The sequence below is a fragment of the Anas acuta genome, chromosome 15 (genome assembly GCF_963932015.1).
Source record: "Anas acuta chromosome 15, bAnaAcu1.1, whole genome shotgun sequence".
Taxonomy (NCBI): domain Eukaryota; kingdom Metazoa; phylum Chordata; class Aves; order Anseriformes; family Anatidae; genus Anas; species Anas acuta.
Genome location: NC_088993.1, coordinates 2932828 through 3199922, shown reverse-complemented (window position 1 = coordinate 3199922; position 267095 = coordinate 2932828). Strand labels below are relative to the sequence as shown.

Below are 267095 nucleotides of genomic sequence, written 5' to 3'. Positions count from 1 at the left end.
ATCTGGTTGTACTTAGATTCCTAAGTGCCTGTCAATGCTTTCTCGCAGTTGTACTTATGGAAATAATTGCAGTAATTTTTCTCTGGCTTAAAACTTCACATAATGGAAAAAGTAAATGTTCAGAATAATTTTTAGGGGAACAGACATGCAAGGAGCAATTGGCTCATGAAAAAAAAAAGATCAGGTCTTCTGAATCCACTGGGTACTCCGTACCCCTTTAATAATCACAAGAAGGTAAAGCATATCGTGTTTGAGACCTCCAACTTCTCCTAACTGATTCATTTAATCACAGAATCACAGAATTTTCTAGGTTGGAAGAGACCTCAAGATCATCGAGTCCAACCTCTGACCTAAAACTAACAGTCCCCACTAAACCATATCCCTAAGCTCTAAAACCTATTTAAGGTTATGTGATTCTTCTAACTTCTAAAAACAAAACACCACAGAAAATGCATTGCTTTTTCCACTGTAGTTTGTAACAAGGCTATAAACTGTGTGACTGGTGAAGTAAATTGCAACAGGATGCAAGCTCCTGTCTGCTGCACACAATACAGATACAGCTGTGTTCCAGCATTACTACTGAGCTTTGCTCAACTATGCAAGTTACAGTCAGTTCAAGCATTGCTCAAAATGACCACCAAACCTTTCAGTTATTACAATGAAACAGCAAAACACAACCAAGAGCATTTTACAATGCTGTTCTTAAATGCCTCGCTCCTCGGATCTTGACAGCACTCAGGTAAGTATCAAACAAACTTTGTCGTCAAAACTCGAGCTGGCAGACACCCAGCCTTCCTGACAAGACAGCTGCTGCAGGGCCTCAAGAGGAAAAAGAGTTTATGAACTCTGGAAGAAGGGCAGGCAGCTCAGCAGGGCTATGCAGCCCTAGTCAAGCTGTGCAGGGAACAAGTTAGAAGGGCCAAAGCCCAGCTGGAACTCAATTTGGCTAGTGTAGTAAAAAGCAATAAAAAATGATTTTGGAACTACATCAACAACAAAAGGAGGATTAAGGAGAATCTCCATCCTTTCCTAGATGTGAGGGGAAATGTAGTGACAAAAGATGAGGATGAGACTGAAGTACTAAGGAACTGAGTTGGAAGATAATGATGGAGAGCAAGATGAAACCTGTATAAACCAGGGCAAAATTGTAAATGACCTCCTACATATTCTGAATGTTCATGAGCCTATGTGGCTGGATGGGATTCATCCAGAGGCGCTAGAAGAGCTGGCAGAAGTGTTCACCAAGCTGCAATAAGTTAGCAGTAGTCTTGGCTAACCAAATCCCAGCTGACTGGATGTAGTGAGTATACAAGGACAGAAAGGAGAATACAGGAAACTGACAAGAGTTCTTTACATCAGGAGTATCATGAAGGCTATTGATCTAAGTATCATTTTGATTATCAGTAAAGGCTGTAACTCTCAGCCTGCAAGAGAGTGGAGCTAGGCTATGGATTAGGGTTTTTCTTAAGCCTATTGATGTGACACACTCAAAGTTTCCGTTCTTGGTCCCAATTTGCAAATCTGTTATGGATAAGGAAATGACACATTGAGAAGTCATGACAGAAGACAACATATTGCGCTAACTCATGAGAAGAAATTAAAGTTCCTTTCTGAACTGCTCTGTAGATCTACACATGCTTTCCATGCTCAGTAAGTTTACAGTCATACTGTCCTTCCAAATCAGAAAATAAAGACCAACTCATCCCAAAGGTTTGCAAGTAAATTCATCCTGCTTTTGGCTACTCATTACAAACGATCAAACTCCCTAATTTTTACCTCATTTGTAAATTATTGTGCATCAGCAAGAAGACAAGATACCTGCCACAGAAAACAATGAGCCAGTGTTTTCTTAAAAGGTTGCTGTTCATTTTAATAAAAAACAAGAAGAAAAGGCTCACATTTCTATCTAGAAGAGACTACAGCTCAAAGGTTATTACATTTAAAATAGGATTCATACACCTAAAACACTGCAAAATCAGTACTAACTACAATTTAGATTCATATTCAGAGTCTAATTTTTTTGTTCCTTATTTTTCAGTCCTTTCACACAGACACAGCACAGAAAGATTTTGTACTCTGATGGAGAGAATGAATCAAGCCTATTAAATGAATGGAGTCCTGTCAAAGGCATTTTGTAATCAGCACTCTGCCCACTCTGATGTGGTGACTGCTGACTTGCTGACTCCTGTAGGAACTCTGCTTTAATAAAATTATGTAAGCTGAAATTCACATTAAGCATCAATATATCTTCATGGTAGGTGCACAACATTGGGGGGAGGGGGGGGGGGCAGAAAGTGACTGCATTTTCTTTGCTTAGTCTATGAAAAATGAATCCCAAAATACCTTCAAAGAACCTGTTTTTCTAAGTACTGTACAGTGTTTTGAATCTCTAGGAATTCAATTTTTGTTGCTGCACTGATTACATGTAATTGAGTCATGAAAGTGACTTGTTAAAGATTACAGAAAGAATAAATAAAATAAAAATGCAAAGCAATATTTTTAATAGGTATATATTTTTCCCTAGGTTTTCTTTGCTTTGCTGCTGATCATCACACTCTAGATATCTGAGATACTTTTCCTAAATGGCATATTTATTCTGTTTTTCTGTCATCTACCTCATCAGTTTTAGTACCTTTCTGCACTGTCTATTTTGATTTTCTGTTTTGTTGTTCTGATTCTGTTGTTTTCATTTTGTGGATGTCAAAAATTTACTAAATTAATTTCTGCCTATTCCCTTCTGACTCTGCTAGTCAGGATTTTTGAAGCAACTCATGTGGCTTTGTAGCTTCAAGTGCAATAATGCAGTTTGTATGAATTAACTTTACTACTCACTCAACTCAGAAATATAATCTTTTTACCAGGAGCAGAATAGAATCATAGAACCATTCAGGTCGGAAAAGACCTCCCAAGATCTTCTGGTCCATCACTCTACTACCAATGTCACCCACTAAACCATGTACCTAAGAACCACGTCCAACCTTTCCTTAAACACCCCCAGTGACAGTGACTCCACCACTTCCCTGGGCAACCCATTCCAATGCCTGACTACTCTCTGAGAAGAAATGTCTCCTCGTTTCCAACCTAAACCTCCCCTGGCACAACTTGAGGCCATTCCCTCTAGTCCTATCACTAGTTACCTGTGAGAAGAGGCTGACCCCCAGCTCCCCACACCTGCCTTTCAGGTAGTTGCAGAGAGCAATGAGGTCTCCCCTGAGCCTCCTCTTCTCCAGACCAAACACCCCCAGTTCCCTCAGCCGCTCGTCACAGGACTTGTGTTCCAGGCCCTTCACCAGCTTTTTAGCCCTTCTCTGGACACACTCCAGGGCCTCGATGTTCTTCTTGTAGTGAGGGGCCCAGAACTGAACACAGCACTCAAGGTGCGGCCTCACCAGAGCAGAGTACAAGGGGATGACCACCTCCCTAGTCCTCTGGCTACACTATGCCTGATACAAGCTAGTCTCCAGTCATGCTAATCTCTTGGTTACTGAGCTGACTTTCAGAAACACTCTCTCATAGGTCCATGTTTGCTACATAGTTTTAATTCTGTCATTTTGAAACAGACAGGATAAACATTACACTGTTAGAGCAGGAGATGAGAATCAATCCTTCCCTTGTGACTTCTGCAGTGTTGCAAGACCAGAGTCTCTCATCATTGATCTCACTGCAACAATAAGGAAAGAAGTATCTGCATTCTCTCTGTCTTTCTCTCTCTCTCTTTTTTTTTGGTTTGTTTGTTTTTTCTATTGGCATAAATTGAAACAAAGAGCCCAAAATGAAAAATGAAAATATGGTCAATATTGTACTAGAATCATGAGTTCCTAGTTAAGTAATCAGGGCAAGTGAAAACTCAAACTCCAGGTTCAGAAAAACAGCAAAATGGAACTTGCAATATTTTAACTCTAGACATTAGCTAATAAAATGAACAAAGAAATTATTTTAAAAGAAACAGAAAACACTTGAAAGAATATTAAGTAAACTTTTCTTAATGTTAAGAAACATTAATCTGTAGTTCAAAACCATTTTAGATATTTAATAGTCAAAGATAGATCTCTGAAAGATCACAAAAAAAAAAAAAAAAAAAAAAAAACAACTCATCCTGACTTCAAAAAAAAAAAAAAACAGAAATAGAAACATAGAAATGCAAAACAAGCAAAAAGTCATACAATACTTTACAGTCTGGAATATGAATTTTTTAATTCTCTTGTCTCTTGGAAGCTATTTGTTTCATTATTATTGATGCACTGCTTTGAGTAACAGATCAGACATATGTAAATGTCTGTATGTCAACAGAGAGAACTGCAACATTAACGTACTGCCTCATGCTCCTCAAGCTCCTCTTGAGGAGGAAGAAGAGAGAATCTGCACTTACAAATGGAAAAAACAAGTATAATTTGTTTTCAAGTCTCTGCTGAATATAATTCAGAGGGCACAGACAAGAATCCAACAAATAGCTGGACCAAATACATTTGTGAAAACACACTCAAAGGGGATGCTTCAGCTAAACTTAAACAATACTCAGTTGTTCAATGTTTACACTTTGAAGGTAATTATTTATAAACCTCTCTGCACATAGTATTTTTTTGGTTTTATTTTAAAAGCTATCCTGCCACTTCCTTTGTCTCTCCTCCAGCCACTCTTCCTGGTTTTTGTTTCAACTCGAATTTGTCCATCCAAGTACGTTTAAGGTTGGCATCATCTCTGCCAGTCTGGAGACAAGTGATTGCAGAATACTTCTACTTATTATCAGTTACTTGATTAACACATACGTGTTAATGTATAAAGTATGTATGTAAGATTTATTTACCTTTACCTTATACAGGTAATATAGGGCTCCCATAAATAATATTTCTGATGGCAATGCGGTGAGGCCCTGGCCCAGGCTGACCAGAGGAACAGTGGTTGTCCCATCCTTGGCAGTGCCCAAAGCAAGGCTGGGTGGAGGTTGGGCAGCCTGGACTGGGGGAGGTGTTGCTGCCCATGGTAGGGGTTGAAACCAGGTGGGCTTTGAGGTCCCTTCCAACCCAACCCATTCTGTGAGTCTGTGGTTCTATGGTGCAGAATTTTGTGCTGCACTGTAATTCATATGAGGGACAAGAATGAAAGATAGGAAGTATATGTGAGAAGTTTAGCATGATCAATATGAAAGTTTTCATTAGGCAAAGTACTGATACTAGAAACACTTCCTTTTGAAGTGTGGAATATATTCTTGATTTATCAGTTATACAGAACTGCACTGGGATATGTTTTCATTATTGTGAAACAATGAAAGTGAAACAAGGAAAAGCATATGTACATTAGCAGAGATAATTTTAAATAATGCTAATGGAAAACAGTCAATCTAAAATAATATTAAGAAGAAGAAAAATGAGAATGAGACTAAGACTAAGAAGAAGACCAAACTAAAAAGAAAAACCTCCCAAGATTTTCAAGTACAGTATAAATCCAACCTCCCTGCCAATCTTTCTCCATTCAGAAACAGCTCTCCTATTGATGTACAATAAGCTGTCGAAATTTGGAAAACACACTCATTACAGATTTTATATAGAGGTAAAAATGTTCTACAAAACAACTTTGATGCTTGCAGGAAATATCATCAAAAAGGTTTTTGTCTTTCCTATTGGTAATATGAAATTCTCCAGTGTCTTTCTGCTCTACTCTTGAACTGAGCATTCCTATGGACAACTGATTATAGAAAAACAACTACAAATCACATTTCCCTTGCATGAAGCTATCTAGAACACATCTGCTTTTGCTGGACAGATAAACGAGCTATCAAATCCAATGATTCTATTTTAAGGATTACAGAAGAAATGCAGCTATTTTTTGAAAGTCAAACAAAAGCCAACTTTTTAAGTTCTATTGACTTGCAGAACTCTTCAGTAAGAATCAAGTCACAATAAATGAATGTAAATATGTCATAAACATTTTCTATAGCTATAGCTGCTATCCCTTTAAGATGTTTTAGTAAAGATGGCTGCTGTTGGTCTGGTGAAAAGTTGTCTCCTAGCAGAAATATTTGCTTTTTCCAACAGAGGTCATGTTCTCAATTTTACTGTGGGTAAAGCGAAAGCCGTAAGATACACATCTTAGAACTGCAACCCTGTCTCTATATCTGTGTTCTTCTCTGCTGCCATATACCTCACTGCAACATCCGCTTTCTCCTTTGCTGCCCAAGATCATGATAACATTCCATCTCTTGCCAAAGAAGACCCAAAGCTACTGATTCGTATTTGGACACGCAGCTGTGGATGAATAAAAATAAAGAAGCAGCAAGGTCATTAATTTTAAAGTCCTGAGCTGTAAGCAGTAAGTTCTTGAGTAACAAGACAGGAGGGAAATGTAAAGAAAGAAGAAAAAAAAAGTAACCGTTTTGGAAAAAAAAAAGAAAAAAGAAAAAAAAAAAAGAGGGAGAGAGAGAAACCCCCCTGTCATTTGTGACAGCATGACAAATCCCACAGATATGTGAGGTTAGGACTTTTGAGTTGTGGACTCTGCTACCATATAACTCACATATGCCTAAGGCTACCCCACTGGAAAGGGAGAGAGAGAGAGAGAATAGTACTGCTGCAGTCTCATGATTCATTATGTCTGAATTCTGGATAGGCATCTTTTAACCTCCTCCCGGCTAACAGCTGCACCCTCTGAAACCTGTGTGGTGGCACCACAGACTCTTGGCTACTTGTGTTCCTGCCCATCTGCCTGGATGGCATGGTGCCATGCAAAGGGCTTTGACTGTAGCAATGAAGCCTTGAAACCCAACCACAAGCGGTTCAGAACAAAAGCACGGTGTACATAACACTCCTACAGCACACAAAACAACATCTCTTGGTGACAGAACAGCCAAATGCTTCTGCACTTTTAAGGATACATCTCTACTTAAAATTATCTGACAGGTAAAGAGTGCAGGAACTGCAGCAAAGAAATGCTTGTAGATGCATACCAATTTTCTCAGCAACAAGCTGAGCAACATTGACATATTTTTACACAAATACGCAGTTGCATCTGTTGCATCATTCAGAAAGGCAAAATTCATAGCATAACAAAGTCAAGCCAGATAATCACAAAAGTTGTGAGTAGGCTTACAAGTCCAAAAAAAAATCAAAGTTGTCTGGCACTTATTCATAAAGGTGCAAAACTTCAGTATTTGTGTAGAGTTGCACCCTCCAAGAATTGCAGAACTGATGACATTCTGTAATGTTAGATGCTATTGCATTTAACACTGCCACTTGACATGGCCTTTATGTCAGGCAAGTATCATTTCTTTATACTCCGTGCATATACACAAAGGCTCAGCTGATCTACCTGTGATGAAATGCACTGGCATTTCCTGTAGGTATCAGGGTGAGGTTCTAGGCAGTGAATTAGCAAGCAAGCTCTCTAGATAATTAACAGAAAAGCAGCATCTTGCAAATGTATATAATAGTATAGTATAATATATAGTATATATATATAATAGTATAATAGTATAGTATATATATAAATGTATATATATAATATTAAATATAATATATGTATGTATGTATATATTATATGTATAATATATATTATATGTAATATAATATATGATGTATAATATATATAACATCATGCATGTATATATATTAATTATATATTATATTATATATTATGTATGTATGTGTATAGTATATATATAAATGTATATAGTAACTTTCCTTATATTTCTTTTCTCGCCTTTTCTTTAATAAAGATCTCTGGTGGGCTGACTTCACCTGGATGCCAGACCCCAACCCTGCCATTCTCTCACTCCTGTTCCTCACCAGGACAGGAGAGAATAAATGATGAAGTTTGTGGGTGAAGATGAGAACAGGGAGATCACCTGCCGATTAACACCATGGGCAAAGCAGACTTGGGGAGATTTAATTTAATTTACTGCAAAATAAAATAGAATTGGATGTGAAAACAAAGACAAAATTGAGGGTTATCCTGACCCCCCCTTTTCCCAGTCTCAACTTCATTCTTTTATTGCCAGCTCCTCCAAATCCTCCAGCTCAAACAGCATAGGGGGAATGGAGAATGAGTGCTGTGGTGATTCCATAACAATTCCTCTCTGCTGCCCTTTTTTGTCACATTTTTTTCCCCTGCTCCAGCTTGGGTGCACTGAATGGGCTGCAGTCCTTCACGAAAAAAAACACCCACGTCATTGTGGGCTCCTCATCACCAGCCGCTGGGTGCTCCATTGGCAACTGTCTGTGTACCTTGCTTTCCCCAGGGGCTGCAGGGGAATCTGCTCCAGTACCTGGAGCCCCTCCTGCCCTCCTCCTGCTCCTGCCCCGGTTGCTGCAGGGCTGTTCCTCATCCTTTTCACCCCCCTGCCAGACTGGAACCTGTGACCCCACAGCACTGAAGGGCTCAGCTGTGACCTGCGGTGGGGCCTGGAGCCAGCTGGGCCCGGCTGTGTCCAGCACAGGGCAGCCCCAGCCTCTCCTCACACGGACCCCGCCGCCTCAGCAGTGCAAAACATTAGGGAAAAAGGGAAAAAACATTTTGGATATGTTTAATTTTCCTTCTCAGCCAAAGTCAAAGAATCATAGAATAGTTTGTGTTAGAAGGGACAGATGTGTTCTTTTCTATTTGCTGTTAGGTTTTCACTAATCCAGAAAAAGAGATATTTTTACCTTATTATAGTACTAAAAGTTTAAACACCTATTGCAAAAAAATTCTCATAAAGAGAGTTTCAAGTTCTTTCTACAGTCATCTCTGAAAAAATGATTTTGTGAATAATATAAGATCAAGAATGTTATTGATTTTTTTCTGTATACATAAAAATAAGGAAACAGAAAAATCAGAAGTTTCATGGACATCCTGCACAGAGATGGTATATAAAGAAGAAATACAGTGACAATTGTTCTCAGGACTGTAACTGTTTGTTATATATGGAGTGGTAATTCGTGTCAAGAAGATGGTCGATATTAATAAAGAAGGGGGAGATATGGAGGTGTGGCCATGGGGGTCAGCAAGCCCCGTGGTTGACGGTAACATCAGACTCTTAACGACGAGGCCATCAGGAATGTGAAAGAGTTTAGAGGGAACAAAGAAGGGTGATTCAGGAGATGCCATGCAGGCTCAGGGTTCCTTTTTCTCCAGCCCTGGAAGAACATGGAAGTTTCTGGGTGTTTGCTGTTGCTGTTATACGCAAAGTTGTTTTACCAATGAAAAGTTGTTTTGAAAAGGACAGTTGTGGGGAGAAGGGTATAAGAGGGGAGCCTGTCCTCAAGATTAAAAAAAAAAAAAAAGGTAACATAATATGATGAAGTTATGTCATCAATAAAGAAGAAGAAAGAAGGAATGAAAAGGAACAGGCAAGCAGAACGGAGACCAGGACGGGAACAGGCACATTGATTGCCTCATGAAGATAGGTACAGCCAAACTCAGCAAAGAGCTCAGAGAAGTTCGTACTGAAAGTCGCTGGAAATGGGTACACCGGAGCTGGGAAGAAGCTCAAGCTGAGAGAAGCGGACCCGCACATACAACTGCCCGTCGCTGGTCAGCAGCTGTGCATTATGGGGAATCATATGTCCTTGGAAACAAAGACTGTCCTGGTAACCTTACAGCTTATTCTCCCTATTAACAATCAGACAGTTTATGATCCTGAAATATGGGACCAAATTGAGGTCAAGGTGTGGGACTCTGCAACTAAAAACGACAAGGTTGCAGTGGGATTGCGAGCAATCTCTGAGGCCTTAAAGAGCCCTGTGGGACCACAGTCAGACGTGTGGTTTGCCAGACAGTGAGGGAGCTGCGGGCTCCTTTACTGATCTGACTGCTACGCCATGGGCCCCTCTGCTGCTACAGCCATGGAAGGCTTTTGCTGTTCTGCCCCCTGGTGACCTGGACGTACCTTTTGACCCAAGCCCTATTGGCTTTGAAAAGGAGATGGATATGCTTTTCTTCAATCCGGGAAGAACAGGATACATAAGGCCCAAAGGCCGAGTTGCTTGACAACTTAAAGTGAGACATATTGTTCCCACGACTAGCCCTGGAATTCTCCAGTGTTTGTAATCAATAAAAGGAATGGAAAATGGAGACTGTTAAGTCATGGAAGATATGGGAGCACTTCAACAAGGCCTACTATGCTCCCCCAGTCATGGACATTAATAGTAATATACTTAAATAATTGTTTGTTACCTTTTCTGGTAGTACATATGTATAGGTGTACCTGGGCTGTGGTATTTCATGTCTGCAGATGTGGACAGTGCTGAGTGGGGATGGAGCTCTCTTCTCCATTTCAGTAACGATGGATCACACACTTTCAGAATTTTTGTGGTGGTTTTGTTAAAATTGTCAATCAGAAAAACTTCAAGAGCTATGTGATGAAGCTTAACTGCTATAAATGAGATCAAAGTTTTCTCCGAGTAAGAAATTGATGTCAGCTAGTGATGGATCTGAACTGGCTTGTAAACTGTCTGATCCACTTAAAATCCCTCTGAGGCAGTTTCAGACAGAAAGGGGCACTATGTCACTCAGGATGATTTCAGAATCCAACAAACAATGATTTAGTAGGACAGCAGCTACTATTCTTCTGGAAAACATGTTTATGTTTTCTTAAATTAAAAGTTCTGCTACCTTAAAAAGGGGGAAAAGACCCTTCTCAATTTTTCTGAATTTCCAGAACATTTAGAATAAACAGTGTAATGAATTAATTGCTGCTGAAATGACTTCTTACTAGCTCTTGGTTTAGTATCAAACAATTTTTAAAGCATTTCCACTCCATTCAGTATAATTCACGTAACTAAGAGTGACCCTTAAATTAGAATTTGATGACTCAAAGAGATTTGGTACCACAACACTGAGCATACCACCAAGGTCAATGGTTTGACTACAACCTTTCCTAGCAGTAACTAAAAGTACTTTCCAAATGAAAGCTGGCTAGTGGAGTATAACACATTGGTGGATTACAACAACACCCTTGCAAATTCTTGCAACCTTGCGCAATTCTTGCAAAAAAATCCAAATCCATTTTCTCCAGAATCCCCCTTTTTATAGCCAATCAAATAGTCACTTACTTATTAAATAAAAGTGTTGAGGATTCTTTGATTCTCCCTGTGCTTTGAGCATTGGCATTGCTGCTCTCTGGTTGCTGCAGTGACTGTTATACCTTTGGGGATGAACAGCATGAGTCACGTGTACAAGTACAATAAACCATGACAGACTGAGTCCAGAGTTCTAAATTCATTTGTCTTGCTACTACCTGCTCCTTTTTTTCTATTACAGATTATTTACCTGTACTCTAATACATTAGAATCTTGAAAGTAAAGGGTTTTACTTAATTGTCTTAAACAACATTTCTCTAACATTTGTCCAACATTTCTCCAATGCTGAAGATAAAGAGTAAGGCTGATTTCTTGTGAGTACATAAATGAGTAGGACAAATGCGTGTTTAGACCACACCAACACTTTACAGAATATTAGAAACAGAAATGAACCAGAAAAAGATAGAACGGGAAAAAAAAAAAAGAAAAAAGAAAAAAAAAACTCTGCTTTTCCAAGTCATTACATACAAGAAATGGGATAACAATAAAAGCATATCTCATATTTTAAAGAATGCAGAATACTGTGCACAGCATGAATAAAGGTTTATGGACTGTTTCTACTGCTGACCTATGACAAGACAAATAGAAGTGGCAATCTCAATATATGAAGGCAGTTCATAATGAACAGTTAAGTATCTGGTATATTCCTGATTCATCAAGGTCTATTTTGATATTATTTAAAGGAAAAGGCTTAGTGGCTTAAGTTCCCAGAATTCTATAATTAAAAAACAAACAAACAAAAAAAATGATTTCAGCTAGTAAAAAAAAAAAATGTTTATTAAGGGATTAGGTATGTTTTAACCTGGTAAAGTGTAAAGAACTCATGTTAGGTGTTTTCTCTGACAGACACGATCCATCACATTATTTTCTTAAACAACATGAGATTTCATAATTGTTCATGAGGTTTCACATCTGAAGCCCTTGATGCCCATGAGTGCAGACTGCTTTGAGAGACAATGCAAAATATGTGCAAGACTCTAGTGTGCCAAATACACTGCACAAAACCAGAAGGGTATGTTAGGTGTGTTATTAGTTATTACCATCATGTTAATACCTTGGGAATCATATTTGGCTTTGTCACAACTAGAACTCTATATCAAAAAGAGTTTATTAAAGACAAAATAAATGCTGAACTGGACTTTCTTGTTTCTCTTAGTGTTCCTTTCGCTTAGAGTCTTTTTTCACATCCATGTCTTAATTTTTGCCCCAGTAGTGATTGCTTGTCTTCTTTGATCTTAACTAGCATGTGAGACAAATCATGCTGCTACCTTGAAATGTCTTGGCTTTAGGGAATCAATTAAAAATACCAGTTATGAATCTCTTTGAACCTTTATAGTTTTTTATTGTTAATAAGAGCTATCCATGCAGCTATTCAATATTACACACACACATAATGATGATGATAAGATCACAGGATGAGAAAGAATTTTGAGAACAACAAAGAGAATGTGAGGTTTTCAGTAACCTATATAAAACTCAAAGGTCTTCTGTACATAGGAAATTATATGGCCAGACACAGCACTCTTCAGGACAGTAGATATTTGTGTTTTCTATCTTAATTTTGTTTTAATACCTCTTTTTCTGAACTTACTGTCTTCAGAATGACTTTGGGAAAGAAGATAGCTTGAATAATGACAGCAAAAAGTATTTAAAACCCTTGTGAATTTACTCATTTCCCTTACTCTTATTCAAGCTGTAAAAAGTATAAAAGCCGTCACACAGTGCTTCTTCAGTGGTCTTCTCAGAGCAGTTTACAAATCCAAAAATGTCCCTAACAAATATGCCTAGAACATAAATTGAATCTCTAACAGGGACAACAGAGAACCTTACTCTCTTCATCCCATGAAGAGCACAACTTAGAAGACCTTTCCCCTCAGTTTTCTACAGCCATACCATTTTTTGTATTATCAGACCTTGCAAGTGAAGCAGGGCAAGACAAGGCAGTATTCATGTTAGACTTTCCCATTCTCCAGAGAATCCGTTTGCCATGGAAAAATGGTGTATATATTCAGTATTAGGATTATGGACCTCCATACCTAGCAGGCCTTTCTGGGAAATTATGTTGAACAAAAGTTCCAAACCCTGTTTGGAGTACCACACATTTTTTGGAGATTTAAACAACCTGCCAGCATTTCAGAAGAGGATCTCTCTTCTCTTCAGAGTGAGCTAAACCTTGTGCACATCTTCATTTACATTAACTTTACATTAACTTCATTAACTGTTTATAGCACTGAAAAGGATGAAAATTTTCACGTGTCAGCCAGCATGTTACCACTTCTAAGCCTTCTTCAGAGGTCTGTCTACTATTTCCCAATTCTAATTTACTTATCCTCATAAAAGATTACTCACTTCCAACTAATTCAACATCAGGTTAATGTTTGCTTACTTGAGCTTTTTCTTTTCATTTTTACTAATCACAATAATAGCAGAAACAACAGCATATGATGTCTCATGTTGGTAAGCCCCCCAAGCCAATCATTCAGCCATGAAAATAGTACTGCTATCATTTATAGTTTTACTTTATTATTGAATTTCTCCTGAAGCCTAGACTCCTTTTATAATTTTATGAAGAATTTCCAAAACTCATTTTTGTGGGTTCCTTCCAAATTTGAGCCCTAAAAGTTCAACTAGCAGAATGCAAGCTCAAAGAACACAAACCCCACTATTTTTAGTCTCCTATTTTTCATCTGTTTGCGCTATATTACAGACCTTGTGTTATCAACTTTAAATGCAGTTTCTAGCTGTGCATTTGTGCTATGTGGAAGCATTCCTGAGCCTCCCTTTGGTCCTTCTCATTGTGATTTCATTAAAAGGAGGTTTCTTCATTGACATCTACTGCCATATTGACTGGATGCTTTTTTAAGTCATATTATATTACAGAATCACAGAATCACAGAATTTCTAGGTTGGAAGAGACCTCAAGATCATCGAGTCCAACCTCTAACCTAACACTAACAGTCCCCACTAAACCATATCCCTAAGCTCTACATCTAAACGTCTTTTAAAGACTTCCAGGGATGGTGACTCCACCACTTCCCTGGGCAGCCTGTTCCAGTGTCTAACAACCCTTTCGGTAAAGAAGTTCTTCCTAACATCTAACCTAAAACTCCCCTGGTGCAACTTTAGCCCATTCCCCCTCGTCCTGTCACCAGGCACGTGGGAGAACAGGCCAACCCCCACCTCACTACAGCCTCCTTTAAGGTATCTGTAAAGAGCAATAAGGTCGCCCCTGAGTCTCCTCTTCTCCAGGCTGAACAAGCCCAGCTCCTTCAGCCGCTCCTCGTAAGACTTGTTCTCCAGGCCCCTCACCAGCTTCGTCGCCCTTCTTTGGACCCGCTCAAGCACCTCGATGTCCTTCTTGTAGCGAGGGGCCCAAAACTGAACACAGTACTCGAGGTGCGGCCTCACCAGAGCCGAGTACAGGGGGACGATCACCTCCCTAGCCCTGCTGGTCACACTGTTTCTGATACAAGCCAGGATGCCGTTGGCCTTCTTGGCCACCTGAGCACTCTGCTGGCTCATATTCAGCCGACTGTCCACCATCACTCCCAGGTCCTTCTCTGCCTGGAAGATCTCCAACCACTCATCTCCCAGCCTGTAGCTCTGCTTGGGGTTATTGCGCCCCAGGTGCAGGACCCGGCACTTGGTCTTGTTAAACTTCATGCAGTTGACCTCAGCCCATCGGTGCAGCCTATCCAGATCCTCCTGCAGAGCCTTCCTACCCTCGAGCAGATCGACACATGCACCTAACTTGGTGTCATCTGCAAACTTACTGAGGGTGCACTCAATGCCCTCGTCCAGATCATTGATGAAGATGTTAAAGAGGACCGGCCCCAGCACCGAGCCCTGGGGGACGCCACTAGTGACTGGCCTCCAACTGGACTTGACTCCATTTACCACAACTCTTTGGGCCCGGCTATCCAGCCAGTTTCTAACCCAACAAAGCGTGCGCCAGTCCAAGCCAAGAGCAGACAGTTTCTTGAGGAGAATGCTGTGGGAGACGGTGTCAAATGCCTTGCTGAAGTCAAGGTAGACCACATCCACAGCCTTTCCCTCGTCCACCCAGCGCATCACTTTGTCATAGAAGGAGATCAGGTTCGTCAAGCAGGATCTGCCTTCCATAAACCCATGCTGACTGGGCCTGATCGCCTGCTTGCCCTTCAAGTGCCGCATGATGACTCCTAAGAGGATCTGCTCCATGAGCTTCCCTGGTACTGAGGTCAAACTGACAGGCCTGTAGTTTCCCGGGTCAGCCCTCCGGCCCTTCTTGTAGATGGGCGTCACATTTGCTAGCCGCCAGTCAGCTGGGACCTCCCCCGATAGCCAGGACTGCTGATAAATGATGGATAGGGGCTTGGCCAGCTCCTCTGCCAGTTCTCTCAGTACCCTTGGGTGGATCCCATCCGGCCCCATCGACTTGTGCACATCCAAGTGCCGTAGCAGGTCACCAACCAGTTCTTCGTGGATGGTGAGGGCCACATCCTGCTCCCCATCCCCTTCCACCAGCTCAGGGTACTGGGTATCCAGAGAACAACTGGTATTGCCGCTAAAGACTGAGGCAAAGAAGGCATTGAGCACCTCCGCCTTTTCCTCATCTCTTGTAATTAAGTTTCCCCCCGCATCCAGTAAAGGATGGAGATTCTCCTTAGTCCTCCTTTTTGTGTTGATGTATTTATAAAAGTGTTTTTTGTTATCTTTAACGGCAGTAGCCAGATTGAGCTCCAGATGAGCTTTGGCCTTCTAATTTTGTCCCTGCACAGCCTCGCTACATCCTTATAGTCCTCCCTAGTGGCCTGCCCACTTTTCCAAAGATTATAAACCCTCTTTTTTCTCCTAAGCTCAAGCCACAATTCTCTGTTGAGCCAGGCTGGTCTTCTTCCCCGCTGGCTCATCTTTGGGCGCATGGGAACAGACTGCTCCTGCGCCATTAGGATTTGCCTCTTGAAGAGCGCCCAGCCTTCCTGGACCCCTCTGCCCTTCAGAACCGCCTCCCAAGGGATTCCACCAACTAGTGTCCTGAGCAGCCCAAAGTCAGCCCTCCGAAAGTCCAATACAGCGGTTTTACTGGTTCCCTTCCTGGCCTCGCCAAGAATATTGACCTCCACCATTTCGTGGTCACTCTGCCCAAGACAGCTCCCGACAATCACATCCTCCACCAGTCCTTCTCTGTTTGTGAAGAGAAGGTCTAGTGGGGCACCACCCCTGGTAGGTTCACTAACCAGCTGTGTCAGGAAGCTATCTTCCACTTTCTCCAGAAACCTCCTAGACTGCTTTCTCTGGGCTGTGTTGTGCTTCCAGGAAATGTCAGGGAAGTTGAAGTCCCCCACGAGTACAAGCGCTGAAGATTTCGCAACTTCTGTCAGCTGCCTGTAGAACTCCTCATCCGTCTCCTCATCCTGGTTCGGCGGTCTATAGCAGACCCCGACCAGGATGCTAGCCTTGTTGTCCCTGCCGATCCTAACCCAAAGGGACTCGATCTTGTCATTCCTAGCCTCGAGTTCTACAACATCGAAAGACTCTCTAATATAGAGAGCCACACCGCCACCCCTTCTGTGCTGCCTGTCCCTTCTGAAGAGCCTATAGCCAGGCATCGCAGCACTCCAGTCATGAGACTGGTCCCACCACGTTTCCGTGATGGCAACCAAGTCGTAGCCTGCCCGCTGCACGATGGCTTCCAGCTCCTCCTGTTTGTTACCCATGCTGCGTGCATTGGTGTAGATGCACTTCAGCTGGGCCTTTACCTTATCCTCCGGCCTTGCCATTGCTCCCCCTGGCACAGCCCCACCAATCCTTGCTTCAGCCCCATCCCCCTTCTTACCTAGTTTAAAGCCCTATCAATGAGCCCCGCCAGCTCCTGGCCAAGGATCCTTTTTCCCCTAAAGGATAGGGACCCGTCTGCGGCCATCAGACCAGGTGCTGAGTAAACTGCCCCATGGTCGAAAAACCCAAGATTTCTGTGTTGGCACCAGCCCCGGAGCCACGTGTTTAACAGGTGGGCTTTCCTTGTCCTCTCCGTACCCCTCCCTGTCAACGTAGGGATGGATGAAAACACTACCTGCACTCCCGCTCCGTCCACTAACCGTCCCAGCCCCCTAAAGTCTCTTTTGATTGCCTTCAGGCTTCTGTCTTCAATGTCGTCACTGCCCACCTGGACTATCAGAAGAGGATAATAATCAGAGGGGCGTACCAGGTTGGGAAGCTAATTCACATACTTTTGAGCTGAAATCTGGAACAATATAAATCAAAATAAATTTATGAGGTTAGGGAAGAAATAGTATGTTTTACACAAAAAGATCTACTTTTTGTTTTTAAGAAGTTCACAAATGCATTTTTTTCTGATTACTGTATGACTGGAGATAAATTCTCCTAAGATACTCTCCTAAGATAATTCTCTAAGTTTCTGATGTAAGCTAAAGGGACTGCATATTTAAAGTTTTCTGAAGAATTTTTAATTTCATCCATATCTCAAACCTTTTTTTTTTTTGCTACTTTGGTCCAAAACAAGAATTTGTATTTCTGGAATTTTTGTCCCTTAGTCATTACAAGAAGCCCCTCTCTCACTTACTGCTTCTTTTCACTGAGCTGCATTCTGAGTGAATATTTTATGCTTTAGTTTCTGGAACAAGCCAGTGCTCATAGTATCGAGAGAAAAAATTCACATCAGAACCAGACAGGGTTTCCACATGGAATACAATGCTTTTCATTTGCACTGGCCATCTCTGTAGACAGCACTCACTGCTTCTCATTCTTCATTATTATTATATTCATAAAAAAGTACTACGCACATGATTCCACTGAACTGCTTTTCAAAACATTATGGAAATCATTTGCAAGCTGCTTTTAAAATACCCTATATATATCATCAAAACAGGTGTCATTTTCACCTTCTTTAATCACTTACAGTTTAAATTAGATTTATGAATATTTTTGGCAGAAGAAATTCTGACCTGCAGCTAAGTAAAGATTTTGTTTTGTTTTGTTTTGTTTTGTTTTGTTTTTCTGAAACAGCTTCAAAATCAAAGACAAAACTAAATATACAACTCAAGGCAATTCACATGATCTAAAACTCTCCAGTAAGTATATTTGTAAAAGCTTCTGTAGTAACTGCAAATCTTTTTAGCTCTAGTTTTAAATAAAATGTATGTTAGATTCATATGATCTGCTAAGTGTGCTTTAAACTAAGTGGAAAACCATCCAGAGGAAATAACCAAAAACTTTTAAACAGATTCTTAATCCTTAATGTAATCTATGCCCCATAAATAAATGACATCTATCTTTCTTTTCTCAAACAACCCCCACCAGAACGTACAAAACTTTAACTTAGTTTATGTTGCTGAAGTAGTTTAAAACAGTCTCAATTATGGTAAAAGTTACTTTTGTGGCCAATCATTAATATTAACTCAGGAAGGCAGTAAGGTTCTACAGATTTAATTAGCGTAATACTAACTGAAAGCATGTCAATTAGAAAACATTACAAAATCACATTTTTTTATAGCAGGAGAAATAACTTTTTGTTCTTATACCTTATGCTATCAGCAAAAAAGACAAGAGAAAAAAAGTATAATAATTTACCACAGGCCTCTAGGAGAATCTTTATATGCATATATGTTCTTTGTGTGTTTTAATCTAGGACCCACATGTGTTAAGTTAAAAAAAGTCTCAAACTATGCAAATTAAACCACTTCCTAATTACAAATTCAATCACTTCCTAATCTATTAACTACTTTCATTTCCTGATATATTGGTTTTGGTTGCTTTTTCACTTTTAAACAGTAGAAGTATTTTATATTTCATGTCTCAAAGTATTTATTTATTTTTATTATTATTTCTGGAAGTTACAACAAACTGAAATGCAAAGAGTGAACTATTCATTGCTCTGGCCTAGCTCTTGCTTTTTGTACTTCTCTGACACAGGTAGATGAAGGATAACTTTTCCATCATGATTAAACCGACTACAACATTCACTGTTCTGCTTAATTTCATAATTCTTCTTTCCATATAATTCATCTGTCTGTGCTGCTTCCCATCAGAAATACCACAGTACTAAAAAACATAATCTTGCTGAAAAATTTTAGGTTCAACTTTCCAGTGGGTATGTTGGATACTGGATATAGCCATGTCCATGAAAGGAAACCAAAAAATTATGCTCAATAACAACTTGATTCAGAGTATTTATTTTTGAACAATAAAAGTATACGGTAGAGTAGCTAAACTAGAATACTAAAGAATAATTTAGTATTTATTTATTATATACCTTTACAGGGAAGCAGATGTATATAGTAGCTGATGCCTTATGATTCTTTTCAATAATATATATTTTTCATTTACTTGCTGTCAAACCACAGCCATAGGGTTTTGGGGGTAACTTCAGATTGTTCTATCTGCAACCTCTATTATTCCTACTAATATTACTAAACAAGATTCATAAAACTTTAATTACTTCCCTTGAAACAGAGAAGGAAACCACTGTAAAAAGTTACAACAAAAAGAATTGGCAATATATCATTTCTTCCTGATTCCAGACCTCTGCATAAATGACATTCCAGCTCCTACAATGCATTCATCCCTCAGAGGATCATTCTTGGCCTAGAAATTGTTTGACTTAAGTATTGTAGCATTACCTGGAGACTAAGTGATTTCCATAAATGGTCTGCAGTTCATTGGAAACATGATATAATTGAGCTCAGGCTTTCTAACCCACTGGAGAAAGCTCATCTCATTTCTCAGACATCTGAGAAAGAAAGGATGTGAGAATTACAGGTTGATTTTGGCAAGTTACTTCAAAGTGAGCTCCAAACACTATTGGAATGTGGATTGATTGTAATTCATTTTCTTATACAAAGAAAGAGCGATATAATTCCTAGACACATATTAGTAAGTCATTGATAATTACATACAATAAATCAGTGATGAAGCCTTGTTAATGTATTAATAGAAGGAGACACATTGAAAATATTGGGCTGATGTGCTCCTGACAGGAGATGTATTACTTCTGTGTGTAACATGTAATAACATAAGTTTAATTTTCAAAGTGACTTTTGCTTTTGGTGACAATTGACAATTATAAAGAGTGAGATTTGTTTGCAGGTAATTCAAAAACAAAAGGAAGTCAGATTATTAAACTAATAGCAGCAACTGCAAACGGTGTTTTCAAAGAAGAAACACAAATACGCACACACGGAGGCTGTATTTGTATAAATTGTCACAAAGATCATTTTCCCCTTTTAATCTCATCACAATATTAGAATACTATTACTAAAATGTGAATGAACTTTAAATCTAAGTAAATAGCTGGAAAACCTGATAAGAAATTATTCTCCATTTTGTATATCTTAGTACCTTAAACAAACCTTGAGTTGTCTGTTAGGCAATTCCATGTGGACTTTTGTCTTTTCTGTCACTGTTTTACCATTAATGTGTCTTGTTGTAAAGTACTAGAGACTTCAGAGACTTAGACCAATATAAAAATCTCTGCAGTATGAAGTAATTCTGTGTCAATACCCTGGTTATTTCAGAATTGGCTGCAAATAAGAGCCTGAGGGTGATTTAATGTGTCCTCGACCCATCACGGCCATGGTTAAACAAAATAAACACATCAGCCTTTAGCAGTTATTTATAACTGGAAGAAAAAGCAATAAACAGCCATGATAAACACAGTTCTATAAAATATTCTGAAGGGAAATAACTGAAAGTATCTGAAAACATCTTTCTTTACATGTTGCATTATTCCATTTCTCAGTAAAATAAAATCCCAATGAACATCCACAAGAAGAGTTATTAGAACTAAAATCACTTCTTCCAAATAAGGTCCCAAGATACCACTGCTGAAGTGGAAATTTCAGAATTCATATCTGATTACACACGAGCAACTGGTAGTTCTGCATTTTAAAAATAGATTAACAGGCCTTCAATGCTCACAGAAAAGCATCACTTCTTTAAGATGGAAAAATATAAACTCATCTGTGATAATTTGGCTCCTGCAGTGGTAACTGCATCAGTGACCCAATATATAGCACTGATACCATTTCATTTCAAATCCTCCCAAAGGGATGATGTTAGATATCTTGCTGACTAAACCCAACTCCTTCAGCAGACTACAGGTCTTTACCCCTGTACTGAGGACTTTCTCTACATTCAAGAACAAGGACTTGCTCTCAATGGTATGCAGATATTCAAGAAGGTTGGCTTTGTTTTTGCATCAATAAGCCATCTGTTCACAATGTGGCCAAACTTAAAACACCTGTTTACATAACTGCAAGGATAAATTAATTTGATAAACTGGATTGATACCAATGTTTTTCACATTCTTTTCATTGATCTGTCTTTGCAGTAAGAGGAAGAAAAGACTGGTATAAATGAAAATGGTGTATGTGTACCTTCAACCACCATGTTAGAAATTGTTTGAAAAGTGATGTAATCTCACAACAGGCTAGGAGATATAACTCCAGTTATGTTTTCTCTAATACAGAACTGGAAATTTTGATGTAGAAGTTTGTGATTTCCCTTCTTCTCTTGCATGTCATGCATGTCATGCAAGAGAAGTAACTTAGAGATCAGAACAACTTTATTCTTCTTCATATAGCCCTTGCATACTGTGACTAGAGTAGGGATTCTGGAAGAACTCTGCTTTGTGGAATTAATAGACAAAATTCTCTTTTGAGTGGTATTATTGCATGTTTAGAATAGCCAAGATTTACAATAAGACAGTCACAACAAGCTAAAAAATCTGATTATTCCCAGGTATGAAAAATAAGACACTGGAAACAAGTACTGCTTTTCCTGTGTTAGCTTTATGATTGCTATACTCAATATGGAAAGTCAACATGGAAGTCTTACTTTTGTTTTAATGATGCAGAGTGTAATTACTGGAAACCATACTAATGGCAACTCAACATATGTTTAAAGCTTAACTTACATCTTTTTTGCTGTCTGCATGTTGCAGACTCAAATCATAAATACATGCTTAATTTAACGAATTTATACAATAAACATATTCCTTCTGCAATAATAGCTTTGCTGTTTCCTCTCTGGTTCCCTCTCTTAACTATATAATACTTCCTGGGGCAGAAGATGCCTGTTATTTTCATCAGTGAGAGATAAGAGATGTCAGCATAGAATCGAGCTTGAGCTATTCTTAATCACAGTCCTCATATCACTTTAAAAAAGCAACTGGGGATTTCTTTCAGTAAAGCTATCGACTGGGATTGAAACAGAAATACAGTTTAGGCACATAAGCTTAACTGACTTTCAGAAAGAGATGAGCATTTAGGCTCTTCTGATAATACCACCCTTAGTAGCTCAGGTTTATGTATACATGTGTAGCTTTCTTAAGGAAAAAAATAACATAAAATTAGCAACATATAAAAATCACTATCTTATGTCTCTTATGAGACAGTTTAAAAATATGTTGATACATTATTCTTGTAAAATTATGTTAAATTAAATAATTCTCACAACCTGAATTCTATATGCTGTTATTTTTGTACCATTTCTTTTTTCTTTTTTTTTTTTTTTCACAGTATCACATTGAAATGCTGAACAAATAAAACTTCAATTACATTTCATAGGAGTTCCTAATGTGAATTATGTACTAACCTTTATAACTTTTTCTCTTTTCTTTTTCTTTTTTTTTTTGTAAGCTAATAATTTGTTTGATCTTTCTTCTCAGAGCGCCATTGTATCTGTTCTTCCTTTCTTATAATTCAAGACATACAAGGTCATAAAAATGACACCCATTTTGAATGAGACACTAAGAACAGGCAACACAGTACAATTGATCCCTGAAAAGAAGGGGGATTCCATCTAGACTAGCATAGACTGAGCTTCGTGCTTCCCATTAGGGTTACTATGGGTTGTATAGCTCAGTCCTAGTGTATCCCAACCAATGCTCGCTTCCTTAGCTAATACGCTCCCATCTTTTAGTTTTCATAGAAGAAAAATTATTTTTGGAGGAAAAAAAAAAAAAAAAAGATCACAATTTAGAAGCAAAATTCAGAGTTGGTCCATGTTTATTCAATAGCTTCAATAGTGTTAAAGCAGCACATTTCCACTTCATCTGCAAAAGTACTCAAGTTAGTCATAATTCTATGAGAGCCATTAAAAATCTGTCAGAGAAGTGCTGGTAATGGCAGAAACATTTTTCAGAAGCTGTCAATTTCCCCAAATATCCATCAGTGCTACTAGGCACAACAAGGGATTCCTCATTTAGAATGTGTCAATTCTTATTGTTAATGTCACGATGAAAACACCTGCTAAGTGTATGTTTCTGGCAAAGTGAGACTCAGTCACAGAAATGAGAGGGTGAATGCCACTCAGATTAGTGAGCAAAGAACTGAAGACATTTTTTTCCCCTTACCTAAGGACAAACACTCTATCTCAAGCAGGATCTGGTAAAGGTAAATTTAAGAAATGCACTGAGTTATAATTGATAAAAGGTAATGGGAATCTAATTTATTAGATGAAGATAATCATAGCTACTTGTAAAATTATGTGTTTGGAGAGATTAGACTCTTGGTCATTTGTTTGGTTTGCAAACTCCAGGCATAACGTGTACTGGAAGCATTATACAGTCTGTTATGCTGCGGCTGTTGGCTGTTGTCAAAAGTATGACTGCAGCTCCTAAGAACACACCAAATCTTGATTTAAGCTAGTTAGTCTGGCTACTGATACCATGAGCACCCCCATAATCATCATAGACACACACACCTTTCGAGAAAGGTCTTTCCACCTAAACTCAATCTCAGGGCATTGTGCTTGACTGCTGTTGCCAGGCTCATAGAGTTCTGCATGCTGTGCTCTGCTTTTAATAACACAAAGAGAACAAATTTATTGTATGTCTCACTGCAGTGTATCTTCTTGTATATGTACAGTTACTGACAAAATGAAGATGGTGACTGCTGTCATATATAATCACTATACCCATGGGATTATGTGAGCCTCCAAGATTATATCATTTGTAAAAGATCTTACTGGGTTTCAACGGCAAGACTAGGAAGAGAATTTCAGAGTTCTGCTTCAAATTAAGACAAACCTAATTCAGTAAGAGTAATTTCTTCATTAAAGAAAATGTTCAATGAATTCTCTCCTTATTTCTACATCCACGGCACAAGGTAAGAAATATTTTGAGACAGAGGAAACTACTGGAAACAACAGCTAATTAATCTGTCTACGTGATGGCTGACAGGAAAGTTGCTCACTGCAAATTAGCAAGTCCTTTCCAAAAAAATTGTTGTAACATCTTAGCTGGTAGCAGGCAGCACTGCATTCTGAGGCTGATACCACAGGGCACTTAAATACCAATTTAACATTAGGCTCATGGCTTTAAGTACGTGGCATTAACTTTAATGAGCACTCTTGTATATAATCACATACCTGGATTCACTGATAGAGCAGGCATGAAGAAATAATGGGCCATAGCTTCAGTTTGTGTAAATGATGTGACCTAATTGAAATGAATAGAGTTGTGCCAATTTCTACTAGCCCATAACCAGGTCCCAAGGGTTCAAAATCTAGCAAAGTGGAAGTCAACTTACAGTGCAGCTATTACTGCAGAGTTGTCTTTCTCAGACAAACTACCAAAATCCTCTCTGCCTTTCTACCAAGCAAGAGTTAATGATCTTTTGAAAAAAAATGATAAGGATAACCACAGTGCCTCAGCCAACCCTGTGTCTCTCAGTACAAGATATTATGAAGGCCATGTGTGAGTTATTACAAAGAGCACTTTGGCTGTCACATTTCTCTGCAGAGCTACTGCAGAGATTGCAAAGTACATAACTTACTGTTTTACTTGGTGCTTTATAAGCTTTTGTATATGCCACTTCAAATAGAAAACAGAAAAATCTGCTTTTAAATAGACTTAATTTAGATTATATTTAAATTTCATCTTTCTCTTCTTCTTCGCAAATACAAGAGTCTGTCCACTGGGATCAATGTAGCCTCTCCATCCTTCTTGCACTGTGGCCTATAGTTCTGGAAGAAAAGTAGGATTTTGAAGTTTTTCAGATTTAAAGTTATATGATTGCTGCTACTCAGCAATGTGGAGATACTTTATCCATAACATCAACATTGAATAAGATGTCTGAAGTCAAACAGTGCAACTATATACCATCATATGCTACTTAATTGACTTCAAAATATTTATTATATATTGAGTAAATGTTATATATGTTGTTGAGTAAATGATATATATGTTGCTACAGCAAGGGGAGAAGCTTAGAGTTTTAGTGACAGAAATTGCTCTTGGAAATCAGAATTACTCTTGGCAATCGTTCATGGTCCTCATAGAAACAGAGAAAAGTAGATCACATTCCATCAGAATGTAGGGGTTACAATAATTGATTGATCACTGTTTTATGCCTTCCTATTCCTTTTAATTCTCAGTCTCTTGTAAATCTAACAAAAATCCAAAGGTCTTCCTGTAATACCACCCTTTAGATTTTTTAAAAAATAGTCAACAATAATGAAGAGCAAAACATTTTTCTACTTCCATGTCCTGTGTATTAGAACCAAACTGAAAAAAATACAGACAAAACAAACAAAACAAAACAAAAGCAGAAAAATAGTTGAGTTCTTACTGCAGGATATGGACATGAAAGGAACACTGAATTCGTTCACTTACTCTAAGGCAGTAACCTATGCAGATTTTAGTTTTAATTCCTCTCCTCTCTACTACTTTTTTATATTACTTCTTCAGGCAAGAGATACAATAGGACAAAAAAAAGAGGCACTTTTGTTTCCTTTTTTTAGTGAAAAACGGGTGAATTTTCAGTAAAATTCACATTTACAAAAAATAACCTTTTTTTTTTTTTTTTTTTTTTACGGAAAGATTTTAGGGATAAACAACATGAACTAAAATATCTGGATAGCTCTACATATTTTCACTTTAAGGCCTTTCCGTCTCACTTTGGTATTTAGTGTTAGCCTCCATTTCTGGAATCCATCTAGCATTAGATCATTCCCCTTCAGGGTAAGGATTGTCTTTTTATGTTCTCTGCACCTTGCCTACCACCATTCAGATGCTTGACAAGCTATCAACAAGAATACTGAAATATTATTATTTCCTATTTTTCTATCTAAAAATCTTTTCATAGTATTACCAAAATAATGTAGATGTTGAACACAGCATGTTCTAATAACAACATTTTTTTGCCTGCATGATTTGCACTCTGCTTTTGCTGTTTCTTGATTGTTCATAAATCCCTGCTATTCTTGACCATCATATCAGTATTTCTTGCCTAGTTAGCCTCTGAACCCCATTCCCATAAGACAAAATTAAGAAACACACACCCTAACTAAGCACCACTGCATCCAATCCACATATGGGTTTTATTGTATGAATCACTACTCTAATGATAGTTAAGCATATTACTGCCTAGAAAATTAACTCACGCTGTGAACAAAATAAAATAAATTTGTTTTGCTACAAGGTTGTTTTCCAGCTGTTTTAATGCAGACAATCTTTTCCTGAAATGCAAATTGGAAAAGAAAGAAAGAGAGAAAGAGAGAAAGAAAGACTTTGAAAATCTGCATAATTTGAAAGTGTTTAATGTAAATTGGATAGATCAGCCTAATTTTATTTCAGTACTTTTTAATTGCATTTATAATTAATAAAATACATTAATGTGCTACAGAGAAGGTCAGGAGTTCTGGTGAAAGAATCTAATTAAAATGCTCTACTGCATTTATGTCACACATACGCTTTGTAACCTTGAGGCTTTCCTTTAGCAGCAGTTTTTTATACATCTGTTATTTATAAATTTTGTCTTCAAAACAATAGGCATGTTTGTCTGGGAGTAGCACATGTAATGTAAGTGTTCCAATATCTCACCCTACATGCTCAACATGTTGATTATGATGATCTGGTTCATTTCATAGCATACTTTTTGATGACAAACAAATAAAAATACATTAATTCTCTTTATAATGAGGACTCTTAGATGCCCATGTGCTGCCCAGTCTTTTCCTCTTAGCTGTCGTGAATCAAGCTGTGCAACATAACATTGTCAGCCAGAGAAAGAACTGAAGTTACTACCAGCCAGAAATGTGAGTAAACATGACGTCAGGTATTTATCCTACCACTGGAATCTGCTAGATATTTGTATTTAAAAAGGTAAAAATAAATTTAAAGAGAAGCATACAGCAATAATCTGCAAGCAATAATTAGTGGTGCTAATTTTTCTACTTAGAACTCATATTGTGATTTTATTACATTTAAATTACACATGCTCACATGTTCAAATGCTTTCTTTTCATCACCCTCTTAGGTGGCAAAACATCATTAACATTCTTCTGGGACTGGAATGATTGCTCAGTAGGATTAGATTGCTGCCTCACTGAGTTTTATACATACTTCTGCTATAGACCTGAGCAAAGCCTTAGGGAAAGAAGCAAACAACAACAACAACAACAAAAACACTTTATAGTGTGTCCTTCCAGCTTTTCTCTGTGTACTAGTAACATAACTTACATGTATACATTTTGGAATAATCACTGGAATTATAAATATCAGCTCTGACTGCTGCAGAAAAGATATCTCAGCCTTCAATAGGAAGGAAAAACATGAGAGAACAATCATTCATCCTCAGGATAATGCACTGAAGCTTTCAAAGATCTGTTGCTTCTTTCCAGCTGTAAAGCCTGGGCAGTGTCTGTGGTCACTGTTTACTACCCCTAACATCATAGGAAAGAAAACAAGCTCTGAGGTATATAGTATAGGTAGGCTAAAACATATGTAAAAACGAATGACATCCATTCCTTTCTTTTACAACCTCTCCCACCCATTACAAATCAGCCACCGACTCCTGTGGAAATATCCATGATATTTGGAAATAGAGCAACTCAGTTCAGTCATTCACTGTCTGCTTTTACCTACTGGGACTGAAGGGAGTGAAGGCTTTTCTGAAATGAAGGAAGTGGTTTTGAAGAATGTCAAAACCACTTGGGCTGTAGGCTCACTTAGCCTGGTAGGACTGAACTATTGAAACCTTTGCCTGCCTATGGGACAGAGTTGGCTCAGATAACCAGCTAGATGGAAACAAACTTTGAAGAACTGGCAGCCACAAATACAGAACATGAATTGGCAACAATGAATGAATGTGTGAACCGAATACAGTATTAGAGCAGTGTTTGCAGAGCAGCAAGACAGAAAAATAAGAAACTTTGGAATCTGTGGACAAGCGAGAGAAGTGACATTGACTCGCTTAAATTTTGCTTTACCACTCTAACGTAAATAAATATTGTATTAGAGATGGCAGGTAAATACTGCTGTGTTTTGAATGGCTGGCAATGCTGTCAACCGTATCACTTTTGGTGTCCAGCATCTGCCAGGGGCCCAATCTCATTTAGGTTCCACAAAGAAATGAAGGAATCTGAAAGCCAGGTGGCCCAAACTCAAAATAGTTCAGCTTCATGGCTTGCAATTGCAGAGATGTGGAGAGCTCAGAACTTGTGTGGAGAAGTGAACACTCGCAGGAGATCTTGGTAATTCCTGGGAGATTTCTGTTAGCAAAACTTGCTACCCGAAACCACGAAAAACATCCACTTCATTAACCTCACCCGAGAACCAGTCTACCTATCTTCCTTTCCCTTTAGAACCATGGCCGTAGATACAAAGAGTTGCCACGATCACTGTATGATGCATGATCCACCTTTTAAAAAAGTTCCCCTATTCCAGCTAAAACTTTAAAAATCAGAATATAAGGCAGACATTATTCTGTCATGTAGCCTTAATGGTGCTAAAATCCATTAACAACATCCTGAAATTTTGTGAGGATATATCTTCATGGGAATCTAACTCAGAAAGTCTGATATATTTAGGGAAAAATACAGTTAGCTCCTCTAATATGAGTGATTGCTTTCCAGATATGCTATATATGAGTATATAAAATTCACTCTAATAGCAAAAGTACTGACTATTGCAGAACAGAGATGGAAACAAAAATCCTGGATTAGGCAAACAAAAAACCCCATACCTTGACTTCACAGTCCATAAAATTCATAGAGAGATTAATATGAAAAATAAAATATGGCAGATAGATAATATTAGTCTTTTTTTTTTTTTTTTCCTAATGATTCAGACTTGCACTATTGTCTAAGTTTGAATCTAGGTGTCAATTTCTCATTACACATGCAGACTCTAGGTCAATGTAATGAATATCTGCTGGTAAACGCTTATTATATCTTAGCCTAATTCTAGTAAAATGTAAATGGTCTATTTTTTTAATACCTAGATACAGTTCCTGACTGCAATCTGTCTTTGATTAGCTAACAAAAGTGTATGAAAATCCTGCCAAACTGATGATTCAGATTATTTCAGGCAAATCATCATTGGCACACTAAATAATAATAATAAACAAACAAAAACTATTAACTTCTCTTTAGTACAGGCTTTAAAAATGGTGCAATCCCCATGTTTAGACTACACAGACCTTCTCAGTCCTTTTTCATCTGACACTGTTAAAACTAAATCATTTAACTATTGGTAGAAAGTCTCAAATGAGAATGTGCATTCTGGAGTAGGGCCCCAATGCCAAGTAGTTCACCTGGGCATATGGATAAGATAACTCCAGTAAGTTTTTTTTCATCTTTTGATCTCATGAGATTTAATAAGGACATTTAAAGAATAATTCTGCTGTCTCTTTTAGATGTCTATGTCAAGGATAACTACAGTCATGGAAAAGTCTTTTGTTGACTGACTATGGAAAAAGTGTAGGTAGTAAGCTCAGATGTAGACGTATGAAGGTGTAGGTATCCACTCAGATGAATCTCTGTCAACTTACATAGCATAAGGCAAAAGAGATGACTGCATCCATGCAAAGCGATGGCAAATATAGGTTATTGTATACCAAACTCCAGGGTTTTGCACTGTTTCCAAGTGGTAATACAGAAATTATCACAATAATAATAAAATGTAGAAATGAGCAATGGGGTTTATCCCATCAAAAAAATTCTCCATACATTCGTAACAAGAACAACCCAAAACTGTTAGGTAGTTAGTCCTCACCCAAAAACCTACTTTTTATAGCAAGGAAAGCCCTTGCACTAGCCAATTACACACATTCAGTGTATCTTCCTACAGGTTCAAAACCTCCAGAAACGATCTGATGACATGCTCACACGCAGCGCAGAGCATGTTTAGCACACACTGATGACACACACCCTTTCTCCCTTCCCAGTCCCATGAGCAGGTATTAAAGAATGAACTAGTGGACTTAGCGAATATTTCCACAGTAATTGTACAGTTGACCAAAAAAAGCAAGCTGTTCCCCTCCAAAGAAAAAAGTTCTTCTATGAACAACTTCAACCTCAATCTAACTGAAAACCTCAAATGCAAAATAATTATTATTCATTTCTACCTCCAACCAGAAACAAAATGAATTTCTATTTTATGCTGGGAACTAGTCTGACTATTACTGTGTTGTTATATTGCAACACTGAAAAAAATCCCATAATTACCAATACAAATTATTCAAATTTATCTGTACTATTCATTGTGAAAAAGACACAGATGATGATCTAACCACAGAACTAAACAACTCAAGGAAGTGGATATTTAAAGAGAGATAATATTCAGCTTTTCTCAGCACAGTAGTATGAAAGGTCACAGGAATATAAATGTTTCTCAGCTTTAATTATCTCTGAACTGGTTTCTTTTCTTTTTTTTTTCTTTCTTTTTTCCTTTTTCCTTTTTCCTTTTCTTACATTTTAATTACAGTTGGCAACCCTAAGTCTCCTGCTGGTAGATTTAATAAAAACTTAAAACTGGAAAATAATATATGCCACTGTATAGCATTATTGCATCCCAGTGCAAGAAACAATAAACCAGTATATTTTTTAAAAAATATACAAATGATATTGCAGCTCTCTTTACAGTAAGTAGTTCAGGACATTTGAACCAGATCTCAGTACCTTCCCAAACATTTATGAGTACACCTTCATACCACATCCGTCTTCTCTCGTTTCCATCCATTGTTCCTATTCTATGTGAATATTTCTACCCGTCAGAAGTCATGAAGACTCTCGTGTCTACTACGAGCTGCAAACAGCACTGTGAAGCATCAAGCTGCACTGGTCAGAGAAAGCCCCCGATGTAACAACATTATAGATTCCTGAGTGCCATCTACTGGAACTTTAACTGTTAACTAAACCTCACAGAAAATTGTAAGTTCCATATCAAAATTTCGTATACAGGTATATTTATTTTCATTCCACTTTGGGATGAATTTCTTCCTCGTTGATACTTACTGCATAATATTAAGTTCATGGGAATTTTAACATATACTTTTTTTTTTTCATTCTGGTGTATTCACTTGAAATGTTGTGACATTATCTGTTCAGTCATATTTTTCTATGTCAAAATGAACTGAAACATTTCACTTAGTCTTAGTTCAAGAGTGACATGTCTGGCTGAACTCGTGGTGCCTTATGGAAATGAAGCATATGCTCATTCTCTTATATAAGCAATGGTTCTTCATAGGAACCATGTACATCATGATGTGTCATTACAACATTTTCAGGACATAGTTTGATGGGGATCTTTTTGAAAAGCACAGTCCAGGAAAGGAGCCTGAAGGTTGAATGGAGGTATGAACAGTAGAAATTACAACCCAATGGATGAATATTAAGGTAAACAGCATCAGGGAATTGGTAGGGAGGATCTCAGGCATTTCTGAAGGGCAAAGGAGCTCAAAGCAACTGGCAGGTCTTTAAAGATAAAACACTGGCAGGTCCTTAAGGATAAAAAGGTACAAGAACAGTTCATTCTGGTAGTCAGGAAAAGGAAGAGATGTATCAAGACACTGACTTGGCTAAGCAGGGAAGTCATGACTGATCTCCAACAAAATAGGCTGCATATGGAGAGTAAAAAAAAGTGAGGCCAAGCTACAAGGGAAAAAGACAGAAACATTGCTTAAGTATGCAAGGAAGGTGTTAAGAAATTCAAAATGAGGACCAGTCATCACAGATTTACAATGAGAAGTCATACCTGACCATATTGACTGCCTTCTGGGCTGAGTTAACTAAGAAGTTAACTAAATTAGTTAACTGAGTTAAGTAAGAACTTGGACTAGGGGCTTCCTGAAGTCTGAGTGATTCTATGAAATGATGACTTTTAATTTTCAGAAAGGCAAAAGTTAAGCAAATAAAAAGAATAATCCCCCTAACCGTATCCAGTGGTTTTAGACATTAAAAAAAAAAAAAAAATCAAAGCCCACCAATAAATAAATAAATCCTGACTAGCTATAGCTGGGGACTGCAGTGGAGAATCTCTTGACAAGCATTTCTCAGGATTGCACCAAGCTATTCCTTTGCCCACTGCAATGTCTTATTTGGTGAAGTCTGTATTGTGTAAAGTGATCCAAGACCAGCGGTCTTTTACACAGTTTCTTAAATAAATTGGCAGATTAACAGATAGATGGGAAAAAAAATAGTAAAATCCTTCAAGAGAGAAATCACAGTTTAGTTCAAAGATATTCAGTGGTTCCTACTTCTTTCAAGCATTTCTTTTTCAAATAGAATTTAATAAATTTGATGTCTTCTTAGTCCTGAGAAACATCTAGCATCTTTCTCCTTTTCTTTTTCTTTTCCATACAGCGTACATCTAATAACTAGGCAAAAACATCTGAAACTTGAATTTCAGTAACTGTACTTTTATTCTGGCTCCCTGAACACCAACAGTAAAGAGGTGCTAGTTCATGAACAATGTCAATTAAAAATTTTGGTGAATAAATAAAACACATGGGTTTTAATTTTAATTGCACTACATCTTAATCAAGAATCAATTAAATCAATAGATTGATAAGGATAAATTGTAAAGAAAACAATTTGTGTTGCATATTGGAAATCAGAAAAAAAAAAAAAAAAAGCATGAAAGACAACCACTGAAATGCTTTTAAGATATACCATACAAGTTCATTTTTGTTCAAAATATATGTGAATAAAAATGTAATAATACTTGCTTCATTTTTTATTTTTTTAATATATTGTAATTAGAAGACTCTAAGTCAGAAAGCCTCAGAAGAAAAAACCTAAGGTACTGACAGGAAAAAATCAAAATGATAGATATGAATACCAACCACTATGGCTACTTTTAAGTTTCTCCTTAGAAATGTCTTTCTCACATCTAGATTACTGATAGAGCAACTATTTGGAACATTTAGTCTTCGGTTGTCTGTGGAATGTTTCAATTTAACAATATTCTACATTGCCTAAACATTGAAGCTTGAAAACTCCTACTTTGGTTAGGATCCTGTTCTTTGAAAATAACATCTTTTTGCTGTTCACAACATTAGATTTGCTGTTCATTGGCAAGTCTAAACAAATTTACAGCATGTGAGGATCTGCACAAACTTGTCTCTGAACTTTCATTTTTTGAAAACAAAAGGACTCCTCTGTGATTTTTGTTTATATACGTCTTCAAAAGACTGAGGTGTTTTGTTTTGTTTTTGTGCTAGCAGTTAGGAATTAATATTTAACACAGAGCTTCTATCAAAAATACTTTTCAAAACATTATTTTAAGAACAAGCAGTTTCTTTAACCTTGTCTTATAATACAAGCATTTTCTATATCAAAGCTGCTCCAGAGTGAAGTCTAGTAATCTGGAAATAATTTAGTCTTAGGTATTCATTATTAGTAGCTACCTACTTTCTCAGAGGCCTTTTAGGTTTGCTTTTGATTATTTTCCCCATTTAGTTGGGTGTCAGGTTACTTATAGGCATAATTAATTCATGCTTTGGACTCTCAGGATTATGAAGTATTTTAGGATGGCAGTGCTAAGACACAATGCTTTAATTCACCAGCTGTCATGTATTTAATTAGAGATTTTGAAGAATCTTTCCTACTTATGTGAACCTTCATACTCTGTGTTCAGGAAAAAAAAAAAAAAGAGAGAGAAAAAAAAAAAAGACTCCTTAGTAAAAAGGCTTGGACTCTGATAAACTGTTTCCTAGCATGACAGACTTTAATTAATGTTAGACCTGAAGTTGTACAACTTGTCATCTGCCAACACTGACATTTTCCGAGAAGCTGGACTGTGGGTGCAAGTGAATGAAGCTTCTGTTACGTAGAGAGACAGAAGGAGCATGGCCAGTGTTGCTTTAAAAAGCATACAAGCTTCATGAATTTCCACTCTCTTGTGAAATAAAATGCAGCAAGATGTGTTTTGTGTCATTCAGATGTTCACAAAGGTTAAACCAACAAAATTCTTCCACCCAAAAAATCTAAACCAACCTTCAAGACCTCAAGATTTATATTTTATATATTCTATATAAAGTAAGAACATTTTAAAAGTATTAAAATTGGAATATTTTCAATGGATCTAAGAGTTACATGCAACCTTTATGAGCATCATATTAGCTATTTGTACTGGGTCTGGCTGGGATGGAGTTAACTTTCTCTGCAGCAGCCCACAGAATGCAGTGCTCTGCACTTGTAGCTAGAGCAGCACTGGTATCACACCCGTGTTGTGTCTGCTGCTGAGCAGTGCTGGCACCACATCAGGACACCCTCCAAGCCCCCCAGAGACAGCAGGCTGGGGGTGGGGGCAAGAGTTGAGGAAGGAACATCACCAGGGCAGCTGACCTAAACTAACCAAAGGGATATTCCATGCAATAGGATGTCACACTCAGCAATAAGAGGTGGACAAAGGAAAAAGAAGAGAGGGATGGGCTCTAGTTGTGAAAATGTCTGTCCTCCCGAACAACGGCTACATGCGTTGAGGCGCTTCCTCGAGGACAGGTCAAGCATCACTTGTTGGTGGGAAGTAGAGAGTAATTTCTTTCCTCTGCACTTCCACATAGCCTTTTTTATTTTTATTTTTTTCTTTTCCTCTTTCCTTTTTTCCTTTAGTCAAAATATTTAATTAATAATATTTTTTCCTTTAAAATTATTTTTCCTTTAATTAAATTATCCTTATCTCAACCCATGAGTTGTTTCTTTCCTTCAATTCTTCCCCTCCTCTTCTGAGGAGGGAGAGTGAGAGCGTGGTTATGGTGGACTTCAGCTGCCTAGCAAAGTAAAACCAACATATACTGTATATAGAACAAAAAGTGTAGAAGAAGAGGTCATGAAATTGTGATTCTTACTTATGCTATCCGGACCTATGCTTTAAATTACTTTTGCATTAAAAATTCTCTTGTTATAATGGTAGTATGTAATGCATAGGCTACACTGTAATAAATGAAATACCCCTCTGACTCTGCATTGTGGTTACAGTTGTGTAAATATTTAAAATTTTAGATTTTTTTACATGGATTCATGTAGCGTCTAAAGTATATAATAAACCTTTGCAATAGGAAAACATCCTTCTATAATTTTATCTTGAATCTTATTTCTTTTTCTCAGCATGCATATTAATGAACTGATTTAAAGATGTGCCTTTCTAAAAAGCTTCCATTTTATTTAGGTTTGGTAAGCCTGACTATCCCATGAAAATATAAGCAAAGTTCTTGATAACCGTTTCAGTTAGGTGGCCTAATGACAAATCAGAAACAGCGATCGAAGGACAACCATTATAGAGTGCAGAAAGAATATAACGATAATTTTAAAGAGAAACTTAAATGTACTCATTTTATTTCTCTTTTTTTTTAAATAGCTCTATCAACATAAGGTTGTTCTTGATGGACTGTATGTATCTTATCTAAGGCTAGGAATTATGTAGTATTAATTACTAGTTAATTAGTATTATCCACATCTGTTCCCATTAAAGTCAATGTATGATTCAACATTTAAATAGAAAAAAAAAATCAAATCTGGAGTATTTCCTTCTTAAGACACTGTGAGGAAAAAGACTAACAACAAAAAGGTGTAAGAATTGTTCCTTAACGTGTCCCTCTGCAGTAAAAGTATAATGACTGTGAAGCTCCAAGTGCAAATAAGTACTATTTTTCTGGTTGCTGCCTAAAATCAGATGTCTTATGGGAGTGGGTAAAAGGAGCTAAAAGAAGATCTTAAGTTTATGATCCTTATAAAACATTCTCCCTGGAAAGATTACTCACCCAATTACCAAGTGTTTGTAAATAAGATTGGTAGCAAACTAGAGGCTGTGTAGAAATTGGAAGTTTTCATTTTGGGAATCCTGTTGCTGCAGACATTAACACGGTTCTTAGGCCCTTCTTTTTCTCATGCTCTCCCCACTCCTCAAAGGGCTCTGCACCATGGAAAAGCTGAAGAAGATGGCAGCCTGGCAGTTATCCACATGGCAGCCAAGTAGACAAACCACAGTACTTTCGGTAACTTGGTGCCCTAGGCTGCTTGATATGTAGGTATTGGGCAACTAATCAATAACACTAAATTAGTAATCCCCAGAGCCAGACAGCAGGGAATCCCACAAAGTCTAACTCTTGGAAGGTGTTGGCTTGCTAGTCTTTGCAGACACGCCAGCTAGGGAGGAGAATATATGCTTAGCTAGGGACACAAGCAGCATCGAGTCCATTGTGTGAGATGCAGGACTGAAATACCTCAAGGACCCCAAAATCTTCTTTATTTCAATTGGCTAATGCAGGAGGAGGTTGGGACTGGAGAGAGCAAGAGAAATAGTAAAGAAGCAAACTATTTCCCTGTCTGGTTTCTCTCAAAAGTTTTAGTGAAATCACCTTCTCAGCTCATGTCAGATTAATAGCACTACTAATCATCACTGAACCTCATGGCTGATGGCCTCTAAGACATAGAGCAGAACGCTTAAAGAGTGACCGTAAAAAGCAACACACTTTCCTGAAAGTCACTCAAAATAGTTTTGCCTGTACAACACAGTACATGCTATAATGTAACCTGCTGTTTACCACACAACAGAGGTGTGAAAGGGCCAGGGCACCACAACTAAAACAGCAGTGGCACAGAAAATGGCTTCCTGAAGCAGCAACCTGAGCATGGGGGTGCAGGTTGTTGGAATCCCTTTATTACACACTTGTGTGATTGTTGGAACAAGATTTTGACTGGAGCCATACCAAACTATTTTCACACACCAGGGACAGAGGCGATGGCCAAGAAGAGTCTCTGACATAAAAGGGATGTTAAGCTCTACTGAAGAAAGCATCTTACCATTGCTGTTGGCTACTGAAAGAGAAGTTTCTGTATTTGGCTGTGTTTCAGGAGAACGGTTTTATCAAGACTAGATTCTGGTTACATACACTGACTTAGAATCATTTGCCGTATTTAGGAGGATGCAGAAAGATTTTCAGAAACCTGCTTTTGTTTTACAAAAAATAAATAAATAAATAAATCTATTTGTTATGTTCTAGAATTAACAGAGAAAAACCAAAAGCTACACAAGATTATTGGCTGGCTTGGGACTTTCTGAGAGAGGTATATCCTCTTCTTCCAGAAAAACTTTTTGTGTCTTAATCTGTTCTTGGCACTGTATCTGAAAATGTTATTTCTAAAGAAAATGCAGATTTGCTCTATGTCTATTGAAGAAGCCTGGAATTTTGGATCGTGTTCAAAACAATAAAAGAGCTGGAAGCTGAAATGGTTCTTCAGCCCATGATATATACCTGTAAAGGAAATCTTACCTAATGTGTAAAACATTTTCACTTGCAATTCAAAATGTTTTCTGCTGACTGAAAATAACAAAGAACTACATACGCATATAATGGCATATCCAGATTATATTTCCGAGACACAGAAAAATGTAGTGATATCACTGAATGTCACAGATTGCTCCATCTCAAATATTAACACATGAATTAATTTGCTTTATGAAAACTTAAATTGCCCTTTTGTTCCTATGGATACAGGAGATGACTAAATCAATGGCAAAGTGTAGCCCAACTACCCCCAGGTCCTGAATTTCCAGTTTCAGTGAGAGAACCAATTGCAGGACGAGGCTTCAGAGGCAATATTACAGACAGAAAAAATGTTATTGAACAGTACTCCACAGAGTTTGCAACAGTTTTCTACCATTTAATGGAGTCTGATTATTACTGCTACAGTTTCTCTGCAGTAATGCCACATGCAATATTCTTCACATCACAATAGGATCGTATTTTGTCATATATTCAAACTGAACTACTTATTCTTGAAATATAATTTACTTCACTTTCCCTTCATCATCTGTCCTTCCTCTTGTCCATGTATGTAAACCAGCAGCAGTGGAACAAGATAGTTTATTATACTTTAAAATGAACAAATGTGTAATTTGTTTTCATGATGCACTTGGTAATTTGCATCACAAAAGTACTTGATCTCTCAAAAAATTTTCAAAAAATCTACCACTAAAAATTATCTTTGTCATTATATCTGAAGACTAATCTCACTGACAATGCCTTTGAAAGAAATTGTGGCTTGCTGTTAGTTCTCGCATAGTAGACAGTAGAAACAATGATTAAATTAAATTTTAACTACCTCTTTCCATGGGATATTTGCAATGCATGATTTTGATAGAATTATGCCTATTAAATGAAAAATAGTATAACATTTTGCAATTGTTTTATTATCTGTATGAGCTATAGGCACCTATCAAAGTAGAAAGTCCTGCAGTGGAATTTATCTCCATAGGACAAACAAAACACAGTTAAGCATTGTCTTGACTTAAGATCATGATCTTGTGAGAAGCTGAAGGACAGAACTGCTACTGAAATATTTTTCTGACAGTACTTTCCAGCAAAAAAAACACATAACAAGCCTGCAAGCATCCCCCATTTCTTTATAAGTAGATAGATATACAAGAAGACGTAAGATCAAGATGATCCCTACTAGATCTAGAATAGTCATTATATTATATATATATGTATGTTTCTTTTTTAAAGGTAGTATTTTCTACAGCATGGCTGTGCTTGAACAAGGATGCTACTGGGGAATACCATAGTTTTCTTGAAAAGCATATGCTTTGTTTTGGTGAATAAATATAGGTGAAAACTGCCTCTTTGTAACTCTTTCGCATTTTATCGAAGAATGCTTTTAATTGATTAATATTTTCCTCTGAAGTATAGTAAACAAACTCAGGTAGAGGAAACTTTTTGCTTTGCTATTCCCAAAATAATAATATTCCATAAGAATACCTGTCTGTATCTGGTGTGTTTACAGGTGACTGGATGCTCCAGAAGAAAAAGGAAAATCTTTACTCTGTGAATAATTAGTTTGTGTATAAATCATTTTCAGAAATATTTATGATGAAACTTCCATTCAAAATAAAACGGACAAATGTCTTTAACCTAATGTAATTGCACAGTAAATTATTTCCAAGAACATTCCAATGTCAAGGTAACTCTCTTAATTATCCATTATCATAGAAATGTAGACATAGTGTTAATTAAAATGAAGGGGCAAAACCATTTACATTTTTTATTAAGATCCATTGGCCTCTTGAACAGCTATTAACCTTGCTGCCAGGGTTAGGTGGAGGACAAAATTTACCCTGGTAGGTAGAGCATTGCAAGCTGATTTAAACAGCTTAGGAACTGCAATGTCATAATGAGAGGCAATTGAAAAACTATCTGCAAGCCATTTGTATTGACAGCACACGGGAAGCTTTTATACAACGACCATTATTTCTGCAGTGTACTTTGCAGCTGCAGTGCACAGCCACCTCAAACAATGAAAAGAATTATCCATGCTTGCAGTTGAGAATACAAATATACCTGTGCAGTGTTGGCAATTGTGACATTCTCCAAACAAAATCTTCCAACAATATACATATCTTAGTTAGAACTTTGTCAGATTAATTATAGTGCTTGCACACGCAGATGTTTATTTTAGGAGTGGATTATCATATGGTGTAAGAAATTTTACCTTCAGGGGTGCAGGGTGTAGATGAAGGAGAATGAAAGGTCTTTGTGTCTTAGAATGTGCCTTATATGTTCTGGTTAAAGTCATCCACTTGGAGAAAATTAGCTGTAGAAAAAAAATGGCAATTTCAGGAAACTTTTATATTCCCTTGTGTCTGTACATTTAATTACAATTCCAAAGGAGATGTTTTCTACATGTGCCTAATACTGCTATTATAAATCAGCAAGTGGTCTTTTGCAAATTAGCTGCAGATTCATAGAACATAAAATGCTGCTCTTCCCACAATAATAGCCCTACACCAACATGGCAAGCAATCACTAAAACAACAGAACAGTGCCACCACTTGGACCTTGCTGTCATTATGCTAAAGTTTATTATTTTAAAATATATTTTTATCTAAACAAGTTTCTGAAGTTAAACATTCAGGAAACGTATGTTTACGACACAGATGCCTGTACAATTCTGTTTTATAGTCCTTTCCTTTCTTTGTGCCATTCAGAGATTTGAATAAAGCTCAAAAAAAAAAAAAAAAAAAAAGGCTTCTTATGTTTTCTTTTTCTTTTTAAGTAAAACATTTACTTAAGTGTTTTGAATGATTGGAGAAATAGCATTAAGCCTCTTGCAAAACTGATCTACTGCAAAGAATGAAATGAAGTAACTTTGCTTTGTTCCACATTTAGCTCCATACCATTTTATCTTTGATTCATCCTTATTAGTCCAGAATCAAATTCAAATTGCCGTATTTATTTTTCCAATTTATATTTTTCAAGGTATATATTGTACATTGAAATAAAAGGAAACAATGGTGGTCATGTGGTTAACAGGAACCATCAGGAACCATTGTCAGTGCTCACCCGTACATACTGAGTTAGCTTATTTTAATTTAAAAGTTCAAAGCTATGTAGGTTCCATTTTGATTTTTACTGTAATACTTAATGCTTGAAATATATGGATGAATAAATGCTATAATACAATATTACATATAATGTATATAATGTATATAATATATAATTATTATACAATATTATTTTACAGTAAGTATTGTATTATATCTAAAAGTGTACAGATTTAAAATTTTATTCATAAAGTACATTTCCACTCTATCATATTTAGATAGATTAAATAAAATGCACATTACGCACATAAAATGTACATATGCATATTAATACCATTCTTAACATCACTGCAGATTTTCATGGGTACAGTGTTTCATGAAATTTAAATTATACATTACCTACTTCTATTCTTTGAACGGTAAATTATAATAGCTTTAATAATTTAGAATGACTTAACTTTGAATTTAAGGTAATAACTGGCTTGCATATTACCTAACATATAACACTTTAAAAGTAATTGGGGACATATTAATTAACCAAACCTTTTCTGACAAAAAAAAAAATATCAAAGGCACATTCACTCACTACAAAAAGTTTCATTACAGAGTGCTAATGTTTCTAAATAGTTTTTAATTTGCCATTTCTCTGCCAGTTCCCCAACAAACCAGCCACACTCCAAGAAATTCAGTGTATCATTGTTACTTTCTAAATGCCTAAACTTTTTAATATTTAAATCAGAATTGCTCCTGACTATTATCTTTAAATGTGTGTTTGTTTGTTTAAATCAATGCAACTAGCTCTCTACTTACTCCAGAGTAAGCTTATGCTTTGTTTTGTTTTCCAATTTCACAGTTAACAAATTGCTTGGATATAAATTGGAATTCTGCTATAATAGGAAAAACAAAGAAAACAACAAAAAACATTTTGTAGCACAGCACTAACTGCACTGTTAAAAAAAATGCTCATGAAATAGAGCTCTCTAAGGCTTTGGGTGCTACTATGCTGCTAAATATAATTTAAGAATAGCCAGCAATTACAGAACTATACAAGTACTAAGAATTCTCAAATTTTTAAAATGCAAGCACACACACACAGTTTTAGTGTGTGAACCACCTTAGAAAGCACAGGAAACCACATCCATGAAACTGGAAAAGGAAGTTAGAATAGCAAAAACGAATTGATGCTGTGTGGGTTCTTTTCAGATCTCCCAATCTGTTCACAACCTTCTTTAAGCTAACAGTGAGACTGGGTTTTGGAGGGAGATGTCATCTCTTCCTTCCAATAATCTGAGGTCTGAGGATGTAAAGTAACAGGTGCCTTCTGAAGTTCTGGGGTTGCTTTCCTGAGGTTGGAATGACCTCCACAGCACCTCAGGGACTTCCTCATGGCCACATCACAAGGCACCTGGGTTGTGCATCTCGGTAGCTGCAAGGCAGTCTCTCTATCTGTCCAGAAAGCTTGGGGTCTGGGGAATCATGCTGAAACACAAGTTTTCCCCTACCCTACCTGAGAGATTTGTGTGGCATTTTATCTCTAATAATCAACTTAATCACATCTGAAGAATTCTTAAAATACTCTGTGTTTAGGTCCTCATTTTGTAGAGTTCCTGTTTCTATGGTTACCCGTACAGTCCACATTTCAGAACTGCCACAGTAAGACAATAATAAAAATGAGCCAACTTAACATAATACGAGTCACTGCACATCTGACAAGTTTTCCTCCTTTGATCCCTCCCCCCTGCACTTTATAAAGCTCTCTCAGATCTCTTGCTCTACACAGCCTCTCAAGGAAGGCAAATGCCTTTTTTACTGAAAACACCCAATTATTGGACAAATTTCTTGCCTCTCCCCGAGTAACTTTATAACTCCTGTACATATCTTAACAACAAAGTGCAAAGGTTACCATAGCAACATCCCTCTAGTTATAAATAACACTATTTTGCTTCTGATTCCTTTCAACAAATAAAACAAAAAAAAATGAGCACTCTCTGGATTAATGGCATAATTTATTTAGAAGCCTTCATAGATCATTATTTATATTCAAAATCACTAGCTAGTTTTCATTCAGCATATTCTCTGAATAATCAGGACTACATCAAATAAACAAAATATTCTAGTTGCACTAGTATTGTCATCTCATTTGTCAGAAGGCAACAACTGACAGTGCTGAATTCATGCAAAATCACATTAGATGCCTCAAGGTCATCAGCAGGCTTGACTGACTCTGAGAAACCTGGCCTGGGCCTAATACTCAGATGCCCAGGAGCTACCATTAAACTCAGGCCCTTGGCCTTGCCTCTTGCCTTGCAGGTACAACCACAAGAAGTTGCAAAGTACCTTGGTATGCTTCTGGTTTCAACAAAAAAAGATCCTTAGCTAGGATTTAATTCTCTGAAGGGAAGTTCTGATTTAAACTCAACTGCATAATTTGTTTTTATTGCACAGATACAGACTGATTAAAAAATTAGTAAAAATAATAGCCAAAAACAAATGGTCATTGAGAGTTCTGTATAGGGCAGAGGTTGCACAGAGAATCAAATCTCTTCAAGAGGCTCACTGGTGTCTGGTCACATCATGAAAGGAGTCTCTGTTGTGAGCATGCTTGCAATGACATTTTAAGGTAGATCAGGCGAGAATTCTTACATGCTGCAGGGTCTGTGGCCTGATGTGACCACCCCAGCAAATGGATGATACGTTTCTGACCTTGCATTACTTACAAAACATCCAACTATCCTAACTATCCACAAAAGACTGCCCTATGTCACCACTCCTGCATCCTGCAGGGTCGATTTCTAGTGACTGCTTACAGCCTGGAGGTATGCTCAGTCACATCTGCAGCAGAACTGCCTATGAGGGCCTTCCAGGAAGAATCCCAGACTGCCAGATTTGCCACCCAGGGGACTGATCAACACACTGAAGCACGCGAATTGGTGCATGCACAGCTGGCAATGCCTATGGGAATCCGAGACTGTCCTAAAATTCCCAGCATGACAGCCGCAGCAGCAGTTAGTCATTTGCTTTACTGTGAAGGCCCCAGGCAGTTCAGTCAATCAAGACAGCACAACTTCCCAAAATGCTAGTGACCAGGTGGGGAGGTCCTGGACTACATGAAGAAGTGAGGACTTAAGCGCTCTGAGTGTGTACACAGTGACAATCCTGATACCCAGCTATTCTGTAATTGTCCCTGTGGGACCAACCTGAATTTTGACATTGCATTTCACGCAGTATAAATTGCATGCCTCTTGACACACTTCCTAATCCAGCAAAATTTAAATAGAACTGACAGAGTGGAGAAAAAACATATCATTACGGCAGTGTTTAACTGAAGTTTACTTTAGAAGAAATTTACTGAAGAAGGATCTCAAAGTAATATTAAGTGGAGATTTTATCAGAAATCAGTGAAATGCGGTAAGGAATTACCCATGGAAGAATCATCAGTTATTATGCAATCAAGATTATTCTCAATGTACTAGTGGTACAAAAGAGATGAGATGGCCACTGTTCACATTCTAGTCTTGCAGTAATTCAGATTATTATGTGGGTTTTTTTGTTTGTTTGGTTTTTTGGTTGTTTTATTTTGTTTTGTTTTTGTTTTCATTTGTCTTGTCAGGTTCAACCATTCTTAACCCTGTGACAAAAGATGAGCTTCACCCTATGGCAAACTCAAGGCTCATTGAAAAGATGTTATTCGTTTTCTCTTTTTCCACGAGAGAGTACATTAACAGACATACATCAGATTCACTGCGGTCAAACAACTACTGCACTTTCCAAATATACTTTTCCACACAAATAAGCAAAGAATAATTAGCTAATTTCATACACAACTGTTCTGAAGACCAGTTACAAAGGTCTTTTTGCATAGCTTTCTGCAATAAATCCTCTCTGTCTATATGTACAGAAATAGACTGAAAAATCACACCAGGACATTGCAGACAGCCATGTTAAAATCACTGAGGATTCAGCAATGAGTGATTAATGATCTTGTGATTAATGATCACAGACTGAATGTGATCACATAGTGAATGTAACACATTGGACTTAAATGCCCAGCACTAGATTGGAATGCGGGACTGGCAAAGGGTCACATCAAGTCTCGGCTCATAATAATGCAGAAGTTCCGGAAGGCATGCAAAACATCCTTTCCACATATTGATGCTTAACATAGGACAAAATTTCTTCCCTGAAAGCTTACAATGTCCTGAAAGTTTGCCTGTAAAATGAAAGTGACAATTGCAATATAGTGCAGGAAGAAAGCAAGTTGTAAAGTTGAATGAGAGACAGTTCAAACTGAAACTCATGGGAAAGCAGCTCACCCAGATGGGAGCAGTTACAGGGATAACCTGGCTATACTGAGAAAACACTGACATAAAATGGCTGCCAAACACTGACAGGAGAAAATGTCTGTTGGCCTGGAACTCAGCTAGCAGACATTTTCTCCTGTTGGTGTGTAGGAACTTGGCCTGAGAACTAAGGATGACCTTGGGGGGTGAGGGTGGCACCCTGAGAACTGGAGACATCCTGAAGACACCAATAAGGGCAAAACAAGAAATGAGGAACAACTTATCATCTCAGAAAGCAGGGAAGAATTTGGGAAAATAAAATTTTGATTAAGAAAATAACAGAAAATTAAAAAATCATCATCTATTGACTGTCACAGGAGAAAGACAGAAATTAACGGCATCTCTTGGTTACTTGATATGGTGGTGTCCTATGCCCTTTTATGTCTCTGTAAGATAAAATTGTTCTGATTTCTACCCTAAAATGGAGCCTTTTGTCATCCAAGAAACTTCCCACACTGCATGCACTTCTCTTTCTATCGTTCTAAACAGGTTGAGGTGCCACTGGAGCATGGGGTTTACTCCTAACTGTCGTATTGTTTCTCCAGTGCTCCCCACCCTGTGATAAAGACCAGATTCAACACGAGACTGTTACTCTGGGCCCTTTCTGGGCCCACTTCTGAGGGGTTCAGTCTCTTCTGAGATCAGTTTTCTTAATTAGAAACTTTGAGGTCAGTAGGACCTTGACACCATCCACAACTGCCCCAGCCACCTTCTGGGACTGGTTAGCTGGACAGCAGAGCTCAGGGGGTTGTGCTTAGTGGTGCAGAATCTAGTTGGAGGCCTGTAGCTAGCAGTGTCCTCCAGGGGTCAGTACTGGGTCCAGTGTTGTTCAATTTACTCATCACTAACCTGGAGGATGGAATGGAATGCACCCTCAGCAAGCTTGCTGATGCAAAGCTGGGAAGCATGGCTGATACCCCAGAGGGCTGTGCTGCCATTCAGAGGGACCTCAAGAGGCTGAAGGGTTGGGCCAAGAGGAACCTCATGAAGTTCAACAAGGGCAAGTGCAGGGTCCTGCACCTAGGGAGGAATAACCCCAAGCACCACCAATACAGGCTGGGGGCTGAGCTGCTGGAGTGCAGCTCTGCAGAGAGGGACCAGGGAGTCCTGGTGGCCAGCAGGCTGACCATGAGGCAGCAATGTGCTCTTGTGGCCACAAAGGCCAACGGGATCCTGGGGGGCATTCGGAAGAGTCAAGGTCAAGTCAATTTGGAAGAGTTCAGGAGAGGTCAAGGGAGGTGATCCTCCCCCTCTGCTCAGCCCTGGTGAGGACAGGCTGAGAGAACTGGGCCTGTTTAGCCTGGAAACAAGAAGACTGAGGGGAGACCTCATCAATGTGTATAAATATCTGAGGGAAGGGTGTCAAGAGAACAGAGACGGTCTCCTTTCAGTTGTGCCCAGTGGCAGGGCAAGAGGCAACGGGCACAAAATGAAGCACAGGAGGCTCCTGCTCAATATGAGAGGGCACTTCTTTACTGGGAGGGTGACAGCACTGGGACAGGCTGCCCAGAGAGGTTGTGCAGTCTTATTCTCTGGAGATATTCCAAACCCATGTGGATTCCATCCTGTGCAAAGTGCTCTAGGTGATGCTGTTTGGTAGGAGGATTGGACTAGATGATTTTCAGAGGTCCCTTCCAACCTTGGCCATTCTGTGATTCTGTGATTTGGTACAGGTTATTTTATGAATATATATACATATACATAATCTATCAAAGTATAGGCATGATAACTATAACCTATCATAACTATACTCACTGCTACAGTATTGATGTTTATAATCTAAAATAAGTATATTCACTGCCATAGTATAATCAGTAAGTTTGTTGAACCTATAATACCATTGTTGCTATAACACTGATTTTACTACCTCTGTTTGCTGCTACTATTAATTAGTGCTGCACTCTTAATATTGCAATAATACCTTGTTATCTGTCTATGTTGAAGACAGATATATATTCAAGAAGAAAACTCTTGAAGGGAAGTATATTGGTTTACTTGCAGTGAAAGAAAAGTCAGATCAAAATCACCACAAATAAAAATACCAATGAACAGTTCCAGTCCTTCTTGAAACGCTCCAAAGTCTGGAATTCCAAGTTGATGCTCTTTTACAGGAGACAAAAGTGCTGACTTTTGGAGTATTAAAGCAACTCTTTTTTTTGTTTGTTTGTTTTTTTTGTTTTGTTTTGTTTTTTAATTGCAAAAGCAGTAATACCAGAGACTTTTCTCATTTTTTACACTCTTAGCTGGGAGCTAGTTAAACATATGTCCTAAAGCTGAGACAAACAGAAGTAGTTCATGGAAAAAACAAGCTACAAAAAAAATAGCATTTTTGGATTATTAAAGAAATGAAATAATCACATTAGCTTTCATGTCTAATTCCAAAACTCCTCCTACTTATGCTCACGAAGATAAATAATCATATAGATGCTGGAAAAGTCTAAGATAACTTCAGTGTTACTGCAGATTAGACGCTAACACTTTGTTATATAAGGAACTTTAGATAGATTTCTAGCTAATGGCTATTTTCTACTTTGTACACAAGAACTCTGGACTTTTGACATACATGAAGCTCTTATCTTGTGCTATTATGATGGAAATACATCTAAAAATGCATTGAAAGTTTTACTGCAAAGTATGCAAGTATTGTATACTATGAACAGGGTCTGTAAAATGCATGTGGTCATTTTTCACGCAAGGCTTTCAGACAATTGTAAAATACACAGTAAAAGTCTAAAAAACCTGCTTCATTATGCCTGTTAAAATACTCTAATATATGAAATGACCTTTGTTAATTCAGTTATTACTAAAAATCAGGACTACTCAAAGAATTATTTCATGTGCATCCTCTGTAGTATGAATTTTGGTGCATCTGTACAGTTCTATTCCTGAGTATTCTAAATCATGTTTTATTATTTTCAGCATTATGTTGCTTCAGTTATAATTATGGAAACTTCCACAAAACATTGTGCCTAAATATTTTTTTGCAGTTCAGAATTTTCCACTAATTGTGTGCTAAAAGTATAGCAAAGCATAAAATGTCTGTGCTATTAAATTGAGATGTTCTTCAACAGCACATAACAGTTTTCTTTTAGACTATGAATAGTAGAAATTATCCATTTATTGGGCAAAAACATAATTCCTAGTGCAAATGCTGACAGCAAATATGTTTATGTTCATTATGTAGAACAGCTAAAAACAGTTATGATCATTTTCATATTAGCTGTGAAAATAAACAGTTTGGTATTAATGAAATGTGAAAACAGAATTGTGTAATTGCAATTAGTATGTAGAAAGCAATTTCCATTTGTTTACATAAACATGATTCCCGACCCTCTTTTTCAGCTAATTCTTAAATCCAACTTCAAATGATAAAAATAAAATTAAAAATAAAAATAAATTGCAACTCCTATGAGTGTGTGCTGTAGGAATCTGCATTTAAATTCTGTCTAAGCTCCAATAACTGGTCCCAAAGCACCACTGCATTTTCCATGAAGACCTCTTCAGTTAAAACAATTCCACTGAGACACAGCATTATGCTTCTAGAAGCATTCAGTCAGAAGAAAGAACAACAATCTACTGAAGTCTCTACCCAGCATAAAGCAACCTTGGTAAAACCTATCCCGGTCACTTCTGAGGACTATGCTTCACTGACAGCTGCAAGTTTTTTTTCCCTTTTCCTGAGCTATAACAATAGCATAAGGCCATGGAGCCATGGCAGAGTGTTGCTCCAAGGCCACAGAACTGCTTGGCGCTTAGTCATACAGAATGCCACTGCGAAGGGCAAGAACTCATCAATCCCCAACTTTGTGAGGAAAGATGAGATCACAGAAAACAGATTGAGGGAAGGAGGGAAGATAACCCACTGACAAAATGCCAGGGAGCTGATCACAAAAAAAGTCAGAGGAACAATTTGCCTATGGCGCCTCTCCTTAACAGATAATGAAGGGGAATTTTCATTTGATTAAATTTACCATGTCTGTTCCTGCCAAAGACAAAGAAAGGTTTGTTCTCAGTTTATATAGCATGTTTCTCTGAAAGACAGAGATTGGATCTGGTGAAAACTGTGAAAGTGTGAATGCTCCTTTTCTCAGTAAACAATGGAACGTGCCTGGGAGAAAGGGCTAGAAGCTGCAGAGCTTGGCAAAATAGTCATTGCAAGGGGCTGGTGGTTCGAGGAGAGAGAGACACACAACATGTTATGTGAGCAGATAATCAGGCCTCAGGATGATGTAATATAATAAAAACCAAAAAACATCACTATGAGCTAGAAGACGCTGCAGTTTGCTGATACAAAGGTCTGAGTAGAAGCAAGGACAGCATGCAGACAGGAATTGCTTATTAAGTTTCCTATCTCAGTTCTGTTTTACCTAGTCTTTTGTATTCTTTCCTGTTGAAAAGCTTGAATAATCAAGTATAACTTGGCTTTTCTGACTGTGAAAGCCATTTGCTCTTCTTTGAGTAGCTCACTGGAAGAAACAGATCTAGGTAGGTATGTTTCAGTTTTTGTTAAGTGGGGATTCCCATCACAGTCACAGACATTAAACCCCAGCTGTAGGTGTAAAGCTCAGAAGCATCAGGGATCATTACTGGCAGCGCTTATCATAAGCAGGGTTGTGGGAAAGGCAAATTAAAAGCAATCAAAGAAACACACTGCAAACAATACTTGCTTCTCTCCCTTTCATTCAAGTCAAATCTACTGTTTCTCCAACTTTAATATGTTTCTAAAGCCTTTTAGACCCAGAAGCACCAGGCTATTTTCTGCCAAATCACCCTCATTACTGCAGAAATGGTTGAAGTCTTTATGCAATAATAATCACTCAAACTTTATTGTTCAAACTTATTGTTCAAACCATTAAGAAGAGAAATAAATACACATAAAAGAGGCATGATGACCATTCACAAGACATAGATTTTTCTCTCTTGAATGAAGTGAACAGTTTATAATTCAAGCAAGGTGAAGACTAATAAATTATAAAGGCCTCTCCTCTTGAGTGCAATAAATCTTATGTATCATAAATAGCAATTAGATATTCCATATGCAATGTGGAAAAAATAATATTTTCATTCTAATATTGTGAATTATATTCAAACTTATTTAAAGTCATGTGATATAAAATACATCGAACATGATGAGAAAGAATTTCTAAACCAGATACACATGGTTACAGCAGAAAGCAACAGAGGCTGTTGACAAACCTACACCTACTTCTAATGAAGAAAGAATTGTTTCACTGCTGTACTGGTAGCCTGCTGACAGCTATGGTTAATGAGTTCCTTGATTCAAGTTTTGTCGCTTTTTACCTTCTCGTTGTCTCCCTCATCCTCCTGGCAGTGAGTGAGCAAGCTGCTGGGTGATTTTTGGGTACCTACTGGGGTTAACCCACAACAGTCCTTTTTTCATCCCCTTGTACTCTGCTCGTTAGGCCATACTTTGAGTGCTGTGTTCAGTTCTGGGCCCCTCACTACAAGAAGAACATCGAGGCCCTGGAACGTGTCCAGAGAAAGGCTACGAAGCTGGTGAAGGGCCTGGAGCACAAGTCCTGTGATGAGCGGCTGAGGGAACTGGGGGTGTTTGGTCTGGAGAAGAGGAGGCTCAGGAGAGACCTCATTGCTCTCTACAGCTACCTAAAAGGAAGGTGTGGGCAGCCGGAGGTCAGCCTCTTCTCACAAGGAACTAGTGATAGGACTAGAGGGGATAGCCTCAAGTTGTGCCAGGGGAGGTTTAGGTTGGAAATGAGGAGACATTTCTTCTCAGAAAGAGCAGGAAGGCATTGGAACGAGTTGCCTGGGGAGGTGGTGGAGTCACTGTCCCTGGGGTTGTTTTGAGGAAAGGTTGGACGTGGTTCTTAGGTACATGGTTTAGTGGGTGACGCTGGTAGTAGGGTGATGGTTGGACCAGGTGATCTTGAAGGTCTTTTCCAACCTTAACGATTCTATGGTTCTATATTTACAATCAGATAACTTACACCTTTTTTCCTAAAGTGAATCCCTGTTGTTTTGACTTCCTGTCAGCAGCATTTGTGATTTTTTTATTTTATTTTTTTTCTTTTTGACTGTAAAACTTCCATTAGCAAAGTTTTGTTCCTGATTTAGGTACTGTCAGTTTGTGATCCCATAACCTCCTCCTGGTTAACCTCATCAGATTTTGCTCCCAGAATCTCTCACTACAATTGAAACTGAAGGGTAATTTAACTTGGCTGAAAGTAATTACATGAGTTAGTCAGAACCTAGTGCTAACAAGCCACTTTGTATAGTCCTGTGACATCATTAATGACCACAGGCCCTCCAGGTATCTCAATTTTTACTTTAAAGAGAGCTTTGAGTAGGTCAGCATCTCTGTGAACTATGCTGAAAAACAGGTGATGAAAATACTCTATAATTTTGTGTTTAAAATCATCTTTCTTTGAATCCTGCTTTACTTTTAACTTTTCCAAGAGCACTTGGCTTATCTTACTTTCTCTTTAGCTTGTGAAGCTTCTAGTTGTGTAGCTGGGTGCATGTTAAAAAATACAGTTTAACTAAATGGTGACAAAAACAATACTATATTCCTAACATTGAAATTAATATGAAATTAATATTGCATTTATAGCTTTGCACTATGCTTTATCACAGCACTGCAATCAGAACAGCTCCTCGCAATAACTGAGGTATGAAATAAAGATGTTAAAATCTACTTGTGACTATATTAGTTAACATTTTACTTTGTCAATCTTTTGCTTTGTTTCAGTTTTGCAGCTCTTTCATCTTCCTCTTACTGACTATCAGATGTGTGTACAGCTATATAACCCACACTAATTACTTAGCACTACATAGGAAATCTAGTAATTCATTCAGCTTTTTTAAGGTGTTACTACTGGGGTTCTTGAAAATATGCAGATATAATCTACTGACTCTTTGACACTCCTTACGCATTCTATATTAAATAAATTGTATGTGTTGCCTTTATATATAAATGTATTTTGCATTTGGTTATGTCTGCCATTTAAGTAATAATAGACTGCAGATAAGAGTATCTCCGGAATTTCCCATCGGCTATCATAATAGTTCATGACTGCTAGCAATTCCTTGATAAATCTCTTAATCAACAGCTGTAATCCCTATGGGATTATTATTCTCCTCAACTGTGGTTATGCTTAGTCACTCCCTATTTTGACCACATTAATTCTGTGTTAATGCTGCATTCTATAGGTAGCTGTAAACATAAGCTTAGAAATCCTGGTGAATTGAAACTGCCACAAGTGTGTACCATGGAGAAAAACGAGCTGCAAATTTCTGTTATCTGTCCCTCATTCACTCCCCATCCCACCCTTCCCAATAAAAAGTTTGTTTAAAATTGCAACCTCAAATGCAGAACAGCACAGGCCAGAAGGAAACATTTCAAAGGTGGACTGAATAGCAGCCAGTAGTGGCAGATGTTTCATAAAGTTTTAGACATCTTAAACTATAGTCCTTCCATTTGCTGAAAAACCTTGAGTGATAGTTTTGATGGTATTCACACAGACCTTCTTTTGAAGGGGCTGGGATTTCCAATAAGGTACCTCATGTGTATTTTCTTTGCAATTTGTCCTACACTGCTACTCCGCTCCTCCCTTTCATGTCAAAATGAGTTACCTATGTGTGATGCACAGTAAAGGTTAATGGTAATTTTGACCGTTATCACAGATACTTTAAAAACTAAAAATGTATTTTAATTTTTGAATTTATCTAAAAAACATTAAAAAATAACTTTATTCTCAGTTGTACATTGCTTTCACCTCTATGTTGATGCCTCCTCTGCAGTCTATTTTTCCCATGAATAAAGAAACTAATATGAGACTCTTTCCTGACTGTCCTGTGTTAGAGGAGAGTAAGCACTTTTGCTTCAGTTGTGATTTTCTGTTGTTTTATTTTAGAGCTAAAATGGGCTTTAGTATCCTCAGAACTAATGGTAAAAGGTTTGGGGGAAAGTACAAAGCTGAAGTCTTTATTAAGCATTCTGCGTGAGAAACACCTTCAAGAAGATATGTAATATATGTAATGTGCTTTTTGACTTTGCAAAACATGTAATATACTACTACCCTATGGATGAGATCCTGTTCTGATTCTGGTCAGAGAGGAATGTAACTTGGCTTGTGTTCACCGCCTGTGATGAAGCAGTGCAGAAGACAGAAACATAAGGTTCCTAACTTAGAAGGGAGAGATAATCTATCACAACAAATTAGGTTGTGTGGGTGTATTCCCCATTTAGAGGGTCTGTGGGGGACTTTTCTTGAATGCCCGTTTCTGTGAAACTTGATCCAAATTAACAGAGAATCTAGACCAAATCCTTTATTTCCAAGAACTAGTTTAGGTGAGTTATAATAAATAATAGATGCACTGGCTTTAAAAAATTCTGAGCACTTATAGTAAGAGATATTTTGGCACTGTACTGTGATAGATTTTCTAAGTTAAAACTGCAGGATATGTTCCATTTTATAAACCAGTTACTTAAGACAATGTCTATTCCATAGCTGCCTTTTAAAATTAACTGGTAAAATAAAGACTAAATAATCTTTAAATAGTCTTAAACATTCAGAAGGATTCAGAATTTTCTCTTTTTTTAACTTATCTAGTTAAACCATATACTCTCATTCCACAAAATATAATATTAAGACGTTTAAAAATATAAAATAAAAGCCATCAGCTGTAACCCTTTCTCTGTAATCTGTGCTGTAAACTTCCTCCCACCACAGGCTGTTTAGAAGCCAGCATATGAATCCATAGCTCAGGATAGGCCCAATCCTGCACAGCTGCCTAACTTCTACTGAGACTGCTGAGAAAGAGCTGTGAGAAAGTCTGTAAAGAGATCAGAAAGGTAAAAATTACTGGCAAAGATGGGACTGTTGAGACAGAATCAAGGATTCAAGGGAGAAATCATCAGTATACAAAGGAAGATTTGAATGGAGTAAAAATATAAATAAATAAATAAAAGTGAAGACCAGTCAGTTGAGTTAGGATAGTTGGGAAGAGCTGACCAGATAATCAGGTTAAACCATCAGTGCCATCAGTATTAATTGACCTTGTGGGAGGCAACTTGGCCGCACTGACTGCTTGTCCCAGAGAGCTTCGGGGGGGAGGGGCAGACTTTCCTGTGCTGACTAATGGGAAAGCCTGTGGGGGCAGCAAAGACCCTTCAGGTGCCTTAGGAAGAGTTATGATGCTAATTGTTATTCTAATAGCTCATAATATATACTGTCTAGATTTTGTGTGTCAGACAGTAAATAATTGCTTTTCTATTACTATTCCATATTGTGTTTCACTTTGAGCCTGTGTGAAGCAGCCTGAACAAATGAAGCCCAAAAATTAGGTGCAACAGAATGTCTCATCCAAGTTACCTAATTTATTAAAAGCAGAGGAAAGACTTTTTTTTTCTTTGCCTACACCTTAAATTTTAAAGAAGTTTCTACTCCAAGTTTCACTTTCAGTGTAAAATACGCCCTTGTGGAAGCTGTTACAAATGTCAACACTTTAAGGAGCGTGGATTTATGGTGGCATTGAATTTTAATGGCACTATAAATGTCTATAGTAATGGTGATATATCTATAGCAATAAATTGCTAGGGAGAAATATAAAAATAAATGTAAGATAAAATATTGTGTATAAAATATGTTTTTACATACTCTTTAATGATTAAAAATCATAGAAAAGTAGAGGTTATAAATCACTGAAAATTGCTGTTATATTTTACATGCTGTTTTCCTCATATAACATACAGATATGATTCCTTGGTCAGAAATTGCATTAACTTTAATGAGGACAATACAGGTGATTTTTTTGTTGTTGTTGTTGACTTGAAAAAAACTAATTGACATTAAGGACACCACGGAAATACTGATATGAATGACCCTCATCACTGAAACCATGCCTGCTATGAAAGAAACATTTATAAATGGTTGGTAATGCTTCCTGCCCTCCTATCCCCCAGCCAGCTCCCTGTTATTCACTGTATCTCATCTCATTTTGGCTGAAAAGACATGTTCACAGGGTAAAGGTATTTTCAGAAAATGGTAAAAGGAAAACTTAAAAAACAAGGAATTCATAGAAATACAGAAGAATATACAGCATTTTCTCTGTGTACATCAAAAGTATATAAAAGTATATAATGAATGATCAGTCTACACTTCCATTAATTCATTGTCTTAAAAACCTTTATGTCCTTTGTTATAAGCTCCCTCTTAATTAATTTTCAGAGAGCATTGCATTAATAATAGAAAGGAATTTATTGAGTAAGCAACAGCAAGCAAAACAGCGCTGGGCGGCCGGGGAGTCTCGGCTCCGCCAACGGCGCGCACCTCACCCCCCCCAGGGTCCCTTTTTATATCTTGGTGATTTCAGGATTACGCAGCATGTCCGGGTATGTTCTGCGACTGCGCGCACTGTTGCTAGGGGGTCGTCTCTGTCCCTCTGGTGGTCGTGAAGATGAAGGCCGTAGTCTTCCTCGGCGTTGTGGTTCAACTTCTTTCTTTATTTGGTCATGTTGGCCCAGCGTGAGACAGGGAGGCAGGGTGTTGATACACTAGGTTAGCAACTTATCAGGAGATGGTTACATGAGCTTTGCAGCAGGGTCTTTAAACAAAAGAGGCAACTGAGATGCAGAAGGAGAGAAGAGGGGGGGTTCTCTTTTTTGTTACATTAAGCAAAAGAATTTTCGTAGTGTCTGGCCAAGCATTATACAGCTCCTTACTTCAGCAGGGAGTTTTCACAACTCCCGATCCTCAAACAGAACTCCTTGTTTTTATAATACAAAAGACAATGAACAAACATTTATTGTGTATTACAATCCCTCCTTTTTCTTTTAGTTACTCATTTTGTTCATTGAAGCTTTGCAATGCCTGGCTACTAAGAACTAATGTTTCCTCGATTCCTTCGTTTGTACTTATTGGCTTGTATCTGGCATGTATGAGCATTAAATGTGCCGCTTCGAAATGTCCCTTTACAATCACAATCAATTTATTAAAAATACATGGTTCAAAAGTTAGTGCTATTATTAAGAACAACAAAGGTCCTGTTATTGTTGATAATAAAGTAGTAAGCCAAGGTGAATAATTAAACCAAGATTCGTACCAGCTCTGTCGGGCTTCATTCTCCCGTTTCCTTTTTATTTTTTTATTTTTTTTTTTTTTTTTTCAGCCCTTCCCTGGGTCTTGCCATTGTATCTCTTACCTTTCCAGTGTGATCAGCATACACACAGCATTCCTCTTTCAGGGCTGCACACAGCCCGCCCTGTTGTAAAAAAAAATACCAAATTTAATCCCCTACGATTTTGTAACACTACCTCTGAAAGCGACCTGATAGATTTTCCAGGGCCGAGATGGATTGTTCAATTTGGGTCAGGTCCTCGTCCTCAGCAATGTGTAAGAAGCAAATTCTTGATTTTGTTTAACCAATGAGGCTACCCTGATCCCCACTCTAGCTCCTCCCAGGATTATTAGGGTGGCCAAAGTTAGAGCCGTGAATGGTTCCCGTCTTTCCAGATGATGCCTTGCCACTGTGTGCTGGGTATACATATAATCCTCAGGGTGGTATAGAATCCTTGGTATAATTATCACCTGTATACAAAAATCACAAGACGCATTAAAGAGTTTTAGTGATAGACAAGGAGTTACGCCCACTCACAAACAAACCCACCTAGCGTTGTTGGCTGGGATTAACCACTCAGCTGATAGTTTTCCATTCTCCGTGATATTGCATAGGTGACACTTCCCACTAGGAACTGTGCCCACACACCTACCACCTCCAGTGACTTCTGTTAGTGTTACCCTTATGTCTTTTCCCCAACTGCATTGTAGAGGGTTGTTCTCGTTCGTGTGGGAGGGCTCCCCAGGATTCCCGATAGCATCATAATATGAAGGCCTTATACTAAAGCATAATCAACAGTGTTTTGTTACATTTGGGTTTGTTTTGTTTAATAATTGGTAGCTGGCATTCATGACCCCCCCATATGTTATTCTCAGCTATGTTATCATTCTCGGCTTTACCTGAGCTCGTAGGGCTGCCGAGGGTTGGAAGTGCAGTATTTTCCGCAGGCTGGATTCCCTGGACATTTTCTGACAATATCTCATTTGGTCCTACTGCCTGGGGCCTATCGGCATCCTCCTTTTTATTAGTATGAGTCCTCCCCTATCTGTTCTGTGTTTGTAAAATCTGACACCTCACATTTTTCCTAGTACCCAGCTAGTATTGTCCAAGTTTGTTATATTTATATATATAGAACCTTGCAAATTTCTTTATTTACATGGAAGATTCCTGTATACCTTATACCATGCCCTTGCCACCTGTAACGGGGATCCACTTGTCGGTTACAACCTTGCAGCCCATATCCCACTTGTAAGAATTTATTCCGACCAGCCCTGAGTGTCCAGTCCATAGCAATGGTTTCACACCCCCACTATGCACAATAATACATGTTCGGGTAATTACAGTACCCCTTTCCTGTGTTAGAACTTGGGCAGAAATAAAATCCTGATCGGTTAAAGCATGGCTGCACTGACACCAGGTCACATAATGTGATGCAGAAACTGGGAGCACCCGCTGTCGTTGTTTGCTGGATGACGAATTGATCCTTCCATCTGATCAAGCTCCATTTAAAAGGCTGATGGGGATGCGCAGACCCATAGCTGACCAAAATGATGATACTGACTCCCATGTATCGTAGGAGGTGGTTGGAGCCCATCTAAATTGTCGGCCCCTCAGTCCCCCACCGTTTTCACTTCTCTGCCTCGCTTGTCAGTTCGGTTGCAGCGAACTACAAGGTATCGGTTCTTCTTGGCAGCAGCAGTGTTCTTCAGGGGAACCTACTAGGGAGCCTTTGAAACAGGGCCTCCTCCCCTTCCCACGATACACAGATAATATAAAATACTTATCGAGTCCGTCTTAGTGTCAGCTTCAAGTCGTCAGAGCCTGGAGCTGCCTCCCATTTACCTTCCCGGATTGGTCCTTTCACACGGCTGGCATGTGTCCATCCTTTCTCCGCAGTTCGAACAGCCGTTTCTGTGGTAAGCAAAACAACATAGGGGCCTTCCCCATCGTGGTGTTAAAGCAGTCTCTTTCCAAGTCTTAATTAGAATTGAGGGTGATCAAGTGGCAATTCCAAGTCATAGGGTATACCATATAGCATTTCAAAAGGAGAAATTCCTACATCAGTTCTGGGCTGTGTCCATATGTTTAACAGTGCAAGGGGTAAGCATTTTACCCAAGAAGCCTTAGTTTCCAGCACAAGTTTTGTTAGTTGTTTCTTAATTTCACCATTCATTCACTCTTCCTTTCCAGAAGAGGAGGGGTGCCAGGGGCTGTGAAAATCCCACTCAATCTCTAAGGCCTGCTTTAACCCTTGCAGTAAAGCTTTACACCCATTCAGTCACATGGTCAATTACGACAAACAAGTAACTCAGTAAAGTCTACCTGTATACTTTGGAAAGGTCAAAACCCTGGCTCCCGTCCCCCTCTAGACAGGTTACAGAAGACCTTTTTATTTACCTTTTGACATATAGTACATCCTCTGCATGTGTGCTTCTCTAAAGTATATATTCCTACATAGACATGCTTTCTTAGAACAACATCACACATTGCTTGCACCTCCCAATGACTCTTCTGATGTAAAACAGTTAATATTTGCCTCATTATCACTTTATTCAGCATTTCTCTCCCATCAGGGAGTATCGATTTTCCTTAAAATGATCCACATATTTGTAACATTAATACCTCCTTGGGAGGTTGTTATTGCTCCAAAATCTTTTTTTAGAATTTACCCAAATAGATAGGTGGCCCTGTAAACTTCTGAGGTAAAATTGTCCACCTATATTGTTGCTTCTGCCCCCATTTCAGGGTCTTTCCAGTCAGAGGTGAATATACATGTATGTTTGCTCTCAGGGCCAGAGAGCACTCCATTAATAACACTGTTATTCTAGTCTAACAATTTACTAGTTGAATGCCCAATTTAATCATCAAATCCCTTCCCAACAAGTTAGTCTCTGCCTTGGATACATACAATAATTGCCCAGTGATCATTTTATCCCCTAGTCTCAGCTTGGTATCCCCCAAAAGTGGCACTGTTATCCCAGTCCCTTCTACCCCTATCACATTTAGGGTTTCATTAGTTAATTTAATCCCTGATACTTTACAAATAACAGCAGTTGGGAGAGCGAGAAACCCCCCCGCAGACACCAAAGTCAGTGCAGAAGGAGGGGGAGGAGGCGCTCCAGGCGCTGGAGCTGAAGCCCCCCTGCGGCCGCTGGAGAGGCCCCTGGTGGAGCAGACTGTTCCCCCCTCCCCGATGCTTGGGAAACTGAACAAACACCACAGCAAATATGCAAATATACCAAAACTTCTAGACTGTTACTTAGATAATGCCTACATCACCTTTCCCTGCTCATACAACTTCGAATACCTTTAACACTTTCAACAAACCTTTTAACACTTCCTTTATCTTTCTCTAGCCTTTACTTTTCTAATGCCGACATCAAAGGCTCAGTCAGGGGCCAACTTAATTCCGTACCTTTTCCCTCCAAGATGCTGAAACAACATCAATATACAACATTTCATCCTGTTTTCCTTCTTTCCACAAAAACAACATTGACTGTAATATGGTGTTATAATTAATACTTCCATTTAGGGGCCACTCCGCTCCATCCTCTAGTTTATAAAGTGGCCACCACTGATTACAATATTTGATAAGGGTTCTTTTACTCTCTGTACCCTCTCATCCCACTATATCCCTTCAATGTGTTAGTATACATCCTAGGGGGCTTTTCCTCGGGATTTCTTTGCTTTGAACTTTTCCTATTGTAATCTGCAGTGGTTAATATTCCACCATTTTCCTAGAAGCTCTTTACTAGTCAATCCCAATCCCTCCAAGATCCACAATATATAGATACACAAGTAAAATCAGACCACTGTAAATTAACTGCCTGTAGACAATTACACTGGGAACATTTAAACCTGATGAGCCGATAATATGCCTGGGAAAATTTTGTTCCCTTAAACATACACCTCAATGGCAGTTCTTATATTTTCATATTTACATATTAACACAGGTATAAAAGAACACTTTAACAAAAATGCCTGGGCTTTTATATATACAATATACAATGTACAGTTACTATTCCAGTTACAATTATTCCTCAGCAGCTGGAAACATTATGCCAGTTGCCATTAAAGCTCGCTTACCCTCCTCCTGTCTTTCTTAAAATCTTGGACGTCCCCGGAGTTAATGTGGACGGCCACATATTCCTAGTCACTGGTCCCTGAGCGCTAGAGTCAGAGTCGCTATCAGAGTCTCCCTTGGGTTGCAGATTAGGAAGCCCGGGAGTCTGAGGGGCTGCAGGTGGTGGTGGTGAAATATAGGGAGGCAGTGGGGCTGGGGTCTCTAATTCTCGTTTTTTCTTGTGCCTCCCATCCCCTCCTTTTTCTTTTAGAGGATATAAATTGGCTCGAGTTTCCAAGCTGATCCACAAATGTGCATATTCACTTTCTTCCAAACTAAAAGGTTCCTTTGAGTTTACATAAATATTTAGGGCCTGGCAAACCCAATCTTCAAAGGACCCAAATACGGGCCAGTAAAGGTGGTCTCCTCGAATCTGTTTACCACAATAATGTATCATTTTTACTTTATTCCTTCCCCGCCTAAAAGGGGAATCCTCCCAATTTTTAATCATTAATCCCGGGGTAACCTAACATCAGACATTACCCCGCTCATGGGACCAGAAGGCTTACTCTTCTTCTGTCCCATCTTCTGGAGCGCCTTCACACACACACACACAAATCGCTTCCCCCTTTTCGTGGCCCAGTCCCTCGCGGGATGTGGGAACCGCACTACCGAGGGGTCCGCACTCGCTTCGTCCGCAATTGGACGTCTCACAACGCTACGCTCCAGGATACCCAACCCCAACCGAACGGATCACCGGCCTATACTTACTCACTCCTGAGTCTTCGTTCGGTCTTCGTGCACAAAGATTACTAGGGGTTGCCGGCTTTATTTGCTTGCTGCCGAATTTAGGGTTCGTCGGTGAAGGATTTGAATGAAAGTAGTCCTAGCGAAGGCCGCTGAAATCAGCGGGGCGCCCCCTCCGAAGGTCTTTCAATCAGATTGCCTTCATCCGAGTCACGGCACCAAATTTGTTATAAGCTCCCTCTTAATTAATTTTCAGAGAGCATTGCATTAATAATAGAAAGGAATTTATTGAGTAAGCAACAGCAAGCAAAACAGCGCTGGGCGGCCGGGGAGTCTCGGCTCCGCCAACGGCGCGCACCTCACCCCCCCCAGGGTCCCTTTTTATATCTTGGTGATTTCAGGATTACGCAGCATGTCCGGGTATGTTCTGCGACTGCGCGCACTGTTGCTAGGGGGTCGTCTCTGTCCCTCTGGTGGTCGTGAAGATGAAGGCCGTAGTCTTCCTCGGCGTTGTGGTTCAACTTCTTTCTTTATTTGGTCATGTTGGCCCAGCGTGAGACAGGGAGGCAGGGTGTTGATACACTAGGTTAGCAACTTATCAGGAGATGGTTACATGAGCTTTGCAGCAGGGTCTTTAAACAAAAGAGGCAACTGAGATGCAGAAGGAGAGAAGAGGGGGGGTTCTCTTTTTTGTTACATTAAGCAAAAGAATTTTCGTAGTGTCTGGCCAAGCATTATACAGCTCCTTACTTCAGCAGGGAGTTTTCACAACTCCCGATCCTCAAACAGAACTCCTTGTTTTTATAATACAAAAGACAATGAACAAACATTTATTGTGTATTACATCCTTCATTTATTTACTTAAAATGGAGGCAGCTGAAAATTACAAGATGGTTCCTTGTCAGGCACTGATGTTCACATCAATAAAATCTACCAGTCCAGGACTATTAATGGAAAAATAAGAAACAAATAGAACTTGTTCAGAGATGAATATTAGTTAGACAAAGCAAACAACAAGAATCCTAATAAACACGCTAGGCTGGGACAGGAGGGTAGACAGTAGAAGATTGTCCTAAGAATTCACAGAAGCCCCTGAGATACGGAAAATGACCTGGAAGATTAAACAATGATGCTGTAATTTATGTGCATGCAGAATTTTGATGACTGGATGAAACTGACTCCATGTATTAGATTAATCTCAGCAAGGGGAGATGAAATAGGAAGAAGCTACAGATATCGGGGTATCAGAATAGTTCCAACAGGGCAAACTGTAAGCCATCATATTTATACATGGTCAGTGTGTATACACAAGACAGTGGCTGATACAAGCAGCAAAGACAAAAAGATTATTCATACATCTGATGAAACAAAAGATGCTCTAAGGGACTTTCTGAAAACCTACTTGCAAGTCGTTGGTCTGATGTTGGTCTGATCCTCTGCTTCTGGGTATCCCAGCTATAGCTCCAACCATGCAGCTGTGAATGCATATCTGCATGTGGTCTGTCTGCAGGAATAAGTAAAAGTATCGTGTGAGCTGATATCTGCTATTAATAATTAGAGCTTAAAGCCATTAACAGTCTAATCAATAAAAGGTGTCTAAAAACCTCAGCTATCATTTGGGTCTCCTCCTGACTCAATCCACTGTCAGGAAAAAAGGGAGTTGCAACAACACAGCACAGCAAGATGTCTGCCTAGTCTCAGTGTGAGTGGGCACAGGGCCCTGAAAAATATTTTCAGAACTGCCAGCTCACTTTCATAGAGCAAATCATTATTCAAAAGTGTTGAGAACTGATTAAATTTCATTCTTAAAGAAATAAGGACTGCAGAATTTAAGCAATGCTGAAAGGGTGGCAACTATTTGTTTGTTCTGTTGTACTTTTTTGTTTGCTTGTATAAATCCAGCTTTCTTGTTTCTCCCTCTAATAAAAGGGCTCATTGAGACACAGACTTTCAAACAGCTTATTAGAGGGACAGCCTCACCCAGGACAGGCTGACCTAAAATGCATAAAGGTACCAATTACACATGCCTGAAGAAAATGAAAATGAGGTTCAAAGAAAAAAGTGTAAGAATGAGCAGGCTTAAGCTTTCTAACAAATCAAGCTTTTCTAACTGTCCAGTAAAATCAAGTTGGGGGCTTATTGAAAAATGTCTGCAATACTGAGTACAAATTACTGTTATTTACACTGTATATTCTTAATTCCTACACTGGCATTTGGTATCACATTCTTTCTGAAGCCTGATTACATTAGAAAACATACAGTACATGTAAAACTACATACTCATTTTCCACATCAACCATAATCCCTTTGCCCCTTGTGCCTCTTATTTCTTTTCCTTCCTCTGCTGGAAAAGGAACACAATTGTATCACTTTAAAACTCGTGCAACAAAGGCGTGTATTTGGCAGACTTCTTGCACTGTGCATTCCATTGTCTTGCACATTATCACTGATGCTCAGGCATACAATGAAGATCTACATTACACACAGTCTCTGGGGAAGAGGTGAATTGGAAAACAAGCAAGAAAGGTCACCACTTGTCTGCTTTGCTTTTTGCTACTCAGCTTTCAGCAGACTGGTGTGGCTTCCCTGCTTCCACCTTTAAACTCATCATGGGATGTATTCATTATGTAAGAATACAGCTTACAGAGTCATTTATTTACAATATGGTGCAAAATACCTCTTTTTTTTCTTACATTATTTATTTCTATCTTTGACCATTACTTAAATATCTTATTTAGTTTCCACTGCATGGGGTCTCTTGTCTTTAAAAAATGTGAACAATGAAAGACATATTTCCCTAACAGATACTGAAGTTTTAACACTTACACCCCAATAAGAAGCAACTTTAACTGTTTGCTACAATTAAATATATATATATATATTTCTGTCCATTCTGCTCTTTATTGTAATTTACTTTTACATGACAAGGATACAACTTATTAGTAACTTAGATTTCATTTTATCAGTATTAGATCAATACATATTCTTATTAAAGAGAAACAAATATCTGGGCATATAGAATATTCCATTAACACACTGCAGATAAGATATATAAATTCCATTGCTAAAATTGCATCATTTCCATGCTGAGACATGAACTTTCTAACAAAGTTATCACACAAATGTTTCAAATGTAATAGTTTCTTCTTAAAGTTGATTCTCCCTTCATACATAAGAATCCCACACCAAGACTGCAAGCACTTTCAAAAGCCTCTCTCTGTGCTTGAAGAAAGCTCATGCAAATGTAGAATAGTGTTACACTACAGTCATGCTCTTCCTGTTCTTTCCACAAGAAGCAGATGAAAGAGGGAACATGATGATAATATGGATTTTATTTTTGTTTTGTTTTGAGTTGTCTTCCTGACTGTGCTAGGTCTGGACTCTCAGAAGTTTTTAGACAACCTAATCCCTTGCATTTAGTGTCAACCACACTTCCATTGGATTTCCTTTTCTTTGACATATTGGTATTTCCAAACCTATGTACTTTACAAGAAAAAAAAAGGGGTTAGCCAAGGAAGATGAAATGATCCAAAGGAGGGAAGTAGAAATGAACTATACCAATTGAATGGACAAGGCATAAGCTGCTATAATTATATGCTCAAAACAAGTTTAGTATAACATTAAAAAAAAAAAAAAAAAAAGAAAAAAACTTTCTGCCAGATGAAGTCACTTGGGAGTGCTGAAAATCTTTCTATCCATGATAGCAAAATGAACAAACAAGAACAAACAGATAAAAAAAAATAAAAAATATAAAAAAATAAAGGAGAGAAATGGAGAGAAGTGAAAATCTATCCAAAGTACTATTCATTTTTGCCATAAATAACAACAGATGGAACCTGTGGCTTTACCCAAAATAAATGAGATCACAGGCAGAAGAATACCAACGCTATTGTCAAATGAATAAGCATGGAGCTTTCCTGAATTTCTAAGCCCTGAAATTGATGCCATCTATGCGTGTGTCACATGGAAGCATTCAGTTTAGGCATTTACAGTGATGTACATGAACCACCTGCTGTCACGAAGCACGTCGATACATCTTATCTCGATGTAAAACAATGTGCTAAAGTTTCTGACAGACTTCATAGATAAATGGGATAGTCAAATAGCGGGACATCGCCTGTATTAATTAATTAACTTTATTCTCCTTAGAAAACTACTCTCAAAAAAAGGGAAAAAGGATTTTAGACATAGTTTATGGTTAAGATCTCAGTTGCTTAGACCATCACAGAGTATTTGGAGCTACACATTCTAGACAGAGAATGTATAGGGGACATTTTTGATTTTTTGGTTTATCTGTTGCTGCATGTCATTATGATTTTTATTACTGTTGGCTGTGTTGTTATGGCTGAACACAGACTTACAGCCACGTACGGAGACTGATTGGAGAGGTATCCATAAAAAAGAGTTCACCTACAAGAATCCACAAGGTTTTCATTTTGGGAAACATTTCCAGATAAAACTTTCCCTTTCACTCTGATTAACAAAAGGAAATGTCTTTGTCATCACTTATGCTACAGACTGAAAATTGATTATCCATAAAGTGACCCATCTGATGGCAGCTATCATAATGTATCTGGTACTCACATAGCAGAAGATTTCTACAGATGCTTTCCCTAAGATCTGCATTTATAGAACACCATCTGGTGCTTCGCACAGATCAAGTTTTGCTATTACCAACATACCACAAGCCCTTGTTTCCCTAAATATAGAAATGTTAGAATTACCCACAGTTATTCATCTATTACACTGAGCGAAATAGTGCTCCCACTGATTTGTGATTTTTTGTTATTGTTTTCTTAAAATGTATTCACAGTATAAATTTCACCATTTCAAGAGACTGTTTGATGATAGCTATACATAGATTCTTTTGGACTGCTGCTTTCAGCAGACTCCGAAATAAAAATTCCTAAGAGAATCAAATTTTTGGAACAGCACATAACCAAAGCACGTGACCATAATGAATACTATTTGCAGTTTTGTCACAAACTAGAATGCCCTCTTGGTCAGAAGAAGTCACAGAGACACAAAAACATCAAACTGGAGACGATTTGCCATGCTTCTTTATGTAAACACAGATGAAGCATCTTGGGCCAGTGCTCTCAGTTCTGCACTTTTCCTCAGAAAATAATTAAAGAGAAAAGATACACAAAACCATTTCCTAAACCTCTCATTAATATCCCTCAGACATTTTGTGCCACATAGTGCAGCAGTCAGAAGCATTGTATTATCAAAGCTGTTACAGGCTGGAGAAGATAACATACTCTGCTGATACAAGCCATGAGATTTCTGTCAGCCTGGGGACAAGCAGTATAGTCAGGGTATTTAGTTGCAGCTAATCCAGATACAGATACAGAAGAAATGAATGAAGAGAGAAACTTGGAGAAACTGTAAGACAAGCTGTAAGAGGTACAACTAAAGTAAAAATAGCACAGAAGAAAATGAACAAGTGCTCCGCTTTCGAAAGAGAAACCACTGTTACCATCACTCCAAGTCCCAACACGCACCACACGTACTCAAGCACTGACACGCCACATGCTAACTCCCTGAGGAGGCGACAGGAGTGGAAGTACAATTTAGCACTGAAATGCAAATGCCCAAGGGAAAACCTGGACACATTCATGCAGGGATAATCTACCAAAAAAAAAAAAAATCTGGAAAATCTGGAAAGGACAGGGGGCTGCAGCTATCAAAATGCAATCCGGAGGTTTGGAAAGGAGACCAAGGGCAACAAAATACCTCCTCACCCTTAAGCAGCACTGGCACAGAGGCTGCAACACTGCTAGGCCAGAGGGCATGGCTTTCAGTCACAAAGACCCCTCTCCACTTTTAGGAGAGGATTAAGGGTAAAGGGTAAAAGCTTCAGACTCAGTTTATGGCTTTGTTTTAGATGCTGTTGGAGATACATGCCACAAATACACTTGTCAGCCTCAGTGTACTGACATGAAATATGGGTTAGCACTTTACAGTGAGTCAAATAACCTTTTTATTATTCCCAAGATACTCTAAATGATTTTCTTTACCACCATGAGACTTTTTGCAATGTTCTTCCTGGTTGAAAGAAGCAAAGCTCAAAGAGCTTCCAACAGACAGGTTTCTTAAGTTGTTCTTTTCTCCTTTGTGTCATGATCAAAGCCTGGGAGTTGGTTAACTATATACCTTAAAGGAAAGTCAGTGCTTAATAATAGTGTTATTATCACAGTGTACAAACCACCCAGGATTATTTGTGATGGCAGTTCAGTGAATTTTAGTCTGATTAGTGATTCAATTACTGTGAAGAAATGTTTATTTGAAATTACTCATAGCTGAATACTATTATTCCCATTTTATTCTTTAAAAGTATTCTAAGTGAATTTAGTCTGATATACTAAAAAATACATTACTGCCACAGTACAATGATCTGCTTCAGATTTTTTTCAACATTGATTTTAAAAAGTCAATTTATGTATTCTCTTTAGGCTGGTAAAGGCTTCTCTTCAGCTCTAAAATAACAATCTGTAGCTACATGGTAAATAAGATTCAAATTTTATCTGGCATTTTTGCGCTAGGACTAACATAGCATGAATGTTACCATCAGGATGTGACTGGGGGTGGAATGACGGACACAGGCCACATGCCCATGAAGCTCAGGGAATGATGCAGGGTGCGACTGACAGCAGCCATTGCAAAAAAATCTTTGCCTCAACACAAAGCTGGCAAGAGCGTGGCCTTTTTTTTAGGTAAGCGTATATGTCAGTTGAGTGAGTCAGATGAGTAAATTAACTGGTGGTGTAAATGTTTTGACCTGAGTTCATTACGAGTGTGAATGTCTTCCGGGGTTAACCAGACCCACATGCAAGAGTGAATACATGCCTCAGCCCAACACGGAGTATAAAAACTGAACAACTAGCAACAGAATTTTGAAGAGAGCAACAGGACTGAAGAGGCTTAACCATCTGTTCCTCCCTGGCAATCGGGCTTGTCCATGATCGTGATGGTGAGCAAACAGAACAGGAATGGGAATCACATTTATACAGTGATTTAACTATATATAGCAAATGCTAGTTTGTGCTTGTATAGTGGTTTCCATACCTTGCTGTATTACTTTTCTAAATCAAAACACTGCATAGTATATGCAGTGTTTACATATAGTATATGCAGTGTTTACGTATCTTCCAGAAAGTAAATTTGGTATTAAATATGACACCCTCCACACGTGGAATATCTAAAAGAACCTCCTCTGAATGCATAAGATGCTGTCCCAGGGTACCACAATTTCCGTGTTAACCTTTACCGGCAAGAACAACCTGACTAGTCACTCAAGAAGAAACAGCTAAGGGACTAACAGCTTCAAAATCACACAAGTAAGGAAAGGTTATATTGTACAAGCCTCTGGCCAACCTAGACACAAGACTCACAAGGGCCTACCATGGCATTTTGCCTGAAGAACAAACTAATTTCAGCTATGTTTTGAGATGGTTAAAAGCCACACTTATTACAGTGGAAAAGGAAATTAATTACAGCTCTGTGACTTCTAATAAGCACTAAGTTTTAGCAGTATTAGCTCTCCCACTCCCTCAGTATTCCTCAGAAGTTACCATAAAGTCCTATATCCATTTTGTGGTGTTTCCACCTTGAAAAAAAAAAAAACAACAACAACAACAACAACAAAAAAAAAACCTTAAGAAAGTTCTCACTGCAGATTAATGAAAATCATGGTAGTTTAATCTATAACTACAAGCATTACTGAGTAAATCGAATCACAATCTTCTCAGTCCTGCTGTGTGTGTGTGTGTGTGTTAAGACAATTTGAACAGAAAATCTTTAATACAGGATATATGAAAAAAGTGAAAAACAGAGACATAGTACTTAGATTAATGAAATAAAGGTTACAAATGGGTTCCTTTTTTTATTTTAATAAACGTCCTACAGTAGGTACTTATATTTCAGCTGAAATTGCAGCCCACCTGTGTCTGGCACTGCATGTTTTATGGGATCCAGATAGACATGAATGATAATAGATTTTCTGGTTCCTAAACAAGTTATCTCCTTTCTAGACAATGGCATTTGCTGGAGTTTCTAGTACCAACACCTAACAATTGTTACTGCACTAAAGTTAAGAATCACACGAGCCACAAAAGAGGAAGCAGTAAATAGAAATATACAATCAAAATCAAACACCTCAATGACGGAATGTGCTAATATGGTTTAAAGGAAGACAAGGAAGTAGAAAAATCCAATGATTAAAAAGAACAGTGTGAGAGGTATGATTGGACAAAACACACTGGTATTACTTAAAACATTTACAGCTACCTGGAGGAATCAAAAAGTTAGAAATGACCCCAGTTAGACATAATGAAATATATTTTTTTAATTTTTTGAAATCTGGAGATGCTTGTGGCAGGTTTGCAACACTGCACCCCTACTCACTGAACTATACTATACAGTAAAACTGATAAAAGAAAAAAAGAAAGAAAAAAAAAACCACAGAAATTAAAATGCAATTAAAAAAAACTAAGATCTATAGGTTTTAGTTACCATTTCACACCAATTTACCAGTATACTGAAATGTCTGTAGTTATTACATACATGCATCTCAAATTTCCCCACTGCAATACATACATGGTGCAATACAATGCAATGCAATACAATGGTGTTACATAGCCCAGTCCTAATTTAACTTGAAGAGTTTGCAAACCTACTCAGGTGTTTATATACCATATGTCCAGGAGTGATGTGAATGAGGGGACATGGAGCCCCTCTCTTAAACATCCATTTCCAAAAGAACAATCCATCCAACCCCGTGTCCCACCTCTGACAGTTTCTGATAACTAGTTCAAAGTAAAACACTTCAGTAGGCTTTTACTGGTTAAGCCTAATTAAAGTAAATGTTTCCTTTTTTCTCTTTATCAGGGATTAGTTAATAACTTGATTCTTAAGAGTTATTAAACTTTTTGAAGGTCTCGGTCATTCACATGTTGACATTAAAATCTGGTAATTCTGGCAGCTAGATGAAGCCGGACAAACAGCATGCCCCAAGTAAAGCTACAATGAAGAGCTGTCAGTCTTTTGCTGACATTATCAACCTCAAGAGCTGACCTAGCATCTGCTAGTACATTGTATCACAACATCCTTTCCACTTTTCTGGTGATTCCCTGAGTTACCCAGTGTCTGTGCAAAGCCCATTGTCATAATGAACTGCAAGACTGATGCATTCCTTTCTGTAAAAACAAGGAGATAATTTATAAGCCACTGACTCATTTCAGTTATCTAAAAATTCCTTCTAGCAGTGTGGTTGAATTATATATTCTAAAACCTCGAAACTAAGAGTAAATTCAGCTTTGTTTGGGATACGTTCCCTTCAAAATGATTTCCCAGATGAGACAACAGCAGGTCCAAAATGTCTTTTTTAAGCAACTTTTAACTTTTACAAAAACGAAACACCAATAAACCCACTAAACAAACAAAAGAAACAATTAGTGGATTTTACCAAAATGTATTTGCTGAGTATCCAGTCCTGAATAGTATTTGCACTGCTTGTGGGTGGTTTTGTTTTTGTTTTTTTTAATTATTGCTACAAATGCTTCAGCAGGAATAAAGACTATGATTATCAAAATAGAGAAACAAAAACGTAAGTGTATGTCAGCTGGAAAACACTAAAGTTTGTAATACAAATTAGCTTGGTATCTTCATTTAATCGTGTTTAATCATGTGACTAAGTGTTTATCTGAAAGTTAGTGGGATATTGCTAGTATGATTAATTATCATAAAACCCATCAGCCCTGGAACGTTTCATTTTAAAGTGTGAGCATTTAAAGTTTTTCATTTCCTGCCACAAATAATAGCTTGGTATTCAATAGTGAACTATGTGTGACCCAGAACAGCTTCAAAGTCAAGCTACAGATGGTGCCCCTTGACTTGCTTACACAAGAGACAAAGTCTGAGGTTGGCTTGCATAAATCAGCAGCACATTTAGGATCCCTCCCACCCAGGCTCCAATTTGTTTCCTGCAAATGTACCTGAATGATTGAAGTTACTGTAAAATTGTATCTCTAAATACCAAGATACCAGTTTTCAGGCTTGTCTTTACAAGTGGTGTACTTTTCTCAGTTTACAGAGTGCTACTGAAAAATAATCTGTCCAGAATTAGTCACCTTCACCCAGATTCCCAAAATGAAACTGAGTGAGCCACGCTTTATATTCTTTAAATTTACAGGTTTGTTTTTATAATCTATTAGGTTTAAAAATAATAATAATAATAATAATAATAATAATAATAATAATAATAATAATAATAATAATAATAATAATAAAGGAACTTTTCAAATTTTCCTTAAAATAAAATACTAGAATTTAAATTTTATGTATGCTTGTTTCTCATTCTTGGCAGACTAGGCTGTCCCTACACACTTCTCTTCACTCGCAGTATTGCCCAAAATAAATGGTTGCTCTTTAAATAATAGTGACGATGAGAGTAAAATATCACTTTTTAGCCAATCCTCAGCAGTCAGAGCTGGTTTTGATCCTTTACACATTTAACTATCTTTGATTTTTTTTGTCGCTGACAGATTCTAAATTTAAGCATGGCAACAAAACAGAATAGTTAAGATTTCCATCTAACAAGGCAGTGGATTCTTCTGATTTTTCTGGTAATAATCTTCTTTATTCAGATAGAAAGTAAAATTCATATCCATATACATGTAGCTTCTCTCAATGCTAGTCCTGTCCCTGCTGACACCTGAGCCTTTGAAAAGGCGTCTTCGGGTACTGCCCATATGAAAAAATGATCACAGCGAAGTCCTCTCGACAGCCTACACTTTCCATCACCCTAACATCACCTTACTACTCCTGGGTACAAGGGTTTGGTTGTATCCCAAAGGTGACAATGGAACAAAAGAATCCATCACGGATATTGATCAGTTCTATTCTTACTCCAGCTATTGCACTTTCCTTTCCAGAGGTGGATTTCCAGAGAAACGTGATATCAAAAATTCAGAGGAACACTTCAGTCTGACATAAAGGAGATGATAGATACACAGGAATGAAAACACAAATGGAAGGATAAAGTAGAAGGAAAAAAGAAAAAAAGTAGGAAGACAAGATACCAAAGCCCATCAGTCTTCCTACAAACAGCCTCATCTTAAGTAAGAATTATGATGAAGACTTTTGCAAGGTCCAATCTTTGCCTAACGTACTACCAAGAAAGCATTAAGGAACAGTCAATTTCCAATAATACTGAACTTTCCTTTATTGTTTCATCTTATTTGCCTACTTTGAAAGATAATATCCAGATGAGGCTAAAGCACAGATGTGTCCTAACAGCCATGAGAAAACTGGGGAGCATGGAAAGTGTGTGTCCGAAAGAAAACCAAATGTGTCATTGTTTCAGCCTTCTGATATAACAGGATTTCTAGATTCCAGATAGAAAACCAATACACCAAAACCACCAACTCTACTAGGATTTAAGAAATGGGAACAAGATTTAAATGGAATTTACATACTTAAACCTTGAGATGCAGACTTTTAAGTTAAACTTAAAAGTCCTACCTAAAGAGAAAACCAGCCAACCAAACAAGCACACAAACAACAACAAAAATCAACTAATCAATTAATGAACAAAGGAAAAAACAAACAAACAAACAAAACAAAAAACTGTTTATATATATATATATATATATATATATATATATATATATATATATATTTTTTTTTTTTCTATGATTCTCCATGCCTGGAGAACAGTTTGGCTTTGTTTTTTGTTTCTTAGTGCTAAAAAGATTGTGGTCTATCCCAAACCTAACTTATCGTGATCCGCTATCTGTTTCCTATGTTGTGATCTGCTTTTTCAGAAGAATGTTCACAGGGATTTTCACACAGCTTGCCATGGCCTAATCCTGGCAACTGTTATACCTGTCTTCAGATTGAGTATCTCAACTAGACGACACCACTTTATTATGCCAGGCCATTAAGTTGTCTGGAACCCAATCAAGACATAAGGTGCTATAAAAGACAGAGTCAAAAGAGATTTTCAGTCTTCTCTGCAACCTAAAGGCATTCTTGGTGCTTCCACAGTCTCTTACAGCATCCATGCATCCAGTCCCTCTCAGTAAGAACAGAAATATTGAGCCTCATTATTCACATTATCAGAACTGTTACTAAACTACGGAATAAAATTGATCATCCCCAATTTTGATGCCTAGCTCCAGAAGACATGATCACAACAGCCTTGGAAAGAGGAATGTGCCTCCTGTTAACTAGATACTAAAATCAGTTCAGCAAAGGTAAAATGCCAGGATCTATTTCTCAGATTGCAGTGCTAACTTTTCTAGATAGGAACTGAATGCCCTGTACTTCATAAAACAATGGCTTGGGTCTCTCCTTTAGGCAGCAGATGCATAAAAACACCTTCAGTGGCTAATTTATTTTGCTCAAGCTTAGCCTCTTTGAGGCTTTTAGTCTACATGACCTTGCCCCGGTCACACACTACTTTTGCTCACAGCAAGAACTAAAGGCTGACACCATAGAAACCCACATCTCAGGCTGAAACCATGGCAACGGGAGCATCTTTCTTCAGGCATACATGAGGTATGGAGCACAATTTCAAAATATTCAAATTGAAATAAATCATTCTCAAGCATTTCAATTCTCTAACACTGATTCCTTCAAATTATTACAGCCTAGGTTCTCAGGATGGCCTCTGGTTCCTATGAGAACTTCTCAGGGTAAATTCCTAAAAATAGTTCACCAGTTACCTTGATGCATCAAAGAAGAATGGGTAGTTTGAGAACTGTCTCCAAATTCCTTTGAAATAGCAGTACATGAAGGTTTCCTTCAGTCCAGCTGTTCTTAAAAGCCTTTTCTGTGAGTTTCTCCCCTAATGCAGAAAGAATACAGAAAGTACTACCAGTCACACAGTCTAACCAAAATGAAGAAAACATCAGAAGAAAAAGCCTTTTTCCACTGACCAGCTCCTTTCAGTTTCTTTAATCTTCAGGTTATTTTGTAGCAATAACAAGTGCAAAATTTTCAGACAGAAATGTGATGTTTTTCCTTTAAGTGACCTGTAATGCAGGAAAAAAAAAAAAATGTACCTTACTCTTCAAGCTTTTCTATAGGCTGTATGGCAATTCGAATACAGAGACCATTTATATGAATTTAAGTGGTTCATTAAGTATTATGGAAGAAACTTTTTTAATCAGTAGGTTTTTTTATATAGAGTACAGTAAGAGTTTTCCGTAACTTAATGCCAGATTGATTTAAAAGGTTTGTAATTGCCTGAGTTGCACTGAATTATTACAGAACAGCTTGCCAGTAGGGAATGTCTTTTCCTAATGATAGCTGACATGCACTTTTAAGTAAGAGTTTCTTAAAAATCTCTAATATAACTGTCAGTATTTTATTATCCACATAGATGTCCATTTTTTTTGTGAATCATTAATTTATTAACATCAAACTTCTGAGAAGTAGCAACACATGTTAATTACGCATTGCATAGCATTGCTTTTAACCAGTTATGGCCCTTCATCTGAATGAATGTCCTTGGCTTCTTATATTATTAGAAAGGGAAAACAGAAACACAACACTTAATTTTATGCCATTCATTTAAAAAGTACTTCTCCATTCTTTCTCTTATCTATTTGGTACTAAATAAGGAATTAAGGGTATCTCTAGATCAGCTGCCCTTGTCCCTATGGGTGACTTCAGCTCCCCAGATACCAGCTGGGAATACCACGCAGCCAGCACAAAGAGGTCGAGGAAATTCCTCAGGCACATTGAAGTGAGCTTTTTGGTACAGGTGCTAAGGGAGCTAACTAAGAAAGGTGCCCTCCTAGACCAGAGAGGGTCTCATGGGTGATCGCTGGCTGCCTTGGCCATGATGACCATGAAGCAGTCTAGTTTAAAATCTATGGTGATGGGAGAAAAGCTGCCAGCAAATCTTCAGCAAATCTTCAACCGTGGATATGCGGAGATATGATATATATACATGCTCTAAAAACATTAATAAAATATACCTAGACTGTGACCTAGAGCTTCAGTAGTACATATCCAAATGACAGGTCAAGCTGCAGAAAAGCACTTATCCAGAGGAGCTCGTTGTTATGGATAGCACAAAGGATTCTTCTCAGTTGAAATATGTTTTTCAAAAAGTGTTTCTTGTGAGCTTTACACGACTATCCCTACTCCAAAAACTCCTGAAATCTGACTGTTTTTAACAGACCTGCCAGCACTACTCTAGTCAACAACAGGAAATTACTGGAACTGCTTTATTCACCTTGCACCACACTTTCGTGTCTACACTGCACTCTGACTCCATCGACAGGGTGTTCTGGAAAGCTCGTAACATTAGCCAGCATTCGTGATGCCTTCTGCTGGGATCAAGATGCTGAAACAGTATACAAATACATTGTGACCTATATATGCAGACCTATTAGTGGATAAAAACCTTCCCTCCCTCCAGTTTTGGAATGACATTTCTATATGCATTTGAGCTCTTTTAAGGTCAAATTCACCTGCAGGTAAACATGAAACAAACCTGATGAATCTCTGGCAAATAAGGTGTTTCAAGTAAAAAATGAAAAGAAGTTGCAATTCTGACAGATAAGCTCTTTTGCTCAAGCTTTGAAGCTGCTATTATGGTTGGAAAAGCAGTTATACAAACAGCTCAGAAATTCACCTTGCTCTACTGCCCATCCAATATCTTATTTCTCTGATGGATTCTCATTTCAATGTAATCATATTCCCAGTAAAAATGGAACAGTGCAGGAATGGAAGACTTGACACAAGTTATTCAGTTCAAAATATATGAAACAATATTAAACCTGGCCATAGGGTTTTTAAGGAGGGGGAAGAGAATGTCTACTTGACTAAATTTAAAATATATTTAATGTGAAATTTCGACTTTATAGAACATATCCTTGCTGATCCCTTTGCTATTTCCTTCTGTAGTAAACATGAACTGGTGGAAACATAGGGCTTATTTGAAATCCTAAAAAGTAATTAAAGCTGAGACAGCCCAGAAAAAAATAAGTTAAAAAGTAGAAGTGGTTCACCAGTGGTTCCTCTGTGCCTAAGGGAAGTTTTAATGAAAAGTCACATGAGAACAAACCGCAAGAAACAAAAATGAGATGGCTGCTGTTAATTTGCCTAGGTCTCAAACAGATAAAGAGTAAATATTCAACAACAAAAATTGCTGTGATTTTGTTTATTTTAACACTTACTGGAAAAGCTGTTCCCTTGCCTTCTTACTCCTGAGTGTTCCATGGCAATACAACAGCCTTGTTTGCCCAAAATTGGGGGTGATTTTTGTTTGTTTTCTATAGCATACACTGAGCATTGAGTCCAGTATTACATATTTTCTCCAGACTGTCTGTTCCTTTGGAGCGAGGAAGGATTCCAGTTCACAGACTATGAGAATCTGTGGAAGAGCTCTGAAGGTAAGGAAATCCCTTTTCCTAAGGCAGGTGAGGATTCCCACTTTTTGCTCTCTCTGAGTTCTACAGTTGTCTTCATGAGCCAACTGAAAGGGATCTCCTACATGGGATGACCAAGTTTTCTTGTCTGTTGGATAAAATGGACAGGCTCACACTGTCCATGCTCCTGATCAAAGCCCTAAGCTTGCATTGATAACACAGAATACAGGTTTAACAGTGAACATCTCTCTGCCCACCAAAGATGTCAGTCTCAAGTGCAGAAATAAGTGTTATCACTTCTGCTCTTAGCCTGCTAGAGCCCTGCTAGATGTTAGATCAAGGAACCTGGGATATAGCTTTTGTTTTAAGAACATGTGGATACATAATTACCAAAACTACATTAATTTGCTGACCAGATGAGTGACTGACATGTATTTCATTTCTTTCATGCCTAGGGCAGATTTAATTGTAGTTGAAGAGTGACCAGTTACATTTGCTCCAAAGTCATCTTACCCCAAAGTCATCCCAACCAGACTGTCATCACAGAGAAAAATCGAGAAAAAACACCCCTTTTTTCTTTTCAGATCAGTTTTGTAGAGCCTTTTTCTGCATTCATGACAAAGAAAATCATGCCTATTTTGGGTTTTCTTCTCATCATACAAGTAAAAAAAATTCTACTCCCATCCACAGTCATTTTGAATTTTAACAGGAGGGCAACTACACTTATAATTAAGACATTTCCAGACAAAATGAGCAGAAAATCAGTTCTTCCTACAGTGAATGTTGAATTGTGCTATTATCCTACACTCAGCAGGTGCCAATTTTCTACAAAATCATGAAGTGTCATAATTATAAGCAGAATTACTTGTTAAAGTTTAAGAATCAGACAAATAGCAAATGGGAATGTTGATTATCCAACAAATGTAGGGGAAAAAAGTAAAAATAACTGTGTCTGATGAAACTAGTATATTATTTATGTTCTAAGGGGCAAGATGTATTTCTTTAAAATGTAGTGGTTGCTTTAGAATTTCTAAAGACTACTATTTCAAGTGTTTCTTGAGTTACCTATTTAAGCACTTTTCCACTGCAATGTTTACAGATACTGTCATTAAATCTTGTGGCATTGAAAAACAAAGAGATGCTACATCCACTTACGCTGCTTGATAGCTATGATTTGAAAAACCTGAGAGAAAAATGAAGAGGCAGTGTCCAAACTTTTCTATTTATCTTGTAAGCTTTTTTCTTACCATAGTACAATAAGACATCTTTCATTTGGAAGCCCTGATTCCAAAACCACCTGTATGGGTGAAACTGGTATACTCAGCTGAAAATAATGAAAATAAGGTGAGTATGACTGAGGTAAAAGCCTTGCTCCTGCTTCTTTCATGTTGTAACAATTGTCTGTCTCATGATTCTCCCACTATACTTAGCACTGTGTGTGCAGTACCAGGCTCAACAATATAAAATTTATTTACTGTTTCAGTATTATTTATTTATTTATTTACTGTGTCAGACACAGTAACAGGCTTCCTAGTGAGGTATTTGATGCCCCAATCCTGTTGGTGCGCAAGAGGCATTTGGATAATGCCCTCAATAACGTACTTTAACTCTTGGTTAGCCCTGAAGTGGTCAGGCAGTTGGACTTCACAGAATCACAGAATCACACAGAATTTCTAGGTTGGAAGAGACCTCAAGATCATCGAGTCCAACCTCTGACCTAACACTAACAGTCCCCACTAAACCATATCCCTAAGCTCTACATCTAAACGTCTTTTGAAGACTTCCAGGGATGGTGACTCCACCACCTCCCTGGGCAGCCTGTTCCAGTGTCTAACAACCCTTTCAGTAAAGAAATTCTTCCTAACATCTAACCTAAAACTCCCCTGGCGTAACTTTAGCCCATTCCCCCTCGTCCTGTCACCAGGCACATGGGAGAACAGGCCAACCCCCACCTCGCTACAGCCTCCTTTAATGTACTTATACAGAGCAATAAGGTCACCCCTGAGCCTCCTCTTCTCTAGGCTGAACAAGCCCAGCTCCTTCAGCCGCTCCTCATAGGATTTGCTCTCCAGGCCCCTCACCAGCTTCGTCGCCCTTCTTTGGACCCGCTCAAGCACCTCGATGTCCTTCTTGTAGCGAGGGGCCCAAAACTGAACACAGTACTCGAGGTGCGGCCTCACCAGAGCCGAGTACAGGGGGACGATCACCTCCCTAGCCCTGCTGGTCACAGTGTTTCTGATACAAGCCAGGATGCCGTTGGCCTTCTTGGCCACCTGAGCACACTGCTGGCTCATATTCAGCCGACTGTCCACCATCACTCCCAGGTCCTTCTCTGCCTGGCAGCTCTCCAACCATTCCTCTCCCAGCCTGTAGTTCTGCTTGGGGTTATTGCGTCCCAGGTGCAGGACCCGGCACTTGGTTTTGTTGAACTTCATACAGTTGACCTCAGCCCATCGGTGCAGCCTATCCAGATCCTCCTGCAGAGCCTTCCTACCCTCGAGCAGATCGACACACGCACCTAACTTGGTGTCATCTGCAAACTTACTGAGGGTGCACTCAATGCCGTCATCCAGATCATTGATGAAGATGTTAAAGAGGACCGGCCCCAGCACCGAGCCCTGGGGGACGCCACTAGTGACTGGCCTCCAACTGGACTTGGCTCCATTTACCACAACTCTTTGGGCCCGGCTATCCAGCCAGTTTCTAACCCAACGAAGCGTGCGCCAGTCCAAGCCAAGAGCAGACAGTTTCTTGAGGAGAATGCTGTGGGAGACGGTGTCAAAAGCCTTGCTGAAGTCAAGGTAGACCACATCCACAGCCTTTCCCTCATCCACCCAGCGCGTCACTTTGTCGTAGAAGGAGATCAGGTTCGTCAAGCAGGATCTGCCTTCCATAAACCCATGCTGGCTGGGCCTGATCGCCTGCTTGCCCTTCAAGTGCCGCATGATGACTCCCAAGAGGATCTGCTCCATGAGCTTCCCTGGTACTGAGGTCAAACTGACCGGCCTGTAGTTCCCCGGGTCTGCCCTCCGGCCCTTCTTGTAGATGGGCGTCACATTTGCTAGCCGCCAGTCAACTGGGACCTCCCCTGATAGCCAGGACTGCTGATAAATGATTGATAGGGGCTTGGCCAGCTCCTCTGCCAGTTCTCTCAGTACCCTTGGGTGGATCCCATCCGGCCCCATCGATTTGTGGACATCCAAGTGCCGTAGCAGGTCACCAACCAGTTCTTCGTGGATGGTGAGGGCCACATCCTGCTCCCCGTCCCCTTCCACCAGTTCTGGGTACTGGGTATCCAGAGAGCAACCGGTTTTGCCGCTAAAGACTGAGGCAAAGAAGGCATTGAGCACCTCTGCCTTTTCCTCATCTCTTGTAACTAAGTTTCCCCCTGCATCCAGTAAAGGATGGAGATTCTCCCTAGTCCTCCTTTTTGTGTTGATGTATTTATAAAAGCGTTTTTTGTTATCTTTAACGGCAGTAGCCAGATTGAGCTCCAGATGAGCTTTGGCCTTCCTAATCTTGTCCCTGCACAGCCTCGCTACATCCTTATAGTCCTCCTTGGTGGCCTGCCCACTTTTCCAAAGATTATAAACCCTCTTTTTTCTCCTAAGCTCAAGCCACAATTCTCTGTTGAGCCAGGCTGGTCTTCTTCCCCGCTGGCTCATCTTTGGGCGCATGGGAATAGACCGCTCCTGCGCCATTAGGATTTGCCTCTTAAAGAGCGCCCAGCCTTCCTGGACCCCTCTGCCCTTCAGAACTGCCTCCCATGGGACTCCACCAACTAGTGTCCTGAGCAGCCCAAAGTCAGCCCTCCGAAAGTCCAATACAGTGGTTTTACTGGTTCCCTTCCTGGCCCCGCCAAGAATAGTGAACTCCACCATTTCGTGGTCACTCTGCCCAAGACTGTTCCCGACAATCACATCCTCCACCAGTCCTTCTCTGTTTGTGAAGAGAAGGTCTAGCGGGGCACCACCCCTGGTAGGTTCACTAATCAGCTGCGTCAGGAAGCTATCTTCCACGCTCTCCAGAAACCTCCTAGACTGCTTTCTCTGGGCTGTGTTGTGCTTCCAGGATATGTCAGGGAAGTTGAAGTCCCCCACGAGTACAAGTGCAGACGATTTCGCAACTTCTGTCAGCTGCCTGTAGAACTCCTCATCCGTCTCCTCATCCTGGTTCGGCGGTCTATAGCAGACCCCGACCAGGACACTAGCCTTGTTGTCCCTGCCGATCCTAACCCAAAGGGACTCGATCTTGTCATTCCTAGCCTCGAGTTCTACAACATCGAAAGACTCTCTAATATAGAGAGCCACACCGCCACCCCTTCTGTGCTGCCTGTCCCTTCTGAAGAGCCTATAGCCAGGCATCGCAGCACTCCAGTCATGAGACTGGTCCCACCACGTTTCCGTGATGGCAACCAAGTCGTAGTCTGCCCGCTGCACGATGGCTTCCAGCTCCTCCTGTTTGTTACCCATGCTGCGTGCATTGGTGTAGATGCACTTCAGCTGGGCCTTTACCTTATCCTCCGGCCTTGCCATTGCTACCCCTGGCACAGCCCCAACAGTCCTTGCTTCAGCCCCATCCCCCTTCTTACCTAGTTTAAAGCCCTATCAATGAGCCCCGCCAGCTCCTGGCCCAGGATCCTTTTTCCCCTAAAGGATAGGGACCCGTCTACGGCCATCAGACCAGGTGCTGAGTAAACTGCCCCATGGTCGAAAAACCCAAGATTTCTGCGTAGGCACCAGCCCCGGAGCCACGTGTTTAACAGGTGGGCTTTCCTTGTCCTCTCCGTACCCCTCCCTGTCAACGTAGGGATGGACGAAAATACTACCTGCACTCCTGCTCCGTCCACTAACCGTCCCAGCCCCCTAAAGTCTCTTTTGATAGCCTTCAGGCTTCTGTCATCAATGTCATCACTACCTGCCTGGACTATCACAAGAGGATAATAGTCTGAGGGGCGTACCAGGCTGGGGAGCTTCCTGGCAACGTCCCTGACCCTGGCCCCAGGGAGGCAGCAGACTTCCCTATGGGTAGGGTCAGGCCGACAAATAGGGCCCTCTGTCCCCCTAAGGATAGAGTCTCCTAGACTCTATCCTTAGATAGAGACTTGATCTTTGTAGGCCCCTTCCAACTGAACAGCTCTATTCTATTCTGTTCTCATCTAAACTACAAGTTTTCTGAGACGTGAGGAAGTAAAAGTGAAGATAATCAGAAATGGAAATTTTCTTTTCTTTCTTAATGACGTTAGTAATTGTTTTATTCATTCAACACCCAATCAAACGAATCAACACAAATTAGAAGTGGTATCCTCTGAGTCACCACTCAGAAAAATGCCACAGGCCTACAGCAGTTGAAGCCTGCAAGAATGCTCTATTGCTTAACTCATTACAGTGCCCTCGTCTGCACCTTTACCTTCCACAGCCAGGTCCAGTGGAGCTCCATTTTACCATTTGTTTGGTTGTTCCCACTATTCCTACCAGAAAGAAAAAAAAGTTCCCCATATATTTCCAGTCTCAGCTGACTTCTGTCCAGACCATACTGTGTTGGTAAGACAATGAAGACAGGCAAGATCCTAGCTTCTACTTGATTTTTTTGTTATTCTCGAATTCCATTGCATTTGGTCCTACTAAGTTTCACTCCTTTTGTACTATTTTATTTATAGGTGATATTAATGTAGTCTACGTCCCTTTTTCTGGGAGAAAAAAAGAAAAAAAAAAAAAAAAAAAGCATTTCCCTAGTATTAACTTAAAAAATCAGGTCCTAGAAAACAACACTTACAAAAATCACACTGCATGTAACGCTCTAATCCACTACTCTGCTTTGTGAAGCCAATGTACATTAGGCACTGACAACCTTTACACTGCTTAGCCTTGGCAATTATTTATCATCATCAGTTTAATGCAGTAGGTAGCACGTTGTCACAGACCAAAATCTTACCCATGAAATGAAGATTTTGACAGAATGACATTGTGGATATTTTTTCTTCTATAGAGAAAATCTGTATAAAGACCGCAAGTGTTAGAACTTCCAAAAGAAAAAAACAATGCAAATCATCTACAGGATTTTAACCACCCTCTGTCAAAGTAAACATAAAGATGGTTACAGAAATAAGTTTTAAGCCATATTGATGCCTAATGCTATTTACACACACACACACAAAATGTCATAGTGGAGCAAATCAGCAGTTCACTCACCTACTTCTGCTGCAAACTGTCAGATGCTCTGAGAGAACTCTGCAAGAACAGCTTTGCATGGATACCCCTGTGTGCTTAATTACGGGCTATCATGCCACTGAAGAAGTTTTATTTCTAAACTCTAAAAGAAGGAAACTGTTTAATCCTCTACCATGTAGCAAAAGAACTCAAAAGGAAAAACATCATCATGAGCTGAAAAAAACTTAGGTTAAAAGTCTTTGAAACAACATTTTAGCTCATTTTTTACAGTGAAGCTCAGCAAAAATATCTGCAAGATTCAAGTGGAGCAAGAGACTCTGTAATCAGAATATTTGTCAACATTTTAAATGGCTGGCCATGCATTTAACATATGAAACCTCTAAAATCTACATTTCCTGGTATGAGTGTACCTGTAAACAAGCCTTCGAGACAGTTCTCCTTTTAACCACAAGTAAATACCTAAATATGCAACCACATCACAAAGCTGAACTGCTTGGGTATGAAAAAAATAAAAACTGGAAACACAGTGGATAAAAAACCACTTCTGGCAATTACAGCCCATGGAAGGGAGGTTGAACGAGATGTCCTTTAAGGTCCCTTTCATCTACAATTCTATAACTATTAAATAACTAAGACTGTTGTAACTATTAAACATTGACAAAGCTGCAGGTGAATTACAACCAAGAAATCTGTAGAAGAACGGCATGGGGAAGAGAAAAGCCCTTAGTAGGGTTTCTGGTAACTCACTAAGTATGGAAGGGAGTATAAGAGAACTGGAGTAGCAGCTAATGTAAATTCTATAGAGGACAGAAAATTATCAAACCAAATTTAGAAATGCATGGTTCAAAAGACCATGATAACAGGCTGAATACATAGGAAAACGAGTTGATGATAGAAAACCTTACTTGAAATTTTTGAATGTTACCTTCCTTGAAAACATAATACGCACCTGTAGTTTGTGGCTGGAGGAGAAGAAAGCTAGGTTTTAGGGATTTAAAAAAAAAAAAAAAAAAAAAAGATATAGAAAATGATCCGCTGCTCTGGGGAAAAACCACATATGTTGACGAAGTTATAGGCTCCTCTTGCCCTATAAAAATATTACTGTATGTTTCTATCTTTTATGTGGCAAGACAACAAGATTTCCTGCTGAAGTACCACAAACTGCTGATTTTAATGGCTTGAGGCACACCCTCTGACTGTGAAATGAGGAATTCAATAACTGCCAGTAAAAGGTTTCAGTCAAAAACATCTTAGGAGAGATTTTGGATTATTGGATTTGTTACTTAACACATGCAATTATACCCTTCATGTTAATGAAATCCTTATGCCATTCAACTTGGATCCATTTCATAACCGTCATGTATCAGAATGGACAATCAGAAGAAAAGGCATAACCTCCAGCAGATGCCATTAACATCCAAGAGACAGCAGATGCTAACTTTTGCTTTCATGTGAATATATACGTGATCTGCTGCTGCACTGCTTCTGTCCTTACCTTCACTAGCAAACCTTACAGTGATTGTTTTGGCAGAGCTGTTATCTAACGACTTCCAAATAAAATGAAAAACATATTTTGATGTAAATTGTAATGCCAAAGTCAAATATATGCCAGCTAAGTGAAATTAACCTTCAAGTGGTACTTGAATAATGGTAAACCAGAAGGGTATGTGAGAGATTAGATATATTGCAGTTTAATTATGTTACAGTAATTCACCTCATTAATTTCCTAAGAAACAATAACCACAACAGTTAAATACTGTAATTAAAAAACACTATTTCAGACCTAATTTTAATTTTATGTGACTTTGCAATATTACCCAGTGCAAATAAAAAAAAAAAAAAAAAAAAAAAAGAAAAACAAAAGATAGAGCAAATATCAAGTTCTCTGAAGAAGCCATAAAAAACATCCTCATCCCTTTAACACATGACAATAGAGAAACAAGGTGAGCACTACTTTGATTTATTTCTGTCTCAGTCTGTGCCACAATGACCCCACTTCTGCAAATAACACCAGCAGGAAGCAGTTCACAGCTTCTGCTAGGTCGCAAGTACTCTGGGGACATTTTCGGTTCTCTCCACTGTCAATATGCATGGTTAAAATACCACCTCCCTGGGAAGACCATCAGTTTGGACAACACTGTACATGTAAATTTTTTGTTTAAAAAATGAGTCCTGCTACTTTTAGAACAGACCATGTAATTTGGAAGATCCCACCATACATGTGGAGAACATTTCTCCATGCCGGCAATGCTGCTGCCCTGGTCAGACATACATGTAGTAAATACAAATTTATGTAGAACAAGAATTTGATATAAATTGAGCACCTCAAAATGACAAGTAAGCCCGACACCTTCAGCACTAAAGCTCAGATGGTGTCAATACCAGAGGAGAGTTTGGCACGAAACCCCAGGAAAGCAGCTCTCTGCTGCTTCAATACACGCTGAAGCATCAGTTTCTGGGGGATCTTCTGTTTGTGAGCTAAGCAGAATTAGCCTTTTTATTTAACAAATTCATAGTCTACATTGATAACACATGCAGGTATTTTCCACATGGATTAAGGCAGGTAACAGTTAACAGCTATAAAGAATAACCTCATGTTAAAAAAATTCTATATAGATTATATCCTTCATTCAATTACAGTGCCAAATCTAGAGTAAAAGGTTTGTTTTGATTACTTGATTTTAGATTTTTTATTTATTATGTTTATTATGTTATGGTTTATTCCACAACATTGTGCAACTACACTCTGATTACTTAGCTGTGTTTTTTTGGTTGGTTGGTTGATTTTGTAGGTTTTTTTTTTCTTAATGGCTCTCAAAGGAAAAAATGAAATATCTTTTTAAAAATGGTGAGTAATAAATGAGAAGCTTGTGTTCTCATAGAACAAAACATAACAGAATTGAGAAAGGTATGTTCAAATATATAAATACTGCAGCAAGAATAAAACTCATTCATTTGTAATATTTTTCCATTAAAACAAAATAATAAGTACTGAAGTTCAAATGATATATGACTATCTCCTTGAAGAAGATATTCTTTACATCTGATAAACCGTAAATACTAGAGAAGGTACCTCAGGCAGAACACTCACATTTGAGTGATCTTGGAAATATACAGTCTATATGAGGATGAGTTATGAAGGTGAACAAATTTAATATATCTGGTTGCCTGGTGGACACCCACAATTTGCAATTTAATCATCCACAAGTCATGGCGTGTTCATAATTATATTAGACTTTGAAATAAGGCAATACTGGTTATGCTGAGACAAAACAAAACAGCCCACCTTTTCATGTTTATGGTAATTCATCAAGGAAATGGTAGTTATGCGCAAGGTGAATTAAAGCATTAGAGCTGCACTGCATGAAGAGAAAATATATTGCAGACATTTTTGAATCTACAACATACAACAGTGTATCATTATTGTACCTTCAGATTTACACAAGGAAAATAACACCTGTACTTTCATTCTATATGACGAGCAAGGGTTGTTTTTTGTGGTTTGTTTTTTTTTTTTTTTCTGTAAGACATTCTTAAGACTATCAACATTTCCAGAGTCAAAAAAAATGATCCTCTACTTAAAAAACAGAGGCACAGGCATTAACCCTGTAATCCCAGACCCTCGCAAAATAAAACTTATCAGAATTGTTGATATACATTAAATATTTTTTTTAGAAACACTGAACTAGGTAGGGAAGGTTATTTTCATATTTTCGTGGCTTAGACTCTCAACTGCACAAGGATTTTCTTTCAGTAAGCATTTAATTACTTAGAGAAAAGAAACTGATATCTCCTGGAAATATTGAGGGAGATCATACTACAATAAACCAGGCTAGTGCACATTTTTTGGAAGTAACAGACCCAGGTCCAAATCTCTGCTTTGAATGAAGAAGACATGTAGACATGATCGGTAATCCTATTTCACATGAAGTAAACAGTTCTGGCGACAGGCACTGAAGGAGACCTTCTCTTCACACTACAGCTGATCATTCTGTGAACAGGATGCTTTGCTGTGAGTTGGGAGACATATGACCCCTCAGGTACAAGGAAGTATTGAAACTCTTGCACATCTTCAGATTTGTCCAGAGAGAAATACCTTTCAAACTTGTTGTTTTGTCAATAAAATCTAGGAAGAAAATCTTATTTTGGGTTGATTTGAGCAAATTCTTTTTCTTTTTTTTTTTTTTTTTTTAGTGTTACCATGGATTCAAAAGGAAAAAGAAAGCAAACAAACAAAACAAAAAACAGAGCAATACATTAACTCATGTAACTCGTATCCATGTACGTTCATGGAGGAAGAAAAAGGGAAGAGGTAAACTAGAAAAGGAGTAAAAGGAAGAACCTGCAGGACTGCAAGACATTGGTCTCATAAAAAATTCAAGCAAGGCACTGCAGTCTGGTTTTATCAGTAGAGGAAAGCTCTCTGACCTTCTCAGCTCACAGTGCCCCCTTCCTGGTGCAGAATCAAGTCCTCACCAGCCCTGAACCCCCTGGGTGACAAAGGCTGTGTGGTGCTGAACAAAAGACTGGGTTACTCTCAGCAAGACACTGAAGGGAAAGAAAAGAGAGGTCTCAGTTGATTGAATTCTCTTAGCGGAGGGGGACAGGTTGACACTGGGTCTGAATTCCTGGTTTCTTTTGCCTCTTGCAAAAGAACTCTCTTAGACAGGGAGTTCATACACATAAATGAATATGAGCAAGGGAAGTCTAGTAACTACCACTCTTAATGGTGTTTAGAAATATTTTCAAGTATGGATCAGTATGCACTGATCAAAGAAGACAAACATCACAAAATCACAGAATTTCTAGGTTGGAAGAGACCTCCAGAATGTGTAGCTGTGCAGCTCCTCAAGAGCAAGTAAATCTCCTTCACTTGGAAGCTAGCCAATGTATAGACTACAGTATTTCAGATGCTGCCATAGAAAGAAAGAAAAAAAATAAAAGAGGCGGTTAACATTGCTATTAACCCTGAAGTCTTCTTGCTCTGAGTATTGTCACTGAAAGCTTTAGAAACACCACTGTATCATAAAGTCGTCTCATTCCTTTCCAAAAGACAATCACATAGGAAGATCTCTAATAAAAAAGAAAAGATTAATTGGAGAGCTGTCTTCAGAGACCAAATGTTCCAGACCTGACAGTTCTATAATGTAAGTAATTAGGGCAACATTATGAGTTACGTTATCAGAGCAAGCATTATGATCAGCAGTTGTTTATATTTCAGGGTCTATTCATGAATACAGTATACAGAAAGTAGAGCACTAAAGACAGAAGAAACAGATGTTGCCAGAATAGAGCTGACTTCTCAGCTGATTGTCATTCTCTCCCTAACAATGCCTTCAATGAATGCATCTTCATTAAAATAAATTTAATCTTCAGTAAAAGCAAGTAAACTGTTGCCTGTCAATGCAACCTGTAGCAGTAGCAAAAAATGCACTTCTGCAGATGGCACATCAAGTCAACTTCTTTTGTAAAGTGAAGATTAAAAAAAAAAAAGTGAAGATTAAAGGTGAGCATAGCAGTTCAGGGGAAAAAAACACAACCATTTGCACTAACCTCTGCTCATTTCTGCAACTGCATATGACCTATATTTCTGCTAACGTTCTTAAGTGCTCATGGCCACTGTTGGGGGAATACCTGTGGCTCCTCCTCTAGGCATATGACTGGCTAACAATAGCTGGAAAGAAACAAAAGCCTAAATAACCAAAACTGAGGCAGCATTTGCCCCCATACTGGTAATGCTAAAGATAATGACCATTTGCCAGATAAAACAATTAGCAGGGAATTACTAAGAGGAAAAAAGGAGTCAGCTTGAAAAAAAAAAGTATACAGCAGACATGGAGATCTGCAACAAAAAGAAGAAAGATGAGGGTGACACATTAGCAGGCAGAGATGAGTTTGATATTTGCCAGCAGTCACTCCGACAGCATCACAACCTCTGCCTGGCCAGAGCATGGGGTGTTGTACCCCACAACAAAGACTTCATGCAAAACAGGGCAAGTCTCTGAAGTGGACTGGGAACTTTTGGGGATTAGTTATATAATAGCATAGCATAGAACAGTAATTTGTAGGTACTTCTCAGAATTTTGCAAGTGTCAGGTATTGTGGTTTATAGTATTCTATAGTGACCTATGGTATTACTGATTGGGTTTGAGTGCATAGTTCAGTGACTGTTAATTACACGCCATTAATAAATCAATAAATTGCTTTGATCATGACTGATTTAAAGAATTTGAGCTGAAGTTTTTGTCTGACAGTTTTTCGTTAGATCTCAGTGTTACTTACTTAGCTTTTGTTTTTCTTATATCTTCACTTGTCTGAGACCTTAAGTGGTACAATACGCTCAGAAAGTAATTTCAAGCTGAATTTAAACCGGATTTGAAATCAGTTCTGTTTTTGGCTTTGTCAAATGAAAACTTGATAAACATCTAAAGGCTGACAGATAATAACACATGGGATGTTTATCAGAAACAAAACTATAAATGGTAACACAGTTTGTCTCCCAACTCAAAAACTGTGTCATATGTCTGATTACACGTCAGACACAAAATTCTGCAAGCACATGCAGTGCTTTCCTACAGCAAGAGTAAGCACATGATCACAGATGAAAACTAACAGTAAAAGTAAAGTTAACAAACGCAGTGTATCCAACCTGCATGCCCCTGCAGCAAGGGGCAGTGGTACTTCTGTAGAGGCACTAAGAAATTACCATTCCCTCTGTAGCTGCTTAGTGCATATGGTGGGAAAGGCAAGAAGTTGAACTTTCCTTTAACTTTGTCATTGCTTTCTCTCTAAAATCTCATTACGTATCTGCTTTTACTCCTGATGTCCCATTTGATGGATTTTTATCTATTCAGACTTACAATAAAATATAAGAATCAAGAATCTAGAATGCAGGATTAGTATTTTAAAGAGAACATTCCCAAGCCTCTTGAAAATTATGTTTTCTATCTGATTCTCTTATTTCTATTACATAAAACAATGGTAAGAAATTACATTCAGAATGCTTCTCTTTCAACAGTAACAAAGTAGTCTTATAGAGAAGAGTGTAAAACATTTTTACTACACTCTCACTTCCTGTGGGGGAAGAAACAGTTCCTAACATCACAGACAGTATCAAATACGTAGTTTTCTATTCAAAGTATCAGTATCAACTTTGGTCTCATTATTTCACAGAATCACAGAATTTCTAGGTTGGAAGAGACCTCAAGATCATCGAGTCCAACCTCTGACCCAACACTAACAGTCCTCCACTAAACCATAAAAACTAAACCATAAAAAATATTTCTCATATCTCAAAAGTTATATTTTGAGATATTTCTCATATATCAAAATATAAGTATAGAGTTATACAGGTAAAACCAAAAACCACAAAAAGAATCCCTTATGGGAAAAACACAACTACCTGAAAAGTAGCTAGTTTAGGTAGTTTTGGCAATTAATGCTACAAAATGAAAACAGTACTGAACTTAGAAGTGAACTTCACACTTGATGAAAACTCCAGAGACAACTGAAACAACACAAGTTTCAGTTACTCAGTTGTTCATTCTTGTAGAATATTCTAGTCAAAATGATGATATAAACAAATTCCTTGGGAAAATACATCTTTAATGAAGAAATTCCATGAAAACTATATTTTAAATCATCCTTCTGATATATAAATCTTTCTTTATGATCTTACAAACAACCTCAGGAAGACACCGGGGAAATAAAAGGTATGATTTGTGTTGCAGGAATGAAATGGGAGCCAGCGGCTTCATGCTGAGCAGACACAAGATACAGAAATAGTTTGTTAACATACACATTGACAGTTTAGGTAAAGAGATAATGTTCAGTTTAAAGACAGGACTGGAATAGTTATTTCAGATAAAAATCTGGATTAATTAAAACTTTTACGTACAACTTATATGGAAAAAAGCCATGACTACATTTTTGAATTTCTGTTGTTCTCTGGGCTGTCCCACAGACATGAGTATAATGGTATGAGTTCATGTGGACATGTGCACCATGAATAGCATGTATTGGTGGTACATACAGTGCTAAACAGGTCAGAAAGTACTGCACCAGCCTGTGTTGGGATACTTGGTGTCAGGCAGCATACAGCTTCCAAATGCAACACAGCAAACAACAAGCTTTCCCTTTACAGCATGGGAAAAAGGAGCAGTGCTGGCACTGCACAATCTTAACTTACTCATGTCAGTGGTGCTGGGACTACTGCTCGTGCAGGTCCCTGCCCACAACTGCTGGTCACTCTGAACCACATGGATCTAGAGGTTAATATCCACATGTCTACAGCATGATCAGCTTCCTATCAGCCCACTGTATGAGCGTGGAACACAGAATATCTTGAACTGGATGAAAAGGTATGGGTTTGGGCAGAGCGGATTTCACCCCAGCTTTCCACCTGATGAGAACATCTAAACTCTTTAACAACTTACATGTTTTTGTGGTAACTTCTAAGAAATGTTAACAGTCTGGTCTATGTCTACTCTAAGAGACTGATCTTTGACTAAAGCCACTGAGGATACCCAAGTAGATAAATATCTTTTTCTTCTTTTTGAATACCATCAATGTAAATCGTCTTTGCAAAATAGTGTAAAGTGACTTTGGTTCCTGAGCACCAGATCCTAAACAGCTGATTCAATCCTTGCAATACAGATGGAAAAATATAAAGATAATATGCATCATAACAACAAGCCAAGAAATACAGCCATGTTTCGTAACTGAACTAAATGTTTAAAATAATTTAACAAAGAAAAGTAAATAAAGTAGCAATGATTTATCTCAGAGGAATATTGCTGTAACCATAGGTTAATTACAAGCACCAGCATTTATTAGCTTGCAGAGGAGCTAGATCTGGTTTACTTCCAAAGCAGCTCAAAGTATAATAAGACAAGGAAATGGTTCACATGATAATAAATCGTACACACAATTCCCTGTTTGTTTCAGTAAACATCTTTACTCTGGAGGCACTGCATGCAGAGCTTCTTCCTGACAATAAAAAAGAACTCTGTGTAACTTACAGTTCCAGGGATGCATTGTGCCCCCAGAACTCATTCAGCTGAAAAAGTAGAAATAATTTCAGTTTACAGAAGTTTTCTCAAAATGATTACAGAACTTGCCATATAACAATCTCCAAAACAAACTGCTATTTTCCTTTTATGTTCCCCTTGACATTTTTAGTTCTTTAGCTGTTTCTAAGTTTCGATTTTCACAAGAGTGGCAATGTTTTCTCTGATAAATAACAGAAGTTTAAAAAAAAAATCTCAAGCATCTGTGATAAAACGGAAGGACAATGTCATTAATTACTTTGTGCTTATATGTATAGAAGAAAAATGAAGTGACAGAAGGAAGAAAACATTTTGAGGTGTTTTAAACATATTGCTTCTTATATAAGAGATAACTAACAAACTCATTTTTACCTCTGTGCTGGGTCTGGCTTGGATGGAGTCAACTTTCCCTGCAGCAGCCCATACAGTGCTGTGCTCTGCACTTGTAGCTAGAGCAGCACTGGTATCACACCAGTGGTGTGCCCATTACTGAGCAGTGCTGGCACTGCATCAGGACTCCCTCCAAGCCCCCAAGGGCAGGGGGGTGGGCAAGTGATGATGAGGGGACATCACCAGGGCAGGTGACCTAAACTGACCCAAGGGATGTTCCATGCCATGTGGGGTCACACTCAGCAATAAAAAGTGGGAAAGGGGAAGGAGTGGAGGGGTTCTCATCATGGAAGCTTCTGTCCTCCCGAACAACTGTTATGTACATGTATATTGAGGCCCTGCTTCCCGGGATGTGGCCAAACATCACTCATAGGGTGTAACTACAAGGTTAAAATATAAATGATTATCCTCAAATCTGCAAATCACTCACACAAATATATTGCAATGTCAGAAGTATAACAATGTGTAGAAATTGAATTGTCTTTGCATAAAGATTATGGTACGTGTGTCAACAGAACGAGCAAATTAATACCTTGAATATTTCCATTTGTGTTTTCTGGTCACAGAAAGCTATTTTGCCTTTCCTCACTTTTGTGGAGGTTATTTACCCTTTCCTGTAATTATAAAACTTCTCAGTATGTGCAGTGAATTCCTCTCTTATGATTATTTCTAACTAGTTTTTTAATGTCCTGTTGAATCTAACTGCTTAACAGCTTCAACTGCACTTTTTGAACTTCCTTTCCTTATAAATACTGACACTTTTTATTAATAGGATTTCCAATTTGATATGTCCTGAGTTGCAATGCCAGAAGGATTACTTAGATTGTTGAAATTTAAGTCTTTGTGGATTTGATCGCATAACTGAAGAGGCTTTACTCAGGATTGCAAAAGGACATGCCACACAGAAAGTTTAGAAAACCAGTAGTTACAGGGCAGGCTGGTTATGTGTTAGGTTTTTGGACTATGGGTCTAAGTGCCATGGTTTCTAATATCACAGTTTCATTTATTTCTATTTAGATATTCTAAGGGTCAAGGTCAAGCCATTCCTAGGTCTCTAAGTCTCAAAGTAAGAATGAGGATGAATGACAAAACAGTTTATCAGATTTATCATGTTGCTGGCACCTATACCACCAGGTAATCAGATCCTCTGTCATGAATATTTTTGATTTTGGAGGAGGACTTTGCTCCTTTTGCTATAGGCACAGGAGGGAAGAAAAAAAAAAATGAGTATCAGGAGTGGTGGTCCCTGAAATACAAGAAGGAAAAGCATGAGGAACATGTGATGCATGAAGACTAAATGATGTAGACATTCAGTAGCTGACAGGAAAGAATTTCAGACAGCCCACACCATCAGAAAGTCCAAGGGAACTGACTGTTCAAGCCTTTTAGAAAAGTTTGTTTATAAGCTAATACATACTAATGTCTCTTTAAGAACGTACTTGTGTTGTCAGCAGGTTGTCAAAGAGCTGTCAAAAAGTCTCACCACATCAAAAGTTTATTTAAGGACAGGCCTTGTATTTCAGGCAAGCTCACATCACTTGAACTTCCTGCACTGTCATGCCAGCTGCAGTTTTTGTGTAGAAAGTAAGATTTTACACTAAACAGCTTTTCATGTAAAAAGCTAATTTGTGTAGATACTTTTCAACAAAACTTTATCAGACCTAAGATGTGAATCTGATGTTTTCAACGTCAGATCTGCTTATGTTCTTTAAATTTGGTGCTTAAATATACACATCTTATCTTGCTCAAGATTCACAAAGTTCATTTCCAGTCTTAAAGATCCCAATGTGACCTGTATTGAACATAGCACGCAGAACATTTTATGTTCTGTTTAAACTCACTGTGTTCACTAAAACTGTGTCTCGTACTTTATTACTGTGAGAAGAATCCTGGTAAATCACATCACATCAGGACTTATATATATAACAACTATACCCAATACAAAAGTAAATGAATCTTCAACATATATGAATATCTTAATTAGATAATCTAATGCTAATCAATGGAATGAAATCAACTGTGATGAATAACAAGTTGATTCTTAACCATGCTGGTTCTAAAAGATATACCAAAGTCCTCTCAAAAATCTGCTCGTAAATGCAAAATGTCAAAAGGCATTGACACCACAATCAACATGGGATTCACACAGGATACTGCAGATATTGAAAATGTGATTAGTTCTTCTTTGACTGCAGCTACTACTTCTACCATTTTCTCCCCAGTATTTTCTATATATGTTTTCTATATTTGGACTATCTATATTTTATATTTTATATTATCTGTATTTTATGTTTTATATTATCAGACTATCTATATTTTCTATATATATTTTCTATATTTGGTGATGATCACCAAAGTTTGCTATTTATTTTAGCAAGAGCAATGAATAAATTATGTCAGCTCACATAAATCTATGAGGAATGATTTTCTCCCTGGATATGCACACATATCAAAAGCTCAACCTCATCCCTCACCTTCCCACAATGTATTAGCATCTTCACTAAAACACTGTCACTGAACTATCCAGGGGTTACTTCGGGTGAATAAGACATGACTATTTTTTATAAAAGACATTAACTCTTTTAGAGCAATTTCCCTATCTAAAACTGTTTATTGATAATTCCATCTTTATTTCCAATAATTATGTTTCTATTATAAGTTATACTCCTATTAGCTGGGAGAAAGGATTCACACCCTCCTCTGTTGTCTCCTCTTCACATAGTAACTAGGATCTACACAACCAGCAATACTGCACAATGGTACATTACACTGTAGTTATGCAGCAGTCTTCCCTCTGTGAAGTTCTCTTACGATCAAATACATTATTGTCTGCAGAAAACACACTTCTTAAATTTTTTATTTCTTGAGTTATAACTGGGATTATACACACACAAACATGTAGAACACTCTGGGGCACCAAGTCATTTGCTACCTTATAAATCACGGTAATATATTCATCTGTTTTCATTATATATACAATATTTATAGACATATTTGCAAAGTTCAGTTTTAAAATCATATTTTGTAAGAAATGGAAACCCAGTGATTAATATATAATAAACTATTAATTACTTTTAAAGCCTATTAAATCTGCTGGGTGTTTCTTCAAGGATGACTGCCCATATCTGACAATTTTAAATTTCTCTGAATTTCTCTGGATATGCCTATCCATTAAATGAAAAAAATGTCAAACCAGATATCTCTCACTTAAGGCATCATTCTGTAAGACAAGTTTTCCCTATCCCATGGGATGTCTCTTGATAAAGGTGGTAATATTTACAAACAGCAATCAGACACCCATTTTTTCAAAAGGAGTTTATGAGCCTACTTGGCAAAACTGAAGCTTAATTTCACTTTTTTTTTTTTTTTTCTTTTTCCAGTTATGATAACCAGTTGTGGTATTCCTTAAAACCAAAAATGGATCAATCATTCTTCTACTTTGTGATAATTCAACATATTAAGCACAAACTCAGAAGGAAATGATCTCAATGAATAATATGTCAAAATAATGCAATGCACTTTAGCTTATATTCTGCTGATGGATTTTAAACCAGTCTTTAGGAAATGGTAATGTTGTTTGGAAGATGAATCTACTCATAACTGACACACTATGACAAACAATTTATTTTCAAAGTAGCAATTTATGAGAACCAGGTGAAAGATGATAAAAACTTAATAAAAGTTTGAAAACATTACAGGATTGAAGGCAGCGAATCAATATCTGAATCTCCAATCAAGAAAGTACCGTTCTTAATGGTTTTTTAGAGCTCTGCCTCTCAGAGCTCTAATGTTAAGTTATCCAGGTCATGAAGCTCCGATCTTCCCAGTCTGTTTTCTCCTCGGCATGAGATTATGAAATCCATTTATCTTAACCCAATAGAACACTATCTGCAGATACAACACATGCTGCTATCAAAGAAGCAAACAGCATTGGAAAGCCTTTTGATATATTTATTAACTCCTTAGTGTTACTTTATTAGAGGAATAATATAAACTCATGCACAGACTTCTTCTTGAAGCAATGAGACAGAAATCTGAGAAGACGTGCTACTGCAAGTGGTGCTACTGCAATGTCCAGATCTCCAACTGACAATAAACTTTTCATTAATATTACACTCTTAAGTAAAAGTAAGTATGCTGCTTCCTGCCTCTTAAGATTCATTTAATTGCAGAAGAACAAATAAAGTTCAACTGGTAACAAGTAGGTAGAATAAACAGAACAAGGAACATGCATAAGTACCATGACATGAAGCAAATGATAACATTTTATTGAGTAATCTAAGCAACTTTTTGCAAAGTAATTACGAAGCAGAATGAAATAGCCGAATTCAATGAACACACGTATACCTATATACAATATATCTATCCTACTGAGAACTATTGCAAGCTTCCAGGAATCAAATTTTTAAAACCTAGAGGACCAAAATTGTTCAGACATGTGGCTGTCACGTATGTTTTCATGAAAAATGCAGACTTTCCCAGAATCTAGTATCAGTTTCGTGTCATTTTTTACTCTCAATTTTTATTGTCACTTTGTCAATTTAGCAGCTAACACAAACAAACGCCCCTGAATTTCACATTCTGGTTCCATTTAATTAATGGTAGACTAAAATTGAGTTACTTTAGACTTTATTTTTGAGGACCTTTATATATAGTCTTAATATTTATTTGCACCACTTTAGCCTAAAATGCTTTTGTCCTACATCCTGTGGACCCCAATCACTGTTTACTAATATTCCAAAGGAAAAGACAAGAAATAGAAGATATAAAGACCAGATCTAAGAAAGAAACAAATGCTAAATGCTATTTGCCGTCTCTGTTGTCAAAATTTTGAGAGGCTATCTCAGCATAGGAGAAGAATCCTGAAAAAATAACCCTATGGCTTTACAGATGTAAACTGGGCTTGTTCAGCCTGGAGAAAAGGAGGCTCAGGGGCGACCTTATCACTCTCTACAGGTACCTTAAAGGAGGCTGTAGTGAGGTGGGGGTTGGCCTGTTCTCCCACGTGCCTGGTGACAGGATGAGGGGGAATGGGCTAAAGTTGCACCAGGGGAGTTTTAGGTTGGATCTTAGGAAGAACTTCTTTACCGAAAGGGTTGTTAGGCACTGGTACAGGCTGCCCAGGGAGGTGGTGGAGTCACCATCCCTGGAAGTCTTTAAAAGACGTTTAGATGTAGAGCTTAGGGATATGGTTTAGTGGGGACTGTTAGTGTTAGGTCAGAGGTTGGACTCAATGATCTTGAGGTCTCTTCCAACCTAGAAATTCTGTGATTCTGTGAAACTGTCAGAATTTCAGTATTGACTTACTGAATGAGAGATGATGGGCAATACCATGCCCACCTATCAGTATTAAAAGTGATTGATGCAGATTGCTCGACAAGAGTCCAGAACAGGATAGATAGGAAGTTCAAGGAAAAGGGTTACTCTTTTTTCCCTGTCAATTTGTCGCTTCCTCACCTCTCTCTCAAGGGCCTTTGGATGAGAAATAAAAGACAGAGGTAGAGAAAAAAGACAGGAAAAGAGTAAGCCTGAGGATGAGAAGAAATTACAAAGGCAAATCCACTGGACTAGATGATTTTTAAGGGTCCTTTCCAACCCAAATCATTCTATGACTCTACAAACTTTCCACAGATTAACACCAGTAGATCTATATTCCCACATTTTTCTAGCTTGCCACAGTTATCTGCTTCCTGTGAAGCTATTTGAACTGGATTATAAAAAAAAAAAAAAAAACTCTCAATCAGGAAAATACATCTTCTGTTGCATCCTATAATTCCATTCTTCATGGTAACTTCACGGTATCAGTGTAAAAGGGCAGATGATTCAAATGCCCTGGACAATGTTAGGGATGGCACATTATCAAAAAGATCTTATAACCAAAATGAACTACACTGCTCTATTGAACTACACTGCTCTATTTTAGAGCTATGTGGACAGCGATCAGCACTTACCAGTTGAAATGGCTCAACAATGATTTTTTTTTTAATTCTTGGACCAATAATAGAATCCAACAATGCACAGGCAATGGTAAGGTTTTTAATGCATGCAAATTTGCAAGGCACAATGCATTTAATAATCCTTCATCTAAGTAAGCTGTAAAGAAGCCAGCAGGAGAAATAATTAATTTACATTAATAGCTGTCAGTATGGTTTACTGCAGTGACTGAGTTAAAAAAAATAATAAAAAAAAATAACCTCAAGAGCTAGAAGTAGCTAGAAGTAATAGTTCACTCTGCAACAACTATTTGCATTTTGATTCTCTAAAAAAACTATAAGTGCATAATTAGACGTTAAGCACCTGGTTCATTTAACAGAGAGTAAGGTTTACCAACAGCAAACTATAGTAACACAGCAATTTGCCAAAAATTAACAAAAACAGCTTTTCATAGGCATTGAGTTTACAACTAGGGAACCATTTCAGAGAAAGTCCTCATCCCCATCAGTTGCCATCATAGAAGATGTTCCCACATAGAGTCTTTTGAAGTAAAAATAGTGATGGAATAATTGTATCACAATAATCAACATTAAATTGAATATAGTATTCCTAAGTGTTGTTAGCATCATGAACTTCATACTGTTCTAAAATCACTTTGAAAAATACAATAATATGAAGAAATCTTTCATGAAAATATGGTTAAGACCTACAACAGCTATTAACTTTGAGTTTCAACTCTTCAATTTCTAAATTTTATTTTATTCACATTTAGTTTCACCCCAACATTTTTTCTGCTTTGTCTAGTTAAGCCATTGGAGAGCTTTCTGTACAATGAAGCCATTCTAATATAGCCATTTATATGCATTTATATGTCAGCTTCATGCTTTTTTTTTTTTTTGGGGGAGGGAGGTTGATTTCATTAAGAGTCTGTCGCCCCTCCATCTTCCAGACACCTACCACTGCATACGACATTTTGCAGAAAGGAGGAAGAGCAATTCTCACCATGCTGCATCGCACAGTGCAGAAATATCTCATTGTATGTTCCACACCAGTTTATAAACTCCGATTATTCAAACAATGATATGAGTGGAGCTCCACAAATATGAGAGATCATGTTACAGAGCATATACTCATTGTTTCATTTTATTGTAGTATTCATCTAATTTGTTTTTGTTTTGTTGTGCTGCTTTTTTTTTCTTTTACTTTCCCAAACTAGTGCTTAGTGTGCTTTATCTTATACACTACCATACTACTTCGAGTCGAATATCACATATATGCTAAGCTACAGAATCTACAGATTCTTTCAAAAAACAAAGGCCTAAGAAATATGAGAAAAGTAATCAAATTTTTTGTACTGAAACTTATGCTTTTTTTTTCTTTTTTTCCCCTGAAAGAAACATACCACATTCGAGTAACCAGTAATTTTAAGGATTACTGTTGTATTCATATAATACTTAAGTGGATTAATTGATAAACATTTGTTTTAGGCATTCCAATATGGAGCAATATATCATATATCAAAACTGCAGATGGTAGTAAACCACAGATTTTGATACAGGATCTACAAGAACACATTTCCGTCTAACTTTTTATTGCCAAATTTAGTGTCTGGTAATGTTTATAAGCATCCAGATGGTTCAGGGTAAAGATTTCTTCCACATTTGAGTGGCTAAGACTGTCTTTCTATAATATTTCAAAAAAAACAATCTGAAGCACTATCCTTGTGTCAGTGTCAGTGGAGCCATTTTTAGCAAAGATAAACCAGAGAATGATAGTAACAGCATGAAGTTTCTTCACATATCCCTCCCATTACTCTCACTTATAATACATACATCTTTTTTATTGTTTGAAGTTAGTTTTACTCAGGGATTTTGTTTCCCCTTTTTCTTCTGGATTAGAAGCATCTTTTACAGTTATATTATACAAACACAATCAGTTCATCTCAGGCAGTCAAACATACTAATTTAAGTTCCTTATTTCTCCCCATGTTTTTGCAGGCACTTATCTGCATAGATTTTCAGCATGGTCACATTTTTCTTAAAATGGATGCGCCATTGTAGCAACTCTCTCTAAAGCAAGATACATATACAGTTTTTCCAAATTGAAATTTACTTTTCTTGCATATTGATAGATTATAGTATATGACTACAAATGCTTTAGAAGTATTCATTGAGATATACAATACAAAATTGACTTAAGAGAATTTGATTCAAAAACCTTGAGAGAACACAAAAAACAAAAATCAAGATTTAAAAACTTCATATTGCAACACATCCAAAGTACAGAACAGAACCATATGCCAGAACATACTGGCATTTTACAGTGAAATAACTGGTTATAAGGAGACACAAATATTTAATGCAGACATGAGAACATGAACTAAATTTGTAGAAAGAGACGAAGTAAAAAGTGTTCCAGATATTTCCTAATTATCTGTTTTTTCTTTACCACACAAACTACTAAAATTGTAACTAATTCTATAAGTATTACTAGCATATTTACATGCCAGCATATTTGCAGCACCATATTTCCTCTCATTACCTCTAAAGGAACTTTTTTTCTTAGTCAAGATTAAGAAAGTTAAGATTATATAAATAACATAAGCAAAATCATACATTTAACTGTGTGGAAGCTGGAGGCACAGTATTCTCAGAGGGAGGTCACAGACCACTGAGTTTGTTCCCTGCCTGAGTGGTTGCAGCTTGGAATATTCACCTGAAGGCTTAATCTAAACTACAAAAACAATTATTGTCAAAGATTAATCCTTAATCCTTGAGGTTTATTCACATCACAGAACATTGTTGCTCTCCCAGGTTTCTTCACCAGGAGACAAACTACAGAAATAAAGGTTTGCAGATGGTTTGGGAAGAAATCGTGGAAGTCTTCCTGCTTTCTCGTATTCAGTTGGGGAATAGAGTAACATTTGTAGATGAGCTCAAAGCATGCATCTATACCAATTAACCAGCATTAGGGGAAATAGAGATTATGCCATTGGGATAGACTAGCAAATTGGGAAGCAGCTAACAGAACAAAAACGGTTTTGGTAATTTATATTAAAAAGTATAATCCCGTGTATACCAAATACTACAACTTTAAAGAGAATTTAACAAAAAGTCAGTGTAGATAAGTTATACAACTTTCAGGTAAACTTTATACATCATATTAGAAACCAAACTCTGAAACCTGGTTTGACTTCAAAAGCAGGCAAGTACAATCTAGATGAAAATGACACAACCTCAAATCCTCTGACCCTCCACATTTGCAAGTAAATTACACCAAATGCATTTTAGCAACTTTGAAATGCCTGGAAAAAAATGCTGTTCCTCCTTATATACTCTTAGCAGTTCAAACAATAAGTCAACTCATCTCCAAGAGCTGCCTATTTCAATTTATATCTCTGCATGAGTGCCATCAAATTTCTGGCAAAATTCTACTGCAAATTCAACCATGGTAGAGCGCCAGTAGTCAGACAGCTGCCAGGGACACCTCAGGAGCTGTCCCAGAGCTCGCTAAAGGCAGCCACTGATTCAAAGGCCTTGGATGTAACACACAAAGAAACTAATGTGCATACAGTATTAAGTTAGGCAATCTGAAGGAAAGGTTAGAGAAAGATAAATTCATCTCTAATGCTGAATAAAATAAATTGGGGCTAAAAAATGTATCAGAAGAAACAACTTCAGTAGACTCTTTCTGTCATTATCCCGACTGAAGTAAATTGCAAAGGCAATTATTTTCATATATGTATTCCTAATCCTATTAGCAGGATATTATTTCCTGGTTTTGTGCATTTCTAAAGTATGTTAGACTTTTAGTCTTAAATTTGTATTTTCATTATGATCTGGCAAATACTACGTCATACAATAACTATATTTCTTCTCCAAAATAAGTAGTAAAAATATTACTAAGAATCTTCATGATGTTCTGCTTCTGGGAAAAATACTCTTTCAACATTGTGAATAAAACAGCAGTTTCATGAGAGATCTTGGAACAAGTTTCATTACCAGTTTATATTAACCAAAAACGTTGTCCTCCTTTGGCTATAGCATATTAACTCACAACTTTGGTTTCACTTGGGAATTGTTTTTGAGAAAAATAATGGGTCCTTCCTCAGAAAACCATGATTGAATCAACTAAGCTTAAAAACTGAAATAGAAGATATATCCTTCCGTCTTTTGAAGTGTTCTCAAAACCTTTCCTGTCATATTGATGATCCACTTAAACTTTTTCATCTTAATCTGATTATTTTGTTCACACTGCTTCAGAAATTACCCTGGAAAAGATGTCTTAGTCAAATGCCAAGAGCTCATCTTCATAACATCAGTGCTATGTGATCACTTCCTTACATCATATTTCCACAAGAACTGTATAACCTACTGTAAAATTCACTTAATTCATTATTACCAAAGGGAGTTTTACTGTCAGAAAGATCTACATGCATTTTTATCAGTTGAGTTTACTAAAAAGCAGTTGGAAAGAAAAAATTTCCATACTCCATTATCACAGTAGACGTAATTAATCATAAATCTTATGGCAGATGGATATGTTGTACAGCCTTGGAAATCTCTGCAATACTTCCTAAACTACTGCATTTGCTGCTTTGGGATACTGTAAAGCAAACAAAAATTCCTTGACATTCAAGTATGATTTTCATGTTTATATATCCACTCTGCCCTCAGCGTTTCCTGTTTTCTTATTCTTTGGCTTAAAGGATAGGTTCAACTAGAATTAAGGCAGCTGTGTTTTGAGCATTGCTAATTGTCTTCAGTTTAAAGTACTCAGACTTGATCCACTATTGTATTACGAATCCACCATGAATACTGTAATAGCTGATTGGCACCATTCCTCTTGTTACAGTTCTAATTCGAATATTTTCAACCTGCATTTTTCTTTGTATGCACCTGCACATCCCAAAAGAGCATTTTTAATGCCATGATGCCTAGTCTTATTCCTGCTCGTCTTGCAAACTGAATTGCTGATGTTTGGATAGGGGAACAAGGATGGAATAAATAATGCCCTGGATGTAATCCTATTTTGAAGTGAGCTGTATCTTTCATAAATTTTATGTTGCACTGTAATGATTTTAAATTAAAAAAACAAAACAAAACAAAACAAAAAAAAAAACCTTGTGCAGTCAAATATGCTCCTATAAACTGTCTTTTTTTTATTTTTTTCCTTTTCTCTCCATCTCATTCACAAGTCTCATCCACTATCAGGTGCAGATCACAATACTTTTAAAAACACATAAAACTGCGTCACTATTAGAAAAATTGGATTGATCAAAACCAAAAGATATTTGTCATCATTTTTCAGGACTTGCCCAGCAGTTCAGATTTTGCGAAGTTCTTAGGCAGTGAAAAAAGACTGCATGAGCCTAGAAGAGATGCAAGTGTAATGAGAACTTCAGAGTCCCAACTTGTCTATTAAGTCCTCCAGCATTTATCACACCCACCAGGAAACACTACATACCATTCCTCATTGGACACCTTACCAGTAAGGGATTTCTAGCTATGTATCGCATCAAAATTCAGACTGCTTGAATGAAGTGAGTGGACTGATGATTTAGTGTAGAGTATCAGCTTTCATTGTTTTTTATATTGTCTGCAACACTTCTGAAGGTGATTTTTCTTTCAAAAACATGATAATATCAATACAGAGTTTAATTATTACTTCCTCCCCCTACTATGATTTTACTTTAAAGAGTATTCAGGGCATTTCTATCCACGTACAATTTGGTTTTATTTGATTCAAAAATACAATTAAATTAAAATTAAAACAAAACAAAACAAAACAAAAATGTAAAAACACCAAGGACGTCAAAACCTGCCACTTTCATTTTCAATCTATCAGTAATGCGTTCATTAATTAAAGTATTTCATACATGATTCTGTGCAATTACCAGAATTGCCATTCCTCATAGCAACACTCCTGAATCACGATAAACTAAGGATATGAAAAGGTTAAAATTGTATAATTTTTTATTCTTTAATACTGAAATCAACATTTCAGCAAAGTGGCATGGCAATTTTTTCCATAATCTTCAGAAAAGTAAGTGCTCATGAACTTATTTGAAGGCTTTTATCCATGTATTAGATGAGTGAGAATTGCAGAAATTTCTGTTCATCTATTGGTATATTAAGACTGACAGACATGGCAATTATACCCAATGCTTAAGTCCATCAATTTCATGCCAATGATAGATGTCAGCACTTTCAACTTTTCCTTAGTGAATTTATAAAGCTGTAAAAAAGATCTGGAAGTTCTGAGTTCTTTTTTTTTTTTTTTTTCCTTTGTCTCCCTGCCAATAAGAAAATCTTCCAAGTTTATTGAGTGAGGCTTTGTAACTTCTATATTAAAACATTTTTTTAAAGCAAAGTACTTTAATCCCTTGGCATTTCTGCTGTCTCTGGCTGGGATGGAGTTAACTTTCCCAGCAACAGCCCATACAGTGCTGTGCTCTGCACTTGTAGCTAGAGCAGCACTGGTATCACACCCGTGTTGTGTCTGCTGCTGAGCAGTGCTGGCACTGCATCAGGACTCACTCCAAGCCCTCCAGAGCCAGCAGGGCTGGGGGTGGGCAAGTGAAGTTTTGAAAGTTTTCAAAGTTTTGAAGAGATTCAAGGAGAAATCCCTATCTGAAACTTTTTAGCTTTGCTTAGCTATTTAATTCACTACACTGTTGCAATATTTACAACTTATGTCATGTGCACTGTTGTAGATGTCCCTGTCCATGCCACATAGCCTTGGAGTTTCAAGAAAGTGGAATTTTTACTGTTCATATCTAAAGTGCTAGAACTAAATTTCTAGATGATAAGTTCAAAGGACTTTAGTGAAGCTCTATAAACACAGTATTTTCTATTCTTTCTATTTCACTTTTATGTTCTATTTCACTTGCGTGGAAACTGAGAAAAGAATACTCACTTAAAAAAAGAACATTCTCTAGATTATTTTCCAAATGTACTCAGAATTCCATTCTAGATTCTAGTATAACCATACAATTTCTACTCCCAACAACTCTTAAATAAAATGTTTACCTGGAGTGCTGACACTATTTCTAGATATTTTACAGTTACCTAATTTGAAGTTAATTACATCCCCAGTCAGGACAACTCTGTTTGATACCACTAATTCAGTTCAATTATCCAAACGGAATGTAATTGTTTTTTAGTTCATTACTCAAATGCAAACATAGCTCAAGCTGTTTGGTTTCCATGAGAAACCCTTACTGGTTTTGATTTGCATAACTTGAAGACTTTCTTCATTCTAAATACTGACAACAAATTTTAAACGTACTATTAATGAAATGTCTTTTCTTTCTTTAAAAAAAAAAAAAATCCAGCCTCAAAGCCCAATCTTGCAAATGGCTGAGTGCTTTCTGCAAAACTTGCTAACCCTGTCAGAGTATCATCTTTCCTCCCTAGTGGTTTTCAACCTTTTCAATTTGTGCGTTATAATACATTTTCTTCTGGAGAGGAAATCCCCATATAAAAAATGTAGGTGTCCTACGCACAAGTATGGTTTACACAGTTTTCATTGTACTTGCCTTACAGAAGCCTTCAGACCAGTTTGAAAACCATTACTCAAATATTCAGCAACATGCAACTTTGATTTCTAATTCTCTAGGGAAAAAAAATAATAGATGGAAGCCAACCCTAATGTCTAGCTCTGTTGATGACCTGGGTAAATCCCTTTAAATTAATTTTGCTTTATTATGCTAAAATCATCATTTGTGAAATGAGGGTTATGAAACACACACAGATCCTGTGGTGAATGGCACTGAATAGGAGGTAGGTGCTACTACTGATGAATTAGCTGTGCCAACAGATCCTTGAAAATAACATTTAAAAAAATACAAAACTTTCTGTAGAAACAGTATCCCATTCACTGGGATTTGCATTAGCACTTTGATAACAAGCCCAAACTGTGCATTTCTTTAGAGGGAGCAAAGAACAGCTTGTCTCTGCAGTCTATTTTAATTACCACCAAACTGCACTGGAAACTTGGCAATTTTGAATTTCATAACACCCATGACTGACATCCCTAATTAATACTATTGTTTTTCTCCTCTGGCTGAATTTCCTGAGTGCCAACATGCATAGCATACACAATAAACACACATTAAAGAAAATAACATCAATGTTAATCTCTAGCACAAATATATCAAATGCCTCAGTGAAGTGTACAGAAAAGGAGAGCATTCCTATAAATAATGGATCGTTGTAGGCTGATGATCTTTACCATCTTATTAGTGTGGGAGGCTAATCTTTCCCCTCCTGTGTCCTTGCCTTTGAATTTTGGTATTGCATTGGCTAAAAGCATATTACCATCTCTTCTTGTCATTTGGCTTTGAAGTTTGAAAGTGAACAAACCTTCCAAAACAGGGAAGCAAAAATGGTTCAATGACGATATAATGCAAAATGCTCTGCTGTGTGTTAGTCCCTGATTAGTTCTGACACCAGATTTTTCTTTTCATTTCTGTAGTTTTCATGTAGATCTAAGGACAGGAAAATTCACGTTATGCATTTTCTTCATGTTAGTTCACTCTGGGCACATCTCTGATGTGCAGTAGAGCTCAGATGTCCAGGGTATTACAAACTAACTCCAGAAGAAGAATTAGCATATTTGAAAGCATCATCCACACCCAGCTGACAACTGTCCACATTTTATTTATGAACAGATTCCAACTACAGTGAACTGGAAAGAACTTTTACGTATTTAAGTATAGACTTAGAGACTTCTTATTTTAAATGCTGGATGATGGAATGGTGTATGGAAATCTTACTGCGTCTTTTGTTCCTAACTCTGTAGACTGCTTTCAGATTTCTCACTTCCATGAGAACCAATAAAAACAGAAAATGAATAGCATGTTGGAAAATGTACTCAGAAATGGATGCAACTGCAACTGTTGGAGTCTGTTCTGCAGCAGTGTTCAGCAAAACTAAAGGATGTATGACTGATTGCAAAATCTGTTCTTTTGGAGATTCGGCAAGAAAAGTTTTTTCCTAGCCCATAAAAATGTTAGAAATATCAGAATCTCAGTAAAATGTCAACATTTTCAATTAACTTAATTTAATATTTTTGATATACTTTTGACTTAAATTTCAGTTTTTCTTTCTTTCAAATATCTGTCTGAGTTTAACTGAAATTTCAAAACAGGATAATTAAATCAAGCTGGAGGAAAACGAGCCATTTGAAAATAATTTGAAAATATAGTGGATGCTTCCACAACTTCAAACTTTACTTTAAAATGTTCTGAGCTAAGCTTTAACAAGCTCTCTATTGTCAATGTTCATTAACAATGTTCTCTACTGTCAATACGTTCTGCAACTTATTTTTGGTTAACATGACTACAAAATTTCAAAATGCATATTTTTGCTTCACTTTCAAATCACATGAGAAAGCAAAATTGTCATATATACTTTATCCTAGTAAATGATTTAGCCATAACCTTGCTAATATCAAGCAGAGTGTCCATCTACAGGGTTTGCTTTGAACACTTTTATCACAAGGTCATTCAGTCAGTAATTCATTCTTTGAACACAATATTCAAAGTCCAAAAGCCTGTGCATGTCATATGTCTTTTTTCATCTCTAATGTCATCTTCAAAGTCTGCGAAGAGCTTGGAAGAGACTATAGTCCCCTGGTAGCCTTGTGTTTCATGTTGTGTGGTTTAGAAGAAATGCTTTTATCAAAAGTGTCACAAAAATTTCTTTATGATGACCTCCAAGTTCTGTGCTTTGGTATCAGTACATTCCTAGAATCATCATTGGCACTGCCTGAATATTTCTCTTAAAACTTTGACAGGCTTAAACATATGGAAATTCTAATGATCTTTGCCTTATCCTTTTCACCTCATGACACTTTCTGTCATTTTATTTAGCTCTTGATAATGCCACTTCCACAGCCCCTTTTTAAGCAAATTCCTCTGAAAAACTCAGTGCAGTTGACAGCAGCCTCTCTTTTCATATTTCTTTGGAAGTGCTTTGGGAGATGTACTTCTAGTAGGCAGAGACAGATTGTCCCTTAAGCCATCTTTGGTGATAGATCACAAGAAGAGTGACAGATGTGACACTAGGGACAAGAACATATATTTTCATAGGGTTCTGGAGAAAATATTTGTAATTCAGAAGCATTCTTGTTTGATTAGACAGAAACCCAGACTCTGCAACCCAGAATTTGTTGACTAAATGTCTTCAAGACACTGAAATTCTAAAATCAAAAATGTGAACTTAAAGCATAATACTAGCAACAAAAAAAATAACCGTAATAAACCACCACTGTATTAGCATTTGTTCTATCTATCTGCCCCTTCTACTCTTCTCCAGTCTTCCCTCACAGATTTCTTTTTTCCTTGCCTCTAATGGCTCTTCCATTCTACTTGTAAGCTAAAAATGTACCATCTACACTTTTTACAGATGCTAACATTTAAAATGCTACTACAAACTAAATGCAGAGAGAATGTAGTCCTACCGTGCAACGGCATCCCAGATATGCATGGAAGTTACAGTTCTTGTGGAAGGTATGTATTGAACCTGATATACGTGTTAAAACTGTTCTCCATTGCTCGTTATCCAAACCATTATCTGTTCCATTTGCCAGTGCTACAGGTGCAGCAGTATGTATGATCAACCTGGTATCTTTTCTGCTGTATATTATAAGGCTGTATCATCATCTCTCTAGATATACCCTGTTCATTTCAGTCTCATTCATTCAGCCTCACTGGCACTGTTTAAAACAACTTGTGACAACTGACATATGCTTGCCTTACCAGTCCAGCTTCAAGTAGTTATTGTGAGCATATTTTTTCGATTGTATATGTAAAAAATAATAATAATAATAATGAACTATAGAAAAAAATGTTATTTCTGAATACAGCTGACTCCACACCCTCATGGTAAGAAAAAAAAAAAAAATCAAAATACTAGGAAACTGATTTAATGAGGAAAAAAAAATCTAAAAACCTAAACAATACCTACAAATGTGTGTAAGTATGAATTACTGCACCCTTCAGGATAAATGTGCCTCTTAGACATGGGAGCCATTACTTCATTTATATTTTAGATCCAACGTTACGTGAGTGTCAGTTATGATAATACAGGCTGATGGTCAGGTCTGAGCTGTCATCGCTTTCAACACTGTTTGCCTCAGAAGGTTGCACTGTGTGGTATGACAGTTAAACACTGTCTGCTCTCATAATAATGACACTTGGGGGAAGGAATGGGCTTTTAGGAATTATCCATTTAATATATCCCTTTGAAAGTAACTGTTTCTACAAAATCTAGAGAGAAGTAATTGTGTTGATAGGAATCATTTCTTTTGTGTTCAACACTACTGAAATCTGTGCTGTCATAGGAATTACAGTTCTTCATGGCTAACCACAGGAGAAGTAATAGCACAGGTCTCTCTGTTCATGACAGGGGACTGTTAGACCCAAAGCATTCAGTGGCTTGACTACCTTGAGAGGCAGAAAAAATGCCTTCAGAATCCAGCACCATAAACAGAGATCAATCAGCTATGGCCCCTAAATTCCCCTCGGAAAAAGTAAAACCATGGGAACCCCCTAATTAAGATGCATCTCATGATTGGATAAGTTCATATGAAATCAGAAGAACCACAACCATTAGGATGTCCAGATCACAACCTCTGCCATCTGTTTGTGAGTGGCTCATTTCAACGTGTCCCATTCCACAAAGACTACACAGAGGCTTCACTCAGCTGCCGGAGCTGACGCTTTGCTGTTATCTAGCACTTCAAAAAAAAGTACCATATTTAATTTTCACCTACAGACATTAAAACGAGCTTTTAAAATGGGATTTGTGGTACTCAGTCCTGGAAAGTAGGACAGTTATATTAAGATACATAAATGTACATCCATTGCTTTGCCTGAGCCAGATTTGAAAATTTTACCATTTGCTTTTCTCAATGTCTTTCACAGTATATCTTAAAAATATATCATAATATGATAGAAATGCTTTAAAGACCAAAATTTCTCCTCTGTCTCATGCATTGTCCAGTAAATAATCACAAATGGTTGTTAATCTATTCACTTTGTTAATGGGACCATGCCAAATTCAAGAAAACATTGCAAATAATTATAACTCACAATTAATCACCACACCCATCCTCATCTTTTCTCAGGCTTTCTTATTCCTTTTCTTTTTCCTCACCGACTGCCAGCTGGTGGTACAGATGTCATTTCCTGCCAGATGTTTTCATAAAAACCTCGATTATTATCTATCCAGAGATGAGACAACCATGCTATGGAGTTGTACAGAATTCTAAAGTCTGCACAAATCCAGACTTTGGAAGTATAAGAAAATTAATGAGATTGTATTGCTCCTCAGACATTGGTTTACCCAGTGATTATTGCTTGCAGGCAAAGGTTTCATCTGTGTGATTCTTTCTAAATGAAAGAATAAGCCAAAGATCTAGTTTTGCTTTTTTTTTTTTTTTTAAGAAAAAAAAGAAGTGTAAAAACAAAAAAGTGTAAAAAAAGAGGAACTCAGAACTCAAACCCACAAGAAAGAAAAATATGGTAGCAGCATGGGGGTTGCAGTCATTCCATAATAGTTCCTTTCTGCTGCTTCTCCCTCCTCACACTTCTCTCTACTCTGGCCTCGTTTTTTTCCCATGGGCTGCATGGATTCAGGATTAACCTCTTTCAGCATGGGCTTCTCTCCCAGCAGCCGTTCCTGCCAGCAGAACCTGCACCAGCATAGAGGCTGCAGGTTCCTTCAGGGAATATCCACCTGCTACACCATGGGGATCCTCCATGGGCTGCAGCACAGATTTTTGCTCCCATGGGGTCTCTCCAGAGGCTTCAGAGAAATACCTGCTCCACCCTCATCTCTCCAGGGGCTGCAGGGGAATCTCTGCTCCACTGTCCGCAGCATCTCCTCCCCTCCTCCTGACTGCAGCTTGCAGGGCTGTTCCTCACACCCTTTTGTTTCCCCATTCCTTGCACTGTGTGCACTTTCTTAAATCTGATTTCCCAGAGGTGCCCACTGAAGGGCCCAGCTGTGCACCGTGGTGGGGTTGCACAGCTGGATCCCACTGTGTGCAGCGTGGGGCACCCCAGGGCCTCCACTCAGTGGCCCCCGTTGGGCACCTGTACCAGAACCTTACCAGGGTACCCACTGCAGAGTCCATTCACCCTCTTGGGTTTTTTCTTTGGATTGTATGACAGATGGCATGGATGTGGGAAGCATCAGAGCATCCAGATGGATAGAAAAGCTGAAGATTTCAGTGCAGGCAACCAACAGCATGCTCAAGAGAGTCAGCAGAACTGCTTAAGTACCAGACCTAGCTCTGCCTTGATAATAAGTCACAATAAAGATACAAAACAAAAAGGAATAAAAGCATTTGTGTTAAGCTTTTAGGAAAAATAAAACAAATGGAATTAAACAAGAGATGAAGTGAGTACAAAAATCTATGATATTGAACAATAATATATCGTGCTTAGGTTTTGATCTTGCTCCATTTTAAGCTGCCATCACTCCTTTAACCTCTCCATTAGTGTAAAGTACAGCTGCGCAAGATACTGCCTGACCAGCAAGCCTTGCATCAGTACAATAACAGCTATAATAAAGGAATGAAGTTTAAAGCATTACCTTTTTCAGCATCTGAAAATACAGAGATTATTAAGCCTGATTTTCTTCAAAGCATTCTACCCTTCTAATGAGGTCTAATGAATTCAGCACCGAAGGCTTACCTACAGGTGCCTGTGCATTAAAAGTACAGGCAGTGTACAGACACAAACAGCACCTGCAGCCCTCTTCCTCAGGAGTGCTAAAAAAGGTTTCCAAACTTCTCTCTTCAGCAATAGCTGCCTTGCTACACAAACAAATCCACACATACAACTATTGCCTAAAATTCCTAAAGGGCCAAGGAACAGGTCACAGCCCCAGCACCCAGATGTCTACGTGTATCACAAGCATTGATTCACTCTCATAACACATAACATTGCTTCCCAATTCTTGGTCTCATCTTGGACTGCTTGATGCAGGTTGGCAGGATTGCTTTTATCCTTTGACCTGAGTCTGCGAGAAAAGCAGGAGAATCCTCAGCAGCTCCCATCTGATATTTACGGAGAAATACCATGCTCTTCCCAGATCCCAGCCATGAGCTCACAGCCTAAGAGGTCTCATAATGTCCTTAACAGCACAAAGGAAGCCTGAGAAATATTCAGAAACTGTATTGTGCCTCAGGCCAGGCCTTAATCCAGAGCCCACACTATGTTTTCCAAGTAAATATATATGAGCTACTTTTTCTGCAGCATAAGACACTAGTTTTCATGCCCATGCTAGCTCTTTGAGCTAACAGATGTTCCCTGATATGACTCAGATTCAGCTCACAGAATGGAGTGGTTTCGGAGGAGATGAACAGAGAGTAAAATCCCCTCGATACAGGGGAAGAGATGAAGAACAGAAACTGCCAAGGTGGTTTTACAGGCATACAGTGGCAGCTACATGTTCAGAACATAGCTTCTGTGAGTGACCCGGTGCCTGTTGGTGCTCGCACCTATTTTGCCCAAGTCCAGGGCATTTCCTTTTCTGCCCAGATTATCCTCAGCATGCAAGGACTCTTGTTCTCCTGTGTCTTACTGCTTTAAGGCAGTTTCTCAGCATTCATTTCTTCCTCTTAGCAAACAAGCCATCTAGTGAGAATTCATGGAGAAACAGCTTTAAGAAATGGTGCTGACACTGATTATTTTGTTACCCATGACAGCAACTCAAGGGAGATTTTTCTTAATATATCTCGAGAAACCTCAAAAAAAAGGGGGGGGCGGGGGGCAAGAAAAAAAAAAAAAGCAACTGAACAAGAAAATACACACAAATACAGCACATCTCACTTACTCTATTTAGGAGAATTCTTCTCCTGCCCTGTATCTGGGCATAAGATCCCTAAAGCTACAACCTTCTCAAAAGAAAGCAACTAAAGACACTCTTAACCACATACACAGAGCAAGTAAAAAGGTCTTTTTCACTACTTAACTTACCTGAGAATCTCTCCATTTCCAACTCACTACCTTTCCTATGCTGTTTGCCTCCATAGGACCGATCTACTCTCCTGTTTCGAGCTCATGATGCAAAGAGAAGAACTCCTCACAGAAAGCTGTTCCCCAGGCTCCTGGGCCTTTCAAGCTGCTCATTGAGATTTATGCTTGTCCCTGACGAATCTAGCTATTTACCTACCCCCTGTGACCACAGGAGCATTTTACTCAGATCTCCAGCTGACGAGAGCTGAGCTCCAGGCCTCAACTAAAAGTTTCTAATTCTATTCTTTAGAGCACCCAACACATCTCCTGCCTACCCATGTCTTACTTCTTGTCTTGATCTGCACAGAAGTAAAGGTGGATTTTTCTAAAGTGTTCGGAGCCAAGGAGATGAGATTTAACAGACAGAATCCCAGTTTGCTGATTCTGTGTGGTATCGCTAAACATCATTGTCTGGTTTTGCTTGTTGAAAGAGGAAACATCTACATGACAAACTACATGATCCTGAGACTAGGCTCTAATAAGCTGCATTAGGTTTAATAAGCTACAATACATAAAATATGTTTTCTGATTTAATAAATATGCTCTAAATAACAGATAACACTTGTGAGTCTTTTCATTAAATTTTGAATGTTTTCATCATAGATGACACCCACACAAAAAAAATAAGACATGAAATATAACAAATTTTCCTACCAAGAAACACATCTACAAGATCCAAATCACAGCCACTCCTAACCAGAAGGCTCCTAATCAGACTGTAGGAATACCATGAGCAGCATTAGCATTACGGTCACTGTTCACTGCTGGGGCACATTCTTCTTGCGGCTTCAATTTTGGAAGGTACAATGGCTGAGTATGATTAATCAGAGTCTATTTGTTGCAGAAGCTAATGGAAGAAGCAGTGCTAAGCATTTTTCAAAAATGAGTAATAACCTAGGTACCTGGCACCTGCAGGTGAAGTGAAGCATTACAAACAAATGAGGAATAATAGAGCTTACTGGGCATATAATGTTATTGTTTTATTTTAAAAGTGCAGAATAAGCAAACTAGAAGTAATCAACCTGAACACTTTCACCAAGTAAATAACCTTTAAACTTTCTGATGTCCTATAAAATAACATGATTGATTAGCATCTGCATGAGTCTATCAAGGGGAATGGGACCTACATTTCGTGAAATGATATTAGAATTTTACTTCTACCTTTTCTCCATAAAAGGGTAGAGTCTCCTGTTCAAGTAGTAAAACACTGAGTTAACTATTTTAACGGCCCAGATCTCACTAGTGTGTTTCCTGGGCTTATAACATGCTCACAGAATTATTATTCACATCTTCAGAATTTCCAAATATATGTCTGGAGACTGCCAGCAATTTTAAAAAGAAATTCCAATTAATTGTTTCCCTATATTTTTGTTTGTTTGGTTGGTTGTTGTTGTTGTTTATTTAAATATGCATTGGTAGAGATCCATCTCACTAACAGACACAGGATCATAAAGTTTCCCTGCTTATAACTTTAATTGAAGAATTAAAAAAAAAAAAAAAAGAGAGAGAAATTTTAAAGGAAACAAGGGCTGATGCGTGTACAGGTGGTAGGTTTACATCAGGACAATACACTGTGTAGACAGATTAGCAGTTACTGCTTTTGCTAGGTAAAACATTGCCAATTTGGTGACAGCTCATTTCTATGGGCTTAGAAATTTTGTATTGCCAATTGTATAAATCCTACCCTAGAAATCAAAACTGAACCTGGCTTCATCATTGCTAATTTATCAGTTTTAACAGGTTTCGTAACTACTACTGGTTTCATAATTTCCAATCAGTTTTTTCTTCTCCTGTAACTTCTTGCTAAAGAAGATTACTTCTATCATATCTGTCTATCCATAAACCTCCTGAGCTCAAAATCTTTCTCCTGATGTGTCCTAATATAAGGAAGGTCTTCAAGGAGTTTGCAGTGCAAATACTCTTGATTAACACCAGAGAAAGAACAGGAAATTCATTGGCCACTAATTCTAGCCACTATATAATAAGTCCTATTTAAAAGAAGAATTAATTCACGGTATACATGTATGAGCATCTAAAAAAAGGACCACAAGGTATTTATATTTCTGAACAGTAAAATAGTCCCTTGAGTATAGAGACTCAAGAGACTATTTGCTTATTTTTTAGAATTCTGAGAAGTTCAGAAAGTTGAGAAAAATAGAACTTTTGGGTGACACCTACTGCCAAATCCTTTTGCTTTTATAGATCACACATCAGAAAAAGAAACAAAACACAGTTGTGTTTTTTTTGTTTGTTTGTTTGTTTTGTTTTTGTTTTTTTTTGCTATGAGAAAGTTAGGGAACAGAAATTTTAAAATACTTAGAGCAATCACTATTAAATCTGAGGAATGCAAGGTGAATACATCGAGAACGTATTAGATGTTTGTGATGTGAAATTGGCTAATATAAAAATCTTAGCTATCTTATTTCTCCTGAAATTAAAGTATATTTCTATGAGCTTTTTGGAAAACAATACAGTACCGTTCTGCTCTGAAAGAAGTTAGATATTTATCAGGCAGGCTGACATTTGGGGTTGAATTTGCATTCAGAATACTTTAAATGTTCAAACTGAAAGGAGTGAAAGCTTTTGTTTTGAAAAACAAAAATATCACACTGGCAAAAGAGAAAAAGAGACAGTGAAAACAACTGAATGATTGATTGAGAGATAAACACTGCACATTATTGTTTATTCAAGCAGCTAGGAGCACTAAATAAGGTTTTCCTAATATCATTACTATGGTGATTAACATCCTTTTTCACACTTAAAAATCATTCCTGAAATTCAAGAATGAATTGATTTCTTCCCACTATAATTAATTACTCCACATCTAATTGCAGGAAGCCGCTTATTTTTCCAACTCTGCACTTGCAAAATAGTGGCTTAATTCCACCTCCTTTCATCTCCTGTTCTACACAGTATTAGTAAACACTGCTGGTGTCAGGATGATAAAGTGGATGATAAAGTGTCTGCTCCTAGCCTTTTTTTTTATAAAGAATGCAAGATCTACCATCCTGTATCTCTTCCTCAGGAGAAGGAAAGTGGCTGGGTTTGAGTTTTAAAGAAAGAGCTCAAGAAACAGCATGGTAAAAAATATTCAGTATGGTTTAAAAAGCACAGCCAAGTGTTCTGGTGTTTGCAATAGAAACGCTGTCTTGAGAGTTTGTGTGGTTATAAGATACCAGGGGTCACCTGGGCTGCAGTTCATCAAATAAGTGTTTGAGAGAAAATCCCTACAAAAAGCAAAAGAGTAAAAATTGTTGAGGAGATATCAAGAATACCATATTTTGTTTTCAGAAACTTCTTGTTTTTTGTTAAGCTTCTTGACAGAGAGGACAGATAAATGGTGCTAATGTTTCCTGTTCACCAGCTATGAGCATTTCTTGGTGTGAGTTTGTAAGTAATATAATAGTGATTTATTTCTGCCATTACATAAACATGTTTTTCTTTTATTTTTGGTAGATTTCACTTTAGCATCAGCAACACTGGAACATTCTGTGGCACCACTAACATACTATATATGTAAACAACAGTGATAATCTACATATAGTGAAATGAAAAAATGTGTGAAGTAGTTCTCTGCTCCCACATTTGCAACGAGAAAATTTTGGCAATAGTTATTCAGCACTGAAGCAGTTTGGAATCATTCTGTATTTCCTATGGAAACCTGGCATGTAACAAATTATATAATAATATAAATTTGGATTTTTTTCTTGATGTAGTAGGTACTCATTTAACACAACTTCATCAAAAAGAATCAGATGCAGAATACCATCATTGTATCAAATCAGATCAACATTTTCAATCTTTGCTTAAGGATGACTTCTCTTCAGTAGCTCTCAGTACTTTTGTTCTTTTACTGAAAAAAAAATAGTATATTAAGCCTTTATTAATACATTGCTGAAACATATTCTATGTCACCAGTGCAACCTTTGAAAAATACAGATCTGGCTTTGAGACTCTTACCAGCATCCAATTCCCAATGCACAAAATAAGCTAAGAAACGATTTTCCTATACATATGTGCCCATATGTGCACATACACTACTGTTCTATGGCTGTATTCATGATTGATGGCTCAAAATGACTCTTAGCAAGCTTGCAGACAATTTTAAACCTGAGAGCACAATCGACATGCAGGACTGTCTCTCAAGGGGACCTAGCCGAGATGGAGATATGAGCTGACAGGGACTACTTCAGGGTCAACAAAGGCAATAGCAGCTCCTGCACCTGAGAGGGAAGAAAACCATGCAAGAGTGGGCTGAGCACAGAAAGAAAGCAGATTTGCAGAAAAGGGCATAGGTATCTTTGTGTACAACAAGCTGGTGAGAAGCTAGAAAAGACCACCAATGGGCTTTGCAAGGTGTGTTAGCAGGACCGTGGCCTGCAGAACAAGGGAAGCAACCCTTCTCCTACGTTCAGCACTTGTGAAACCACACCTGTGCCCAGTTTAAGGCTTCACACTACAGGAGAGACATCCACATAGAAGAACAAGAACAGCAGGGGCACTGAAGATGGCTACAATGACAAGACAAGAGACAATGGATATCCTGGAATACAAGAAATTCCCACCAGATATAAGGAAAATGAATTTCAGCAGACAGATGGTCAAACACTAGAAAAGAGTATCTAGGGTACCCGTCCTTGGAGCTATTCCAAACTCAGCTGGACACAAGCCTCAGCAACCTGATCTACTTGCACAGCACAGGGGGTGGGATGGGAGATTTGGGATGTTCCTTCCAGCTTACATGACTGCATGAATCCATGAAATGTTTCACCCATGGAACTTAACAAGTAAAAAGAAGAATGAATAATCAAGTGTAAATAAAATCCTTAAAATGAACACATGTACCCTGATAATTTAATTTTTTTAGTGTCTTATTGCAGTCAAGAATCAAAACTCAATTGCGACAGACTCCAAAACCAAGATATTTCAGCACCCTGGGGTGTTTAAAAAGTGAAGGTACTGATAAAGTGACTGATAAAACACACAGAGGAAAAACAGATTCACAACGAAATGGCTCTGAACAAAGAATCAAGCAGCAGTAACATCATGGAAGTAACAATATAACATCAGTAACAACATATCCTACACCTCATAATTAATTTCTTGTGTTAACCAAAAATAATCATTTCAATATGTTAAAATATCTTCCACAAATAAAATCTTTGTGGAAGAAAAACATGTTTTCAAAAGGACTTGGGTGATGACTGAAGAAAAAAAGCCAAAGGTGCACTGGCTGAAGAACTCATAATAAGAAGGATGTCAATGGCTGTAAATTGAAGGCGTAACTGTCTTCACTGAAAACTGTTTCATTTGTGCAGACTGGGATTGTCTTTCCTCAGCAGGTATTAAAAAACAAACATCTGTAATTATAAATGTTCTTACACAAATTCTTTCTTCCAATGTGGAGCTGCGTATTTTAATATTGCAGTGGATTAGAAATCATAGCTTTCTAAAAGGCAAAAAGAGTGTCCTAAGAACTATTTCCTCTTCTAAAATGCTAATTACCTTTAGATAAACAGCATTCCTGTGTCACATGTCAATTTATTCTAAAGGGAAAAAAAAAAAAAAAAGAAATGAAAGGAAAACTATACACATACTTAGACTACAATAATACAAAATTGCACCTTTTGAAAAGCTTTGATTGTTTCCTTACCGTGACCTTTTGCCTCTTTGAATTGCTAATTCAGTTAATGTGTTCATTTTGCTCTGAAATTTGCATTATGAAAATTACCAGCCTTACAAGGTCCTCTATGTAGGACACAGTTTGCATATTTTGTTACAAAGGTTGCGTTTTACACTGGAAAACAGCAGGATGTCTTGAAAAGGTAGAAATGTAAGAAGTTACGTTACAGTCAATGGTATAACATGGTGCTTGTTAACACTTCTTAAAAGACAACATGAAGATACACATTATTTTTATTCAATTTGTTTATTAATGGAGAATCTAAAATAATTCTGTGATCATTGCTTAGTCTTTAAGAGTAGCTAAGGACCAGTCAATATGACTTACAGAGATGGCTCTTTAACAGCCATTTTATGGTATTTGGTAACTTGGCATTGGGTAACTCTTGCATTGGGTTACTAAACTCATCTGCTAATAGGGTTTTACTGCATCAGAGTTTGAACAAAATGTTCACAACGATTTTATTATTTCCTCTGATGGCCCTTACAGGGTAACAAGGCTGGGGAAATGGCTCTGTGCTGTAGTGTGTCCAGAGGGAATCCCTTCGGGCAGCTGCAAACAGCAGGCAGAGACTAAACACTTAGGACTTAGCAGTTCACCAGTGGTTTATGGACCATTGTTTTAGAAGTCCTGAAGTGATTTATGTGCAAGCAGCTCTCAGGACAATTGGGATGTCACATGTCCAAATAAACTGCAAAGATTCTACAACACGTGCTTTATGAAGCAAGTAAGTCATAACTTCTCTAAAGCCCTTAACAGTCCCAGTAACACAACAGCTATTGAAAAGGAAATCTTAACACCAATAACTGACAGCTTGTACATTTCAGCATGAAATATTTTTTAAGTACAGAAATTCTGAGAGCAGTTGTTTGCACTGTTGGTGGGACTGTCAAAGATAGTGCATATGAATAAAGAATTACATGCCACTAGGAGAGTACACTGACCTGAGTTACCCCAACTTCACAGATACGTTTATAAAAGAGCAACTTTAGAAAAAAATAACCTGCAATTCTTGCCATGAAATGGTACTTTATGAAAGCAAAAATGTAAGACTGGTCCAACTAGACTACTTTATATTTAGCTGCCAAATCTAAACTCTACAATCATCTGCTTGTCCACTTCCAGCCCCTGCAGGTGCAAGCAAGACTCTTGCTAGGGACCCATTCACACACACATCTCCAGTCTCAGAAGTGCATGATGATGAATTAGGAAGAACTCCTTTACTGAGGGGGCTGTGAGGCATTGGAATGGGCTGCCCAGGGAAGTGGTGGAGTCCCCATCCCTGGAGGTCTTTAAAAGACGTTTAGATGTAGAGCTTAGCAATATGGTTTAGTGAAGGACTAACAAGTCCTTCACTAAAGTGTTAGGTCAGAGGTTGGACTCGATGATCTTGAGGTCTCTTCCAACCTAGACAATTCTGTAATTCTGTGATTCTGTGATACGAATTTTTGCATCAAGGTTTTCTTTCCAGTATCACATGTGATGCTATTCTATGGTATTTCTCATACCCCCTTTTAAAATGAATCAACATTACTCTTTGGATTCAATGTTACTGTTTAATTCAGATAAAAAGCCAGAAAACACCACAAAACTAAAATGCCCCAAACTCCTCACATACTATGGTTCTAAAATTCCAACCACTCTTTAGCATTCTGCTTTAACACTGGTTCAGCTATCATTACTCATTTCGTTGTTTTCAGGCTTTCCTAGCATTACCAGTGCATTCCTGTTCCAGAGTAATATCAATGAGCCAACACACATCAGAAGTAGCAAACATCAGGGACTCAAATTCCAAAGTTTTCATATAAGCAGGTTAGAGTTAAGCAACGAACCCTGCACAAGTCATCAAGAAACTAAATCTTTCTAATGCATGAGAGCTTGGACTTCAGCAAACAGAGGTCTTTTAACTATGCTGAGAGCATCTAAAGCAGTTCTCTTGAAAAGAAGCTAGAGAGGCATCCTTAGAAATTCAGCGCCTACAGAAATTCTCTGATTTAAGTGCTGCATTAGCATGTTTTGAATGTTTATGCCATCTGTCGTTCACTGAAGATTCAGAGCACAATCTCTGAAAGCTAAAATGTCTTGCCAAGCTGAAAACCCACCTTTAACTTTAAAATAGCACTCAACCAATGAACCAATAGCTAAGATTACTTACAGTATATGGTTCTAACTGAACTTCGATACAATGTTTATTTTTATTAATATTTACTATTTATCCCAGTATTTTGTAGGAATTAATGTAATGATTAAACAGACATTATGACTATTAGAACAGATTTTTAATGAAGTAGGTCTAACAGAAGCTATCAGAACGTCCTTAATTGAGAGGCAAATGTTTGACACTTTTCCCCTAAGTATTTCTCTTCTGTGCTAGTACATTTTGTTTCAAAACTTCCATTTTACCGATTCAGACCTAAAACACTGCTCAGTTTGTAGGCTGGATTCAATGTAAGCCTGCCTTACCAAGACATGTTCCTTTGTCGAGTGCCTATTTCAGTCTCATTTCACAGGTGCAAAACACCTTTCATTTTTTTTCTTTCTTTATTTTCTTTTTTCTCTCTCTCTCTCTTTTTTTTTTTTTTAATCCTGTGTTAATAACTTTTGTTCCACTGGTTGATTTTTAAATTTTTCATTTTGGTTTTAGATCTATTACCTAGTTGTAGGCAATTAATTTTTCAGCAAGGTTAGATTTGTGGTTTAATTTAACAAAAATGTTGGTATTTTAAGCTTTCTCAGAGATAATGAAATAGAACTACACCATTATTTGCTACTATTAGCATATTAATGGCTCATACTCCGTTCTCTTTTTAAGTCCTAGTTCCTTGTTTTCATTCCAGTAACACGTTTCTTTGCTGCACACATCAAGTGTTTTATCAATTGACACTAGGTAACAAACACACACTCTGGCACATACATTTTGGGCCTCACAGGTTTACTTTCTTCTTTACCTCTACTTTTGCACATTTGTTTACCGTATTTCAGATGCTTGAGGCCATGATAACAATATAATAGAAATATTTAATCAAACTCACAGTTTACTTCAATAATATTTGGCATCAGTAACAGCTATAATTCACTATAAACATTCAGCTGGCAAGCTTACTTATATGAGATCTTTGGTAGCTTTTAAATTGAAAATCGTGCGGCATGAAATAGATATATAGATAAATACTGTAATTCTGAATTATTGGGTCACAAGTGTTTGTATAAGTGCATGCATACAAATCTAAATTATCAGCAGATTTGTTCCACTGCTAAATATAAGTTTTAAATAAAACAGTAGCATCACAGAAACCTTGTATATTCCCAAATGAAGCATGAGCCTACACTGAATGAGCTTCTATTTATTTTCACCAGGAACAATGTTTCTATGCAAAGCAATTCTGAAACAGTAACTAATAATATTATATCACTTTGGAGCATTAGAAAATATCACCCGATATATCAGATTTTATCCCTTATATGATATATATATATATATATAAATATATAAATATATATATATATATATATATATATATATATATATATATATATATATATATACACCCTAAAAGGAAGTGTTTGAAATTTTCAACCTGATATTAAAAGCATTCAGCTTTCCTGGTCACCTTATTTCTAATTGGATGTGTTGGCTCAACTGGGATTACCACACAGCTGACATGAGCAGGTCCAGGAGGTTCCTCAAGCACCTCGATGATAACTTCTTGGTGCAGGTGCTATGGGAGCCAACTAGGAAAGAAGCCCTCCTAGATCTGTTGCTGGAGAACAGAGAGGGTCTTGTGGGGGATGTGGTAATTGGTGGACATCTTGGTCATAGTGACCATGAAGCAGATGAGTTTAAAATTTTTGGTGACAGGAGGAAAACTGCCACCAAAACTTCAGCCCTGGATATGGGGAGAGCAGACTTCAGGCTGCTCAGGGAACTAGTCAGCAAGGTCCTCTGGGAAATTGCTTTTTTTCTTTCCAAATTATCAATACAGCTGATTAAACACTTCCAGACAGTAGTCAAGCAGATAAAACCTTTTTCTTTTAGGGTAGTGCAAAAACAATGAGGTTGGTACCATTATCAACAGATACTTTTTTCCTCCAAATCAAGTATTGGTATCCAACTTTAAAAACATTGATTTTTTAAAACTCCTTGCAAAACAGAGCAATGCAGAATTAAATTTTAAAGTAAGGACTTTCCCTCTTAATCCAGAAACCTAAAATTATCAAGCTGATCATTTTACATACCTCCAGTTTTACACTATTGTCATTCTGAACAAAGATTGAGCCTTAAAGCACAACGTTTGTGACTCAAAACACTAGAGGAACCACATTCCTACTGGAAATCACAATACAACTGTGTATTCTGCATCACTCAAAGAGATGTTATTTCCCAAAATAAAACCAAATCTTGCTTATTATGCAATTTCAGTATAGACTGATACATTCTTTGTTTCAAGAGCATGCCAATACAGGGAATGGGACAGGGTATCTAGGTCCTATGCACAGTGAGCATAGCTTCCAGTGCAGCAACCCTGGGCACTGAAGTGAAAACATCAAGCTCAAAAAGTATGTTGGAGCTTCCTCATTTCTCATCTATACTATGAAGTTTCTTAAGACAAAAAGATCAGTAACAAATCTCATGATCTCACCAGAAATTCCATGTTCAGCAAGTTTTCCTGAATAGAGTTACAGAACTATCTATCCAACTTGACATTTTTGTTTCTTTTAGAAGTCATTTAAACCACTGCCCATAATGCAAGAAGTAGTGGATAGCACCCATGAAAACCAATTTCTCCCTTTACTAATGAGAGACCGGACATCCACATTTTCCTTTGTGCATATCAAGTGCTTGCAAATGACATATGAGATTCAATCTTCATATGATATATATGACAATCTTTAATCAAACTGTACTGATAAAGATTTTCTAGCAAAGGTTGCAGCAAGAAATACATATTCTCTTAAATTATGCAGGAAATACAATCACTAACACAATCAAGAATGTCTTGCACATGTAGATCCCTTTGCTTTCTTTGTCTTCCTGACACTGGCCATGAAACAGTTGTTAGGAAAAGAATAACAACAAATACTAAGAATTCATCATGATATGCAAAAATCTATTTGGCAAACAAATTTTCAGTATCACTCAGACTTCTCCCACCCACCTCAAAAGGGCTAGAGAAGAGCTAGGTATAGGGAACAGTCACAGAATGAAGGAACATATTTGTTTTCAAAACAACCTAAAAACAGAAGATGGAGTGGGACTATGACAGACGAGTCAGAGAGAGAACATGGATAAGCAGCAGTTGCTCGTTACTTCTTCCTTTCAAATTAAATTAAAACCATCAAAAGGAATCTCTGACTGCACCAACTGAATAATCATATGTAAATTTAAAGATATTGCAGCTGCCAAAAAGATGGGCAGTTTCAAAAACTGATTATACAGAAGCATAAGAAAAAACTTTATGAGCTATTAACATAAAATAGATATATTGGCTTGTTAAGGAAGTCTTTATGTCATAGGTTGGTGGAATTTAGGAACATGTTAAAGGTTATTGTGCATCTTCTCTAGAATGCTTTTTCTCTAGAATACCCATTATTTGCCATTATTAGAATAAAATATAATATCAGAATTTTCCTGGGTGCAGTAAGACAGCACTATTCCAATACAAACTGGATTATGTCCAGGGAAAAAAGATGTCAATTACCAGCAAAGCATACATATCATTCATCATCTATACTACTTAAATACTACGTATGTAATTTCAATTTATGTCAAGTTGGTGCTTTTCCAGTAAGAAATAAAGGTCTTGTCAAACAATAAAAAAGACATTTTATGTACCTAGTATTTCTAAGCAGAAAGAGTGAAAATATCTCCCAGTAAAGAACTGGGGGGAAAAAAAAATCAAATGCTGACAAGTTTAATTATTAAAAAATCTAATTTCAAAATAGCTTCTTTCATTATTAACGATACCTTCTGCCAGGTAAGAGTAGAAATGCAGAAATTAACCTTTACCAAATTCAATGAGAAACACCTTTTATGCATAGCAAAGAGACCAGCTGATTTGGAAAAGGCAGCAGTGGCAGATTTATAACACAGTATTTGCCTTGCAAAGCAAAACCAGAGGTAAATATATCAGACTACCACTGCCTATAAATGTCCCTCATTTAATGCAGCAGAAGTTGAATCTAATGCAAAAAAAAGAAAAAAAAAAAGAAAAAAAAGTCCAGAAAAAAAACAATTCTTAATGAGCAACAACGTGACAGTTCAATTTCTACTCAGAGGTAAAATCTTTGAATCCTCAGCAAGAGAAGAAAATGTTTCTCCAGATTGTGAACTACTATTTCCTATAAAACGTCACTAGATGGCACCTTGTCATCACACTTTAAACTTAGAGTTCCTCATGACTGGCATTTCCTTATGACAGAAAACACTAAACAGAAAATGTTCTGGAGACATTTCAATTTACTGTAATTCCTAAAATACTGTTTTTACCACTATGAAATGCATACCGTCCTACCGCAAGTCCACTAAAAATACTAGAAAATTCTGTATTCATGGGTTGCTTGTCAATACACATTGCAATGTGCATTTAAAAGTGGTATCAAAACTATGACTGAGTTGAAAGGAGTCTTTTTTATTATTGTTTTTTTACTCAAAACTTAGGACTCTGAGCATACTGAAAAATTTCTGCCTGTAAGTTTTCCAAATTCCAGCGTGTAGAACTATCCCAAATTGAATAATACTAGTAAGAGTAAAGGTATTTGGTTTTCCCCCTTGCTTTTTCTGCAGCTCCTATAGGGTTAATTCGTTCATCTTCCAAGTAGAAGATGAGGCATGAAACCAAGCTTCATTGCAAGCCTTCTAACATCAGTTTGGCTCACCTTTAATGAGGAGCAGTGCAAAGAATAACTTGCATCAAAGCTCATTCAGTTAATAAATATCTTCCTCGTTACTTATGTCTTCCTTCTATGTATTGAGCCACTGTCCAGCCCCAGCTTTCCTTTCCACATTATAAACATGAATGTTCAAAACCACCCAATGATCTCCTATCAAACTTTACTTGACATTTCATCAGCTCTCTAGATTTTCATGCCTGCTAGCATTTGAATTTCTAGCTAGTAATTAGCTTTCTTATTTTTACTTTATTTAGACTGACATTTAACTACATGACTAAAGCACAGAGGAAATTCTGATAGTGAAAGGAAGGTTGTTAAAAGAACAATGCATAGCTTAATATCTCTACTGCCAGCCAAAACCACCACCAACATTTATCTTAATACAATGAAAAATTAAAATGTCAACCTCTGTCAACTTATCACTGAGATCTGCTTTTCTAAGAATAAAACAGCTATAACTTGCTGCTATAGGCAAAGCTAAACAGTGATAACAAAAATCATCATTCAGCAAGGTATGCACCTAACTTAATAACAATGCACTAGAAAGAAGAGAAAATGTGTATCAAAACACAAAGCTGGGCGGAGCGGCTGATAACCCATAGGGCTGTGCTGCCATTCAGAGGGATTTTGACAGGCTGAAGGGTTGGGCCAAGAGGAACCTCACGAAGTTCAACAAGAGCAAGTGCAGGGTCCTGCACCTAGGGAGGAATAACCCCAAGCACCAGTACAGGCTGGGGGCTGACCTGCTGGAGTGCAGCTCTGCAGAGAGGGACCAGGGAGTCCTGGTGGCCAGCAGGCTGACCATGAGGCAGCAATGTGCTCTTGTGGCCACGAAGGCCAGCGGGATCCTGGGGGGGCATTCGGAAGAGTGTTGCCAGCAGGTCAAGGGAGGTGATCCTGAGAGAGGGAGTTAGGAGAATACAATAACTCACTAACCTTTTAGAAAAGAATTTATTAACTTTTAGAAAAGGGGGAACTGAGAGAGGGAGTTAGGGGCAAGTAGAGATAGAGTGCTGACAGCATGCAACTAGGATGGTGCAAATTAATTAAAGCAAGAAGCCTTGGGCCCCTTTACCAAGGTCAGTCTCCTAATAAGAGTGTGAGCCTATCTTAAGAAACTGGTAGAAACTGGTCCTGCGGATGGACAAAAGCCAAGGAGCAACTGAGCCTGCGCAAAGACAAGAGGTCAACTAGCGGTGACAAGGAAGAGTCATCAGTCTTCATCCCCACGACCCCCGATGACCACCACCAGAATACACTGCGCAAGCGCAGATGAGAGGAGTTTATGGAAATGACTCCTTGAAACTAATTTTAATACGAAGTGAGGACAGGTTATGAATATGTATAGGCGTATTGTGAAACTTCATGCATATGTAATTCTTCACTGCATAAAACCAAGGCGAGTTGCTGCGTCAGGTGTGCACGACTTTGGCACAACTACCCCCCATGCTGTCCAGTGCTGAATAAACATACCTACTGTACAATCTTACTGATTGTGGAGTCTGTTTTCCGCAAGTCAATCCTCCCCCTCTTCTCAGCCTTGGTGAGGACAGGCTGAGAGAACTGGGCCTGTTTAGCCTGGAAATGAGAAGACTGAAGGGAGACCTCATCAATGTGTATAAATATCTGAGGGCAGGGTGTTGAGAGGTTGGAGCCGGTCTCTTTTCAGTTGTGCCCAGCAACAGGACAAGAGGCAATGGGCACAGACTGAAGCACAGGAGGTTCCAGCTCAATATGAGGGTGCACTTCTTTACTGGGAAGATGACAGAGCACTGGGACAGGCTGCCCAGAGAGGTTGTGCAGTCTCCTTCTCTGGAGATATTCAAAACCCAGGTGGATGCCACCCTGTGCAAGGTGCTCTAGGTGATCCTGCTTGGCAGGGTGATTGGACTGGATGATCTTCAGAGGTCCCTTCCCACCTCAGCCATTCTGTGATCCTGCAACTATATTTTGTTTATCATTAAATTCCATTTATAGTTTATTTGAGGTTTTTCCTCTACTCAACCTACAATAGTAACACTATCACGTCAACTAAATGATATCAGAATATTTTCAGGAATATTATATCCTGTTAACAAGGCCTGTACCTCCAGCCACTGGGCCAACTCATCTAATGAGATTTAAAAATAAAGTAGTGTGTGATAGCCATGAGCAGTAACACAGTAAATAAATGAAGATGTACTGAAGAGAAGTCAAGGTTCTCTACCTACTTCTAACTGCTTCTATCTATTGTGCGTTAATTAACACAGCAATAAATTTTGTGCACCAGGGTACCTCAAGGATGTAAAATATGATAAAATCCCACTTTAGCCATCTCAGGTAAAATTTTGATCTTATTCTGAACACAATTCACATTCAGTGAAACTAAAATAAATACTCTTAGAACAAAATGATAGAGCTGTAAAGAAATGAAAAAATGTATATTTTGCAGCATTTAGATTAGGTTCAGAATTCAAAAAAAAAAATTAAAAAAGAGTCAAGATTTTCACCACATTTTTTTTTTTGACTTAGATCAGTTCTACAATATCACGCAATAAATGCACAATGTACTTCCTGAGGCGATCAGCTCCGGGGTGGCCGTGTGCTGCAGCAGAGCAGGGGACCGAGGCAGGCAGGGCGCTTTTCTGGCACTGAGGCCACTCGAGGCAGCCAAGGGAGCCGCCAGGGCCTGGCAGCCCTCGTGAGGGAGGATGACAAGGTGTAGGCGCAGCCAGCAGTGTGCCCTCCCTGGCCATGTAAAGGCAGCCCCTGGGGAACGCGGCGGCCAGGATGGGCAAACAGGGTGTGGAGCCTCAGTCAGGGCATGAGGCGGCAGTGCATGCAGGCAGGGCACCCTCACTGCTCTTTTCCAACCGTCTTTCCCAACGGTGGTTGTAACCTGCTCATAAAGAGCCCGGTCATGGTATCCACCAGGCAGAAAACTGGCGATGCCAAGAAATGCATCTCTTGTGGCCTCTCCTGCCACAGTCACTGATGTGACTACTGAGACGGAGGGCTCAGGGAAACACGCTGCCATCCAGGTCTTGGGCTGCAGGGTGTGCCCGAGTCTTCTGTCCATATCCAACAGCAGCAGCAGTGGGTACACGTGTGGGAGGTGTGCCCAGGTTGAAGAGCTGCTCAGCCAGGTTGTGGAGCTTTGGGAGGAGGGGAGTAGGCTGAGGAGCATCAGGGAGTCACAGAGGGAAATTGACTGGTGGAGGCATACTCTGCCCACTGAGACAGACTCACGAGCCTGCCACAGCACAAGAGTCTCCTGCCACACAGAAAACAAAGTTTCCCCATCCTGCAAGGCAGTAGGAGGGGACCTAGGCCAAGGGGGGGAATGGAGGTAGGTTCCTGTTAGGGTGGTAGGCGAGCCCTGTCCCTGCCCACCTCAGCTTCCCATCTGTCCTTATATAACAGGTATGAGGGTCTAGAAACAATAGTCAAAACAAAGATGTAGATGAAAGCCCAACCCAGCTGGAAGGGGTGCCTATGGCAAGGCAACCTATCCCTTGCATCACTATATCTTCTGTCAAAAAAGAAAAAAGAAAGAAGTGTTATCATCATGGGGGACTCCCTCCTAAAAGGGACAGAGGGCCCAATATGTTGACCGGCCCCAACCCACAGGGAGGTCTGCTGCCTCCCTGGGGCTCAGGTAAGAGACATTGCTAGGAAAGTCATTCGCCTGGTATGGCCCACTGACTACTACCCACTACGGTATTTCAGGCTGGTAATGACGAAGTAGCAAGGAGAAGTCTGAGAGCGATCAAAAGGGACTTTAAGACTTTGGGGAAAATAGTTAAAGGATCAGGGGCACAGGTTCTGTTTGCCTCTTGTGGGAATAAAAATGTTGGGACATTTTTATTTATAAAACAGAGAGGGTCTTGTGGGGGATGTGGCAATTGATAGCTGTCTTGATCATAGTGACCATGAAGCAGATGAGTTTAAAATTTTTGGTGACAGGAGGAAAACTGCCACCAAAACTTCAGCCCTGGATATGAGGAGAGCAGACTTCAGGCTGCTCAGGGAACTAGTCAGCAAGGTCCCCTGGGAAATTGCTTTTGAAGGTGCTGGTGTCCATCAGAGCTGGTCAGTCTTTAAGCACTGCCTCCTAAAAGCGCACGATCAGACAATTCAAAAATATTGGAAGTCACACAGGTGAGGCAGAAGACCGGCCTGGCTGACCAGGGATCTTCTGCTGGAGCTTGGGCAGAAAAAGAAAGTGTACGGCTGCTGGAAGCAGGGTCAGGCAACATGGAAGGAATACAGGGACGCTATTTCCATTTGTTCATGTTTGTTTGCTATTTTACTCCCAGTACCTTTTCTCATCTCTTCATTAAAAACAATACATGATATTTGTTATTGATATATAGGCATGAATTTTAAGAAATGGAGGCTGAGGATAAAGCAAAGCTATTTTAGTAAAAGGCAAACCTTTAAATAAGCAGGAAAGAGATTTTACAAAAGCCTAGCCTTACAAAGGGAAAGGGGAAGGTTACAAAACCAAATAAAGAAATAGTATACCACTTAGACAAGGCACATAAGAAAAGAGACAAAAAGAGCAGAATCCTATCCCATGTATACACCTCTAGAATCCAGTTAGCAGTTCGATGACCTCCTAAAGCTTCCCAACAGCCATTTGTTCAGTTATGTTTTTGTAGCTCCACAGTCATAACTGGTTGCTTGATGAGATCTAAGAACAAAAGTCACAATCATTCAGCTTAATGAAAATATCTTGAATTATTTAACTAGCTATTAAGCAGCTATACCTGTTAAGAGACATGAAATTGGATGGATCTGACTCACCACTGAGTAACCACTGTAGTTTTATACCATTGTAGCTCCAGCCATTTCAATGAAGTCTCAATTATGTAACACATAAGTGAATTTAGTGATTTTTAGCTGCATTAGATTCTCATATAGGATCTGTCATTGGGAGCAGGAAAAGCAGTCAGTAATTATAAACAGAAGTCTGGAAATAAGTCTTTCAACCTCTGGAACTGGGACATTATTCAATAATTCATTCACAGATCCATTTGAATTCTCATCTGTCAACTCTCCTTTTACCACCAGATTGTTCTGTAAGTAATGAGCTGGCAACACACTTGAAAAATCTTTGTATTCCTTCTCATCCATCACAACAAATAATTTTCCAAGCAAAAAGAGAAACAGTGTAATTTCAAGAGAAATGAGCTCAACACTTAACTCATTATTTTTTATGCCGTGGTTGTGTGTCATCAAGAAATATCATGGAAAATATGAAAACCCTTTCTCTTCCCATCACAACCCTTTTCATGAGGTCAAAATATGCTGCTCTACTTGCCTTTATAACTACCCCAACCCCCAAAAAAGTAACACAGAAGCAATAATTAAAGGTCTGGAAGTTACAGTGGCTCAAGTAAGACAACTGAAATTGTGTTTTTAAGGTAGTACTTTGATGTTTGAAGACACTTTCTTATGGGTAACAACAACCAAAGGATACAAAGTTTAAAAACAAACAAACAAACAAACAAACAAACAAAATGACCTTCCAAGTTTGGCCAACAAATTCCGTAAAGCCCCCCTGCGCACACACCTGTTCCTCTCTTTTTAAAGGGGAGAGGGAGCTTTTCTCCAAGAGAAAGACTCACTTTGCGGTGGCTACTCAAACTTTCATAGGCAGTTCTAGCAGGAGGAAGCGTCAGATGAGAGAGGCTTGTGACGGAGCACCTTGTCCCGATGTGCTGGAGTCGCGCTGTCTGCAGTCACTGCCAGGCCTGCGGGGCCGGGCAGCGGGCGGCAGCAGAGGCACGGGCAGTGCGGCCGCCGGGCAGGGCAACAAGATGGCGGCCCGCGGCCGGGGCTGCCCATGCCCGGCATGTTGGCCTGGGGCACGGCAGTGCTCAGGCATGCGATAGTCTGTCCCGTGGGGAACGGCCACCTCCTTTAGCCATGGCCTGCAGGTCAGAGATAGAGGAACTGAAACTGAGGAAGGGGCAGAAGGACACAAGCAGAGAGAGAAAATGGACCACCAGTAGGGCGGTGAGACAGGGAACGGGACAGGACTTGTTAGAGAGCGGGACTGGGACAGGGAGCAAAGGACAGCACTGGAGGGGAAAAAATGATGCAAGGCAGAGAAGAGAGATTGAGAGAGTTAAAATACTAAAGAAGAAAGGACAGGAAAGACAGAAGAAAGGATACTGAAAGAAAGGACAGCCCAGGGTGATAGAGCAAGACAGGATGAGACAGGGAATCAGACGGAGAGAAAAGACTGCAAAAATAGGGAGGGGAAACAGAGCAGATATATAGCTGGAAGAAAAATAGGGACAGGGAGCAAAGCAGAGGGATATCGTGAGAAACAACAGAACAGGGGCATCAGGACAAAGTTCAACAAAGGAAAAGTGTTAGGCTTAGAGGCAGAGAGACAAGGACAGAGATAAGAAGCATGACCAGGGGATGGAGAAGGGCAAAACAGCAATAGGCAGAAAGACAGACAAAGAGAAAAGAGCAAAATGACAGAGGGATGGAGAAAGATTGGCATGGAGGGAGGACAGGGAACACAACAGATGGATTGAAAGAAGAAGGGGTGAAGAAAAAGTGTGATAAGGGAATGGAGTGGGACACAAAAATATAGAAAAGCAGAGGTAGATGAAGTGGGGAAAAATGCTAGAAGGAGGAAGAAAGGGACGAAGGGGAAGGAAGAAAGCTTGAGAAAGAAATTAGTGATGGGCAGCAGAAGTGAGCGATGGAGAATTGAAAAGCACTTATAGGGAATGGGACAGAGTGGGAGAATAACAGGACAGGACACTGGGACAGAGAGAGAAAGGGAGGGGCACAGAGCAGGAGAGAGATGGAGAGAAAGCTGTCGTGTGAAGTGAGACCAGCTGTAGTGAGACCAGGAAAGAGAAAAAAACAGAAGGGCAGTGGCACAGACAAATGGAAAAAGGGTGAGCCATCTGAACAGGAGGCAGAGAACAGGAAATGGTGGGGCAGGCTGCCCCACTGACAGAAGGATGAAGGCAGAAAGGACAGGGAGTGGAAGGAGGGCAGGGAAGCAGCAACAGAGAAAAAGGACAGGGTGTGGGACAGGGGAGAATAAAAAGTCGTAGGATAGTTAGCAGGGGAAGGGAAGGTGGGAGTGGATGGTCGGGGATAGGAAGCAAGACCTAGCTGTAAGAAAATGTACTGGTGGGGAGCTGGACAGAGAAAGAATGAGAGAATGAGATGAACAGGAAGCAGGGCAGTGGGATGCAGAAAGAAAAATAAAAAGAAGGAAAAAAAGTGACAATGAGCAGGATAGATGACTTGACAGAAATCAGAAGTATAGGAAGATTCTTTCTTTTTACACGGAAAGCCAGGAACAAAGGAGCAGGACAGACTGGCTAAGAATAAAGGCAGAGAAAGAACAGACAGAGAGGCAGAGTGAAAAGGGAATGGGGGAAGAGCAGAGGGATAGAGAACAAAACAGAAGGAGAGGGAGGAAGAATAGATGAAGAAGGGTGGGAGAGAAGAACATACTTAGGGGAAGACAGGGAGGAGGACACAGGCATTGTGTAGGGGCAAGGTGCAAGGAAGGGCTGCAGATCAGGAAAAAAAGGGAAGGAAAAGGATAAAACTGATGAGTTGCAGGTTGGAGAGAGAAGAAGAACAAAAAGGAACAGGTGTCAGGATAGAGGCACAGAGACGGGAAAAAAAAAAAAAAAAAAAACACAGCTGGATGAGGAGATATAGTGAGAAATGAAGGAAAGGGCAATGGAACAGAGAGAAAGACAGAAAAATTAGAGACCAGAAGCATGACATAGGAACAGGCAGAGAAGGACGCTGTAGAGAGCAGAGAGAGAGAAAGAAGCATCAGGGGCAGAGGGGAAAAGAAAGAAATACACAAAGAAGTGTGAGAGGGACAGAGAGAGGAAAAGAAGAACAGGGAGCAGAACACCAGGATTGTCAGAGAACAGCAGGGACAGGGAGCAGCACGGAGATGAAGAGATATTGTTAGGGACAGAGGGACAATGCAAATTTAAGAAAATAGAAGAAGCAGAGCAGAGAAGCAGAAAAAGGAGAGGAAGCCCATGAGACAGAGTAGAATCACAGAATCATCTAGGTTGGAAGAGACCTCCAAGATCATCAAGTCCAACCTCTGACCTAACACTAACAGTCCCCACTAAACCATATCCCTAAGCTCTACATCTAAACGTCTTAAAGACTTCCAGGGATGGTGACTCCACCACTTCCCTGGGCAGCCCATTCCAATGCCTAACAACCCTTTCAGTAAAGAAGTTCTTTCTAATATACAACCTAGGCCTCCCCTGGTGCAACTTTAGCCCATTCGCCCTTGTCCTGTCACCAGGCATGTGGGAGAACAGACCAACCCCCACCTCACTACAGCCTCCTTTGAGGTACCTGTAGAGAGCAATAAGGTCACCCCTGAGCCTCCTTTTCTCCAGGCTGAACAAGCCCAGCTCCCTCAGCCGCTCCTCGCAGGACTTGTTCTCCAGGCCCCTCACCAGCTTCGTCGCCCTTCTTTGGACTCGCTCAAGCACCTCGATGTCCTTCTTGTAGCGAGGGGCCCAAAACTGAACACAGTACTCGAGGTGCGGCCTCACCAGAGCCGAGTACAGGGGGACGATCACCTCCCTAGCCCTGCTGGTCACAGTGTTTCTGATACAAGCCAGGATGCTGTTGGCCTTCTTGGCCACCTGAGCACACTGCTGGCTCATATTCAGCCGAATGTCCACCATCACTCCCAGGTCCTTCTCTGCCTGGCAGCTCTCCAACCACTCATCTCCCAGCCTGTAGCTCTGCTTGGGGTTATTGTGCCCCAGGTGCAGGACCCAGCACTTGGCCTTGTTGCACTTCATGCAGTTGACCTCAGCCCATCGGTGCAGCCTATCCAGATCCTCCTGCAGAGCCTTCCTACCCTCGAGCAGATCGACACACGCACCTAGCTTGGTGTCATCTGCAAACTTACTGAGGGTGCACTCAATGCCCTCATCCAGATCATCTATAAAGATATTAAAGAGGACTGGCCCCATTATCAAGCCCTGGGGAACGCCACTAGTGACCAGCCTCCAACTGGATTTGACTGCATTCGCCATGACTCTTTGGACCTGGCTACCCAGCCAGTTTCTAACCCAATGAAATGTTGAGGTTTGAGCAAAGCAAAGAGACAAGGATTGAGAGATCCCAGATTCCCCCGAATCCTCATAACTACCCCATACCCATCTTCAGAGATCCTGCCAGTGTGCCCTGGCTGCAGGGCACAGCAGGACTGATGCACGGGGGTTTCACCGTGTGTGCACAAAGCATGGACTCACACAGGAGAAGAGCGCCAGGGCGGTGGCTATGGATGGGTGCATGGATGTAAGCACGTGCACAGGTGTGTAAGGGCTGTGCGTGCGCAGGTTACGCTCAGTGCCCGCAGAGGGGCTTGTGCTTGCTGCCGGGTTCCGTAGCATGCTGTGGGCTGTGCACAAGGGAGGAGCAAACGCTCCGTGTTCTTTTCCCGGGGGACACACGAGTGCCTGGGGCGTGCGTGGCTGCCAGGATGCGTTTGTAGGTGTGCGTGCATGCGGGAGCGGGGGCACTCGTGCCCGGGGGTGCTGGAGCAGGGGCGGAGCGAGCTGTGCCCCAGCAGCACCGGCAGCAGCCGCACCGGGCGGCGGAGCGGAGCGGAGCGGAGCAGGTAGGGCCCCCCCGGTACCGCATGTGCCACCGGGAGCGGGGCAGGGCACAGGGGCGGGCGGTGCGGGAACCTGACCGCTGCCTTCTGCGGGCAGGGCAGCGAAAGGAGAGGCTCCCGGGGCCAGACAGCCCCAGCCGTGGCCGTACCTGCCGTAGGAGGCGGGGAGCACCGAGGCTGCCCGACCCGGGCTGGGCACAGGAAGGGTGCCGGGGTGCTGGGGGGCTGCTGCGCTCCCGGGCTCAGCCCCTGAGGTTGCCGAGCAAATGGGCTCTGCCTTGTCCCCCAGCAGAGCAGATGAGGCAGCTTTTTGTGGAGCTGCTGCACAAATGGGGAAATAGAGGCACGCTGCTGGAGTTGGCAGTGCCAACAGCAGAATGAGCCCAGAAACGCTGGCTCCTGAGCCCACTGGGAGAGGAAGCTCTAACTGCCTGCTCCTCCTCTCCTCCCTGTGCTGCTCTCTGTCCAGACCATCCAGTCTGTACCTCCCTCTTCCCATCGCTCCTGTATCTGTGCCCTTGCCCTTCCTCCCCCTGCCCTTCTTGGCCTTCCCTGGATGTAAGAGCTGCCTGCGCTGGTTCCCAGGCAGCTCTAGTTTGACCTGCTGTCTGCCCCCACCTCCATTCGTGTTTTTTGTCTGTGTTTTGCTACCCCCAACAGTCAGGCACTGAGAACCATTCTCCCTACAGATCCGTTACTGAACCCTTCTTGGAGAAGCCAGGTCTCTTGGGTTCCATTGCCAACTTTGCCATTGATTCAGTTCTCATGCCTCGCAATTTTACCTCCCCCAATGCACCACCTTTGCCCCTCCTAACCCTGAATAGCATATGTGGAAGAGGAAATTCATTGCCCATGGTCTCCTTTTTTCTCCTTGTTCAGCACTTGTCCCTCTCTCAGTCACTGCTAGTCAAGGCTGTTCAGAACCAACTGAGACTCAGGACCATTGCCCTAAACCCATTCACAAAAGTGTAGGGAGTGAAATGTTTGCAAAATGCTTCCAAGGGACAACAGAGCAGTGGGAGGTACTGGCCACCTCGTGAGCAGACGCTGAACTGGGACTGCATCCAGGTCCCACTCTGTGAGAGATGTTCTGAATGACTCCTTGAGAGTCACTCACAATCTCAGAGCCATGGCAATATGACAGGAGGTATATATCACTTTTGAGATCAGAAAGGGTAGCACTGCTTTTACTCTGTGCCTGTTCCTGTCACTCTCCTGTCTGCAGGCAGGACTGTACACAGAGGTGGGAATCAGAAATAGAGAGGAATATTCATTTGTCTGCTATATTAGTGACAGCCCTGATCAGACCAGCCACCTCTTTATACTCACCATGTCTCAATTCCCATCTGTAAAGGGAAATTGAAGCACTGCTTGGCCTTCATGTAGACAGGCCATGAGCCATCAGCAACCAAGCAGAACCTCAAAGCTGTGGCAAGGCTACATAGTCAGGTACTGACTGATTCCAGAAACAGCTGCAGCAGGGGACCCATGCTCACATGCCCCTTGCAGTGCTTCTGCTTCAGGTGCTCACCCTGTCAGTGCTCACAGGGAGCCCTTGCCCCATCCCCTGCCTGAAGGCAAAGGCACCAGCTAGAGCTCCATTTCTTGCAGAGCTGCTGCAGTCTCCATAGTCACAGTGAGCCACTGTTGGGCCATGCTCTAATAACCACAGCACATCCATACAAACACTGAAGAGGAGAAGGAACCCAATTTATGTGTTTTTGTTTTGTTTTGTTTTCCCCAAGGGGATCTGTGCCTATGTGTACATCTGATATTCCACCAGCTCCAAGAGGTAGATTTCTGTGTGTGTGACAGAGAAATTCATGTTTCCCCACACAAACTCACCTGCTTTCAATACAAATGCTTATTTTTGGGGCAAGAGAATGATAGAGGAAGCCCAAGTCCTGAGGAGAGCTGCTCTATGAAACAGAGAGCATATATCTGAGTCACTGAGTCCAAAGCACAGGCGGTCCCATCAGCTGTCCTCCCCAGAAAGTCCTCACTTGGGCACAACACAGAACTGTGTAGTAGCTGTCACTGCCAAAGGCATTTCCAGCCTGTGTCTAGCGTGCGATGTTTATTGTAGAACCAAACCAAAAGGGCTGGGGGTACTATCAAACCGCACATCAGTACAGGAGGAGCAACCACCTTAGCTCACCCAACTTGTGGGTTCAGGGCTGAAGCCCTGTTGCCATCACACCTCTGCCTGCCATCAGCTGGGAAGGGAAAATCCTGGCTCCATTCTCCCAGAGAGGAGGAGGCTGTTCCACCCATGGGGATGATATTCTCTCCTCTCTCCCAAACCTCACCTTCAGCATCATCAGCCCAAGGTGGCATCTAAATCTGGGGTATGGGTTCACTCCAGCGTCAGAAGGGGGGAGCAGGGTCCTCCTTACTGCCAGCCTAACCCTACCTGTCCTGCATGCCGGCTGTGTCCAGGGGAGCCTGCTGAAAAGCATGTGGGCGGCAGAACTGAGAACAAGGCTCTGTCTGTCTCCAGCCAGCCAGCAGGCCGATCAGACAATTTAAGAGTTTAATTGCAGTGTTTCTGCAGTCTCTCACACCTTTCCCTGTGTCGCCACAGGCTTCAGCACCTCACCACGGCACAGAATGATGGAGTACGAGGACTTCACCAGCTTGGCTGGGTACTGGAACCCCTCTGACAGTTACCAGTTCAGTCCTGCTAGCGTCATTGTCCCTGTGGTTTTCTCCCTCATCTTCCTCCTGGGCACAGTGGGCAATAGCCTGGTGCTGGCAGTGCTGCTACGCAATAGACAAATGGGCCACAATACCACCAACCTCTTCATCCTCAACCTCAGCCTGGCTGACTTCTTCTTCATTGTCTTCTGCGTGCCCTTCCAGGCCACCATCTACTGCCTTGAAGGCTGGGTCTTTGGCTCCTTCATCTGCAAGGCTGTTCACTTTTTCATCTACCTCACCATGTATGCCAGCAGCTTCACACTGGCTGCCGTCTCTGTGGACAGGTAATGGTCTGGCGACGCCCTCAGGTTGGGGAGGGAGGGCAGTTTGAGAAGCTGGGTGGAGTGAGGGCATGGGAAGGCCATGGCCCATCGCCAACAGGCAAATCATTCAACCCCCAGTGGTGCTGGTCCATGCCAAAGGCAGTTTGGGGACCACTTCTGGCTCCCTTTCCCTACCAACCCCCAAGTAGCACTTCCAGCTCTCCTCCGTGCAAACCTGGTGCTGCTCCTGCCTGCATTTTCTATAGGGAAGACCTGCCTTGTAGGTAGGACACCTGAGACCCAGGCTGAGCTTTACAGTGTGCCAGGGACTCCCCCTCACCCAGCTCCACGTTACAGATGGCATGCCAGGGGCAGTGGCTAGCCCCAAGCCACCACTGCAGGAAAGCATCAAAGCATCACATGAGGGCAGCAAGGTAACCAAAGAGCACTAAAGGAGAAGCCATATAAATATACAGGAGAGATCCCAGTCCTGTAACAAATCTCTCATTCCCCTAGAGCTGCCGGCCCAGCACAGAAGCTGTTATCTAACAACTCTGCTCCCTCACCTCTCCCGAGCCCTCCTGGGCCCCACAGCAGCCTGTACAGAAAGGCACCCACGCTGTGAGCCAAGTTTCTTCTTGGGAGATCATCCAGGCCCTGCTCCATCCATCTGAATTGTTCCTAAGGGCTCTGCCTTGTTTCCCCTCAGTGTAGGATTGCTGTGCTGAGCTCCACTTTTGGCTGAGCCTACACTGATGGTGCAGGAGGAGGAAGCCTGATGGTGGGAGCTCCCACCCTGATGGTGGGATGGAGCTTACCAGCAGGGTAAGCTCCCAGCCTTGCCTGCCATAGAGAAAACATGTCCTGGTCTATCTCACTCATTGTCCTTGTCCCTAAGGGTAATAAAACAAGTTGTCTGTGCTCACAACTTTTCTCCATCCCTTACGCACGAGCACCAAGCCATTTTCTCTCCTTTCTGACATCTTGCAGCTCCTGCTGGACTGCCAAGACAAACGTGGGAAAAGGGATTCCCCTTTGCTGCTTGTTCCCCCTCCTGCCTGAGCATGCAGCAGAGTTCTGCCAGCTTTGCTCTTTAGTGTTGTCTGGGGCTGGGGAAGCAGAGCTGGCCATCACGCTGCCTCTGGACACCATGTGCTGGAAGAGGGACAAGCACCCAAAGGCAAGGGCCCACCTGCCCCCCCCCCAGTAGCCAGACTGAGGCACACACAGACCTGGTTACAGTGAGCAAACCTTTTCCCTGCCAGCCTGATGTGAAAACTGGAGCAGGCTGAAAATAGGCCCTGAGTGGGCAGAAGCCTGCACTGCATCCACCATCCAGTGAAGCTTGCCCAGGTCCCATAACCTCAGCTCAGACCTTTCTCCTGCTGCGTAGTTTCTGCCAAGCAGCAAATATCTGCATGGTCGTGACAGCCCCGTTTCTGATCCTAGCGCAGGGACGTGACTACCCTCCCTGCACAGAGGTGTCAGCCAGCCCAGGCATCCCTGCTGTAAAGAGAAAAGCTGTTTCACCCAGGACTGTATGATGGGGCATGAGATAGTGCATAGGGCCCCTACTCAGGGATCTTCAGGAGAACAAAGGAAACCTTCTTGTTCCCTTTATGTGGCCAGCTACAGCTCGGCTGAACCCTCAGCTGCGGTTGCTTTGCTCTCCCCCCAGGTACCTGGCCATTTGCTACCCGCTGCGCTCCCGGGAGCTGCGGACCCCCTGCAATGCCATGGCTGCTATGGCTGTGATCTGGGGCCTCTCCGTGGTCTTTGCAGGCCCCTACCTAAGCTACTACAACCTGATCGAGTGGGAGGCCAGCTACATCTGCATGCCTGACTGGGAGGAGTGGAGACGCAAGGTCATGGACACCAGCACGTTTGCCTTTGGCTATGTCATCCCAGTCCTCGTCATCAGCCTCTCCTACACCAGGACCATCAAGTACCTGTGGACAGCAGTGGAACCCCTGGAGGACGTGTCAGAGTCCAAGAAGGCTAAACGGAAAGTCACCAAGATGATCATCATTGTAACCATCCTTTTCTGCCTGTGCTGGCTGCCCTACCACGTAGTCATCCTCCGATACCTCTATGGAGACTTCCCCTTCAACCAGGCCACCTATGCCTTCCGCCTGCTTTCCCACTGCATGGCCTATGCCAACTCCTGCCTCAACCCCATCGTCTACGCCCTGGTCTCCAAGCACTTCCGTAAGGGCTTCAAAAAAGTCTTCAGCTGCCTGCTGAGGAAGAAGCACCGCAACAAGGTGCACGTGCTGCACGCTGCTCATGCTGTGCCGCGCTTCGAGGCAGCATCGACGGAAGTGTCCCAGATGCACGGGGACAATAACCGGTGTGAGCTGAACCCAGACTCCCCAGCAGCCCCCTCCCGTCCCTCCAAGCACCTTCAAGTTTGTTAGTGGCCAAGCTCTGCACCACCTGCCCCCCAGCTGTGTTGCCAGCCTCAGGCCACCCTCTCCCACCCGATGAATGAGGATGCTGGGAAAGGCAAGACAGAAACCCTGATGTCTCCTGCTTCTGGCTTTGCCATTCCTTTTCTTTCTGTGTGTCAACTGTTCTCCTAAGCAACGTACTACAAGCAATGGACCCAGATTTGCACCAGATCCTCAGCCCACCTGAAGTTCAAGGACTAAATCTCCAGCTCCTCTGTTGGCTCTCATCCTTCCAAGTTGTCTACTCAGTGCTCCCACTACTCTGGACACATCGGCTTGTTGTCACAGTCTCTTCTGCCTCCCACTGTCCCATCTGGCCAGTGGTCCCCATGGAGTGTCAGGGGAGGCAGGCAGTGTGAGCAGGGCCAGGTGAGCAAAGGTAGTAGGGAAAGCAACTGCCACAGCCCGTGGATGGTTGCAATGATGGCTTTTGCACTGGATGTTCTGCTCTCCCAGTGACCAGGTCCTTCCCTGGGGCACGGGGTGGGCCACAGGCTCTCTGTGTGGGGGATGTTGCTGCTGTACATATTAGGGAGACATCTTTCTAACCCAAAGCAAATAAATGCACTTTCTTAATCCAGGCAATAGCAGGAGCTGTGGTAGTCATCTGGGGTGGGGATGGGCTACCCATACCTCAGTGGGGCCTTTCTCCTAACTGGTGTAAATCAGTGTACCGCAAACATCATCACTGAGTGATGTCTGCACCCCAAACCCTACCTGGCATAGATTCATAGACCAGCTTGGGTTGGAAGGGACCTTAAAGACAATCCAGTTCCAACCCCCCTGCCGTGGGCAGGGATGCCACCCACTAAATCAGGTTGCCCAGGACCACTTCCAACCTCGTTTTGAACTCCTCCACTGATGGGGCATCCACAGCTTCTCTGGGCAGCCTGTGCCAGTGCCTCACCACTCCCATAGTGAGGAATTTCTTCCTAATATCTGATCTCAATCTCCCCTCTTTCAGTTTAAAACTATCTCCCCTTGTCCTGTCATAATCTGCCTGAGCAAGAAGTTGCTCTCCATCTTTTTAATAAACTCCCTTTAAGTGTTGAAAAGTTGCAATGGGGTCTCCCCGGACCTTTCTCTTCTCCATGCGGAACAGCTCCAGCTCTCTCAGCCCATCTCCATAGGAGAGGCGCTCCAGCCCCCCGGAGACAAGCTACCTACAACACAGGCACACAGTGTGCTCAGGAAGAGCAGTTGGAGGGACAGGGCCAGACACGAGCACAAGCACAGCACTGCTCAGCCCAGGTCTGACTGCCCAGATAAATACAGCCCCTGGCATGAGGCAGAGGTGGGGAGAGGCCTCAGATGGAATTGCCCAGGATGGCCACAGCCTGCTCACACCTAGCACCCTGCTTGTGGTCCTGAGAGCCCCCTCCAGGCCCCAGGAACAAGGACATGGAAGGACACCCAGCTCAGGTGTGTCGAACTCTCTCTGGGTAGCACAGGGTCTGGCTAGCCTATTTTCTACAGGCATCAGGAAAATGATGGAAAAATGGAAATAAGATTCATTAATTACCATGTCACACTATGGTAGAACAGTGCTTTTACAGATGTCTCTCTTCTCCTGTAAAATATCCAGTTCTATTGAAAAAAATCAAGTGACTTTGATGAGAACTATTTTCTATAACCCACTTTGATTGGCACTGTCTACCAGATCATCCCTGAATGCTCGATTAGCATATGAGAACAATACAGAACCAGAATAATGCACACTAAATGGGTTAAAACCCCATTAGGATGACTGTGCCACAGTTCACTGCTAGAAAGGGAGAATCAGTGCTGAGTGAGTACTGCTAGTGACGTGGGATCCTTCATCACAGCCATCACTTGGCAGTGATGAAGGGAGAAGGGAGGAGTTTGGCATTTCAGTCTGGCTGGATGCTGCCTGCTTGTGCCAGGGAAAAATGAGAAGCCCAATTTGCAGGCTGGGATCTCAGACCTGGCTGGGAACAGGACTTGTACATGCTCAGAATGGTTGTGTGGTTCTTTTACCAGGCAAGGTGACAGTCATTAAGGATTGGCAGCAAGACCTCCACCCTGCCAATGGAAGCGGCTCACATCAAAGGCTGTCTCAAATTAAAACAAATTAAAGAATAGCCCCAGAGATGGGAGCCTGCAGAAGCTTGGGTAATCCTAGGTCTGCAGGGGAGCAGGGCCCACTGTCTGAGCGCACAGGTTCTCTGGAGTGAGATGAGGTCTAGAAATACCACCTGGTGGGCAACTAACCTGAGCAGAAAGTCGCTGAGTAGCTCCTTGGCCCCTTTCATGTACTGGTAGCAGTGTTTGCATTGCCTCCCCCTCTGCTTTACACATGGCCTTACTCCCTATGCAGGATTTGACTCCCAAATCTCTGTCACTGTTGTGGGCTGACCACACTGATAACCTGAGCAACATTGCCGATACCACTATAAAGTATACAGAACCCAGGGATCTAATTTTTAAAAAAAGTATAAATTGCTCTCGCACCTCTCTTGCACCTCCTAACACTCGACAATCACAGCTGCTGAAAGCACTCCATACTCTCCTGGGGATGCCCAGCAAGAGGGAGTCCCAATCCCAACATGTTAGGGGGAAGAGGGAAGGTCTGGGGCAGTGAGAAAAGTTGAATCAGCAGCAGGAAGGCAAGGAGAGAGCAGAACAAGCAGGATGAGGGGATTCAGCAAGACACTGAGTGATTTCGGAGCTAAAGTGCCAAGCATCTCCTACGCTGGCTCCAGCATTTTGGAGTCCGCTTCCTCTTGGACCACAAGTCATTTTTGTTCCCAGGGGTATGTGAGACATAACACCTCCATTTTCACCAGCTGCTTAACCAAGTTCTTGCTCATGTCTGTTTGTACCTACCTAGCCCGTCAGCAAATAAATGCATTCTTTTGTCTCTTGCCCATTTAAGCTTTCAACCTCCACAACTAACTTTCTATCTGTCTGTAATCCACTCCGTCCTCTAGCCAGCCATGTGGGCAAATTTATCCCTCTCCTCTACTGCCACTACCCCATCCCAGCTTTCACAACCAGCAGCCCAGCAATGGAAGTCCCTAGGGACCAACCTGTGCCCTTACCTGTATCCCGAAGCTCATTACAGAGCCCTGCCACAACGCCTCCCCCCACTGCCTGCACTACAAGAAGCGGGCAGGGATGGTCGTCTGGAAATGAAGAACAAACCAAGGTTTATGTCCCCCATGCCCCATCCCAGGAAGGAGAGAGGCTGTGAAAACGGGGGACATGAGGAGGTACAGCAGTTCTGCTAGAGCAAACACCCCGAGGACTGGGCATTGGCTCCGCCAATTCAAGTCAGCTTCAGAAGCAGGAGTCTCACCATGACCCAGCATCAGCCTCTGCACCACCTCCTCTCCTGAACAACATCAAGGAGATGGGACCAGACAGGCATGAAACATCACTTACTTGTCTGTGACTCCACGGAGCAAAAACCTGACTGCCAGGTCAGCTTGCCAGCTGTCATTTCAGATAGCACAAGTGCTGTCAAACCTGGGGCACACGTCAGCAAAATCCCTGCCTCTGCATTTAGAGAGCAGGGCTTTTCACGGGGAGGCACGAAGCCTGTCCCAGGTGACACTGGAGACAGTGCCCATGCAATATGAGTTTGACGTACGGGCAGAGCTGCTGGATGCCTCTCCTCTTCAGCACCAGACCCGTGCACACTGCTGGGAGGCATCATGCCGCTCATATTTCCACAATGCCGTGCACAGAACTGTTCTAACACAGCTTCTGAACCGAAACGCAGCCTGTGGCCCCACTCCGCCTTCCTCTGTACAGGTGCACCACGCATCGCCGGCTCTCTGGGCCATGCATCTGAAGAATCAAGCCCAAACCATTTTCAACTCCATTAACGAAGGCTGTGACAGTTACCAGCAGCTGAACATCCAGCCCTTATAAACTGGAGTCAAATCTTGATCTAAATTCACACAACTGCAAGACCATGCATCTTGGTCAGCGTGGCTGCAGCCTGCATCTCTGCCTCATGCTGATTGCCCTCCCCTTGCACCACCGGGATGGTTTGTTCTGGCAAATTAATTTTACGTGATTTTTTTTTTTTTAATGCGAAAACGAGAAGCACATCTCAATATTAGATTTTCTGTATGAGCAGCATTCATGGAATGGTTTGTGTTAGAAGAGACCTGGAAGACCATCCAGTTCCAAGCCCCAGCCATGGGCAGGGATGCCACCCGCTAGATCAGGTTGCCCAAAGTCCCAACCAGCCTGGCCTTGAACACTGTCAGGGATGTGGCATCCACAGCTTCTCTGGGCAAACTGCCTCACCACCCTCATAGTGAGGAATTTCTTCCTAATATCTGATCTCAATCTCCCCTCTTTTAGTTTAAAACCATTACCCCTTGTCCCATCACTACACTTCCTGATGAAGAATCCCTCCCTATCTTTCCCACAGGCCCCCTTTCGGTACTTGAAGGCTGCTCCAAGGTCTCCCTGGAGCCTTCTCTTCTCCAGGCTGAACATCCCAGCTCTCTGAGCCTGTCTTCACAGGAGAGGTGCTCCAGCCCTGCTCTGATCAACTCCGTGGCCCTCCTATGAACACCCTCCAACAGGTCCATGTCCTCCTTGTGCTGGGAGCCCCAGCCCTGGATGCAGCACTCCGTGTGGGCCCTCACAGTTGACCTTCCCTGCAGTGGCACAACGTTGGAGCGGCAGAGCATTCCCTCAGCACTACTGCACCTCTCAGTAATGTGTTGAAGGTTCTGCTAAGGAATTGATTTTTATGGCCTCAGTGAAGTCAAGCACCGTGGTCTGAATTTCAAAACTAGTTTGGCACCTCTCAATACTAAACAACATGGAGCACAAGTAACGGCAGAAAACATTGTCAAGAAAGGAGAAAATAAATTACAGCATGTCCTGTGGGTGCTGCTCTCTGACCCTGCAAGAGAATGCACATGGGGGTACAGGAGCCCACCAGCTGGATTGGGGCCTCCAGCCTAGCCCCTTACTTTATGCTACCAATAATCCCAACACGTACTAGAAAAAGTGCCTCAGTGGAACCTGCGTCAAAAACAGTTTCAAAGGCAGAGAGCCAAGGTCCGGAGAAGATATTTGCCCAGGTACTTCAACCCCCCTATAATGGGGAACACAAAAATGGAAGTCAGGTCAGCACTGTGGCCGGGGGGCCATCGCCACTGCGCAGTGGGATGCGAACCTCACGTTGTACGTTGGGTGGAGGCAAGCAGGGAAAGCTGTAGAGAGGTGCCCTGGCTTCCATGAGCCTTCAGGTCTGCTCCAATCGAACAAGGTGCCTCCAGCCAGACCCTGGCAACACCAGCGCACAGGGATTTCCCTGTGGGGATTGTGAACCACCGGTACTGCCTGGCTGCTCCCAGCCGGGCAGTAGGACCAGGAGGTCTGGAGCCTCTGAAAAAGGGCAGGAAAGCCCAGTGGGGTGACCTCTGAGAACAGATGAGCTCTGCAAACCCTGCTCCAGCAGAACGGGGCTGTGGCAGAAAAGAGTTAGTTAGCAGCAGGGTTTGCTGGGGACAGAATTTCTTCCTGACAAAGTAGAAAGAAGCAGCACACAAGTCTATGCAGGCAAACGCAGAGCTCTCCCCACACCCCCACCCCAGACCCAGACTCCTTTATTTCCTTATGATACAGTTAATTGCAATCCAGTCTCGTGTTGCTGGACACATGAGTCCAATCCCTGCCACTCTGGGCTTTAAGGGTTAGGTTGATGAAGCATGGCCTCACAGCACAGCTGCTGTGCATCAGAGCTGGAATCAGGACAGCCATTCCTCTCTGCCCACTCCTGCCCTCCAGTTCTAAAGGAGACCATTTTCATCAGAAGAAAACAACACACTGGGTTTCACATCACGTCCCTGATGGCAGGAAGCTAAGTAGGAAAGGATGTGGCAACATTGATTGGATTTCATACACCAGGATGAATTAGAAGAGGAACCTCCACCCACGTACAGGGAGGGTTAAAGAGAAGCTCTGGCAGCTCCAGAGAGGTGATTAACTATAAAAATACTCTAATGCAAGAACTTGTTAACAGTGAGCAGTTCTCCAAATGTATAATCATTTTCTAAGCAAAAAAAGAGTCTGGAACAGAACAAGGACTGGTAAATGCATACCCTGGGTCATCACCACAGTTAGTTACATTAGTTACAAGGATAATGGACTGGAGTCAGTAATGCATCTGCTATTGAATTAGCTGATCCAGGCCTCTCTACTTTACACCTTTCATTACTAGCATACATGTACCCATCCTGGTCACAGCCTGATACTTATTTACAGGAGCTGTGTCTGCAACCTGCAGCATTAACACATCAGAGAAGCACAGTACCAGGTGTCAAGTCCTCAGATAAGGGAGGCAGCAGCAGTAACAAGGAGGCACCAACCCACTCAGGTTCCCATGGACCTCAAAAAAGGCACAGAAAGGGAAGTCATAGACAAAGTAGGCCACACATGCCTGGAGCAAATATCTATAAAGGAAAAACAAAGAAGTGACATACCTATGTGACATACATGTACCTATTACTAGTCTCCATCCTTGGAACTTTTCAAAAGACATCTGGACATGGCTCTGGGCAAGTGGCTCTGCTTCAGCAGGGTTGTTGGACCAGATTACTTCAAGAGGTCCCTTCCGACCATGGCCATTCTGTGATCTCTCTCTCCCTTCTGAGCAGGGCACTCTGGATAGCGCTTGGAAAGCAACAGGATCCTGTATGCTGTCAGGACAGCCCCCAATGCCCCTGATTTCTTGCGGGGACTACCATAAGCCTGCAGTCTTCTCCTCAGTACAAATGTAGGCTCACGGGTAAGGTCCTCCAGCAATAAAGGCCATCAAAAACAGGCTGGATAGGTCAAACTGGATTCAGGCAATGCTTCCTCATCACCTGACAATCAGCTCCATGTGCTGATCCAGCCCAGCCACAGTAGCTACAGCTTCTTCCAAACACGACCATCAGGGGATTTTTGGCGAAGTGCTTCAGGTAGTACTCAGGTGTCAGACAGCACTGGCCTAAGAGCTACAGGCTGAAGCTACACAAACCAACCCTGGCCTTTTGAAGGGCTGCACAGCTCCACCCTGAGAGACCGCTACTGTCCTCCCTTCTCCAAGCAATAAAACAGCAAGCAAAACTAAAGCATTCACTTGTAAAATAGCACAGAATTTTTGGCAACATTCATTCTCAGCACTGACACTCCACAGAAGTATGACAGGAATGAGGTTCTTTATTTCACAATTATCAATAGCAAGAGGGATGATTTACATACTGTAGCATTCATAGGTAGGCAGCAAATCATGGTAACATGGTACTCACTTGGAGTTTAATGACAGAATGTGAGACTGTACAACTGTGCTGAAGGTACGAGGGCAGCTTCAAAGGCTGGCAAATGAAAATTATACACTACATCAGGAAAAAATCAAAACCAAAAGAAACAAAACCAAAAAGCAAGTGGCTCAACTAAGGCTTAGGAAAAATAAATAACACAAATGATCACATTGATGCCAGGGGAAAAAAAACAGTTCAAATAGTAGCAAATAAGAATTTCCTCAAAGGGGAAACAATAACATGGGCATGGCCAGAACAGATTAGAGAGAAGAGCTCTGAGCTAGTCATAACGGCAACTGGATGAGGCCACAGCAACATACTTTACTACATGGAGAAACACGCCCAGCACTTTTTTGTGGTATGTTGCATTAGTCTAACTTCATCCCTTCCCAACCAGCTTGCAGTCCAGCAGTTAGTTACAGCACTGTGTGTAAATACAGTTACTGAGAGTGTTCCACAGCTCCCTGTCCCTTGTCAGGGACTAGGCTTGCAAAGTGTAAACCACAAAAAACACATGAGAAAGAAGATAGGCAGGAACTCCCACCATCCACACTGCATTGCTTGGTGCCCTGCTCACGTACTGGTCCCAGACAAAGCCACTAGATGTGTGTTTCCAGACGCATCAACCCTACCCTACAAAGGGCCACAGGGTAAACAAACCACACAGCACTTCTCACATTGACCTGGACTCAACAGGCAAACGGAAAACAAACATGGAGATGCTTGAAGTGCCTTAAGCATTTGGACAATCCACAGAGAATTAATATGGCTTGTAGTTCCAGTAACTGGAGAAAACAGAGATCTGGAAAACAAGAAGATAAGCAGTTAAGTTCCTGGATCCCCTCAGCCATAGAAGAACGAACATCTAACGAGTATGTAAAGATTAAGCTTTACAGCATTATCCAGCACTACACAGCAAAAGGGCAGACTTGTTGCTGTTGTCACTGAAGATGCTCAGAGCACATTGATCTTGCTCAAGGTGGCAGCCAGGTCAGCTGCAGAGCTGGAATTGAACTTTGTTCCTCTGCAATCTAGTTCACTGAACCTCTCCATGCCTCCTCTTCAGCACCCTGGCGTTTCCTAACATCCATCTCATGACCGAGAACACAAAAGCTTCTACCTGCTCCTTTCAGCCTTGTTCAGCAAACATTTGCCATGCTGCATTTATCGCAGATTACTGCCAGCCAGCTCCAAGGATCCGAAGCACTGACTCATTGCTTGTTTTCAGTTCACGTACCACTCACACAAATTAACATCACATCAGATTTTTAAACCTGAGATCCTCTCAAAATCCAGAGTTAAAAAACAAAGACCTTTCTCTAAGGGTGTTACCTTGTCCTTCAGTTGCTGGCAAAGCTGCAGTGAAACTGTGAAGAAGACGAGGGCATCGTTTAACCATGGGACAACACATTCCACTTTATGGACATGGCTGACTTCATACCGCTGGTTGCCAAACTCACTGGAGAGGAAAAAAAGCAGTTTCACACAAAACAGCACAAAAGCAGAACTCAACCGTCCTCCATTCTCACCCAAGGGATCAGAACGACTTCTACGATTAAAACAGCATCTGGCAAAGTTACAGAATGTGAACTCTCAGTTTATCTCTGACTGGATTCAGAGTTACAAAAAAAACGTAACAAGGTTCAAGTAGAAACGCTGCCACTTTCCAGAGAGACATAACACAGGAAACATAGACGGCAATACCAACAGCCTGATGTTCATTTTGGCTGACAGCTCTGATCTCTTGCAAAACTCAAGGCACTCTATGAGCGACTGGAATCCTGAAAAGCCACACCTCCAAGGTGGGATGGCTTGCACAACCAGAGTGCTGCCATGGATGGCCACAAATTCTTCAAAAGCGATAGGCCATGAAGAAGTGGTGGGGTAGCCTTTTATGGCAGAGAGTGTGTGGATTGTCTTGAGATCTCATTTGGATCTCATCCTCAGCATCCTCCTATCCCTTATACACAGCCTTGTAGTAATTGTACTTACAACATGGCTCCAGGGTTGTGTAGAATGGATCCTCCAGCAGGCTTGAAGTTCTAGAGGAGAAGAAAAGGGTCACTGGGACTTTAAGTTAGCAAATTAATCATTTAGAAGACCTTATTATTTGCATTCACAGTAGCCTGACAAGAAACACCTGATACATATGCCTGAATATTCCGTTCATATTGAATACAAGCCAGTTGATCCCATCTTGCTCCTTCAGAAAAAGCACATTCTACATAGTAGCTGAGTGCAATTAAGATCCCGATTTCAGAACAAGAAAAGTAAGTTCCCACTGACCAGAAGAAAAATAGTAAATTGATTTTAGGAAAAATATCCGTGTGGAAGGACTGCATTTCATAAACCTTAAGGGTTTAATTCTGTTTTTAGGGGACATTAAGTTGACTCAAATGCAACATGTGAAGCAGAAAAGTAACCATTAAAACTCTATTCAAAAAAACCCAGATGCTACTTCAATGTGAATTGGATTACTACAATTATACCCTTCCAAAAGCATGTACAGTTATCAAACTATACTGTAAGATAAAACATTACTTGGCAAAAAAAAAATAGTTTCTGATTTTCTTCAGAGTACTATTATTTTCTTTTGGGCTAAGTGGCCATGACCTGAACTACATTTAGAGCCAATGCTCTGACTGGAGCAGATCTAAACATAGACACAGTGTCAGTTAGTCACTTCTGCATTATCTTATGCTTATAATAGTGCACGAAACAACAGCGTGATCTCCTCATAGTGATGAGTAAGAAGGGGGTAAATAAACAAGGCTGAAGAGATAGCAAGCATCACCTTAGTTGTGCTGGGCTGCAGCACATGGAGTTGGTAGATGGTCAGGCACAGCTTATTGAGGTTAATGTAGAAATTCACAAGGATGTCTGGAGGCAGAGCAGGAGCGAACATTCTCTGGCAAGAAAATAAGTTGTTTAACAGTGAACTGACCATTATTTCTAATGCTAGGCAATCACTAGCTTTTTATAAGCTATACTGCAATTATCCCATAGTGAGAGACATGTTAAGAAAGAAACAGATTGAGCAGCACACATGCAATGGTTGTTCCTCTTGCTGCACTTGATCAGGTTGTGTTGGTATGAGTGCTGGTGACAAAATAGGATGGAGCAGTATTCATATGGGGAAATCATCCCTGAACAACCTTCCAGGGAAGGGAACAGAACTTCTCTGAGAACCAGAGTCCTCATGCCCAAGTCATCTGCTCTCCCACAGGAAGATACCGAAACAGCCAAAACCATTGAGCTCAGGGCTTGTGCTTCCTTCACCTTTCTCTGCCTCAGGAGGGGTTTCAAAAATTCACTTTCATCAAGCTGTAGCACAACATCCTGACCATGCACTTACTGTGAGACCACTGGAGGCAATTTCTGGTAGAGTCAGAGTGGCTGGAGTGGTAAGACGATTCCGTGCTCTTGAGAGCTGTAACATCACAGCATCCATAAGCTGTAAGATAACATACAGTACACTGCTGAGTGACGACCCCTGGATAGCTCTTGATAGCAAGGCTGTAGGATTTTGCAACAACCACTACCCCTTCCGCTCAGGATTTAGGGACTTGGGAACGGACTTGCTAGTACCACAAAGACTAGCAGACAGAAAAACATCACCTAGACACAGATAAGACCCTGGAAAAGGTGTCAACCTGTTGCCATGAGTTATAAGAGACCATGACAATCATTTCTGCAAAAAATACCAACCAGTAACAAATATGAAGCTTTGGCAGCAGAAGAAATCAAAGAGCAGGACTCACACAGTGAAACTGCACCAGCTATGCCTGTCAGAAGTTGCAGAAGAAGATGGAAAGTGCTAGTAGTAGCTCCCAACCGAGAGGCACTGAGACACTCATCTGCCAGCCCGTTATGCAGTCAAGGGAAGTCTGCTACTTGCCAGTAGTTAAGGTCCAGGATGCTGCAGAGATTGCCAAAATTGCTAAAAGGCACACACCACTTCCTACTTCTTTTCCACATGGGTACCAACAATATGGTACAGCACAGCCTGAGCAAGATCAAGCAAGACTTCAGGGTCCTGAGATCACAAGTGAAAGGGACAGAGGATCAGATCACCTCCTCTATCTTGCCAGTCAGAGACAGGGGCATGGGCAGAAGTCAATGCACCATGCAAGTTAACATCCAGCTACACGCTCATGAGCAACAGAGAGAAAAAGCACACCTCTCAGAGTAGCGAGGAACACCCTAGCCCAACCCTCCAAAAAAGTTCTGCCAAAAAGGTTAGACAGTTTAAGACCCAAATGAAACGTTTCTACACAAACACACATGGTATAAGTAACAAACAGGAAGAACTGGCAGCCACTGCCCAGCTGGAAAACTACAACCTGACTACTATCACAAAACGTGGTGGGATGAACCACATGATTGGAGCGTTCCAACTGATGGCTATAAACTGTTCAGAAGAGACAGACAAGGAAGGAAAGGTGGAAGAATTGTCCTGCATGCAAAAAAAGAAGATTGATTGCACAGAGCCATCTTTAAAGAACAACAATACACAAGTCTTTTGGGTGAAAAATAAAGACAAAGGGAACTGTGGCTGACATCTAATACAGTCCACACAATCAACGAGAGGATGTTGATGAAGAGTTCTTGCTTCAGTTCCAGGAAGCACCAAACATGCAAGACCTTGATCCTGCTGGGTAATTTCAACCACGAAGACACCTGCTGGAAAAGCAGCAAAACAAACCACAAGCCATCCAGGAAACTACTGGTGTGCACTGAGGTTAACTTCCTAGTACAGGTGGTAAAGAGCCCAACTAGAGGACAGGCGCTGTTGAACCTCTTGCACTCAGGTCCAGTTAATTCCAAACATGAATAAAGGCTTGGAAATGAGTGGACTGACAGCAGCCCTCTGGAGAAAAACTTGCAACTATAGGTGGGTGAGAAACTGAATATGAGCTGGCAATGCACACTTGCAACCCAGAAAGTCAATTGTATTCTTGACTGCATCAAAAGAAGTACAGCTACAGGACAAGGGAGGTGAATGCCTCTATTCCACTCTCATGAGACCCCACCTGGAATACCAAATGCAGATCTGGGGCTCCCATCACAAGGAGGACATGGACCTGTTGGGGAAGGTCCATAAGAGGGCCACAATGATGATCAGAGGGCTGGAGCATCCCTTCTATGAAGACAGGCTGAGAAAGCTGGGATGTTCAGCCGGGAGAAGAGAAGGCTCCAGGGAGAACTTAGAGCAGCCTTCAAGTACCTAAAGGGGGCCTGTAGGAAAGATAGGGAGGGATTCTTCATCAGGAAGTGTAGTGATGGGACAAGGGGTAATGGTTTGAAGCAAAAGAAGAGAGATTGAGATCAGATATTAGTAAGAAATTCCTCACTATGAGGGTAGTGAGGCACTGGAACAGGTTGCCCAGAGAAGCTGTGGATGCCACGTCCCTGGCAGCATTCAAGGCCAGGTTGGATGGGGCTTTGGGCAACTTGATCTAGTGGGAGGTGTCCCTGCCTAGAGCAGAGGAGTTGGAACCAGATGGTCCTTAAGGTCTCTTCCAACCCAAAGCATCCTGTGATTCTACAATTCTATGACAAATGTAGTGTAACTGTTACCACAAACTGAAGAGAGAACATCATCTGAATAGAGAACTCATTACAAGAAAAAGCAGAGATGAGATGAATTACTGATGCCACAGAAGCATTGACAAATTTATCATGAGCTCTTCTGAAGAGCAGGTATTCAAGGAAAACAACCTATGCCCTAGTTCTCCCCACTACCACATCATAGATACAGCAACTACCGAATGGCCCCCTGCCCCATCCATAACCACATATGAACTAGGGCACTACAGAACCAGCTCATTGTTGGTCCAATCCTGCTAGGAACACCACAGTTCAAATGCTCTATTCAGGAAGACTTCCTTTTCCAGACATGAGAATCAACGTACGTCTGTTACAGAACTCACGACTGCTAAGATAAAGGCATTAGAAATGATGTCTAATTACGCCCCCCCCTTCACCCAAAATTAAAAAGGAGATTGGTAGTAAAAATTTGGCAGCCCTTGTGCATACAGAGATTTAAAAGATGTGGCTTTTTCATACTCCTTGAGGCACATATGTACCAGGTACAACTGAGGAATCCATTTCCAGCCAAGACAGCAACGTGCATTAAGTGTCAAAAAATAAATGAAGGAAAGAAACATGTATGTTCCAACTCAACTAGAGAGTGCTTTCTCCTCACCTTGAGAACCTCTGAGCCTGTTTTGAAGTGGTAGTTTACATCTCTCTTCATAAGCAGGTAAATTGCTTGGTTAACGTGGTTTCTAGCATCCTGTATCTGCAAAGGTACAAATGCAGCACCATTATAGAAGCACTGTCTATAATACATGCAAGAAAGCAGAGGTTACTCTATCTCATTGGCCCTAAGAAAATGGTGACTTTTTCTTTTCTAAGAAAATTTCTAAGAAAATGGTGACTTCTCAGACATTAAGGACATTTTTCTATGAGTACCAGACATTTGCCGACACAAATCTACCAGTGCTGTCCAGATCCATTACCAAGTTCTTCACCCAAGGACTGGAGATTCTAAACAGTTTGAAAGCTACAGCATGAATTGTCAGCAAAAATACTGCTGCTGCCCCAAAGGAACAGTGACATCAGGCATTCTCATCCTGTGAGAACTCCAATGATGACTATTCAGGTAGGAATTTTCACTGCTGATGGCATATGGTGGTCAGGTCTAGCAACACACACGATGATTTATTCCTTAGAGATAAAAACAAATGACAAATTGTATCAATAGAAGAAATGAGCAGCAAACATTGGTCTCTCCCACAGTGCCTATGGCATCATGCCAGAGTCCTGTACTTGTTGGGGTTGAGTGTTGTCACCATCCTCAAGAAGCTGCCACTGCATTCCTTGTGTGGAACATGACCAGACTCAGGACACAGCTAGCCAAGTTCCTCTTAAGCAAGACTGCTTGCAGCCAAGAGACAACTATGAAAGCAAGCTTGATAGGTGCAGCCCAGCACTTTCACACAAAGGCAAACCAGAGGAGGAGGAAATTGACTTGTATTCAGTTCCGGGAAGCAACAAAAGAAAGAAAAAAACAAAAAGAGGTAAGACATGGAGAAATAGATGGAAAGGCAAGTTTGTATGACAGGTGACTGCTGGGAGACGGTTACCACAGCTTGGGCTATTTGTAGTTCAATTCATCTACACTGCTCCTCTGCAACATGAGATCTGAGCTCAAATTTGCAGTGGCCTCCCTTGCACAGATCTAGTCACTGGTTCCTTCTCACCATGGGCTCACAGATACTAGAAGAGTCCTGCTGCACTGGAGGTTACAGAAAGGAAAGATGGTAAAACCCACTGACAGCTTGCACAGATTCTACAGGTACCGGGGCTATAACATCTCTAAACACCATCACCTCCAGCCCTTACATCTTCCAGATGCTTTTGGAAAAACTATGCGGTTCCTGGCAGTGCTGACAAACTTGCTCATGCTGCTATTATAAAGACATGTATTTCCCCTTGAATTTGCTGTCTTTTCTAATCAAGTTACTAAGAACTTCTGTGCCTGCACCTGTGTTCCTCAGAAGTGTGCCTATACTACAGTTTCTTACTTATGACTTCAACCTATTTTGCACAAAGAAAAAGAAGAAGCCAACTGGCACCATGCACTATGGAAAGATGCAATGAAGGATTCGAGATGGTCCTTTTCAATTCAGACAGGACAAAGATCTCCAGAGTCACAGTAAATGCTTCTACACAGAGTCCTTTAGGTATGCACATTCCACATCTGAACAACGTTGCAACAATTTTTCCAAGTAAATAAAGGTGTTCTGCATAAAAGCTGGCAGAAGCCCATCAGCTGAGCAGTGGTACACGACAGCCAAAAAACCATATGGGCTGTGCAGCCTTAGCACAAAAGTTCCCTTGCCTTGTTGTAAGGCACAAACTTACTTCATCTACACTTTGATTGTTTGCAATTCAAAGACAAGGCCCACCTCAATTTGCCATTAAGAATTCAAGCACACAATTTTCTAGATTTCTACAAAGTTACCCGTAGTTTTCACTCCACTGCCAAAACAGCCATTGCAAACTGCATTCATGGAACAAATGCACTGATCACCTAGAAAAATCCAGGCTACGGCAGAGGAAAACACACAGAATACACCTTTCTTCAATTTACTCAGCTATGACAAAGTAACTGTGGGAAACTGTCTTTAAGATCATCCCCTAGATCAGGTCCTGGAAACAGATCTCTCAGCAAAACGGGGAAGAGATTCAGTATTCAACATCCGTCGACTCCTTAAGGAAGAAATTCAGCTATGCTACAAGAGCACAATTCAGTGAGATCTGTTCTCATCATAAAGAAACGCTTCTGTAAGACAACGAAAGCAAGCTACTGAAACAGCTCCAAGCCTCTGAAGTTGCTCTTTGTCCTGCTAGCCTGGAGTTTACAACTAGTCACGTACGACAAACACACCCTTGGCACTCCTTTTAAAGGATCACGACTGCGATGTCGACAGCCTTTAGCTTGTTGGTTTTCAGGAACAAGCAGAACCCACTTCTCTCTCCTAGCACCATAACTCAATTTAAATGTATGTTTCCTCCCTGAGCTTTTACCACTGGAACTAGGTAATGCAGGACTTCATGCAGCCTTCACTGAAAGCGAGGAGGGCACACATTCTGCAAAGGGCTAGACATCTGAAGTTAACAGTACCTGCTGCAGTTTCCACTGCTTGTCTTCCCGAAATGCGAAGTGCAGAAGCTGATTACTTCTGGGCATTTTCAGATTAACGTCCTTGAAGAAAGAAAGAAAACATAAGAGCAAGCAATCCCCATAAGCCAAACACAGACGCTGCCAGTCCCACTCTGTTCTGCCTCCCACACCACCTTGACAAGCTGCTGAAAGAAGTTCTGGCACAACCAGAACCTCAGCCCTCTTCAAGGAAGATGTTAATACCAAGGATAAGCTGAAAGGCATTTAGTGTATCAAGAGGCAGGCAGGACGTACCACCTCAACTTGGAAGGTCCCTGATGAAGTTTGAAAGTACAACAATACAGGCAATAAAGGTGAGGAAACCCCAGAAAAGTCAATTTCACCACTTGCCATGGGAATTTTATTATCAGTTGGTATTACTACCAACACATACCCCTGACAGTTACACTTCTTTCTTGTGGACAAACTAGTAAAATTTTTGCAAAACAAGCAAGTCCAAAGGTTTACATAGTTAAGACTACAGACTGCCTCATCTAGCAGCTCTTCCTCCTTGCTGAAGACAATACCACAGCAGAGCAGCACATGCAGGCAAAGTCAGATGTCAGCTCTGCAATGAAGTTTTTAACAGAATTCAACAGTTGGAATCCTAAATCTAGGCAGCTTGACAGTGGCTCAGAGGTTGCTATCATATAAATAACTCAAAGGCATCTCATATTCATTGCCTAGTTCAACTGGCACCAAAGCTGCGGTAAAACTGAGTTGGCACTGCAGTGGTACGTCAATACAATTGAGGAAGAGGGCTCAAGATGCTGGATCTTGACAAATTTCAACAGTTGTTGAAACATTAAGGATTTAAGGCCTGTTAAGGAAGACAAAGAATACTTGTTGATCACTTGTAAAATGTAAGGATGACTTATGGTACAAAGCAGGAAGCATGGGAGTACTCACAGCTTGACACAGGGCATCTCCCTGCAGTGTCAACACACCTTTTACCTGGTCTGTGCTGAAATGAGAAGAAAGATCTGGGCAATGCAGGTCACAAGAAGCAATAGACACCTACAGAAACTGCCAGCAGTGCACTGTCCCTCCCCATCCCATGCAGCCAGTCAAGGTCACCTCCCGCCAGGATGCAGGTGTACTCTACACACACTTCCAGATCCCCAGTCCACCACGCCCTACCCGCCCTGCCTAAAACATTATGTTCTGTTCTGAACAAGGCTTATTTCATGTATTAAATACTAACAATTTGGTTGCTGTTATAAACAGCTCTAAAAGGCATCATCACAAGATAGTATATGGATTACTGACACTGCAGTACCAGATGAATCACATGGGAGCTGAAAGCTAACAAAAAAAAAATAATCCAAAAGTCCAGTAAGATGGCTCGTATCTACAGCAAACAGTGGGGGAAGACTGAAGCACCTGGGCCATCAAGAACTTAGTTTAGCCATACCTGACATTTCAATATATTAAACTCTTCAGATAAGCACTTTAAGATCTACCTTGCAACAACAGTGAATAAGAACTGGACTCAGTTTTAATGCTTTAAGAGTTGAAGAACACAACTTCCAAAAGCAATGCAGTAACAGTGCACCCTTCTTTAGTGCTCACCATGCTGTTTCTAAGAACTAAGGTGTGCTACTTTTCAGCAAGCTTGAAAGCTCCATCAGGGCACAGGTATTCAGACAGAGGACTATGCTGACGATAAAAAACTGGACAGCTATTTCAGAAGGACTGCATTTCTATAGCGGCTTATGCACAGATCTCACTTTGTTCTGTGCCTAAGGGATTTACGATTGCTATCTTAGGGAGATAAGGCAAAGATCAAGATTTGTCCAAGGTCTGTCAGAAACTGAGTCAACAGCAGAACTCAAGTCTTGTAACTCCAATTCCCAAAGCCCAGAATCCAACAAACACACCTTGGCAAGAACGGCTGACAACAGTGCACTGGTGCAACACATCAGCACGTGGTCAGGAGTCAATGTCTGTATTATAGAGTTCAGCAGGGAACTGCAGATGTCTGGCTATGGCAGCCCCTGGTACACAGCTACGACTTGTAGGGAACCTGCCACCAGAGTTTGTTTTTCCTTAGGGCAAGCTCTCACGCTGAAGGAAGCTCCTTCGCTCTGGTAGCCCCACAGGGACCTTTACTGCAGACGCTCAGGTGACCGCATCCCTTAGCAGCACCGGGAGATCCCGGGACGGATGCTGGTACGGTGCAGGCCAGGCACGCAGCGCCCACCCTCGGCGGCCCGGCAGAGCAGCTGTGACCCAGCAGTGCCAGCCACTCACCCCGCTGTGCTCAGCACGAAGCTTTCCTGCTTGGCCGCACCTTCTGCGCCGCCAGCAGGCAGGGCGAACCTGTGCGAGGCCTCCTGCTCAGGAGAGAAAGCAGAGCGGTCAGTGCCAGAGCCTACCAGGCCTGGCCCACCCGCAGCCCTGGGAGAAATGCGAGGCAGGAGCAGAGGGGAGGTGCTGGTGGGGTCCTGGCACAGCACAGCCACTTCTGTGACTCCAGCGCCTTGCCCAGCGCAGACAGGAGCACAGAGACTTTGGCCAGTGCAGATGTGCCCAGGGGCTGCCCGTGACCTCTCTCACATCAGCCCCTGCAGATCAGCCCTCCTGACTGGTTATACTGGCTGCTGACTATCTTTTAACCACATTTCACCTTTAGAACTAAGAAATTCTACAATACAGTTACTTTCTGTACAGATAATGCAGGTTATCATCACCTGCTATTAAGCCATATGCTGAGTCAGAACTACTGCACTCTTCTCTCATTTGGCAACCTCCCCTCGCATCCACATTTTTGCCCCTGCTCTTCCATCGCACACTACCCCACCATAAGGGTGTTAACGGGCTTGGCCTATTGAAGACCAATCAAGCAGAAGAGCAGTGCTCTTGTGAGCATTCCCTCCTTTAACCAGCTCACCTTATGGCTGCCCACACACAGCTGAGAACAGCCCATACTCAGGCTGGCTGAAGTGCCACAGGCTGAGCTCAGCTGCGCACTTCACGCCTCTGGAAGGGGCAGGAACTTGCAGAGAAGGTGGCGTACTGAGGGGAGGAGGAGTTCAGATGAGGAAGGCATGTGCTGCGAGTTGCTGCACAGGTAGAAGCTTGATAGTTAAGATTAACATACTCCTTTCCACTCTCACATGACAAATTTCTATGAAGATCCACATTCTCTGTTCCAGAAAATATTCCCATTTAAGGCAAACGCTTGTCACACATGCCTGGCTGCCTCCACATGGTTTTCCTAAGCAGTTCTCTCAGCGAAGAGTCAAAAACAGAGCAATCTGAGAGAAAACAGCTTCACTGGGAATCCTCAAAACCAGAGGACTGGCAAACACTGGACATACCTGATGGCACTTTTTGTGTACTATCAACTCAATTTTTTTTTTTCCCTCTAAGAGAAATCTACCACCACTCCTCACATTGATGAGCCAACAAACAAACCCACAGCAAAAAAACAGATTAAGCATGTTACCCTCACCTTCAAAATATCCTGCAGCTGTTTCAGAACAGCATGGACCTCTTCTTGTAAAAGCCATTTAAACTCTTCTTCCTACGTTGTGGAAAGATAGCAGTGGAATCATCAGAAATGTTCACCAAGTACTGGAAATAAATCTCAGACATATGGAATTATTTAAGTTGTAAGCATACTGTTGTGTGTGATGTTTATATCACATGCTAGTAGAAGAAAGATGTCTCAGTTGTATCCAGAGGCCTTACTCCCTACTTTTCCACCCCAGCCAAGTGAGTTGTCCTCATTTTTGTTTTGACTTTAACAAAACAGCATTTGTATTAGTCACTGCATCGATAACCACAGCATTAGGAGATAACAGACAGCACAGCGTGTGGGTTTCAGATGAAAGTTCAGATTCTGCTGCTTCACACCCTGAGGCCTTGTTTTAAGCTGCTGTGTTGGGCTGACACCACATCTCCTGCTCCTCCTCAACAGGATGCAGGGAGAAAACAAGATTAAAAGCTTGTGGACTGAGACAAAGACATGGAGATCTCTTATCAGTTACCATCAGAGACAACTACAGTATGACTTGGGAGAAGTTAACTTATTGCCAAATAGATGTTGAGAAACAAAGACAAAAACTAAAACATCCCCACCCTAATCCCGCCTTGAAATACAATTTACCAAGCAACAGCAGCCTAAAAATAAAACAAGCTAAATTAAAAAGTGTCCAGGGGAGAAAAAGACTGAAGATTCCCATCATTTGGGCAAAATTCAGTAACAAGCAAGTTTGTATCTGTTGATACAACACCTCAGGCGTCGCTCAGCTGTCTGCTACAGTAAAGCCTGTATAAAACAGATCCCCAGAACACAGCCAAGCATTTCTGCTAAAGCCCAAGAGCCCATTCAGAAAATCATTGGAAAAAGCGGGGAAAGAAGCAATTAAGGTATAGAGAAGAAATTTATGCTTGCTGCCTTGTAAGACATGGGAAATTTTCCATGTGGAAAGTACTGGAAGGGAATGAAGTGAGCACAGTGCCCCCAGAAAGTCAGAAAGCTGTGGCCAACACAGAATTTTAAGCCAAGTTATCCAAGCCCCAGGCCTAAGGTTTCTCTGCTCCTGTTTACCATGAGAAACGCAAAATGACTGCTGATGGATTTACTTACATGTACTTATGCAAGAGTTGTATGAACCAGGATTAGAACAAGGCCCTCTGTGTTTGAACACACGTCCACCCAGAAGGAGGTGCACACAGCAGCACCAGGTAGGATCCTGTCCGTCCGAGTGCGGCACCACCGCCCCTCCTGCCCCTGGCAGCCCTGGTGGGGTTCCTGGGCATTGCGCTGACCCCGCACATCCCCTGCCCCTTCACTCCCCGTAACGCTCCCCCTGAGGTTCCCGAAGGCAGGGAAGTGACTTGGATAAAGCACAGGCATTTCCCGGCTCTGCCACCACAGGGGTGCTTCAGGGCACGTTATTGCACTTCAGGTGGTTACCGGCATCTCCCATTCCCCCAGTGTGCAGGTAAGGCCCCCCCCACCCCCCATACACGTTCCTGATTTGAGGCCGTTCGCTGCAGATCGCCTTCACTTCACAAAAACCTTATTTTCTGCGCTCTCACGTTTTGAACCCCGTGACTTCCCACCTACCCCGGGTGAACCCCAAACTCCCTCCCCCGGCAGCCCCGCCGTGCCCGCCAGCTCCGAGGCCTCGCCCCCCCGCGGCGGGCAGGCCGAGGCTGGCGGTTATTTTATTTACCCGTAAACACGGCGGCCTCCGGCACCGGGTCCCTCGGCCCCGCGGCCACCGCCGCCCCCCTCGCGGCCCCCGGGGACCCCTCTGCCCGGCCGGCCCCGTCCCGGCGCCTCAGAGGTGCGGTGGCGGCGGGGGGCTCGCACCCACCCGGCCGCAGCCGCACGCGGCGCCCCGGCCCGGGCGCAGGCAGGGCCCGGCTCCGAGCCGTGGGGGGGGGCGGCCCCGCCGATCACGAGCAACCCCGGCAGCGCCGAGCCCCGGCCGGCTCCCGGGCCGCCGCAGAGCCCCCAGCGCCGCCCGCACTCACCAGCACTGCGCGCTCCGCCGCGCTCGCCATGGCCACCGCCATCCTGCCGCCCGCCCGCCCCTCCCCGCCCCGCCCCCTGGCGGCGCCGCGCTCAGCCCGGCCCCCGCCCCGCCCCGCCCCGAGCCGCGGGGCCCCCCCAGCACTCGCCTCAGGCTGCCCCGCGGCCCTCAGCGCCGGCACAGCGGCTCGAGTAAACAGCCCAAAGAACTGCAAAGTTAAAAAAAAAAGAAGAAAAAAAAAAACAATTTTAGCAGTACCGGAAGCACAGCATAGCCAGCAGCAAGCAGTACGAGCCCGTTACCTTGAGCCACGGCCTCGATCAGCACAAAGCAGCGTTCCTGCACCTGCAAAAGCCTCGGCTCGGGGAGCTCGGCCTCAGCAGCCTGGAAAGCCTGACCTGGCGCCGAGGCCGTGAGGCAATGCTCAAACAGCCCCGGCTGCTAGAAGGAAGAACGCTCCCGACACAGCAAGATCCCTCCAACTCAGACACCACAAGTCAGAGCTGTAATCACGGCAAAGCCCATGAACCAACAGACCTCAGCTGTTTGTTAAAACGGAGCCTTCACCCTCCTCCTCAGGAGGATGTACACAGCCCTCCCTGCAAGCAGAACGGGAATTTAGCCTTAATCGTCCATCTTAGTGCCTTTGAGGAGACAGAATCACAGAATCACAGAATTTCTAGGTTGGAAGAGACCTCAAGATCATCGAGTCCAACCTCTGACCTAACACTAACAGTCCCCACTAAACCATATCCCTAAGCTCTACATCTAAACGTCTTTTGAAGACTTCCAGGGTTGGTGACTCCAGAACCTCCCTGGGCAGCCTGCTCCAGTGCCTCACAACCCTTTCAGTAAAGAAGCTCTTCCTAACATCTAACCTAAAACTCTCACAGCCACCAAAAGGCTCCCAGGTACACTGCTGTTCTGCAGCAGCTCAAGTTGTTTGAGAAGCACATGTTGTTTTATTTTGTTTTTTTTTAAACATTAGAATACCAGTTTGAAAGGTTCAGAAACTGCCACAAGAACACTGTGTTACCAAGAAAGGTTTTATTCTTTTTGCCAGTAGCTTTGTTAATTGCACAAAAAAAATTTTTTTGTTTTGCCATTTAAACATTTTCACACATCCTATGAATGACAAATGTTAATTAAAAACAAGGCAAAAATTAAAAATTCACAACCTTAACTATAGGTTCTATCATTGAGGAAAAGAAACGGCTTTTCTTACAAGCTTTTCACAAGTGTCACATTTTTTCTTTAAAAAGGAGGGAGTCAGAAAAGCAAATGGCTAAAACAGAAATCTTCATAAAAAGGAACTTTACAGAATTGTCAACAATATTAAGACAACATTGACTAGCCAGTTTTATTAGAGCATCTCTCAATCCACACCTTTCCCCCCTCTGCCCCTTCCCTCCCCCAAGTATCAGGCCTAGGAACAGAGTGAGATCTATGTTCAGAGGCTACAGATATAAATAGAAGAATCCAAGTGAGACTATCACAAGTCAGCCTCAGACAGCATCTGAAACAGTCCAGTTTCCACCATTTCCACCCTTCCTCCTCACTTCACATCCACTTCAGCTCTGTCTGGCCTTCCTGTGACCACAGAGCTGGCTGGGCAGTGCTGCACCCTCCACCCATGTACCTATCCAGGCAGAAAGCTGCAGTCAGGCTTTTCCGGGTAAAGTTACAGTGTTCAACCAGTCTGCACCTGCAACTCCCACAGAAAGAGTGATATCCATTTTGAGAAATGCACTATTTCTGGAAAACAAGACCTGCAGCACTGAGATGCTTAGGGACCCTTTTGTAAGTATGGTTCTTTGAATTCACTATGAAATATGTCATGAGACTTGAGAGCTCCTTTTGCATTCCCACAGCTTCCAGAGGCACCGCAAAGTAAAAAAGAGGGAGATCCTTGATTAAACTGGCTCAGACCCATTCATCTTCAATCTAGTCCAAGAGGCTTTGCTGCACTGACCTGGAACTGTTCCACTCTCAGCAGAATCTGGGACAGTACCTCCCTTCCCCTCTTCCTTCCAAAATACATCTTACAAGACCTCTGGTCTTATCTCCTGTCCCCAAAATACAACTTCTCCCAGATGCCCTCAAAATGCAATTCATAATGTCATTTCTTAACTGCAGCATGTTTAATCAAGGACTTCCAGTGCTAATTGCTGTGTTTTTCTGGATGAGGGAAAGCAAAAGCAGGCTGATGGCTGGTTATCCTGGGTAGTTACATGTGCCTTTAATACAAGTATCTACATGTGGGATGACAGTTGTATTGACAAAGAAATACAGATGTGTAACTAATACTGCTCACACATACTACTGACAAATGGGCAAAGTGATGTCTAACAGATCTCTTACTAGGAGATGTTTGCCACAGGACATGAAGCATAACACAATATTAGCCTACAAATAACAGTGATAGCAGGTGAAATATTCACTAAAATAACATTTACAACATTAGGAGTTAGATGTCATGTTTCATAATGAGCATCTGATGCTTTCTCTGTTTCTTAATAAGGTGCCCCTGAACCATATACACGTTGCACAAAGCAGGATTGGTAAGAAATCCTAAGCCACAGGAAAATTTCTTTAAACAGCCATTAAGTTCCTAGAAAAATAAGATGGTGGGAGGGGCAGACCTCAGGATTTAAAAGAACACGGTCTGATTTGAATGTGCTTTCTTTCCTTTCAGAATCCCAGCCCAAGGGAGGAGATTGTGCCACTGAGAAGCGATTTTGGCCAATGTTTCTTACTGGCATTTTACTAACTCTCAATTCTAAAATGCAAAAGTCCTCCTAAAAGGCTAATACTGAGAATAAAAAAAAAACAAACAACTATGCCCTGTACATTTTTAGAGACAGGCATCCTTTGGACTCTGGGCTGCTCTGATAACCAACAATGAGATCATCTCTGCTTTTTAGCTTTGGCCTCTGCAGTTAAAGTCCCGCATTTTTAAAGTAAAGCTCAGCAGCAACCTTAGCCTCCCATTTTATCTACCAGTCTTTCTTGAAGTTATCTGGCCACAAGCAGAGTCACAAATAACAGGGAAAATTCTCATGCTGTGCTAGTGTCGTACTCAGAGTAGTAACACTAAGAACATGTATGGAAAATCTGACACGTATAAAGATCACTCACTAATCAGTACACAAAATATCCCTGTGAGGTAGGTAATTATCACCCACCTTGAAAGATGGGCAATCAGGCTTATAGATAAAATGACCATGAGAAGGCCAGAGAGAGAACATGGAAAGGAACTCAAGATCCTCTATCTCTTGGCTCTATGATCATTCCTCTTACCCCTTTCAGACTCTCCTTGTGACACTGCTACAATCCAAGACGCCTTTGTAATTACTGACTACTAGGGTACAAAAAAGTAAAGCAAATAGTGAAGCAACATAAACTAAGGCCAGAAGCAACCCCAAGGTTTGTTCCTTCACCAAATAAAATACCTCTGGCCTAGTTTTAAGCTAAATATTTCTCTTGCAGCTTTCTGTGAATATCTGTGTTAAGCTCCCATGCTGTTTGTGGGATAGGCAGCTATGATTAGCCTTTTAGGAGGCCACATTTACACTGGTATTCTCATTTTCAGTGAAGTTTGTGTTCCCTAAGCTAGAGTTATCTGTGCAGGGGAAGACATGGATGCAATCTGTTCTTCTCAACAGTATGAAGAATTCCTCCATCAGGGTACTGGGGAGGTGGAAGTTTAAAAAGAAACAGAATCTAGACAGTGCTGCATGCAACCCCATTACCTTCTGGAACTGCCATTCTCCTCCACAGGAGGTGCTTTGTTCTCAAACAGTGGGTGATAAACAGAAATGCTCCTCACTTTACTTGGGACCAAGGACTTTACAGATACTCACAGGTAGATGGGATGTAATTCACCTGTCCCCTTGATGCAAAAAGTCCAACACACACGTTATTTCACAGCAAAGGAGAAAAGGGATCGTTAGAAACAGCATCTTGGACAAGCGTACAAAGAGGAAAATAAAATCAGCCAAGCAGCAGATTTCTGGCAGAGTTGCCTCAGAGCTTCTGAACAAGCCGCCACTGTTCTGTTCCACGACTGTCAGTGCATGGCATGGATTTTCTAATTAGACTGCAACAATCCGAGCCCCCTCCTCCCCCCCCCCACCTTCTGCCAGGGGAAGGCTGACCGCAGCAGCTGCCTCCATGGCAGATCTCAAAGTCTGTGTATAAAAGGAAATGGAGAGACAGAGATGGACTGGTCCAGAGTTAAAACCCAGTATCATAATAATATTAATCAATAATCATAGTATTTAACAGTAAGAATGGTGCAGCCTAGTGGATGTAGGCCCTGTACACTGCAGACATGTCGTTGTCTGATTGGTCCAATGCTTTTGCCCGTTTATAGACCTAGAGAAGAGAAATTAGAAAAGGATCAGTGTCTGCTTTAGTAAGAAACCTTTCCCTAGAAAAAGTACTTGCTGACCACTACAAACCAGGATACTGCATGTTACTTCAAATAATTACAGCATCACAGGTCAGAACAAACCAGATTTTGTTTATACCATCTGTTTTTACTGATGTGATACTGTAAGGGCTTCTACCATTGAATCAAATTCAATTCCATTATTCCATCCTACTCCAAATATATTTCACTTGCTGTTCCCTCATCTTAGAGGCCACCACATTCTTAGATTTTGGTCCCTGTTGACAAACGGCTCCAACTCTACCTATTGAAGAAACACTGAGTAACACACATCTGAACAACTCTCACCTCATTGGCAGCAGCTGCCATAGGAGTTGGGTGGTTGACAGAATCGCCCAGTGCAATAGCTAATCTAAGATCCTTCTGTATGTATTTCAGGTAAAAATCAGGTTTAAAGTTTCCTTGCAAGATATCTGTTGAGAGGAATGCATGCAAAATATAAGCACGACAAATGTAAATCAAGCCTAATGCTAAAACTTTCCTTCCCCATGCTGATGGCCAAGAACACTGCTTTTAGATGTTCTGTTTCTCCTTCTATCTTCATTAGGCAAATAACGTCACTATCACCCACTGACAAAGTTAGTTAAGATTTCTAAGCAGTTGCTCTCCATTTCACTTACTACCCTGCCCCAATGAAATCCTCACTGTCAAGTCAAGTCCTAAGCAGGCAGTAAACAATGCAGAGCTTGGGCTGTATTCTCACAATCCCTAGCTATAAAGGATAAGGAACAGAATTCAGGTCTTCATTCCTAGCACACTTAAAATACCTAGAGTCCCAGGCTGATGAAGATGGGATGGTTTTCTCCCTTCTGCCATTAATTGAAATGCTAGTAGGTTGTGGGAAATGTTCTATAATAAAACAACGTAAGAGAACTTTACTTTGGCACTTCTGGTCCAGGAAGATGCTGGCAAGTTGTCCCTGATTGAGGATATCCAGAAGGGTCTGTTGGGACTGACCAGTCACTTGAGCCAAAGTCAGTCCTTCTGCTATCGTAGCCATGAAGCTGCCTTGGACCATGTTCACAATCAGCATCATCTTGGCAGCATTGCCTACTTCACCTGGGAGTGAGACACACCATTGGGCATTCCTCCACAAGAGATGCAGCAGCCTTTCTCCCCAACCCCACACAGTAAAACAATGCTAGACTCTTCATATTGATCCCAAACACACAACAGCTTCCTCTTTCCATAAAAGACTTTGGAAAATTTAGCCATTTCCCAAGCACTCAAAGGAAGGGGGGAAATCATAAATGCATGATTTCAAAATAAAATGCAACAAAGTCTCCAAAATGAACCAGTACTCCCAAAAAAAGAAAAAGAAAAATTAGGCTGGGGGCTCTGGAATTGGCCAAATTCCAGAAGAACATGTCAGTTTCTCATACTGCCCATGGAGACAGGAAACAACCAAACCCTCTCACCAACAGCGTACAAAGATAACACATATGCCTCTCAGACTCCTTGCTGTATATCCCAGTCCTTGCACTAAGAAACCATGATCAGGCCCTTGGTGTTTAAGTTACCTAGAAAAAAAGAGGTCTTCCCCATTGCTTGGAAACAGCTACTGCAGTCCTCGTATAAACCCCTGTCACCAGCTGCCAGGATCACAAGCATCCCATCATTTGATAGCTGCTGATTTCCCGAGACCGGTGCTTCCAAAAAGCGACCACCACGGGACACTATCACCTGGAAAAAGAATATCTCTGGTTAGCAGTGGATAAACAGCACGCAAGGATCTTGAGTACACAGAACAGCAAACGAGCATTGTTTAGGGTTTCCCTGTCCTTAAGGAGAGGATTTTAAAGCACAGATATCTTAGACACACAAACAGGACAGGGAAGCACTGTAATGCACCTAAGACAGTGCACTGCATCCGGCAAAGGGAACCTAAACACAAAAGTTGCCCTCGTACTCAGCAACACTTCCTGCACCCATCATTACTGTGCATATTTTCAGCAGCTGAGCTTGCATGCTTTTACCTTGTCAACCCCTAGTGGTCAAGAAACACTGCTAAAGGCTTACAGCCTGGAACAAGAACTGCCACACTGCTGCTGAGTCACAAGTGGTTGAAGTTCAGTTGATGTGATTACCTGGGCCAGCTCTGTGACTGTATCTGCATCCACGGTAGACATATCCACGTAACACTTCCCTGGCCGAATTCCCTGCAACACTCCACTCGGACCAAGTACCAGCTGTGAGGAACAGAAGAGCGGTAAAGCAATAGGGTGTCTGCAAAGAAACTCCAATCCTAAAGGCCCAAGCTAGTCTGGCACTGCAATGGTAGTCCGCTAGAGGGATGTCAATATCTAACCCCATGGATTATTTGGGGGTGGAAGCAGCATGATTTTGTTGGTAGACTTATTTTTACATAGCAGTCCTACCCAGCATCTATGAATACCCAGGCTCCCGTTGTCAGTAGGAGTCAGAGCTAGCATTCAGTGACTTTATGTTCCAGTCTAACTGGTGGAGGAAAAGCAAGAGCTAATCCTTACATCCTTTGCTGCTTTTGGATCTGATACACAGGCAAAGGTGATGTCACAGGTGGAGACAACTTCAGCAGGGGTTCTTCCCAGTCGTGCCCCCTCCTGGATGAACAAATCACACTGCAAAAGTCACAAATCCAAACGTAAGAAAAAATAAGTACAGAGCAAATGAGGTCTCTAGCATTTTGCTAAAACAAACTCTACTGCTAGACCCAACCAAAAAAGTCAGGCATATTAACTACTTAGCAACTGGGTTATTTGGGTTGTTCTTTGTTGGTTCATCTCCCAACATACAAGGGACTCTGTTGCAGCTTTTCTGAAACCCCAAGTGAAAAAATTCAAAAGAAAGGCACAAGAAAAGAGAATTCTTCAGTGAAATCATAAAAGACTGAGTACTGCGTTTTTTAGGAGAGATAAGAGCAAAAGAATTGGCAAGTGGACATAGCGAAAGGTGTTGCTGGACTGTAAACAGGAATATGCACAGCCGAGACTGACACAGGTTTTAGTGGGCTGCTCCTTAGCTCCTTCCCACCACATCCCCTTATACCGTCCACGTTTTGTGATCAGAAAAAACTTTTAGTCCCTTTCAACAAAGTAGCCAGAGCACCCTTATTGCCTTTGATATTTTACAATATAATCTGTGTACCAACAGATCCCCCAGCTACCCACATTTTCACCTCCGCTACACAGAATAAGCGGTTGGAAATGAAGCCAAATGTTTACGCACATTCTACTTTGAAGTCAACCCTTCCCATCCTCATCTTGTATTGTGACACACAATGGCAGCAAGAAAATCTCTTGCCACTGCAACATGAGCAGCAAAATGTATGTGTAGATGAAGCTGCAGTCAAGCAGAGCATCTCACCACACCACTCCTAGGATCAACTCCCCAGCACCTGGTCTTTTGGTCAATCTCTGAAACCTAAGGACTTAAATATTTAGATCAGCGATATTCCCAGAACTTTGTAGTCCTCAACAAGGATATAAGCAACCCCTTAATTTAATACAAAATAGCAACGTGGTGGGTGACTGTTCACAGCTTCTAGTCCAGAGAGGCCATGAACAAGCACTATGGAAGGAATAATAGAACAAGGTGCCAAGCATACACCTGTGTTTCCTTGGTGTCCTCTCCCAAGCACCAGCAACTGGTGACCACAGCCAGTAACTACATGTTTAAAAGAGGTAAGTACTGATGCCTACCTAAAGCACACGCCTACCTACCTTCTCAGCAGTCCGGTTCCACACAGTAACGGTGTGACCCATCTTCAGTAAATTGGAAACAATGCCGCTCCCCATCAGACCAAGTCCCAGAAATCCTATCCTGAGGGGAAGACAAACATTAATGAAGAAGAGGGATTATGTAACAGAACACAATGGTTGTGAGCCTCTTGTGGTCTTGGAAGTGATGAAGAGCAAACCCTGAAGCATCACAGGCAAAAAAAAAAAAAAAAAAAAATCACACTACACAGACAGAACAACAGGATTTTTAAGCCACATGTTTCAAATGTGCAAATACTGTGCTTTAACAGCAAGATGGTATTTGTTTTGCTTCATAAGCAACCTTGACAATTTCCGGCAGAAAGTCTTAAGCCTGCTTCAGAAGAGTAGGAAAATATTAAAAGAATAGGAGGCTAGATTCTTTGTTTTTTAGTTATTACATTTTGTTGCTTGTGCCTTCTGTAGCTAGCTATTGCTATACTGGAGAGAGGATGTGTGAATTAGCAGGTGCTTCTCTAATATTTTTTTTGAACAAGTTCGTGTGTACAATGACTGGCTTATACTATTGAATGATACATTACTATTTTTATTTCAGTAAAATCCAGCAAGAACTACTGCACTATGCAGCACACAGACAGACCAGAGATCTAGTCCCTGCTCCACAGCTGTGATTTGACAGACAAAGAAAGGAACCAATAGCCCAGTACAGGTCAACATGAGTGAGACAATCCCTGACATCAGCTGCCTTTCCTCCCCTAAGCTGGCAAAAGTTTTGCTCCCCCCACTTCAAGAGAAAGACAATGCACGAAGTTCCATCCCTGCCATTACCCCGCAATTTGAATTGTTTTGCAGTCATTGCTGCAAGGATCCTTTTATATATCATGCAGCTCGCTTCACACCAAAACCACAATCTGGCAGGAAATTCTGAAGCGTTCAGTTACATGGCTGATGTAACTTCAAACTGAGATCAGCCTCGCAGCTCCCAACAGTTAGTTCTTTACCAGTAGCCACGCTACAGTCGCACTGTAGCTTTCGCAAGCCACCCATGCTCTCCCATCTAGTCACGCTATTTTCTGTTAGAGCAAACTACTTTAGACAATTCAGAGCAAGACACTACAGGCTCCTTAAACAGATCAACCAAGGTCCACCTGTTTTCAAGGCTCTGGAACAGTCATCTTCTTTCTTTCCCAACCCACGTCTGAGCCACACTTTCCTGAGAGACTGTTTTACCTGAACAGCTTCATTATTATTTTGGTTCCCCTTGAGTACAGTTGAGAAATGATATCCCATTGAGAACGACCCCAACGGCAAAGAGTAAGCTGTGGCCTGAACTCTGTTAGAACAGAGCGGAAGTTACAGAGTGACACAGGAAGCTCAAGTGAAGCTGCTCTCACTCTAGAAAGGAGAAGGGGGGGCATTAGAAGAAACCAGAAGTCTCATATGCTACGTAGCAAAGCTCCTGGGCTGGGAGAACACACCTCCCTCTTCCGCTTGCCTTCTATATACGCAGGATAGCAATTAAACAACCCCAGTCAACTGCCACACGCTACCAGAAAAACTATCTTTTATCCTTCTGCATCATGCAGCACACAGAAATACTGCTTCTTCACGTTCTGCAATATACCCTACAGAAATAGGGCAACTGCATGAAAGCACTGAACTGCAAATATACCCAGGCCAGACCTTGTTTATAATTTTTCTACAGTACAGCTCCCGTTTTGTTTCCAGCTGCTTCCCTCCCACCTCCCCCCAAATTAGAGTTTCACACAATGACAGAAGAGGTCTCTAGTTACAGAGAAATGTTAGGTTTATTTATTCTCACAAGCTGAATACGGCTGCATGTATGAAGTGGGAAGGAGAAAAAGGAAGGGAAATGGCTGAAGTGCGTTGGAGATCTTACTTTTTGTCTGTGGGCGTGATACTGCCATTGACTGCTGTGCTGTCTGCTGCCTGGATGGAGGTGGATCCCGTTTCCTGAAAACAATGAAAAGCACACAGCTCTGGAGGAACTGTAAATCCTTATGACAATAAGGAAGATCCATCAAAGCCAAGATTTGCCTCACCTCTTCACAAACCTTCAGCTTCTTTGTGATGGCTTGATAGCACACAGCTGGCTGTATGAAGAAGACAAAGCATTCAGAGGAAGGACAGTGTTGAGTAAACAGACTACATCCTTGCTACAAAGAAAACAGGCAGCTCACCCACACACCATCTACAACACAGGAAAACTCTCAGGCTTCCCTCAATGGGTGAAAATAAAAACAAAAACCCACTGTAACATATCAAGTCATTCCCTTCCTACCCTACTCCAACAATTCAGACTTTTGTCTGAAGCAGGGACTAGGACCTCCTTTCCACAGTTCATACGACAGGCTCCCCTAGAGGCAGGGACTCAGGGCATCCCTACTCTTTGGCACATTTGAGCCAAAGAAAATAGAACTCCAGAGTCTGACACAGAGCACCTCGTCTCATACCTGTGCTCATTATGTCAAGGCAGCTGTGGAAGCCTTTTCATTAAGCTAAGGCGGCACATGGCTTACAACAAATCGCATGGTGAAGGCTGCCCCTGCCTTGGCTCCTTATTTTCAGCTACTCTTAATCTGTCTCTGCCCAGATCCTCAGCCAGATATGTTTTTTTCTATTTCATTTTATCTTCTCTTTTCCTCCAGATTTTCAGTGGCTGAAAATAAAATCCTGCAAGACTTCTGACTCTTATGAGATAAATTGACTGTTTTTCTGGTCACAGGAAATTCTCCTCCCATATTAAGCTAAGTAACAAGTTTATCCAAATGAAGAAATTGGAAGAACAACTATCAAAGACAATCAAAAAACAGTGCTTTTAAACAGAAAAACAGCTTTACCTAGCCCCCATGTTCAATCTGCAGAATTTAATAGAACAAGCCTGCCAAATCCTGGTGCTAGGAAATCTTTAATGACTTGAACTATTTGCTGTCTTTGCTTCTAAATCATTCTAAACCTAAATGTTAGGAAGTAATCAAACTATTAGACTGCATGTGACAATCTCATTGCTACTAGGCCCCAAGTAACAGAATTTCAGAGCTGGTTACATTTACTCCTTGTACTTAGCCCTTCATCCCAGCAAAGGGCAGAATGCCAAGATACACAGATTAGCAGAATGATCCTGTCTGCCAAATCCTCACCTTCTCTGTCTGGCTCAGCAGGAAGTGATGGAAGTGCGGATCACTGTCCTTCACAGGCTACAAAAACAAAAAAAAACACAAAAAACACAGACTCAGAAACCTCCCAGAGTCACTGAGCAACCACAGCACTAGTCCCTTGCTCTCCCAAGCTGCATGACAACAATAACTTAAGGTGTAAAATATTCGCTATATAACAGCTGTATCAAGCAGCCTGTTTCGATTAAGCAGTTTACACTTTTTCATTCCGAAAGCAAAGCCTCCTCTATCACAGCTTGACTCCATTCCCTTGGGTCCTACCTCTGGTCACCAGAGAGAAGAAATCGGTGCCTGCCCCTCCACTCCCCCTCATGAGGAAGCTGTAGGCTGCGATGAGGTCCCCCCTCAGCCTCCTCTTCTCCAGGCTGAACAGGCCCAGCGTCCTCAGCCGCTCCTCATATGTTTTCCTTTCTAGGCCTCTTTTCACCATTGTCATCGCCCTCCTCTGGACACTCTCCAACAGTTTCATGTCCTTTTTATACTGTGGTGCCCAGAACTGCACACAGTACTCGAGGTGAGGCCGCACCAGCGCAGAGTAGAGCGGGACAATCACCTCCCTCAACCTACTAGCGATGCCGTGCTTGATGCACCCCAGGACACAGTTGGCCCTCCTGGCTGCCAGGGCACACTGCTGGCTCATATTCAACTTGCTGTCAGCCACAACCCCCAGATCCGTCTCTGCGGGGCTGCTCTCCAATATCTTGTCACCCTGTCTGTACATGTAGCCAGGATTGCCCTGTACCAGGTGCAGGACCCGGCACTTGTCTTTGTTAAACTTCATGTGGTTGGTGATCGCCCAGCTCTCCAATCTGTCCAGGTCTCTCTGCAAGGCCTTTCCATCCTTTACAGAGGCAACAGCTCCTCCCAAAACAATTATTTTCCAGCTTCCAAGAAATTTCTTAAAACAGTATTCTGGGAGTTGGCTGGACACTAATCCTAGCAGTCATATGGTAGGCAAACCCATATTAACAGCAAAAAGGACTAGAGCCCATGTATTTTATCTGCCCAATGAGCATCATAAGCACTATTGTAGAATCATGCTCTTCTTACTCCGCCTTATTATTTAATTATGTACAAAATGGAAGGTTTCCAAAAGCTAGTTAAGAGTGAAATTGAAGTAAACTACCCTATACCACAGTATCCATGCAGGAGAGACTATCCACATCTTCCCTTCCAGTTTTGGGAAGCCAGTCACAGAAATATTTTTGAATCCAGAAGTACAAAAAACGTGTGCAGTAGCTGAGGTGTGAATTTGCAGATGACTCCACAATGACTGAAATATCACTTTTCAACATACTTACTAGTTGCCCAGGAGACTGTCAAGCTTTGCTACAATACAGAATGACATAAAGAAAGCATCTTTTTGGTCCTACTGGAGGAAGGGAAAATCTCTACCACAGCTGAGATAAAAGGTTCTAAATCATTTTCTACAAGCTCAGTTCCTAGATCAATTACGCTGTAAAGAAAACCTAGAGCTTCTCACCTCACTGACGCTTGGTGGCCATTTAAATCCAGCTACTGTTCCAGTCATCACTCTCTTCACTGTACTTGACTCTGGAATTGTGAGGTCCTGAGAAGATATGAGGAAGATCAGAGAGTTTACAACCTGGCTCAGTAGCTGGTAACAGCATGTTGATCATAAGATCATACACAGTTTTGAAAAGCACTACACATGCTCTTCCATGAAGAGGTAATATTGAAAGCACATGGTATTACCAATGCAGGTGATGTTAAAAAAAACAAAACATGAACTGCCAAGAATGGAATTCAACCAGCTACATATGAAGAATGGATTGTCCAGCAGCTGCAACAGTAATCATTGCACTTGTGTAATCATGCAGTGAGCAGAGAAACAAACACACTTGATCCAGCATTTCCCTCTGGTGGATGCAAAAAGCTAAACAAATGGGTAAAGAACACCACCACAACCAAGCACAGCTTTGAACTGTTCTAATCTTCTACTGTCACAAAACCAAAGAAAGTGGCCTACCTGCTAGCAGAAGCTTCTAAGTGTGTATCTGATACAGTCACATCTGCTCAAGTTTGCAGAACACATGAGACAGGAACTGGTATGTGGACTGCTCCCATTCATTAACAGACCCCAATTTGTCATGTCATGATGATATTAATGCATCATTAGTCTACTGTAAGTTTTAATATATGCATTCTTATGTTTTAACCTTTATCTTTGGAAATATGTCTTCACACTATATGAAGAGAGTGTGCAAGACTTCTATGTACTGGGTGTTATCTTCCTGCAATGAGGACTCAGAAATGAAACACCCTTCGGGAAAATGCACGGGTGTATCTTGGTGCTCACACAGAACCATGAGAGAAGAGCACTTTGCAAAACAGGTAAGAGCAAGACCGCTGTAGGTAACTCATACTGATACAACTGTTTCAGCTGATAGCAGGGACAATTTAGACTTCAGCCTCCAACCTCGAAGCGCCATTTCAGTCTAAGGGACACCTTCTGCACACTAAAATTCTCTCTTTAGAGACCACGCTGCTGCTTCAACTGGCAGAGCATGGGTGAAGACTACTCTGATAACATATGATCGTGCTGGTCCTTTGAAAATATCCATATACACTCGAAAATGAGAGTATGTGAATGATCACGTATGCCTAAAGAGCATTTCTAGATAGAGCACACCTCAGCAACAACTGGATCCTTGAATTTTGTGCTTGGAAAACTAGGACTTGGACTATGAACAAAAAACCCAGATCCCAAAATTGCAGTAATTCAGAACAGTAACAAATGTTTTTTCCTTTTAGGACTAATATGTTGGGGGAAGTTATGAGAATAAGACAAGCAGAAAACAAGATTTTAAAGTTATTTCACAGGCTGAAAAATAGTGTTATGACACAATAATTTTATAGTGATTTCTCTAATTGTCAGTACATTACTTTTCTGAACTTGTAAAAGTTACTTTCCTAGAGAAACTCACTCACTTCCATGGTCTGTGGCCAAACATTTATCACCTACCTGGCCACCACTTTGTGACAAGCTGTTTAAACCCACCACACTTGTAATTCCCCAGTAAAAATTCTGGTGCCACAATTAAGTCACTCAGCATTCTCTCTGATAACCCAAAGCAGATAATAAAGTAAAAACTAAGCATGTAGCACGTCAGCACTATCGGAATTCTCACAGCCATCGGTTTTGATCAATTTTGGAATGAACTTAGCTCAAAGACAAAAGCATTTTGCATCAGAAAAAAAGGCCAAGGGGCTTATTGTAATTTGAAGATACAATGTGACACTTCCGAAGGAGAAAGTAAGTTCCAATAAAGTGTATTCCTGCCTGAGTCACTCTAATTATGAGTAAGAATTCACAAGTATGCATCCATTCCTCCCCTCTTCCAATTCCCTCCAAAAGGAGAAATTGATGGTGTCTTCTGCATGGTCTGATTTAACAGAACCTGGCTCAAGGAAAAAAAAAAAAAAAAGCCAGTATTTATTTCATCAGCTTCATTTTACTACCAAGGCATCAAGACAGAGTTTGCTGTTCAACCTGTTAGGGCCAATTCAGTAATAATTTTGGAGATCAAAGACTACCATCTTGAGTTGCATCCTGAGGTATGCTGAAAGCAAAGATTGTGAAGCACAAGAAAACATGATCCATTTGAAGCACTGGTAAGCAAGGAGGCTGATGCAGAGTGTTATCAGCTGAAGTCTCCCAACAGTCTTCATCTGCAGTCTCCAATGGAACATATGCATTGTAAAAAAATCCGCTGAAATACTTATCCTTTTGGAAAAAGAAGATCTGGACCTCAACACAGAGTTCCACAATAAAGAAGAAGGCTGGAACTCTAGATGACTGCTGGCTACTGTTGCTGTCATGACATCCAGACGTAAAAGGGAAGTAACAAGGATAAAATAACACTCTTATACTGGACTGTTGTAATGGAGGAAGGAAATAGATCCTATAGCACAGAAGCTGAAACAAATAGAAATAATTCTTCTGGTGTATTCTCTCCATGCTACAAGAATTTCTTCTTTAAGCCTTTGCTCTTAAGAACACCTTCATCCTCAGTGCTTACTAAGAGTGTGTTAAGTGACTATAAATCACTTAATCACACAAAGCAGATGAAATGGGACGAGTCAGGAATCAGATGAAGACCCACATCTCCTCACTAATCCTTCCCACATAAACTGAATTTGAGGGATGGCAAGATGGAAGGTGGAATCTCAGGAGACAGCTCTCAAAGCCCTCTCCAAGATTTGAACAGAGCCATTTAGTAACTGCAATAAATTCACAGAAAGAATCAACAATATGCTTGCCAAAGGTATCTGACAACCAATCGGTCTAGAAGAAGCAACATGGAGCAACTTAAACCACCTGATACTGAACTGACTCTTCCTGCTGGCCTGATACTTAAGGTGCCAGAGTCCACCTGCAAAGTCCACAGGGCTCTGGCGGACATGCACAACACAAACCTTCTCATCCTTGGGCGGACGCCCCCGCTTTCGGGGGCTCTGATCCTGGGCTCTTTTCAAAGGTGACTTTGATCCTCTCTCTGACGATACAGAAGAAACCCTCTTTTTTCCTTCCCCTGTGCCCTTCTTCAACTTCCCTTCAGACAAGCTGGCTTTGCGTTTCTCTTCACCAGCAGATTGCTTGCCTCTCTCTTCACTGGAATTACGTCGATTCTTCTCTTCACTGGAGTTATGGGAAGATGCCTGAGAGATTACAGAATAGAAGATAGTAAGGAAAGAAGAGAAGAGCTTGAATGACTTTTATGTAACACCAAGGATGCGAAGAACCCAGTGCTGATTATTATCAGGCAAACCAACAGCACGGTAACATGAAAACTAGGTATTTGTTAGCCCCTTGAAGTCAGTGAGTGAAGTTGCTGGTCAGTTCACCTGCAAAAACACATCAGTTTAAGTAACTGAGTAATAGAACAGGCTACGAAGATTCCCTGGGAGTGCGTGCACATACATGAACTTCTACTGTACTTAAGACAAGATCAGTAGATATCAAATTCTAGCCCAAGACTTAGACTGATTTATAAATTCATCATAAGCAGATCAATTAGCCTCTTCAGTTTCTCCATCAGTATTAGAATACTTTTTCCCCCTCCTCCTCAAACAAGACTGAGTGGGGAAGAAGAGAGGATGGGGGGAAAAAAAGACACAGGAATGAAAACCATATCCCCCTCCCTCTCCAAACTTGAGAGAAGCAATGAACTCCTATCAGATAAAAGATCCGTTTCACCATCATTCATACCAAGTCTTGTTTTGATGCACACGGTAAAGAACCACCCACTCACCTGATCCTTGCCTTTGGTTTTTCTAAGGAACTCCTCTACAGCATCCACGGCTTGCTGGAAGCGCTTACCCTTGTTAATCTTTATCATTTCCTCTTTGTGAGGGTGATACGGCTTCAGCTGCTCCACTTTGATCCAAGCACTAGAAATCAGAAAAAATAAGTTATATTCTCCAAACAGCAAATTCCTCCACCACTCTACTTCTAGAAATACAGATGCACTTTCTTCCCAAGAGCAATTGATGATAGCAACCCAAATTCACGTTTGTGAATTTCTACAGCTTGGAGGACTGTAATATCTGCATTCACTGAGAACTTACTTCTGGCACTTTTACTTGGGTTTCTCCCTCAGGTTTCACATCCTCCTGTGCTAGCACCGCTCCCTTCTAAGTGCTATTCATATACTCCATCAGCAGACCAGCCTTTGGACATGACCATAGGCACTTGTTCAGTACAAATGCAGTCTAGTGGCTGTTCTTGTATCACCAGTAGAAACACCCCCAATCACGTCTCCGTATTAGGTAGCCCCCAACACGAATCTGTTCATAAGGCTGTTAAAAGTGGAGGTCACGTAACAATTCAACGTAATCAAGCCCTTGCTCAAACAGTGCAGAAGTGTCTGCAAAAACTGGAGAAAGAACAAAATTAGATACCTCACAAATGAAGTACAAACACCACAGCTCATTGCCAGGCGCATTTCTAACGTACCTTGACATTCTGCACAATAACGTTTTCACTTTTGAGGAAAAAGAACAGTTTTCTTCATTGTTACTATCTGACTTAAGGTAAACTGGGACAGTAGCAGAGCATTCACTTGATCACAGTTGAAGAGGAAACTCAGAAGAGCACTGCTGCTGAATAGGACCTCTTGACATTTCTCAAATGGGTAAGTGTTCAACTACAGGACGACAACTTCACTTCCCTTTCTGATTGGCAAGCTCTTCCACAACTCATTCACTGCAGCTTAAGGGAATACCTTTGCTTTCATTATTTCTTGTGGCTTTCACAGGGATTCGACTACTTTTCTCCCTCCTCAGACTCAAGCCTAGACTTATTAGCCACACTGTTAAAAATCTACTTCTGCCTTACTGAAAATATACCTAAGTATTAGAAAACCTTTTTGAACTAGGAATTATTTTTTTTTTTAGCATGTAGCAGCCCAGCACAGAGTATGATCCAGTTGAATTGATTTTCTCTGGTCCCCAAACATCCCTGTGTTACAAACATAGTCTTGATTATACATTTTAAACATTCTCCAGTACCATCTAGCTCCTGTAAGCAGGTGAAATGGTTTAACAGATGCCTCTTTAGAAATCACATCATGCAATTAAGCTTAACATAAAGTGAAAAAATGATAAAAGCAACTACTTAAAAATTATTTAAAAAAATAATAATTCAATTGCTTTTCTGGATCCTGCTTGCCCTCTCTTCATGAGTAAAGCCAGCAAACCCTTTAAAACTTCACAGAGAACCTCACTGGCATTAACCACTTTTTGTAGTTAGAGCACAGCTTCCTGAATCTAGACTTAAACTTTTTTGTATCCCATATAGGGAAAGATAAGGTCTCCTGCTAAAACTGACTGCAGTAGCACCAGCACCCTTTCCATACTACCAGTCATAGCCTGGAAGCAGAACCCAGTACTCTCCTGCACACGAAGCCGAATCTTTTTGCTTAGTTCACATCATCTTCAGAACACCTGACTTAACATACCAGAACGAGTCAAATCATTGCTTTCAGCCTATAGCCTACAGTTCAGAGAACATCTGAACACTCACTTTGATGCAAAGCCTTTCTGTGGGACACTGAGGGACAAAGCAGGACGAGGTGCTACACAGCATCAGCACTAAGTCTTTCCTTTGTGCATACAAAGGAAACAAACTTTGGGGGTACATTACAATAAGGCACATTAAGCACTGTTCCCAGATTTAAATTTAAAAGTAAGAACAGTTTTTTCTTTCATGGTGTTCTTTTAGGTCTCCTTCAGCCTGCACATGCTATCCCTCTTTGCTGTACATGCTCATTAGTTTATTTTCCCATTACTTCTCCTTTGGGGCAGAGACAGGCTGAAGTACAACGCTTTCCTCTTCCAGGCACTGAAGGTATATTTTGGTACTCATGCTCACAGGGGACAAAGAGCTAGAGATCTCAGAGACAAATTAAAAAGTGAAAAACAGTCTTAAGGGCTGCCTCAGGGTAACATAACTGAGAAGGGTCTTTTCCTTTCCAGTTTACCCTTTGTGTGTCACACCTTGGATAACCCTCTGTAAGACACAGACATGACTTTTGACACTGGATGTCCAGAAAGCATGTGTGTGTTTCAGACACCTGAAAACTAATGAATAGATGTGTTTGCTGGGAAGTTGTTTACGGACCAGATCTCTGTTAAGCAATAACCTCACGGCCAATACTCAGATAGGTCTCCTCTAGGTGTGCTGGCTCTGGCTGGGATGGAGTTCACTTTCCCAGCAGCAGCCCATACAGCACCGGGCTCTGCACTTGTAGCTAGAGCAGCACTGGTATCACACCAGGGCTGTGCCTGTTACTGAGCAGTGCTGACAAAGCATCACGACTCTACAAACCCTGCCAAAACCAGTAGGCCACAGGTGAGCAAGGAATGGGAACGGGGTAGCATCACGGCAGCTGACCTAAACAGACCAAAGGGATATTCCATACTATATGGTGTCACATTCAGCACTAAGAGGTGGGGAAGCGGAAGGAGAGGAGGGGCTCTCATTATGAAGATGTCCGTCCTCCCAAACAACTGATAACAGTATTGGGAAGCAGCGCCTCAGGACGTGGTCAAACATTATTCTCTACTTCCCATCAACAAGCAATGTTTTTTTTTCCCCTCTCTCTGTACTTCTGCACAGTCTTTGCTTGTTTTTCACTCCTTTTTCCTTTAAGGAAATTATCTTTATCTCAACCTGTGTGCTTTTTCCCCCTGCTCTGCCATGGAACCCATGGGCTGCAGGGGGACAGCCTGCTCCACCTCCTGCACTGCCCTGGCTGCTTGCAGGGCTGGTTCTCACTCTTCTCTCCTCCAACTCCTGCTGCACAGCAGTTCTGCCCCCTGCCACCCCCACAGCCCCTTTCTTAAACCTGCTCACCCAGAGGTGCGACCAGCATCACTTGCTGGCTCAGCTCTGGCCAGCAGCGGGTCTCTTTTGGAGCTGACTGAATTTGGCTCTTGTCTCCGATGGGGCAGCTTCTGGGCTCTGCTCACAGAGATCACCCTGCAGGCTCCCTGCTAACAAGCCCTTGCCAGGTAAACCCAGTGCACTAGGATGTACAAGGAACTATTTTTCTCCTAACTTGGCAATGCATTAACGCCCCCAGAAAAGGAATTAGTGACATTACATTACTGAAGCTGTCATATTTAAAATGAGATTGCATTTATATTGCCGCACAGAGTCATCCAATATCCATAAAGAATGGATTAAATAGAAAGTGAAAAGACGTTAAAAAGATCATAGAATATCCAAGTTGCAAGGGACCCACAAGGATCATCATGTCCAACACCCAGGTCCCCAAAGGGATCCCGCAAAAAAAATCAGTTCGTGTGTCTGAGAGCATTAACACATTTTTATATATGAGATACATTTTAGTAATGGGCTTCTCTGCTAACTTCATACCCTTCTGTACGAATGTGACCTAGAGCTGCATGAAAAACAGTGCCATAGAAGAGATACAACCAGAGCCAGCAGATTCAAATCCGTGAGGGGAGCTTAGGACAGGTAAGATGACCTTAAAGCGCACCATTTTCTAACCACTCTTCCAGTCTAAAGATACCAGTTCTTAATGATACCTCGAAAAAAAAACAGAAAGATCGGAGAAAGGGAAGTAGCAGAAACTCCACAAATACTTTTTGCAAGCCTTACACTTCGGTCTGCAAAATGGTGGCACTGTATCTCCACGGCTCTTTTACTTAGTAAAGCCTGGGAACGTTCAAGTTTACAGAGCACCAGTTCAAAGGCCCACACTAAACGTTAACGCAAGCAGTCTGAAGTCAAAACAAAACTGCCTGGCTATTTGCAAGATTTGTGTTAGTGAGCAGACCAAGAAACACAATGCAGAAATAAGGACAGGGTTCCTGACATCAAAAGGCAAAGCCCCAATTTTCATCAGTATGACAACTCAAACGGCAGAACTCTCTAATTTGGTATGTAAAGATTTTAATGGAAAACAGCACAAAAATGATCACAAGTTAAACCAAACGTCCATGCAACTGAAAGGAAGGGATATTTTGCAGAAGAACAAGCAGAAGTTCAACATTGATAAAAGTTGTGTTAAATTCTTCAAATTTATGCAATAACAAAAATATTACAGAGTACTTAAATTCAGAAATATCAACAAGACAAGAACAAGTTTTGACTACAGTAATTTTCATCTATGGCACTCTGCCTACAGAGATGTCCAACAACATCCCAGCTGGCTCTGGCATACAGCAGCTCAACTACAACCGAGCTCTGCATGGGATATGCCCAAACAAAAATCAGCAGCAGCGTAACCTAACCCTGCATCAGCTCAACCCACAGCCTCTGAGTCTATGAGGATTCCCAAAAAGTATCACATTCAACACCTGGCAAACTCATCACATGTTTTCTGATGTCAGGATCTCATATGATGTTTTACAAAGACTACTTCCATAAAACTTCTCTCCCCCTGAAAACCAGGGAGGACAGTGGCATAAGAAGAGGGTACATGCTGGCATCACAACAGTATATGAGAGATGGGAAGACACTAAATGCTGTGGCAAGATTGTCAGGCCTAATGCAAATAGGTTGCAGATCATTAGTTATCTTAGATTACAAGCTTCTTTCATTTTTCCTTAGTATATCAAGTCAGGAAGTGATCCCTGACCCCATCTAATTTACTGACACTATTTAGTTTTCCTATCGATGCTTCAAAAAGGCGCTGTGTGTTAAGAACAAGCTGCTCCAGCTTCCTGTTAAGATTGATGCACGTGACTTGCAAGACCATGACTATGACAGTATAGCTGCAGTGGACGTACATGCACACACGTCCATAGCCCTGATGACTGCAGAACTCTCCCTGATACTTCCATGAAGTAGAGTGACAGCTTCATAATAAAAAGCAATGATTTTTTTTTTCCAGTTCTGAAAATGTCATAATGAATCTCCTAACAGGCCATGAAATGTCAGAATATTTTGAACTGGATGGAGTACTCTAAGAATTTCTGTAAGACTGGTAGGCTATGGGCCTGCCAGCCTAGTAACTACTAACAGCAAAAAATAAATACATACAGCAATTCTTGCAGCTGCTGCCCTTGATTACTAGAATGACGTACGAGTATTTCCTAAGACATGCCTGTAGCTTGTCATAGGAAATGGAAAATAAAAGGCGATCTGAAAATCTATTTAAGAAGCACAGTTAAAAACAAAGGTAAGACGTCAATCTTCCACTGCTATTTAGAAAGGCCAAAAGAAAATTGTAGTTTATAATCCATCCACTATATGCTGCTACATGCTTGTCAGTTCTATGGCCAGGAAACATCAACTCTTCTTGATTTTGGATGAAGAATCATTTTGACGTGACTTACTTTGAGGACAAATACTCAGAAAAAAAAGTCCTGGGCAGACTAGGAAAGTCTCACTATAAGAGAATAATTTAGAGAACAAGTCAATAAGAGGCATTACGTGAGCACGTGCATCACAATCAAGGAAATCACTTAGAATAGGACATGGATATTATATTTCCACTATGAACACCAAGCTGCCTCTCACAATGCTAGAGCACAGGTGTACATCAGTTTAAATTAATCAGCAAATTCCTCTTCCAAGTTAAAGCAATAAAATGACTGCAAAGCCATTCTTACCTTTAAGCAGGTTTCTCCTTAACCTTTGGTATGGGAAACTTTAGCCACACAGGTCAGAAAGAAATAGCTTTTCACTAGCATTTTGGAATTCCTCAGAAGAAAATAGTCTATCCATATTCTGAGATTGCCTAACCACTGACAAACTGGCTGTCAACCACCCTCAGAAGTGTCCAAGAAGGACTCTACCCGTTAACTAACATTGCCTTCACCTTACACAAACCGGCCAATAACCAAAAGGTCTATGTCCAAACATTAAATCTTGACAGAATAAAGCAGTAACAGAAGAGCTGTAAAATTGGATCAATGGTAATGTCACCCTGCAACCTTGAAAGGTATGGAAAAAGCAAAGCACATGAAAACAGGAGCAACATGCACTAGAATACCAGTATGAGCCAGTGTGGATTCATCACACCGTGAACTACAGTCAGTGAAAGGAGCTCTGCATGCTCCCATTTGTAATCCTGTTCATTAGATAAAGATTTTCTTAATTTGTTATTTCCACTGTTTAAATGTCTTTAAAAAAAGGTATTTGTAAAATGCATTAGTTTACTTAAAAAAATAAAAGGACTTCCCCTTGATGCTCATATGTTAAGTGAAAGCACTTAAAATTTTCATGATTTGATTCTTTGACTATGCTCAAAGACAAGGATTTCTCACAGTTCTACCACCACCATAACTCAGAAGAGAGCAGGCACACAAGATTCTCTCTCCTGTCTGTCAATGTTACTTTATAAGAGCAGCAAAGAGGACAGTATTTATTTCTATTTAGTTTTCAGATAGCATATGCAAGTCAAAACGAGCAAGATGAACTGTGATCATCTAGCAGGAAATGATAAAATTTCACAAGCAGCAGGGAGAGCGGGAAGAAGGCAGGCAGGTGTATGCACAAGCATACCTTCCTGTGTTACATGATTGGATTTTCCCTAGTAAGAATACAGAATCACACAGTAGACCCCAATTATTTTGTAGATCTGAACTCTATACTTGCAATTATGTTGCTGACCTCAACTACAGTACCACAAACATACAACCACTTCTTCTAAACTTGTCTTAATACAAAACACCTCTGTATTTGATCCAAAAACATGAAATTGAAGAAACAAGAGCAAATGATTAGAATAGAAAGAGACAGATACCAGCTTTTAGAGCCTGATTAGCTCGAATATCCATTGGCTAACAAGAAAAAAAAATCCTTTGCCCTCAAATCAACATTCACCTACCGCATGTTACTAGAGATCCTACAAACCTTCCTATTAGCGTGCAGCATTCATTTCTACCCCATCAAGTTTAGGTATCAGTTCTTAATGGATTTTTTTTAAATAAGCAAGAACATGGTTGAAAACAGTTCTCTTAAGCAACATCCATTTCTTGGTTCTTGTTACTCCTGTCCTTACCAGAAGTAAATGTGTTTGCTAATCTCCTGTAGGTTTCTCGCTTATTGCATGACTGAACACCAAATAGCAACAAAGAAAAGAACAGGAAAACTGGAAACAACTTTTGTCTTCAAAAAATATGTTGTTTTTTTTTTCTCTCCAGATTGCAAACATCTAAGTCCAAGACAACTATGATCTTGCATGCTTCTTTGGAACCAATAAATTCTGCCTTGCAAAAAGAGAGTCTACAAGTTTTTGCTGCCCTATGCTACAAAGTCTTCCAAAGGTGCAGCAAGAACGTTTTCAGTCTTCAGGCATGAAAATATGTTCTTTATTATGAGTGGCAAGCATAAAGCCATGTTATTCTTCCACCAGCACAAAAATAAATGAATGCTCTTCACTGTACCTGTCTCAAACAGTTGCAAGCTAAAACTTAACCCAGGACCATCACACCTACTCCCTTACAAATGGCAAGCTACCTAGAAGTTTCCTTCACAGCAGCAACTAAAATCCTGGTGTAACTGAGTATAGAAGTCTTTCAAGTCTTCATACAGCCACTTGCATGGCTATAGCATGCAGTAACAGATGGATTTTTATTGCATATAAACTAAAAACTTCTACAAATTCACACTTTGCTGTGTTAGCAAAAGTTTCTTCCATGAAAAAAGCACATTATAGGGAACAGCGCTTTCAACAGATGAAAACAAGCAGTACATACTGATCTTCTGTTCCAAAAAACTTCACAAAGAAGCACTTTTTTCCACGAGGTTTCTTCAGATCTTTAGGTGGATTAACGATCTAAAGGCAATTAAAAGTGAAAGTTAAAAAGCACATAAAGAAAGGTGAAACTCTGTGACTTCATTATCTGGCATTAGAACTCTTGTAGATTTTTATTTTTAAACCTAACAAGGAAGAGAACTTAAAACTGTTACAAGTCTTTTAATTAAATATGTAGCCCATATATTTCTTTAGATATGCTTATGCAGCAGCAGATTGAAAAAGTACCCAAACTCCACTGATACATCACTACATTCTTAGTGAGGTTCCCTGTCCCCCATAAGACAGCAATCTTATTAAAATTTATAAAGCCAAATGGCATTCATAAACATTTGTTCCACTTAGTTAAGTTCAAAATTCATATTCAAAATATTGTCCTTGCTCCCAAAATAGTTTACTCATGAAGTTTAAAGTATTAGAGAAGAGAAACTCAGTCCTTCTCTTACACAGATGACACCTGAAAGACTGCAGGCGAGCCTGGTTTTAACCTGATTCAACAACCAGAGTGAAACCAAATATTTATGGCTGTCAGACACATTAACAACGCTTTTCCCCCCTGTGCCATGCTTTTATCTCAGCATTTCCAGTCCTCATACCTACACCAAAAATAAAAACAAAGTTCACAGAAGCACAGAATATCCTGAGCTGGAAGGGACCCACAAGGATCATCGAGTTCAACTCCTGCGGCCCCAGAGAACCACCAAAAAAACAAAAAATAGAAATCAGACCATGCATCTGAGAGCACTGTCCAAGCACTTCTTGCTCTCCGGCAGGCTCGGTGCCATGGCTTCCTTGGGGAGCCTGTTCCAGTGCCCAACCACCCTCTGGGTGAAGAACCTTTTCCTGATATCCAACCTGAACTGCCCCTGAGTTTTTTCATGGAAACCGATGGCATGTAGAATTTAATTTCCTAAAATCTTTCCTAAAATCTTCTTTGGGTCTTTCATCAGCAAAAACCAACTGAACCAGAAGTTCAATGCCTACAGTTCCTCAAAAAACATAGCTCTAAACAATATCTTGAGAAGGCAGACTCTTTATTTCTATTATTTAAACCAGTGGAATTAACTAAGTCACCAGAGGAAGAAAGAAACCTGAGTTGCAGAAAGCGATAGTGATTAAGTTGCTAAATCTGAGGAACACAATCAGTTCTAGAGCTGGATGAATTGCTTTTCATCCCATCTGAGCTAACAGCTGTTAGTGACAGGCTGAACTTCCAGATCAATTAAAACCCTGAAACTGGTTCACAGTTTAGACTCAAGGGTTTGGGTACATTAAAAAACAACTAACACTAATCTTTAACTGAAAAGCTTTCAGGTAAAGCTTTCCCTGTACAGAAGGAAAAAAAAAAAAAAAACAAAAAAACAACAAGTAAATAAGTAAAAACCTAACTCACCTTTCCCGGCCATGGTGGATACCGGCCCAGCTTCCCCCTAAGGACAAATTAAAGCATTAGGCACTAAGATCAGAGATGGGGGGAGGGGGGAAACAAAAAAACAAACAACCCAGAACAAACCACATACGCCACCACCAGCTATTCCATTTCTATCTTATCTCATTACATCATATTCTCATATGAAGAGAATTACCATTTACAGACAAAACCTACCGTGATGGGCAAGGCACAAGCACTTGACACATAAGCATCATTACTGGTAGATACCTGTACCTAGACAAAGTCCCTATAAAGTCTCCATGAACTTGGTGCACTATCAGAATTTAAGTCAAAAGAACAGCAGCAGAGCGACTGCCTGGAAGAAGGAGCGACATAGCCTTTATTCTTCTTGTAAGACTGGATATTCCATGCAAGAAACTAAGTGCTGATTCAGGCAATCAAACCAAAGATCAGTTCGGTAGCTTATTTCCATCAGGACAGAACAGTCCAGTAAGATAAGCATATCAGCTGCAGATTTCCAGCTCAGGCAGCTGAGATTGATAGAAGTTCTGATAGAAAAGCTCTACTGGCAGGACAGTACTGTCAGGACACCCGCAATAGGTGTTCCATTATCACTTCCTTCAGATGCTTGCCACTGCATGTGGTGGTGTGCTAAAGATATAAAAGAGCCAAAAGAAATGCATACAAGTTTATTTCCTATATTTGCAAATGTGTCCATTACAAGAACTACATAAAACTATTTTTTCCACAGAGGAAAAAAGACATTAGCCTTAGCCCACAGCACACCAGCTTTATTATCACCTTACCCTTGCCACTTACAGAGGCTGCAGTACTCTCACAGAAGCTGATCAGTCATTGTCTTGACAGAGAGGAGCAGAGAATCTGCAAAGCCTGCCAGCTCCTGAACAAAAAATCCTCAACAAGAGGCATCCCAGTCCCTCCCGAGATGGTAACTCCACGGAGAAGATTCAGTAGTGATGGTCAGGCAGGAAAACTGCCAAGAGCTATAACCATAACCATGTCTCATATCTGATGCTTGCATCCTCGTGCTGAACAGCATGTTCATCAAAACCTTTCATATGGTACTGTTTTACTGTTAGAGCTCTCCTACAGCCACTTGAGGGACAGTAGCTGTCTAGGCTGTCACATACAGAAGTAAAGCAGGATAATCTGCATTCCAACACCACGAGCACTGCACGGCCCAAATGCTTATTTGAAAGAAATTTTACTGAAAGGAACCTTTACTTACTTTGCTATAAATATTAGACAACTTCACAGCACTTTCAATTTTTCGGATGAGAAACTGCAGTTGTCACAGCCTGGAGCGCACACTTCTTTTTATCTGAGATATAAATATAAACGCATACACCTGCGTGTAGGGGATTAGCTATTTCTTGCAAGCCCTAGCAAGAAGCCCTAGCCTGTCGAGTGAAGCAGAGCCTATGCACTTAAAAATCAGTGCTTACAGGCCTTGATGGAATCCCCTCAGTTCTCCTGATCAGCAAATACAAAACCACAGCTCTCCAGCTATGTGAAGGTAAAACTGGAGTGACAAAGGGAAGTAGCTTCTGTGAGCTTCAAAGGAAGCATCCTAACCTGCGAAAACAGAAAAAAAGGTGCTTTCCCACGTTACTGCGCTGCTGTATTAGAGCACTCCCAGGGAGCAGCACCTCCGCCCTCCCCGGCCGCCTCTCTCGCTTACTCCCGTTCCTTCTCGCCTCCCCCCAGGACCCCGCACCCCGGAGCGACCCCCGCCGCCCGCAGCCCCGCTCCCCCACCCGCCGCCTCCCCGTGCCAGCCCCCGGGGCCGAGCCCGCCTCCCCTCGGCCCGCTCCGGCTGCTGCCGCCCCCGGTCCCTCCTCAGGCCGCTCCCGGCGAGCAGGGCCCGCGCCGCCCGGCCGGGCCCCTCCTTCCCCGCGGCCGGCGGGTGACGGCGCTCGGCCCGGCCCGGCCTCGGCCGCAGCCCCGCGGCCGCCACGGGCGGAGCCGCAGCCCCATTCCCTCGGGCGGCGCCTTCCCCGCCGGGCCGGGCCGGGCCGGGCAGTGCCGGGCCGCGTCCCCCCGCCCGCCCGGCGCCCGCCGCCACTCACCACACCAGGTCTCCGAGCCTCAGGCTCACGGCCGCCATCTTACCGCCACCGCCACCAGCCGCACCGCGCGGGGCCTGCCGGGACAGGACGGCGCCCGCCGGGGGGCCGCGGCCAAGGGGATTGGGCGGCCGCTGTCACGGGGCCGGCCGGGGCGGGGCGGGAGGGGCCGGGCCGGGAGCGGGGGGGCGGGGCCGGGGCGCGCCTCAGGGGCGGGGCCGCGGCTGCGGCGGGGCCGGGCGGGGCGGGGCGGGGCCGCGGGCACCCCCCGGGCACCCCCCGGGCACCCCCCGGGCACCCCCCGGGCACCCCCCGGCGGCCTCGGGCTGCGCCGTGCCCGCGGCCGTCCCGGGAGCTGCCGGTGCTGCTGAGGGATGCGCTCACCTGAGCGTCTGCAGGAAGGGTCCCTGTGGGGCTACCGGAGCGGCGGGGACAGCTGGCCGTAAGGACGGGCACGGCGTGGCAGCGCTACCGAGAAAACCCTGTGGGGATGCCCGGACCGCAGTGTGCCCGGGTGCCAGGAGGTGCCCCTGCACTGCACTCGTGTCCCCGGTGAACTGCACGGCCGAGCGGCCGGTGTGTGCTTTATGGACATTAACATGGAGTTTGATTTTGTGACCTCCACGCACATCCCTTCCCTGTGCACATCTCTCATCTGCTGGCTGGCAAAGCCTGGTGTCTGTGTCTGAATGCCTTCAGTGAAGGACTGGCAGAATTACCAGGATGGATGCATTTCCTTCAATATAAGACACGTTTTTTTAAAAAAGAAAACAAAACCAAAAAGAAACGCCTCTGTCAGGCTTAATTTGCCAGTCTGCAGCCACAGTCCCCGGGCTAACACGGCCAGACCCAAGCAGTGCTCTGCTGCCCCGGGGCACACGGCGGGGCCCGGCCCCGTCACAGCCGCTGCTGTCGGTCCAGGCGTTGCTGGGGGGGGGGCTTGGTCTGGACTCGGGGCAGAAGGTTACAGCTTGGCTTCATCTCGCTAAAACCTCATTAAGCGATTACCCAAACCCCTTCTGACCAGTGTGACGTGCCAAGGGCCTGTGGCACCTTACAGCGTAAGGGCGCTGCCTGCCAAAGCCCAGGTGTTTGGGCCCTGACCGCCGCCCACCGCGAGCGAGAGCCTGCAGGGCCCCCGGGCGGCTCTGACGGGTCCGCGCCGCGGCCCTGCCCCAGCCCTGCCGGGGCTCAGGCCGGCAGGAGCCGTGCTCAGCGCACCCGGCCCGCTGCTGGAGGCACCCCGGGCAGGGCGGCAGAACCCCGGGGCTGTGTGGGGAAGGCGAGCTCGGGGGGGGGGGGGAGGGAGGAGGCACCGCCCTCACCGGGCGCTTCGGCGGCAGCGGGGCCCAGGCGGGCGCCTCCCGAGCCCCGCCCGCCGGGCGCTCCGCGGCGCCTTCCGGGCCGGCAGGAAGCGGCCGGGGCCGGGCCGGGCGGCGCCATGGCGCGCAAGAAGCTGCAGCGGCCCATCGCCGCCATGGCCGAGAAGATCCGGCAGTACCGGGCGCTGAAGGAGCGGCCGCGGGACTCGCAGCGCTTCGCCCTGGACTACGAGAGCATGCGGCGGCCGCTGACGCAGAAGCGGCTGCCGGCGCTGGCCTGGCGGGACGCGCGCAGCGAGAGCCGGCTGCTGGCGCTGCTCTGCCGCCTGCCGCGCTTCGGCGTGGGCCGCACGGTCACCCGCAAGTCCTGGCTCTGGGCGCACGACGAGCCCTGCTACTGGGTGGTCGCCAAGGTCCGGGCGGACTACACGGCCGAGGTAACGGCGCCGGGCCGCCCGCGGGCGGGGGGGCTCCGGGCGGCGGCCCCCGAGGCCGGCCCCGCGCTGAGCGCCTCTCGCTTCCTTTGCAGAACATGGACCATGGCAAGGCCTGGGGGTACCTGACCTTCAGAGGTAGGGGCACCCCGCCCTCCTGCGGGGTCTGGGAGCACCGGGGAACCGAGTGTGTGGGGCTGGGGGAGCTGCAGGAAAGCCGCAGTTTGTTTGTGTGTTTTTTTTTTTTTTTTTCTCAAATTTATCAGTAACAAAAAAGTTTTCATTTTTTTAGTTTCAAATGTTGGGGTCTAGCCCTCGCGTTCCCATTCTAAGGAATATTATAGGAAAGCCAGTGCACCTGGGGCATGGGGAAAGGTACCGCACTGACGAGGCACTGGGTGAGGGGCCAGGCTGCTTTCAGGCTTCAGAAGCGAGACACGGGATGAACGCGTGGGGACACCCCAGGTAAAATCATCAGTGAAACAGGAGCGCTGGCAAGTAAACTTACATTACCAGGATTTTAAAACAATACGTAGAGTTGTATGAGTGAATTTTCCAATTTTTAAAGCTGCTTTAGAAATGTAACTTATTGGAGTTTCTGAAACACTTGTCACCCGAAGCTTTTAAAGTTGTTGGTTATTTTTAACATGAAACTTCACAGGGAGCCTTCATCACTGTAGAGATAAATTGCTCTCATTCTTACTCACGGTAAACAAAACAGAGAGAGGCAAAGTGATTTTTATATTACAAGTTATGACTTCTGGTCAGCACAGAACAATTTGCCTGATACCTTTTCACTCTGTTCGTGTTCTGATTTCCAAGGACAGAAGTGGGACCTCATATTATAGGCTGAACATACTATATGATCTTTCCAAAGTTTCCTTTACTCTTACCTCTTGTACCATCTGTGATACAGGAAAGTTGACGCTTGCTGTGTTTCCTGGAAGGAGTCTGTTGTTGAGAGCACTGACCACTGGTGTTCATCATCTTTTCTCAGGCAAAACCGAAACAGTAATGAAAGAGATCGACCAAGCCATGTACCATGACTGGCGTATGGTGCCCAAGCATGAGGAGGAGGCCTTCAAGAAATTCACCCCAGTGCCAGAGGAAACCGTTCGGTACCTTCCATACCCACCTCTGCTCCGAGCCATGATCCTTGCTCAGTGGCAGAAAGAGGGAAGAGCAATCACAGAGGAGCCACTGATTGATCTGAAGAAGTCCGTGGCCTCTCATCTTCAGGAATCAAAGAAAAAAACTACAGGGACATCCGTGTAAAGTCTTGTTCTATCACCTGAGCTTCTTCCCCCATGCTTTTGCTGCGTGTGAACAGCACATCACCTTAACGAAGACCCACTGCCCACTGTGGTATGGTGGATCCAGGTTTCGTATTTTTCTCCACAGGACTGTATGGTAACCTCATCTAAAAGGAAAGGTGCAGAAACACTCAGATTTTTTTTTTTTCCATAACTTCGGTTTCAGTCAGCAGAGGAAACCTTCTTGGTTCCCTGTATATTCTCTGAATTTGTAGCTCCTGTCACCCAGCTACAGTTCTTTGAAGTACAGTTTCCTTACAGCCTGAAAAAGGATATTTCTTTTTAAAGAACATTTTTCAGGTAGTTTAAGTACCTTTGTAAATCACAGAAAAATAACTAAGAATATCACATTGTTTCCCAGAGCTGTGTGTAAATGTATCTCTCTGATTAAATAAATGATTTCTTATTTCCACAGTACATTTCTAAGAAAACTTGATTTTTTTTCCAGTGCCTGGAGGTCATCATGATTAGTTGAGGTGCAAATGCAGAACCTTTAGTTTACCAAATACAAGAGGGGCATCAGACTCCTTTTACCCAGGGCGGAGTATCTGAGTTGCTTAAATATAGCAATGAACAATGTGGGAGGAACACAACTTTTTTGGGATACTGAGCTTTATTCCCAGTGATGACTGTCCTGAGATGAGAGAATCAGTTCTGGAGGTACAAGGTAGCTGGGATTGGCTTCAAACAGTAACAGCTAATAACAAACCAGCACATATTCCGGTCACGGTAAAAGTTGCAAAAACGCAACTCTTCAGTGCAGTGCTCAGAATTTCACTTTTTCTCACAATGGTTGTGGCTTCTGCCGCAGTGTCACGAGCTGTTAGGGTGCTGGGGAGTGGTTCTGTTCTGGGCGTGGTAAAGGTATCACAGAAGTTGCTCAGGTTAGTAACCCAGCTTCCTGCAGTAGGAGCTATTTGGCACTTTTGTCTGCTGCAGTAAATACTTGAGAGTTGCTGTTCTATTTGCAGCAGCATCTTAAAATCACCAAGGAATTTACTGAAAGCAAGTAAAAACTGGACTCTGTGCCCTTTCCAGTGCGTATGGAAGGCCGGGATAGCACGGAGCGATGTGTCCACAGCTACCAGAAGGGGGTTGTCAACAGCCAGGAGCAAATGGGTCAACATCAGCCACCTGCACTAGCATGGGGTTCCTCACCAAAGGCTTCTGAAACTTTAAGCTGCCATGGGATGAGGGTTTTCTCATGGGCTAAAAGCTGGTCCTATGGCAAGGCCCAAAAGCTGGGAAGAACTGAGCTCTCATTCCTCTGCCCATGGCAGGAGCTGTGAAGGGTACACACTAGTGCTGGTTCCCTGGCTTTAGAAGCAAGGGGAGCAGAAAATCCGGTGTCAATAAATGCACAAGTACTGCTACAGGCTGTGAGACCTCCAGCTGCAGCTTGCTGCGGATGGAGAACAGCTTGTTTGTTTTCTGTAGCCTCCTTAACCATGAATGCATTTGGGTACAGCGAGTGCAGCATAGCTCACCTGTGGAGGAGGCTCCCGTCAGGCACTGCTGCTCCAGGTGGGGCTGGCTCCTGAGGTTAAAGGCCTCCAGCACAACTCCTGCTGGGGCTCCTCTGCCTTCAGGAGGGCAGAGCTTTCAGGTCCCGTGACAGTGGGATCATTGCAAGGGGTCCTCAGCTTCTCTGGGATTAACAGGTGTCTTGGGTGCTTTTGCCCCAGCGTCCCTCTGCCTGCTGCTCCTGCAGCTCTTCATGCCCCTGACTGCTTCCAGAATTTATGCTCGGCCTTGACAGCACTCCAGGACGGGGACAACAGCATGGGGATGCGTCATGGAGTAAAACCAAGAGAACAAGCATATGCTTAAAACCAGGCTCTCCCTCTCTTGCTCTCTCTAGGGAACAGCTGCTGCTCCATGGGGGAAGAAAGAATAAACTCAAATATCATTTCCAGCTCCAGGCTGGGCTGGAGCCACAGCAGGGCAGAGCAGGGAAATCCTGGGACATGCAGTAGAGGGGACAGAGGAGCTGCCTCACCTACCTGCTTAAAGCACGCAGCACCCTGACAGCCCTTGTCAGGCAGGGCTCCTGCCCTCAGGGCCTTTTTCAACAGCTTGTTTACTGCTTCCAACATGCTACAGATTCACTTGGGTCCTGTAAAGCTTTGGACTCTTCCACTGGTCTTCATAGGGATTGCAGGTGGGAGGCCTAAATAGGCCACCATGGGCAGAGCAGTTAGTTACAAGGCAAGTGACCATGTTCCAAGGCAGAGCCAAGGGCTCTGTTCTCAAGCTACTGCACCAAACTGTTCATGTCACTGATACTACGGTGTGCTACTGTTTACAATTTCACACGTGTGCCCTAAGGATGCAGAGGCAGTTAATGAGGAAGTAGAGTCATCTAATTGTCTGGGAGGCCAGCAGCAAGGATCCTGCTTCATGCAGTTCACTCTACGGACAGGTGGTAACTGGCAGAGTCAGGATTCAAAATCCTACTCACAAATTTTTACTACTTTTCTGTCACTTCTTATCTATTACTGCTACGCATATCCTTTGAATGAATTCAACTCTAAAAAATAAATACAAACTTGTATAAATGCTGCTGAGACGAAGAGGAGCAGACAAGTGTGGTAAACTTTCTGCAGTGTTGAATGTCACTAATGCCTACTGCACTTTGTGAGCCACCACCCTGTACTGACAGGACATTGGTAACTTGAGCGCTGAAAGCTGAGACTTGCCATGTTAACCCTACTATCTCACCAGAAGGGGACTCCACAAGGGCTGCTGTAGATAGCCAGCAGCTGAACAGTCCTTTTCTACCTTTTTTATCGGACTCTGGGAGAAGCAACACATTGCACTTCGCTCAAGGGCATGCAGCTTGGAGGATCAGCACCTCCTGGTCAAGTACAGTGAGCAATAAACATCTCATTTCTTGCTAATAAATTGCTAAATGGGGGAGCATTTGAGTTGCCGTTCCCACCATTTAAATATCATGATGTTATTAAAGGCTGAGTAGAAATCCCAGTGCCTTTACAGGAACACGATATACAGGCACTTGCTGATGTTAACACATTTATTACATACAGAACAGGTATGGTTTGTTGTTTGATAGCATAGGGGAAAAAGCATGGGAACGTATTCATACAGCGGTCTCTTTACAGAATGCCATCTTCTGACCAAACAGCGGAGTTTACAGGCCTTAAGACACTTCTTAAAATCCTTTTGTAACATACAAGATACTTTACATACATCACAGTGGAGATATGACAGGGAAGTGTGGTGAAGCCAGTCAGTTCTCACCTTGCTGCCCAGCAGCCACCAAATAACAGAAGCTGACAGTAGAAAACGGTTCTACTTAGCTGTAGCTACCCCTCTTACGCATGTGCTTCTCTTGGAGGAAGACATGCATCCAACTGGAAAGGAACCCGTTGCTGGAGACTCAAGACCAGTTTCCTTATGTTGCCAGGGATCAGTGGGTAACAGAAGACCGAGTCACTTTTACTGCTAAAACCAAATACAGAACAAACAGTAAGAGGTAAGAACATTGCAATTCTCTATTTTCATGTTGGAGGTTCAACAGAGCTAACAAACTGGACTTACTATGCCTTGTTTTTCCCTTAAATTAGGCCAAATTATGAAATTTTCTGGGCCCTAATTAACTGTTAGATGTCTGTGGAATCTGCTAGCTAAATGTCTATCTTCTTGTTAACTTTAATGCATTCTGTGCCGTGACCCAAAGAACTTGTCCTAGCAGAAAACGTTTGGGGAAAGCGAACAAGAAATGTGGCATGGTCAGCAGTACCCCAGTGAGATGTTCCTGGTAAAACGTTCCTATTCTGCATGCGGGTGTCTGTTCCAAGAATCCCTTAGCCAAAGGCAAGGCAGAGATTCCAGTGTGTTGATGGCTGGAGGACGTTATCCAGCTGGTTTCCTGCCTCTGTGAGGAGTGGTGCAGGTCCATGCATCACCAGCAGTGCTCACAGGCAGTGCAGGCACCGCTGTGGCCCTGTACTTTGGTACTTGAGGTCTCTGTTCTCTGGATGTGTCCTCTTAGTTCCTTGTGGAGAGGAACTGTGTGCCCATCTCCCCTGCCTTTTCTGAACTGTGGATTCAAAAAGCATTTCAGTGCTGCTGAATCAGGACAGACACTACATGTTAGAGCTTCCCCAGTGAATACTGTGTCCCTGCAGCACACAAATAGCTGTAGACCACAAGCCTTGGGAGCAGCCTGGGTCATGGCAACAAGTGCAGGACACACCTGGGACATATTCCCCAGAGATGGAGGCGAACATCCCTGTGAGACCGAGAGTGCCGCACAGCTCAGAAAAAACAAGACGACCACCAGATCTTCTCAATTCATCGCTAACAACATGCCCTTTGGAGGCAGGTCTGTCTCCACTGTCAGAAAGGAAGGACAAACCTCCACATCTGGAGCTGCCATGCTCTGAATACGGAGCTTAAAACTGCTCTCCCTGACCCCGATTTTTGCTGCTTCTCCTATAAGCAGGACACACACTTACAATCCCACAGCACAGCTTACACAAGGAGGGCAGTCAGAATTTCTCTCGGGGTTGTCATTCTTTTTTTCAGGAGTCAGAAACGTACAGCTTTTCAAGCTACTTAAAAAAAAAAGTCAGTCAGTGCTTGTGATGTAAAAGATGCTGGGAGATCTGGCCTCATTTCTCTTTTCCATGTGACCTCAGGTGAGAGACAGCCTGTACACCTGGACTGCATCTACACACTTCCCGAACCTGACAGTCACCGTGTGAAAACAGCCACCCCCTTCCAGCAGGATGCCTGCAGTTCCTAGGATGGGACACATCCTTATGAGTCAAGGTAACCTCACCGTGTTAACGCAGAATCCACAGTACACCAACGTTATCTGCCCTACAGAGTTTAAAAGCCAACGAATGCTATGTAGAGACAAATTTATCCTAAACCTTTCAGGCTCAAAAAGAATGAACTCAAGAGTTCTTTTTTGCCTGGCATTTCTAGAAAAGGGAGTTAAAAGTATTGCTGACTTCTCTGCTCTCAAATAACAAGGTTCCAGTACCTCTTTGTTACCATAGCTTCCAAAGGCCCCATGGCCTCCACAATCAAACACTTGCCACCCATCGGAGGCTACCACACAATTCTCTCTGGACACATACAGTCACCCAGCACACTACTGCTACAACGACAGCAGCAGAAGAGGAGGGAGCCTTTGCATCCGCTCGTATGGAGGATGTGTTCCCCACAGTAATGGCCCTGCCACCTTTTCCAGCCAACAAGCAGAAGTGCTCCTTTCTACTGAAGGCTCCTTGGACCTGGCAGCTGTCAGTCTGGGGGATATTATTCTGTGCTTAAGTGTACTCTGTGCATAGTGGATAAGGTGAAAAGTCCACTGGTGAACTAGAAAGGATTTCTTCTAGTGTTGTAGGAGTTGTGATTTACCACCACTGCTTTGGCGGGGGACACCAGGGTGACATACTACTTCTCATGCAGGTGGGAGCAAGGCAACCTGCTGGACAACCACAGCCACCACCAGTCCATCTCCCCAGCCCCAGGCAAAGTCTTTGCACAGCTCTGGCTCCAGGCTTCACTTTATCAATGCGCTGCCATTTCTCTCCTTGTAGACGCCAGCTCCAGAGCAGAACAATAACCCAACCACGCAGAAAGCGCACAGGCCCAAGATGAAAGCTGCAAGTTCAGAGGTTAGAAGGGGGTGACAGTCCGAGGCAGGAGCCGCTGCAGTTGTCTGGGGTCGGTTTCCAGCAGTAGGTATAATGCAGACGTTCTGTATGTACATCTTGGCATTCAGGTGGGAGGAGGGACACTTACGTTGGTAGGAAAGGAGAAATTCTCACTCAGGGATATATGATACCTGCCACACAATAATGTGGCTCCTTTCTGCCTTAGAAAGTACTGGCTTCACCTGGGTGGCATCTCCTGCGTTCTCTTCTGTCTCATCATCTTCTCCATCCCCTGAAGACAGAAAGCAGAGTAAGAAAGGCAGGACACAAAATCCCAAGTTATGCTGCCCTGGAATTCTTCAGAAGAGGTGAGTATCATTGCTACAGTCTCTGCAGCCTGATGACAGGCAGCATGAGTGCAGACCTTCCTGTATGCATATAGAACATTTATAACAACAAGGTATTTTTCTGAAGCAGGCCCATATGAATGGAACAAACTATCTGTAGCAGTAGGGTAAACTGCCCTTCTGTTTGGGGAAGCCAATGGTTATGACACCATGCCCCAGACCAGCATAGGTGACCACAGTGAGACAGCAATGTTTGGAGCCAGTGGCACAGATGGTTTTATTTTTTTTCGTTCATGCTGACTGCATGGCACTACAGGCTCAGACAGGGGCAGGGTCTGGCAGCCTTGTGCTGTGCAAGGAAAATGCTTGCTATCTGCTCCCACTGCAGAAGGTAGGAGAAAAACAGCCTTGCTTTCCAGATATCTCTCCCCACAGCAGCGATCCTTCTCTCTGTGATCACAGCCCTGCACCCCTTCCTGTTCCAGATGTCTCCCACTGCAGGCACTCACCGATCCGGAAATCGATGTACCCTTCTCCTCCACTCAGCACTAGGACATTCTTCAGCTTCTGCCCCTCGGTCTCTGTGGTTGCTGTGCTGGGGTTCTCTGAAGGGCTGTCCAACACACTCCCATTCAAGGTTGCGAGGACGTTCCCTGGGTCAGGACAGAGGTACCGTTAGTGCCTCTGCTCAACCCTCATGTATTTAACACACACAGATACAATTGCACAGGACAACTCCTTCTGCTGGTTAACTCTGGGAGACACTGCAGTTTAAACGACCAATGTCTGAGCCACAGTGACATCTGTGTGGCACTGACTGTGCTAAGAAATCGCACAGATAAGCTTTTGCTGCAGATCAGCTCAAGCTCCTGCCATAGAATGGACAGCAGCACAAGGCCCTCCTGAGGAAGGGCAGTGCTCATCCTTACCAGGCACAGAGACAAAGAACTTGACAGCATCACGGTGACCATGGAAACAGAGTTGTGCCTGAGCCATGGAGCAGTAGGGAATAAAACTGCTGGCAGATTTGTCGCTGTTGTCATCGCCATACACGTGGATGACCCCACCAGAGCGGCTGCCCTCTCCAGAAGTGGGTGATGTCTTGTTGGCTGGGGACAGGGAGAAGGAACATCGTTAATGATAGTTTTGGTCCCATTTACAGAAGGGGCTCGGTGAAAGAGAAAACTCATGAGCCATGAAGGAAAACCTTAAAGTTCAAGTCTCTTTAAAGGTCTCATAGAATAGAATAGTTCAGGTGGAAGGGACTTTCAAAGATCATCAAGTCCAACTGCCTAACCACTTCAGAGCTAACCAAAAGTTAAACCATATTAATGAGGTCATTATCGCAATGCCTCTTGAGCACTGACAGCCATGGAACCTTAGGAAGCCTTTTCCAGTGTTTCACCACCCTTACAGTACAGAAATTTTTCCTCATGTCCAATGTGAACCTCCCCTGGCACAGCTCTGTGCTGTTCTTACATGTCCTATCCTCAGTTACAGGGCACAGAGACCAGCACCTCACTTTGCACTTCCCCTCCTCAGGAAGCTGCAGAGACAAAAGAGGTCACCTCCTGGCCTCCTTTTCTCCAGGCTAGACAACTCAGGTGTCCTCAGCCTCTCCTCATAGGGGAGGCCTTCCAGCCCTTTTACCAGCTTTGTTCTCCTCTGGACACTCTCTAGGACCTTAACGCCCTTTTTATATCATGGAGCCCACCCAGAACTGCACGAGATACTCAAGGTGGGGTTACACCAACACTAAATATAGCATGAGAATCACCTCTTTTGAGCAGCTGGCTATGCTGTGTTTCATGCACAATGTGCTTTGCTCTCTTGGCTGCCAGGCCATGCTGCTGGCTCATGTGGAGCCTGCTGTCACCAGCAACCCCAGATCCCTTTCTGCTGGGCTGCTCTGCAGCCCTTTGTCTCCCAGTCTATTCCTGTGCCTGGCATTACTCTGTCCCAGCTGCAGCACCCAGCATTTTCCTTTGTGAACTTCACACTGCTGCTAAGTGCCCAATATTCCCATCTGTCCAGATCCTTCTGCAAGGCCTCTCATCCCCCAGAGAGTCAACAGTACCTCCCAGTTTAGTATCATCAGCAAACTTGCTGAGGAAGCATCCCAGGCCTGCATCCAGATCATCAATGAAAATATTGCATAGAACTAGCCCTAGAACTGAGCCCAGAATTATGTGAAGGCTGTGATGGAGGAGACCACACACCACTACACAGTCCCTCACTGTTAGGTTGGTAAATCCACTCATCATAACAAACTACATTTTTCTAGTATTTGTCTACTAATGAGGTACACACCCCTGGAGGCTGTGGACAAGAGTGACAGGCATGCTGGGGAAGGCCTCTGGGGTGTTCCAGTGAAGGTCTCTTCTCTAGCAGCAATCCTGTCCAGCCTTCAGAAATCATTGCCTGTCCTAGGATCAGCCTCCAGCTTTGGTACCTGGCTGTGTAAGTGAAGATTTCCACTGTACCCATGACACATTAAGGCCTCTGTACCCATGACACATTAAGGCCTCTGTACACCTGGAGAATTATTGCTATTCTGGGAATTGGTGAAGTTTTTCTGTTTATCATAAAATCACAGAATGGTTTAGGTTGGAAGGGACCTTAAAGATCATCTAGTTCCAACCCCTCCGCCATGGGCAGGGGCACCTCCCGCCAGACCAGGTTGCCCAAAGCCCCATCCAGCTTGGCCTTGAGCAGGGATGGGGCATCCACAGCTTCTCTGGGAAACCTGTTCCAGTGCCTATGAGTACAGAATTTCTAAACCTACCCTCTTTTAGTTTAAAACCATTACCCCTTGCCCTATCATTACAATCCCTGACAGAATCCCTCCCCAGCTTTCCTGTAGCCCCCTTTAGGCACTGGAAAGCCACTATAAAGTCTCCCTGGGGCCTTCTCTTCTCCAGGCTGAACAACCCTAACTCCCACAGCCTGTCTTCATAGGAGAGGTGCTCCAGCCTTGTGATCATCTTTGTGGCCCTCCTCTTGCCTCATTCTAATACTTTCATGGTTTCCAAGTCAAGTCCTTTGCTCATGCCAAGCTCTGAGCACACAGGCTGCTGAAAGCAGCCTCGGTGTCTGGCTGCAGGCCTCTCAGCCCAGTCAAGGTCACAGCAGCAGAGTACGAGCCTTCCTTTGTCCTTGAGTTAGCTCTGAAGCAGAAAATCAGTTACTCAAGCAATGAACATCAGGAAGATAGATGTTCACCACCCACAGCTTCCAAGGATTTCAAAGTCAGCTCAGAGGCCTGCACCTTGCAGGTCTGAGCTCTCAGGATGCAGATGTTTGCACTCACCAAGGAACAGAGAACAGTGCTCAGAGGTCAGGACAGGAGATGCTTTCCTTCTGCAGGTACCCATATTAGTAAACCACAAACAGTACTAAAATCATAAGGCTTCACTTTCTCTATTTCCAGGCAGAACTGAATTGCTTAGTTAATCATCTGTAATTCTCTGTGTTGGCTTGGGCTGGATTTCAGCTGGTAAGTGGCTCAGGAACAAAGGAGATTTTTACCTAGCAGGTTCATGATAGGATGCTGAGGTAAATACAAGTATTTGGACAGAAGAATGAGAATCAATGTGTGCAGGGACAAGAATATCCCTAAGATGAAAGCTCTCTGCACATCTCTGTGGTTTGGTTTACTGTAAGCATCTACAACTGGCTCAGCTCCTCTGACTGAGGGACAGGGCTGGTACTCGTGCTTCAAGCTCAATATCTGGCTTCTCACAGTGACCAATACCAGATGCTTTAGAAGGAAGAGAGACATGCTGATAATATTTCTGGACAGCCACAGGAACATCCTACAATGGGAAAAAATCCTCTTTTCTGACTGTGGAAAGGCTGAAGTAAGTATGAATCTGAATGGCGAACTCAGACCCTGCCTTAACTGGCACAAAACAAAACAATCTTCAGTATTTATCCAAGTCTCTCTTGTTAAAAGCCTTGGTTGATTATCTGCAGCTGTCAGGTGCCACAGCACCTACTACCACTGGCCTGGAAACTGATTAAGAGAAGCATCCTTGGAAAACAAAGGATGACCATGGAAGACCTTGGAAGAACAATCTACTCCTGCTTCTTGGAGCTGACTGACTAAATCTTTACAATCTCCATCTCAGACCTGGCCTACCAGAACAAGGGAACTGATTCTGATCAGAGGAAAGTACCTTTGACACACAAAAAAGGAGCGATGGCTGATGAGATGGATAAAAACGTTTTGGCTATGGGAAATGATGACATTTACATTACTGTCTCTGTTCACTTTTCTCAGATGACTAGCTTAAAATGAAAGAGTGATGAGGAAAAATGGGTGGAGAGGTAGGATGTCAGGATGGAAGGGTAGAAAAATATGAATGCTAAGGTGAGCAGGTGTAAAAGGAGTGCAAGCTGAAGGAAGGAGGCAGTGGACTTACCCCGGAGCCCAAGAAGTTGGCCTCGGTGGAGGACTACAGCTAGGTACAGGGAGGGAGTGGGAACACACAGGGGCACAGGAAGAGATAGGCAGGATGGGAGAGAATAAAAAGGTGGTTACTGGGAGAAAATTCAGGGAGCAACAGAAATGTATAAACTTGGAGAAACCACAACAAGAGCTACAGGTTTGATCAGCTTATACCAACACTGTTCTTGCTCATTTTGCTCTTATCATACAAGGATAAATATAGTATCCGAGACAGAAGAGGGTCCATGGTCACAAAGATCCATTGCTGAAGTTCTTAGTGAAAGTTTACAGCTTACCACATTTTTACAGAAGCACCAAAAGATAATGCAACTGATTTACAGCACAGAATAAGCTTAATTCAGAATTATGACAACAGTACCAAGAAAGAATGGGATCTAATGTAGTGATTCAGAAATGAGACAGAGTTTACAACGTACAGAGGACTCTGTCACTGGCTTCCTGGTGTCAGACCCAGGGTCTTCAGCAGCCCTAGAGGAGACAACTTCATCTCTGACTTCCAGGAAAATTACAACAGATTTGCTCCTCTTACACAAGAGCTATTTGCTTCTCAGCCTTCCTGTCACCAGTGGTGAGAAAATGTACATTTCACTGCTGTCTGTTGAAAGCAACTGCAGTCAACCTCAAATCCTACTCCCTCAATATATTTTGGAACAAACGTTCCACCAAGGAAATTAGATGCTGACCAGAAGGTACAGAACAGAATTACTGAGAGCTTCAATTCAACTTTCAGCTTTAGATATGTGCCTGTTAACTACTACTGCTAGGTCTCTTCACCAGGTTTAATTTGTGTTAGGATACTGATTTCTACTTGACTGATAAAAACTGAACCCTAATATGAGTAAACGAAGCTTTTCTAAGGTCAGCTTCTGAAAAATACTGTCATGGAGATGTCTACAGCAAATAAAAATTTCCAGGGAAATCTTCCTGGTGACTCAAGAGCCTCCTTTTGGAGGCTTGCTACAATTTCCAAGGCTTTGTTTCTCCTTTTTTCCAGTAGCTACAAAATCAGCTCACATCAGTCTGCTCTGTCAAAAGAGAAGACCGTAGAGATGGTAGAGACATCACTGGTGCCCCAAGAAAAATATAGCTTCAACTGAACTGAAAGGAACAGTAACAAATCTCCATCTGGTTTTAAATAGGCAAAAAACATTTAAATGCACACTTAGTTCCATAATTAAGGAACAGTTAAACCAAGGGCAAGGTAACTTGTACTCAGGGTGCTTCTCTCTGAACGTGGCTATGATCAACGGTGTGTCAGGTTCAGAGGAAAAACGTACAGAAAATATTAGCCTGCCAGGGCCATCTGCCATACTGCACAAATAACATGCAAAAGCACTGTTCTTTTCAGGGCAACATGGAACAGTCTCTGATAAAGATCACTTACTCTCAGTCAGTGGAATGGAGATGACAACACCATTCCCTGTCCCCACCCAGAGACGATTGCCAGCAATGAGCAGAGCTGTAATCCGTACAAAGGAGAAGCCCAGTTTTCCAGTACCTAGGTAAATGTGCATAAGAATTGTAGTTAGTTAAGACTGCAGGACTTTCAGCAAGGTCTTCTACTGAATTTTCATTTCTCTCTGATCTCAGTAAGCAACAGACTATTTACTGACAGTCCCTACTGCCTCACCTAGCATCTTGCTGACATAAGGCTCAATGTCAACATCCTGCAGATGCTGATGGCTGTGAGCATGGTAAAGCCTCAGGGTGGAGTCCAGGCGGATGGAAACCCATACTCCATCTCCAATCCATGCCAGCTGTCGCACCTGGCTCTCGCGCCGAGGATGGGCATCAAAGGATTTCTGAAATGCAAAATAGGTGGGCCGGTGTGAGTTCACAAAAGATCTGCAGTTATCTGCACATATATTCTATTTTCCTCGACTGAGATTGCATGCCTGGGTTTCAAAGCCTTTGGAAGAAAATGTATAAATGGCAGAAGTTAACTATAGTATACAGAAAATCCCTAGTTTGAAATGAGGAGTTGCATGGCACAGAGTTGCAGCTTCTCAGAGGACATGGGCTTTGCAGAGCACTTTGGGAGCAGGAACATTTAGAAACCAACTGCTTTCAATGTGATTGGCAGAGAAGGTAAGGACTTTCTAACTATATCCATCATTTGTGCCTCATCGCCTACAGATGGAGAAGTCTTAGACCATACATGAAGGAGAGCTGTAAAGCACAGGCATACATTTGTACAGTATGTGACCCCATAGCATTAGTAAAGACAAAGAAAGTCCTCAGTTCAGACTTATCTAAAGATTTAAGCTCTGCAAAGGGAGGAAGGAATAAATGCCTCTCTGGCAGATTGTGTCATAAGATGACCCAGACTGACAGTTTGACAATTTTCATCCTACAGTCAGCAATGGACAATAAAAATGTTCTGCATTTCCATAGCAGAAAACAGCAAGAAGAATAAATACAACACAAGTATGTGCATTCATACACATTTGCTCTCCTACCTCAATCTGCATTGTCTTAGGTTGAATAACGTGGATTTTGTTCTTGTAGCCACACCAGACTCTGTCATACACAACAGCCATGCAGCGGATAGAATGGTGAGTATGGCCAAGGTCCATGAGGTGGTAATTACTGAGATCCCACTGACCATCTAAGGTGAAAAAACAAGGGTGAAAAACAATGCAGCTCCTTCATGACATGGCAGTATTTAACAGAATCCTCTTGCCTTCCTATTTATATCTAGGAAAACAAGCCTAGCTGATACTGAAAAGCTGACCTTGCTTATGTCTGTGAACTTCCCATCAACCCACAAAACCACTTCAGGCACAGCCTTATAGTTACCAAGCACATGCCAATAGCACATAGTTTAGCAGGCTCCCCAACTCAGGCTAATTTAAACATCCCTTGACTGTAATGAAGTAAACACCCTTCCATAACAAGTACAACAAAAACAGCAGGGAAAGAAGAAAGACAAGTTAACAAGACTATGTGGAAACTTAAAAGGAAAAGAAGCATACAGTCTTTATGGTAAGGCTTTCTCATATCACAGACAGACATTGTTATTTCCCTGAAGTGTCAGGTCCAGGCTGAGGAATCAGATCTTCCTTCCCTTGGTTTTATTTGCTACCTAATCAGGCAGATACTTTGTCTTTTGCAGACAGATTGCCTCTAGGTGATGAAGTATTATCATATTTCTGATGGGAACATTTTGTATGTGCCAGTGGCCAGGACTGAACTCAGGAGACAGGCTGAATTGAAAAGTAGATTGCACAAAACCAGAAAATCTCTGCATTTCACCCTAGCTGATAAACTGCTACTCAGTGAACAACTGAGTAATATATTCTTAATATACAAATATTATTCACAATTAGCAAATTCCCATGAGCCTCAGGGTATGAATATAGCTTAAGAACTGTTGAGGTTAAAGGGAAAACACAATCTCCAACAGTGAAGAGGACAAGAAATACAGAATTCAAAAAAGCATCTTGAAATGACATGATTAAGGCATGTCAGGTTACTCAGACATCTTTTTTTTTTTCCACAAGAAAAGTGAAATGCCAAGTGCAATGTGAAGGCTCTATTTGTTTGGGATTTACAGACTTCCAAAAAAATCCAGCTCTGTCTTCTGCACATGCAGAGACCAATTCCACTATTTACAGAGAGATCCATCTCACCTGGAAAGCAGTAGGGCTGTTTGTACGGCACAGGTGATCTGCTCAGGTACCGCTCACCTGATCTGTTTGGAGCTCCCCATGTGTGCACTGTACAGTTCATTTGTGAACGCCCAGTAACACTGATTATGGCCCAAATGCATTAATCTTACCAAACATGCCTCAAACAACTGTATCGCATGTGTGTTCTTAGACATGTTACAATCACTCCACACGTGCTTACACAGCACATACACACACTTGCTTTTCCCCCAGAAAACCTCAGGAAACTATGCTAAAGTATGTCTTGGGCGTTTAAGGTTAAGGGTTACATGTGTATAATAGCTACATGTATGCATCTTAACCACATGTTTGTACTCTAGCAAGCCAGCACGTTTCCTTCTTGACTAACTATAGCATTTAATTCACTGCTGCACTCTTGGCCAGCTTATTTTTATTTTATTATATTGATCTTTACCTTCTCCTCGGTGGAATATGGCTAGTGTTCCATCTGCCAGAGCAACAAGGACCCTTCCCTTCACATGCCTGAAATCACAGGAAAGTACTTTTTACAAAGTCTGTGGAAGTAAAGAACTTAACAAATCCTTTCTAACTTCCATGCAAACCTTCCTCATATTCTTTCTACAATTCCCATTCAGTTTAACACTTGCAGGAACATCCTATAATGGCAGAGGATTGTTCTTACTTATGTATAGTAGGATTATCCAACAATTTCCTGTTTAGTTTAACTTCTCTTTCACACTTTAAATTCCCAACAATTTCAACAAATTCCACCCAATTTACACCCTCTCGAAATTTTGCTTTTCTCTTTCCCACTTCTTTCTTCCCAATACTGCACTTGTCCTGTAGCACCTCATTCACAGTATTGGGTCAGGTCTGCAATTGAACGGGGTAGTGGATCAGTACAAGGCTTTCTAATAACAAAATCCTCAGGAAACTTTCCTCACAAATTTATGTACTTAGAAGTGTAAGGAAAAAGACTGACAAAAAACTATCACCCCAACAAAGACATCACTCAGTCACCAAACCTCCTCCTTCAGCATCCCTTGGAGTGCACACTTACACTAGACTCAGTACGGAGTCTTTCAGCTTTATAGAGTGCAGACACTTCTTCCAGTTAGACACCGCGGAGTGCACATACAACCTGTAAGAAAGGACAAATCAGGGAGGATTAGCAGCAAGGTCCCGCATCTTTAGCCTGATAAAAGACACGAATGTGCAAAGTGAGGTGAAATCACAGTGTCCATGATGAACTGAGGGCTCAGAACTCGTAACGAATCCCTACTGCAGAAATGAAAAGCAAGCTAGATGCATGAGGATGAGTAGAGGCCAGAGGACAACTGAGACAGAAACCTGCCAGCCTAAGGGGAACCTACCAGCCATTCTGTGCTCCCAGCCACATGGTGGGGGCAGCACTGGTGCAAGTCCCAGCAGCATCCCCATTCGGTTCCTGATCTGGCAGTACTGTGCTCGACTCTGTCTTCAGCTGACCATTCTCCCTTAAGAGACAAAAGAACATTGTTAGAATTGTTTATGAACAGCAACGCACAGAATGCCCATCTGCACTCACAGGCTGGCACTGCACAGGCAGATAAGGGCATTTGTGTATACACATCACATCCACAAAAACACTTCAGTGTTTTTCAATTGCTTGACTCCTGAATATGCAAAACTTTCTTCTCCCCCAAAGCAAATAGCCAGTGCTTTACAGCCATAGAAGTTAACTTAGTGTTTAGCAGTAATTTTCTCTGTTCAGTAATTTCTCTGTTCATTTCTAACTTTAACAGAAACAACTGAGAATGACTTTCAGGAACAACTGGAACAAGGAATGACTTTCATCCCAGATTTCCACCTTGCTCCTCAGCCCATCACATCAGACACATTTATATTAAGAATTTTGGGGCAATGACTTTCTTCATCATCTTTACAGCACATAATAGTTATTTGTTCTTTCTTCATTATCTTTACAGCACATTAGTGTTACTACTGGAATGAACACAGGATCATTTTCACATGTCGATCAATAAGGTCCTTTGGTAAGAACATTAAGTGCACGTGCATTTAAACTCAAAGAGATCAAAATTTTTGTTCTTTAACAGCTGATACATAATCTGCTGCTGGCTAAACCATGCTTATTTTCATTTTGTTTTCTTCCTCTCCTTATCATCTCACCTGCAATGCTATTTGGACACAAAATTGAAAAAAAGGTTTGACACTTTATCAGAAGATCAGGCTTATTCTCATAAACAGCTTACAAAAACAGAGCTTGTAAAGAACTGTACTGATACATTGGCCCCAGAGCGCCTACCCATTCTGCCTAAGAGGTGCCTGCACAGGGACTGGATCCGTAAACACGTGCTCTGTGAGGGGCCCAGGCCGGGCTTGAATAGGGTCTGCTTCACTTGTACCATTCTCTGGTACCTCTGTAGCTTCTGTTGCCTCCTCTGTGGACTGGGACTGGTTGATCTTCCCATTGCAGACAGCAGCCACTTCACCTAAGAGACAAAGAACAGCAGGAAATGTACAAAGGGCTGAGGACTGAGCTGTAAGCTAGTTAAAATCATCTATTTATTTATTTATTTATTTATCCTTTTTTGCCAGATACAATCAACCCCCGAGCCTGCATCACAGATAGCAGTTTATCCAGAGTGTTTGCTGCTCTGATGGGAAAACAGAGGTAGTTTTCAAGTAAAACACCATCTGTGGCTAGTAAAACATCAGGAGCTCTCCAAGGCTACCACTGCAGTATGGAATCAGCAAGAGCATTATTAAGTTTTCCATACAGGTTTAATTGACTTAACATGAAGCCATGGTTGAGAGGAAAAGCCACAGACGAGAGAAGAACAGTAACAAATTTAACAGGGCAAACATATAACCTGTCCAAAATACTCTGCTATATTAGCCCCACAGCCAGGTTGCAGGATGGGGATTCGCTTGGAGAGAAAAGGAGGGCTCTAAAGATAAAAGTACCAAAGGGACTTTGGTCTTCATGTACTGCATTAAGAAACTTCTTGAGATCTCTGAAGTAGTTCAGTCAGGGGCAGAAGGATGCAGCTATAACACTAGAAGGTCATATGGAACTAGCTATAATTGGACTGCCATTAAGTTTTATATCCCAGAACTCACTCTGTCCCTTGTCCAGCACAGGTGTGTCACCACGCGAGGAACAGTTGCTTCGTGGCACATTGCAGCGGGTTGCACAGCCCACCAGAGTGATTCCTGCCAAGACACCATCTGTTCCAGATGATTCTTCAGGATTTACATCTCCCTCCAGAAAGATCTCGCCTGGAGGATAATCACTCTCACTGGCCGCTGAAGGGCAAAGAACAGATTCTCCCATGAATCTAGCAGCCACTGCTAATTTAAATGTAGCAGTACTCCTGAGATCACCACTTGGAGGGAAGACACTGATCCTCGAGGTTCACTAGCCCCATGGAGGCATCACAACATCAGTCAACACTGTGGCGAATCCCCTCATCCCTAATCCAGGACAGCTACAGAGCCCTCCCAAACCTGGTCAAGGCTCACTCTTGCTCCCAAGAGACATCCTTTACATGCCAAAGGAACCACTTAATAAATGCTCAGGAGTGAAGGATCTCCATAGAAGTGTCCTAACAAGAAGGCAAGATCTTGAGTTACAGTTTTGAGGGAAAATTACAGAATGCAGCAGCATCCAAGGGTTCATCCGGAAGTGATGATGCTACATTTGTCACTCCTTAAGTGGAGAAGGTGACCTTGTGCAGATCACAGACAGTGTGTGGACCATACTTACCAGGGATGCTGGAGATGCAGAGCACATGAGCATTGCAGACAGTGAATTGGTCCACCACTGTGCCAGGCTGATTGGCATCAATGATTACAACTTTACTTGTTGACAGTGTACTGGTGAGAATCCAGACACGACTGGATGTGGCATCCATTTCATGGAACTCCTTTGCCTTCAGGAGAGCAAACACATGGGCAGAATCAGTGCTCCTCCCAGATCAGACTGAGCATATTATCACTTGGCAACATTTGCAGATGCAAAGACCACAATACCAGCTCCAAAGATCCAACTCTATCTCTAGCCAGTGCAGATAAACAATATGAGCAACATAAATTGCCTTCACATTGCTGCACTTCTATCTGGAACAGAGGCCAAAAGCCTGTCTGGCTCCCTAGGGCCAGGGAAATTTGGCCATTAATTTGTCTTCTGAGATATCTGACTAATACCACTGAACACTCACTTTGGACAGAATGCCACAAAGCTGGGATGCACTCGAACTATCAGCTTAAGCATGCTGATCACCAAAAGACTGTATGACAGCAGTGTGAGACAGCCGTGAACAACTCCACAAATCAGGAAGGGTAAAATGTTGTATTATCTGTATATGTATCTGTATTCTTATACTAAAAGCAGAGCCAGAATATATCTCAAGAGCTTCAATTTCTGAACAAAATAAACTTACAGTCTATACTCTTCATGTCTATACTCTTCTTAAAGTTTTTTGATGATGTTGGTTTTTTCTGTTTCTTTGTTTGAATTTAGTGATGAGGACTCCATAGTCTTCCTAGCAAACTTGTCAGTCCTTAACTGTCCCCATTATAAGCAATTTTTTCAAAAATTCCAGATGTTTCAAAAGCTGAAGCTGGGAAGTTCTATCCTGGATAATTTATCCCAATTACACAGGGTTCCTGACAGAACCTTACCACAAACCTTCCCCCACAAGAAAGAATCTCAGAAATACTGCAACAGTAGTGACAGTAGAAATGACTTTGCTATATATGTAGTAAGTACAAAGGTACTGAGAAGAGAGGACATGTAAGAGATGGAATGAGAAAGAACACTGGAGGAAAAAAAAAGTCAATTCTCTTTTCTGACCTTTTTCTTTTCAGGAGAGGTATGGTTACTTTTATTGTTCTCGCTCTCTACTTCCCGATCACAAGTGAGGGGATCACGTCCAGGATCCAGTTTCTGCCCATTCCCAGACTCCTGCTCCAAAGGTCTCCACCCCATGAGATTGACTCCAGCTGCACACCACAGCTAAACAACAGAAACAGAAATCTGAAGCAGACTGTGTAAACATACCAAACAACTAAAACATTTAGGTAGAAACAACAGATTATTGATTTCCACTAGAGGACATAGTCACACTTGATGTAGGTAAGAAAAGGGATCTCTGCAATCTAGCAAAAATCACCAAGTTTTTAACAGATGTGTCAAATATTTAAAAATAAAAATAATAAAGCAGGTACATAACTGAAAACAGTTTTCTGAAATGTCCTCAGTTTTTCTGAGCATTCCTAAGTGATTGTAGCAAAGCAAGATGGAAGCTGCTACTAGTCTGGGGTACAATAAGAAGCATTATACTCAACCTAAGCTGACAGTGACTGCACACCCAGTGCACTTCTGACCCTCAGTTCTCCTCCCACCCTTGTACTCTTCTGTCTCCTCACATATCCCTTAGCCCAAAATCAGTGCTTGTCTGATCTTAGAGACCTATTCAAGGAACTAAGCCAGCAAAAATTGTCCTAAAATAATCATAAAAGAAATATACCGAACAGAATATTATCTAAAGATCACATCAACCTTCTAAAAACAAGAGCATTACAAATTTTCTTACAACTTAAATATCACAATGAAGTCTAAAATCAGCACTAAATTTTGGTGAAGTTAATAGTAGACTGCTTAGTTAGAAACAACTAGTTATGGCAGATAAATGTGCTACCTGCAGAGAGAGGATCACTTATTCTCAACTGCAATTCTACTGAAAATATTCTAGTATTGACTGGGGTGGTTTTACCCTGCTAGGAAGCTAAACTCCACCACAAACACTGTCTCACTCCCCCTCCTCAAAGGAAAAGGGGAAGAAAATATGATGGCTCAGAGGTTGAGATAAGGACGGGGAGATCACTCGCCAATTATTGTCACGGGCAGAAGAGACTCAATGGAGGGAGATGAATATAATTTATTGCCTATCACTAACAAACTAGAACAGTGACAAACTAAAACCACTTTCCCCCCATCCATGCTTGACTCTGGCCAGCAGCGAGTCCCTTTTGGAGCTGACTGAAGCTGGCTCTTATATAACACGGGGCAGCTTCTGGGCTCTGCTCCCTGCGGCCCCCCTGCTCCTAAACACTTGCCATGTAAACCCAATGTATTGATAGACACAGCTTCACAAAAATCTTCTCTAGCTACTTTTAGCCTTTTAACTGTTAACTTTATTCCCAGTCAAGATTGAAACCCAAAGGAATGATGATGAAACGTGTGATTCCCCACTCCGCTGTAGAACACATCTGCCCCAGAGCCTTATACCCTAAGGAGTCTTAATAAAAGCTTTAAATAGTATAAGATGTTGCTAATATGTCTCAAAATAAGCAAAACCTGTATGACAGACATGGGAGCTGGCATCCAGAATCAGCTGAGAATTATGTACGAGTAGTACTTTTCCCTATGTACACTAGAAACCACCATTCCTAAATGGGAAGCAGAAGGTAGGATTTGGAATGAATAAAAAATGCAGACTGTTGTAAAAACTGTGTATTTAGCAACCAAGTTCTGTTTATTCCATGTCCACTTCTGGACTGCAATTGTGTGCAGAGGCAACATACCTTCATTGTTGGATCCTTCTCTACTAGTGGGCGACAATATACAGGCACAGGGACATTTTTCATCCGATTATCTTCCTGACCACCATTGGGGCTCAGCTGTGGGGAAGAGGAAATGGAAAAGACAGTACCAAGGCATAACCACTAGGCTACGCTAACTGCAGTGCAACCAATATGGCAAAAACAAACTTCTTAGCCTCATGGGTGGGTGCCAATAGCAGTTGATGCTTCATCTGACATCTTGCATGAAAAAGTCCCTACAGGGATGGGAACTTGAGAGACTGTTTCTCTCACCATTATATGGTGTACCAGGTGTGGTCAGCTGAGGCTATCCACTGCACTAGCAACAGACAAAGGGTTGTTAAAGGACACTCCCCGTGCTGGAGTGTGCAGAAGCCAGAACACAGGCACTCTGTTCCACCATGTTCTGAAACTCCTCCACTTTCAAGCCACACTACAAGACTCCTTCTTTTTAGATGATCTTTGACCAGAGTTAAAGGAGCCATAGGCCAACAAATGAGGCTGGTGACATTTTATTTCGTGTTACTGCTTGGGAGAATAGGGTGCAAACTGCTCCACGTTTGTTTTTTTATACTAAACAACTAGTAGAGTTCTCAGAGTATAAATTAAATATCTGATGTTGACTTCCAATGATACTAATGAAGGAAATAAAAAAAAAGGACTGGGCTCTGGACAAAAACTGATTACTTGTGTTTTAGACTAGGTTCTTTCAGCACCTTCACAAAGAAGAATGCTCCCCTATTGACTGCAGTGGACATACAAAAAAAATTAATTTATTCAGTGCCTGCAATTATATCATACGGAAAAGACATGCACATAATACCTCTAACTGGAGGTATTTAACAACTATGGCTACAGTCACCAGTGGGAGAGTTAGGTCTTCACTGGTGTAACTGAGAAGGACAGTGTCCCCTCAGCCTCTCTAGGGAATGGTATCTACCTGTTTGTACTTGGCAGGGAGACTCCAGCCACAGGCCTGCAATCGCCCATCATCATTCCGCACGTGCTCCCGGACCTGGCGGTACTGCTCCCGCTTCTGTTCACGACGTGCTGAGGATGTGCAGTCACTGAGGAGAGAAGCAACAGCGTTAATTTTCAGTCTGTGGTGAAAACACAGGCAGTAGGTTAAGGGACTTTGTCATCATGGGGAGAGTAAACTCAGACAAAAGAGTTTAATACAAAGCAGTAAAAATCCATCTTTGCACAAGGTGAAAAGGAGACGCAGGAAATGAAAGGAAAACTCTGTTATGAAGCAGACACAGGCAATCCTAATCTCTAATTCCCTGTTACCTGAGTGATGCGGCAGGCCAAATCATGATCATCTCCACTTCAGTCTTCCAAGAGCCCTTCAGAAACATAATCAACCTTCCATGTGACCATTTATGAGATAGCAACTTTTGTTTAGCTGCTACAGTTTCCTTATCTAAGGTCTCCATGAGGTAGGCATTTTGAGTTCTTCTTTATTATAGTCAACCAATTATATTTCTGTCCATTTTTAAGCTTTCACTGCTGACAGGGAAAATACGTACTAATTACTATTGAAACTGCAGCTTTCAACACAATGAAGCCAGCTGTGGCACAAGTAAGATGAAAAATTGATCTGCGAGCTCTTAGGATACAATTTAATATAAAAAAAATGCTGATTGAATATCAGTTCTGTCTCTCAATAGGTTTTTAAAGAATCACTCCAAGGTATGAACATCAGAAAAAAATCCAAGCCAAAACAAAAACACCTCCGCACACATGTAATGACACACATACTTAAAACAAAACCCCTAAACCATATACTTAAAAATTATATTTAAATTATTATACCTAAAATAAAATTTAAAAATATACTTAAACCAAACCCCTAAAACAAAACACTCTCAAGCACATGCTTTTTCCCTTGGGGAGAAGGTGAGAAAACAAACAGCTTCTGACAGCTGTTAGACACACCGTTTCATGCAGTTTTGAAATGCCTGAGACAGCACACGCAATGGTTACACTATGGTAACTAGACAAGAACAGAAGAAAGGCAGTGGGTAACTATAAAATATAAATTTAACGTTCTATTTTTTTCTAAAGAAAATCTGTGTACTTATTTAGAGGCTCTTTTTAGCATACTTAAAATTAAAATCAAATATTGTGTCACAAATGTGACGTTGAGAGAACTTTTGTCTTTACCTGAAGTCTCTGTCAACAGTGCTGGGCAAGACACTCTCCAAAACACTGCCCCTGTACTGCCAAACTACCACAAAAGTCCTACTTCATTCTTTCACACAGTCTGCAAACACGAGGACAGAACTAGTGTTGAGGCCGACTAACAGCAATCCCTGCTGAGATGAACCTAGAGAGGTCTAGGAAGCCATAGTAGCCATACTTGGGGAGAGTAAAATTGCTGTGAGTTAGCTAAGCTTATCCATGCAGTACAGTTAACTGATGAGTGAAAGATCAGGGTGCTAAACACACGAAACATTTTAACAGCACAGAAATTATTTTTTTCAGTGGAAAGTAGCTTATTTTAAGAAAAGGTGATATCTGGGAGAGCTATGGGGGAGCCTGCCTTGGTTACAGCATGTGACTCACTCTTCAGGGAAGAACTCCAGGGTACGGCTGCCAGAGGAGATCTGGCACATGGTGTGACTGCGACGCTGGCTGAACCCTGCTGTCGTCGGAGACTTGTAGTGGATGTTCACAGATGGGTAGGTCCTCTTTGCTGGTGGGGGACTTGAAGAGGAACTGAATAGACGGCTGAAGCTAGGGACAGGAAAAGGCCAACAAATATTAGAAACGGAACAGAGATTCACAACAGGGAAAGCACAATGCATGCTACCAAGGTAGGTGCTTTAAGGTACTTTAAGCCCTTCATGAAAACTGCACTTTTAGCTTCCAAAACCAAAGTCCTTCTGAAAACACCCCTTTATTCAAACTGATTCTAAGCGTACTTTAAGTTTCCAACCCAGGGCACTCACAAGCCCTTCCAGCTTGTAAAACAAAATGATAGGGATGTTCAGATCTGATTTTAATTTCACTAAAGGGCAAAGGAATCCCTTGAAGGCAAAAGGCTTCAGCTAAGAATAACTTTAGCTAACCTCTCATTGACATCAGAGGAAGAATCTGTTAAGATGCTACATGAAGTAGAAATGACAACCCTTGCCCTTTTCTTAATCTTACACAGACCACCAAAGAACTTACAACTGCCAGATGGTAGACTTCTTCTTCTCCTGGACGGATGGGTGCTCACGGGAAGCTCTAAGGATAAGTATAACAGAATCAAGTTAATTTCAGCACCTTTTGCCCAAATTTCTGCCAACCAGCAGGCCATTTCCATTAAGGAAACCATGCCAAAACTCAGAATTCTAGAAATTCTAGAAAACTCTAGAATTCTAAATTCTAGAAATTCTAAAAATTCTAGAAACTTTCTAACAATGTTTAAAACGCAGAGGAATTGACATGCAGTCATTTTTATGAAAGCACACCCAGCTACTTTATATTTCAATACTAATATTTAGTGCAAATAAGAGTGTTCAATGATTTATCATAGAATCATAGAACATTTTGGCCTAAGGCCTCATCCAACCTGGTCTTGAACACCTCCAAAGACAGGACATCCACAACTTCTCCGGGCAATCTCCTTTATTAACTCCCTCCAACAGTACCACTGCCACAGTATTAGTCTGGTAATTACAAACCCCAGCATCACATTCATTTTAAGCCACTGCCAAAGGAATTAATTAATTAGAAGTAACCCTGCTCCCTCTAGCTTCTAGCTTAATTAGCACACAAGAAACTAGCAAGACCAACAGCTGCCCGGTATCTCCAAATAACAGTGGCAACTCTTGATTTGCAGCCCACGTTCAGGAACATGAGAGAAAGAATCAGGTATTAGGACAGAAGAATTTATTGTTTGGAAAACTTTCAGAACTTCTCCCATATCTTGGTAAGAGCTTCAAGGCTAAAAGCTTGAAGTCCAACATGGCCAGGTTTTGCCCTAAATGGGAATGTTCACCAATATCCAGCCTCACCTGATCATCTCTGTCCACCTAACAGCCTCCTGGAGCTCCATCAATCTCTCTTTGTATTGGTTGCGCTCCATCAGAACCCTTGCCATTTCTACGCGGGTGAAGCGACGTCGCTGAGCTATGGGAATGTTGTCCTGCAGAGGGGAGGAGCACTGCTTCAGCCAACAAAAGATGGAAGGGGATTGATGTTAGTATAGGGCAAGTCAGGAGATGTAAAGAAATACTTGTTAGTGCTCTTCCTTGTTTGCTTGATTACCCCCTCCTGTCTTTCCCATTTCAGGTGCTAATTCTAGACAAGTGATCTCCAAACCATGGCCCACGGACCTCTGGGTGTTCTGAAAACCCATCGAAAGTAGATTTAGAATCATCACCAAACTGAAAGCCCTACCCAAGGACTATTGACATTAAGGTGTTTTGGTAATCTGCAAGGGATTTTGAGAACTGACAGTGGTCCCTTGGTCCATAAAGTTTGGAAAACAAGGATTTAGTGAAAAAGATTCAGTAGCACATTCAGTTAGAAGCAGCAGGGAACACCAGGTTATGTTCTCTTTCCCTTCACGAGGACTAGGAAGAAGGCATTTTGTTAGTACACACTGATAAAGGTACAGGGTACAAGAAATTACAGAAAGGCTTTTCCTTTTTGGTGACACAATTTAGCCTTCCAGCGAAGGCACGTGTCACTCTGGCTTAGAAGGCAACAGCAAAGAGATCCTAAATGCCTCTTCTAAGGAGTGGAAAATAAGACTAGTAAAGTGTGTAAAGTATCTGCCCCAAAAGAAATTCTAACAATTTTGGGAACTCTCTACTATAAGTGGCACTGGGTTGTGTCTAAACTGGCAACTCCCAGTCACAGCTTGGTTGATGCAGTAGTGCAGAGAGCTGGACTAACACAAACTAACTAAATCCCTCCTCAACCTCCCTGGACTTGGAATAAACCTGTATGGCCACTTAAATCAAGAATTATACACATGAAGAGGAATTTTACAAACATCATCTCATTAAAAAATATAAATAAACAAACCTCCTATCAGCTTGTATTAAATAGAATCCAGTTCTCTTCAGTATTTCACAAGAACAACTTGAAAACTTTACTACCTACCTAAATTATCAACAGACTAATTGCATCCCAGTTAAGTCAGGAGAGTTAGACTAAAATTAAACCTTGTTCAATACCTCCTGGACAGGAAGAACATGGTAATATTGAAAAGAGGTGTATCTAATTTCCTGTCCTAGCAAAGGAGACAATTACAGGGGATCTCTCTCTTGCCCTCTGGTTTGCTTCTTTTTTGGCTACAGTGGAGTTTGCTGAAACGCCTCTATCTCAGCCAAAACAGCCTAAACAGCTGTCATGAGCCTTCTCTGCCTGTACTCTGAAATAGGCAGTACTGGCTTATATATACAAAATAATGAGGAAAAACAATTTGCAAGACTGGAGATTACAGAACTGTTAAAAGAAGACAGTTACTGCTGCAAAGCTGCCTATAAAACCCAAGTTTCACTGCACAAAGTCCTCACAGTTTACAGCTTCCCTGCCAACATGACATAAGGTCTTCTCAAAAAGGCTGACTATCACAAGACCCTGTGAGAAAATACTAGACTGTCATTCAAAAGTGATGAAAACCAGGTAAAACGGGAAGGTGCTGAGCAGGGTGTTGCTCATAAACTGTTCTGCTGAAAGCACACCGTGCACTTTATTGTCACTGTGTCAGCTGTTCATCTTTGCCAGTCTACAGTTTGCAAGTCGTATGGAAAGGTAATCTCATAGCAACAACCTGCAGTTCACCAGCTTTGCCCTCATTGTTAACAAAGAGGGATCAGTCTGCATCTCAGGTATCACACATGAATAGAGTAGTAGTACATAAACCCCCTTTCCCCACAGCCATTTTAGTAATGTAATATACCAATTCTGTACAGAGATAGCTGCTTACATCCTCCACCTCCTCTTTGGGTTCTCGTCGTGCAACAATCGCTTCAGATTTCACTCTAGGAAACAGGAAGAAATGATCAAACCAGCAAGTAACACTGTGACTACAACTGGTGGGCTCTCTGTGAGGTGTTTTGGGGAAAGAATCATCTGTTCACAGTGAGAAATCATGTGGAGGGAGAACTGGATGCATCACAAAGCACCCATTCTGAGATGCTTCTCTGATACGATTCCTCCCCCTTGCAGCTTGTTACTCTGAACAGCTCCATTGACATCAGCCCCTTTCTTTGGAACACTTGATTTAAGCACCAGGCCCCAAAACACTGACCACCAGAACAGAACTGTCAATTGCTATTTCCGAACCATAATCTATATTCAAATGTTTGATGAGATCTTAATCACGTAAAACTGAGCCATCATAACAGCTAATGCTAGCTTAAGCTCGTCTAGGCTGCTTTTCTTTTCAGTGCAGTGAAAAAGCCTCTAATATGAAGATCAGTTTGCCATAATGGTAAAGAAAAGAACACCAAATATGTTAATAAACTATTTAAAGTATTTATCTGAATGTTTTTAATTACTTTAAACCCCATACCGAGGTTCAGTCCCATTTGAATTACAAGAACTTCTATTAGCAAGAAAGACAGTGTGGAAATGCCATCTCTATCTCCTAAAAAAAGCACACCGGACAGTTAAAAGTCCATGTCCATACTGCATAATATATTACATACATTATGAGAGATTCAAAAAGGCATTTTCAAAAAAATCCGATCTACTTCCAATGCTAGTGAGATTGCCTTCACTTCAAACATTTTGAAGAGACCAGTCTGTGTTATTCTTAGTGACTCCGTGCTCAAATTACAAAATAACAGAGATAACCTTCCAGATTCCAGATGCAAACTAAGCACTGTCCACTGAATCTGAGATACCACAGTGCTGATAGTACAGCTAGTTAAAATGTAATTATTTATCTTTGAGCCCCATGGGGCATGCATAGCCTTATGGATATGAAATCTTCACAGGCTTTGCTAGGCATACAGGCTGAGGTTTCTCTAGTTCGAGTGGAAAATGAGAAATGGTATGTCTCCAAATGCTACCTGCATAGGGCTCTAAAATCTCTTCTCCCTCTTCTTACTTTTGACTTGAACACTGAAACAATTAAATACTGACATTTAATCATTGTTTGTGGGAATCTGCATGCGCTCTTTCATTAAATTAATGGGCATTCATCCCTCTCAAAACTGTCTTGGCCACTGCCAGCATCGAACTTTTAACAGTTTCCTTCAAAACAACTGTTTGAGAAATTCCTTTTAAAAAAAATAAAATATTGCAAATTGAAATTATGAACGCTGCCGTCTGGGGAGCCTACATTTGCAATCACTGCGATGGAATCCTAATGTTGGGGAGAAAATTCTGCAGGTTTTCTAAGGTTCAATAATCTTTCAAACCAATAAAAAACAATCTAAAAACATTAGAAATAGCTCAGCCGCATGCCATAAACCTTGAAATGCTCTGTAAGGTACCTTTGAATTCCAATACTAGTGTCCATGAGAGAAATACAGTAAAACTAAAAGAGCAGGTAGATTTACCTCTACCTGACGACAGAGCTCAGGTTCTCCCAGTTCCCTGGGGCAGCAGTGAATCACTCACCTTTTCAGCTCTTCCTCCAACTCTTTGACTCTGGTTTCCATTTTGGCTTTGGCCTGCTTTGTTGCCTCAAGTTCTCCCTTCAGCACCTCTTGCTCTCCAGACAGCTGGTCCACCTTGGCAATCAAATCATTCTTCACAACGTTCAAAGCATTTCTTAAAGGTGTGAAAGGGACAATAAGCAAAAATGCCCAAAAACAGCAGCCGTCCATAAGAGAGACTTGAAACTAAACTCACAGGCACTACAAGGAGAGTTGAAATGAGCACATTGAAATAACTGTCAGTCTATAAGTCACGAAAAAGCACATTCTGGCAACAAAGAGGTGCAGAAGAAAACAGAAGTCACCATAGTTGGTCATGATGAGGTTTGTTTTGTCCTGCATTCTGACTGACAGACCAACATCAGGTGCAGGAGGTTCAAGTCTATTTTAATAGGATTGAGATTCAAAAAACACCTTTCAGAACTTATATTATCTGTAGTTGTTGATAACTGTGGGTGAAGGTGACACACATAAGCACTTCTGATCAATTTTGAAATATCTTTAAAATTAGCAGCTTCCCGCCATAATTCAACTGTTACCCTTAGGATTACTTTGGCTTCCTCTCCCCTGTTGCTTAGCTTCTTTACTATCTAGTTTGCCAACCTTTTGCACAGGATAAACCAATTACATTGTCTAGCTTGTCTTTATCAACTATTAAATCTCTGAAAATTCTTCTCAACAGTAAGAAAGTTTTCTTTCGAAAATACCAAACCTTGCAAATAGTAACTTAAAAATTGCAATATCCTCACAGAGGCCCAGACCCATCTAGACTCCCACTGAAGTTAATGAAACGCTTGCCACTGATTTCACAGGTGGAATCAGACCCTACAGGCACATGTCCAGAGACATCACCCAAGTGCCTGCAAGAAAGAAAACAGCTACGAAAGTCACTCAGAAGAGGAACTTCTCTTCTGCAATTCAAGATACAACACGTATTCAAGAGAGCCTACTAGATAAACAAGCAAGCCCCAGTGAGGCTGGGGTTCTCGCCAAGACCTACTTCAGGATGATACCTCATTTATAACCAGGCAGGCAGTTCAGAGCATGCAACAGTTCCTTACTTGGTCTCCAGTAGCTGCGAGTTTTCCAACAGCAAATTCCCCACTTCTTTGCCCATTCCTGAAAAATAAATAAATAAATAAATAAAATTGTCAGGCAGGTTTCATCTGCTTTCCTAGAAATATGAAGCTTGTATGGCAATGACTGTCGCAGACTTGAGGAAGAACATTTGTTTTTGTTAGGCTTTCCTACACTTCTGTGTCCTGCTATGGAGAGTGGAGTGCCTCTTGCTGGAAGACCATGCAGCACAAAGATACCCACATGTCCTTCAGCTAACAGGAAAAAGGCACACCTAGCTTCTTACCTCAACTTTAACAGAATCTCCAGAGAGGGACAGAGCAGAGACCTTCACTAGTACTAGTTAGGGGAAATTAAGTCAATAACTCCTGGTACAGCCACGAGCTATTACAAACATTTTGTTCACTCATACAGGAGAAAGCTAGAAGCTCATGGGTTCTTCAGAGCACAGCAGAACACTGCCCAAACTGCTGGCCAGATCTGCACAGCAGTGCTCTTCTTCCTGTCTTAGTTAAGTCAAACATCCTGCTTCCCAGAACAGATTTGGGATCATGGATGTGGCCGGTCTGATACACATGAAAGGCTTCCCATTATCAACCTTCCACCACTACACTTTTAAAAGGACTTTGAATTGTTCACTGCTCCACTATTTAACAGTTCTCCCGTAAGTGTTTACAATTTGGAGTCTCAGGCCCATCACTAAAGAACCAAATTCAAGAAAGCACCTAGATCAGATGCACTGCACTTCCACTTGGGCACGAATGTACAATAGCTGCAACGTGCAGGTTAGGTTCAAAGGACTTTGAAAAGTCTGCAGCTAAGAGCAAAGATTGAATTCAATATTTTGTAAAACCTAACGGAAAAGAATTTAGGGACCAAAACCATAACTGGACTGTTTACTGCTACCGGGACTTGCCAAATCCCAGAATCAGCTTATATTTTACAATAGGAAACAGAAGCTACCTGAGCATATAAGACACAAAGACCTCTTCCTTTCAGGGGACAGTACTGAGGGTTACAGCTTATTTCTCAACACAAGTCCTAGAGCATTAAGAGGTATCACAACAATCAGTGTTTGTGCTGAAGTGCTCCTTGTTCAGCCTTCTGAACTACCTCTTCCTTTCCAGTAAAGGCATCAGCATTTTTCACAACTGTTATTTTCTCATTAATATTTACAATAAAAGAAAAACAACAAACTTTAAGTAAATGGAAGTTAGAGAAACATGGAAGCATACAAGAAGTGAGAACACATCACAACACCCCAACAAACAGATCCTCCTCCCACAGTTAGATGGGATGAATTTATGATGGCAAAAGCAAATTCCTAGCAGGAATGAGTAAAAAGCAGCATTTTATTTTTATTTTTTTTTTAATCAGTGGACAGATAATTAATCACTTTGATGTTTCAGGCAATATGTTCTTTGGATAGTGTGTCAAGCAATATCACAAACAAGATGTGGCATGCAGTAACTGCACTGTGAACAAAGTGCATTTTTGGTTTGGTACAGTAAGGTATAGCCTTTTCTTTCAAGACATTTATGTTGTTCAGAAAATCCAGAGGTCACAGGATATAGACAACATTTATTAAATGTTTCTCTCATTCCTTTTTAGCAAATGATCAAACAAATATTTAGCCAGTTAGACATTAAAATGGTACAAAGATGTTATGGGTGCTGAGGAACATAAGAGGAAAGCATTCCTCCTTGTATTTGGTGGTTTTTTTGGACTGTTTTCCTTCTCTTCATGAGTTAGTTATCACTCCTTGGGTCTGTCACAGGGAGAGAAAGGAATTCTGGTGAAGAGGGTGAGCTCTTATCAGAGAACTGAAGTCACACAGTGCCCCAGCCATCGGTGCCTTCACAACTACCTATTTTGTGTGACACAGTCACAGCCTGATGCTTTAACCAGGGAGAGGTATGAAGGGCTTGCTTTGCAATAAAGAAATGGGTGAAGCCATCCCACAGCCACTGAGTGGATACTATGAGATAACTTCATGCAGGCTGTAATGAGAAAGCCTTACTCATGGGGGAAAAACACCACTGTGGAGTGACCAAAAGGAGAAGTCTTTACTCCTTTGTGATGTGGAGAAAAGGGGAGAGCCATTCCACATTCTTAGAGTCAGGCAAACAGTGTGAAGCATCAAAGTGGGTAATCAACCACATCAAGAAAAAGAAGAGAAACCTCAAATCACCACTGTGGACCAGCTGCGTCCTGCTATTTGGAGAGGTGATACCACCATCACAAAAAAATAATGCAAGGTAATGCAAGACACATGGAGAGATGTTGGGTGAATGGAAGAAATTTAGAAATAAAAATACAGTTTTAAAAAAAAAAAAAAAGAAAAAAGAAAAAAGGCCTTCGCCTTACCAAAGAAATCATCCCGTACTATGAGAGCCATCCCATACGAGAAAGGGAACAGAAAGATATGGGGACAAAGGGAGGAAAGGAAGAGAAAAAAGCAGCCATTAAATACGAATCTGTAAACAGCAAACAGAGCAGCTCATCAGCATGTGTAAACGTGTGTGGTGCCAGTGTAAGTGATGCTGAATATGAACTAGTCTACACCTTGTTCTTCTGCAGCATAGCCTAAGCAGTTTTACACCTAAGATTTTAGGACAAGCTCAAGATGAACTCACTTTTTTCTTCCATCTTAATAATTTCCCCTGGACTAAACATCTTCAGGTTTCCCATCCCCACAACAGAGGTAATTCAACATACATTACAAATAGGGTGCAGGAAGGATAGGGGCAGGAGGGAAAAAAAAAAAGGGGGGGAGGGGGGATATCAAAGCTCTGTCCTTTTTGACAGGGCCAAACCCACTTTGTTACTGAGATAAATTCTAACTCAACTTCAGTGTGATGCTTTCTGAGGAAAAAAAAATAGAAAAAGTGGCTTACAGTAAAAGAGTAAAAGCAATTCATACTAAAAGAAAGAATAATGCCATTCTTCTTTTTGTAACCTTACAGACCCAACATCAAGAGATGTTGTGCAGAGGAACATGACAGCTCAACACTGCACAGTATTTTGTGTTGTGTGTTCATAAGTCACCTGCCTTTATTGTAGGGAAACTTCATTCAATTTGTACTGAAATCACGAGAGATTCCATTGACTTCATCTGAAATTTTATCAGGGCCCAACTTCATTTTATGGAAAGGTTAAAACTCTGCAAGTCTAGGGCCTGCTGACCTCCTGATGATAAGAGCATGGCTCTAATGCAGCAAACCCTCTTTACAAAAATGAAAGAGAGAGATCTCACTTCAACTCCAGAAATGCAAAGCTTAAAAAAAAAAAAAAAAAAAAGACAGAGGCTCTGTCACTCTCTTATCCTCAAGTAAGTCTTTGTTTTCATAACAGCCGTGTCAGAAGAGGGCCAGTGTGCATACATTATGAGAGATTCAAAAAGGCATTTTCAAAAAATATCTGCTTCCACTGCTGGTGAGATTACTGCTAGTGAGTGGCCTTCATCCAAGCAGAGGGACTCCTCACAGCCTTGTTCACTTGAAGAAAAGCAGGAAGCAAACTTAATTCTGTACCCACTTGAGCTCTGCTCAGAGCACAGCACTCGTGCAGAAAAAAGGCACTTTGCACCCCAAAAAAAAGGACAGCAGAGTTTTCTGAAGACCTTGAGAGACAGGCCAGTGTAATATAGTGGAGCAAACCTGCAGAAAGCCACACCAAAAAAAAGCAGATCAAAATGCAGCAGGCGTGTGAGCACAAAGCAGGGGTGTCCTACTGTCCAGAGACCTGTCAGTGCAAGGAACCAAGCAAGGCAAAGGTGGGAGAAAGTCTGCGAAGCCAACCGTGATTGGACAAGAGCAGGGGAGTATCACACGTGTATACCATGTCATTCAGTCTCAACAAGAAAAAAAGAAACAAGAAAGGAAACTGAGTGGAGGAGAGATACACACCTGAGAACTCCCCTATGGGCCATGTCCAGCGAAGCACAGAGAGACAAGGGAAAAAAGGAAGTGAAAAAATGATCAATCACTGACTAAAACCAACAAAAGAAAAATTTTGTTTTAAAAAAAAAAATTGACAATGATTCAGCCATTTCAATGTCAAAAGGCATGAAATAGTAAGGACAGGACCTGCCATGTCTGTAGATGGCATGACTCTACATATAGGACAAAAATCTAAGGGAAGATAACCCAGGGTACAACTGCAACCACATGCCTTAGCTACCCCCAGTTTTCTACGCATGAATTCTCAGGCAATCCCATATTGGTCTGGGTAAACCTTTATTTTCTCTCTAATGTAGTAGTAAATGCAGAACAGCTATTTTCCACTGCCTTCTCCTTTCCCTTCCCCTTGCAATACATCTATTTTTAGCAACCAGATTTGCTGAAATTAAATGTGCACTTCAGTGATCCATCAGTACGCAAAAGACAATCAGTTTTATTTCAGAACACCTTTTTTTCCCCCAGTGCAGTGCAAGGACTTGGTTTGATAATCTCAACTTTTGTTTAAAAGAACATATTAGTGGTAAGTTTACATATATATATAGCTGAATTTCCATCTTCACCTCAAAATCCCTGTTATTTGAAGTGAGGTTTTAATCTCCAAAGCACAGTTGGAGTCCTAAAACTGAAAGGACTTCACACAGTCCACAACTGAACCACTAGTCCTCTTCCACATCCAGAGTCTCTCGGGACAGTGAAAAGCAAGAGAAGAGTACATGAGAAAAAAGAGTGAGCCCACCCAGGATTGGTAGGAAAGAACAAGCAACTAACAAGTGAGCAGGGAGGCAAACAGCCAACTAGGTGGTGGCAGTGTTCCTAAGACTGCAGTGAGAAAGAAGGGAATTAGGAGAACAATTACCACTGCTAAATAATTGTTCTTGTTCCACACATTACTCCAGAATATACCCTATACAAACTAATGTGTGTACAATGGTATTACAACATGGGGAAAAAAACAGGTTTTGTATTCCAAAATTGCAATGAGGAGTGCTGCTTTTGTACGAAGAGATCAGAAGTAGTTTAGAAGATATTCCGAAGGAAAGAGTGAGATTTTCCACTGAAGAAACAGCCCTGTCTGCCAGCTATTGTTCAAGGGTAATTTTTCCAAGATCATTCTACTCTGAGGTCCTCTTTAAAGATGTTTCTCTTTCTTTAAGAAACTGAGTCCAAAAGGAAAGAATATTCTTGAAGGCTGATTTCCAAGCTTTGAGAAAGACTAGAGGAAGAATGAAATTTTCACTTTTAAGTGTAAATGATGTTTACCAATTCTCTAAATAAGACCCAGAAAGAAAGAAATCTTTCAGATTGTGGATCTTGTTTCTTATATCATGTCCATAGAGCACAATTTCGTCTGTGGCTCTTCAGACAAAAAGTTACAGAAAAGGGAACAATTTACCTAACAAGAATGGCAAAGTTTTGTATAATGTTGACAAATCTGTCAGTACTGAGATCTAGACTTTTTCCCTCCAATTTTATGAGACATTCTTGGTGCTTTCTACTGTGAAAAGACAAAAAAAAATAAAAGTGTTTAAATCTCATTTCTAAGTCAGAGAAATACAGCCTCTCGGATCTCTCTGCCTTCCTTCCTTTATACAATCCTAGCAGCATGTCTGATGTCTGTTCATTTCAAAGAAAACTTTCATGTGGGCAAAGCTGGTAGCCAGAACTCAACAAAAGGAGTAATTAGATTTACATTTCTGTCACAAAACTCACTCAGTGAACTGATTTCATCACATATTGCCTCCCAGGTCTGGAAAGGAACTGGATGAAGCCTTCCTATTCTGTTAGCATGCCATGCTATCAGCTGCAAGAGTTTTGCTGCCCTGCAGAAAAAAACTACTCCTAATAATAATAGCATTATCCAGGAAACAAACCTTTATTTTTGTGCTTAATGAAGAGAGAACAAGAAATTTCTATTTCCTTAGCAAAAGAAATGTGAATATTAAGCAATCCTTTTTTTTTTTTTTTCCACATGTATTTGGTAAGGTGAAAAAGGACAAAACTTTAGAATCACAGATATATTTGGGTTGGAAGGGTCCTTAAATATCATCTAGTTCCAACCCCTGTGCCATGGTACACCATCCACTAGACCAGGTTGCTGCAAGCCGTACCCAGCCTGGTCTTGAGCATTTCCAGGGATGGGACATCCACAACTCCTGTGGGCAACCTGTTCTAGTGCCTGACCACAATGACTAAAGAATTCTATGGAATAACATTATTCTGAAATGGAGTCCTGTTATTCTATGGAATAACATTATTCTTAAATTTAAAAATTAGCTCTGTACATATTCATGGTTCAGATTTTAGGTGGAAACAAATCTGATCTTCACAAGCCATACTTACATAGGCAGTGTTCAAAGTTTCTGTACGCTGTTTATTATACAAGTGTTAACTGCCAAATAACTGATGACCCAAGATCCGGAATCAATCATTGATCTTTAGGCAGTCTTACTACTGGAAGAGAAGAAGCACCTTTGACTAACTGGAAATGTAGTGATATAACTAGCATGGTCTCCAATTGGGCAACTAAAAGCTTTGGCCCTTTGAAAACAACAGCCTGTATTTCTCACTGATCACTGGGTTCAGGATGTAAGCCAACTGGGGAGTGGATTACCAGACGACAAATTTCCAGAAGTAGGAAGCAGGTTGTCCCAAGCAGTTAATACAGTTAGTCATTTTCCTGAAAAATATCTCTTAGAAGCTGACACTCCCTGAAGTCACAGCCATTTCAGGGAGAGGTAGAAAGCAGCAGGTGGCACCGAGGATATACGTGATTTAGTGGAGTGATTTGTTCTAGTCATCACTCCATGCACAAGAGCTATCTTGCATGCTGCAGAGCTTACACCATGCTTCTAAAAAAATAAAAATTTAGCTATATCATATAGCTATTGCAAGAGTTCTGATAAGAGCCTGGATCTCATTTTTAAATTCCAGTCACATATTTGCCTACAACAGTACCACTTTCAGAGATTTTGTCTTAGATAAAGCAAGAAGTGTTATGCTAACCTAACTTTTCAGTCTTCAGTCCTCTTCTTCATAGTTAAGTCTACAGTGAATAGGTTAAATTCGATCCTCTCTGCAGAAACACACTCTTTCAGAGGGTCATAATACAAGATTCATTCAAAGGTGATACAAATATCTCCCTAATTTAAGTCTTACAAAGATGTGTTGCTGGAATTCTGTGACATGATTCAACTGATTCTGTTCTAGATATATATCCCGAAGTTCTTTGATAAAATCTGTTTTTCCAGAACCAAAGTAGTAAGATTATCCAAACGCTCTGGTCAGTAACTACCAGGAAGATAACGTTCACTTTCAGATCATATCTCTTGCTATTCAAAGCATGAATGACATACTGTAGGAGTCCTCATGTCTCTTACGTCTCCTTAAGTGAAACAGCAAAATTGAAAGTGAGCTAAACTGTTATAAACTTTGTCAGGTGCTTGCGCTGTCTGGATATTCAAAGACCATTCATATCTTCCTGATTCAGAAAAATATTCAGAAGGAATTAAGAACATGCTTAAATTTTGTCATGAATTAAGGTCTACACACTCAGAATCCAATGCCAGAAAGTATGACAAGGGCTCAGACTGCTACCTGAGACACAGCTGTTCCTCTGACTGCCTCAAAGTCCTAGTCGGGAATACAGAATATAACCAGACTTCAGATATTAAAACCTCCTTCAAAATTAGCCTAAAAGATGAATTGAAATTTCTCTTAGATTGACTATAAAAGGGTAAAAACTGCAATATAGACCATGATATTCTCATTTTAAAATAAAGAAAATCCATAGAATCATAGAATATCCTGAGTTGGAAGGGACCCATAAGGATCATCAAGTCCAACTCCTGGCACCGCACAGGTCTGCCCAAAAGTTTAGACCATGTGACTAAGTGCACAGTCCAATCACTTCTTAAATTCAGACAATTGTTCCTTTAAATTTCAAAAACTTAACAAAAGGAGTTACTTTCTTGCATATTTCAAACAAAACCTTTATTCCAAGTGAAGTTGCTAGTGTGCAAAATTATTGAAGTGAAAATTTAGGGGAGGAAGTGGAAGGAGCAAATTTTCTCTCCAAACTGTTCATGTGGGAGAATCCTATGGAGAAAAAAACACACCTACAGACAGACTAAATAAAAGTTACTTAGATACTAACTTAAATTGTTGGATAAGCATTACTGTACTACAGGTACATATTTCAGGCACAGTATGTCCCAAATTCCATGCCATTCCATGCTAAGGACAAACATCCAAGTCCCCCCCAAAAAAACACAAGAGAATTTAAATGCTTCTAGAAGCTTAATAGAATTGTCATTGTATCAGAGAAAACAGAACGGTTCTAACAAGTTTTTACCTAGCAGATCTGCTCCTTCATCAACATCCCCAATAACCTCAGACCCTGCAGTGGAAAGTTCATGATACAGAGAGTCCGTGTTGATGCCGAATGCTTTGTTCACAATCCCCTGTGTTGGGCTGTTGTTGGAAGAAGAAAAAGTAAGGACACTTGTTAGTTGACAACATTTGAGCTATCACATAACTCTCTGAAATACTGAGCATTACAGAACATTGAAGTCAAATCTCTGAGAGTACATTCTGCCTGTTCACCACAGGCTGATGCAGGGAAATTAGTAAGTAAAGAAAAAAAACATATTTTATTTCCTATATCAAGTACAAGTACCTACCATGCACAACCTCAAAGCTTGCCTGGTTGATTTCTTTTTACATCATACGAGTTGATGACAACTCAGTATCTCACAGAAACCTTTCAATTCACAGCAGCTCTCAATTCTGACTTTTAACACTGTGCAATGGTTCCCACACTCCTATCAACTTCAAAGCAACCTTCAAAGCAGGTAAGATAAGCAGATCAGATAAGGACTCAGATGCTGAAAACAGCAATGGTCTTTTTTCTTTGCGAACTAGTAAGTGAAATCAGCCTGAAGGTTAGTTTCTTCTTTGGGTTCTAAGTGCACAAATGCTTCTTCCTATGTCAGCAAAATGTATTTCGTTAAAGGTAAATCAAAGTTAATGTTATCTAATCACATCATATGGGAGTGCATTTCCACATCTTACTGTCTTCTCTACCAAGAATCTTCTCGTATTCTTTGACAATCTCATGGCTTAAACAGAATACAACTGTTGCAGAAAGACACAGTAAGCAGGAGCGAGGCATCCTCTAAGATTGTCAGTGCTTACTACAAAAAACGGGATTAAAGTGGGTATAGACACGTCTAAGTGCCCTGCCTTGTACTAGGGGAATCAGCCAATATGTAGTGAGGCTGCACAATTTTTCCAGCAGTCTAACATAAAGGTCAATACCAGTGGATATTACCTCAAGTCACGTGGCTTTGTTCTTAACTAAATCAAGTCTCTGTGATCAAACATGGAGATTACAGATGTGTTGTGTTAGCTGTCTCTGATATTTGAGAGGTAAAATACAATGCAGATAAAAGGAAAAAAATAGAAGTTTTAATTACAGAGCTACCCAGGAATCTGAGAACACTGAGGAATTACAAAGTTGATGCAGTCTAATAGACAGTACAAGCAAAAAGAAGCGAACAGCATTCAAGGTCTGACTTGAAGACATAATTCAGCTTCAGCACTCCACTTTCTGAAGCAATACATCTCTCAAAAGGATTCTATTTTTAAAGCAGCAAGCCCACAATTCAGCAGCTCCAGAGTTATCTTGTGTCTCCTCTGGTTTTCTGCCTCTCTACAAGGACCAAAGATCAATCTGCATGAAGAGCTTCCAGTGCAGCAATACTCTCCACTCCTTTCTTTTCTTCACGTTCAGACCAATTATCAATCTGATCACATCAGTCACTTTTACTTGTTTTGGCTACCTAGATTCCTCCTGCTGCTGACCCTAAAAATTGTCCATGTACCCTACGTATTCTAAGGGGAACTTAATTGTGTTTCACAGGTGAGAAAGGCATCTGTTATTGCTGCTCACATGCACTTTTAGAGGACTAGAAGAGGGTGCTCAACAAGTGCAATCCAGTCCAGATTTGGTCTGTGAGATAATTTTGCCTTAACTTTATCAGCGTATTATTTTCTGCATACCTGCAAGAGTTGGGGGGTTATTTTTGCTGGTGTCCTGCTAAATTACCCACTGGACCAGGGTAAAATTAATGAACTCCATAAAATTAATCTCTAGACCTTCATAAAAATGAAACAAGGAACCTAGACTTTGTTCATTCTAGGTTAATGACATCTCACAGAAATGTGGTGCCAAAATTAACAGCCTTTAGGGAGCCTCCCACTGAGCACAAAAAGGGTGCTAGACAGGAAGGGTATCAGCATAGGAGTTTGGTAAAAGTTCACTAATTCAGAGGACTCTGTCATGGTCCTGAGTGCACTGGTGGTCCAAAATTGCCCTGACCAGCCTCAGCTTAGACCTGAACACAGCCACCTTCTGTCCACTAGTCCAAGGGCTCCCTTCAAGCTCAGGCCTGTGCCTACTGTCCTTATCTAACCTATGCTGTAGGTGTACTTGTCTTCAGTCCTGTGTCCTGCTGCTCCTGTGTCCCTGCACCTAATTCATCCCCTTCCTTTGTAGGGGGCTGCTTATGAAGCCCATTACCAGTGCCCTGCTCTGCTCTCCCTGCTCGAATCCTGCAGGATTGCACCACAGTCACTGCCCTGCTGGGGTCACTTTTCCTTGTCCTCCTTCACAGATCAGACCTGCTCCTCTTCCAACACTTTTTTTTTAAAAAAAAAAAAAAACAACTGAAAAAGTCCTGGGATTTTAAAACTGAATTCAGATCTGATCTCATTAGATTAATGCATCTTTTTCCTTGCATTGAAAACATACGCCTCTGTCCCCTTTGCCTGTTTAAATGTTTTGTTGCTACATTTCTCTGTGCTCCTTGATCCTGCAAGGCAAACTAACCTGTCTCAAACAAACCTCATTCAGTTTGCACAGATTGCACAGATCCTTCCACAGATTACCAGCTCATATTAGCCTTTCGTGGACAAATCAAAAATAATCAAGACCCCACACATTTGCACTAGGTAGAATATATGGATTTTCTCAAAAAGCTCCATCTTGAACTCTGTGAACCATGGCATCCATTCTTCACTCAGCACAAAACCAAGCTAAAGAGCCAACAGCAAAAAGTCACAATCTGTACCTGTTACCAGTGCGTTCCAGGCGGGGATCTTGACACATATCCAGTTCTGGTGTCGAATCTATGATGTCCTGAACATCGGACCACTCGTCACTGCTTCCCATACCTAAGGAAGACAATACATATGGTCTACAGTATCAGTGCTCCTTGAAGGCACTTTTTCAGCTTTCAATACCAAGGCTTCAAAACTTCATGGTTCAATGTACAAAGTGTTAAAATAGGAACAGAAAGTGGCTGATCACCTTGAGACAGAAATGCAACAGGACTGGGAAGGTGCCTTCATGATTCCTTTTAAATTTTAAAAAATAAAAAAATATTTTTTATATAGCTTCACAGAGATTACTCTAGTTATGAATTGGCACTGGCTTATTTTAATAGAAATAATTTGTCAAGATGACTTCTCAAGTCTACAACCAGTTTAAATATCCATTACAGTGAATTTTTACTTCAAAAATGTGTTGTGCAACATATGAAATCATCTGTTTTCTGTATAATCTATAGCTTAAAGACAATATTTGAAGAACACAGGGAAAATAAGAAACTAACAAAAATAAGAAATTAAAAAAAAGAATCCTGTTGTCAAGTTACTCATATTAGAAACCAAAATGTTCAAAAACTCAGGCTTGCACCTATTCTAAAAAAAGCAATATAAATACAGTGTCTGTTTACACATAAAATTCCCGAAGTATTGAAGACCTCATATGTAAACTATATTAGTCCCTTAACTGTTAGACATGAAATCTTTAACCTTTCCAAACTTCCTCAGCAGCCAAATATACCAAGCCCATGACAACCTGAGTGTTGATTTTACTGTTTTAGGCTGGCATTGTGGACTTGCTGGCAACAAATGTCATGTTGAAGACAAAGTCCAATGTGTATTTGTTGACAAACTAGGCATCCATACCCGAATGGTTCCCCACCTCACAGAAACAGACGATTCCTTCTCTTTATTTTATAACCTTGGAAGCTTTTCTGCAAATCCCTTTTTTTGTAGGTTCTGCTCTTAGACATCTGCATCACTGACAGACATTTTAATTACAGATGAAATACCTAATTAAAATTCAAGTATCTAAGTTTCTTCTCAGCATGGAGACATACTTCTGCATCACAAGAGAAAAATCGTTGAAAGATTGAATATGCAGAGCACATAAGAAACATACACCTATCTGCTTTGAGCAGATTCCACAATATGATAATTTCAGCAAGAAAATTTAAACTTTTGTATACACATCCACTTTAGAGTTGCATGCATATAAAAGAGACCTGACTTGGACCCAAAAAAGCTATTGATGGTAAATGACCATATAAGCACCAGCTGTAATATTAAGGATAATTATTTATAGTGAACTTGAACTACTGCCCTCTGAACTCTGAGAAATACTGTAGGACAAACTTTTCTCTGAAGAAAATTCAAACTCATCACTCAAAGAAATTTCTCTTTTCTTGCATTTCTTGTTCTAGCTTATTCTTGTTAGGTACAATTCCTGGTTTCAGCCACCAAAGACATCCATACTCAATTTCTCTTTTAATAATGCTCATAATGACTTGCATTGGCCAGGATGCACCGGAAATAACAAGGAGGTTCTCCAGGAGAATACTATGGGAGGTTTAGGCTTGATATTAGGAAAAAATCCTTCACTGAAAGGGTTATGAAGTATTGGAAGAGGCTACCAAGGGATGTAGTTGATTGACCACTCATGGAGATCTTCAGAAAACATGTAGAGGTAGTGACATTGCTCAATGGTGGACTTGTTAGTACTAGGTTAAAGGTTGGCCCAGATGATCCTGGAGGTCTTTTCCAGACTAAATGATTCTATGATGCTAGCATCAAAACCCATTTTTTCATATGCTCCTGCACAGACTTTCTTGTTCATTTTACAGTCCCTTTGTATTTAAGCTCATGACCTGCAAAAACCAGACCACTACTCATTTCTGAAGATTGCTGCAAATCTAAATACAATACAAGCTGGGAGGTGCTCAGACACTACATTGGTACAGCTATATTGAACAGCACTTAAAGTGGCTTTTATCATGTTATTACATCATCTTCTTTCTTTAAACAGTCTGGTGCTAAAGGCGTAGGTGATGGCTTTCTTCACAAGAAATAATTAATTCAGTTTACTGAAGCACTCCAGGAAGTGGAAAGAAAACAACTGAAACTTCCAAAGATTTCTTGTATGAGAAACAGACTAAAAGAAAGCAGCTTATTTAGCTTAGAAAAGTGGCTAGATAGGGATATAATTGCTATTCTGAAATACATAAAGCTGTAGGGTAAACACATGGAAGGAAAAATAATTAGTTAACCCAACTGATAATTTTGGCATATGAACAACTGGATGTAAAATACTTGTGAATAAATCCAGAGAGAAAACTAAATGCAAGTTTTTAACTACCATACTGATGAGGTCCAGAAATAGCGTTCCAAAAGCTCAGACTGAGATGGGACTTACCCGTTCCTGAAAGGCGTTCAATTACATGAATTAAAGCAACTGCAGGGAACTGAGCTCAGTAATCCATTGTCATCCTGTGTATTATTTGTGAAACTAGTTTTATTACTGACTTTTCAAAACTTGCGACTCAGAAAATAACTCACATCCAATTAGTGGTTTCTCTACATATCCTTCTAAGTAAGCTTGTCGCAAATTCTATACCTGTGAAGCTGATTACCCGTCAGTCTCCCAGACTCTTCTCGTAACAGACAGACACAAGCACTGTGAAGGCAATTACTTTAATGACAAATTAAGCAAGCTCCAGCTTCCATACCTATGCTGACATTCCTCATCTCCTGTGTAACCTGGACTTCCATGTTCCGACTGTTCCGCTTTTCTCGTGTCCTCTTGTTGCCCTTGGTTGTGCCATTGTATTCACTGATGGGTTGGATGCTCTCGTTCAGGGGCGTGACAGCAGCAGAGGGCACAGATGACGTAGGAGTGTTGGACTTGGTTCCTGTGGTGCTCGGTGTGGCAGCTGCCGAGGACTGCCCAGATTCAGACATTTCATCTTGGGGGCACTATAGAAATTTCAGGACAGGGAAAGAATAAAAAGGGAAAAGCACAGGTAGATATTTCAATTAATCTCCTATTTGCTGGAATATGGCTGCCTTAAAGTATTACGGAAAATGAGTCTTGCTCACTCTGCCAACTAAATGTCCATCATTCTCTGGTGACACATAGCACTGCAACCAAAATGAAGGAGTGAGTTCCCATGCTGAACTCAGGAAGCAAATCCTACCTGTGAAAGGACTGATATCCTTCTTCTTTTACCATTTAAGACAGGTCTTCACAAGTCTTATCAGTGTGTGACCTCTTCATCATGCACCTCAAGGAAGATAGCTTTATCATAACTGAAAAGCACCTGCAACTGCCACTGACTATTGTGGAAGCTGAAGGCCTTTGGCACTTGCAGTAAACTAGGCCAGTGTTTCCCAAGACTGGAAGGCAACGTGGACTTTGCTTGGGAAAGATCTGAAGTGACCTCTTAGATGATCTGGAAGCTGTCGTGACAGTAAGCAACTGAACTAACACAACCAGGATGAGAATCTCTAGTGTTGAGAAAACGCCAGCATATTTTTGATGCCAGACTACAGAAGCAAAGTGAATACCAAGCTGGGACAGTCTCACTTTATTAGTGGGGGAAGACCTATGTCCCCACACCACAATATGCGGAAGCTAGCCAAGCATGCCTTCAGCTTGACAACACAATAGGAACAGATGTGGGCTCCCCAGTTACAAATGACAAGACAGGATTCAGGAATTCAAAAATCAAAAGCTGACAAATCAACATAAGAGATGGATTTCCAGTGTGAAATGTACACAAATGGGTCTCAACTCTACAAACATTACAGCCCCATTCCTTGTTTAACACCTCTTGAAAAACACGGGAGACTTAAGGTTCTGTGAGGATTTTATTACTGTGCCTCTTGTTTGTCAATTAAAGCAGCACTGCTTCAAAATCAGCCAATTAATGTCTTAACCAATGCAGTGATCATTCCCAGAACCCAATGAGATCTCCCCATTCTTCACGGTAGCCTGCCCTAATTACTGCCTGCAGGGAGATGACAAAAGTAATTTTGAAAGCTATACGTGATAATGAATTGCAATTGAGTGCAGTGACATTCAGTATCTGCACACCCAGACTCAGCTATAATCTGTATGGCTTGTCTCTTCCCTCCTGTGCAACTACGAGAAAGATTCTGGCTCTGCTCAGAACCTGCTTCAAGGCCTCACAAACCTTGGAGCTGTGATGCTTCACTCATTTGTAAGTCTTGTTCTACTGTTCTAATAGTAACTGCACAACATGGCAAAAAAAAAATCAAATTCAAAATGGGATGAGAGAGGTCTGAAATAAATTAACCCTTTGCAGCCTTTTTTTAAAAAAAAAAAAAAATCCGGAATCTTATTAACATCTTCCTTTACAGACTGGCCTCTGTATGCTGATCTTAAAATAGCCTGCTATACATTGTACTGTAGAGGATTTACATTGCATTTGCACACTTGTATCAGAAATTAAGGTTTCTTAAAAAATATGCTACCATTGAATACTATCCATGTTTTGTTTAGTTTCTGCACTGTCAGTCTGAATAGCCCCCATATTCCCACATGGTTGTTCAAATCGTCCCCCTGCACATTTGCTGATTTTACTGTCAAAACTGTGATTGAAACACTTAGGCTGCTACAGGTGCAAACCACACTTCCCACATGTACTTCGTATTCTTGTTTTGTGAGCTACTTTTCTAATATGTAAAGAAAATAATAGGAAACTTGTTTTTTAAGAAAAAAATATGATCCAGTAAGCCTTATAATACTTCAACTGCAATTTGCCTGTTGTGCTTTCTACTGTACAAAGGGACAAAGAGTACCAATTGTAAACTGTAATCATAAAACCTCTTCCCCCCCCTCCCCCCAAACAAAACTTCTTTTGGATGAATGGATTCAGAGATCTCCTTGTGTGCACTGTAAGTCTGTAAGCATAACCAAAGTCCTTGAGGATCTTAGCACTGTAAAAGAGACACCCAGATGGGTCAACATGTCATTCCTTGATCTTCGGAACTAGATGTTGTTCAGAAATCCTACACCATTATTGTCTATGCTATATACAGTGCTATTTATACTGGATACTTATCCTGTAACTTCTTGTTTGTTGACATAATCTTTCCCTTACCCAGAATACACCCAAGTGAGTAATTACCCTGGCCTTTCATTTATTTTTGGTTATACATCTGAATTTTATATTTATCTAAAGTATGTTCTTTATCAGCCTACCAGCCTGCCCTGGAGAAATTCATCTCAAACGTAAACACTACAAAGACACTCCTCTTCACAGTCCAGAAGGTCTATTAAACTTCACTGGTATCCTCCTTCTATTGTCCTGATTGCTCCATTAGCGCTAAATATTCCACTAACTATACAGGTCTCCTCTGCAGCCTAGGAGGCATTCTCCAGAACCCATAGCTCACACAAAGAATACTCTCCACAACCACCACTTACCTACAGCCATACCTGTCAACCTCCTAAACATCAAATGTGTAGTAGTGACCTCCAAAATGCATTGCAAAGGCCCAACATTCATAGCAGTCATATGTCACCATGAGTAGCCACAATTGTATGGTTATAACACTGAAAGCATAGTACATAAAAACAAAAACGTTAAGGACTTTCAACTCCAAATTATTATATAAAATAAATGTACAACTGAATCTAAAAGTAAAGTAATAAAAACAGCAGCTTAAACAGAAAATAGTAATAAAAAGTAGAAAAGGACACTTAAAACATAAGTACAGTATGGCCCCATGAAATAGAAAAACTAGTCAGAAGAGTCAGGATATACAGATTGGGAAGGTGAGTTACGTGTGTGCAGTCAATGTCAACAAAATATCAAGAGCAGCTGAAGAGGCAAAGAGTGTACGAGCACTACTGCTGAGATTTCAGTCATGCAGAATAGTTGAGAAATAGCACTTCAGGCAGAGTAAGTAGCTTGCACAAGAAAAGTTCTGCATTCCAAATTGCAAATCTAGCAAGTCAGTTAATCACTCCCTTTAATTATTCACAGGTTTGTTCCATACTTTTAGGAAATCCACCATAACACATTAACCATCCAAGTCTTCCATAGCCCAAGCTCTCTATCTGCAAACTATCAGCTGTCCTCCTCAAGACCTGCTGATTTTTTTTAACAAGCACCAAAAAAAATCCCAGCACTACTCATCAGACACATGTAGTATCTGACTTCAGTAGCATAGTACTACCTCTGCGCAACGTTTTCCTGTAACCAGAAATTGACTTTTTGTCTGACACCACCAAGAATAAATTACTAAATGATCAAAGCAGTAACCCTCCATTATCTGAACTTGGAAATCAAAGCTTACAATTTATTTGCATTCCTGTTGTATTCTCCTGCAATGGAGATGCTGAGTTATCAATGAGATCCACTCAACTCTCACTAAAAAGCTTCCAGAAGCTCTGCAATGGCATGGCTTAAAGAATTATGCCTTCAGAAGTCTGGAAGGTGGATCTAACCCCAGCTTCCTACCAACTCTCCTCTAAAAACTTATCACTGCCACACACGCCTCATCACTAGAGAGCTCAAGAGCATGTCCATACCATAGTGAACAGCACTGACTGGAAACCCCAAGGAACAGACTCCTTCCAGAACTAGAAGTATGGTCTCTGTACATTTTGGTTGCTGCATGCATCCCTGCAGCAGCAGTGTGTTGGCACAGCACTAGTCTGTCTGCAGTAATGCATTCATACCATATCTTCATTTCCTCATCCTTGATTATGCTATTGCTCCATGGCAATGCTACCTATTAATTATAGGCAAAGTCTTCAGAAATGACTGTAGGACCTAGCAAGCATTCTGCAAGTTGCTACATTTCCCAAGACTCTGTGCCTTTAACACTACAGCAAGGGTTAGGTTTCAAGTCCTATCCAAAGATCCTGATTTTGGATTTCCAACTTCTGCAACAGCAGAGGCTTGACACAATGCTAAGTTCTGTGCTGTGCTGGGCCTGGCTACTTTCCATTGCCTGTGTCAAAAAAAAAAAAAAGAAAAAAAAAAAGAAATGAAGTTGCTAAAGTTGCTGCTTCGTGTTCTATGTAATTGAATTTGTCAGAATTTCTTGAGCTATGCATCAAGGAGGCCACTTGGATGTAAACAGTGTAAGTCTAGAGCAATGGACTAGATGTGTGAGAAACTGAAGAGCTTGAAGCACAGTGCAGGACCTGGGCATACAGAGCTTTTAGTATCCCTTTTTACCAAACACAGGAAGGCCAGAACAGCGATAAGTCAAGAAGAACAAACAATTAAGAGCAAGTGCAACCCAGTCCCTGGCCCCAGCTGAGGTACAAAAGCACTGTTCTTATTGAGGGGGAGAGAAGGGTCAGGTTTCATCATTTCCTCTCCCAAATAAGACAAAAAAGGTGTAGGATTTATCTTCTCTAAATTACTAACTGCCTCCCCACACATTCCTTTCAGCTTCGGGCCAGCCAAGTAAAGGAGATTAACACTGGTGCAAGGAGTAAAAAGAAGCATGAGGAGCTATATTAAATCCCTCCCATACTTTATGCCAGATCTGTGAAAGGATATCCTCCCACCTACAGTACAGCTACCACCGGAGTAAATGCACAGCAGGAAGAGGCTGCAAAGGGTTATGGACACGGATTTATCTCCACCTTAATGAAAACATGGGATGCTATTGACAGTGGAAGAGTGGGAAACCCTTGCTCCGTGATGGTCTATAAAACCTTGTAGCTGGAGTTGGACTGCAGCTGGCCGAGGTCACTCAGGTGCCAGTGGTCCAGTGTTGGGACGATCTTGGCCCCTATCTGCCCACGTACCATGCCATCCGCGAGGGGGAAGACATTCAGAGAGTTAGGACGTTCCTTCCTGCTAAACAGAGAAACAGAGAGAGAGGGAAAGCCAATCTGTTAGCTGCTTACAAGGGTCTTACACAAAAGAAACAACACACCAGCTTATGTGAAATATTCATCATTAGAAACTGAGTCGCACTCCTCACTTAGCAGCTGTGTGGATTTCCAACCCCACACCTCCAAAGGGTTGTCTGTTCAGACCCAGGGTGTCTATTGGTAGAGCCATGAATCTTCCTGGGGAGAGTCTAAGAAGGCAGAGGCATTCAAATGACCAAAACAGGCAAAAACAACTTCACTATCAGTATAAAATATTGTGGGGAAATGGAAAATGCAGAGAACTGAGCTGATTTAAGCCAGTGTATCCTCTGAGAAATGGAGGTGCTGTGAGCTTCAGTAGACAACTCCCACAAAAAAAAAGAAAAAAAAAGAAGATCCCAAAGATTCTAGAGATGTCATCACTGAAACAGGAAAGAGGCTTAAGTGAGACGTCTACGTGCCACTTTGCATATTCCACCCCAAATCTGATTTGCACCAACAGCAGAAATCAGTGGGTTTTGGATCACTTCAAATATTAAACAAGAAAAGTAATACTTGGACTCTCTGATCCCCTCTCCATATCCAATTATAGCTCACTGCAAATTCAGAATTTAAAGGAAGTTATAAATGAATTCATATGGCCAGATGTCTGTAACTGCATTCTCTTCAGCCCCCTCCTTTATTGCAAATGCAGGTGATTAGCTAGCTTGGATGTGATTCTGAATATACAAGCTGGTACACATTTTGAGACCAAGTTCTAGTGGGAAAAAACGTAGAGCAATCAGTAGAGGTGGAAAAGGCTGAAACAGCATGCTGAAACCAGCATCCATGTTCATGCCGGAGGCGCAAGACTGTGGGGACAGACCACAGCTCCGCTTTGTGCATCGCCCCAGCAGCCTCTGCTAGCTGGACTAGTGGCCTTTGAGATGAACTGAGCCGATCCTGTGTGGCATTAACCCAAAAAGAGTTTAAGTGATGGTTTGTCACCTACTCCTGGATAGGACTATTCACACTTCACTGCAGGTTTCTGCTTTCTGGTGCAGAGAGTGATGAAATCTGCCATTCTGTACACCAGCATTAATAACAATAGACCTTTAGGTACCTTTCTTTAATGATACTCAGCACTGGTTTAAATTGCTATGCAAAAAATGTTTGGCTGTGCATAAAGTAGTCAGCTCAAACTGCCCAACTGCCAATGTTAAGGCTTGGAAATCAAAGAAGGAAGGTGTCTAATCAGCACTGACACTCCAGAAACAGGGTACCAGTGAGCATCTCCTCAAAAGACAGAGATGTGCTCCCCTTCCCCATCAGGCTCCAAGCCAACGCTGTGCAGTGGTGTTCCTGGACACAGAAATAATTTTTGCTAAGACTCAGCTAAGCCACCCCCACAACCACTTCATCACAGGGTGGGACTGGATGACTTCCAGAGCTCCCTTCCAACCCAGCCTGCTCTGTGATTGTGATCTGTGACTGTGGACAAAAGGACTGCAGCAGCACCTAAGGCCGCCCTAGGGCTTACTCACACACACTGACACAGGGGCTGGGGCACAAGCCAGCTCATTTATGAAGAAAGAAAGTGAAATGTCTAACAGAATAGAAACGTGTGGAGAAAAATAGCCCAGCCTTTCCATTCTCAACAGCGGAGCATGCTGCTCCCTTGTGCCACTGCAGCTTCTGCTGAGGAGTAACTGCTTGCCGTGGCCCATCTTGGGAGGGAAGAGAAGGAAGAAAGGTGTTTTCAGTGTGGTCCAGAAAGGATATTTGGGATGCACTTTTCCTAAGAATCTCCATTAACATTTTCTCCTGAAAATCCTAAAGGTTCATATACTGAAGTTTCATAGATAAACCCTCTTACAAAAGCAGCACATGTATGTGAATTTTAAAGGAACACAGATCACAGACACTATCTGACTGTATTCACTTTTGCTTATAGAGAACACACTACTGCAGTTTGCCCAAATATTGATTTATCACCTCCATCCTGCCATTTACACCTGCTCCTAATAAGTCAGGATGCAAGATTTGTGACAAATCCCATTTACCTCTGAATGTCTTCCTGCATTTACCTCTCCTTATCCTACCTCTGACACTGAAACTCTGAACAGTTTCAAACAGCTGTTTTGAATTTATAAATAACATGCTAGGGAATTTTTTCCCCTAAAATGAAATATTCGCTCTGGCACTGTACCCATGAAAAGTACCATCAATTATACACAAGAGATCGTTAAATGACTCAAAATTAAAAATTAGAGCTTTATGCCACAAAGACAAAATTCCTACTTTGACAGTTAAAGACATAACTTCCGAAGGGTCCCAAAGATTCTACCCTTTGTCAGTTAGAAAAAAATAAATTTCAGGCCATTTTCTGAGCTGTTTTAACTATTAGTTTTTTATCTTCCTTCTTTCTTCAAGTTAGAAGGGTGGTCCTAAGGGATTCATTCTTCACAGCTGTATGTAATTGGAGAAAAGTCCCTAATGCTCTGAAACATTATTTAAAATAATTTATTTCTACAAAACAAGTGGTACAGTTAGACTATCTAACAATATGCTATAAACGCTTTTGTGATTAGAGTGGTATGTCCTAATGTGGCAACACTGCCATATAAGAAATACCAGCCATCCCAAACATGCTGACACAGATACTGAATTATACTTCCTCTTCAGGTAAGATTTATTAGATTTCTTTTGTGAGCCCACAGCTTGTTTCTAGATTCTTATGAAAACACATTTAACATGCTAGGAAATGTAGCACCCCACTGAATGTACACTGATCATATGAACTTTATTATCCATGCTAAACAAAGAACAGAGTTATAAAGTCCCAGCAGCAGCAGAAGTTGTAGGATCTTCAGGAAGGTTGCATCAGTTTTAATGTAGACTGTTAGGAGAACTGCATTCCAAATTTCCTTTCTGATTTTCGTTGGAAACACTTTCCAGCCTCTTCTGCATCTCCCACAGAAGAGCAAACACTGCTAACTTAAGCTTTGCAGTACTGGGGCTGACTTTGTCAGTCTTCAAAGAAGTTTAGAGTATCCTCAAGGTTGGCATAAATTCTGAGTGCTCACTACAGCCCTTTGTGCCTTTACATACCTAAGCCTTTCTGGTACAGGGGGACTCAACACTCGGTTAGTTCCACTTCATGTTACAAGATAAACAGCAAACACCTCTATAGAGGTTTGCAGTAGCCAAAACCTGGGTGAGAATGCTCTTTCAGTAACATCCTACAGCTTATAAAACTTTACAAAACAAAGTTTGTCAACATTTAAAAATGAGAACTGCCCTCTTTGTAGGCTAAGGGGGCACAGAACTCACTGCCTAGCCCAAAGTCAGATGTGCTTTCTGAGAGTTACTGATGACATACATTTTCTGCCCTGCTTAGAACATATGCGTATTTTGTACTCTTCCAATAAAATAAGGGAGAAAATAAAGCTTTATTAAGTTCTGGGAAGTGAAGTGTGAATATCCAATCGCACAAGGCTGATCCTGTTTTGGTACAAGCTTCTTCCTGATGTGGCAGCCTGTTGCCCTCCCTTTGCATCAGTTAAGGGAAGTGGCACACGTGAGCAAGTCTAATGCAAATGTCAGTAAACAAAGAGGGCAAACAGGCCAGAACAGTACATTTCCAGCACCACACCACTGCCACTCAACTGCAACCTCCAAAACCACGATTAACAAAATTAAGGTGCAACAATAGAATTTACCTTTTCCTCCATGACTGGCGATGACTGCAGTGACAAACATAACAGCCAAAACACAGCAGCAATCACACAAAAAGCAAGACAAAAAGAAAGAAAGAAAGAAAAACAACTATTAGAGAACAAAGGTCATGCAAACATGCAGCCCTACGAGAGACAGTGTAAAGAGACAGTGTATGCATGCGCCCTAAATCGCGCTATGTGAAGGTGTGCAACATACTCTTTACCCTCTCAGGTGGCAGTAAATACCCCAAAAGTTCTCGCACAAACTTCTCTCAAGTGACAGACAAACACACTTTGGGTACGTATGGTCTTACACAAATATGCGCCTTCAGAGCCTACCATACATAAAACACCCAAGCACATTCATGGATGAAAATAGGAAATGATACCTGTATCTTCCCCAAAACATCAGTGCACCAACAAACACAAATGGTGGTGTTCGTCCACACACAGCTGTGCGGTGACACAAAAACACATCTTTAAATGCTTGTGCCCAACAGGTAAACGCAGCACATGCTTGAACAGTGCAAAGCTTGAAATGAAGGAACAAGTCCCACTTCCCACTGGTTGTTCCTACAAACTCAGATAAAGGCCTGTCAGGGACTGTCACAGAAATACAGTGCTGCTTTTTTTTTTCCCTCTTCCAAGAGACTAGCAATATGCCACACTTCAAAGCATTCATCCAATACAAAGAAGCAATTCCTGAAAATTCTTGAAAATGAAACTTTTGCCCTTCAACCCTTAGAATGGTGGCCCTGCAGGTAAAACCAACAACGCTTTCGCTATCCATCTCTTTCACTGAATGATGACATAAAGTCACAATTAATTTTAGCTTATTTGAAAATTCAGGAAGGGAAATCTCATTAAAACCAATTTCTACTGCGTACTCCAATCCAAACTTGCCAGGTGCATACGCATAGTGCCTGTTTAAGGAGGGAGGCCCTGAGCATGCTTTTGCCTACAGCACCTTTAGATTTTATCATCTAAGTAACTGCACAGATATATTCTTATTTACAGAAGGATAAGTGGGAAGGGAACAAGCCTAACCTACTCATACCATTACAATTGTGACCAGGTGTAGTGGGTTTACGTGGCAAGGTTTTGGTAGCAGGGGGCCATAGGGGTGGTTTCTGTGAACGAGCGGAACCACGACACCAGGATTAGACTGGGGCAGTTGTAAATGAAAAAAGTAGCCTGATGAGGATGTCTTTATGAACATCTGCTCTCACACTCGGAAGAGCACCTATAATCTACTGGCTCTTTTTATACCATGATTCCTCTTTCTAGAAGAGGAGGAGAAGAGACCCATCATACCCATCTCTTTTACCTAGAGAGGGTACTATCTGTCTTTTGATATTTTTCCTACATAGATTTTTATATTTTGGACAGTTCATTTGGATATTAAGTATAATCTGCAATCAGGCAATGGCTAGGATGCCAGACACCAAACACTGTCTTCTGTAATTGTTTTTGTTCTTCTAAGCCATTCTCTGTTGGGACACTGATTTATTGTTTTGCAGAAACATAGTACTGAGCACTTACTATTCAGACCACTGAACAACTACCACAACCTTTATTTCATCCTCTCTAGAAGGAATACTGTAAGATCCTATTTTCTGAAAAGACTATTTGATCCTCAGAAGAGGAAGGGTAATTAACTGTGGCTTTCCTTCCTTTACGTACACACTGTAAAAAGGCTTTGGTAGCCTTACAAATGAGACGATAAATACCTTATCAACCAAATAAATGAAGGATCTCTTTTTGAGATACCAATATACATGTATTGCTGTTGCAAATTATTCTTGCAGCCAAGCCTACCAAAGTATTTTTAATTGATAGCGAATGTAATGAAGTAACACTACTCACTGTTGTTTGTTTTTGTTTTCCCCTGGGGGAGCTTGAGTCATGCAGCAATTGTGATTTAAGTACAATTGTCATTTTAGAAAAACAGAGAGAAGGCATGTGCAGTTGACCAAATTTCAAGTTTTGAAATGCTTGGGATTTCCAAGACTATGGAAAGAGCTCATCCAGACCAGAATGCTCCTGGTCCAATTCCTTATAGATCTGATTAAGAACTGCACTATAAATCAGAGAGCACATGTAGAAGAAAAACTAGATGAGTCAGTCTGCCTTTCAAGTTGAGGTAAAGGCTGTTTAAAACCATGATCTTGCTCCCCCGAGATGTTGCTGAATCTTCTCTGTCTAGTGGATGGCAGGGTAGCTGTGCTTCTCTGCACAACAAAAGAAACAGAAGCACCATGTGGACACTTTACTTCCAGCTACATTGTGCCATGTCTGCTCAGCAGCTCACAGCCTACCCAGTCTCCACCTGAGACATAGAAAGAGTAGCAAGATACAGATGCAGACATCAGCACGGCTGTTCTTTCTGTAAAATGTCCATGAATTTCAGATGGGCAAGGTCAGCTGGACTGAAAATGTGAGAAACAATCAGCAGCCAATAACACAGGCTCGAGTGAGGATCTCAGTGAAGAAGCATTTTTATTTGCAATTGCAATGGCAGGCATCCTGCAAGGAGGAGCGTGCTGCAGGAATGCATTATAACCTTATATCCCCTATTACCTGACGCTAGATTCCTCCAATTTCCTCACTGGTGGAGTACTACAACATACTAAACTCTTTTTACTATGCTACGTGTGTACAATTTTATTTGGCCAACCTTTAATTTTCCCTTTCTCCCTTTTCATTTTTTCTTCTCTCATGACTGGAGGGGCCTGTGATTCTTTGTTTTTGCTGATTTTGCAGCTGCTTGTTTTTCTTTGCCGTCCTTATTTTGGAACAGGGGGACCTTCCACTGTCCCACTGTGTGCTTAACACCCTGGCCACATACTGTTATGCCTGCACAATCACTTTCAAATATGCAAGGTTAGTAGAATTTTCCACTGCAAAAACACAACTTTAATTCTCATAACAAGACCTAGCCTACGCTGTTTATCCTCTACCATAGAGTGTCTAAGAGCTTGTGTGAAGTCATCTGACAGCAAAGGCACGCAGTGCAGCAGAAGCCTCAAATACGTATGTTTTTGCAGTGTTTTTGCAGTAATTGAGCTCATTTTCCTTCTGCATCCTACCTTCCTTCCAACAACAGGTCTATGGAAGGCTTTGCGCCGTATTTTCCACATATGCAATGATGTTACATTGCCAAAAGTTGTGAACAAAACTGTTAATGCCATCAACCTTGTGTGCACACAACCATCTAGGGTCACAGAACCATCTAGGTTGGAAGAGACCTCCAAGACCACCTAGTCCAACCTCCGACCTAACACTAACCAGTCCTCCACTAAACCATATCACTAAGCTCTACATCTAAATGTCTTTTAAAGACCTCCAGGGATGGTGACTCCACCACTTCCCTGGGCAGCCCATTCCAATGCCTAACAACCCTTTTGGTAAAGAAGTTCCTCCTAATATCCAACCTAAAATTCCCCTGGCGCAACTTCAGCCCCTTGTCCTGTCACCAGGCACATGAACAGACCAACAATACCACCAGTACAGAACCAGAAGATAAGCCCCCCAGCCCAGCAGGATGCCCCACCTTCCATTCATACCCACCACTCTGGCATAAAACAGAGTGCTAGCTGGAGAAGGAATATCAAGGCTGCAGAGAACCTGGAAGGAGTCTCAGGCTATTTACCAAATGTTCTAAAAATTCATGGTTTTTACTACTCCCTTTCTGCATCCTTCAAACCTCTTTCATGTGGGGAGGCAGGGGGCTGTCTCTTTTTCTCTCCCTTTTTCATTCTTACAATACTATTTTGGCAGTTTGAATTCAGCCTTCCCCAGAGCCGTCCAATTCAGCAAAAGGAAGGCACCGCTTCTAGGGTACTTGTATTTCTTAAGCCAAAGCCTGAAATTTCCTTTCTTCTTCATTACCTCAAACCTAACTGACATTTATTCTTGCTATTTTTCTTCATTAATGATTTTGCTCTTTCTTCACATCCAAATTCTGCTTACTGCTCCTCTTTCACATTTCCTCATCCCTAAATGGATGATATCATTCTCGCTTCAAAAAGGTTCATGCCTTTCTGCTTATCAATTTTCCTAGTTTTGTCATATCCACGTCTTCTCCCAGGCTGTCCTTTGTGTATAGTCTGACATGCCGTACCTTTTCTTAGCCTAATGCTTTCCAAAGATTTGTTTTTTGAGAGAAGCACAGCAGTATTAACTAAATGAAGTTCAGAGTTATTAAGAAAGACCAGTCAGACGTATTCTCTAAGACACAAGAGAGGACACACCTATCGGGCAGTCTTTTTTGAGTACTCCCATGCAGCTGCTCCCCTAGCCAACAATGCTCTGAGTACTCCCCTAGCTAACAATGCTCTAATCCCATCACAGCAGGCTACCAGATCTGCCAAGGTGCCGTTTGCCCTCAGTGAAGCCATGCTGACTGCCACCAGTCACCTCCTTATTTGCCATGGGCCTCCACGCGGTTTCCAGGACGATCTGCTCCATGATCTCACCAGGCACACAGGTGACACTGACTGCCCTGTAGTTCCCCAGCTCTTCCTTTCTTCCCTTTTAAATACGGAGGTTATGTTTCCCCTCTTCCAGTCAGTGGGAACTCCACCAGACTGGCACAATTTCTCAAATATGATTGATAATGGCTTAGCAACTTCATCTGCCTGTTCCTTCAGTACCCTCAGCTGCATCTCATCAGGTCCCATGGATCTGTGCACCTTCAGGTTCTGTAAACGATCTCCATGCTGATCTTCTCCCACAGCAGACAGCCCTTCATTCTCCAAGGACCTGCCTTTACCTTTTGGGGCCGAGGTTATGTGGCTTGAGCTCTTGCTGGCCAAAAAGTCTAAGACTTTGGCCAAAAAGTCATTGGGTACCTCAACCTTCTCCATACTCCAGGTAACCACGTCTCCCATTTCCTTCTGAAGAAGGCCCAGAGTTTCCCTACTCTTCACCAATGTGCCTATCCTGTTGGCCTTGATGTCCCTTTGATGCCAAATTTTATCCTAACAATGCTTCAGCTTTCCAAATCTGATCCTAGGCTGCTCGGACAACGTCACTGTATCCCTCCCAGGCTACACGTCCTCGCTTCCACATCCTGTTTTTCTGCTTGTGTTTGGCCAGGACCTCCTCGTTCATCCATGCAGGCCTCCAGGTGTTTTTGCCTGAGTTCCTCTTTGTTAGTATGCATTGCTCCTGAGCTTGGAGGTGACCCTTAAATATCAACCAGCTTTCTTGGTTGATATTTTGGTATATTACCATAATTGATATTTTTGGTTTCTCTTCTCTTATCTCCAGGGCTTTGTCCCATGGTACTCTATCAAGCAGATCCCTGAGGATTGCTAAAGTCTGTTTTCCCAAAGGCCAGGGTAGCGAGCTGGCTAGTTTAAAGCCCATTAACAGAAATAATAATTATTGAGAGATAAAAATCGCCACGGAAAACGTATTTTTTATGTCTCAGTGGCTCAATAGGTTGTGCTCATTCTGAGTAGATTTATATGATGTTTTGTTTGATTATTACCTCTCTAACCAGTACTTACGAAACATTGCTTTTTTTTTTTTTTTTTCTTTTTCACCCCTAGGGCAGTATTACTGGTATATAAAACACATCTGTAATGAAATCAATGCAGTTGCAACTTTTGTGTTTTAAATTTGGTCTAAGACTACAAAATACTAGGGCTTTTGTGTACTGAACTTCGTTAACTACTACTGTCATTCTTTAAACAAAGGCTGGTTCTATGAAAACGGGGGAAAATCACTTTCTTTCTCATAAGTAGGTCTATTGGGTGACTGACCTGCAGAAATTTTCCCTTGAAGAAATTGAGGAAAAACTTATATAATGGCTAATGGATTTAATTGCCACAGTTTTGCTGGCTATCACACACATGCACACAGGCATTCACACAAATAAATACTCTCTGCCACCTCCATTCAGTTTACAGATAAACCTTTTACATGCTACCTGAGAATACAAACATATTTTTCCAGATGTCCTCCACCCATGGCAGTGTGATAAGGTCTAAAGTTTCTAAACGAACACAAAAAACTCCTCTTCGTAAAACCTTAGAAAACTTACCTACAACTCACCCACAACCATTACAAAAAACTTCAGCTACAATCCATGCCCAGAGGGAAAGATCCTTCTTCTGGTTTGTTTCTCTGTCAAATATGTGCACTCAGTTTACAAGTTCCTGGATGGCATACATTATATGGAGAGGTTATGGCCCTACCTTCTCCCAGGTACACTGCTCTCAGTTTGATTATTTCCGCCAACCTGCTGCATCTTGGATCGTTCAATGTGCTCCACATAAGTCTGGATCATCTGCGAGGAGAAAAAAAATCCATGAGCCAACTACAACAGAAGAAAAGACTCAATTTCTGCTTTTGTTTGATTTTCTCAACCATCCGTTTCTCATTTCCCTTTTTCTTAAAAAACAAAACAAAACAGGTGAAATAAGATGACACTCCTCAACTTTGCTCTTCTTCTAAGCTGATGACATAATTGAATGGAATAAATTGACAGAAAATCTGTCAGAAAATTATGTCAGAAATGACTTAGGATTAACCAAGAACCATGAAAAAACATATTCAAAAATAATGTAAAAGGTATCCTGGAGGCTGGTTAGTAGCAGGAGACGAGGCAGGGGGGCGCTCTTCATAGAATAAAAACCTGGTGACTTTGCAAGTGACCTATAGATGTTATTTTGTCCAACCCCCCTACTCAGGCAGGACCATCCAAAGAAGGTTGCCCAGGACCCCACCCAGATGGGTTTTGGGTATCTCCAAGTATGGAGACTCCATAACCTCCCTGCACAAACTATGCCAGCACTTCATCAAATGCACAGTAAAGAAGGGCTTCCTGAGGTTCAGACAGAGCCTCCTGTGTTCCCCTTTGTCTCTTATCCTGTCACTGGGAACCACTGAAAAGATCCTAGCTCCATCGTCTTTTCATCCTCTCTTCAGATATACCTGATGTTCTTCAAGATTCAGAAGCTCTAGTTCACTCTGGTAAAGATTAATTTTTTGACATGATTTTATGGGCAGGCTAAGAGTTTGTTTGTTCAGAAATAATGAGATGATAGCCTACCTCTGTGTGACGCTGATGTAAAGCATTATACTCTTTCTTCATTTCTGATTCACGCTCCTCCAGTCGTGAAACTATCAAGAAAAGATTCCAACCATTAGCTAACGTACAGATCAGTCTCCCCAGAGCAACTAGAGAAGTTTCAAAACTTACACTACAAAACAGGCACACTTTGTTAGAAATGAACTCATATCTACTGAATGAAACAAACCGAAACAGAGTAATGCAGAGTAGAGTCTCTGGTTTTCATTACAAACTTACTTCATGGGTACCAGCATGTTCCCAAAACAGGCAGACTGGGCAGTGCAACAGAAGTGCAGAAAAAGAGCACTAGCCAGGTACCCTATAAATGTGGTGGTTTATCAAATTAAATTATCCTCCGGGGTGGGTGCCTCCCAGCTGTTTGAGTACAAGAAGTATTAGACAAAACACGATGGGAACTTCAACCAACAAAATGCAGCTGCACCTGTTAAGAAAGCATGTGCATAAAAAAAAAAGGAGGTGCTGTTCAAGCGCAAGAAGAAACTGGAAGCCAGGTACAAAAAGCTTTACCAATGGCCCAAATCTTGCAGATGGAGAGACAAAGCACGTTCCATGCCAGAGAAACACTGAATCCTCTGATAAATTAGCGTATCTATAACCCATCCTTTAGATGACTCAATTTTATACCTAAGAAAGGGATAGCCAGAGATTTCAGCTTCTGCGTAAGTTACATTAAAACAAACAAACAAAAACATGAAATATTTGCACAATAGCTGTTGCATGGTCATGTAAGGCAAACTGTATAATCATGTCTGGTGCACAACTTTGCTTACTCTGATCTGCATAGTTTTTGGTCTTCAGCTCCAACTGTCGAGTCTGAAATTCAAGGTGTTCCACTTGGATTTGTAGTTCTTTCTTCTCCTGCTCCAGTGCATCTTCAAACTCTATAAACTTCTGTATAGGGAAAAAACAGGAGGAGGCAAGAATGAGAAATAAACTTAAAATACATTTGCTCTTTATGACTTTGCCTCTTTTCCCTCATTAAAAAAAAAAAAAAAAGCATACATTTTAGAAGAGGAGATAAGAATTTCTACGTACTGGAAGTAGTACAGTAGCATTTAACTGAGCTGAAGAAGGTATCTTACAAGAGAAAGTAAAAGATGCATTCTGTGTATAATTAACATATAAACTATGGTCCAACATAAACCAGTAAACCAGTGCAATTCTATCATCTTCAGTAACATTTTTTTTCTCATACCAGGCGGAATTTTGATGCCTGTTTATTTTATGTCAGAGAAGACAAATTCTATGTCTATGGTCATATATTAATGACTACGTATGTCAGAAACCTTCTTCAGAGTGATTTGTGTATTTGTGCAGTTTTAGAAAGCTCTGACTGTAATTCCTGCTGTGCGTAGGTTTTGCAGGAAATCTGCAAGTCTTGTGGAAAACCTAGCCACAGCTGTCAGACTATAGTGCCTTTGCAATCCACTTCCCAGAGCTTTAACCAGAGGTTAGAAAAAGTAAATAAATAAAATATAGACAAGAAAACTAACAGTTAAAATTGTAAAAATTGTAAAAATTGTAAAATTGTAAAAATTAGAGTAATGTTGAATGAAGTGATTCTGTAACTCGAGTCACTGAGAAATTCCAAGAAGTCTTACTTTTGACAATTTCATAAGTTGTGTTACAGCCTGAATCAGTGCAGAAAGGAAGAAGTAGCTGTTGGGAAGCAAAGCTTCCCAGCCTGATGAGAACTTGCAGGAAGAAAATCCCAGGGAGCCTTCCCCCAGCCAGACAACACTAACCCCACAACTTCTGACATCTCTTCCCCCACTCCTCCTCTTCCATGCTGGCCTTATTGGGGCAAGGCCCCAGTCATAGGCAAGGAGCTCAGAGTAACCTCAGTACCCAGCGATCGTTAAATACTCCAGCAATGAACTGGAGAAAGGCTCTGATATGTGGGAGCCGACCAAACATGACCAAGCAAGCGGAGGAAAAGATTCTCGCAGCAGAATTTGATGAATTTATATTTCGAAAGAAAAGGCTTGGCTTGCCACTCTTGGCAAAGAAGGCAGGGAAGGGATCATCTCTGATAACTCTCATTAGCAACAACGAAGTGTCAACAGCACACACAGCAACACAGGTTACTTACTGCAAAGCAGTAAGAGCTGAAGGAAGGATTTTTACACACATACTAACCTCGTTATGAAATCACAACAAAATAATACCTAATATCAGGCTCGGATTTCTGTAAAATGTTACTTTCGACCAGGCACTTTAGTCATTCTCTATATCAGATGCTATCAATGTAGAGCAGAGAAAAAAAATGCTAGAAAAGTAACACACACAAAATACTCCATTTAGCTCCACTATAGTGGACTGATACTGTATGTGACTCTAGATTAGAGCTGTAGTCACAGCTGCTTCCATGACACATTTAAACTAAACGTGGCCCCTGGAAAGCAAATGCCACCTTCAAATCTCTAAGTATATTTAAGCAAGCCTAGTTTTCATGTTGTACGTGGGCCCATGAATGGTTCTGTACAGCCAACTAACACGTACTGCTGCAATAACTTACCTTCCGTATTACTAGACTAGGAAACCCAATTAGTTCTGATAGCATTACCCACCACAAGCACGTGGAACAATCCATACAGCTCAGAAGACGTTTGTTCTGTTACCCGTGCACACCCTCTCCACAGCAAACCACATGTAAAGCACAGGACCACCACACTTACAAGGAAGGTCACTGCTATCAAACCAGCTTTAGAACAAATCCTTTCCTGACCTCGAGGATCCAAAACTTCTCTTCCATCTCTACCTTGCCTCATTACATTATTCCTAAACGGCAACATCCATGGAAGGTAAAACCACAGCACCAGCTCTCCTCTCAGAGATTACACGTGCACATAATCATTCCACGCCGCAGGGTGTCTTTTTTCTCACTTCATGTCTTTCATTTAGACAAACTGCAGAGACCACTGGAGCAGCCCCACAGCCCCTTATTCAGAGCTGCATAGGAAGAGAGCGAACAACAAATAAAGGGGAGATCTCTAATCTACATTTAAGATGTTTTCTTGAAAAGAGCAGGCCTTGGGAGAGATAACTCAGGATTATGAAGGGCAAACTGCTCCAAAGCACGCTTTGCTGCCAGCCCTACAGCTCCTATTCTCAGTCTGCCTGCAAAATGCCCCTTAGGTTGGGTTCTGACAGACTCATCACAACACGCGTACAGTGAACTGCTGAAATCTCTGTTTAAAACCATGAACACTGGGAAGGTAAGATTGCTTTCACCCTCCTCTGTACCCTGCACAGGGCAAGTACTGCCCTCTACAAACGGCGACTCCCTGCAGAGCAGAGCAGTCCCATGGAGCAGCAGCAGAGCCCTCAGCCCGTCTCTTTGGACACTGCAGCAGAAGGGGACGTGGCAAATACAATTTTAAAGAGTAAAACCTCACTGGACTCCAGGAGACACAATCTGGTTGAAAATCATTTAATAAGATTCCCACGGAAATTAATACAATTAAATATAGAGAAATACTCTTTCTCTGGGGTTTGTTAAAACCCATCACATGAAGCAATACAGCCATTGACTACTCTCAGGTAAGCCACGCGCACATTTTCTGTTCCTTTTACTGGAATTAGCAGCCACAGCAGAGACGTCATGATGCTGGTGAACTGGATCCTCTCTTCAGGTGACTGAAAGGTCCCATCATTTATCATTCCTGTTGACTTTAAAACCCTTCAGTAACTTCATCTGAACAATGAGTCAGTTTTTATTCCTACAACCTGTATTTATAGAAACATGCAAAAACACTTTGGTCATGTCTTATTTTTCCTGCACTCGCTGTTCTTCAGTGCTTTTAATCCTTATAGGCGCTTTTAAGTTTCTTTTCCATTCTGCCCAGATGTATTACAACACATTTTATTTTCCCCATAGCTTTTTTGATGCAGTATTTTCTAGAAATACCAGAAATGTCAATACCTTTTTTTCCTCTCTATATTCTTAAAAGAGTTACTGGATATCTCAGAGGCTACGCATTGACTTTTTCATTAAATTTTAAGACTGTACAAAGTTTTAGACTTTTAAGTAAAAGCATTTTCTCTTTGAAATGTCAATTCAACATTGAAACCACTTAGTCATTAACAAATATCCAGTGATCTGTTTTGGGGATTTTAAGAAGGGCAGATTTTTTCTTGAAACTCTTTCCAGAATAACTATATCATTTCACACTGAGTGAAAAAAAAAATAACCAAGACAGTTACACTGAGCACAGACCTAAAGAAGAAATTTAACTGGGCTTAGATTTTTTGGTATAGCTTAGACCAGTCATCCATCTTCCTCCACCTGCTCTCAGGGATTTGCTGGAACTGCTCCATGGTAAAGCTCTGCTGACAAACTTAATTACGACCAATTTCTAAATCCACATCACATCTCACGTCTTCAGCTTTCACTCTTGCTCAGCTCTTTTGGCTCGAGACACCCACCTTTTCCTAACTCTCCATCCAGGATCATGCCACCCTGCTCAGGCAGGAATCATGTTTTTAGTGGCAATAAAAATTAACTGACTTTAAGGAAAATAATCATGTATCTCTGGGCAGTAAATTAGGAAGCAAAAGAAGGTACAAGACCAATTTTATTCCCACTACGCAGGTCATCTTTAAAAGGATTCCTGGATTTGTTACTGCTATTTGGGCTTAGTTCAGAGAAACTGAAAGCTTAAGTCTTCTCAGGCCTGTCCTGGTCCCTCCGGATGGCACCTTCCCTCCAGTGTGTCCGACCCCACCACACAGCTCGGTGTCACGGGCAAACTTGCCGAGTGCGGCCACCCAGCCACTTCCTTACACCAAGCGGTCCGTCCGTCACATCCATCTCTCGACAATTTTCAGACCAGGATAGCATGCAGGACGGTGTCAAGTGCTTTGCACAAGTCCAGGTAGATGACACCAGCAGCTCTTCCCCTAGCTAACAATGCTCTAATCCCATCGCAGCAGGCTACCAGATCTGCCAAGGTGCCATTTGCCCTCAGTGAAGCCATGCTGACTGCCACCAGTCACCTCCTTATTTGCCATGGGCCTCCACGCGGTTTCCAGGACGATCTGCTCCATGATCTCACCAGGCACACAGGTGACACTGACTGCCCTGTAGTTCCCCAGCTCTTCCTTTCTTCCCTTTTAAATACGGAGGTTATGTTTCCCCTCTTCCAGTCAGTGGGAACTCCACCAGACTGGCACAATTTCTCAAATATGATTGATAATGGCTTAGCAACTTCATCTGCCTGTTCCTTCAGTACCCTCAGCTGCATCTCATCAGGTCCCATGGATCTGTGCACCTTCAGGTTCCTTAAATGGTCTTAGATTTGGTCCATCACTCTATTATCGATGTCACCCACTAAACCATGTCCCTAAGCACCACGTTCAACACTTCCTTGAACACCCCCAGGGATGGGGACTCCACCACCTCCCTGGGCAACCCATCCCAACGCCTGACTGCTCTTTCTGAGAAGAAATGTCTCCTCATTTCCAACCTGAACCTCCCCTGGCACAACTTGAGGCCATTCCCTCTAGTCCTATCACTAGTTACCTGTGAGAAGAGGCTGACCCCCAGCTCCCCACACCTTCCTTTCAGGTAGTTGCAGAGAGCAATGAGGTCTCCCCTGAGCCTCCTCTTCTCCAGACCAAACACCCCCAGTTCCCTCAGCCACTCCTCACAGGACTTGTGCTCCAGGCCCTTCACCAGCTTCGTAGCCCTTCTCTGGACACGTTCCAGGGCCTCAATGTCCTTCTTGTTCTGAGGGACCCAAAACTGAACACAGCACTTGAGGTGCGGCCTCACCAGAGCAGAGTACAAGGGGATGATCACCTCCCTGGCCCTGCTGGCACCACTATTCCTGATACAAACCAGGATAACCTTGGCCTTCTTGGCCACCTGGGCACACTGCCACCTCATGTTCAGGCGAGCATCAATCAACACCCCCAGATCCTTTTCCTTTCCACAGTTTTCCAGCCTCTCTGCCCCAGGCCTGTAGCGCTGCATGGGGTTGTTGTGGCCAAAGTGCAGGACCCGACACTTGGCTCTGTTGAACCTCATCCCACTGGTCTCTGCCCATCGACCCATCTAGTCCAGGTCCCTCTGCAGGGCCTTCCTACCCTCTGGCAGATTGACACTTCCCACCAACTTGGTGCTGTCTTCAAACTTACTATGAAGCTGACTTACTGGATGGAGTGGCTGAAATTCCTTTGTCCTGCTCTTCAGGTGCTCTCCCAGTGACCTGTGAGCCTTTTCCAGGCTTTGGGCAACTATCACTGACACCAGCATCAAACTGGGAGGAGCAGGATGTATTGGGGTTCCCCTCTCCCAGCAACCCTCGTTTAAAGCCCTCAAATGGATCTTAAAAAGAAGTAACAGCTCATACTGTTTGCTCAGAATAATTTTACTTGAAAAGTAATTTTAATAACACACTGCTATTTATGAATATTAATAAACATCATATGCTTAAGTGACAGAAAGAGGATGAAGGATCTATGTTTATGTGGAGGATCTATGTTTGGATATAGTATTTGTTTCCCCCTCAAAGATTACTGAGAATCAAGTAAGCTTCCTGCAGGGCAAAGACTAACAGGCACTGCATTTTAAAAGCCTGATTCCTCATAAAGAACTGATTCAGAAATATGTACCTCATGGTCAGGTGCTATTGCCTATAATTGTTCTGACAATCTTCTTAAGATTAATCAAACTTGTAAACTGAAGGATCTCCAAATGCATTTCATCTAATCAGTGTAAAATTCATATAACACATCAGAAAATAGTAGAATAACTGTTTTTAGTAAGTATTGTTCCAGTAATATTTGTCAGCTATGAACACCTCTAATATGCTAAATATATATATATATATATAGTTTTCGCATAGAAGAAACATTCTGTACAAAAACATGTTATGGGGGAAAGACCAAAAAGGCAAGGGAAGGGCATGCTACTTCTGTGTTTACACAAGTAATACCTTGGAGTTAGGCAGAGGAAAAATACATCTTGTATTTTAGCTTTTAATCAGCATTTGATCCACTTGATATTTACAAAGCTCATCCAGTATAAAACAATTACCCACAAGCTTCAGAACACACCTCCTGTCTACCCCCAACAAAACCCTTCCAAGAGATTGTAAAACAAATGATCTCGTTTGTAGTTAAGATTTGACTGTATTGCTTGAATGTCTGCTGGCAAACTCTTATTCTTAAATCCTTTGGTACCTGTACATCAGACTTCAGACAAGCTTGGCTCATCACCGACAGAATGACATCTCCCTCCTGCATCACAAAACTAGAGCCAAGTGGCCTGCCACCAAGAAGGATCCCCCAGGAGATGAGGTCCCAGGACCAGCACTTTGTGTATTTATCAAGATGCTTCTCTGCTGCCAGCCTGGCTTTAGTTCACTCTGCTGACAGATTGTGGATCTGGGATAAATGTCTGCTGCTATTTCTGATCAAGTGACACACAAACAGGGAAGTGAATAAGGGCAGACTGCTGTCCATAATACTAAAATCACACTGCAGGAGATGGGAAAGTGGTCCTTGCTTCCTTTCCTGCTCCTGTCCTTCCTCAGCCTGACATGGTGGAAGACCTGCCTGCAGAAGTTTAAGAGCAATCTAGAAATCCAGCAAGTAGTTCTTCAGTGCAAGGAGGCAATTCTCTACCCTCCCGTCTGACTAGACAAGAGACACCATTTACTTGTTTCCCAGTGAACATCCCCAATCCATCTTATAGATACTTCATCCCTTCCCTGTACCATTATCATCTGCATTAGCATTAATCACAGTCCTGCAGCAGGTGACAGGTAACACAAAATCACATCTTTGGCTTACAATCCTATTTGGTTTTATTGCTACAATTTTCTGTAAGGAAAGCATGTTCAGAATCAAAAGAGTTCCACCTTGCACACAGCGCACACACTGACAGAAGGCTGAATCACAGACGAGGTTATCGCTGTTGCTACGGATAGCTTGTAAGAGTAGTTTACCACCTAAGAAAGAAAGGAGAAAAACGAGAACAATGCTTCCCTACTTAGGTATGAATCTGGAACACAGTTCTCCAGGAACAATTTTTGTTGTTGCTTATTCTAAATACATGGAGTTAATTTTATCATCTTCAGTGTTATGTTTGAATCATAATTTTCAACACTGTATTAAATTCTGAATCATGTTCAGCTCCTATCCCTGACAAGAGACATAAATATGAGAAAAGATTATTAATACCCCAATGATTTCAGGTTTGCCTCACCCAGAAGAGGTGATGACTTGACAGATGCTCACACTTGCATTGCCTTTTACTTCTGAACAGTTAAATGGATTTCTTTTGGAATCATGTAACAAGATGGAGGTAAGTGTCACAAATATGACACCTAGTATTAGCGGGCTCAGTAGAAAACCATCAGTACAATCTTACAGTATTTTTCAAGATAACAAAGAAACTAGTTACTTCGGGATCAACATTTGTAAACCAACACAACAATAGAGGTGGACTTGAGTTAAATTGGAAGAACACTACAGATACGTACAGATACAGAACCTTACAGATTCTGCTGCTCATTCAGTTACCACAATCTGACACTGCCCGCAGGCATCGGGAATGGAAGAGCAGGAGTTTGAAAAATATAAGGACAGATCTTGCACATGGCTGGTTGTGAAGTTAGTCTGCATTTCACGCTTGCCAGTTGCTTTCAACTACATTTCGTGAAAAGCATCCAAGTGATATGCAAAGCCTTTCTTTCTCTGACATCTGTTATTCCTGACTGCTTTTCCCCTTCTGACACTATGAGGTCACCATCAAGCTGCAGGATCTCCCATTTAACCAGCTATCCGGGAGTTCCAATTTCAGGGTATGGAAATGGGAAGTGCCTCCCCAGACTGCCATCGTTCCAGAAACAGAAAATACGTGGCAGAAAGGGAGAAAGCATTCACAGTGGAGAACACCAGAAGTTTGAGCACAGAGCCTCACTTTCATCACCTTACCTCACCATCTTGTTAATTAGCCAAAGAGGGAGGGATCATATTTAAAGCATCCCTTAAACCGGGCTGAGGGCAGTTTTCAGAAGTTTTTCTGTTGCTTAAGATGCTGACACAAGCTAGTGAACTTGCAGTATTGCCACCCAGTTGAAGAGCTCTTTAAATACCTCACATCCCACAGAAACCGGTGGAAATCACAGCACACAGCTCTCCAAAGATCGCTTTTTGCCAAAACAGTGATTTTCTAACAAAACACCAAAGGCATCTCCAACTATTTCATAAACACAAAACACTGGTAAGCAAAAGCGGTGTTATTGTAAAATAACAGTGCAACCAGCAAACCTTCAATAGGAACTGATGGCCACGGCAACGTGCTGTTGGAATACAGGGATGTTGCTTTTCTTCGAAGTGGGATAGTGACACTCACGGATCTCCTGCATGTTCCACAGCAACGATGCCATCAAAGCACTTCAACAGCCTCAGTCAGGTCTGACTGGACACTGACAGCGAGAGAAGCCTTTGCCAGCTGCAGCACGGCAGACTGCTGTAACAAGCACACCAGTGCCTGTCTCCTCATTCCTGGAGTTGAACAGAGGCCCAGAGACTGACTCAGGCAGCGCCAACGCATCACGCCTAGAAACAGACCTGCTACCACAGGAGGAAAAGTTATTTACAGCTCATAGCCGCATTTACTGAGACCAAGGTTTCTTTAACCATTTTCCAATGCTCCCAGGCACCAGAGTGCCCCTGTGCAGAGCACTGACTACAAAAGCCATTTATTAGGGGGTCGGACCTACTAAGCAGCACCAGGGACTTCTTTTTACACCACACATACGTGCATGGCAAATGAACATTCATTTAAAAAATTCTAACGGGGATTAACTCATGCTGCAAATCGTCAATTGGCTTTGCTACTAACTCACTCTTTGCTCACCTGGACTGCCACTACCTTTCCCGTGCTGTATGTCAAATCACACTGGAAGCGGCTTTCATGCAATGAGATGCCTGCAGACCAGCGCCACACCTGACAGAGATCCTCATCACTCTTCTGCACTCCAGGAAGCGATGCTAATATACCACGACCAACCCTGCACTTCACATCTTACAGGCTGTGGAAGCTTTTACGTGCATTAACACTTGCCCAGTCATCTAAGAGTTACACTCCACACACGACTGTGGATCTCTGCAGAAGACCGTACTTAGGGCACACAGAAAAGAGGTTTACATAACACAGAATGTCTCATTAGCGATGGACTCATTAAAACTCGTTTTCCTTGTGTTTTTTTTTGCTGGTGTCTCCTAGACCCTTCCTCGTCCCTGTTGGAACTCAGCCCCTTCCTGAGCAGACACCAGGCAAGCAACATTTGCCGAGACTGGATGGGAGCCCTGTAAGGGCAGAGAGGAGCCAAACCCATGTGTGCCCAGTCCCACACGCTAAACGCTCCACATGGCTTAGCGGCAGCCCTGCTCTGCCAGCCTCTTCTGCAGGTAGGGCCTTCAAAGGCCTTTTGGAGAAATGCCAAGTGATTTTCACAAGAAAATGATACTGAGCCGTTCTGTTTTCCCCAAATATTGCTGAAAGTGGTTAGCACCGTGTGAGTTATTGGGGTAACTGCCTCACACTGCTCACATAAACTTCGACGCAAAAAAAAAAAAAAAATTAAAAAAGACTCACAAACTTACAAAATGGTTTGGGTTGGAAGGGACCTTAAAGATCACCCAGCTCCAACCCCCTGCCATGGGCAGGGGCACCTCCCGCCAGACCAGGTTCCAAAGCCCCATCCAGCCCGTCCCTGAACAATGCCATGGATGGGGCAACCACATCTCTGGGCAACCTGTCCCAGTGCCTCTCCACTCTCTGAGTGAAGAATTACTTCCTCATATCCAATCTAAACCTACCCCCTTTTAAAGCCAGTACCCCTTGTCCTATTGCTACGATCCCTGACAGAGTCCCTCCACAGCTTTCCTGTAGCCCCCTTTAGGCACTGGAATGTGCAGGGATAACGTAGGAGAACACTCATTTGTTCTCATAAGAAGTACATTATCTATTCGCTGTTTTTTTGTTTGTCTGTTTGTTTTTGTTTTGTTAAAAAGTCTCTTTGCAGACACTTTTTTGCCCACTTCAGTTCAACTGTGCATAAGAATGACGGAATACTTTTCAAATCTCGGCAAATGGCATTCTGCTCTGGTTCCTGAGCATCGCTTGCAGGGACTGCAACTGTTGTCACTTCATTTTTTTCCGGGGACTTGGTACACATGAAGAAAACGCTAGAGAGATGCTTGAGAGTAGAAATCTACCCAAGTCCAAAGATGCAAGATCATCCCAAATGTGCTGTTCCATTTCCCATCTGAAGTCCCCTTCCCTCCCCCCTTCATCCAATAAATATTGGGCTTTCAAACATTTTTGTTTCTCAGAAGCTGCAAAATACTGGCTCTGTGAAATATTTAATAAGTCAAGTTCCAAGTACTCCATCACTTTTAAATCCTTACATGCTTTCATAAGAACTGTAAAGATTGTTTATTGATTTTTATTAATTAAAATATCAGACCATTAATACATAATTAAAATTAGGAGTAAAACTTTATTTGCCTGGTTCTAGCTTTTGGCATTAGTAACGGACCATTGGTGCCCCCCTCATCTTTATGTTAGCAAGATTCTTGCAAGTCATTATTAAGGAACAAAAACACTTTTACGGTGTTTTATAGTTCCGGAGTTCAGAAGCTATTTCATTAATTACCTCTCAGCAAATCAGAATATGATTCATAATGATGACTTCTGAAGCTTAAATCTTTTGCTTGCAGTTTAAAAGATGGCAAAAGATGACTTTGCAACTAGTTTTTTGGAGAAGTGTAAATGATATGGCAGGTGATGGACTTTTTCTACCACCAGTGCTTTAACCCATCTCACAGCCCATTACTATTACTTTAGCAGGCTAAATAGCACACCTCAGGCTGGCAGACCTCATTTATGGCCAAGAAGATGCTCTTGATTTCGGCAGAGACAGGCACACGTGTAGCGAGGGGAGACAGTGCAAGTCATCTCCCCTCTCTTTTACGCCTATGCCCAAGTCTCTGCAGGCCAGGGATCTGTCACCTTCCATCGGTGGGGTCGTTCTCCCCACCATCCCCTTGGCCATCCCCTGGCCCAGCTGCGCGCAGTGCTCACAGGAGGTAAACCTGTGCTCCAGGGAACTGCAGACTCTTAACTCGGAAAACTGTTGTTTCCCAATGTATGGTTTTGGAAAAAAAAAAAAAGTTTCAAAAATCAAATCTTTAAATATAATTTTTGCTCCAAACAGCTTACTGCTGGCATTGAAAGGGATGTTTGTCCGCACTAGACTGCTACAGTGAGGCAGGCCACCATTTTCACATCAGCTTGACATGGCTCAAGAAATTAGCAAGAATAATTTTTTTAAACCACAAACTAGTACGAAATTTCAAGCCACCTATTTGCTGCCGGTACCCTAGAGTGCATTATTCACACTGACAGGGCTGCAGCTATTTCTGATTCCTTCTCCTTCCCCCTTCCGAGCGGGCGGCCGGGCAGCCCCCGTCCCTGCCTGCTTGGCTCCAGGCGCACGGTGATGCAGGAGAAAAAGAGCCCGGCTGTGCGCGGCGGCGGGGCGATGGCCGCTCCCCACCGCCGCTCCTGCAGGAGGCAGGGGGGCACCCCCCGGGCGGGCTGGCGGCGCTGCCCGGCACCACCGGGGCCCAGGGGGCCGCGCTCGCCCCGGCCGGGCCCCGCCGGCCCTTCTAGAAGCGCTCCGCTCCCCCTCACGGCCCCGGCCTCCCCCCTCCGAGGATGCGCGGCCCCCGCCGGCCGCCGCCTCACGGGAGGCCCCCCGGGACCCCCAGCCCGCCCTCGAGCGCCGCCCCCCGCGGGGAGGCCCCCGATGGGCGCTGGATGCCCGGCGGCGGGGCCGAGCGGGGGCCGGGGGGCGCCGAGGAGGCGGCGCGGGGCGGGGCGGGGCCGGGCCCGTTAGGCCGAGCCCGGCGGGGGGCGGGGGGGGGGCTCGGCGGGGCCGCGCTCACCTCCTCGGCCTGCTTGCGCAGCGCCTTCTCGCGCTCGTACTGCGTGAGGAGCTGCTCGTTGTCCTCCCGCAGCAGCTCCAGCTCCACCTCGTGCTCCTGGTTGTCGGTCAGCACCGAGTCCAGGTTCTCCAGCACCGTCACCACCAGCGGCATCAGCTCCTTCACCACCTCCTCGTCGTAGCAGTGGATGAGCCGCTCGAACTCGCGGTAGATGCTGTTGGCCAGGCCCGACACCCGCTCCGACATCACCGAGCCCGAGCAGTAGTCGTCGCCCGGGTACCCCCCCACGCCGCCATCGTCCAGCTGGATCTCCAGCATCCTGCCGGCCTGCGAGCGCCTCGCCGCGCCCTGCCCTGCCCCGCTCCGCTCCGCTCCGCTCCGCCGCTGCCGAGGCCGCCGCCGGGCTCTGCTCCTCCGCCGCCGCCGGCCGCCAATGGGCGCGAGGCCCCTCCCCGCCGCGTCACGGGGCGCGGAGGCCGCCCGGCACCGCACGGCGCAGCCGCGGGGCGGGAGGGTCTCGGGGGGGGGCTCCTGGCCCCGTCGGTGTTCCCTCGGTAGCGCCCAAAGCACGGCTGCTTGGCCTGGTCTGGGCCCCAGGGCTGAACCATTGCAGGGAGAGCAGTTGTCCTAGGCCCGGACACATCAACAAGCCAAAGAGTGGAAAGTCTTCTAAATAAATGCTGTGGAGGCCAGAAACTACTCGATGCTTCCCGATTTACACTTTGGGTTCTCCATCACCTAGCACAGATGTGAGCTGTGCTACCTGATCTGTCTGCTGTTCAGTGTGAGGTCTGATTAAGGAGGAATCCTGGAGGAAGGGGGCATCCTCCAGATGTAGAGTGTGATGGCATCTCCTCTCAGGCTCCCCTTCTTCATACTAAACAGCCCCGGTTCCCTTGGTTGCTCCTCAGAACACTTGCTTTGTAGTTTACTTCCTAAAACTAGTTTTCTAGATCTACTTTAACACTTTACAGGATCAGAACTCCACCTTTTTCTCTGTATTATATTGTTTCATTGTTTCTTTATTGATATCTTAGCAAGATTTTCCAGAACAATTACATTCATGGTAGATATTAACACCAAAAATACATGCAAAGACAAAGTTCAGGGTATTTTTTGATATTAAGCATGTGGAATTTATTAACTAGAATCACAGAATCACAGAATATCCTGAGTTGGAGGGGACCCATGAGGATCATTGAGAGATCATCATCCTGGCTCCACACAGGACCACCCAAAAATCAAACTGTATTTTAGAGTGCTGTCCAAACACCTCCAGCAGGCCTGGTGCTGTGACCACTGCCCTGAGGAGCCTGTGCCAGTGCCTGACCACCTCTGGGTGCAGACCCTTTCCCTAACCCCCATCCTGACCCTCCCCTGTCCCAGCTCCATGCCGTCCCCTCGGGTCCTGTCGCTGTCCCCAGAGAGCAGAGCTCAGCGCCTGCCCCTTTGCTGCCCTCGAGAGGGAGCTGCAGGCCGCCATGAGGCCTCCCCTCAGCCTATTCTGCTCTGTCCCAAACAAACCAAGTGACCTCAGCCTCTCCTCATATACCTTGCCCTCTAAAGCCTTCACCACATTTGTTATGCTCCTTGGACATTCTCTAACAGTTTTATGTCCTTCTTACACTATGGTGCCCAAACCTGCACACAGTGCTTGAGGTGAGGCTGCACCATTGCAGATCGGAGTGGGACAATCACTTCCCTTAACCAATTTCTTTTTCTTGAATGTTAAATTGATGAGCCGATCTTGAACAGAAGGCAAAAAAAGATTTCCTGATTGAGGCCAAGATGATCTGGCCTGTTCATCTCATTCTAAAAATTAACTTTGGTC

The 267095-nt window shown here is 41.5% G+C and overlaps 5 protein-coding genes and 1 long non-coding RNA gene across 28 annotated transcripts; 2 read left to right on the top strand and 4 right to left on the bottom strand.

Moving 5' to 3' along the window:
• Positions 1-55161: 55161 nt before the first annotated feature.
• On the bottom strand, positions 55162-60540 carry LOC137864841 (uncharacterized). Its single transcript, XR_011101645.1, has 2 exons — positions 57882-60540; positions 55162-56509 (listed from the first exon to the last, which is right to left on the bottom strand). It is a non-coding gene; the product is annotated as an uncharacterized lncRNA (long non-coding RNA).
• Positions 60541-137578: 77038 nt separating this feature from the next.
• LOC137864914 (galanin receptor 2b-like) lies at positions 137579-141305 on the top strand. Its single transcript, XM_068699532.1, has 2 exons — positions 137579-138008; positions 139666-141305. The coding sequence occupies exons 1-2, from the start codon at positions 137635-137637 to the stop codon at positions 140402-140404; spliced, it is 1113 nt and encodes a 370-aa protein (XP_068555633.1). The 5' UTR covers positions 137579-137634; the 3' UTR covers positions 140405-141305.
• A 6309-nt stretch (positions 141306-147614) lies between these two features.
• Positions 147615-162065, bottom strand: ROGDI (rogdi atypical leucine zipper). 5 transcript variants are annotated; one of them, XM_068699198.1, is made up of 11 exons: positions 161963-162059; positions 159927-159998; positions 158723-158805; positions 157379-157433; positions 156431-156511; positions 153944-154039; positions 151091-151189; positions 150530-150643; positions 149728-149777; positions 149068-149194; positions 147615-148537 (listed from the first exon to the last, which is right to left on the bottom strand). In XM_068699198.1, the coding sequence occupies exons 1-11, from the start codon at positions 162002-162004 to the stop codon at positions 148496-148498; spliced, it is 861 nt and encodes a 286-aa protein (XP_068555299.1). In that variant the 5' UTR covers positions 162005-162059; the 3' UTR covers positions 147615-148495. The 5 variants fall into 5 exon arrangements, with proteins under 5 accessions (XP_068555299.1, XP_068555302.1, XP_068555304.1 ...); XM_068699201.1 differs by lacking the exon at positions 157379-157433 and having other exon boundaries at positions 161963-162065; XM_068699203.1 differs by lacking the exon at positions 150530-150643.
• Positions 162066-162993: 928 nt separating this feature from the next.
• Positions 162994-190178, bottom strand: GLYR1 (glyoxylate reductase 1 homolog). Of its 8 annotated transcripts, XM_068699428.1 has the most exons (18): positions 190052-190175; positions 189428-189557; positions 189211-189303; positions 187962-187998; positions 186510-186589; positions 178586-178724; positions 177750-177992; positions 174793-174879; positions 173274-173330; positions 172176-172226; positions 172013-172086; positions 170116-170215; positions 168904-169014; positions 168502-168603; positions 167935-168097; positions 167294-167473; positions 166703-166827; positions 162994-166338 (listed from the first exon to the last, which is right to left on the bottom strand). In XM_068699428.1, the coding sequence occupies exons 6-18, from the start codon at positions 178670-178672 to the stop codon at positions 166264-166266; spliced, it is 1455 nt and encodes a 484-aa protein (XP_068555529.1). In that variant the 5' UTR covers positions 178673-178724; positions 186510-186589; positions 187962-187998; positions 189211-189303; positions 189428-189557; positions 190052-190175; the 3' UTR covers positions 162994-166263. The 8 variants fall into 8 exon arrangements, with proteins under 8 accessions (XP_068555529.1, XP_068555527.1, XP_068555523.1 ...); XM_068699426.1 differs by lacking the exon at positions 189211-189303; XM_068699422.1 differs by lacking the exons at positions 189211-189303; positions 189428-189557.
• Positions 190179-191437: 1259 nt separating this feature from the next.
• Positions 191438-193534, top strand: MRPS34 (mitochondrial ribosomal protein S34). Its single transcript, XM_068699431.1, has 3 exons — positions 191438-191807; positions 191900-191942; positions 192802-193534. Exons 1-3 carry the CDS (start codon positions 191490-191492, stop codon positions 193077-193079), a joined length of 639 nt encoding a protein of 212 aa, XP_068555532.1. The 5' UTR covers positions 191438-191489; the 3' UTR covers positions 193080-193534.
• A 2603-nt stretch (positions 193535-196137) lies between these two features.
• Positions 196138-265683, bottom strand: MAPK8IP3 (mitogen-activated protein kinase 8 interacting protein 3). 12 transcript variants are annotated; one of them, XM_068699412.1, is made up of 33 exons: positions 265265-265683; positions 253063-253183; positions 252251-252321; positions 251394-251485; positions 245191-245214; positions 241328-241472; positions 236352-236598; positions 233592-233694; positions 230813-230931; positions 226408-226419; positions 224867-224884; positions 222484-222541; positions 221385-221537; positions 219742-219796; positions 217817-217947; positions 216987-217043; positions 216378-216548; positions 214750-214876; positions 213792-213887; positions 212059-212220; positions 210970-211135; positions 210324-210509; positions 209506-209692; positions 208574-208696; positions 208261-208341; positions 207655-207722; positions 206028-206176; positions 205203-205370; positions 204953-205070; positions 203522-203560; positions 200027-200206; positions 199607-199750; positions 196138-199042 (listed from the first exon to the last, which is right to left on the bottom strand). In XM_068699412.1, the coding sequence occupies exons 1-33, from the start codon at positions 265580-265582 to the stop codon at positions 198921-198923; spliced, it is 4011 nt and encodes a 1336-aa protein (XP_068555513.1). In that variant the 5' UTR covers positions 265583-265683; the 3' UTR covers positions 196138-198920. The 12 variants fall into 12 exon arrangements, with proteins under 12 accessions (XP_068555513.1, XP_068555511.1, XP_068555515.1 ...); XM_068699410.1 differs by lacking the exon at positions 224867-224884 and having other exon boundaries at positions 217817-217968; positions 219715-219796; XM_068699414.1 differs by lacking the exon at positions 224867-224884.
• Positions 265684-267095: the final 1412 nt, after the last annotated feature.

Excerpts from the sequence above, each read along its gene's own strand:
- LOC137864914 (XM_068699532.1), top strand. The coding sequence starts at position 137,635 with ATGATGGAGTACGAGGACTTCACCAGCTTGGCTGGGTACTGGAACCCC. Across the intron at positions 138,009-139,665 it reads GCTGCCGTCTCTGTGGACAG|GTACCTGGCCATTTGCTACC; the intron begins GTAATGGTCTGG and ends CTCTCCCCCCAG.
- ROGDI (XM_068699198.1), bottom strand. The coding sequence starts at position 162,004 with ATGGCGGTGGCCATGGCGAGCGCGGCGGAGCGCGCAGTGCTG. Across the intron at positions 157,434-158,722 it reads TTCGTGCTGAGCACAGCGGG|CACAGACCAGGTAAAAGGTG; the intron begins GTGAGTGGCTGG and ends TTCTCATTTCAG. Across the intron at positions 154,040-156,430 it reads AGCAGTGGAAACTGCAGCAG|ATACAGGATGCTAGAAACCA; the intron begins GTACTGTTAACT and ends GTACCTTTGCAG.
- GLYR1 (XM_068699422.1), bottom strand. The coding sequence starts at position 190,089 with ATGGCGGCCGTGAGCCTGAGGCTCGGAGACCTGGTGTG. Across the intron at positions 186,590-187,961 it reads ATCCACCATGGCCGGGAAAG|ATCGTTAATCCACCTAAAGA; the intron begins GTGAGTTAGGTT and ends AATTGCCTTTAG. Across the intron at positions 166,828-167,293 it reads CCTGGACCAGAAGTGCCAAA|ATATCTTGCAAGGAAACTTT; the intron begins GTAAAGTTCTCT and ends TCCTCTCAACAG.
- MRPS34 (XM_068699431.1), top strand. The coding sequence starts at position 191,490 with ATGGCGCGCAAGAAGCTGCAGCGGCCCATCGCCGCCATGGCCGAGAAG. Across the intron at positions 191,808-191,899 it reads GGGCGGACTACACGGCCGAG|AACATGGACCATGGCAAGGC; the intron begins GTAACGGCGCCG and ends CTTCCTTTGCAG. Across the intron at positions 191,943-192,801 it reads GGGGTACCTGACCTTCAGAG|GCAAAACCGAAACAGTAATG; the intron begins GTAGGGGCACCC and ends ATCTTTTCTCAG.
- MAPK8IP3 (XM_068699410.1), bottom strand. The coding sequence starts at position 265,582 with ATGCTGGAGATCCAGCTGGACGATGGCGGCGTGGGGGGGTACCCGGGC. Across the intron at positions 245,215-251,393 it reads AGCAGTGTACCTGGGAGAAG|TCATCGCCAGTCATGGAGGA; the intron begins GTAGGGCCATAA and ends TTGTCACTGCAG. Across the intron at positions 214,877-216,377 it reads CTGGAGTTCTTCCCTGAAGA|TGACTGCACATCCTCAGCAC; the intron begins GTGAGTCACATG and ends TTCTCTCCTCAG.